Genomic DNA, 269,366 nt, shown 5'->3' on the forward strand with positions numbered 1-269,366 from the left:
CTCTCTTATCTGGCCCTGATTGGAGGGCAGTTCCCAGGCCTAGGCGAAAACAAACGGCCTTCCGGGGCCCCAGGATATGCCATGTGGCAGGTGGGTGCGCGGACTTGCCAAGGGCGAAGTGCCCTGTTCCTCCGCAGGAGACCCAGGTCCTTTATGCCTCTGGCTCTGGCAGCCGCGTCCTGGAGGTCTGCCAGGTGGCCTGAGCCGAGGCTGCCGGGCCAGGAGCTTCCAGGGCAGGTGCTCAGAGAAGGAAGGGAGTTGGCCCAGGCAACTCTCCACCCGACCAGGAAGCCTCCAAAGCCAGGCTCCTGGGACAGAACGGGAGACCGTGAGCCAGGTAGGGGGCCTATGGAGAGAAGAGCCAGTCACTCTGGCCTTCTTGGCCTCTTGTCTGGGTTTAGGGCCAAAATCCTTTCCCACCAATCGCCCCAGGCCCTGCTCAGCTGGCCTGGCCTGCCCACACCCCACCCTTGCCTCTGCGCTTGGACCCCTGATGGAGACCCCACAGGTGAGCAGGCCTGAGGGCTGCCCCACTAGGTCACCTACTGGGTGGGGAACCCTAGGGACCTTTGGCTGGTTAAGCGGAAGACAGGTGGCTCCCAGGAAACCAGTGACGTGGGGCTGGAGGCCCGGTATAAAGGGGGCCCCAGCAAGTGGAGTTTCTCTCTTGGTTTCAGGCATGTCTTAGGTTCTATTTTTACAGGATCAAGGGAACTGAGAACCGGGAGGCCTCAGCATTAGTTCGGACTCTGCCGTCAAAGCTCAGGCCTTAGGCAAGCCGCCCAAACTCGCCTGGGGCTGTTCCTTACCCTTGAAAATGCCCTAGGTGCCCTCCAGAGTCTCTCCCACGACTGTGCTTTGAAGCCTGACTGGCTTTCCTGGACGCACTGCAGGTTATGACAGAGAAGGCCTGGGCACAGGTAGGAGTCAATGGGGGTCCCCCTTGCTCCCAGGTGGCCAGACCTGGCCCAGCTCTGTTAAGCACAGGTTGCCAGGCCGCCATGCCATCCCGAACCGGTACCTCTTGCGCCCCCTTGTGGCCTTGACAGGTGCAGCGGCTCCGGAAGGTGGAGGGATGGAGGGCAGGACACAGGTGCCTTCAGGAGGCCTCAAACTCAGCAGAGGGGTGCTGTCCAGCCCACAGGCTGTATCCAGAACTAATTTACTCAAAACTGGCTCCAAAGAAGAGAGAGGGGGAGCAAGGATTCTCACCCATTTTCCAAGCCTCCTAGCAGGGCCACCCTCATTCGTTTCCTAACTTCTCAGGGCCACACCCAGCCTGCTTGCACAGGATGACAGATGAGCTGCCCTGTCGCTCCCACGCTGGACGGGACAGATGCTGCAGGTGGCCTCCTGGCAGCTCACCTCCACACAGGCTGCGGGCAGTGAGGCACGGAAAGCTGGCCGTGCAGTGCACTTTACTCGGGTCAGGGCCACGGCCCCAGAGTGGCACCGCTGGCCTTCCAGGAAAAGGGAAGTCCGGCCTGTTCACCAGGCTCCTCCCCAACCCCCCGTTATCTCCAGCTCTGCCTCTGCCCGTGGATTCATGCCGTCCACCCCAGGTTCTCAGAGTCTAAGTCCAGGTTTGGCCGGGAGGAGGGGCTCCCTGGAGTCGCTCAGCCCCACTGCCAGTCTGGGGGCGGAGGCCAAGGCAAGTCCTGCCCCGAGTCTGAAGGGCCCTGAGAGGAGATGCCCAGCCTGGAGAGGGTCGGCCCAGTCCGTTCACTTCCTGGTGCAGGGCTCCCGGCCGGGCTCCTAGGACCCATCTCTATAGGGCTTCTCTTCCACGTGGCTGGTCTGCTCCAGAAGCCACTGCCGCTCCGGCTCACTCATCGTCAGCCTGAGTGTCACCTCCTGGAAGACGCTGCTCACAGCCACCTGGGACAGCCAGAGAGGTCTAAGCTACAGCCACAAGTTCTAGCACCAGCGGGCCCCACCGCCCAGACCCAGGCTTCACCTCCGGCCAGCCTCATCCTTACCTGCTCAAAGTGAAGTTTCTGGAACATCCGGATGCTCGGTTCATTTCCTTGCCCAATTTTAGCCTCAAACTTGGTCAGACCTAGCTTGGTCACTCCTCCCAGAGGAGACCAGAAAGGGACAAGCTGCAGGGTGAAGGTCCCTCCAACACCCTCCGCCCACCTGTCCCAGTGTGCAGTGTCTTCCCCACTCCCCCGCCTGCACCTCAGACCTGAAGAAGGCTCACTCCCAACATGCACTAGCCCTCGCCTGCGGCCTGGCCACCTCTCCCCACTGTCTGCTCTGACCTCCTTACCATAGGACATCATCATGAGCGCGGCCTCGGTGCCGAAGCCCTTGCCCCTGCAGCTGGGCTCTAGGAGAAAACGACAATCATGGACACCCTGTGCCAGGCTCCAGGGCAGGCACAACACATGCGATCTCATTTAATCCTCACAATCCTGCCAAGTCCGTAAACGTTATTCCCATTCTGCAGATGGACAGAGGCACACAGAAGGCAAATGACTTGCCCAAGGTCGCAGTGTGGAGACCCCCAGCAACCTGACCCCAAAAGCTGACCCTTTAACCTCAACGTGCTGCCTTATGAGGAGTCGCACAGCCTCTTAGGAGAAGGCTAAGGACCAAGAAGGACACGGAAATTGGAGGGGCTCCTCCCACAGCCTGGGGAGATGCTCCAGGGAAGATCAACTATTTTAGAGGGTCCCCCAGACCACCCCCAAAACAGGGCAGAGTGAAGTTCGAAGACCCTAAATCCGAAGGTTGGGTTCACACCTACGCATAAGACAGGAACAGAGTAACCCACAGGCTAACGGTGCCAAGTGGCAGTCTGCCCCAGCCAGGTGCTGGGCTCCCCAATGCCAGAGCCTCCCACTGAGCCCCTGGAGGTCCCTAGGCAGCCTCGGCTGCCTTAAGGTTCAGCAGATCCAAGGCCCAGAAGGGAGGAAACGAACCTGCAATCATGACCTCAATCTCCCCCAAGGTGGGGTCCCCCAGATCTGTGAGGAAGAGGTTCACATCTCCCGCCATGCAGCTCTCTTCGGCGGAGCCGGGCTGGGCCTGCCACTTCGCTGCATCCAGCACAATGAAGGTGCACTCTACGGAGGGAGGCACAGGGTCATCGCCACGCCCCGTGAGGCCAGTCTTCCTCGCCACGCCAGAGAGCCAACTACCAGCGTCTCGGAGTCTGGCAGGAGAAAGGCGGGCCAGAGCTTCCTGCAGCTGATTAAAAAGCCCTAAATCTGCCTCTTGCAGGAAATGGTGGCCTTCTCCAAACAGCAAGTGTATTTTCAGACAGCAGCGGACTCCAAGAAGAGCAGTAATCACACTGGGCTTGCAGGAAAGGATGTGAGGGGCAGGGCCTCAATTACAACCACAGCCCAAAATACTTCCTTTAAATCCTCCCAGGCCTGGCCCAGGGAGCGGGGGAGAGGACAAGAGTGTCCGCCACAGGGACCGGCTTCCGTGGCATCCGAGTGTGAGGGTCGCAAGCACCTTTCAGGCTTTTCCCAGGTCTCTATGCCTCAGCAGGGCTACAGCTGGGAAAGAATGGGAGGGGCCCTGGAGGCTGCCTCTGGAGTCGGCCCTCCCACTACCAGCCCAGCGCAGGGTCTCGCGTCTCACTGTCCGCATCTTCCCGCCAGCTGCGCTGCATCGCATACTCCTGCTCCAGGGTCAGCGGCTCGGAGGCTGTCAAACGCTGCAGCTCCTCTGATTTCATCCACTCGTGGTACCTGCAGGGACAGAGGGGCAGCCTCAGCAGGAAGGACTGATTCAGGAGCACGGGGTCTGACACTGAGATGAAGAAACAGATGGTCGGAAGGAGAGCCCCATCGGGCTCACTCAAGGGCTCAGAGAAGACCCAAGAAAAGGCTTATCGTTGCCCCCAAGGCAGAGGGCCAGAGAAACAAGACCTAGAGGCAGGCTCGACCTACAAGAGAGCAGCAGGAGGGGTCAGTTCTAGCTGTCCAGTTTCCCATCCTGTCTCTGGGGTCCGTGTGGGGGAGTGGTATAAAGCCAAACATTCCTCGAATTCCTGAGGGGAAGAATATGGCAAGCTGACCGCTGCAAAGAAGGCTGGGCAGACCTCCACAAAGGCTGGGCACAAGGAATCCCCCCCCCCAAAAAAAAACTACAGGTAGAGAATACACCCCTACACCACCACCCTTCCAGTCTACCAGACTTTGCCAACTGCCCTCCAAATAGCCCCACCCTGCAACTCAGTCCCCGCCTTTCAAAACAGGAGCCCTCAAACCACCTCATCAGCTCAGTGTATGACAAGTAACTTAAAATCTCCGAACAGAATATTCACTGGCACCAAAGGAATGTCACTATTTCACAATCAGGCGAGAAGACAATTTTGTTCTTACATTTAGTGTACATTAACTAACTCCTTGCTGAGAGGGCGAAAGGGAACAGCGGGGACGGGTGACTTCTTCCAGGGAAGTCAGAGCCCTTCGCTTCACTGTTCACTTTTTCCTGCACGTAATTACTTCTCACACCAATGCGTCTCCTCGGAGGAAGGAGCCTCTGACATTGGGGCTGCCCCTTGGAGAGCTGCCTGGCACCCACGTCGGGTGGAACGGTTACCTGGGCACATGCTCTGCGGTGTAGGGGACCAGCACCACCTTCTTCCCCAGGAGCGAGACGTTCTGATTTAACCTCATGGTAGCAGCCGGAGGGTGGGGAGGGCAAAGACTTCAGGACCCTGAGTTGCCTCCCACTTCGGGTGGGAGCCCAGGCTCTCAACTCGCTGAACGCCTCCAGGGGCCGAGGTGTCCTTTCCTTCGAAAGACTGCAGAGAACAGGGGCTGTAAGCCCTTTGCGAGAAAGGCAGCCGGCTGGCTAAGGATAGCGAAACGATCCTTGACTCGCGTCTTAAAGGGCCCAGACGGAGCTGCCATTCCTGCGGGCCCCTTCCGCCCCACCTCCCAGAACCTCGAAGCCTCCCACCCAAAGCTCCCATCCCTCGCCCAGTCCTGAGACCCCGCCCCAGGATCAATTCCCAGCCCTGCCCTTCAACCTGTTTCCAATCACCCTCCTGACCCCCGGCCCTCCGTCTCCCACTTCCCAAGCCAGGTCACCAGGCCACTTCAGGGTGGGCGAACTCCAGTCCTCAGCCCCCTCCCCTATGTGCGGAGCTACAGGACACTCTCCTGAACCCTCCCCCCGGACCCCAGCCACCGGAGTCCCCGGGCGGCTAAGTTCACGCCCACGTCCCTCCCACGACAGCGTCCCTAGAAGAACGTGGGAGCCACCTCTTCCAAGTAGCCCCGCTTCCCGACCCGGCCGACGGGCGCCCCGCCCGCACACGCTGGGCGCACACCCCGCCCACTTCCGCCACGCAGACGGCAGCCGCCGGGGCCCAATCCCGGCCCCGCCCCCACGAGGCGCCCAATCAGCGCGCTGCACCCCGCCCGAAGCGCGCGCCGGCCAGGTGGACTCCCGGCGCCGGCGCATGCGTGCTGTGGGCGCTGGTGCGGGACAGCTGGCGCCGGCAGCTGCCCAGGGGCTGGAGGCGGCGGCCGCGGCGGCCCGGAGCGCGCCACGCTGCAGGTGAGGGGCCGCGCGCGACGGTGGGTGGGCTGGGGTGGCGCAGATTCCGGGTGCTCTCTGGAGGGAGGAAGAAGTCGGGGAGAGGCTCGGAACGGGGGCTCTTGAGAAGAGGGGGAGGCTTGAGGGTGGGGAGCCCTACGGCCGGGAGGGCAGAAAGCCGGGTTAGGGGTTCAGGAAGTGGAGGCCCCATTAAAAAGGAGAGGCTTGGAGGCGAGAAGTTGGGTTGGAGGGCGACCTGGGAAAGCCCCCAGCCCCTCGTCCGAGGCGGAGGAGGCAGACAGTGACTTGGGCTGCCCTGTGCGGTAGTGAGCTCGCTGTTCCTGCATTAAATGGGGAGCAAGCGTCCCAGTGTGGCAAGGGGGCGCTTGTGGTGGGTGAGCCTTAGTGGCTTCGAAGGCCTCTTATGTGACTTGGGGTCTGAGCGGCATGGAGTTACGTTCCTGCCCTGCACAGCCAGGAAACACCAGGCAGGTGGGCGTCATCCGGGAGACCTTCGCTCCGGCTGCCTTGGGACCGACGCGGAGACCATGAGTGCCTGGGGGGGAGTGGGGCCTGACCTGCCGCCACCTCCATCGAGGTCCGTCCGAAAGCTGACGTCTGCTCTTGTGCCTTAGGGAGCCGCAGCAGCCGCCGCCCCCGCGAGGAAGAAAGCTCCGCCCCGCCGACGCTCCCTTCCTCACTTTTGGAAATGGCGGGTGAAATCACAGAGACCGGGGAGCTCTATTCTCCCTACGTGAGTTTTACTTTCAGAACCTGTTTTGCCCACATGAGTTGCCCCTGGCTTCTGAGAAGCACTCTGCTCGCTGTGCACTGGCCTGGCGCGTGCCTAGACCCTGGGGAGAGCCGGGTGGGGGACCTCCATTCAGCAGCAGCCTTGTGTGGCTCAGTGTTAATGAGACTCAGGTTTGTTCACTTTTTTTTTTTAAATATATATTTTCATTGATTTCATAGAGGAAGAGAGAGGGAGAGAGAAATAGAAACATCAATGATGAGAGAGAATCATTGATTGGCTGCCTCCTGCACGCCCTCTACTGGGGATCAAGCCTGCAACCCAGGAATGTGCCCTTGACCAGAATCGAACCCAGGACCCTTCCGTCTGCAGGCAGCTGCTCTATGCATTGAGCCAGACCAGCTAGGGCAGGTTTGTTCACTTTTTAGATGTTGATCAGAAAGTGGTCAAGAAAACTAAATTGACTTGCCGACTCTTTGTGATATTGACCTCAGGGCCGCTACCCCCTCCGCGCTGTGCTGCCTGTCCTTCAAATGGACAGTGATGGACAGCTGTTGACTGGGTTTTGCTCATCTCAGCGGTTTGAAACTACTTGGGTTTTTAGCTGAATTTTAAGTTGCACAACTTTTATCGTCTTGGATGGCGTAAGAGGCAGAGACAGCACGCAGGCGCTTCCAGCTGCAGTTTGGTGGAGTCTGTAATTAGAACATCTAGGATGATTGATTTCTCTGTCTTGGGTTTGTGTTACCCCCCTACCTCCCTACGCCCCCCCCCCACCCACACACACACACACACACTCAGTTTATCTTCTTTGTGTAATATAAGATTGGTCATTTTACATCATGGCGTGCTCTTGCCTGGATAAGTAGCTGGAGGATGGGACTAATCAAAGGATTGACTCACGTTGCTACCAGGTATCCAGGGAAAGCAGCACAGTCTTAAGTAGCAAGAGTCCTCTTTCTAGAACTTTCTTACCTAGCCTTTAACAGCTGCCCGCCCTGCTTTGCACTGCCCTTCCCAGCCTGGGATGCCTGCTCTGTTCCCGTTAGCGTCCCAGCCTCTGCAGCTGGGTGTGATGGACGAGGAGGTACCTCTGAGAACAGCTGGAAAAGCCTCCACAGCAGGGTCTCCCCGCTGGCATGTGCCATCCGTGTGCAGCACGGAGGGAGCCTTCTTCGCCTCAGCAACGTGCCGGGGGGAGTCTTTCTTGAACTTGGAGTGAACTGAGCCGTGTCCCTCTCATCTGTCCCTCTCATCAGCACGCAGCCTCCTTTCGGCACCAGCAGGGAAATGTCCACACTGCCCGTACAGGTCACCAGGGTCCCTGCTGCTGCTCAGAACACCGGAGAGCTTAGAGCTGAGTCATCTCTGCGACTGAGTTTGAGGAAGGAAAAAACTGATATGCTCACTTTTCTTGTGTCCCCAGCTGAAATGTCATCATTTCACATGTCAGCGTGTGCCCACAGGAAATGGGGCAGTGAACCCTAAAGGCCTTGGTGGGTTCTGCTTTTTTAAAAAAAAAAAAAATGTTTTTATTGATTTTAGAGAAAGAGGAAGGGAGAGGGATAGATGGAAACATCGATAAGAGAGAAACATACATCCAGTGGCTGCCTCCTGCACGTCCCCTACTGGGGATCGAACCCACAACCTGGGCATGTGCCCTGACCAGGAAGCAGCAGGTGACCTCTTGGTGCATGGAATGACACTCAACCACTGAGCAACACCGGCTGGGCTGCTTTTTATATTTTTTTATCCTTCATTTCCTATGTGTTCAGGATTTTGGGGGGGCCTACTCTGGGCATTTGCCATCAACAACTGCGTATATTCTCTTATCCTACCGGTAGGGAGAGATGGCCTGCGTTGAGAATGAGGTGGCATTATCAGGACTTAGCGGTCAGGGTATGAGGAGAGAGCATGCCTTCTTGCTGAGGTCTCCTTCACCCCGTCATCCTGGGAGAACAGTTCTTGATCCCCTGTGAGAGCAGGATCTGGGCTCAGTGGATAAGGAACCTTACAGAAGGGTGTAGGGGACAAGGCTCCAGCCACCTGGACCACACCGGCCAGGGCAAGGGTTGCTTCTTATAAAAGTGATAGAGAACAAAGCTTCCGGGAGATCAGACGTTAGGCCGTCAACGGGGCCTGGTCTGTCTGTGTCCTAAAAACCCTGCACGACATTGAGCCCCGGTCACGTGCACCAGGGCCCACGCCGTCCCACTGCCTGGCCGTGCTGCAGCCCGACTTGCCTTGACCGTACCTCCCTTCCGACCTCAGGCCTTTACCTGGAGGTTCTGCCCTGGCCCTGGGCCTGCGCGGCTCCCTCTCATCCTCCAGGTCCTGGCTTGAGTGTCACCACGAGCCCTTCCTGAGCGTCCTGTAGTTAAAGCGTTCCCATGATCCTTTGTCACGGTGCCTGCGCCCGGCCTTTCCTTCGGGACGCTTCTGCGAGGCACTCGTCACTGTTCCCCTGTTGCCTCTCCCCCCTCGTGAGGTCAAGGGCCCTGTGTGTCTGGCTCGGTCTCCTCTCCCCAGCTCCCAGCACAGAGCCAGGCCCACGGGAGGCTCTGGGAAGTGGCTGAGTAGACGAGAGAATGAGCAGAACTGGATGAGCTAAGGGCTCATCCCCGCACTGGGATATACCAGCCTCGGCGCATTGAAGTCAGCCAGCGAAGGGAAAACCGGTGTGTCATGGACACGCAGAGTAACTTGTGCAAAGCCAGCTCTGGGAACTTGGTGTCGGGAAGTCCAGGTGGGCTGTGTCCTGTGTCTCACCCGGCCGCCACCCTCGGGTTCTCGCAGTCCCCCCTCGGCCAGGGCTCCCTGCATGGTGTCACACGGCAGTGTGTGGTGATCCAGTCGGGCGCTGTAGAAGGCGAGCCAAACTTGTTTTCATCCTCCTGGGATCTGTCCACAAGATCACATGGAGAGAACGATGCTTAAGCCTGGCTGGTGTGGCTCAGTGGTTGAGCACTGAACTGTGCACCAAGAGGTCATTGGTTCAATTCCCGGTCAGGGCACATGCCCGGGCTGTGGGCTCAGTCCCCAGTGGGGAGTGTGCAGGAGGCAGCCAATCAATGATGCTTCTATCTCTCTATCCTTCTCCCTTCCTCTCTCAAAATCAATAAAAACATATTTTAAAAAAAGAGAGAGAGAATGATGCTTTAAACCAATGAAACTGTCAGACTCGTGTCTGAGAGAACCTGAGCGAGGTCCCCGCCGCCCCGCTGAGGGTTCCTGTCCTGAGGCTGTGAGCTAGGCCCGAGGCAGGAGGAATAGTTGTAATGAACGGAGCTGGAGTCGGAGTCCAGTTTAAACCCTGACGTCAGTGACCCTGCGCTGGCACCGAGGTTGGTGGCCAGGGACTAGCAGGAATGGGGAGCGGCTGCAGGTGGGCGCAGGGTTCCTTTTTGGGGCGATGAGGTGGAATTAGATGGTGATGCTGGTTGCACAACCTCATGAATATACCGAAAACCACTGAACTGGGTGTTTTAAAGGGATGGATTTCGTGGCATGTGAATTCTATCTCAACTTTTTTAAAAAAAACCCTGAAGTTCGTGTGGGGAGGAAGACAGGGAAGGGGAAGCAGCAGGAATGCCGGGGTCCCAAAGGACGGTGGCAGGATGGGGGGAGAGGAGGCCTGGGCCGCATGCCCGGCGAGCTAGGAAAACTGGAAGACCACGGTCTGGTCGGGCAGCGAGCTGACATCTGTGACGCAGCTCTGGATCACGTGAAACGATGAGAGGTGGGATGGCGGCGGCAAACATGGAGCATAAAACTGATCGTCGGAGACACTGGAGAGGATCGATGGGATGTGGGGCTTCGGTCATCCAAGCGTGGGCGTCTGGTCCCCAGCATCCGGGTGCAGAGCAGGCCTGGTGAGCACCCGGGCGGCATGCTCCCTCCTTCCGCCTCCCTGTCTGGAGGGCCTCCTGGCCGCCGTGGTCTTGCTGCCCTGGGTCGTCCTTGGGCGCCGTTGCGGGGAGAGGTTAGTTCAAGTCTGGGTTTTTGGTTTTTTGGGGTTTTTTAAATATATTTTATTGATTTTTACAGAGAGGAAGAGAGAGGGATAGAGAGCTAGAAACATCGATGAGAGAGAAACATCGATCAGCTGCCTCCTGCACGCCCCCTACTGGGGATGTGCCCGCAACCAAGGTACATGCCCTTGACCGGGAATCGAACCCGGGACCCTTCAGTCTGCAGGCCGACGCTCTATCCACGGAGCCACACCGGCCAGGGCAATGTCTGGGTTTGACTGTCGCTTCTGTGTCGCAGGTTGGACTGGTGTACATGTTTAACCTCATCGTGGGCACCGGCGCGCTCACCATGCCCAAGGCCTTTGCCTCTGCCGGGTGGCTTGTCAGCCTCTTCCTGCTGGTGTTCCTGGGCTTCATGAGGTAAGAGGCTGCCACTCGGGGCCGGGGCCGGGGCCGGGGCCGGGGCTGGGGCAGAGCTGAGCAGCTGCCCAGGAAGCGCAGGGAGGTGGGGAAGCGTCCTTGGGGGCAGGAGGAGGTCGGTGATGAGTCTTCAACAAGGTGGCTGGGTGGGGGGGCGGGCAGGGGACAAAGGTCTCCAGGGCCTCGTGCAGGTGGAGCCGCTGCACAGCCCTGACCAGCTAAACGGGAGACTGGAATGTCTCACGTGGTTCCTCCCCGCCGGGGCCTCCCCTCCTGTACGTTCTTGAGAAAACACCACCGCGCCGCAGGGAAAGAATCTGACCGTTGGTGAAGGTGCCGGGGAAATCAGTTTGGGATTTAGAGTTTGCGTAAGACAGTTCACGGAGTAAGCGGTAAACACACGGCGCACGCGTAGCCGGGTGTGGCCCTCACCTGCCTCGTGCCCGGCAGCACCCAGGGGGCCGGCGCCCTCCAGCCTCCCGGGGTCCTGCTCCCGGAGCCGCGTGTGGGACGCAGGCAGCAGGTCTGACACCGGTTAGCCCGTGCCCAGGCTGCTGAGGGGTTCAGGGCTAGGCCCTCTCCCCCGGGGAGGAATCCACAAGCTCTGAAAGAGAGGTGGGAGGCACCACCTTTTGTAAACACCCCAGAAGGTGACACCAGGGGTTCTCAGGTGCTGGAACCCCGCTGAGCAGCACGGAGCCCTGCCCTGCGCTCTCCTTTCTGGGGGAGACAGGCAGTGAGGAGTAAGATAATAAGTAAGTAAGCCACAGAGCAAGTCAGAAGGTGATGCAGTAACAAGGAGACAAAACCCCACAAACACAGTGGGGGGAGGTTGGTGCTCGGGGGTCACAGAGGGCGGCATTTAAGCAGATGGCAGGGAGAGGGGAGTGGAAGCAGGAGACATCGGTAGTTGAAGCCGACTGAGGCCTTGAAGAGGCCCAGAGGGGGAGGAAATTGCCCGAGCTTTTCAGTTCATTCGTGCGTTTTCTTCAGGGTGGTTTGGGGGCAGCCCCGGTGCTGTTGGCTCATAGCTACGTGCTGTGAGCCTCGGCAGCCGAGAGCCCTACAGCCCTTGTCCTTCTGTGACTCTGCTGTCCCCTCCAAAGGCCCTTCAGCACCGGCAGCCGTCTGAGTGGGGAGTGATTATTGGGGGCCCCGGGTAGGGGCCACCATGCCCCCGCCTTGCTCACCCCGTTTATATTTGAACATGATCAATGAGTTGGCTTTGTGCAACCGCGAGAAGCCTCTTCACGCCTTAATTGAGATTGATTTTAGTTTTACTTCCAAAAAGAAGGGAAAATCTAAAGCCTTAAAATGGTCACTTAGGCAGGATAATGAGAAACCGTCCTGGATGCCGAGCCGGCTGCCGCACCGCCCCCCGCCTCCCCGCCGCCCCGAACCTGGAGTGGATATGGATTTAACTCCTATCGCACCTGCCACCTGACTGCTGGGCTGAGCAGTCCGCCTCGGGCAGGTGGCAGCACTCGGAGGGCTCAGGGTCAAGTCCAGCGGCAGAGCCGTGCGTCCAGGTGGCGGCGGCAGGGACAGAGCCCTCCCTCGGGTCTGTGGCGGGAAGGCAGCCTCCCCTGTGCCTCCTGCCGACAGAAGCATCCGTGCGTCCCAGCTGTCGTCTGGGCCTCTCCGGTTTCTTTGCGAGGAAGAGAAAGGGTGATTTGTCACTGTGGTCTGACTTCTCAGCAGCTGTCTGGTGCCGCCTCCCAGCCTCCCTTTTGATTGAGGCCATAAAAATGCAAGCTTATTTTCCTGTTAGCCAGGTTATTAGGAAAGTCAGAACGCACCACCCCAGAAAGGGCGGCGAGGACAGGTTCCAGAGCCAAGCGATCCTTTTCAATTATCCTGCCCGTGCTCCGTCCTCAGCGCGTGTCATTGGGACTTGACCGCTTGCCTGTGTCCCGGCAAGGAGAGTGGAGGCTGCCTCTGCCCTTCCCGGCTCCCTCCCGGCCCGTGAACCTGCCTCCTCTTCCTGACCTGGAGCACCAGGCGGGGCCTGGCCTCCCACCCCTGCCCCCAACAGGCCCCTTTTTGGTGTGCGGTACTGCATGGCCCTGTGTGGCCTCTCCCGTGCATCCGAAACACCTTTTACATGGGGTCGGGGACATCGAGGCAAGCACACGAGGCAGCCCGTGTACACACACACACACACATATACACACACACTCACACACACACACACACACACACACACACTATCTCTCTCACACACACACACACACACACACACACACACTCACACACACACACACACACACACACACACACACACACTCTCACTCACACACACACACACACACTTTTGATCAGGCCAGACCCATCGTGAGAGTTTCCCAGGAAACGGCTCCAAGGAGGCTCAGTGCTTCGGTCTGGTCAGGTTGTTGGTCCAGTCAGGCCTTCGAAATGACTTTTCCTTTTTCTTTGTTCCTCCTCCAACCCTCCTGCCTGCCTTTGGCTATTAACGCGTGGCCTTCCCCTGCAGCTTTGTGACGACGACCTTTGTGGTGGAGGCCATGGCCGCGGCCAACGCGCAGCTCCGCTGGAAGAGGATGGAGAACCGCCAGGTGCGCCCGCTGCCCTCGCCTCCGGGCGGGGCCTCCGTCCACTTGTGTGCCCCTCACTGGCCAGGCCTTTCCCTCCCGAAGCGTGGAGGACCCGTGTCCACAGCGCTGGGAGGGACCCTGCCCCAGAGCAGAAGCTTAGCAGCCACCTAAGCTCACAGAACGCCTGCAGCCTCTGCCCTTTCCAGTTTGCCTCCTGGGTCCCGCCCGCCCCACCTTGACCCAGCTCAGTCCCGCTGAGCGTCTGCACCAGGGTCTGTGCCTTGGCCTTGGACCCGACGTCCGAGTGTGCCTGCGCCTTCTAATGTGACGGAGTGGACGTGTCGAGAGCTTCCCAGTCCGATACCTTCCAGAAAGAAATAACAAAGGAGGCAGGTGCTCCCTGGTCACGGGGTTTCCTGCAGTAACGGACTCCCCTCCTCCCTGTCGCACCCCGTCCTAGGAAGAAGACGACGACAGCTCCTCCACAGCCTCTGACAGTGACAGTCTCGTCCAGGACAGCTACGAGCGGGCAGAGAAACGGCCCATCCTCTCTGTGCGTAAGTCCCGGGGCTCCTGGCCAGCCTGCACTTCCCTGTGGCCACAGGGCCCCTTTCCCCGTGGAGAGGACTGGGGAGTCTCTGCAGAGACCCCGTGGCCCTTCTCGCCTGCAGATGGCTCCTGGGAAGGCTCCCGAGTCCAGGACCCAGGCTTCTCCTGCAGGCTCAGCACTTAGTAACGCTTGCAGCTTGGGCAAGTTGCCTCACCTGGGCACCCCAGCTTCCCGCCTCTGCTGCCGTTGTGGAAATAATGAAATACCTGTTTCAGTGCTGGTGCACACTGGAAGTGCGAGTAAATCTAGGGTCTCTGAGTTCTCTCCTTCCTCCCGTCCCACTACACTCACGCTCACACTGACACTGCACATGCCCGAGAGTCTGATCTCTGCTCTGGCCTAGCAAGGGCTAAGCGTCCCCCTTCGCACCCCACGACCAGCGTCCCCCTGAGATCCCTTTCTAGATATTTCGAACAATAAGCAACGCGGGGATTTCATTATTCTGGAGAATTCTGAGCTCCATAGCCCCTTCTAGAAGCCAAGTGAACCGACCTCCTCCTCTTCCTTGTCCTCTGGCTCCACAGAGAGACGCGGATCTCCGAACCTTTTTGAAATCACAGACCGGGTGGAAATGGGACAGATGGCCTCCATGTTCTTCAGTAAAGGTATGCGTTATTTCCAAGGTGGGCGAGGGAGGGGGAGCTAGCACTTCCTACTGACCCGGGCGCTTGGAACGCGGGTCCCACCTGGACAGTGGGGTGGGGCAGGCGATGGGAGGAGCGATGGCTGACCGGCTCCCAGTGCTCCGAGGAGCCAGCTTGCCGAGAGACCCGGGCGGCTTCAGGTGGTTTCCTTGGATTCCTCTTCGGTTGTCGGCATTAGGAATAGAGAGGCGGCCGCTCATCTCCTGCTGGACATAGAGGTCGGCGGTCCTGAGCAGCTGCCCAAGGACGGGGACCCACGGAGGCCGGCTGGTCACCTTGTGCCTCTTGCTTGATTGCCTCTGACTTGTCTCTTTGCTTCTGGACTCTTCTGTGTAGAACCACACAGAGCAGGAAGCTTTGCTGCGTGTGTTTCTGTCGCTTCCAGGTGGCCAGCAGAGGGCGCTAGGAGCCCGCGCACAGGGCTGCTGTCTGGGATCTGAGCGTCTTAGGACCTCTCCCCACTCGCTACCTGTGCAGGTCTTGGGATTCCTGGCCCTTCCCTTTCGGGGGCCTGGCTACAGGCTAACGGGATCCAACCGAGCTCAGGCGATGGCTTGTTGAGTGTTTCACGGAAACATTTATTCCTCCGTGGCAAATCGTGTTCCTTGGGAAGAGGAGCAGTGTACGAGTTTCGTTTTCTAATGCTCAGACCTTTTTTTCCTTCGTCGAGTCAGACACATCTGAAATCCTTGCCTTTGCAGGTCCCCTGGGAGGTTTTCTGCCCCTTTGCCGGAGCCCCTGGGTGCAGAGTGGGACATTGCCCCCCCCCCCCCCCGTTCTTTTCCGTTTTGAACGTGGCTGTATAACTTAGAGCTGGGGTGGGGGTGGGGCTGTAGAAGCTGGACGCTTCTTGCTGCTTTTTAGGACATTGAGTGTTCTCTGTCCCACCGGTGGTGTGATTGGACTGTCTAGTCCTAAAGATGGTCATCAGCAGGCAAAGGTGGCCCGAGCGTCTGCTCCCATCCCCCGTGCCAGCCTCACGGAGGGTTTCCAGGATTCGTGAACACCAGATCAGTCGTGTCTGCCCCCTTCTGTGTCGACTTGTTCCATTTCTTCCTCTCCCCACCTCACTAGACTAAGATAAGAGATCGTAATTACGTCTCCCTGGGAACCATTCGTGGTCTCCTTCCAAATGCAAGCTTTTGAAATAAAATGCACATTAGAGCCCGGCCGGTGTGGCTCAGTGATTGAGGGTCAACCTGTGAACCAAGAGGTCAGGGTTCAATTTCTGATCAGAGCACAGACCCGGGTTGCGGGCTCAATCCCCAGGTGGGGGTTGTGCAGGAGGCAGCCAGGCAATGATTCTCTCTTATCCTTGATGTTTTTTTTTCTCTCTCTCTCTCTCTCTCCTCTCCCTTCCTCTCTGAAATCAATAAAAATACATGCTTTTAAAAGCACATTGGAGGGCAGACACTTACCTTTTAAACCTCCTTTCTGATTTGCGTGTTTTGTAGTCCGCGCTGATTCCTTTACGAATTCTAGGACCTCGTGGTTTGGTTTTGTCTTCCCGCCCCGGGCGCCAGGCTCCTGGTTCACTGCAGCTGAGTAGGAAGTCAGCACATCCGTGTGCGAGCAGCGCCCGTTAGAGGACATTGTCTCCGTCGGCTCCGGTGTCCACTCGGCGGCGCCGTCTGGGCCGGACCACCCTTTGTCAGGGGCCTGTCCTGTGCGTGTCGGGTGCTGAGTAGCGTTTCTGCCCTCTGCCCACTAGTTGCCAGCAGCACCTCCCAGTTGTGACATCGTCAGATGTCCCTAGTAGGGGTTGCGGGACAAAGTCCCCCCCCCCCCCCCCCCCGTGAAAACTACTGCTCTGCTCTATTCCCGATTTACAGGTTGTCACCTACCACCCTCACCAAAGGCCGCCGCCCCCCACCAAAGGCCGCCGCCCCCCACCAAAGGCCACCGCCCCCCACCAAAGGCCGCCGCCCCCCCACCAAAGGCCGCCGCCCCCCACCAAAGGCCGCCGCCCCGCCACCAAAGGCCGCCGCCCCGCCACCAAAGCCCGCCGCCCCCCCACCAAAGCCCGCCGCCCCCCCCCACCAACGGCCGCCGCCCCCCACCAAAGCCCGCCGCCCCCCCACCAAAGGCCGCCGCCCCCCCCCCCACCAAAGGCCGCCGCCACCCCCCACCAAAGGCCGCCGCCCCCCACCAAAGGCCGCCACCCTCCTCAAAATGAGTCCCGCCTCACCTCCTGTCGTTAGGAATGCCAGGCCTCATCATTGCTGTCCTCTCAGGAAATTCATTGATCTCCCAACATTTTGTGTCTAGCAATGAAATTTATTGATCAGGGAGGGCCAGTGGCAGTTTATAAACAGAGCTGACCCCGGACTCTGTGGCAGGTGGAGAGGCTGGGGGTAGGGGGGTCCTCCCTGCAGAAAGACAAGCTGGGGCACCGGCTGTCCTTGGAGCCTGGGTGTGAGTGGCAGGCAGACCGCGGGGGCCACTGAGCTTGGACAGTGAGGCTGTCTGAGGCCCTCCTGGGCTCTTCCAAGGTCTGTATTTTCCTGGTCTTCCTCCCCCCCCTCCCCCCCCCCGCAGACTCCTAGGAGCAGAGCTGACCTCAGATGGCCCAGCAGGAGCATGTCTCGGCTTTCCCCTGGGGGCCCCGGAGGCTTTTCTGAGCCACCGGCATCAGGAGGGGGCTGTCACTTCATTTTTCTGTTCCCCGTGAAGCCAGCCGCTTGAGATCAGTAACATCAAAATGAGCCATCAGTCTGCATGGAGGGTTCAGACGGCTGTCGGGCTGTGACCCTGGGGCTGCAGGGCCCAGGCCTTCCCTCAGCGTCTTTATAGCTGGAGGCACAGCGGCCGCTGAGCGCCGGTGGAGTCCTCACTGTACAGGATTGGAGGCCGTCGGGGTGTTGGGAAGTGAGACCAATGGGGTCAGGACCAGAGCCTGCCCTTCCAGCTGCAGGACGGGAGACCAGGGTTCGCCCCTGCACAGAGAGCCCCATGCGCCCTGCCAATGCCAGCATCCTCCCTGGCGACGCCTCTTAAGGAGAGCGGCCCACCTGGACCACCGCTCCTGCCGCTGCCTCTCCCAGCACCTCTCCTCGCACGCCTGGCCACCCCGCCCCTCCCCTTTACCCTCCCCCTCCCCCTCCGGGGCTTGGCCATCGGTCTTTGGAAATCAAGGGCTTTTACCCTCTCAATTGTAGCTTTAGAAGCTGCGCCTTCTGTTCCCTTCTCTGCTTTTCAGTTCCTTGGTAGCCGTCTTCTGTCTTAGAGCCTGGGCTTGGCTGTAAAGGGGGCCCTGGCCCAGGGGCCTCATCCAGGACACCTCTTCTCCTTCCCTCCCTCTCCTCCCTCTCCACCCCTTCCCCAGACACCCTGTCCCGAGCCTGAAGGTGCCTCTGGTTCCTCCCCAGCCAGCCCACGCCTCTCACTCACCTGGCACCTCCAACCTCCCCACCTCACTCAGCCCCTCTCGGGTGAAAGTTGTGAGCAGAGGTGTCTCCTGCCTGCATTACAGTGTAGCTTTGGGGTCGTTTTCTCATTCCTTCTGGAGAGAACAGGAGCCAGGAGGACCAAACGCTATGGGAGGGGTCGAAGCTGAGTCCTCCGAAGAGAATGCAGGCGCTCCTGGGGCTGCCTGACCGGTGACTTTGTTCCCTCCAGTGGGGGTCAACCTGTTCTACTTCTGCATCATCGTTTACCTGTACGGGGACCTGGCCATCTACGCTGCCGCCGTGCCCTTCTCCCTCATGCAGGTGTCCTGGTGAGTGTCCCCCTCGTGTCGCCACGTGGGCTTCCTGGGGAGGTCGGCAGCGTTCTCAGGGTGGAAACACAACACAGTGAACCCGTCAGCACGACCCAGCCAGCTGTGCATGCTGTCCTTCAGAGACCCACTGCACAGCTGCCCCTGCCCTGCCCCATCGGGAGGTGACTGGGAGCTGACTGGGACGGTGCGACAGGAACAAGGGATGCGTTCCCTGAAACCCAGGAATACGCCGTTTGTGGAGAGTCAGATTGTTGGACCAAAAGCAGCTGTGGGGGCAGTGGGGGGCTCAGTGGTTGCTGGTGATTAACAACGTGACCTTCTGTGTGCTTCCAGCCAAGCAGGAGGGCCACTCTGAGCCACTGTTCCCTTTCTCAGCAGCGCCACCGGCAACGACTCCTGCGGGGTGGAGGCCGACACCAAGTACAACGACACGGACCTGTGCTGGGGGCGCCTGCGCCGAGTGGACGTCTACCGCATCTACTTGGTGAGTGGCCTGGCGCCTGCCCGCGGCTCTGCCCAGCCCGGCGTGCGGGCCGCCTCTGGCCTCTGGCACAGCCCTCCCGGGAGAAAGGTCTGCGTGGCTCCACACTCTGCTCGTTCCTGGGGCCTTGGTCCTGGGCAGAAAGCGGATCGTGTCACTAAGACTCTGGCCCCCGAGTGCCCTGGCGACCAGGCCTCCGTCATATGTGGTCCGGAGTTGGCATTCCGATCATTGCCAACTCCACGGCGGCGAACGTAGCTCGGGTTTTGAGGGGCAGTCTTAGCAAAGCCCCGTCGGAGTGAGTGGCCAGGGCGACTCTTCTGGAGACGTCCATGCTCTGACCTCCCTCCTGGCCAGCCCGGGAGCATCCGGTGGACACCAGGTTTCCCGCGGGCAGGCAGGACTGAGCCATGCTAACTGGCTCTCCAGGGGGACCCCGAAGGCTTTTCTGAGCCACCAGCCTTCCCTGCCATCTGAGCTCCCCGTCTTCCCTGCTCCCCGCTCCCCGCCCCCGCCCCCCCCCTCCCCCCCCCCCCCCCCGCCGACAAGGGAAGATGATGAATCTCCAGGCTCCTTCTTGATTGCTTTGTGCCACGGGCAGGGGCGGAGGGGAGGAGAAGTAATAAGATACAAAACCAGACAGTTATTTATCTCTGCCTGCTTTGCGGGCGGGACTCCGCAATGTTTCTCTTTGCCTTTTGCAGTATCTATTAATATTCTGCTTCCTCTTGGTCCTCAGCCCTGACACAAATTTAGGTGTGCTAGGTGACACACAGTTTGACACGTGGCCACTTAGCTGATTTGGAGAGAGCTGAGCAGTTCGGGGAGCTGGCCTCTTAACTTAATTACGCCTATCCTGGCGAAGGGTTGCGCAGGCCCTGCCAGCTGTGTCGTTCGGGTCTGAATTCGTTAGCCCCCAGGGCTGCTGGGTGGTTGCCCTGCCTTCCCCACCCCCACCCCAGAGACCTGCCAGAGGGGTCCTGTGGCCCAAACCCTAAGAGAGAGGTTTTCCCCTCTGCGTTTCTGGAGCCGTCGGGTGGTCTGTGTTTCTTCTCTCCCACGTTCGGCTCTGGCTAGGAATTGATCTTTTAGGGGAGATACATCTGAGCTCCCCCTTCCGCAGGCCTTCTGGTAATTTGGTAGCGAACTGATCTCCTACCCCCCTTCCCTGCCTTCCCACCTTGGGGGTGGGCAGAGGAACTAGGTGGGGCAGCCAGGAGAGCCCCGGTCTGTTAGCCTCTGACAGTGATGGATAACATTAGCAAAAGCACCAAGGAGTGTAGCAACCCATCTGGATCTCTAACCGGCACGGGCAGGCTCCCACAGACACGGAGCGCGTGGGCAGAGGGACGATGCAGAGCCCCTCGGGTGGGTCTTTCCCAGGAGGCCGCTGGCCTCTGTGCAGACTCTGCCCGGCACATCCCCCTCCCACGGCAAAGGAGATACGGAGCCTGGGGATCTTGGCTGCTGCCATTGGCCGGGTGAATTACTTAGAAGCATCATTACTGTCTTCCTCAATTGTTCCTTCACTTCTTCCTGTAAACCTTCCACATGCTGGAAGCCTCGCTCCCCGAATCTCAGTAACTCTGACCGAACAGACAGAACCTTCAGGAAAGCAGACGGGCACTAATTACTGCCTTCGCCGCCCAGATACGTGCTTATAGCTCCTACAGCTAATTGCCACCAGGCCGGCAAAAGCTGTAGAAACAGGACGGGGAGGGCGAGCGGACACGGCCTGTTCTCTCTGGGCTGCTGCTACCGCCCTCCCTGTGCACTGCCAGGGCTCGGGGCTGCTCCAAGGTCTGCATTCCCGCCCCCCCCCCCCCCGCCCCCCTCCCCGCCCCCCCTCCCCGCTTTGGAGAGATGCACGGCAGGTGGGCCGTGCCTTTGTCTGCAGAGTCACTTCACAGCTTTGCGTGTGGCTCCCAGGCCCCTGGCTGCTGCAGAACAGTGTCTCCCGACCCTGAGTTCCGGGTGCTCTGCGTCCCTTTTTCTGAGGTGGGAGGGGCAAAGCGAGCGGAGAAGGGCTTGGCAGGTGTGGGTTCCTTCGCGGGTCCTGGGCTCTCTGTTGCCCATGATGATGGCATCTTCCCCCGCGGCCTCTTTGCATCATGGGGGACCAAGGTCGCCCTTCCCCTTGCCCCCAGTCACTCTCGATCAGGAGGTTGCCCTTCCCTTCCAGAGACGCCCGTGCCCCTCTCTACCAGCTGTTTCTGACTTTGCTGCCAGCCAGGCTTCACCCAAGTGTCGGGCAAGGCAGCGAGCGGACTTACAGCGCCCTTCCGACCCCGGCACAGCCCTCTCTCTGTCCTGGGCAGACGGTGCACCTGTCTGGGCCTGCGTGTTTGAAAGGGCCTCCTAATGACCGCTTCTTCATTGCTATTCCGGGACAGTATGTTCTGGGGGATAAAGGTACAGGCTTTCATTTTGCGGTTTTAATTTTCAGAGCCTGCTGCGGTGCACATGCAGAATGAGAATATTGGGGTATTAACTCCGTGTGCAGCGTCAGGACCACACTCAGGGAGGGAGCTTTCTCTCCCAGCAGCTCCCAGTCCCTTCTCCAAGCCCTTGACCTTAACGGATGGAAAATTCCTCCTCCCCTCCCGCACCTGGCGACCTCCGCCCACGTCCTGTGAGTGCAGCGCGGCCGACATGAGTCAGTCTCTCCCTCTCCCTCCTCGGAGTGGCCGCATCACAGGGTGCTGGGAGGTGGGGGTCCTGTGAGTCACGTGTGCTCCCCAGGGCGCCCCAGCAAGTGGCCGCAGCTGGAGCCAGCAGTGACCTGGGCCCTGTTATGAGGACCCATGAGAACTGACATCAGGACCTACTTTCCGGCCTCAGAGTCTCAGGACCCCACCCACGGCCCCTCCTGCTCCTTTGAAGGATCAACTAGCAAAGTGCTCTTTCATACCCGCAACCTTGCCTCCGGGCTGGGATGTCTTGGGATGCTTTCTGCAGAGCTTCTGCGGCTTGGTAGCAAACAAAGCCAGAATCTAGCATTTCATTCCTTCCTCTACAGTGAGCAGGGGCCGGGGACCCTGGTGACGTGCTAGGATGGTACGTAAATCAGTCCCGCCCAGGCTCGGACTGTCCTCCGCGCTCGGGAACCAGAACGTGGGTCACAGTCCCCGAGGGTCAAGGACACGGCCAGGTGTTCCTGTTTCATTTCCTCATACCCACATGCTTCCCAGCCTGCTCTTCACCTCCTCCGCCCAGGGCCTGCGCCCCGTCACTGCCTCCTCCTTCACAGTGTCAGAGGGAAGCCTGGGGGGACAGTGGGACTCCCCAAGTGCTGAGGGCTCCTGGCCATTCACAGGAGCGGCATCCGCCATTCACAGGTGGACAGGGGCTGCTGGGTCACTGGCAGCCCAGCAGGCACGGGCTGGGCAGAGCTGGGAGCGCAGATGGCAGAAGGGAGCTCATCCCGGATGGAGACTCGGCCGCACAAGGGCGGTATTGAGCGGGGGGCCCTCGTAGGCTGCCTTGGAACAGGGCAAGGTCACCCTGCCTTGAACGCAGGAGCTGTGAGACCCACCTTCAGGGCATGGGCGAGCAGGGAGAGAGATGCAGCCTGCAGGTGCCCGGCCAGTGACCCCGCCACCCTCTGCGGGACAGAGGGGTTCTCCCCAGACTCCCTCCGGAAATGCCCCTGAAGAAGCAGGGTGTGTTTTGGGGGCCGAGGGGGACTTCTGTCTGCTGGACTCTCTTCCTAGAGCAGAGAGTCTGGGGACCGGCCCCAGGTAACATGGGAAGGGTCCCCTGGCCTTCCCTGAAAGTCCTGGGTTCTCTCTCTGCCAGGAGGCGTGTCCCCTCATTCCATCTTGGGTCCTTCTTACTCGGCGACACTTGGCACTGTCCACTCGCAACCCCTAAAACAGTGTGCAGTCCGCTTTTTCACCCCAACTGGTTTTCTCCTAAAGCAGTACTGTTTGCGGGGAACACATCCTTTGGGGGTGTCTAAGGGAGCAGTGCACCCCGGGCAGTGGTGTGTCAGGCCGTGACTGGTCCTTCCTGCTGGCGTGTGTCTTGCTTTGGCGTAGCACATTGCCAGCTGCCGTCTCGTTTCTGATTTGGTCCTCGGGCCATGCAGTAAGGTCCGTGACATCTTACCCCATTTGACAGCAGAAAAAGCTGAGGCTTGGAGGCTGTGACTTCCCCCAGGGCCGCGGAGCTGAGGCAGAGACTGCGGCCCGGCTCCTCGGCCTCAGCCACGTCCTCTGGCCCGTGACATAGACCTGCTCAGCTGGCAGGGCAGCCCGGCTGCCAGGCCCAGGTAGGAGGCGGCCGGTCGTGCCTGGGCCTCAGCCCTTGGCGCTTGACGCCTGTGGAGGGCTGTGGCGACGCGGCCCGAGGAAGGTGCCTGTGCAGTGATCCGCGTCCGCACATCCTGCGCGTCGCCAGATTGATTAGCTGTCGCTCCTACCGCCCCTCGCTCGGCTCCGAGATAGTGACGCGGCGTTGGAATAGCAGGCGCCTTCCCAAGGACGTTTCCCTCCCTGCCACGTCTCCCTCTGTTCCTTCAGCGCCGCCGCCGTGCCCGGGGCTGTGACATCTGCTAAGAAGTGGGTCACCGCTGCCATCACTGGAATGTGTGTTCTTACCAGTCACGGGGCAGGAGGTGGCCTCGAGGCCTCAGGACCAGTGAGGGGGAAGGTTTGGGTGGAACAGGTTTCAGCAACGGCAGTGACTTCATAGGACGTGGAGACTCGGGGACACTGCTGCACACCTGCAGGGCCAGGGGCCCCAGAGCACAGCTCCGGCAGGACACGGCGTGAACGCCGCCCCTGTTTGCACGGTGTCGGGGACCGGGAGTGGAATGAAGCCCCGTGAGCTAGAAAGGGGCCCCACTGGAGGCTAGCAGGACCGGCAGGACAGTGAGCTGTCCTCATGGGGGCAGCCGGTGGGGGGGCTGAGTCTGGAAACAGCAGGATCCTACGCTCAGCGAACGGCCCGGTGGCAGCTTCCCCTCTTGCTGACAACCGCCCCCCCTCCCCCATATGAAGCAAGCCGAGAGGAGATTCCGGGCTGCCTGGGGCTGGAGGGTGTTGCCTGCAGGGGCTGGGGCATCCGAGCACCCCCTTCAGAGGAGGGTGCCTGTTTGGGGACCTCCCAGGGAGGCCCGCCATGTTTCTTGCCCTTTCGTTCCTTCCTCCCGCAATGCGCTTCTTGTCAGCTCCTCCTCGTTCAGTTCTGGGGGCTCCGGAAAGGGCGGTGTGGTCTTGCCTCTCACTCTTCTCCCCACGTGCCCGGGGGAAGATGCCAGTCACCTGGGCGGGCACTGCAGGGGCGGCGAGCGGAGCGGCTCTCCTGGCCACACGCTGCGTGGCCTGCAGTGGTCTGCAGTGTCTTCTGCCAGCTCCTCTGGCCTGTGTGGGCGTGACCTCTGGGAGGACCCCTGCCCCCGTGTACAGCCCCCCCACTTGCTAACGCTCTGCTTTCATCTCATGATCCTGGGTCTCAAGGAACAATGAATTTCTGCCCACACCCCAAAAATACGTGCACCCACTACCCAAACAGTCCACTCTGATGTTGAGTGGACTCGAACTTCAACCAGCGACCAGCACTCGGATCGAAATGATTGACGTTAAAGGATTAGCTGGTCTCTTTCTTTTTCAAGAAAATCAATACTACAGGGGCAGGCGAGCGTTTTTCTTTCTGTCTTTTTTTTTTTTTTTTCCTGTGGAGCTGTCTGTATATTTGTCCCGGGAGTGGCTCCTGGCGGGTTGGTGTGCTCCCCAGCCCCAGCCCCAGCCTTTCCAAATGAAATTCCAATTGCTCTGTCACTCACCCCAGCGCCGGGCTTTGTCTAGCACACTCTTGCCAAGGGACCTCATGAGTCCCCACTGTCTCATCACCCCCACTGCTGCTGCTCGGTGTGGGCGCCGCCGCCAGGCCTTCCCCGGTGCCTGCCCAGCTGCTGCCGAGCACTGCTCTGGACCAGCCCCACCTTTCCCAGGAGGCCGGGGCGCACCTCCCTGAGCCCGTCACCCCCGTCTGGGCACCTCGCTGCCTCCAGCTCAGTGAGAGGTTGTTCTCTGCCGTGGTCGGTACCTGCCACACCAGCTTAGAGGACGATGCTCAGCCCCCCCGCCCCCTTCTCCACGCTCCCAGCAAAGACACCAGGTTATGGGAACCTGGGTCACAAGCCCGTGGGCGTGGTTTCTGCTGGACAGTCCCCCGCCCCTCCCCCAGGCCTCAGACGCTGCCCTTTGTCCTTCGTGGAGGTCCTGCTGGGTAAAGGGAACGTGGTTCTGGCTCCTGAATTTTGCCCCAGACCCCGTCCCCACGACGGCAGTGTAAGTGCCTCCCCGTCTCCGTGGTCGGGAAAGGAATGAGTACACCTTGCAAATACCACGCGCCCGAGGCACGCCGGCTTTATTCCTGGGCACGTGGGGAAATGTCCGTTTGACTTGTCTGGCTTCTCACCCTTTCTCCTGCCCCCGTCCTTGTGCCATGACCTTGCCGCCGCCCCAAGCATGCTCAGCCTTACTCAGCGACGCCTAATAAACCCCGTTATATGAATATCCAAATGCAGAAAACAAACCAGGGGGTGGTGACGATTTGTTACAAGGTGATACCTTACTTTACAGAAGGGCTCGCCACAGGTTCCTCTTCAGCACGTGGTTCCCCTCGTGTGTTTAAAATGTTATTCTGTGAAAATGGAGCCTTTGTGAAGTGGACGTGCAGAAGCCCGGCTCTTGCCTAGGGAGGTATCCACATGTTCATGCGCAACGGTGCAGAAACCTGAGCCCCCGTTCCTGCAGAAATAGGCATCGCCGGCAGCCCACCGGCAAGAGAGTGCCGGGGACACAAGCCCGCCCGGGGCCGGAAGGGCTCCGTGAGCCTAAGGACACGCCCACGGCCACGCTCACGCACCGGCCAGTGTGGTTGGGAAGCTTCCAAACCAGTCTCCGTGGGGAGCGTCATCCCTGCGGGGACCTTCCGCGCTGCGCTTTTTCACGACCGTGTTTATCGCCCTTCACACCAGTCCCAGGCGGCCCGGAGCTTGAGGCTCGAGCCTTCCTCATCAGGGAGTCGCCCCGTCGGGGTGCAAGCCTGGTGCTCCTGGTCGTTGACCCGTGCGTGGTCGTCTTTTCCCCTCGGAAGCTGCTCCAGGGTAACTGTGCCGCGCTGCCGCCAGGCCGACTGCGCGCTGCGGCCCTCCTCTTCCACACCTCCCGTTTCTGGGCCAGGAGCTAGAAATGGCTTTGTATTCTGTATTTTTTTTTTTAAATATATATATTTTGTTGATTTTTTACAGAGAGGAAGAGAGAGGGATAGAGAGCTAGAAACATCGATGAGAGAGAAACATCAATCAGCTGACTCCTGCACACCCCCTACTGGGGATGTGCCCGCAACCAAGGTACATGCCCTTGACCGGAATCGAACCTGGGACCCTTGAGTCCGCAGGCCGACGCTCTATCCACTGAGCCAAACCGGTTTCGGCAAGAAATGGCTTTGTATTCTGTAAGGAAATGCCCTGGTCGTTGATTTCAGATCCCCTGCTCCCCTCCACACATACACACACACCCCTTTTTTTTTTTGCTTTATTTTCCCCAAAATGCAGGAAAAAACTATAGTCTAAAGAATCCAGCAGCCTCTTGGTAGTTCTAAGTCATCTGGAATGTCCTTAACTATTTGTGCTAACTAGAATGGAAACGATGCCAAGCCGTTCTCCTCCCCCGGCTCCGTGTCTCTCTGATGCTCGGCTTCTGTGGGTGAGTGCGGGGCCCTGGCGAAGGCCCTGCAGCGTGCCGGGGGGCTGCGCCGCTCCCTGAACGCAGCGCGCTCTGCCTTCCAGGGTGTCTGTTAGAAGCGGAATCGGTGTCTTTCTGAATGGTGCCCCAGGGCCTCGGCAGTAATTGTTTAATTAAATAAAGCACTCATTCCAAAGTAATAACCGTGCCCCTCCGCGGGGCTGGCTTCCTAGCCAGCAGCCTGCCTTGCAGACCGTGCAGAGAATACAAGTGTCTCCGGGCACGGTCTCCAGTCTGCAGGCTGGCCCGGAGGGCGCGGCGGAGCGCAGAGCCCCCGAGGGTCACAGCTGGCAGAAGGTGCCTGGGGCGCGGGCATGATGGGCATGAGGCGGAGATGAGCAATTAGGGCGCATATTAATGACTAATTGCTGATTAATTAGCATGAGCTCCGGATGCCGTGCGGATTAGCTGAGAGTAGACCAAGGTCCATTTTAAAAAGCCGGAGGTGCAGAGGGAGGTGCTGCGGGGGAGGTGCTGAGCAGATGCTCTGTGGCCAGTGTGAACCCAGGGGCACTGGGCGCGGCCTGGCACAGTGGGTTTGCCAGGGGGAGGACTTCCTGTAGGCGCGATTGAGACGTTCTCTGGAAACCGTGACAAGATCAGGGAAGAGACTGCGGGGCCAGGTGCTGGGTGCTGCCCAGGGCTGGAGGACACACACACGCGCACACACACACACACACACACACACACACAGCCTGGGGCATCCAAGCAGTTCTGGCACCTTCCTCCTCACCAGTGCGGGCAGGTAACGGGCCTCAGGAGCCCGGGTCAGGAGGAGGAGTCTCCTCTGTGTCTCAGAGTTTGGTTCCAGGACCAACTGGCACGAGAACACCTTCAGGCTCTGGTTAACCGTGGAGATTCCGGGGTCTCACCCCAGGCCCAGTGTAGCAGAATCTAAGGCTGCAGGGCCAGGAGTCTGCGTTTGGACCAGTTCTGAGGAGGGTCCCCTAGAGCAGTGGTCGGCAAACTGCGGCTCGCGAGCCACATGTGTCTCTTTGGCCCCTTGAGTTTTTAGCAAAGGCCAGCTTAGGAGGACCCTAATTAAGTTAATAACAATGTGCCTACCTATATAGTGTAAGTTTAAAAAATTTGGCTCTCAAAAGAAATTTCAATCGTTGAACTGTTGATATTTGGCTCTGTTGACTCATGAGTTTGCCGACCACGGCCTTAGAGGACCCCTCGCAGGCGTAAATGGTCCTGTCGGCCTGGGTTCCCTTGGAGAACGGCTGCCCCAGTGTATCTGTGAAGGCAGCGGCCAGAGGCCTCCTGGGCCGTGCCCCTCCCCGGACAGACGGTGGCCGGGTCTCCAGCCTGGCGTTACTAGTAACCCCTGGGGTCCATGCGTCAGGCACTCGGTGCAGACAGAACAGCGTCGCCTGCTCTGATCCGACGCTTCCAGACTGAGTGCCCCTAGAGAAAAGGGCTCCAGCACCATCCCTTTGGCAGTGGCTGCCTTGTCACCTGGGACCGACAAGTCCCTCTGGGTTCCCTCCCGCAGCCCACCGTGTGCCAGTCACTGACCGTCCACAGGGGGACGCTGGGGCCTGTTAGTGTAGTGTCTTGTCGCCAGTGGCACAGAGCAGTTAGTCGGCCGGCCTGGCGTGCTGTCTCCTGCCTTCCCACCTCCAAGGTTACTCAGTGCCGGCAAAGACTCCTGTTCCAATCCCGCTCTGTTTGGGTCTATTTCGAGGTCCCACGTCAGCGGGGAAGGGGTGGAGCCAGCTGGGCTCCCGTGTTCTGGGCACCTGACTCCCTTCCCTCCCTGCCCCCCGCTCCAGCTCAGCACCCCCACCGCACCGCCCTTCCTGCGTAGAGACAGCGGTAGAGCCAGAGCGAGTGAGGACGGGAAGGAGCGGGAGCATCTGCAGCGATCACCTGGCACCTCTCCTCGAGCGGCTCGAGCACCAGGCAGTTGAGGTGACAGAGAGCGATGGCTCTGCCTCCTCACAGGCACCACAAGCAATCAGATTCCTCCGGGAGACTAGGGATGCAGACAGACAGCCCCGCAGGCTGAGGCCCATGGGGCGCCCACACCGCTCATCACCAAGATGTCTGAGCCGCCGGGTTCCTGGCAGTCAGGTGGTGGCGAGGGGCGGGGGTGGGCGAGCTTTCTTCCAAGGGGACTGAGGGGCAGGATTGATGGCCCAGAGGCTCCCCACCGCCCGTCACTCATGACACAGTCCATGGGGTACAGAGCACTCCCCGACCTACCTGCTCCCTAGTCCTGTTGTTCTAAGGACCAGCTGACCCCCCACCCCGCGGCCGTTCCCAGCCCCGAGTCGTGTGGCCAGGCACGATGAATTCCTCCAGCTTTCTCTGTGCGAGGCAGCCACCCCCCTCCTCCCAGGCCAGCCCTCCAGGAACAGCCCTGGGGGGCAGTCCGTGTGCCCATGCTCCTCCCTTGGTTGGCATTCTGCATCGATAGACCAAGACACGGCTGGTGTGATTCTCCACGCAAGGTTTTAGTGGCTAAAAGTGAGAGCCAGTAAACCGAGCCTCGGTCCCGGGGAAGTTTCTGTCTTTGCATCTGCTCACTCAGCCCACGGAGAGGAGTGAGGTCGCTGCTCTCTCTGAGCTTCCGAACTGCCCGCCGGGAAAGCCCTGCCTCCCCTACGAGACCCGTTTCCGTTTGCCACAGAGGCTTTACCGCCGCCTGCCCGGGACACGGCCCCTTCCTGGCTCCGGTGCCCTGGGGCCGGCTGCAGGCACCTGAGGGCGCAGTCACTCATTTGTCACCGCAGCCCAGCTGGAGCGACAGGCCCGTTCTCTCCGCCGCCCAGACCTGTGGCTCAGAGGACGAAAGTCCTTTCCAACCTCCTCCCGTCAGCAGAGAGGACCCCCACGCAGGGGACGCACAGCCCTGCTCCCTGGCGTCCCCATGGCCCCTCCCAGCATGAGGATGACCCCCGAGGTCATGGTATTTCCTTCTTTCAGCCCTACCGACTCCAGTACATCTGACTGTCATGTCCCTGCTCAAAACCCTTCAGAGGCCTCTGAGCAAGGCAGTGTCTGAGTCACATGGCACAGTCTGCTCCAGTCTCCTTCTGGGACTTTCTCTCACCACTGCCCCACCCTCGCGGGCAGTGTCCCCCGAAGACCTGGGCTGTTCCACAGCAGCGCGGCCTCCACATGCCATGCTTCCTGCAGACGGCGCTCGGGGCACTGCCCGAGACGCCTGCAGCACATGCCTGTCCCCTCCCGCCGTGCCTTCCTGGGACCTGTTCGTGGGACTTGCATGCGTGTTCTGCTGCTCTGCCTCGCTGTGAGCTCCACGGGCAGGGCTCTCCTTGTCCACCTTTGGGTCTGGAGCCAGCCTGGGGCCTCACACAGCGACTCGCTCCGGGAATGTCTGAGTGGACGAGACCGCCCTCGGCTGGCCTGCCACCGCCGGGTGTGTGGGCACGTTCTTCCGTCAGCCCTCAACCTGCTCCCACCCAGGGCTCGCCACAGCTGGCGGCCACCACTCCAGCTGGAAGACTCCATGTCTAGCCGGCCCCTCCTTTCCTGGAGGCCAGGTCACCCTCTGCTCCGCACTGCAGGGCAGGAGCCACCCACCCTCAGCAGGGGCGTAGGGACACCCTGCCTTTGGGAGGAGGTAGAGGGGGGCTCACCGCCCACCTGTGTCTCTGACATCTTCGGTGCCTGCAAGGTGAGCAGTGAGGTATCTGAGCAGGTGTCAGACCTGGTTCTCCAGGCAGAGCCCCCAGCCTCCCGCCTTCCACCTGTCTCACCCCACTTCCCACGCCTCAGGCACACGCACCCTGGCCCCACCCCAGCGCCTTGTCATGTCCTGAAGCCCACCTCGTTCAAGTCCAGCCTGTCTTTTCCCCTGGACACGGGGTGTGGGCTCCGTCTCTCCCATGCGGTGAGGAGCCAAGCTGTCCTTTATAAACCCCGGTGGCTGACAGTTATTCAGTGAGTGACTGTGTGGGCTTTCCACAATATTTATCTTTTCCACCCGAACCACGAAGGTGGCAGTTTGGGCATCAAATCCTTGGAATTCTGCCCACCATCGGGTGCCATCTGGCCTTCCAGCTGAAAAAGAGACAACACAGACCCACAGTCTTGTCCAATAAGAAGGCAGGGGGACAGCAGCGGTGCCAGGCGGCCGCCTTTGGGCCAGCCCAGCCCCCAAGGGGCCTGGGTGGGGGGTAGACCCCCTCCAGGGCATACTCACTGCTTTGGGCAGCAGGGACGCGCCCTAAAGAGGGACTGGGCAGGGGGTCCCGAAGCCCGTTGTCCCTCCCGTGTCCTCGCTGCCTCGGAACTTGCCTCCTCCTTTTGGATGAAGCCCCAGACGTTGTCACTCTTGTTGGGAAAATAAAGACTCCCAAACCAAAATGTTCAGAGCCACTTGAGAAATAAAAATAGAATCCTTGAACATGTCTCCACTGCACTTCAAGGACGCGTGGAAAGTTCAGTTCCGGAGGAGGGATGGGCGCCCGCTGAGTTGCCATTAACCCCAATTAGCTCTTAACCCCCAGCTCCCCACAAGGACAGCCCTTAGTCTGGGCATCAGTTTCCTTTACCACTTAGAGTAACCTCCAGGGGGGTCCAGACCACGCAGCTGTGCCATCGCACGCTGCCCCCTGCGCCCCAGCTATCCCCGACCTCCCAGCCTGCCTCGCCATGTGTCCGGAGTCAGCAGTCAGCCCCCGCAGGTCAGCACTTGCCATGCAACCTTCCAAGACTTGTTGCTTGTCGCCCTGTTAACAGAGAAATCCGAGCCCCCTGCCCTAGAGTGGGGAGGCGCTAAGTGGCCCCCTGGCCTGACTGGCAGCAGGGGGTGTAGGGGAAGCCAAGCCTGAATTCTTGGCTCCTGGAAGCTCCATCTCACGACACGGGAGCCACAAACAAACCCCAAAACCCTTTACTTTCGCAGGGAAATAAAACAGCATCGAGCAAGTCAGCCTCAGTTTTATTTATCTTTAATATATTTTTATTGATTTCAGAGAGGAAGGGAGAGGAAAAGAGATAGAAACATCAATGAGAGAGAATCATTGATCGGCTGCCTCCTGCACACCCCCCACTGGGGACTAAGCCCACCACCTGGGCATGTGCCCCTGACTGGAATCGAACCCAGGACCCTTCAGTCCGCAGGTCAACGCTCCATCCACTGAGCCACACCGGCCAGGGCCAGCCTCAGAGGCACCACGGAGCAGTGCTTTGCGCCTCATGGCCACTGCTGGCCTCACGACCTTCGGCTTTCGTCCCCAAGGATGCCGCCCTTGGCTCACGTCTAGGTCAGGGGATGGGCTGGGAGGACTCCCCCCCCCGGCTGACTGTCCTGTCTTCTAGAATATTCCCTCACGATTACTTGTTGCAGAAGGTAATTGGTTACCGTTCATAGGACATTTGTCCTGTGTGGTGGCCGTCACTGTATCACGTCCTTCTCTTCTATCTTCCCTTTCCTCCAAGAACCGCGCGCTCTCCATCGCCTCCCCCCTTGAGGGGAGAGAGATGGACTGCGTACGAGGGGACCTGCAGCCCTGGGCGGCGACGTGATCCCGGGACAGCGTGGACTCGGCGGGGTGGTCAGCAGGAGCAGCTGGGGAGACGGGGCCGAGGCTGATGCGATGGATCCGCAGGCAGAAGGCGGGCCCCGAGGGTGTGCAGCCTGTTCGCTGGGGTTCGGTTGGGGATTAGCTCCTCATTGAAGTTCCCGTTTCGTTCCTCTGACCAGGAAACATGCAGAGAAATTGGGGGATGAGGAGAGAGGCATCCATCTGCTGATGCTGACACGCGCACCCCCCTTCCCCATGTTGTGCAGTTAAGCAAAGACACAGTGCGTGCCTGCCCTGGGCTCCGGGTGTGTGACCGGACTGAGTGGCTGGCCTTCCCCCCGAAGTGCGGTGGGCTGTAGGGTTAACACTCAGGAGTCGGAGGGAGGCAGGTGGGGGACGCAGCTCCGTCTCAGCAGGTCTGAGCTGAGAGCCCCTGACTTACAGATCCGTCTCTTAAGGAGCACCGCGTGGGCTCTCCCATTCCCTAGCTGGGTGCCGGCTTTTTATTTCTCCTTTTTTAGAAAAGGGAAGGGGCCGCACGTGGCTGTACTGCGTTCAGAGATGGACGCTGGGGCCCTTTTGTCTCCTGTGCCCCGCCCCCTTTCTCCCCAAGACCTGGCAGCCCCGCCCCTGCTCTGAATCCTCCCTCCGTCCTTCCCCAGTCGGATGCAGCCCTGCAGGTGCCGCATCGGCTCTGGCTCGTTTGCAGAGGACGCCTGTCCGCGATGCGCCCCAGCTTGTGCCGTGCGTCTGGGTCTGGGCGCTCGGGTGTGGGAGCCAGCGGCCGCCTGCAGGGGGGCTTCTGGGTGCACTTCCTCCAAGTGGCCCTGCACCCACCCTCCCACGTGGCACGGTCAGTCTGTGGTCCTGAGCATTAAAAGAGAAAGAAACCACATCCCAGCTGCCGCCCAGCCATGGATGTCGCCGCTGCTGAGCAAACGGGGCTTCCAGAAGAGCCCTTCACCACCTGTCCCCACTCGGAGGCTAGAACCGGACACAGTGCCGGGCGGGGCGGGCTCTCGTCTGCGTGCCTCTCGACTCTCCTCCCGTCGCTGCTCCTCACGGCAGCTCTTACTCCGCCTCCTCGAGATGTGTCCAGAGGATGCTCTCACCGACAGGCTTCTAGGAAAGGGGCCTCCTGGGCGGTCGGGTCTGGATAAACCTCTGCTGGGAGGAGGACGAAGGTGGGCTCGGCAGGAAGTGGCCTCCTGCAGGAAGGGCCTGTGCAGCCTGCCGAGGAGGCGGAACCCCCTGCCTGGGGCTGGCTCTGCCCCCCTCCCGCCCCCCGTGTTTACATAGCGGGACTTTCTGAAGCCCAATCCTGCGCCTTCAGAGACGAGAGCTGACCCCCCACGTAGGCCGCCCCCAGGAAATCCCCAGCACCCACAGCTGAGCGCCCGTTTCAGTGGGAGGCGTCGCAGGTCCGAGGTGAAACGCCGACCACCTCGCCCCGGGCGCCGTAGGTGTCCAGGTCAGGCCACGGTCACTTGGGGACTCGGTACCCAGTGGCCTCCTATGTGTCTTCCACATGACGTCCCTCTCCCGTCCCTCAGAAGGGGAGCTCATCGGTGGACAGTCTCCCTGCAGCGTCCTTTTCCTAAGTGACGTGCTGGCGGTGCTGCACACAGACTTGCTCGGCGAAGCGGGGGTGATTCTGCCCCTCCCTGGCCCCCAGCCCCCTCCCTGGCCCCCAGCCCCCTCCTGGGCCTGGTGAGACGCTCTGTCCCCCCAGAACAGAAGCAGGTCTGGTGCTGGGCCCCAGCGGAAAGCTCTTGCCAGAAGCCTCCCAGCCCGTGGCCAGGCCCCGCGACCCCGCTAATTAGAGCCTTCTCAAGCCGCCACTTTAGTCCTTCCTGTCATTCATGCGCACAGTGATAATGGACTCGGATAAGAGGTCACAGCTTGTTCCACATCCTGCTCTCCGTGCCACGGGGGCGGCGGAGGGGCGGGCTCAGCCCCCCTTCTGTGGGGCTCCCGCCTGCCTGGCACAGGGCAGACCCCGCAGCTGCGAAACGTTCTCCCAGGTCACAGGACCCGGCCGGCTCCCCGGGGTGGGCCCCGCTCCCCACGCTCGCCTTGGGAGCCGGCTGGCTGCGTCTCTGGCGAGTGTCATTAGCATTAACGTGGTAAAATGGCACCGTGTAAATGTTAATAAGGTCTGATGCCGCCGCCGCTTCCGAGTGGCAGATTGGAAATGGTGCCATCAGCGCAACGCCAACCAGCGGCGTTTAATTCCTCTCTCCCTGAGCACCCAATTTGGCGTGGAAACCCTACGCTTCCCGCCTCCCAGCCCCAGGCTCCGCGGTGCCGCCTTTACCCCATTTTCTTTTGCAGAGAGGATTCGAATTTCCCGTTTAAGACCGGCTTTGGATTTCTTCGTTTTTTCAAAGTAAACATTCACTCTCCCCTGTTCTCCAAAGAGAAAGAGAACCGAGGAGCCCGAAGTGCCCCCTCGGCCGGGCTCCCCACTCCCAGACTTCCACACCCACATACCCCTCCCCCTCCCCCTCCCCGGGTGCGGCCCTGCTCTTCTGGGGCTGGGGTCCTTCTCTGAGGAGTTGCCCCGGAAGCCACTGGCTCTGTTCTCCCTGCTTCCCCTCCTCTGTCAGGTAAAGTCATTGCTGGTGGCCTGGCTGGCGTGGCTCAGTGGTTGAGCATCAACCTATGAACCAGGAGGTCACAGCTCGATTCCCAGTCAGGGCAGATGCCCCGGTGACGGGCTCGATCCCCAGTAGGGGGTGTGCAGGAGGCAGCCAATTTGTGATTCTCTCTCATTATTCATGTTTCTATCTCTTTCTCTCCCTCTCCCGTCCTCTCTTTGAAATCAATAAAAATATTTTTTTTAAAAAATACAAACACAAAACACCGCTGGTTAACAACATCCTGATTGACCCTTTCCTCTGAAGCCTTCAGAACGCCGCCCCCTCCCCTCCCGTGTGTTGTCAGGACCCTGTGCCCCCTCCTCCCCGTGTCCTTTCCTCCCAGGAAGCCTGAGTGCCCGAGGCGTGGCTGGTGCTGCTTCCCACCCTCATCTTCCTGCCGTCTGGTACCTGATCCACGCTCGTGCCCACTCGGTGCCAGGCTGTGCCTCCCTCGTCAGTGTTTGCTGAAGTGAATGGGTGATGTTCCCAGGGTGTCGCCTGGGACTTGCCTGGAAACCCCTTTCCAGAAGTCTCAGGACAGTGAGTGGCGGACGGGCAGAGAAGCGTGGCTCTGGCTCCTGTGCGCATGACACGGGAAACTCACACGGATGCCGTCTGACCCCGGGAGCCTCTGCCAGTCCAGGCGCACCTGGGTCAGGACTGGCCCGGCCCTGGGCAGAGGCTGCGTGAACGGTGTACGCTCCCCCACACACATTCACACCCGGCGTGCCCAGTGCGGCCCGGCCTGCCTCGGTGTCCCCCTCACTCCTGTTTTGTCGCCCAGGCTGTCTTCACTCTCCTCCTGGGACCCTTCACCTTCTTTGACGTCCAGAAGACCAAGTACCTGCAGATCCTGACCTCCCTGATGCGATGGGTCGGTGAGTCAGAACAGCTCGCTCTCTCCCTTCCTCCCCTCGGCCCTTCCTTCGCCCTCCAGAGACAGCCAGGAACATGGTGGGGGTTTCTGTGGGCTCCCGGGGCAAGGAGGAGGCCGTGCCCCGCTTGCCTTCCTCCTGGTGGGGAAATTCAGTCGCGAAAAGTTAAGTCACTTCACGATCACGTAGTGTGGGCGGAGCTGGAGCCAGGCCTGGGACTGCGGAGTCTGGGACCAGCCTCTTTCACACGCCCGCGCCGGTCCCTCCCCACCGACCTGGCCGGAGGCTGGACACCAGAAGGCCCGGGTCAGGGCCCTGCTCCCTGCGGGCATGAGAGCTGTGCCATGAACCAGTGGGCGTGGCGCCCCCATCGCATCCCCAGCCACCAGGGTGTGAAGACCCCCCATCCACAGTGCCCTCTGACTGCCTGGCTCCCCTCTGAGCAAGAGCACTGCTTTCCTGGGTGGGGGTCTCTCCCCTTAAATCAGGTGTGGGGTGGGGTGCTCATTCATTCCCCCACTCCATCCTGCCAGCCACCCTGGCGGCCCGGGCTGCTGACCACCTGGACCCAGGACAGGAGGGTGTGGGCTCCCTGCTGCCCCATCGGCTGGCACGTGCTCTGGGACCAGTTACATGCTTGTTTTGTTTTTTGTTTTTTTTAATATATATTCTTATTGGTTTCAGAGAGGAAGGGAAAGGGAGAGAGAGAGAAACATTAATGATGAAAGAGAATCAATGATTGGCTGCCTGCACACCCCACACTGGGGATCAAGCCCACAACCTGGGTATGTGCTCTGACCGGGAATCGAACCCGTGACCTCCTGGTTCATGAGTTGACGCTCAACCCCTGAGCCACGCTGGCTGGGCTGCACGCTTGTTTTGATCTAAAAGCGAAACCCGCTGTTGCTGTTCTGGTGGGGACTCCCCCTTCCTGTGAAAGAGGATGGTTCCAGACTCCCTCTGACCCCCGTCCCTGCTCCCTCTCCCCGGCGTCCGCCCCTCATCGCTCCTCTTTGCTGCCAGCGCTCAGCACTAGTCATGACGAGCTCACAGTTTCTGATCCAAATGGCTTGCAGCAATCTGGCACCTGCAGGCCCCTGGCCCCCCCTCGGCATTACAGACCCCAGCGAAAGGGGACGACCGCCTCCCGGGAGTCCTGGCATCTTCAGTTGGAAGGGAGGGGGCCGTCCTCCAGGCCAGCCCCACCCTGCGGCCATGGGGACGGGAGCTCATGATGGGAAGGCTGCACGCGCTCAGAGAGCTGCTCGGAGGGGTCCTTGGTCAGTGCTGGGAGTTCTGCCGTGGCGTGAGCCAGACCCCAGCCTGTAACTTCTTCCCACCCTTGGTCCTTCCTTGCAAGGCAATGAGCGCGGGCTGAGTGGTCTGGAGGGTGAGCTCTGGGGCCTCGGTCACTGATGAGCCTGGCCGTCAGCATCCATCAGGAGGAGGGACAGGAGGACACCTGTGTGCTGTCTGGACGGGCGAGACTCCTGTCCGCCCCGTGCCTGGGTCTGCGCTGCCCTCACCGTCAGGTGCTGCGTTCACATTTCATTCTCAAGCTCCGCAGTCCGGGGCGAAATGAACGCGACCACCTGGGGAGATGGGGACGCGTTGCGTTGCTTGGAACGTGAGGGTCGCGCTAGCTCCAAGGGCACGGCGTTGGCCTGGAGCCTCCCTGGGTGCAGGAGGGATGGTGACCAAAAGTCCGGGATCAGTGGCCGTGTCTGAGAACCCTAGTGACCTTCAGAAGGCGTTTTCTCAGGAAAGCAGCGTTTGAAGAAAAACCTTCTCCCTCCTGGCCTCCCTGGCTCAAGCTGCTGTCCCAGCATCCGGGGCCCAAAGTCCTGAAAACCCGGCCCCGCCTGCCCGGGATTGGCTGTCCCTCACGTGCTGCCTTGGCAATGGGAAGGGGCTAGTTAAACGCCGGTGCCCGGCCCCTCCCCCTCTCAGGAGGCGGCAGGAGCAGGGGGGAGCATGGAGGGGATGCCGTGCGTTAGCGGCATGGTGGATTCCCGTGCCACCCGCGAGGGGATGGCCGCGGATAATGACCGTTAATGGCCTCTGCAGCACCCCAGGGCCTGTTCAGTGTGACAGAGTCCTCTGTGTCTGATGAGCAATACGTTCATTAGAAGAGAGAAGATTGTAAGAGGGTGAGGAGGAGGCTGACTGGATACGAGGCTCCCCCAGATTCGGGTCAGCACAGCCCCCACCTGCAGAGGAGAGGCAGGCCCTGGGGGCCTCCAAGGGAGTGGAAACACCCTGAACCCCCCCACCCTCCTCCCCTCGCTGGTGTCCTCGCACAGCGGAGTCGGCAGCTGGGTGCTTTAGACAACCCACTGCTGTTTGCCAGGGCTCAGGCCACCCAGCCTGGGTGACCCTTCTGCCTCTCCTTCTCCCAGCCAGGGCCCCTCCCCCAGAGCAGCAGGGTGGCTGCTCGTCGGCGCAGGGACACGGCGGGAATCCCCGGGGTCCCCACACCCTGGACGCCCCGGCCCGCCCAGGGCGGCAGCCCCTGAAGCGCAGCACAGCCAGCGGCAGTGGCCTTGAGAGGCGCTGGGCCGCAGACAGGGTTGGAGGCGGAGCCCAGCTCGTGAAGGTCACCCACACTCCTGCTTGGGAGGTGACATTGTCTGGTGTCGCCGTCTCTGCAAGTCATTTGCCTCTTTTCTCCCCTTGATCCGGGAGATAGCCAGCCAGCCTGTCCTCCAGCGGCTCTGGGCCGGCACCGGCATCTTTCTCCGAGACTCAGACCTCTGGGCTCGGGAAGTAACCCTCTCACGTAAGAGAAGATCAGTCACGTCTAACATGCAGCCCAGCCGAGGGGTCAGCCGAGGGGCCCGTCCCCAGCGGGCACTGCAGCCCGGGACACTTCTCCTGTGGGGCTGGTGGGAGACAGCAGCGTGGCATCCGGGGATCCGGGGACACCAAGCACCCTGGCCAGGCCGTCCTGCTGTGGGAGGGGCTGCCTGCCCCCGGGGTGTCTGCAGGCCGATGGAAGGGGGGGCTGTGGAGGGCGTCTCCTCTAGCCCAGGTGCATCCCAGGTGCGGTTTCTAGAACTCCTCAAAGGCAGTGAGCACCAAAGCCCTGTCTGTCCTCAAGTCGGCACCGAGTTGTCAGTGATAACGAACTCGCTTTTCACGTTGCCTTTGGAAAGCAGCTGCGCGCCGTGGCCCCGTGACCCTCCGGCACGCTCCCCCTCTTCCCTCCCCGTCTCGGGGGGCCCAGGCGTCTGACCGCGAGTGAGGCAGTCAGGGTGGCAGTAAGCTGGCTTGGGTTCTAGAAAAACAAAAGGGGAAAATGAGCAGCAAAGGAACTGGAAAATCATAGATGTACTGAGCCGGAAGCTTTCTTGTGCTTAATTAGGAATTTGTTCTGCCATCTGTTGAAACCCCAGGCGGGAGGGCTGCAGGGCCCGCCCCGAGCAGGCCCCCCCGAGCCCAGGGCCCGCCCCGCTTTCTCCGCCCGCCCTCCGCCCTCCCTCCGCCATTAGCCGGAAGCCCCTCGCGCTGCCTCAATGGGATTGGGAGGCTTGGATGGCCTTTTCGAGTAGCCATTTGTCAGGGAACATGTCAGGACACGTAGGACAGATAGCAGTGTTGATGCATTTCTTTTGCTCCCCAAACAAGTCCTGGGGAGACCAGGCTGGTCAGTCTGGCAGACCCAGGCTGCAAATGCCTCTGAATTCACACATGCCAGGAGGGGCTCCGGGGGCCATACGGCCGCTCACCCCCGGGGCTGCTTCAGGTCACACAGCAGGGCTCCTGCCGGGTGCCACACCTGCCAGCCACTCCCTCTGCACCTCCTCCCTGTGTGCGCTCCTCCCACAGGCCAGCACTGGCCCCCGGGGAACCCCCCAGCCCTGGTTGAGCCCCAGAGAAAGGAGAAGCAGCCCCAGGCACAGGGATGCCGAAGGCTTCCTCTGCAGCTCCTGCCTCCCCCTGTCCGAGGCCCGCAGACCAGGCTCACCCAGAGAGCCGCAGCCAAAGTGCTGTCCTCCGTGCCCCCAGGCCCAGCAGCTGTGGCTTTAGAGCCCACGCCCCAAGCCGCTCAAATGGGTGTGTAGACCAAGCGTGTCAAACTCTCGGCCCGAGGGCAGCATGCCTCGTTTATTTGGCCGTTGTTAGCCTTTGAGTTTGACATGCTTGGTGTAGACCAGGCGTCCTCAAACTATGGCCCGCGGGCCACATGCAGGTGTTTTTGCCGTTTTGTTTTTTTACTTCAAAATACGATACGTGCCGTGTGCCTAGGAATTTGTTCATAGTTTTTTTTAAACTATAGTCTGGCCCTCCAACGGTCTGAGGGACAGTGAACTGGCCCCCTGTTTAAAAAGTGTGAGGACCCCTGGTGTAGACCTTTCCCGCCTGGGACACTCCTTCACTCCCATTACCAACTTCCCCCAGAGACGCCAGCAGACGCCTCCCAGCTGGGGACACGGACAGCTGGCTCTGCTCAGGGCGCCCCGTTTGGCGTCATTAAAACTCTGATTCTTTCTAATAAGCACTGCTCTGCCACGCGGCTGCCCTCCTCGGTCTGGGTCTGAGCTGCTGGGACCCACAGGGCTGCCTGCCTCTGATTGTGTATTCAGAGCCACCACCACACACGCTGCTCGTCTCCGTCTCCTCCACTCCAAGTGGGTCAGGCGTCCTCCCCGCGAGCCGGCGAGCGTCCGCAGATCAACCGGAGCTGCCTCGGGAAGTTCCTTGGCCCTGCCCTCCCCACCCGCCCTGGCAGGTGCCCCATATTTGTCCTCTAGTCCGGGGGGGGGGACTTGGTGGCCCAAATGGCAGAAGGTCCTCAGGAGGAGACTTCACCTAGGAGGGAACATAAGGGCTCTGGTTTCACCTGTCCCCAGAATTATCTGTGGCCGCGCGGCTGACCCCCCCGCAGATCCCGGAGGATCTGGGCGGAGTGTCTCCTGGTGGGACTGCTCTGATCTGTCACCACCAGCCGCCGGGGTCTCTGTCGGGGCCATCTGTTCACATCCTGTTGGTTCCGTACGCCAGCTTGGTGCACGAATTCCTTCACAGCCTCTCCCTCCACGCGAGCTCCTCAGAGGGCAGGGAAGGACCCCCTTCCAAAGTGAGGATACCCACCGGCCCCTCTGAGCAGGCTGCCAGGCCTCCCTCTGGGCCCGCCCTCCCTCTGGGCCACCATCCAGGGCTCTCCTGGGCCCTGGAGCATCCAGCTTCTCTGGTCACACAGCCCGTGGAGGGGATCCAGGAAAACCTTTATGTGTATATTTCACCTTGGTCTTCATTATATGCTTGGTTTTTGAAAAGTTCTCTTTGCAAACGCAGAGGTCAGTTTAAAGGAGAGGAGCCCGGGGTTTCTATCTTAAGGCTCTCGGGGTAGAATAGACACGTAACTAAAGTTTTGTGAAGAGTCAGCCACGTGCCACAAGTGACCCCTTTCCTTAGGGGCAGGACCGGCCTCAGAGCTCTGCCTGGCATCCTCCCTTCCCTCCCCCCCCCCACCACCGTCTCCAGCAGCCCTGGTTGTTGGCAGCTCTGCTCTGTGAGTGGCTGAGACGTGCGCTGATGGGAGGAGGACTCCTGCTCCGCCCGGGAAGTTGGCGGGCCAGCTGTCAGGACAGCAGCAAGGGAAGGGAAGATAAGGCCCCAGTAGCTGATGGGGTGAGGCATCTGACCAACGGTGGGTGCAGGGGTGCCTCTGCAGCGCTGGGCTTCACGAGGGCCCGGGCAGCTGCGGCCTCGGACAGAGTCCGGCAGCCGTACGTCTGCAGAGCCAGCGTGGCCCACAGCAGGCCCGGGGCCTGGGAATTGACATTCAGCTCGGGACTCCAAGGGCCGCTCTCATAGCACCGCTTTCCTCATCCCCCTCTCCCTGCGTTCTCTCTGGTCCAGCGGCTGCCTAAGAGCCGTCTTAGCTCAGGCCGCCATAACACCCCACCACAAGCGGGCGGCTTCAACAGCAGAAATGTGTTCTGGGAGCTGGGAGCCTAAGATCAAGGTGCTGGCAGGGTTGGTGTCTGGGGAGGCCTCTTTTTTCTGGCTTGTCGACAACCACCTTCTCGCTGTGTCCTCATGTGGCCTCTCTGTGCAGGGAGAGGGCAGCTGGCGTCTCTTCCTTCTCTCATAGCACGGGTCCTGTCAGCTAGGGCCACCCCCGTGGCCTCATTCCACCTTCCTTACCTCCATCTAGGCCCATCTGCAGGTAGTCACCTGGGGGTCAAGGCTTCGACACAGAATTGTGGGGAGACCATTCATAACAAGAGGCGCCGGCTGACAGCCTTCAGGAGAGGTGACAGGGCCGGGTTTTAGTTTCCAATCTCGGGAAGATTAGTCGGCTGGCGGCCAGAGGCCCCTCGGCCCGTCTCCCGGCGATGACAGGCGGAGCAGGCTGTGACAGCCTAAGGATGAAAAATGGACGCCCTCCCCTGTCCTCCCCGGCGCCGCGGGCCACGGCATGGAGAGTTGAAGGATGAAGAGCCCGGACTCTTGATTCCCTACTTAAGACTTGATTGCCTCAGAGACGCCAACGCCTGCCCTTTATCAACGGCCTCCTCCCCGACACACTCGGAGGGGAGGCTCTGCCCGGAGTCCTTCGGGAGAAATAATGTAGCCGCAGAGGAGGATCTCAGGCCTGCAGCTTAATTATTGCAACATCCTTCTCTGCTTCCGGGTGAGGAGGAGGAGGAGGACAAGAAGGAGGAGGAGGAGGAGGAGGAGGAGGATGGAGCCAGAGCCCTCCAGAAGCCACAGGGCGGACCCAGCATGGGATACGAGGGGGTCAGGTTCAGCAGAAACCCAAGTGGTCCCTTTTGGCGAGTTATTACAGCGAGAGCAGCCATCTCTGAAGATCTTCAGAAACTGCTTCCTAAACTGGTTTACCTGCAAGAAGCAGAGCCCAGCCAGGCTGCCCAGACAGCCCACAAGCTGTTTCGCCTGCGCTTCTTACAGCCTCTTGGAGATTCCGGGCCGAGAAGCATGGGCCAGCATCCCACCCGAGAGCGTGACTGGGAGACGCTCACATCCCACAGCCGCTCCCACGTGCTCACCGCTCCGGGCCCCGAGGCCACGGCCGGCAAGAACCGAGAGGGCTCTGCACTTGCCTCTTTCCGAGTCCGGGCTGACCTTGGCCCAGGCCGGGAGGAGCTCCAGGTCCCGAGGGGACACCCCGAGACGGGAGAGGCACAGCAGCATCTGAATCTCGCCTTACAGCGGCTATCCCCTTTGCTCTGACCCCAGTGCCCTGCCTGTGGCAACAGCGTCAGCTGCAGCCTCTGGAATAGCTGATCACCAGGCAGCCCAGGCCCCCAGTCTCCCCGCTGCAGCCGCCCGCTGCCCAGCTCAGCTTTATGACCCTTTCTGGCCGAGGACAGACTCCTGGCACAGGAAACTCCACCTCCACCCCCTCCCACATCCTGGCCCTGCACGCACCCCCAGGAATAACGAGACAGACTGCCGGGGTCCTGAGCTCCTGTGAAGTGGCGAGGCCCCCAGGGGTGTCCTGTCACAGGCCCCCCAACCCCCTCGAGGGTTAAGCCAGAGGCAGCTCCTGGGCTGCGACCTCTAGAGGGGAAGTGGCTGCGTTCCCCTTGACTGACCAGAGCCGGCGAGATTTGTGGTGTCCCTGGGGCGGCGAGAGTCGCGGGCCCTCAGTGGCAGGAGTGAGCGGCAGGGACTGGGGTGGGCTGAGAGTCCGAAACAAATCATTTTATTTATTGGCCATTTTCACAGGCCTGTCCCCTCGCCCCCTCCTTCCCTCCTGTCCCCGATGGTGTCAGGCAGCTCTGATTTAAAGCAATAGATGATGTCCCGTCATCCCGTTTCCAAGTGTCATTGTGGGAAGGCAGAGCGGAGGGTCACCCTGGCTTCCTGTGAGTCCCAGGCGAAGGGAGCCTGGAGTGATGTGGCCTGAAGGGGGCAGTGCGGAGACCCCCAGCCTCCACCGGGGGAGCCCTGAGCCCCTGAGGGGCCAGCCGGCAGCCCACTGCTCCCTTCTGCCTATGTCACTCACCAAGAAATGGCAGGTGTCACCGTGGGCTTTACCTGCTGGTGTGGGGGTGAACGGGACATGGGGACGGGACCCCAGTGCATTCATAAGATCCATAGCAACTGCTGACCGGCTCCAGAATGAGGCCGTCAGGGTCACGTGAATGGAACAGCTCTTGCTCCTGGGGCCCCAGTCCCTTGGGGGCGCCCCAGACCAGACCCTGTCGGGCGGGCTGTCTCCGCTGCTGCTGACACCCTCCCGTTTGTTTTGCAGCTTTCACCATCATGATCGTGCTGGCCCTGGTCCGCATCGGGCGTGGGCACGGGGAGGGGCACCCGCCCCTGGCCGACCTCTCGGGGGTCCGGAACCTGTTCGGGGTGTGCGTGTACTCCTTCATGTGCCAGCACTCCCTGCCGTCCCTCCTCACGCCCGTCTCCTCCAAGCGCCACCTCACGCGCCTCGTCTTCCTGGACTACGTGCTGATCCTGGCCTTCTACAGCCTGCTCTGCTTCACCGCCATCTTCTGCTTCCGCGGCGACAGCCTCCTGGACATGTACACCCTCAACTTCGCGCGCTGCGACATCGTGAGCGCGGCCGCCGTGCGCTTCTTCCTGGGCCTCTTCCCCGTCTTCACCATCAGCACCAACTTCCCCATCATCGCCGTGACGCTGCGCAACAACTGGAAGACGCTCTTCCACCGCGAGGGCGGCACGTACCCCTGGGTGGTGGACCGCGTGGTGTTCCCCACCATCACCCTGGTGCCCCCCGTGCTGGTGGCCTTCTGCACCCACGACCTGGAGTCCCTGGTGGGCATCACGGGGGCCTACGCAGGCACGGGCATCCAGTACGTGATCCCCGCCTTCCTGGTGTACCTCTGCCGCAGGGACACCCAGCTGGCCCTGGGCCCGCGGGCCGCCAACCAGCACCGGTCCCCGTTCCACCACACCTTCTGGGTGGGCTTCGTGCTGCTCTGGGCCTTCTCCTGCTTCCTCTTCGTCACCGCCAACATCGTCCTCAGCGAGACCAAGATCTGATGGGGGGCGCGATGCCGACGAGACGGGTGGGGGCCCCGCCTCGTCCCGCCGGCCGCAGAGACCGCGGCTGGCTGCCTCCCAGGTCTCCACGGGCACATGCGGCCGGGCTCTGGGAGGGGACCCTGCACAGCTAGCTGGGATCTTGTCCCCACCCCGGCTTCCTCCCACCCAGCCTGCACCTCGCCGCACGAGGCTCTCCCAGACTCCAGGACCGGCTCCCGGAATCAACCCCCCGCTTTACGCACACGCCCCCTCACCCCACCATGGGGCGGGCTCCTCTCCCTGCTCCTGGAGACGCAGCGCTGGTACTGCCACTATTTATACTGGTCACCGTGTCCCCCACTCCTCCCGGCCCTCCGGCACCCTGGTCTGGGAGACCCACTTCGTAGACGCTGCCTCCTCAGGATGAACCCCGGGCCCCAGCTCCCCTCCCCGCTGGGCCTGCCAGTGACGCCTCCGGGAGGGCCTGGCCTGCCCTGACGGCAAGAACAGGAGGTGCTAATGGGCACCAGGGTCCTCAGACCAGGGCTGTGAGGGCCCTGCTGTGGGCGCCGGCTCCTGCGCGGGGCTCCTGAGCCGTGACAGCATGGAGCAGCCCTCCCACAGGCACGGCTGTGCCCCCTGGAAGGGTCCTGCTGGGGCTCTCGGGCCTCCTGCAGTGCGGGGGGGCGGGGGGCAGTGTATAAGGGCCGGTAACGGGGAGCTAGCCCCACCCACCGCGGCTGCGCCGTGGGAGTGCCACGGCCTGTAGCAGTGTGTGGCCCTGCGGTTCACCCCGAAGGCAGTCAGCCTGCTCCGGCTCTGGCACTGACGGGGCCTGTCCGCCGGGCTGTGGGTGCTCAGTGCTCACACACTGCGTGTCCCTGGGGCGCCATGGGGTGAGTTGGAGCACAGGCCACCGTTCCCACGGAGGGAGGGCCGGGTTCCCACCCACCTTCCAGCTCTCCCGTAACCCCGCCCGCCACCATCATGCACGCACCTCCGGGCAGCCTTCCCGGGAGCAGGTGACGGATGAACTCTGCGTTTCGATGTGCCTTCTGCTTCAGCCTGGGTTCCTCTCTGACCCTCCTGCTGCCCCAGCCCCGGGCCTGCCCTCGCCTGTCCCGGAGCCCCGACAGGAGCTGCCTCTGAGCTGGGCTCTCAGGCCCCTGCCCTCCGTCCTGATTTCAGTGCCTTGCTCAGCCCTCAGGAGGGAACTGCTGCTGCCTCCCCCACATTGCACCAGCTTTGTATCTTGGACAGAGTGGCGACACTGGGTGTCCTGGGGCCCGAGGGGGTCTCGGGGGGCGGAAGGACACGTGGGACTTGCAGGAACGTGGGCGTCCACGGGCAGCACTGTCCCCCACCTTCGGCCCCAACCTGCGAGAACCCTGTGACCCACTTTCTCACTGTGGTCCCACGTCTTCCGTTCTCCTCTTGTCCCCATGCGTCATCGTTTTCCGTTCACCTCCATCTGCCGTTGTGGCTTCTTTCCCGGAGGCCCGGCCTGAGGGGCAGAGCAGGGAGCGCCGTGAGGTCGGCCAGCCCTGGAGGTGCCGGGCCCCCTGGAGCTGCCCCACCGCTGACAACTCGATTAAAACGTCTGCACTTGCCCTTCTCCAGTACGTCTCCTTTTGCTTAAGGACAAAGCAAATTAAGTCACCCTCTTCCCGGCTGCACCAGTTCTGGATGGGAGCGTGTGAGCATCGTAAGGCCCGGGTGATTTATGTGGCAATCAGGAGCCACAGCGGTGGAGTCTGGTGGCTGCGGCCCCCTCCACGCCAGGCAGCCCCCGTCCTGGAGGGAATTGGCCCGAGGTGACCACATCACTGATAGCAAGCCGGGTGCGCCCCACGGCCACTGTCTGGGTCCCTGGGCTCCGTGTCCTGCTGTCTGTCCCGCTGGAGGTCAGACCGGGTCACCTCTCTACTACTGAGAGCCACGAGGCCGGGTGGAGGGAGAGGACACATCCCAGGTGATGCTGGCTCACCGTGTGCATCAGGCACATTTGTTGTCACATCTGCTGGGTGAGGCGGGCCGTTGGGTCATGGTTTCCGCTGGATAGAAGGGCCCCAGGGGGTCGGTGGTGGGAGGGCAGCAGAGGATGCCGCCCGGCCTGGCCCAGGGGCAGGCTTCCCTGTGGAGGAGGATGAAGACTCCGCAGGCTTCACGCGACATCCTCCGCCCCCAACTGGCCCCGAGGTCAGGCCAGGCCAACGTGGGAGCTGGCATTCTCTGCCTCGTCCCCTGCCGAAGCCCTGGAGCTCCGTGCCAGCAGCTCCTGCCGCGCCCTCACCTGCAGCCAGAGAGGCCGCTTCGGGCGTGTGCGTGGGGCAGGTGGCAGGCTGGGAGGCACTGCTGAGCGGTGGAAGGTGGGCAGTGGGCACCTTGCCAGGCCCTTCGTCACACAGCTGTTCTCGCCACATGGGGGCTGGGAGCAGCCCCAGCAACAGGCTGAGGCTAAACCCATGGAGATGAGGACAGGGGCTGCCCCGCAGAGGGAACCAGCCCAAGGGCAAGAACCAAGCAGCGCCGGGCTCTAGGGCCGGGAGACGGAGACGGGCAGGAAGGCGGACAGCGGGCCTGCCACGGGCTTGGTTCTGAGCAGGGCTGATGCCTGGCCCAGCCATGCTAATGGCCACTAAAAAGCTCTTCCAACACCAAATTCAGGGCTGCGGGAGGCCACAGACCCCACTCACAGAGAACATCCTGTTTGGGTCCCCAGGCACTTAGTTTCGTAGTCTCCTAATTAGTCAGGTGTCTTCTGGTGGCAACTGCCTGCTACAATTCAGAAACAGTCTCTGAATTCTCAGGATCTAGGGGGCTTTGGGAGGGGGTGGTCTCTGGATCCCCAACCCCAGGAAACTTGACAGCCGTCTCCTTTCAAAGAGCCAGGCTGGGAAGAGAACCAAGATGGCGGTGTAGGTAAACGCCTGTACTCGCTGCCTCCCACAACCACATCAAAATCACAACTAAAATACAGAACAACCATCGTTCAGAACGGCCGGAAAACTGGCCGAACGGAAGTTCTGCAACTAGAAAAGGAGAAAGCACTTTGAGGCTGGTCGGAGGGGCAGAGGCTCAGGACCAGCTGGTCTGACACCGTCACGCACCTTTTTTCTAATTGGGAGGGGGATCGTCTACCCTGAGACCGCCCATGAGGAGCAAGGGGTCCCAACCCCACCACACCCCCCAGCCCAGGCTCCCAGAGCTGGAAGAAAAGGCCCCATAACTACAGGCTATAAAAACCAGCAGGATTGGGGGCTGAGAGACACGGAGGCTGCTGGAGACAGCTGTTCCTTTTAAAGGGCTGGCACATGAGCTGAACTTACAAGGTCCCGCTTCCTCTGAGCTCCAGACACAAACAGGGAGGAACTAGATTGGCATCAGGGCAGGAACTCAGGGGCGGCTTTCTCCCAGACGGAGATGCTCCCAGAGGTCATTGTTCCTGTGCTGGGACCTCCCAGGTCGTAGGGTTGACTGGCAGCCATCTCTGCTCCACCCTTGTGATTCCCTGAGACCCCGCCCCATCCAATTTATAGCCCCATCTGATTGGAAGCCTCACCCAACCTGTTTGCAGCAGCTTTTGCATATAAGTGGCCTGTCCTTGCCCCGGCTTCGGACTGCTAAAATCTCTAAACAAGCTGCAGCTGGGCCAGCGTGCCCCAAGCCTATCAGAAAAAGGCCCAAGACCCAGCACTAGCACGAGCCTGCCTTGCTTCCCAGCTGGGCCTCGTCTGGGCACCCCCAAGCCCAATACAAATGCTCCTGCAGGGTGGCCCCAGGCAGTGGCTGACTGCACCTCCCTGGAGGCCCTAGAGCCAGTGCACCCCGTGGACAGCTTCAGACCATAGCAGATTACACTCAGGGGCAGACTCAGTGAGCACCAAAGCCCCCCTGAAGCAAGTCCTGCTCCACAGGGGTGTTTCCTACACAGCAGCTCTCCCACTGTAGCTGCTGTCACAGCTCTCCCACTGTACCTGGTCCTCACAGCGTTCACTTCCTCCCAGTGACACCAACAGCAATCAAGGCTCAACTACAAGACAGTGTACACAGCCCACACAGGGACTTTCAAGCGTCTTAGTGAGAATGAAAAAGAACCAGTCAGAAATTAAGCGAACACAAGAATAACTTACAGGGATTCAACAGGAGAGTAGAGGAGTCTGAGAATCAAATCAATGATGTGGACTATGAGGAAGCAAAAAAACACCCAATTAGAAGAACAAAAAGAAAAAGGAATCCAAAAATATGAAGATAGTGTAAGGAGCCTCTGGGACAACTTCAAGCGTACCAACATTTGCATTATGGGGGTGCCAGAAGGAGATGAGAGAGAGCAAGATATGGAAAACCTATTTGAAGAAATAATCACCTGGTGAAAGAAATAGACTTACAAGTCCAGGAAGCACAGAGAGTCCCACATCAAGACACGTCATAATTAAAATGCCAAGGGCTAAAGACAAAGAGAGAATCTTAAAAGCAGCAAGAGAAAAGCAGTTATCTACAAAGGAGCGCCCATAGGACTGTCAGCTGATTTCTCAACAGAAACTTTGCAGGCCAGACGGGAGTGGCAAGAAATATTCAAAGTGATGAATAGCAAGGGCCTACAACCAAGATTACTCTACCCAGCAAAGCTATCATTCAGAATTGAAAGCCAGATAAAGAGCTTCACAGACAAGAAAAAACTGACGGAGTCCGTCACCACCAAACCAGTATTACATGAAATGTTGAAGGGTATTCTTTAAGAAGAGGAAGAAGAAGAAGAAGAAATAAAAATATGAACAATAAAATGGCAACAAATACATATCAACAACTGAATCTAAAAATCAAAATGAACAAGAAATCTAATGAACAAAATAAATTGGTGAATAAAATAGAATCAGAGGCATGGAAGCATGGAATAGACTGATGAATCTCAGAGGGAAGTCGCGGGGGGGGGGGGGGAGATTAACCAAAGATCTTACCTATGGACACAGACAGTAGGATGGTGAAGGCCTGGTGCGGGTTGGGAACCGGGTGGAGGGGGAACAATGGGGGGGAAGGGGGTGGGCAACTGTAATACTCTCAACAATACAGATTAAAAATAATAATAACCTAAAAAAACAAACAAAGAGCCAGGCCTCCTGACCAAGGACATCGTGCCCGTTCTTTTCTAAGCTCTGCGCCCTCTCCCCCCACACACACCTGGCTCCCGGGAAAAAGGTGGCGTGGACATGAGCTGCTCAGGAAAGACGGAGAGGGCCCAGCGCCAGAGCCGCAGGAGGGAACAGGGTGAGAGAGTGAAGATGCCCTACACCTAAGACTAGTGACCAAGGGCCTCTCCGGGGTCCCACCAGCATCGGGGTGTCTGTCTGGGGGGATGCAGCTTGCTCTTTGCCACACAGGCCCTTGTGTATGGTGACTGGACATCTCCGGCCTCCCTGACATGGTCAGCCCCCTCCTCCCTCCTGCCAGCCTTCGTCCCTTCCCCTTGACAGTGCAGGACCCTCCTCGGTGCCGCCTCGGAGGGGCAGGAGGCTGGGAAGCCAGCCCAGCCCAGCTCTGAAGCTGCAGAAAGCGTCCTTCCTGCCCCTACTTCCCGTAAGGCTCGCTTGTCCCCAGAACTCATTCCTAGAGAAGGAACGAGGCGGCCAAGAGCCTGGCCCCAGGAGCAGGATTGGCACCTCCTCGGAGCGGCCAACAGCAGGCTCGGTTCCACATTTGGCCCTTAATTATCTTTCCAGTTCTTGGTTATTAATGATCCTGGGCACCGAGCGGAGAGCAGCCTGGACCTCGTGAGTCCCCCCAGCCCCACCTGCTGCTGCCTGCCACCCAGAGCTGTGCGCAGACCCCGGGCCTGGAGGGGTCAGGCCGGTGGCCAGCAGTTAACCCTCTCACCACCAGTGGCTGCCACCCACGTCAAGCTCCCTTCCAGGTGCTGGCCTCGTACCTGCCGCCTGAGACAGAGCCCGGTCTGGACCTGGATCCATGAAACACCAGAGGGCAGAGAACAGGAGACGGACAGCAACGGACCTGCCACCCATCCTGGGGGTGTCAGGCTCTCCAGTCAAGAGGGGGAGGGTGTTAGCAATATCCCACACGCTACCGTTTCCGCTCTAAAAACCAAACAGAACGTGGCCAGGTTTCGTGGCCCAGTCCCAGCAGTGGAGCCTCGAGTCTGACGAGGGGACGTGAGGAAAGGGCACTGGGCAGGGGCTGCTCACGGTGGTGGCATCCCGCTGCCCTCCCCGGCCTCCTCCCCACTCCATGGGGCTACTGTCTGGCCCGCCTCACTGAACTTGAACTTGTCGAGAATGGCCAGGCCTCGGGCTTTATGTGCTCTGCAGTTAAAGGGCCCGATGGCAACAATCACGCTCACCGGGTTTGGGTTCGTGGAATGAATGGAAGGACGAGGGCCTGCTCGCTCGCTTCACGGTCATTGTGGGAGCTAAATGGAACCGCGGATGTGGAAACATTGAGAACTGCAAGCAAGAGCCATCAGGTCCAGGGCTAATGACATGTGACAGAGGAAGGAGGGAGGGCCGGGAGCCCCGAGGGAGGAGCAGGACTGAGGCTGTGGGCCGATTCTCTGACCTCCCTCCCGGAGAGTCCCAGTACCAGCGAGGCTGAGCCGTGCCCAACCTGGGAAGCCCCTGTGCCAGGCTTCCGGAACCAGCAGGCAGCGCGGAGCCCTGCACCCCATCATGGGGGGGAATGCCAGCAGCCCCACTACAGACCTCCCTCTGCCATCTCCACCACGACACTCAGGCTCCCAGACCAGCTCCTGGCAGGAAGGACACCCACGGCCCCTGGCAGCAGCCTCTCTTAAAGGAAACTGCGGGGGAAACTCCATCCATCACTAGCAGAGCCCCGTGCGGAGCACATGGGTCACACCTGGCACCGGGGTGGGTGGGCCTGGCTCTGAATACCAAGTGGCTCTGCTCCCGGAGCCTCTCTCAGCCTCTCCTCCCCGATACTCGCCCAGAGGGAGCTCCCGCCTGCTCTAGGCCAGTGGTCGGCAAACTCATTAGTCCACAGAGCCAAATATCAACAGTACGACAATTGAAATTTCTTTGAGAGCCAAATTTTTTAAACTTAAACTTCTTCTAACGCCACTTCTTCAAAATAGACTCGCCCAGGCCGTGGTATTTTGTGGAAGAGCCACCCTCAAGGGGCCAAAGAGCCGCATGTGGCTCGCGAGCCGCAGTTTGCCGACCATGGCTCTAGGCAGACGCCCTTCCTGGGATACTCCCATGATGCTCCTAGTGTCCAAAGGATGCAGAATGAGGAAGCCAGGACCAGCGGGTTGTAAAAGGTTTGTTTAATGTCCCAACGCTCTGAGAGGAAACTCCAGCCAGTGGAGCAAAGGGGCAGACCAGCCCCGCCCCATCCCCGGGTTCCAGCCTCCGTGCTCCCACACCAAGCCCCCGCCGCCCGCAGCCAGGACCAGGACTGGCTGACAGCAGGAAGGGCGACCCCTGCTGCTCCCTGACTCCAGGTCCTGGGGAAGGTTTGGGCATGATGAGGGGACAGCGAGAACCGAGCCCACACTAGGACCCGAGGCTGCTGAGGTCACTCAACTGACCACGGAGGACACTGTCGCGGGGCGCCATGGCCAGGATTTCATGGCAAAAGTCAGAAAAGCCCAAGCCTGCCCGCCCCTAGCGCTGGCAGTGCCACGTGGAGGACCCAGCTGACCGGGAGCCAGAGCAGGCGACACCTCACACTTCTGACTCCAGGCTGTTGATCCGCCTCCAGGTGCAAGGTCCCAGGAGGCCCTGCGTCCCACAGGCCGCCCTGCTGACCTCTCCCGGCCCCCCACTGTCCCTGTAGCCTGTACTCAGCCCCAGGGTCCTGCTCCTGTGCCCTGGAGGCCCCCAGGCCCCGGCGAGCCAGGGGCCGTGGCTGGCACAGGGTGGGAGATGAGGGCAGACAGCCCTCCAGCAAAGCGGCAGGTGGGCATGGGCGTAGAGGCAGGCGTGCTGTCTGTGGGGCCAGGCGGGGACCCCTGCCCACGCGCGGTCCTCACAGGCCTCCCTGTAGGATGGCAGCCACATCGACTGCGCCTGCGCCCAGCGCCCGCAGGCCGGGCGGGCGCACCTGGCGGGCAGCGCGCTGGGCCGGGCGAAGGCCTCGCCAACCGAGCTGGGCAGGGACGCGTGGCGCGCTTGGGGGCCCCGGGCCCAGGCGGCGTGCAGCAGGGCCTCCCTCCGGGCCAGCTGCTCCGGCCCGAGCAGGGGCCGATCCTCCGGCTCCGGGGAATCCGGGAAGAGCGGGAGGAAGGGGCGTCCCGACCGGTCGACTCGAGGGAAGGAGCTGTAGTGGCAGCGCTCGGGCGACAGGGGGCGCTCCGGGAGCGCTCGCCGCGCGGAGGCCGAGAGGTGCCGCCCGCAGCGCCGGGTCCGCACCGGCCACCGCACCTCCCAGGCGGGCCGGCCCGACACCCGGGAGCCGTCGGGCAGGGGCGGCCTTGGCGTCGGGGGGCGGCCCAGCAGCTGCGGGGTCCTGCGCCCCAGCGCGGCGCGGCCGCCACCTCTGGAGCCCGGGTCGGGGGGCCGGCGCGGGGTGGGCGGCCGAGGGCCCGGGCAGGCGGGAGTCAGGGGCGCGCGGCGGCTGCCCCACTTCTCAATGGTGCGCGTGGCGCGGTCCAGGGAGCTACTCACGCCGGCCGTGGTCACCATGTCGCGCGCCGCCTGCAGCATCTTGAGCACACTGGCCTGCGCGGAGCCGGCCGACGGGTCGGGGCTGGGCGGCCGCGCGGGGCTGGCCAGGCTCTGCACCCCGCTGAAGCAGCTGTAGATGCCCTGGGCGGGGGCGGGAGACCCGCTGTGAGCGCCCCGCCTCTCCGGGGGGGGGGGCCCTCCCTGCCTGAGGCACCAGCCCAGGCACCTCCAAGTCCTAGGAAGCAACTAACACTTGTTAAGCGCCCCCCAGTGCCAGGCACGGTGCTGCTGTGAGGTTACCCAGGACTCTCTGCGGCTCCAAGAAGTTACCCCCTTTTAAAGCCACGCAGGCGGTCAGGCGGGGAGGGGGCCAGCGGGCGCAGCTCTGCTTCCCTGGGGCTGTGATGCCGCAGGCCAGGCCCCCTCGGGGACCCTCCGTTTTTACATCTGTGGAATGGGGCCATGGCTGCCTCTGACTTCTCCGGGCCGGTGCCCCTAAAGCTGGTGCTGTGAGGGGCGGGGCGGCACCCACCCTGCTGAAGGCCAGCAGGAAGTCCAGCCGGGATGTGCTGGGCACCGAGTGGCGCAGCTTCCAGTAGACCAGGTGCTCCCACGCGAAGACCAGCAAGGCCAGCCCCATGGCCACGAGCAGCATGTAGAAGACGCCCGCCATGTTGTCGATGTCCAGCTTGCTGCTCATCACCTCGTTCTTCTCGTTCTGGCAGATCCCCGAGAGCCACACCGTCTCCAGCTTCTGGGTCTCCCCTGGGCGGGGGCACACGGAGCTCAGGAGGGACCCTCCCCATGCTCACCCACGCCTTGAGCAGGCAGGGCCTGGAGCCGGGGTGCCAGGCCTTGTAGGACCACGGGGATAGGGCCAGGCAGGCCCAGGGTTAGGGGTCGGGGGTCAACCAGCAGGAAGAAAGGACGGGGCGGGGGCGGGAGGGGGGGGGCTGAGTGGGCAGTGCCGGCCTTTGACATCCCCGCCCCCTCAGGCCTAGTAAAAGCTTGCTGGCTGGGAACATGTTATCGTTCATTTATTCATCGAACACGTATTGGCCCCTCATGCCAGGCATGGAGCTGGCACACAGACAGAAGGCCTGGGCCCCCGGGGAAACCACCAACACCTCCGTGGTCCCCTCTCTCGCTGCTCTCTGGTCCTGACGGGAAATCAGACCATTCGTTACCTCACAGGGTTGGACTCTGAACTCAAAGCTCTCTCTGGGTTTTGGGGGGCAGGTCCAGCTGGGCCTCAACTCAGACTAGGCAGGCCCTGGCTCTACCCAGGTCGTCTCAAGATGGGAAAAGAAAGTTCAGCCACCCCAACCCCACTGTGGCCTGAGCTCCTTCCTGTCTTCCCGCCCTCCAGGGACTCCCCAACCCTACTGCCCACTCCCTCCCGGCAAAGCCATCTCTTCCCCAGGTCGCCATCCAGTCTCCCAAACCCCCTCACTCACACACACACACACACACACACACACACACACACATTGCCCTAATCTCTCACCCCAGAGCCCTCTCCCTGTCCACAGGTCCTGGGGGCTCGGGAACGGTGGTGATGCTGACCAGCCATTGAACAGCCATCCCGCCCAGCCTCGGCGGCCCACCCTGGACCCCCAGCCCCCAGCGGCAGCAGCACCCACCATCCCCCAGGAACTGCAGGAGCGCCAGGTCGATGGCTCGCTTCCAGTGGGACTCCTTCTGCATGGCGATGCCGTAGCCGGTGGTGGCAAAGACCTTGCCGGAGCCGATGGTGACCAGCTTGCAGCCCTCATCCTTGCCCGCCATGTAGTTGAGGACAGCGGCATCGTAGATGAAGGCGTCCAGCTTCCTAGGGACAGGCGGAGCCCTCAGGCAGGGATCGTACGGGGCCAGCACCCAGGGGGGTGGATGGCCAGAGCCTTCCCTGCTTCCCTTGGGTCCAGGATGGAGAGAAGAGCCCCTCCCACAGCTCGGGGACCCCACCCACCCTCCTCCTCAGAGAGGCCAGGGGACTCTCTACCCCCAGAGGACACGCCCTCTCTGCCCAGCCCTTCTTGTCCCTAAGACCCTAAAAAGGTCACAACCTCCACCTCAGGGCAAGGCCGCACCCTGGCCAGCACCACAGCTGCACATCTGGGCCACCTGAGGGCGTCCGCTTTTGTTTCCAGCTTCACTCTGCCCTGAGACCCCCCCACCGCCCGCCCCCAGGAGTCCTACAGGACAGCCCAGCCCCACTGTCCCCAGCGTGGGTCTCCCAGGCAGGGACGGAGCTGGCCAGGGGAGCCGTGGGGAGAGACAGAGGGGAGTGCAGGGCTGAGGACCCACCCCATCTTGAGGCTGGTGAGCGCGTCCTCCACGGAGCGCTGGTTGAACTTGACCATGTGGGTGTGCATGTCCCGGTAGTTGCTGCGAATATTGCGCTCCGTGCTGCCGTTGGGCACTGTGCCGAAGCGGAAGGGTGGGTACTGATCCTGAGGCCGCTGAAACTGCGGGCAGAGGGCGGCCGCCATCCGTGACCCGCCCCCGAGCCTTCCAGGCACCACCTCCCCCACCCCCCAGTCCCAGCCCCATGGTCTGCACTTGAGCAGAATGGTCTTAGATTCTGCTCAGGCCACTCCTGTGGGGAAGCTGAGGCCAGGATAAAGAGAGACTTTGTCAGGGGACCTGAGCCATCTCTCCCCTCCCCCCACCCCCCACCTCACCAGGCTCCCCAGCTCCTTCCTGCTCTGGCCTCCAGGTCACCTTCTACCGACTCTGTCCTGTGTCCCACCCAAGGCCTGCCCCTGCCCCGGGCATCCCCCGCCCCCCGCTGGCCGTGGCCCCAGAACCTTCTTGTCACTGAGGCCGGACACCGTGTCGATGTACTGCTCCTGGATCATGAAGGCGGCCAGGTTGGCGGTGTAGCTGGCCAGGAAGATGACGGCGAAGAAGGCCCAGACCAGCACCATGATCTTGCTGGTGGTGCCCCGGGGGTTCTCGATGGGCACCGAGTTGTTGAAGACCAGCGCCCACAGCAGCCACACGGACTTGCCAATGGTGAAGGAGGGGCCCCCGGACTCTGGGGGTGAGAGGGTGGGCGCTGGGACTTCCCGCCCAGCCCAGAGGGGCCAGGTCTCAGCCCGCCCGACTCCACAGCTCCTGTCCCCCCGCTGTCTTGGGTGGGGACCCCCTCCCTGGCCATCCCCACCCCAGGGCAAGGCAGCCCACCCCTCGGAGATGCTCCGGCCCCGCCCGCTCCTCCCAGGCCGCGTGCGCGCTTACTCTTGCCGCTGGTGAGGTTCTGGTTGTAGCTGACGGGGCTGAAGTACTCGAACATGAAGACCGTGAGGGCCACCACGGTGAGGCACATGACGAACATCATCACCCACACCGAGGGGCTGTAGGGCTCTGGGAACCAGGGGGCGGCTCAGCGGCCTGGGCGCTGCCCCTCCCCCCACAGCCCAGAGCGCGAGGTGGACAGGTGGGTCCCCGTGGCCAAGGCAGGTTCCGTCAGCCCCGAGGCCTGAGCAGAGCCCCAGGAGAGGCCCCACCCCCCAAGGGAGGTCAGGCTCTCCCGCATTCTTGGTCTCCCCATCCCAGCTGCCCTGGAACAGGGTCCCATCACCCCCTCCCAGGACACCTCCCTTTGACTTCACCCGGCCCCTGGCTCTCCTCCCCCCTCCTCCCCCACTTCCTTTCAGGAAAAGAAGGTCTATCCCCACGCTCCTTCCCGTCCCCGCTCATCCCCCTGCCTGCAACTGCCTTCACCTGTACCCCCTCCCGACCCCCCCCACCCCGCCCCCAGCCTCAGCCCAGGAAGCCACATCGGCAAACCCAAGGAACTGCTCCGTCCTCGCCACCCTCTGCGCCAGCCCGCTGCCCGCACTCCTGCTCTGGAGCTCCCCTCCCTGGCCCCACGCGGAGGAGCTGGCTGTTCGCCCAGGGCCTCGGAGGTCATGTCTCGCTCCTTCTCCTGACACGGAAGCCGAGGCCCCCGAAGCTGGGAGAGCGGCCTGAGCCTCTGACAAACCCTGTCAGTCCCCCTGGCGAGAAGCCATTGCTGCCATGAGCACCTGCTCCTTTGGTGCGATGCCTATCTATGAAGGGGCAGCGGTACCCGCTCAGAGAGGCTCAGCGACTTGCCCAAGGCCACACAGCAGGAAGGGGCAGAGCTGGGATTCCCTCCTGTGCTCCTGGCCGAAGGAGGGGCTCACCTGTCCTCCCGGCTCTCTGTCAACCCCCCACTGCAATCCCAGCTGACCTCCCGACGGGGCGCTCTGGGGAGGCGGGGCTGTGGCTGCCTCCCCGCGCCCAGCGTGGCACCGCACAGGGGCTGCCCTACGATGCCCATTTCCTAGTCAGGTCAGAAACTAGCACCACTTCCCACGCTCCGGGGTTTCTCCACGCCCCAAGGAGCGTCTCCCTGTTCCGCTGCCCCCGCCCACGAGGCGGTCCTGAAGCCAGCCTGCTTCTGGCTTTCCTGTCGCTCATCTGGGGCCCCCTTCACCCCACTCCCCTCCAGCCCCCCGCCCCCGCACCACACTCAGGCTCGGGGGCACCGAGACTGCTGTGCTTGCCCCGGAGGCCCACCCCACACTCCTCCTCCTCCTCCCCATCTCCACCCACGCTCCGCACAGCCACCGCGTGGGCCCCTCTGCCCGGCGCCATCCCTGCCCGCCCGAGCGCACCCAGGAAGGCTGACGGGGACACGGTGCCATTGCTGCGCGCCACCATCACGCTGATGCCCGTCTCCACGAAGGGCACGGAGAAGTCCACGATCTCGGAGCGCTCCTCGTTGATGGTGAGGGAGCCGATGGCCATGTCTGCCCGCTTGTAGTACACCTGGGGCCACGGGGAGGCGGGGCTCCCACACTGGAGCTCTCGCCCCAGCCTCCTCCCGGCCCCCCCTCCTGCACCACCAGCCGAGTCAGTTCCCTCCCGGGGCCCTCAGAGCTCCGCTTTCAGGGCTCACCACCCGAGAGGCTTCATCGGTGACAGCCCGGTCCCCCCTGCCAGCTGGGAGACCCTGGGGAGCTGGGCCGGGGTCCCACCCTCGAGGACCCCTACACAGGAGGAAACCCCCGAGGAGCAGCTGGGTGGCTGAGCGGGGGGCGGGGCCCGGGCAGCCGGGCTGGTGGGCAGCTCAGGCGGACCCGGGGCAGGCCTACCTCGCCGATCATGCCGTTCCACACGCCGCGCACCCGCTTGCCATGCTTGCCGTTGGTCACCAGGTACAGGTCGTAGGAGAACTTGACCGCCTTGGCCAGCTTCTTGAGGATGTCGATGCAGAAGCCCTTACAGCAGAGCTTGGTGTAGGGGGCTGTGTCCCCGCTGCTGCCACCGGGAGCGCCAGGAGTCAGAGCCGGCCGCGCCCCCCGCCTGGCTCCCCACACCGCACCGCAGCCCGGCACGCGCTCACCGCTCCCGGGTTCTCACGGACCTGAAGGTGTGGTTGCTTTGCCGGCGGCAGGGCACGGTGTTGGGCACGCAGCCGCCTGTGCCAGGGTCCGGGCTCTCCACGATGACGAAGGGCCGCTCCTCCAGCGTGGCCACGGTCAGGTGCCGGCTGTCCACCACGGGCTGCAGGGACGCGCTGTAGCGAGGCCACACTGGGTACTTCATGTGGAGGACGCCGCGGTCCCAGCGCCCCACCTGCGCAGGGTGACCGGCCTCAGCCCGGGACCGCCAGCCCTAGGCCTCCCGCCCTCCGCGAGGCCTCTGGTGGGGCCGCCAGGGCCTCGAACCCCCGTCCCTCACCTCGAGATGCTTGGAGCAGGACAGAGCAGGGCCTGGGCGGGACATTGCTCAGCAGGAGGGGCGGGGCCAGGGGCAGGGCGTGGGCCAAAGGGAGGGCTCCCTGCAGCCTCCTCCCGCTCCAGTCCCTGCGCTGTCCCGTCCAGCCTCCACACGGCCGCCGGCGCCCAGCGCCTGCCTGGAGCCCACACCGGAGTCTGTCACTCATTCGCCACACCCACTTTCCTGACCTTAGTATAAAGTCCTTAACCCATCGCCCACTCTTCTTCCTCATCATTTAAAGATGCCAAACCCTCTGCTCCTGTGTCCATACCAGGTCAGTGTCTCTTCCTGGTGGGCTCCTACTCACCCCTCCACAGCCCAGCCCAAATGTCCCAACTGCTGTGAAGCCTTCCCCAGTTTCCTCCTTTGAAGGCAGAACTAATTCCTGCCTTTCTTCTCTACTCCCATAATGCTTTGCACGCATCTCTACTTAAGCCCCCCCCCCCCATCTCCCCAAATCCTGTTTGTTTACATGTCAGCGGGGCCAGCACAGCTGCGGGTTACTCCTCCCACAGGGGCAGGGCTATGTGATAAGGTGGCAGGGAGGTTCTGCAGTGGAGGGGGGCCAGGGTGTGTGGGAGCCCAGAGCTGAGGGGCCTCACCCAACCTGGGGACCCGGAAGGGTTCCCCGGGGAAATGTGTCAGCTGAGACCCGGGGATGAGGGGCTGGGGGAGGGGCAGAGGGGACTCTGCTCAGCTGTGGGCACAAGAGGGGGGGGCCCTGGGCTCACCCCCTTCTCACCATCTCCCAGAGGCGGTGCCGGTTGAGGGCGATCACCACCATGGTGGGCTGGACCAGGTACCCACCGGGGCTGAAGGCGAAGTCCCGGCCCTCCCAGGTGACGTTCAGTAGGTGCCTGCAAGCGGGAGAGAAGCCGGGCATTCCCTTAGGCCTGCCCGCAGCCCCGCTCAGGTTCTGACACCCACCCCACCCCCCACCCCCGCCCATCTGCCTCACCACCTGACAACAGGGAGCATTTATTGTGTCTGCTTCTGTTTCCCTGTATTGACCGCCACCATTCTCATCGCACCCTGGTACCTTGGTCCCAGGCACACAGCCAGTGGGAGGTGTGGCCAGCGAGACCAAGCTCACTGCCACCCAGGTCCCCTGAAGCGCGCACCCCATGCCCCGCGCAGGTGCCCACCTGTGGAAGGCCTCCCGGGCAGGGCTCACAGGCCCGGGGTGGCCGCGGCAGTCCCCAGCCGGGGCGGGCAGGGCGCCGTGCTGGCGCCGGTAGCCGTGGGCGCCGAGGGCCAGGATGGCCACGCCGTCGCGGACCTTCTGGCGCAGGCTGAGGCGCCAGCTCTCGGTGACCACGCTGATGAGGCCCACGGGGAAGACGGCGGGGGGCGCGTCGGTGCTGCCCAGGGCCAGGCTGGGCACCAGCCACACGTGCCCGGGCCCCACCAGGCCGGCGTGCGCCGCCTCTTCGAACAGCACCTCGGCCTCCTCGCGCGAGCAGTAGGCCACCAGCACCGGGGCGTCGATCTGGCGCAGCAGGCGCTGGGTGTGCGCGCGCGTCCCGCCGGGGCCCAGCTCCAGGGTGAGCACGTCCAGCAGCCGCCAGCCCAGGTAGCTGGCGTCGGCGACGGCGCGCACGCCCTCGAGGAAGAGCGCGTGGCCCGGGTGCAGGCTGGTGATCACGGCGAAGGCGCTCCAGTCGTACTCCTCCAGCACCTTGAACAGCACCTGCAGCTGCTGCTCCAGGGACACGCCCAGCTGCAGGAAGGCGGAGCCCGGCTCCTGCGGGCGGAGGGCGGGGCCTGAGGCGGGGCGGGGCCTGAGGCGGGGTGGGTGGGGCGAGCCGAGTCCCGCCCCGCGCCCCGCGCCCGCGCCCCAGCTTCGGCTCCCTCGGTCAGCCCTTCGATGCCTTTGCGCTGAGCCCAGGGAGGCCTTGCCCCGCAAAACCTCCCTCCCGCCCCAGCCGGGGCTCCTCACCACGGCGGCCCATCCGGTCCCCTGGAGGGTGTTTTAAACGCTCTCGCCAGCGTCACCTGGGAGCTTGTTGGAAATGCACATTCTGGGGCGCCTCGCACACCTGCTGGATCAGAGTCTCTGGGGGTGGCGCCCGGGAATCTGCATTTCAACAAGCTCTGCAGGTGATTCTCGAGCTCCCTGGCCGACGGAATCGGATTCTCGGAGTTGGGGCGCTGGCTGGAGTGTCTTTCTAAGGAACTGAGGGTGGAGAACCACCGGGCTGAGAGCTGACATCCGGCCCAAAGGTCACCGGGAAAGGACCAGCCTCCACGGAGCCCTGGGGATGAGGACGTTCCTCCTCCTCCACCTCCGCCACCACCAGCGTCCAGGGCACCGCAGGCTCCGGCCCGGCCAGCGCAAACCGCGGCTCTAAGGCTAATGCTAGGCACGCCCCTAAGTGAGGGCTCCCTGCGGCCACCGCGGCCCCTCCAAGATTTCACCGTACTGTCCCAATCTTTAAAAAGGAAATTTGGGGAAATTCTACAGAACAGGTAACCCAGTTCTTTCAACAAACAAAAGTCAAGGAAAAAAGCGAGAGACTCAGAAGTCACATGGACCAATTCCACAGGGGAACCTAACTTGGCTCCTGATGCAAACAAACAAACAAACAAAAATTAGCTTCCATGGCACTTATGAGACCAGAGGGGGAATTTGAACAGTGGCTGGCTGTCTGATGATGTTAAGGAATTTTTATTATTTTCTAGGTGTGATAACAGATGGTGGTTTCTTTTAAAGCCCTTGCCTAGCAGAGATACACCCGGAAATATTAATGGATGGAATAATAGGGCGTGTGGGCTTTGCTTCAATGACAGCAGAGGGCGGCCTGGGTGGGGGTAAGGGTGGGCAGGGCCGGTCAGGGGTGGATGGGGCACATACGGCCAATATACTCTGCTGCCTGCACGTGTGCTCAAGACGCTCCATAATAAAGATAATCATAAAGACAGGCAACTCAGGTCAGTCTCCCCTGAACGCATTCCTCGGCTCCCCACTTAGGGCAAAACCCCAATGTCCTCCCACGGGGTCAGACTCCACCTCCCTCTCCAGGCCCCTCTCTGTCCTTCACCTCGGGGTGTTCCCACCGCCTGCCCCTGCCTGGGACACTCCCTGCCATCCGTCCCACCCACACAGCATGCCGTCCCCTCATCCTCCAGGTCTCAGCTTCCACATCCTTTCTTAAGAGACCTTCTCTGAACCCCCTACCCAGATGGCCCCCGCTGACTCCCCTGTGGTGTCCTGTGTTTTTCCTCCAGAACACTATGCTGCTGTGGCCGCAGATGTAAGCTCTGTGAGGGCACGCCTCCCCCATGCTTCAGACAGTGGCGGCCTCTGGATGCTCTCTCCTGCAGGGGCATCTCCTGGGTCCCCTGCCCAGCCTGGCCCTCCACCCCTGAGTCTACAGCCCGGCCAAGGAAGGCCAGGGAAGCGGAGAGAAGAGAGGCCAGCGCTGCCAGCACAGCCAGAGGTGGGCTTGCCACCTGCCCACCGCTCATCCAGACAACAGCCTGGGGAAGCAGCCCAGAATGGTTATCTTCCAGAACATTCCTTCCCCCAGCCTTCTCCTCCCTCCCCCATGCCACACCCTTGGTCTGCACCTCCCCGCCCGTCCCACCCTATTCCAACTTCCCAAGGCCTAAGTCTCTCCCCGGCTCAGACTCAGCCATGCTCGCCCAGCCCCGGCCTGGCTCCAGGCCCAAGGGACGAGGGGCCACGAGTTTGAATGGGCACCTTGGGGGTGAGGACCACAGCGGAGCCCCCACTGATGCTGAGGATGGGCACGTGAGTCTGGGAGGAGATGAAGTCGAGGATCTGGGCCACGGCCTCAGTGCCCACGTTGTCCTCGAAGACGATGCCATGGACGCGAGCCGCACCCAGGAGCGCACAGATCTGGGTGAGGAGGCTGCTGGGGTTGGTGTTGTTGACCCCCACGGTGAGTGGCTGGATCTCCAAGGGCAGGTCCAGGAAGCTCTGGGGGGTGAGGCGAGTCCGGGCCTGGGCCTGGGGCGGCCCCGAGCTGCCAAATACTACGGCCACCGTCACAGCCTGCTCGCCCTGCCCCGGGCCCAGCCCTGCCCAGGCACCGAGGAGTGAGGTGAGCAGCAGGGCTGTCCCCAGGGCCCCACCCATATCCACGGGCGTGTCCTGCAGAGAGATCAGGAGAGGCACGGGGGGGAGGGGGGGGAGAGGCAAGGAACAAAAAGATGAACAGACAGACAGGAGGTGACGGCAGAATCAAAGGGACACACATCCAGAGGAGAGAGGAGAAGAGGGGGGAACCCTCCACAAAGAGAGGCAGAGGGAGGCGGACAGACACAGACAGACACAGAGAAAGAGGCAGAGATTAGCTGAGCCTCCCAGGGCAGCGCCGAAGGTGGGGGCTGGGAAGAACGTGAGCCACGATACGTGCTCGTTACTCCCACTCAGCTGTTGAACAGCTCGCTTGGCCAGAAAGCCAGACCTTTGGAAACTTGTCCAGCTGGGTTCTGCCCCAGGAAGGTTTGGTGTCCAAGTGCATGGATTTGAGTGGAACAGACCCGAGTTCAAGTCCCAGTTCTGCGGCTTACTAGCTGGGTGATCTTGGGGAAGTTGCTCACCCTCTCTGAGCCACATTCTACTGCCTGCGCTAATCACAGGATCCACTTCACAGCAGTGTGAGGGCCGCCCACTGTGATCAGCTTCCTTATCCTGTAGGCGACAGCCCTCAGCCGGGTGAAGAAAGGCGGCTCTTATGACATTCTGCCCCCTCCTCTCTCCCCCCCCACCGCTACATTCTCCATTATAAACTGAATCTAACACCCCAAGGGGCTTTGCTCTGTGTGGCCCTGCCTGGCACAGAGCCGCCTCCTCCTGCACTGGCCATCCCTCCCCTTCCCCCAGGGCCTCAATCAGCGGCAGCTCTTCCACAGCAGAGGGTGACCCCACCGGCCTGTGCAGGGCTGGGGTCGGTGTCTGACGCACGAGCTGCTTCCCAGGCCACCACTGCTATGTGGGACCTCTGACGCCTGAGCCCAGAGCCTGCCGTGTCCACCTGCTACACGAATGCCATTGCTTTGGGTTGGGACCAAGAGCCAAGCCAGGGAGCGGTGCCCACTGACGTAGCTCTCCCTCCCAGCTGGCCACCGGCCATAGCTTTGCGCCCTCTCCATCTTCATCACATCCCCAGCGGAACCTCTGAACGGGAACGCCAAAGGGCGACCAGGGCGGGCCTGCCTGAATGTCCGAGAAGAGGATTTGGGGCTGGGAGGGAGCACTGTACGCATTTCGGTGCCCTCGAGATCCCCCCGTGTATGGTTTCCTGGCACATTGTCGGCCTGGAGACGCAGTGAGTCTGGGAAGGGCACCTAAGGGTGCCGTGGCACACCACACTCAGCCACCACCCACCAGGGATTGCAGGTTACACCCTGTCATGCCCACCTGTGCCCACACCGCCAGCCCCCGCAGGCTGCCCGCCCTCTGGGAGCCCTAAGACACCCCCCCCCCGCCGCAACCTCTGCCTTCCAGCTCTGAGCTCAGAGACATGCTGACCAGTACAGCAGCCACCTCCCCTGGGACTTGGGCACCAGAAATGCAACTCCTCATCTGCATGGGGGTGCCACAAGTGCGAAATACACACTGGAGATGGAAGATTAGTAAGAAAAAAAGAAAGTAAAATATCTCACTAATCATTTTATGCTGCATTACATTAATACCATTTTAGATGCATTGAGTTAAATAAAATATACTATTAAAATCAAGTTCGCCTGTTTCTTACTTTTTCTAAGGCGACTAGAGAAATCTTTACATGACACCTGCAGCTCTCACGTTCTCTCCTGTGGACAGCATGCCCCCGGCTCTCAGCTCGTGGGCACGGCCCAGGACGCTCTCTGACGGGAGCGTGTCCTCCGGGATTGGAGCGGAGGAGCAGAGGAAGTTGAGGCAGGGTGTGCCTCTCCCCAGGAGTGATCACAGAGACCCCGGAGGGAGGCGCCCGGGCAGGCCAGTCTCTGAGCTTCAAATAGCAATGGGAAGGTTCCAGGACACTGTCACCACGCGGCACCCAGCCACTGCAAGACAGGAGGGTCGGACCCCAGCCCTGGCCAGTGCCACCTGCCACTCGCCTTCCCCTGGCCTCTCACCTCTCCACCCCCACCCGCCCGCCCTACCGGCCCCACCGGCCACGACACCCCTCCTCAAACAGCACAGTGGCTTCCTAACATCTGCAGATGAAGGCCAGACATCCGGGCCCCATGGACAGCTCTCCATACACCCTGACCACGTGCCCTCCCCTCCATGGACCCCACTCCGCTGCCACCCCCCACGTCCTCATCTCCCGGCCTTGCTCTGCTGCCCCGGCAGGCTGTTCTCCACGACAGAATTCCAGAACCGCCAGAGCCCAGCCGCGGTCCCTCTCCCACTTGGCACCGGCCTTGGTCCATCCAGGCTCTGGACGCGGGGTGAGAAGACGGAGGGTCTGGGCGGGGCTCTAGGCCAGGTGCACTGCCTCCCCCCCCCTCCACCTCTGGGGTTGGGGAGCCGCCCTTTGCCCCTGGCAGGTACTGCCCCTCAGTCTTGCCCCAACCCCACAGTGGACTGTTGTCTTAGAGAGCTCTGCCCACCCACCTGCGGCCCATTCCTTTCACAAACGCAGAAGTTAGTGTTTGATGAACATGGGCCCCCTACATGGCCCGGGGGAGGACTTTCCCCCACCCTCTACCCCCGCTCCCCCAATCTCTGGCAAGCTCCGAACACGGACCTGTGCGTGCGCCCACACACACACACACACACACACACACACACACACACACACACCGGCACGGAGGGCCCCCTCTGCCGGGTCCGGAGCCCACCAGCTGCGCTGCTTCCCGAGCGGAGGGACCTCAACTCCTGGAGGATCCACTGCCCTGGCGGCGAGCGGCCTCGGCTCTGCCGTCGGGTTTCCCTCCCTCCCTTCTGCGGAGCCCAAACCCGGACCCAGGCGGCAGGGGAGAAGGCGGCCCCTCGGTCCTGCCCCCCGGGTTCCCGCACGGAGGTCTTCCTCCTCCCAGCTGCTCCTCCCCGCCGGAGCCCCCACCCCCGCCCATCGGCCCGAATCTCTTACACTAGGGCTGTGAAGTTCGGGGTATTTTTAGGCGGCGATAAAATTCACAGGGAACGTGGCATCAGGAGGAGGGGGCCCGAGAGCCACCGTCACTCGCGGCTCAAGGACACTCGCGATGCAGCGGGAGCGGCGGCGGCAGCGGCAGCGGCAGCGGCAGCCGCGGGGGTGACTCCGGGCTCGGGGATTCGCGCCACGCCTCCTGGCGGCCAAACTGGGCACCACGCACGCCGTGCCCCCCGCCTCGCCGCCACCCACAGCGGCGTCCGGGTTCCCAGGCCCCCACTCCCACTCCCCCGAGCGGAGTGGTCGCCCGCAGCCCGGCTGGCGGGGTGGGGTCCGGAGCTCCCCTGCAGGCGGGCTGTGGGCGGGGTACAGCCTGGGCCTGCCCCCGGACCGGGAGGAAGCCCTGGAGCCCCGTTTCCGGCCTATCGGTCCCCTTCAAGTTCCCATTCAAATTCCTAGTAGGGAGTTTACAAACAGACTCGGAACTGACGGGCTTGGCTGGACACTAGACGGGCTCCGAGACAGAGCAGACCATCCTGACACAGGTTCCTTCTCGGTTTCCCCTGGCCCAGCCTCGAGGACCCAGCCAAGGGGGGGCCACCATCAGAGGGTTGGGGGGGGGGGGGGGGGATGGAGCCAGAAGTCCCATCGCGCTGGCAGGGGTGGGAACCAGCGTGGACCGTGCGGTGAGCACAGGGCCCGGCGGAATTCCGCGTCACTCACCCCGCAGGACCTTCGGGTGGGTCGGGGACGCACCTTGGGGATCTTCTGTCTGCTGGAAGCTTGGCCTTCGCACGTCCCTGGCCCTGCCCACCTGGCCCAGCCAGGACCCGCCTTCCGCAGGGGCTCGGGCTTCCCTTCCCCGTCGGGGATCAGGGTCGTAGCCTCGGGGGACAGAGCCACCTGCTGGTGCGGTAGCCAAGGCCAGCGCCACGGGCTCCCCAGCGCCGCGGGCTCCCGGCTCTCCCAGGGCCTCTGCGTCCACCCTTTCTTTCTCGTCCTCGGAGCCTGGGTCCGTGGGGCGCAGGGTCAGCATTTGGGAAGGTCCCACCACCCCCCAAAGCCCACGCTGCTTCGCCGGGGTCAGAGGAGGGAGCTCAGCCCGCCTAGGAGGGGAGGATGGGGCGGGGGTGGGGTGGGGGAGGCTGAGGCGCTCAGAGCGGTGCAGGGAGCGGGTGAAGGCAGACGCGCTCTGTAAGCGCTCAGTGGACCTCCGGGAGCCAGAGGGCGGGCGCCTGGAGTCATCCACAGCCCCCCCCCCCGCCCCCCCGTCTTCCCTGCTTCCTACCCGCTCCAGCCCACCGCGCTCTGACCCAGCCGCGGTCCCTGCTCACGGCTCCGCTCCCTGCCCCAGCGCCTTCCAGCAGCAACAGTTGGGGGTTCCGCAGCCCAGACTCCCGCGTCCCCGCACCGGCCCACCCCCCGCGCTGTCGCAGCGCCAGGCGAAGGAGCTGGAGGGAGCGCTAGGCGACCCCGGAGAAGAACGCCTTGGGCGCCTGGCCCGCGTCCTTCCCCCAAGTCCGCCGCGCGCCTGTCACCTCGGCCTCTCTTCCGCGCCTCCTCTCCTCCCGCCTGAGTCCGAAGCCCAGGCCTGGTCCCGAGGGTCCCGTTCCCCCGGCCGCCCCTTCTCTGGCTCCCTGCATCGGCCCAATTCCCCGCGTGTCCCGCGTCTGCCTCCGCCGTCCTTGCCCGCGCGGCCCCCGAGACCAGCCCCAAGTTGGCGAAGTTTGCGCCCCTGGCTCTCCTCCTGCCACTCACCGGGGGAAGGGGCCCTGCGCCCGCGCTCAGAGCCGCGCCGGCTGCCTCCCGCGCGGTGCACGTCCCGGCGCCTCGGCTCCGCGCTGGAGCTCAGAGCTCGGCGAGCGCCGGAGCCCAGGAGCGCGGGCCGGTGCCCGTGGCGCGGCGGCGGGCAGGGCTACGCTGGGCCCGCCCCCGCCCCCGCCCCCGCGCCCCTCTGGCCGGCCTGTCCCAGGCTGGGTGCGCGCCGCGCCTCGGGCTCCCGGGGCTCGCCAGCCGGCTGTGGCCGAGCGAGCGCTCACCCAGGCCCGCGCCTCCGCCCCGCCCCGGCTGGCCCGCCCCGCCGCCCGGACCCGCTCCTCCACCCCCTCCTTGCTGCCCGCGCGCCATCGCCCGGATCCCTTCGCCCCTCTTCAGGACCGAGTCTCCAGACTGAGGCTAGAAACCAAGGCGGCCTCGGAGAAAACACCAGCCCGGAGCCCTGGGTTCGAGCCCGCGGCTCACTAGCTGTGCGACCTTGGGGCAGTTAATTTCGAGGATCCCTCAGTCTACAAAGCGAGGCCAGCATCTTGGGGACTGGCATTTAGACGGTGAACATGCTTTGTAAATTGTAAATTGCAAAGCGCTACGGAGATTTTCGTGCTGTCGGCCTGTGGACCTGGCTGGAAACTGACAGGGCAGGGAAGGCACTGGGAACAGAGTAGGGGACCCACCCGCACAAGACGGGTGGGCAAGCTGCTGCCCAGTCCCCTCACTCCCATTTTTCTCTTTTCTTGTTTTGGTTGTACCGGTAGCTGACCAGTGAGACCAGCAGGGCAGGCAGGCCCGGGTGCCAGGGTGCCTGGAGTGTGGGCAGAAGGCAGGCAGGCCACAGCAGCAGGACCAAGGAGAGAGAGGGAGGGTTGTCGCCAGGCCTGGCTACCAAACCCACCTCCAGCCCCCGGAGGCCCCAGAGCAGGGAGCTGGCTCTGCAGCGCCACCTGGGGGCTGGAGGGGAGCTGCGGCTGGAAGGTGACCCCAGGCCCCAGAAGAAATCACAGGCGCATCAACCATTGGCTCTCTGTTGCAGCTGTTTTATTTTCAGCACATTCTGGACCTGGTGACCCACACAGTCCAGCAGGAGAGGTGGGAGGGGGGAGCGAGGTCAGCCTGCACCTGCACCCGGCCCTAACTGAGGCTATCTCCTCGCCGAGAGTTAACCCACGCTGGCAAGGGTGACCTTCTGGCAGGAGGGAGTGCTCATTGGTCCCTGGAAGAGGCAGCCAAGGCCCTGGGCCAGGGCGGGCAGGGGGTGCAGCTGTGTGCAGAGTCCTGCCCAGACCGACCCTGGCCCCTCTCCTCTGCACGGCACCGCCTCCCTGCCGGGCTGGGATCTGGGCTCAGCGCCCCAGCAGCCGAAGCATCTCCTGAGGATCCAGCAGCTTCTCCCTGGGCTTCCCAGTACCCTGGCCCCGGGACACCTCCTTGGCATCCAGCTTCTCCCAGTCCGAGAAAGAGATGGGCTGGACCCCTGAGGCAGAGGGAAGTGAGTCACTGCCCCGCCTCTCCCTCCATCCCAGCCCAGAGCACCCCCTCCCAACGGGAAGGCCCAGGCCGCCCACCTCCCTCCCAGCGGTTCACCAGGGGCCCAGACCTCGGCTGCTGAGCAGGGCCTTGATGGCCGCATAGCCAGGCCTGGGGCCGCCCGGCAGCAGCCCGGCCTTCAGGTCTTGCAGCAGGGTCTGGCTGGTGAGGAAGCTGTCGGTCATGGTGGTGGCGATGACGCCCGTGGGGCCCCGCTTCACCCAGCCGCTGCAGTAGAGGCCTGGGGGGAGGGGGGATAACGAAGGGCTAAAGCAAGGGCCGGTGGCTGGACACTTGTGTGCACATATGTCCAACACCCCAAGTCCTCCCAGCAGCCCCAGCAGGTGGGCCCGCTGTGGCCACAGCCCCATCTCCCCGGATTCTGCTGAACCTGTTTACCGTACCCTCTCCCCTTACACCTGTTTCCCTGCGGGGAGGAACTGGGTGTTGCCCGCCTCCAGTTTCAGCAGGCCCTTCGTAAACTCCTACCGAAGGAACAGACAGGTGTGTGGCTAATTAATCCGAATGGAAGCCCCTGGACAGGGGCTGCTTCTTAATTTCCAAACCCAGCACGGAGTGCAGGGCCTCGCCCCGACAGGCCTCCCTCAGGAGATGGAACAACTTAAGAGCACACATAGGTGGGCATCGAGCTAGACGGGGAGCTCCCCTAGGGCCGGGAGGAGGAGCCGCTGATCCCAGGGCCCAGACCCCCGGGCCTGGCTCAGAGCCCTTTCCCAGTGCGTGTCCCTGGATGAATGAATGAATGAATGAATGTGAACGGCCCAGGAGACAGCAGCCTCCCTGTCCCCCGCCATAGTGTGGTGCCTAGCCTTCTTGCACCCTCTCACCTGGCACATCCACAACCCGGCCCTCCGTATTGGGGATGACCCCAAGTTTGGGGTCAAAGGGCACACTGGGGTCAATGGGGCGGCTCTTATACCCAACGCTGCTCAGCACCAGCCCACAAGGGAGGTCCTCCGTGTCGCCAGTGGGCACTGCCCAGGCGGTCTCACCGACACCCTGTTGGGGAGAGTGTGGGCAACACCCGGCTGAGGTGAGGAGACCTGAGAACAGGGGTGTCTTGGGGTAACGGAAACTCACCTCCAGTCTGGTGACCGCCAGGCGGATGCCTGCCACCCGCTGCCTGTCCGGTGAGGGCAGCACCTGCTGGGGGCTGCGGAAAAAACGGAGGCCCCAGGCTCGGGAGGCCACTGCCCGGCGGGCAGCCTCCTCCCCTTCTGGCTTCTCGGTGGCCGTTCGCAGCAGCAGCTCCGTCAGCCGCTTCCTCGGGCGGGGCATCTCTGTCAGCAGCACAGAGCACCTCAGGGCTGTCCCCGGGTACACCCTCTCCCCAGATGCCCTCCCCAAGCCCTTGCTGACCTAGACCATCCCCTCCCTGGTGAGCTGGGGGTCCAGGCCAGGGCCCTCACCCTTCATTCTGTCCTGGAGGCCCAAGAAATCCGCAGGATCCAAAATGGGTCGGGTTCCTGGTAACTGAATCATCTCTCGAAGCTCCTTGGGGGTGGGGGTGGGAAGTGGTGAGGAGGTCAGCCCCAGAGCACTATCCACTCCTGAGCACACCCCAGAGCCCAGGCCAGGTAGGGGATACCCTCCCCCCCTCCCCGTCTGGCTCCCCTCTTCGACCCCGGGCAGCAGCATTCCAAAGGGCTCTGCCCTGCTCCCCCTCCCAAGGGAACACCATCCTTTTAGGGCCCAGACCCCTCTCTCTCTGGCCCCAGCACCTTAACGGTGAAAGCTACTTGCAGGGGTCCACGTCGGCCCACTATCCACACCGTCTTCACCCGGCTCTGCCTCAGTATCCCCAGGGAAGCCTCCGTGATGTCCGTTTTCTGGCACAAAAGAAGGGCCTTAAATTCATCCAACACTAAGCCTCTCCACTTCATCACGTCCCTATCCAGAGCCTGAGAGAGGGGACAGCTGGAAAGTGGAAAGTGTACCTCTGCCCCCACCTGGTGGCCGTATGGAGCACTGCCGCCAATTCTGCAAATGGCTCAAACTAGTAGCAAACCGATGCATGCTCTCACTCAACAAGTTTACCATGTGCAGGGCACCATGCAAGGGGCAGGGGGAGGGAGGTGCTAATGGTGCACAAAAGAGACATGGTGCCGGCCCTCACAGAGCTTCTGCTCTGACGGAAGAAGAGATGCTTATCAAATACTCACTGATGAAAAATGTAAAATGAAAGCGGTCACACAGTAGACAATTCTATGAGAGGGAGCATAAGGCTTCCTGAAGGGACAATTGAGCAAGAACTAAAAGATGGACCAGCAGGAGGTGAGCTGAGAGGGTTCCTAGCGGGGGAGGGGGGGGTATGTGCAAAGGTCCTGAGGCACACCGGACACTTTTTTTTTTTTTAAGGCCCATGTAGCTAGAGCTGAAAGTAAAGGAGAAGCTGCATGAGAGGAAGCTCCCAGCTGCCTTTCAGGAGGCCGCTGCCTGACACCAAGGGGAAAGAGGCACTGAGCCCAGCGTGGAGGGATGAGCCCTGAGCCCGCAGCAGGGGCTTCCTCTCAGCATGGCCTCCCCTGCCTCTCCCGCCCCTAACCTGCCCACTCACCTCCAGCTGCTCAGGTGGGGTCAGCAGGATCCGGGCCACGTCCAGAGCCACATTACCCTGCCCCAGAATCACAGCCGTGTCGCAGCTCAGGTCCGGTGCCAGCTGGAGGGGAGAGGTCTGGATAGGGTGTCCCTAGCCTTGGCTCTAGTTGAGCTCCCCCACCCTGGAGAAATCCACACCATCTGAGCCTCCACTCAGGCCTCCCACCCCACCTGGCCCCACGCTTCTCTTCCACGGTTGACCTCCCACCTCACCAGCCTCATGTCTCTCCTCTCATCTCCCGGGAGCCTTCCAGTCCTCGACCCTGGCTCCTTCTTCCCCCAGCTCCGGCATCTAAGAGCTGCCCCTGCCCCGGCTGAGAGGCAGCAAGAGTGCTCCCCAACTCACCTCCCGGTTCTCAGGAAGTCCATTGTACCAGCCCACAAAGGCCCGGGCCGAGAACACGCCAGGCAGCTCCTCACCAGGGATTTCCAGGGCCCGATGGTCCTCTGCTCCGTAGCTCTGAGGAAAGACCCAGGGCCCTCAGCGCCAGCCACGGGGCCAGACAGCCCACCAGCCTCCTCGGCTTCCTCCTTGGCCCCCCGCCCAGGGCCTCACCCTCTGCCTTCCACCCCTCAGCCTCCGCCTCCTGCTGCTGCCCTGCCCCTGGCCCCCTCCCCCGCCACGTGCACTCACCAGCACCACAGCGTGGTAGGCCCCCCGCAGTTCTGGCACGGTCACGTCCCTGCCCACAACCACGTTGCCGTGGAAGGCGCAGCGGTCAGAGCGGGCCGTCTGGGTAAAGGTGTGGATGACATTCTGCCAGGCCCCGGATGGGAAGGGTTAGAGGATGTGGCAGCTCCAGGGACCATGCTTGTGCCACCCTCGCCCCACAATGTCCCCAGGATGGGATCTCGGTGGCATCTACAGGGTCTGGGGTCATTCCATGCGGCCAGGGGGCTTCCCTCCCCTCCTCGCCTTGACCAACGTCTCCAAACCTGCCCTCCGTGCCCAGAGAGACCCACCTTCACCTCGGGGTGGTCGGGCGCCACGCCAAAGCGCACCAGGCCGAAGGGCACCAGCTGCTTTTCGTAGATGTCCACGCGGGCCTGGGCGTGGTGCTGCGGGAGGGCGGCAGGTGGTGGGCCGGGGAGGCTGGGTCCCTCGGGTCCCCCCTTCCCAGACAGAGCAGTGGGCAGAGGACACAAGGAGGCCCCTGACTCCCCATCTGCCTAGAGAGCCACACGAGAGGAATGGGCCGCCGAGGGGGACGGAGAACTCGGCCACAGGAAGGTGGTCAGTGTTCCCTCCGCTGCAGGGGGCCAGGGGAGCTGCCTCGCTCCCTGGTCAATGTTCCACGCGCCCCGCCTTAGAGCCTCGGCGCCCCGAGACATGCCCGGTCAGGCTGCAGGCCTGAGAGTCAGCCTTTGCAATGCCCGCCTTCGCTCTCGTCTCCCACCATCCTGTCGGAAAGGGGACCGAGCTGGGGCCTGGGGGGCTGAGGGAGAAAAAAGTGGCCCTCCTCTCGGTCTTGAAAAAAACACCTCGCTCACACGCTGGTTCCAGGGCACCTAGAGGGGCCGTGGGAGGGCACAGTGTTGGCGGTCAGGCACCCACCAGCCACGTGACTGGCAAGTCCAGGATCTGCCTGTCTCTGTGAGCCGGGACGGATACACCCCCGTCAGGGTGGTGGGGAAGCACCCTGGAGGTCAGGGCAGTGAGGGACTCTGGGCCTTAAGCAGGTTCGAAGTCAAGCCGTGTCCGAGGACACACTGCCTCGCACCCCATCCTGGCTCCTGCTGTAACGCTCCCGACTCAGCGGGACTCAGGCCAAAGGAGCTCCTGCCGCCAGGCACCCCCATCCCGACCGAGGCTGGTGCTCACCTCCTCACGTTTGCCCAAGTCCCCCTTTCCCTCCGCTCCATTGCCTGCACCAGTCCAGGTCGCCCACCGCCCGCCGCCCACCGCCCATCCGTGTTTCCTGACTCTCCCCGTCCGTGCCTGCCACGGGTGGCACCTGACCCACCTCCTCAAACCCCGCTGATGCGGCCCCCAGGGAGAGCTGGCTTTGGAGTCCAGAGCCACGGGGACCCCACCCCTCTTTGGCTCTCTACCTTCTCGGTACCACAGGACATCGCTCCTGGCCTGAGGCAAGGCCTGACGCACTCGGCCCAGGGCTTGACCGCGGTGAGTGTGCAACCCGCCCAAGCTAGCATTACTATTACTGTTGTTGTTGCCCGTCACGGCCTCGCCCATGAATCTTCCCTGGCTGCCCACTGCCACAGGTCAAAGTTCAAACTGCTGAGCCTGGCGGACACCTTATACAACCCGACTTTATCTCCCATTCTTCCTGGCTGTGGGTCCTTCCCTCTAGGTCACCCCTCTCTCTCCAAGGCCACCCTCATAAAGCTAAGTCCGCCGGACGTGTTAGCCTGCACGGCCGACCTCGACTCCCAGGGAGCCCTCTCCTCCCTAACCTTGAAGTTCCCTCCTATCCCTCCAGCTGTTCTTTCTCAATCCCCTCTTCCTCTGCCCCCCCTTCTTCTTCTTTTTTAAAATATATTTTTATTGAAGGGAGAGGAAGAGATAGAAACATCAATGATGAGGATCCATTGATCAGCTGCCTCCTGCACGCCCCTTACTGGGGATCGAGCCCACAACCCAGGCATATGCCCTTGACCGGAATTGAACCTGGGACCCTTCCGTCCACAGGCCAATGCTCTATCCACTGAGCCAAACCAGGTAGGGCATCCCCCTTCTTCTTTTTTATTTTTATCAAATCTGTCCCCTTCTAACAGAAACTTTCTCTGAGGTTCCTCTAATCCGGGACCCCCAGACCCCTCTAGGCACACATCCCCTGGGGAAGGTTCATCGGCTCCCACCTGTGACCTCAAATTCCGTGGACTTGATGATATTCCACTCTCTCCCTCCTGCCCAGAGCCCCCCACAAGCTCCAACCCTGAGAGCCCTGGACTCACCCCAGACACCTCAAACCCATAGGATCCCAACCCACTCCCTTTCCCCCAAACCTCTCCCCTCTGCTCCTGTCCTCCCTTCCATACATCCACCTGGAGCCCAGACCTGGGGCTCCTCCACTCTGTCCAGGGGGTTCCCCCACCCTCCCCTCCTCCTCCTCCCCACTGCCGCACAGCAGCCCCCCACTCCTCCCAGCCACCAGCCCTGCCTCCCCACCCCACTGTCTGCCCTGCAGGCAGAGAGAGCTCCAAATAAAAAACGGGGTGCTGGCAGTCCCTCCCCTAAACCCCTTCAGTGAAGGAACCACCGTAGCAGCGGGCACCAGATTGCCCGGGGTGTTTAAAACCATGGACTCCTGGGCTCCAGCCACAGCTTGATTAGGCCTGAGCTAGGCCCAGGAATGTGCATTTTAATACGGGACTGTGTGGAGGGAGAGGGGTGGGCAGCACCACGATAAGCAGTCTGAGTCCAAGCCTGGTTGGTGGCTTCCGAGCCCCAGGATCTGGGCCCACCTACCTCAGGCCTCACTATGGCTCCCCCTCCCTCCCACCACGGTCCAAGGTCTGGCAAAGTCTCAAGGGTAATGAGTAACCTTGGGGCCCTGCCCACCAAGGCCAATACTGTAAGCCTGGAGACCCTGACCTTTGGGGAAGGGGAGGGGAGTGCAGAGCAGGCTGAAAGAACAGCGTGGGGAGACTGGGGTCAAGGGTGAGGAGAGCACAAGGAAGTGGATAAAGTTCCAGAAGACCCTGAGAAGAGGGGGAGATGCAGGATATGGGGGGGGGGGCCGCGGGGAGCAGAGCAGAGACAGAGAAGAAAGGGAAGATGAGGGGCAGGATCAAGTCATCCTGCAGGTCTGCATCAGCTCCCTGGAGGGCTTGGCCAAGGAGGCATCGCCCACCATCTGCCACTGACCATCGACCATCACTCATGAGGCACAAACACTTCTCTCATAGCTGAGGCCTAGAGTGCGGAGCCCCGGATGCAGGTGACAAAGTATGTAGAAAGTGTCCTGTCTAGATGAGTCGGGAGCCCCTTCCCCATCAGGGATCCCAAAGGGTGGGGCTTGCCCCTGAGATTGGAGCAGCAAGTGAATGGGTGAGGGGACCAGGGGGGCGTGGCTTACCTTCAGCAGGTGTTGGGCAGTGTAGAAGCCAGCCGGGCCACTGCCCACCACACAGATCTGGGGCGTTTGCTCCTGCGTGGAGAGCTGCCGGCGGGAGCCTGGGGATGGGGGAGGGGAGGTCAGAACAACACGCCCTCTCACTCCCAAACCAACTTCAGTGTGAAACGCAAGGGGGGCGTCCCTCCTTTCCGTCAAAGCTTTGCTGTTTGTCGGGTTCCTTATTTCACCTGAGCCTCAAAGGCCGTGTCTTCACTCAGAACCCCACATTGCACCCATGAACTTACTATGTCGCAGAAGATGGCCTACTCAACAACCCCCCACCCACCCACCCCTGAAGTTGCGCTGCACAGTACTCCATTTTTCTTCGGGGTTTCCTACCCACCCAGCTAGAATAGCACATCCTTCCAGCGGACCCCGTATCATCCCACTCTCTCCCCGTGGATCTTCCCACAGTGCTCCAATGACCTCTCTAACCCTCCCCTCCATAGAACCTGCACTCCCCAATAGACCGCCTCATTCCTATCGACCCCTGTTTCGCCTCAGACTTCTCTCTTGCCCTACAGACCTCCATATCACCCTCATTCACCCCTTCTCCCACCTGTGGAGTCATGGTCTGCCCCTTTCACCTTTGTTGACCCTCGTCTCACCCTAGGCACCTCACCCCACAGGCTCCCATCTGCCCCGTACAGCACCCCATCTTGTCCCTGTGAGTGGACGCCTCCAGTCTCGCCCCCGGTCTCTTCTCTCGTCCCTCTCCAGCTCTGCCCCAGTCGGGCTCCAACCCCTCCACTTGGCGCTCGCAGGCCTTCCTCCCCGCGTTCCCGTCCAGTCCCAGGGGTGCCCCGCTCCTACTCGGAGTGCTCCCGGCGGGAGGCGGCCGGGTCCGAGGCCACGCCGACCAGTGCCACCAGCGCCAGCAGCGGGCAGCCATGGCTGGGACTTGCACTCAGCCTGCGGAACTGATGCCGATGACCGCCCCGCTCCGCGCCGGGCGCGGGCTTCGACCTGGCCCCGCCCCGCCCCCGCCTACAGGTGCCGCCCCGCCCCAAACCCCGCCTCCCACGCTCTGGGAAGGCACAGCGTCGCTGCTCCACCCCCATGCCGGAAGGAATCCCGCCCCCAAAGGAGAAGCCCGCCCTTGGATCCACCTCCTTCTGCTGAAGGCCCGCCCCCAAGACTTCCGGTCCCTGCGTGACTTAATAAATTGCTCCCCAATGTTCACACTCTCTCCCGTTATCTGAAGTCCGGAGCTAAAAAAGAGCAAATCCCCATCGCTCTTTCAATCCCTCTTGAAGAAGGCAACCAATTAGAGAGGAGTTTACTTAGCCTCTCGTCGCTGGCTGATGACGCAAAGCGCCTTTCCCTTTTGATAGGTACTTCCTGCCTGGCCGGTTTCCTGCTAGCCAATCACCAGTGGGCTCAAGCAAACCCGGAAGTCTCTTAAAAAGGGGCTCCGCCTGGAACCTGGCGGCCCTTTTCACTTATCAGGGTGCTATACAGTTGTGACCCCGCCAAGATGCCCACATAAGAACTGTCTAAATCTGCAGAGAATTTTTATAAAAATGTGTTTGAGCCAAAACTGATGATAATTGCCAGGAAGCAAGATCTCAGATGCTCCCGAGAGTAAGTTTTGCAGTTTCTTTTATGCATTTGAAATTAATAAGTAAGATTCTATGAAGGTGGGAGAAAGCAAGGTAGGGTTTGGACTACAGGATAGTTAACTAGATCATGTGCTCTCTTGAGGGTGCTTACAGCACAAAAACAATGGACAGGGCTGGCTTAAAAACCTTTTACTGAAGAAGCTATAGGCCTGGGGCATGACTGCCCACCAAGACTGCCCATTTAGAAATTTATGATCAAATCACCCTGTAGAACCCCTTTTTCATCCACAGAGATCTTGTCCTGCCTTGTCCCTTCCCTTTCCATAGGTGAGGAAATGGAACGAGCCATTTGCCCAGGTGCTGTGGACAGAGGTCTTGACCCTGTTCCAGGGCTGGAATAGTGTGCGGTGAGGAAGGCACTGGCCTCCAGTGCAGAATTTAAGCGAGTACCAAAAAACCACAGTGATCAACATAAATAATAATTTAATGCAACATTTTAAAAGAGCAAAATTAATGCAAAAAACAAAACACACACACACACACACACACACACACACACACACACACGGTGAGCAAAGTATATTTTTAAATGACAGGATCCGTGGTCCCATCGGACCCAGCAAGCCTAATACCAGCTTCAGCTTCCTTTTCCCCGAGGGCCCTCTTGTCAAACCCTTCCTTGGAGAACCTTCCCTGACCCATCCTCTCCCAAGCTGGTGTAGGGCCCCTTCTTGTCTTCTAACACTCGACCCATTATTACTTATTATATTGTCTTACTATTTTTAATTGAAGTATAACAAACAGAAAAGTGTACAAATCAGAAGTGTGCTGTTTGATGAATTATCACAAGATGTTATCATGTAACCACCACCCAGATCAAGAGTAGAACATGGCGAGCACCCCCAGAGCCCCTCGCGCCCCTTCTCATCACTTCCCCTCCCTCCTAATGTCCCGATTTCTGAGAAGCCGTTGCATTTTGTGCCTGTCCTCCTAGACAGGAGTGGGCAAACTATGGCTTGCAGACCAACCCCTACCCAACACCTGTTTTTGGTGGCCCTTTTCACTAAAAGCTAATGGCTTTTACTCTTTTTTTTTTTTTAACCCTCACCTAAGGATATTTTCTTCTCATTGATTTTTTTTTAGAGAGAGTGGAAGGGAGGGGAGGGGGAGACAATGAGAGGGAGAGACTGAAACATCAATGTGAAGGAAATACATCAATTGGCTGCCTCCCGCACAAGCTCCAGCGATCGAACCTGCCCTTGAACGGGAATTGAACCAGAGACCCTTCAGTGCGAGGGCCATGCTCTAACCACCGACCCAAACCGGCCAGGGCAGGTTTTTACATTCTTAAGTGTTTTGTGTGTGTTTTTTAACATAAAAAGTAATATTTTATGACATGTAAAAATTACACAAGTTCAAAATTTTTTATTAGAACACACTCATGCTCATTCTTTCCGTATGTCTATAGCTGTTTCACACTTTAATGGCACAAAAAATTTTGAGTATTTGTGACAGGGACCACATGGTCCACAAAGCCCGAAATATTTACTATCTGGTCCTTTCCAAAAAGTTTGTTAACTCCCACACTGGACTGTAAACTCCTGGAGATTGGGGCCCAGTCTCATTCACTCTTATATCCCCAGAGCTGCGCACAGTGCCTGGCACATAAAGGATGTTCATGAAGAGTTTGTCTTTTTATTATTATTATTATTATTATTATTAATCCTCACCTGAGGATGTTTTCCATTGATTTTTAGAGAGACTGGAAGGGAGGAGGGAAAGACAGAGAGAGAGAAACATCGATGTGAGAGAGACACATCAATTGGTTGCCTCCTGCATATGCCCGGACCACGGCTGGACCAGTGCCCTTAACCGAAATCAAACCTGTGACCCTTCGGTCTGCGGGCCGATGCTTTATCCACTGAGCCAAACCGGCTGGGGCAAGAGTTTGTCTTGATGATCAAACCCTTTGTTCTTTCCATGGGCGGAAGGGAAGGAGACGCAGGGCCAGATATCCTGAAAGCCCTCTGAGGCTCCCTCCCAGAGGCACTGTGTTTGGTGGGGAAGAGCAGGGAGGCTGGAGTTGGACACGTGGGTTCGAATCCTTCTCCCACCATTTACCAGCTGTATGACATTGAGAAATGTAATCCCTCCAAGACTGATCCTCACAACATGCCCCGTTGGGAAAAATAGAATCAAGTGCTTGTAGAGGTTAAAGTTAAACGGGATAGGTAAAAGTGTGCCTTAAGATAGTACCTAGGCCGCAGTTGTCGTTCAGCTCCCGGCCCAGAGAGGCAGCAAAACCAGCCATGGCTGACCTCAGGACCAGCTGCATTGAATAAGGACCCCCTGCCCTGATGCCCGCCACTCAATCCGTGGGGACCACAATCCGGAAAGGACACACCTGGAAGGCTGCTGAATATTCTATTAAGATCTTCCCCTGGGGCCTCCCCTAAAATCTCCGCCCTTAAAACCCTTAGGATGGAGGACCCAGTGCCTCTCCCTCCCCGGAGCCTTTCTCTTTCCCCTCCCCCGTCTCCCCTCCCCCTCACCCCCCCCCCCCCGCCGCTGCCCCCAGGCACCTCACCATTAGCTTCTCCACTCCCAGGCTCCAAGGGCCCTTCTTTTACCTCCATAACTCATTTCTTAAGCCCCTTTCTTCTAGGAATTACTTTTTCTACCTCTGTAATTTACCCAATAAATAAATGTTCTCTTACCAAAAAAAAAAAAAAAAAAGTGCCTTATGATTTAAATAGATGTCAGCTATCATCATCCTCATCAACATTATCTCCTCTGACAGGCCTGTGTAGATTAGGTCTTAGGTCACCGCAGAGCCCACTAAGGGCTTCGTTCCCTCCTGTCGCCGCCCCTCCCCTCACGAGCCCCATGCATCCCAGTCCACCTTCTCTGAGTAACAGAACATCGGGTCTCAGAATGAGCAAGTGGCTTGTTCCCAGGCGCCTGTGGTTCAGCCAAGTCTGCTCCAGGGCCTCCAGCTGCTGCCCAGGCCCCACTCAGGCCCCGATCAATAACCCTGAGTCATTGGTTATGTATTAGGATGGCTTTAATCATTAGCCAGGACTCGGCAATGGGGCCTTCTCTGACGCTGCATTTTTCACGTGGAGATTTGGCAGTTTGGTGAGTCGCACTCCTGGACCTGAAGGCCACTGCCAGCTACTAATGCCTTTCGAAGGAGCAGCAGGGAATTGCTGCGGCGCAGCGGGCTGGGGAGGCTGCCAAGCCTGCCTCCCTCCAAGAGGGCTGCTGGAGCCCGAGCTCTGCTGGGTCCGCCAGGCGCCCAGCAGGAAACAGATGGCAGGCCTGGTAGTGCCCACTGGTAGAGGCTTCACTGAAGGAACCTTGTACAGAGGTGTGAGCAGGATTGAGGGACCAGTGAAGCACCCCTGGGCTACCAACGGCTGGAGGCCACCCCCACCCCAGGCCCCGGAGGAGCGAAGGAAGGGGCTGTTGCGAGGTAGTGAGAGTTGTAGCTGCAGGAGCCGGTGCGACAGGCAGGGTGGAGAGGAGTGGGGGAAGGATGGGGTGGGGGGAATGGCAGCCCCCCAGCAGAGCCCCCTCAGGCCACACCTGTGGGTTCTCCGACAGGACCAGGCGCAGAGAACACCTTTCACCTGCCATCGCACCCTCCGCCCAGCCCCGTCCGCTGACTTAGCCCATCAGCAGGGTCCCCATGCCTTTCACCCGCCCGAGGCCCTCACTGGAAACCAAGGCGGTTCTGCACTCAGATCATGATTTATGCTGTCGACCAGGGTGGTTTTCATCAGTGTCTTCAGACAGTTTGATTGTCACCACGTGGACTCCTGGCCCGTAGCGGGAAGAAGCGAGGGATGCTGCTGATCACCCTGCAATGCACCCACAGGCCCCATCAACAGAGCCTTCTCCGGCCAAGTGTGCCGTGCGGAGGGGAGAAACCCTGGTCAACCTGATTGCTCCGGCCCCTTCTCTGTGCCTCCCTCGGCTCCAGCTGGGCCCTTCCTGCTCCTCCTCTTCCAGCCCCGGCCAGGGCAGCCCCAGCCCTCTCTCAAGTCTGCCATGTAGGCTGGCTCCCCGGCTGCAGACGATGCTTGCCCAGCCCAGCCCAGCCCTGGACTCCCAGCCCTTATGTGTGCGCCCCACCTCCTGCTCCTCCTTCCTTTCCTCTCTAAAGTGCCCGCCCTCCAGACCCTGTGCCATCACCCCTGGCCTCTTACCCTGTTACCTTCTCCCTCTCCCTCTCTCTCTCTCTCTCTCTCTCTCTCTCTCTCTCTCTCTCTCTCTCTCTCAGTGATAATTCTTCCAGGTCCTCTCCTTCTAAATGTCATGGAACAAGGCAGACTTCTGGACCTAGCCAAGATCATGCTCAAAGCTATTTATACTTTCTCCCCTTACTTCCAGAACCGGAATGTCCTCTTTGTTTGTAAAGCACAAACACTTTGATCTCCCTGATCTCCCTGAGGCTGCGGCTCCTGGGAGCTGCTGAGCCAGTGTCCAGCACAGGCGCCTCTGGCTGGGAAGCCACCTCCCCGTGGTCCTTGCGAGAGGGCTCCTCAGAGGACAGAAGGCTCCCCGGCACGGAAGAAGCTGCGTATAGGACTCTCCCAGGGCCAGGGAGACCCTAGCTGAGGGCTGACCCTGCTCTCTCGATGCCCCCTCCTTGCCTGCCCCCTGCACAGGCCTCTCCTCACCGGGTCACCCTCCCTTAGCCCCACCAAGGCTCAGGCCAAGTCGGGGAGGACCCCAGCTGTGTAGTCCTGAGATGAAGTTGCCCAGAATGCCCACCTCTAGTCCTCTCCTCCATACACCCCTCAAAGCCCGAGAAACACCAGCTCCCTGCCCGCCCAGAGCCTCGGCGCTGCAGGTCCGCCACCAGCAGCCCAGCCACACCCACTGGGGAGGGGCCGCGCCCTCCGCCCCCCCCCCCCCCCCCCCCTCCGCCCTCCGGGCCCCCGGAGTGACAAGCAGAAAAAGAAGATCCGGGATTGGGCCCGGGCAGGGAGCAGGGGGACCCGCCAGCACCCCTCACTGCAGCCCCGCCAGCTCAGTGATGGGCGGGGCGTGCACCAGGAGCTCCTCGTAGCGACTGAGAAACAGCCGGAAGCGAGCGAGGTAGGTGTCTTCGTTGTAAGGCAGCTGCTTCTCGCGGAGGAACTGGGACACCACGGGCTTCACCTGCCGGAAGGTGGGCGGCAGGAGCGCGCTGAGCCGGCCTGGGCTTCGGACGGCGGGCCGGCCCTTCCCCGGGGCCCTCCTGCCCCCCAGCGCCTGCGCCTGTCTGCCCAGTTCCACAGGCTCCGGAGGAGCTGGGGGCTTGCAGAGTTCCTGCCTCCCCGCTCCCAGCAGGCGAGGGACAGGGGGGCGGACTTCTCCGCAGCCTCCCCCAGGGCTCCCAACTAGGGACCGCCCTCCTGGCACAGAGGGAACAAACCACGGCTCCTCTTAGCAGCACCTACTGTGTGCCCAGCATTTCAGAGCCATTTCTCCACTTCATGCTCAAGGCCTGTGGATGTAAGCACTGTCCAGGTCAGACGAGCAAGCTGAGGCTCAGAGAGGCCCATGAGCTTGCTGAGTCTCACTGCTAATAAGAAACCCGCCCTAGCCAGTTTAGCTCAGTGTATAGAGCATCAGCCTTCGGACTCAAGGGTCCTGGGTTCGATTCCGGTCAAGGGCACATGCCCGGGTTGCGGGTTTGGTCTCCCAGCGGGGGGGGAGGTTGGGGGGGGGCAGGAGGCAGCCAATCAATGATTCCCTCTCATCATTGATGTTTCTTTCTGTCTCTTCCTCTCCCTTCCTCTCTGAAATTAATAAAAAAAATATATTTTAAAAAAAGAAAAGAAAAAAAGAAACCCACGTGTCTCTGACCAGAAACCCCCCTGGGGACCTCTGACCAGGCCAGTTGGGGGACGCAGGGTTCAGGCGAAAGCTGAAGGTTACCAGCCCTCCAGCTCCACCCCCCTACCTTTAGGCACATGTTGTCAGAGAGCGTGGGGAACAGGTGGTGCTCCACGTGGCAGCTGATGATGGAGTGGCCGAACGCCCAGTCCAGCAGGGGCAGCCGGGGCAGGTTCAGCACCCCCAGGCTCATCATGTGGATCCGGCGGGGCTTCTGGTCCCGGGAGAACATGGGCAGCCCGATGTGCTGTGACAGACACGCGGGTCACGGCCTGAGCCATTCCTGCACCTCCCCACCCCGCCCCGGGGTCCTCCCCCGGCACTCGGGGATCAGCGGGCCCTTCTGCCCCCCTCACTCCCACTGGGGCGGGACCTGGTAGAGGCGTGAAGAGGCTGAGCCCCGAGCTCAGTCTCGTCCATCTCTGGGCCTCTCTCCCCATCTGTCCAGTGAGGGGCGAGGCCTGGGTATCCCGTGGTCCCCAGTGAGGGGCGAGGCCTGGGTACCCCGTGGTCCCCAGTGAGGGGCGAGGCCTGGGTACCCTGTGGTCTCCAGCGCCCAGGGCGGGGAGGCCTCACCTGGAAGACGTTAACGTGGAGGTACGGGTGGGCCAGCAGGGATCTGGTGCAGAGCATGCAGGCCAGGGCCGAGGCGGGGCTCCGGAAGCCGGACACGTGCCGGAGCAGCCAGTAGTGAGAACACAGGCCCAGGGAGATGAGGCCCAGCGCCCGCAGAGCCGCCCCGAGCTTCACCTTCCTCAGCCGCTCTGCCGGAGGGCAAGAAACACAGGGATGGTGGGCAAGGCTCACATCCCAGCGGGCTCCCTGCTGGCCCAGTGGTGCTAACGAGGCTGCGATCTGGGTCATCCGCCCTCAGCCCGAAAGTAGACTCACCCACGATACGGATGAGGAAATGGAGCATTAGGCAACTTGACCGGGGTCACTCTGATAGTGACTGGCGGCCTGGGGCTTGAATCCAGGTCTGCCGCCCCCAGCCCCTGTCCTTCCACCAGAGGATTTGCTCCCATGATATTAAAAATTCTAACATGCGCCCGGCCGGCGTGGCTCAGTGACTGAGCATTGACCTATGAACCAGGAGGTCACGGTTCGATTCCCGGTCAGGGCACATGCCTGGGTTGCGGGCTCACTGGGGCGTGTGGGAGGCAGCTGATCAATGATTCTCTCTCATTATTGATGTTTCTGTCTCTCTCTGAAATCAATCTTCTTCTCTGAAATCAATGAAAAAATTTTTAAAAAGTTTCTTTTATAAAAATAAAAAAGTCTAACATGCAATACAGTGCGAGGCATTTTCAAAGAGTTTTTATATCTATTATCTCATTAGGTAATAATGCTGAGCAGGAAGAACCCGAGGCTCAGAGAGGTCAAGTTACCTGCCTGAGGTCACCAGCCCGTACGCGGCTAAGCCAGGCTTGGCCCCGGGTCTGAGCTCTTTCCACCCAGCCTGGCTGCCTCAGAAAGTTCCTGCCAGTCTGAACTCAGGGCTCCTCACCTCCTCCACCAGCAGCCTCCGCCAGCGAGGAGGGGAGGAAGAAAAGGGAAGACCAGGTCTCTGCAGGCCGCTGGGGACCCAGGCCCGGCACACTCACCGACAGCCACCAGGGGCGTGATGATGGGGATCAAGAGAGGAGCGAGGAACATGTAGACGTAGCGGTTGAGGCAAGGCAGCCTCCAGGTGCTCGAGTCGCCCAGGCCCAGCACGTTGGTGTAGCCGTGGTGCATTTTGACGTGCCCGTGCCGGGCGTCCTCGGCGGGGAAGGCCGTGCACACCTAGAGGAGGGAGCCGGAGAGGGCCCCGGGGCCCCGGTCAGCACAGCCCCGCAAAGCAGGGCCTTTGGGAGCCTCGAGAGCGCCCCACCCTCCGGGGCCTGCCTGCCTCGCTCACAGCCCCAGCTAATCAGCCTTGACCATCAACTCTCAGGTGTCTGTGAGCGCAGAGTGGCAGCCAGTCAGAGTGACTGTCCGCCGGGTGTGGCGCTGCAACGTGTCAGGGGCACGAGGCCAGCCCCCCGATTGCCACGCTGCCCCTGACCATCCAGACAACCTGCCAGCCTGAGAGGCCTGGACGAGGCCCGCTCCTGGCCTCGGACTGCCATTATTTGGTGCCTGTTTATCTTGGAAAGATCTGTACTTTCAGAGCTCTCCTCTGCACCCTGAGCCTGCGCAGGGAGGGGGCGGTGTGGGAGTAGTCAGGGGTGAAGGGAGGCCATGTCCTAGGCTGTCCACGCGGGTGGCACCTGGGGTGCGGGTGCCGGGGCTCCCTGCTCCCTGGGGTGGCTCCCCTACAGCATTTGTGGGGTTCTCCACAGCCGGTCTCTGACGCCAAGAGCAGCCATTCTGGGTGCAAAAGAGGGGCTAAGGTGCTTCTTATGCCGAGGCCTGCAGGTGAACGTGCAGACGGCAGCCTCTTCCCGCATCGTATCCAGGCCACGAGGTGCTGCTAACTGTGCTGAAGACGCGGCCTGCCTGTCTGCGGGGGAGCGGGAAGGGTTCCCCGAAGCCAGTCCCTGGGAGCCTCTCCGGCAGCAGGAGGCCTTCGGTGAGCACGCAGCGTTCTGCACTCTGCGTGCCTCGCTAATCTTCCAGCCCGGGGTCAGGGCTGTGATTACCCACTGTCAACAGAAGCGGAAACAGATAGAGAGAGGCCACGTGACCAGCCAGCTCACTCCGCGATGCAGGCAGCAGAGGTGGAATTTGAACCCAGCTTTCATCCAAGATAAGCCACACGACCCCTGAGACGTGCCACTTGCCCCAGAGAGCAGGGCCCAGGCTCTGGGTCCAGGCAAAGCCTGGAGGAGACGGAAGACAGCGAAGGGCACGGTCCCCACACCGTGCCAAGACGCGCTCCTTTGGAACGAAATGGAGCCGAGATGGAGCCAGAAGCTCCATCTAACGGACACTGAGGCCGGGCCAGCATGGCTCAGTGGTTGAGCATCCACCTGTGAACCAGGGGGTCTCGGTTCCATTCCGCGTTGTGAGCTCAATCCCCAGTAGGGGGCGTGCAGGAGGCAGCCAGTCAGTGGTTCTCTCTCATCATTGATGTTTCTCTCTCTCCCTTCCTCTCTAAAATCAATAAGAAATATCTTTTAAATAAAAAATAGTTTTAAAAAATAAATAAAATATAAAGGAGACACAGGTAGTGATGGCACCGTGCAGTTTTACAGCAGCCACGGGAGATGTGGCAGGTCGCTGCTGCATCGTCCACGAAGGCAGAGGGCACGGGGGGAGCTGGGGGAGATGCCAGTTCCATGGCAGCCTTGCTGCAGAGTCCCCGGAGACAGGCCCGGCTGCGTTGCTCAGGTGGCATAACCCCCAGGGCTGGACTGTGCTCTCTGTTTTTTGTAACCTCGCAACAGGGACAGAACCCGAGAGGGTGGGAGGGTTTCGTGGCTTAAAGTGACATCTCTCCCAGGCCTGCTGGTCTCCGGGGCCCCTTGGTTGGGTCAAGTCAATGGCAGGAGCCCGGCGGCGGGCACCAGGGGCTGCAGCCAGGAGCTTTGAGGCTCACGGTGTGTCCCAGGTGGGAGAAGCAACTGTTTGTAACTGCTCCTTCTATGCCCTTCCGCTCCCAGGGTCAGGCCTCCTGCATTGCCTCTCTCATCAAGAAATGCCAGCTGAATCACCAATAAACCAGCCAATAGCAGGTGCTGGCGAGGACGTGGAGGAAATGGGACCCTCGGGCACTGTGGGGGGAATGCAGACCGGTGCAGCCACGGTGGAAAGCAGAATGGAGGTGCCTCAGAACATTAAAAATAGAGCTGCCATGTGGTCCGGCAATTCGGCTTCTGGGTATTTATCCGGAGAAAACAGAAACACTAATTTGAAAAAATCTCTGCACCCCTATGTTCACTGCGGCGTTATTTACAATAGCCCAGCCATGGAAGCAGCCCAGGGCCGTCAGCAGCAGAGTGGGTAAAGGAGAAGCGGTGCGCACATACAGTGGCCTAGGACTCCGCCACCGCAAAGAATGAAAACTCGCCCTTTGCAACAGCATGGATGGCCTAGAGGGCTTTATGGCCAGTGAAGCATGTCAGTCAGAGAGAGACAACTACCGCATGCGTTCACTGATATGTGGAATCTAAAACAAAAACAAACAAACAAAAATAAACAGAGCAAAACAGACTCAAAAATACAGAGAATAAATTGATGGTTGCCAAAGGGGAAGGGATTAGGGGGTGGAAATAAAATTAAAAAAAAAAAAGCCCGGCCAGTGTGGCTCAGTGGTTGAGCTGCCCTAGGGGGTAAGGGAGGCTCACAATCCCTTCTGTGTCTTCTAATATTTCCTTTTATTTTATTTCTTAAACAGACAATACTTTGCAGGATTAAACACCATCATTATAAAATCATGACACAACCGAAGTTGGGTGTCATATAGGTCACACTCTGAGACCGGAAGGGGAGGGACAGGATGGGGAGGGTGACTGGCCAGAGGCTGCTGGTCTGGGAGATGCGAGATGGTGAGGGCGGACGGACTGACGGGCCCAGAGGCAGGATCTGGGGGAAAGGTGAGGGCTGGTGGAGGAGAGGAATCAGGGACAAGGCCAGGTTTCCAGGTGAGGGCCAGGGCCATGGCGGGGCCGCTCCGGAGGTGGACATAGGAGCGGAGGGCGGCAGGCGTGGGCAGGATGAGAAAGCGGGCTGTGCATCGCGTGTCCCTGGGGCAGGACGGACTCTGGGCTAGAGTCTGCCAGCTCCTATTCCCCCCCCCCCCCCCCAGCTCCTCTCCCTGACTCCCAGGGGCTGGGCAGCCTGTCACGCTGGCTTCAGAGTGCTGAGGGCCTCTGGGGTTGGTTGTGTGTGTGTGTGTGTTTTTTTACAAAAGTATATTTTGGACTGCAGATCTGCGTTTGTCCTGTAAATTAGTTTTTTTAATTAAGAAAATAGTCATAGCCCGGCTGGCGTGGCTCAGTAGTTGAGCATCCACCTATGCACCAGGTCACGGCTCGAGTCCCAGTCAGGGCACAGGCCCGGGTTGCAGGCTCCATCCCCAGTGTGGGGCGTGCAGGAGGCAGATGATCAATGATTCTCCCTCATCTTTGATGTTTCTCTCTCTCTCTTCCTCTCTGAAGGCAATAAAAATATATTTTTAAAAAGATAAGAAAAGAGTCATAGCCTGGCCGGTTTGGCTCAGTGGTTGGAGCATAAGGCCAAGGACTGAAGGGTCTCAGGTTCAATTCCCGGTCAAGGGCATGTACCTGGGTTACAGGTTCCCCGGCCCTGGTGGGGGTGCTTGCAGGAGGTGACCAATCCATGTGCCTCTCTCACATCAATGTTTCTCCCTCCACCCGCCCCTTCCTCTCTCTCTCTAGAAATCAATGGGGAAAGTATCGCCGGGTGAGGAGTAAAAATAAAAAAAATTTTTTTTTAAGTCATAGCTGAGCCTACGCAGTCTAACACCCCTCGGGGCTCAGGTGGGAAAATGCAGAGAGAAGGTCAGAGAGTCAGCCCTGAGGATGATGGCCACACTGAACTCCTGGGAAGAGAACATTCGAGAATTATGACCAGGCTGTGGCTCTTGGCTCTGTTTCGGCCACCACAAAGGCCTTGGATGAAGGTGGGGCCTCCCCGTGGGTGAGACTCCTGGGGGCAGAGCTGGGCTGTGCTGGCTCTGGAGCAGCTGGGACTCGCCCGCCCCGGAAGTTGAGAAACAGTGGAGCTTAGCACCTGGCACAGCCTGCTCCCTCCCACTCTGGGGAGCATCTGTGAGGGACAGGAGGGGAGTGTCTAAGGTCCCTCTCATTTCAGGAGTTAATCCCTGCCGAGCTTCAGGACTTAATGGTGGTGGCCCCGCCGCCCACCTTCCCCCACCTTCCCCCACCTCCCCCACCTTCCCCCACCTTCTCCCACCTCCTCCACCTCCCCCACCTTCCCCCACCTTCCCCCACCTCCCCCCACCTTCCCCCACCTTCCCCCACCTTCCCCCACCTCCCCCACCTTCTCCCACCTTCCCCCACCTTCCTGTGGCCCTTCACCAGCAGTCCCTGTGACATCACCAGGGACAGGGAGGGGCAGGCGCTCTTGCAGGGGAAGGCAGGCTATCAGTGGGCTGGAGAGAGGGTCAGAGGGAGGCTAAGAGGACTGGAACTTTCCTCGTGTAGACCAGAAGTGGGTCTTCAGAGGGAGGCTCCTGCTGGGTGGGGAGGTGCGTATGACTGGGACACTTTAGTGGAGAAACAACAACAACCTGGAGTGTCACCGCTTGCCCCTCCCCCCGATGGGGAGAGTGGGTCAGAGAGGGTGAGGTCCTTGCCCACCCCCATCTGGAGCCAGCAGCCCCCGAGACGAACCTGGCAAAACGGGGTGCCCCAGGAAAGCCAAGGATACTCAGCGGACACGGAAGGCTGCGGAGTGGAGGACTAGATTTTTCCATAGTGATGGGAGACTCAGGCACCCAGCGAGAAGCGTGACCGCGGGACGTGGGAGAAGTGGACAGGCAGGGGTCCAGGAGGGTCCTGGGCAGCAGGAGCTGGTCCTTTGTGCAACTCAGAGGACAGCTGGTGGGCCAGAGCCACAGCCAACGGCCCCCAACACACACACACACGCACACACACACGCACACACACACACGCACATGCACACGCACACACATGCACACGCACACACACACACACACACACAGTTCTGTCTGCTTTGCATAACTGCATCAACCTTTCCATTCAAAACAAACAACAAAAACTGCTGACCCCTCCTGGCTGCTGCACGCGCCCTCCGCCCTCCGGAGAACAGAAAGCACAGCCAACACGAGCCAGCGCCGAAGAGCAGGTCCGGGCCCTACGTCAAGGTCTCGGTGAATCCCCACACTGGCTTCGAGGTAAGGCGGTCAGTCCCGTTTATTAGATGAGGAAGCGAACCCTTAGAGGCTGAACTGGATAACATGCCCAAGGTCAGGCGGCCAGTGGGGCCGGGAATGCACCGGGGAGGGGCAGCTCCCAAGGCCCTGCCCTCCCCTGTGGCCTGCTCTGGCTGGCCAGGCCGCGGTCCAGGCGAGGAGGGAGCAAGTCCCGCAGAGGAACCGGAGAGGCCTGAGACCAGGCCAGAGAGACGGGCACCCTGGCCAGAACCCTTTGCCTCCCTGGCCTTGCCCGAGGGCCAGGGTGAGAAGGCCGAAGCCAGATGGGGAGGAGCAGGAAGAGGGGGTGCAGGGTCAGGAGAGAGGAGGGTCCTTCCTGGAGCAGACTTGGGGGAGCAGGGAGGGGCCTTCTCAGGATGGCTCGGCCGTCACCAGGCATCAGAGGGACATGTGTTCCGGAGCTGGGACACTGACACCCGGCACCTCCTCCCCGCCCCCTTCCGTCCCCGGCTCACATTTTAATCCCTGATTGCAAAACCAGGCGGCCCCAAAGGCTGTAGCCAAGACCTGCCAGGCACAGGTGTCCGGAGGAGGAGGAGGAAGCTCCGTCACCGCGTGGGCTAGTGCTGCAGAGAGCTGAGCGGGTGCCCCCGGAGAAGCAGGGGTACCCAGGCCGAGTCCACTGCCAGAGATACTCGTACATCCCCTCATACGGTTCTCCCCCCACAGGTACCACCACCCTCCAGGGCACCCACAGACACACACTGTGGTGCAGGCTGGGCCCACATCCCAGCAGCTGCAGCCACCCGCCCACGTGGGCACACAGCTGTGCCCACCCGCACACTGGCACCGAGCAAGGAGGATGCCCGCCTGGCCCAGCAGCTGCCTCACCCTCTCCCAGGCTCACCTCCACGAAGAAATGTGCCCAGATCTTGCTCCAGCGCCTGGACTCAGTGAGGGCACCGTGCGTGGCCAGGTGGCTGCCCTTGACAGTGAGCGTGTAGTGGCACACGCCCAGGATGGTGATGCCCAGGACAAAGGCCAGGCCATTCTCCGAACGCAGGCACAGGAACCCTGGGGGGCGGGGAGGAGCAAGGTTTTTCTCAGCTTTTGGAGATCTGGGCCCAAACCCGGGGAAGCCCAGACCAAAGTGAGCCCAGCCCTGGGGGCCACCACAGGCAGCGGCGAGGCGGGTCCCCCTGTGGCCTGAGGGGTGGCTCTCTCATCAGGATTGGGGGACAAAGCAGAGCCCCCTTGACTCCTCAAGGAGATTCCCGGAGTCCTGATCCTGGGCCCCAGCCAGAGCAGCAATGGCTGGGCCTGGTGGGGGTCCAGACCAGGGGAAGTCCAGGGCAAGCCCCTCCCTCTTCACCCCATCCCTGGTGGTCCCACAGAACTTCCTCCCCTCCCCTGGACTCCGGTCCTCACCCCTCCCAGCCTCCCCACCCCTCTCAGCTGCCCCTCCTCTGCCCTTCATGCCTGGCCTCTCTCTCCCCCCACCCCACCCCCCACCCCGCGCCCAGGTCCTCTGAGGCCACAGGGCAGGACACCCCAAACAGACGGTCAGATTTGGGGTCCCCAGCACGCAGCGTCTCCCCAACTCCACCCCCAGCCCTCTTCATCCCCTTCCTCGCACCCTCCCCCCAGCCGGGCCCCTTGTGGCCCGTGTCCCCGTGTCCCCGTGTCCCGTGTCCCTCACCAGGCGGCAGGGCGAGGAGGCTGAGCGCAAGGATGGAGCAGTCCACGCCGTGGCGCTCCCACCACGAGCTCGCCCTCACCACGTCCCGGACCCGCGCCTCCAGCTCGCCCAGCAGCGCCTCGGCCCCGCCGCTCCCTCGGGGCGCTCCCCGCGCCGCCGTTTCCATGGGCTCCGGACCACTGGGAAGACACCGGCGTCTGCGGCGCCCAGCGAGGCGCAGGGCACGGGCGGGGGCGGGCCGGGGCGGAGTCACGCGCCTGGCACCCGCCCCGTGAGATGGTTCGCGCTGGGCACCGAGCGCCTCGGGACCAGAACTTCCGCGGGAGGAGCCGGTAGATGCGGGAGGGCGGGGAGGAGACTGGGAGCGAGATCCCCCCCAACACCCCACCCCCAGAGTAGAGGGGACCAGCGCAGGGGGACGCGCGGATACCCCCCAGGGTCCCTGACCGCCTGACCTCAAACAACTCCTGTCCCCTCACCTGCTCCCGTTGCAGGATTTTATTCCACAGCCTGAGTTTGTTTTTTTTTAAAAAATACATTTTATTGATTTTTTACAGAGAGGAAGGGAGAGGGATAGAGAGTTAGAAACATCGATCAGCAGCCTCCTGCACACCTCCTATGGGGATGTGCCCACAACCAAGGTACATGCCCTTGACCGGAATCGAACCTGGGACCTTTCAGTCCGCAGGCCTCTGCTTTAACCACTGAGCCAAACCGGTTATAGCCTGAGTGTTTTTCTTAGTGGCACTTGGCAGACACGTGACCCCTGGAGAGTTGGCCCATGGCCCACCAGTCCAGTGATTTTTAAAAAAATATATTTTATTGATTTCAGAGAGGAAGGAAGAGGGAGAGCGAGATAGAAACATCAATGATGAGAGAGAATCATTGATTGGTTGTCTCCTGCACGCCCCCCACTGGGGACTGAGCCCGCAACCCCGGGCATGTGCCCTTGACTGGAATCGAATCTGGGACCCTTCAGTCCACAGGCCGACACTCTATCCACTGAGCCAAACCGGCCAGGGCCAGTCCAGGGATTTTGGGGTGACAGAGAGAGCTGTATAGGAAACACATCCAGACTTCACCATTCCCGGTGGGATCCTTCACTCACTCAGGGGTGCCCAGGTCTGGACCCAGGAACAAGGCCAAGGCCACAGCAAACATCTCCCGCCCCCCTCCCCCCAAGACTTGGGTCCTAGCCCCTTCCCATCAGCCCAGGTCCCCACCCAGCAGGGCTGGAGGCTCGAGCCACTGTGCTCTGCAAACTCCCTTCTCAGCTTTCTCCTTTTTGCTTTTGTTTTACTTTCGCCCTGGTCTTACCCTGAAGTCCCTTTAAAAATGAGATCTGGTGCCCTAACCGGTCTGGCTCAGTGGCTAGAGCGTCAGCCTGCGGACTCAAGGGTCCCAGGTTCGATTCCAGTCAAGAGCATGTACCTTGGCTGCGGGCACATACCCAGTGGGGAGTGTGCAGGAGGCAGCGGATTGATGTTTCTAACTCTCTATCCTCTCCCTTCCTCTCTGTAAAAAATCAATTAGATATATTAAAAAAAAAAAAAAAAGTGAGGTCTGGGCCCAGCTGGCGGGCACGGCTCAGCGGTTTAGGATCAACATATGAACCAGGAGGTCACAGTTGGATTCCTAGTCAGGGCACATACCCAGGTTGCAGGCTCGATCCCCAGTGTGTGTGTGTGTGTGTGTGTGTGTGTGTGTGTGTGTGTGTGCAGGAGGCAGCCAGTCAATGATTCTCTCTCATCATTGATGTTTCTCTCTCTCTCTCTCTCCCCCTCCCTCTCCTTTCCTCTCTGAAAACAATAAAAATATACTTTTCGGGGTGAAATGAGGTCTGGTATGGTGAGGGCAGCAGCACTTTCAGCAGGAGACCTTTGGGAGGGGTGATGAGACCAGGGGAGGGAGGGAGACTCCTTCTGTCTTCCTTCATGAATTCTTATGAGTTTGTCCTCCCAATTCTTTACAAAAGGGCAGGGTTTTCTTTATCGGGTCAGTATTCTAAGGGGCTTACAACCTAATAGACCAGTTCTCACCACACACACATCCGCTCCTTGAAGGTACCATGGTTTTCACATCCGTGTTGGGTTGTGGGATTTCCCCGCAGCTGCGGAGCGTGGCCTCATCCCACTTCCATCGGCGGAGGCCCAGCGAGAGGAACTAACCTGCCCAACACGCACCCACAGGCACTGAATGGAAGAGCCAGAACTCCAGCCCAGGAGTTCCCAAACTTCGCTCCCAAACCCAACGACCTTCTGTCTATATCAGAGGCTTTAAAATCAGACAAGGGGGAGGTGCCCTTTCCCCTCCCTATCTCGCCATCGAGCCCCTCCCCCTGGGACACACTAGAATATTCAGGGAAGAGACATGTACAGTTTTCTATTTTTTTAAAATATATTTATTGATTTTTTTACAGAGGGGAAGGGAGAGGGATAGAGAGTTAGAAACATGATCAGCTGCCTCCCGCACTCCCCCTACTGGGGATGTGCCTGCAACCAAGGTACCCGGACCCTTCAGTCCGCAGGCCGACACTCTATCCACTGAACCAAACCAGTTAGGGCTATTTTTTTTTTTATTTATCTTATTTTTAATCTTCTCTCTGGTCCAAACCCAAGACAGGTGAGCCCTAAGAGTGGTGGGGGGAGTGGGGTGTCACATGATGCTAGGTTTGGCCTTCCCGGGACCTCTGGAGTTCCCCACCCTGGGGCAGCGATGACTCCTCCTTTTTGTGATTCAGATCTTTATTTGCTGGGGTTCACTGGGGTTAATGATTGTTGTGGTTGGGGTTGGGGTGGGAAGGAGCCCTGCCCTGACCCCAGGGCTTGGAGGGGGATCCTGAGAGTTGGGAGACCTGGGAGGCTGGGGGACACCTCTTCCAGCAATGCGACCATTTCTATGCTCTAAGCCTGGGTGGCTGGGTCTTTAACCCTTTCTTGTCTTCCACCCATCGTGCCACCCTCCCCACTCCCACCCCCACCCCCACCCCCCAGTCATCAAAGCCTGGTGAGGCCCCGCTCCATGAGGCAAGCGGCATTATTCACAGGGGTGGGGTCCAGGGAGCTGGGGCAGAAGCAGCCTAGCCTCTGGCTCAGATCTTGGTCATCTGAGAGTGGGACTGGCACCCCAAGCTCCCCGGGCTCCAGCAGGGCGGGCCCACATTGACAGGGTGCCCTGGCCTCACCTCCGAGGACCGGACCCCTGGCCTGCCCCAGCTGCCTGCAGCCTCTATCCGCATCCCGCAAGGACCAAGCCAGGTTGGTGACGGCCCAGAGGCAGGTCAGGGAGTGAGGGGTGAGGGAGCGGGGGCCAGCCTGGTGCTGCTGGGGACGCTGCTGAGGCTCCCAGGGCTGTCAGTCTGTCCCCACCTTACAGGAAAGGAAACGGAGGCCCAGGCTACCTTTTCCAAAATACACAGCAAGTTAGGTCCTTGAACGCCCAAGGCTGGGGATGTTAGGAACCCAGACTCCTGGCTGGTGAGGTTCCCCAAGGGGCATCTGGTTGCTCCCTCTGAGTCCGGTTGGCACCACAGTCCAGTGTGTGCCAGTGACTCTGGATATGGGTTCGCCTTAAGGGAGTGTGTTGGGCCTGGCGGGGTTGGTGCCAGGGCTGGGAGTGAGAGCCGGGGTTCTCACACAGAATGGAGGCCGAGGACCGTGTGTAGAGCGAGGCTCTGGACTCAGACACACCCAGGTTCCAGTCCTTGCTGTGTGACCTTAGGCAAGTCACTTGGCCTCTGTGAGCCCCAGTTTCCTGAGAGGGTGGTTCGGAGTGGATGAAGGTGATACCAGTTACCTTAACAGTTCTCTGGGGAGAGTATTAAGATCATTTCTTTTTGTTGTTGTTGTTTTAAGTATGTTTTTATTTATTTTTAGAAAGTGAGGAAGGGAGAGGGATAGAGAGATAAAAAAAATCGATAAGAGAGGAGCATCATTGATCGGCTGCCTCCTGCACGCCCCTTCCTGGGGATCCAGCCTGCAACCCGGGCCGAGAATGGAATCTTGACCTCCTGCTTCATAGGTTGACGCTCAACCACTGAGCCACACCAGCCAGAAAAGATCATTTCTGTAGAATGGATACCAATGGACCACACAGGGCAAGTGCTCGTGGTAGATACAGTTATCACTGATGACAGTTCCTGTGCAATTGTAATTATTATTGTTATGTTGAATATTGATATGCTTTAAATCGGATACCCTTTGGTATTGATAATGATAGTAAAACGTGGTTTCCATTTCCAGCAAGAAAAGGGCCTGAACATGCTCGCTCTGCCTATTTCCCGCTCCTTCTTGCCCATGTTTTCTGTGTGTGTGTGTGTGTGTGTGTGTGTGTGTGTGTGTGTGTAGGGCTGAGGTTCAGAGCCATGGTGACTCCTCCCACAACCCTGAAGTATGACCACGCTGTGTAGATGGTGTGGGGAGCATTGAAAGGGGAGTCTGGGGACCACCCAGCATGTCAGTTCTCCCTGCCATGGGCACAGGGATGCCCTGGCCTGGCGGATGCCCATGAGACCTCCTCATCTCCAGATTCTTGTCCACCAGGTCAGGTGGGTTGTCATCGCCCCCTGCTGGTCAGATGAGGATGCCTCTATGTGTTTGTTTAGTGGGGGAGGGGCTCCGTCTCAAGAGACTGCACCCTGGGACTGCCTAGGGCTCACAACTGGGTAGGGCTGGGACCACAGGAACAATGGGTCTGTTTCAGGCCACCAATAAGCACGATCATTATTAACTGCTGTGCGTTAAGTGCTTTGCCCCCATTATCATTTCACCCCCCCAATGACCTATGGGATTAACACTGTTATTATAATAAATTATAATGCCTATTTGACAGACTCAAGAGGGGGGGGTGACTTATCCCAGGCCATACAGCTAGAAAGGGGCGGAGACGTTTTGCTGCCCAGAGCTGGCTGCCCCCTGAGGCTTGCCGCCTCCCGTAAACCCAGGCTTATCTCAGAGGATGTGAGGCAGGCACGGGCTGGGAGAACGGGAGTGTCACGCTGTCCAGGACTGGCTAACGCGGGCACCGGAGGCAGCTGGCACCATGGAAAGCGTCGGGAAACCTGGTACTGCTTTGCCCACATGGCTGCTCTGTGACCTTCAGCCCGTCCCTTGCCCTCTGGCCTCAGTTAACCTCGTCTGTAAAAATGAGACCCTGAGCCACATGCCCGGAGGCCCTTCCTGCCTCTGATTCATTCCCCACCCTCATCTCCATCCATCGGTCATCCCACTTAGGGTACGGTCCACAGCAGGTGCACTAAGGCTCGTAACCTGGGCCCCTGGGCCGCTTGGGGCTCCGTGACCGGCCTCAAGTTGTGACTGAAAGTGCACTTGAGTGTGTGTGTGTGTGTGTGTGCATGTGTGTGTGTGTGTGTGTGTGTGCGCGCGCGCGCGCGTGTGTGTGTGTGTGTGTGTGTGTGTGTGTGCCCGATGCGCATTTTCCAGGGAAAGCGTCCATATTTATCATCAGATTCTAATCCCCAATGGCTGAGCATCATTGGTTATCCTAACCTTTTAGGAAGAATCTCCCTACTAACTCGATCGGAATTTTTAGGGGAATGAGTGGAGAAAGCTGAGTCTGGTGTAAAAGTCTCCCCTTCACTCTGTGTGTCCCCTAGACTTCTGGAGCCACCAGCTTCCTCCCCACCCCCCGGGGTTCCACCCTCAGCCACATTGACCTCTGAAGACATCCGCCCCACTGCTTCCGGTTAGCCTCTGCCTCCCTGCTGACGCTCTGTTCCTCTCTCTGTCATTGCGAGTCTTCATCCCCATGTCCTTCCCTGGACCTGCTTCGCTGCCGGGACAGGCCGGTCTTTCCAGAGGTAGGTGCAGTGACCAGGATGGCCAGTAGGGGTCACAGGCCGGTCTTTCCAGAGGTAGGTGCAGTGACCAGGATGGCCAGTAGGGGTCGCTGGGCTGATGAACCCCGTTGAGCTATGGGAGGCAGAATCTCACGTCTTGTTGGCCCCCTTGACAGACCCAGGGTGAGGAAAGGAGGCCTGTGTCAGGTCTGGACCTTCCTCTTGGTAAGCCTCGGTTTTTTCATCTGTAAAGTGGAGGGAGGTGGCCTAGAACCCCTAGATAGTTGCTAGGCAACCTTCCAGCCCTGAGGTCCTGTGAACCTTTCTGATTGATGCCGGAGGGAGGGGGTTGTCTGGAACTCCCCTTGGCAGAAGCCCTTGGACCAGCATCCTGAGGGAATGGAACAAAACTCCAGAGCCCTTTCCCACACTTGACTAAGAAAACAGAGCTCATTGTCCTGCAGCTTAAGGGGAGCCGGAAGAAAGGAGGGTTCTAAACATGGCTGCCCCAAGAGCTGCCTGGGAGGCCTCCCGGGAGGGGGGGGGGGGCCTTGATTCAGGGCTGATGGGGCCCAGGTGATGGATGGCAGTGTGCTGGGATTCGGCTTCTGCCCGTGTCTGGAGAAGCCCAGGCAGACCAGGGTGAGAGGGAGAGAAAGCGCGGTCCTACCTTCAGCGGCTGCAGGCCCCGGGAACAGGGCTGGCGCCTGAGCTACCTCCTCACTCCGCTGCTGGGGGCTGTCTCACCCCAGTTCTGAGCCTTCCCTCTCCATCAGCTCCAAATTCTGGGCCCAGGGAGCAGGTGAAGGCCCAGGGGGAGGGGAGGCCCTGCAGAGATGCCCAGGGAGGAGTGCCCAACCGCCCATCCCAAGACCCCATCCCAAGACTCCCTCCGAGGAATAGGACCAAGTCCTCGAAGGCACAAAAAGACCCTCTCCCTCTCCTACCCCACCCCCCTGCCCTCTTCATCCCAACCCTCCCCCACCCCCACGTGATTAAAGAACAGGACACAGGCATGACAATGATGCAGAACATACTCTGCAAAAGTTATAATGAACCTGCAGGAGGGACGCTGTGCACAGGGCGGGAGTCACAGAGCCCGCCCACCCCAGCACAGGAGAACAGGAGGGGCCGAGGCAGTGCACAGCCAGGAACAGGGGAGAAAGGGCAGCACCTGGGGCTCCGAGGAAATCTAGTCGGCACTTGGGTGGCCCCAGGCTCAGGCCGAGAACAGGGAGGAGGACTGGGGTGGGCTCAGGGTGGCAGGGGCAGGCAGCACAGCCCTCCGGGTGGGACCAGGCACTACAGACCACCTCCATCACACCCCCAGCTCTGGGCATGGCCGGACAGGGCCCAGACACCCAAAGGGAGGCCTGTGGCATTCTTTGGGGGTTCTCTTTCCCTGCCCCAGCCAGGGAAGAAGTGGGGGGCGGGGAGGGCTGTGGCAGTGTTCCCAGCAGAAGCTGCTTCCAACCTGAAGATCAGGGATGGGGTCCGTTGCATGGGGGTGTACATGTGCTCACACATGTGTGTGAGCTCCTGAGTGACTCCCACATCTGTGACCTCAGTGTGACTGGAGAGCTCAGAGGACACCTGTCTGAGGACCTTAAGGGGCTGGCCTTCCTCCTGCGAGCTCTCGAGCTCTCGCTTACCCACCACCAACCAACCCCCAACGCAGGAACGCAGAGCCCTGGGGACAATCAGCAGCTTAGATTATCCACCTCCTCAGGCTGCTCCAGTGTCCGCACGACGGCCTGCCCACACTAGGCTGGACTCCCTGCCATGCCCAGCCTCCGCCTGTCTCGGGCCTGCGGCCATAATACTGCAGCCGGTTACTCTAGCACCTTGTGTCTGTTGCCCTGACCCTCTGGGGTCCCTGGGGGACCAGGCTACACAGCCAAGGAGAGGGGAGGTGGAGGAGGACAGGGTAGGGAGGGCAGAGTCAGGCTGGGCTCCACCTCAGGGTAAGCTGGGAAGGGCACCAGTCACACACACACACACACACACACACACACACACACACACACACTCCAGCCTGGCACTCCAACTCCCCAGCATGGCCAGTGGGAGACGGAGAGGGGGCCGGCTGTGCTTAGGGGCAGGGTGGGGACTGAGGTCAGGGCATTTGGCTGAAGAGTCGAGCCAGGACCTCTTCTCTGGAGTGTGAGGGGAGGCAGCCCAAACTCTCCTCTTCCCAAAAATGTAGGACGTGAGCAAGTGTCCAGCCTGAGCAACGGGATCCCCGGAGGAGGGATGGGGGAGACAGCGGCCCCTGGGACAGGCTGCGCCCACCCCCACACACCCACTCCTACCCGCTCTCATGGGCACCTCGTCTAGCCCCCGGGCCTCCTGCAAATCCACATGTCCTTTAGGGCCACTCCAATGGCCATACCCTCTACTTCCGAGTCCTTGCCCCTGGGGAGGGGCCTGGGGCTGCAGGGCTGGCAACTGTGGAGGCTTTGTGGCCCCACCGCGGGTTGTGGCAACTTGCAATTCACTTTGGTCTGGGAGAGAAGGCCCCTGTTATCTGTGGAGAAAGAGAGAGAAGCACCTCAGAGAAGAGCCGCTGAGACAGGTCAAACCAAGACTAGCCATTTGGACAACTTGACAACTTACCGTTGGGCGGGCTGATGGGCAGGAATGGGGACACTTGCCTAGGGGGGCCCACCCCACACCCCAAACTCTAAACCAGACTGCCTCCCCACATCCACCCCTGCCCACACATGTAGGGAAAAGGCCAGAGATACCAAAAGGGCTTGTGGTTTGCCAGGAGGGAGGGGTCGGGGCAGGGATGGGCCGCGGCTCAGCTGGTGTGGCAGCAGCTTTGGGCGCCCCGAGGTTTCCTGAACGCAAGTGACCACGCTGCCCTTCCTGGGAGTCACCGGGTCCCCAGGCTCTGCCCCAGCAGGGCAGGCCCTTGGGGTGAGCTACTCAAACCCTCGGAGCCCCCACTTGCTCACTAGAAAATGGGGGTGATCTAGCCCTGCGCTGGGGAGCTGGGGAGGATGAAATGAAAGGACAAGTGCAAGGAGCCGGGACTTGGGAGGGTTGTGATGACTGTGACCCCCATGTCTCCTCCAGACTAAGAAACCCATTTCCCCACATTTTGATTTGCCCAGAACCGAGGTGCACTTTTCATTCGCTGTGATAAGGCTTCACCAAACTGGCAGCCCCTTTTTCTGCACTGGGGGTAAAGAGACTAAGTGGGGCCTCATGTGGTGGGTGGGGACTGGGTTTTATGAAATGCGGTATTACCCCTCACTTCCGGGAAAAGCAGATCCCCTCCCCCCTCCCCCCTGTCTCCCCGCCCATTGCGGGGGTGGGGGCGGGGGACGGAGGTGGGGGGAGGGGGCAGGCACTCACAGCTCCGTGTCCTCCAGGGCCGGTGGGCGCTCCAGCGCCTGCCTCCGCCTCCGCACGGCCCCCATGATCTTCTTGCGGGACCCCAGGGGGACGCTGATGCTGCGGAGGTCGAGGTCCGAGCACAGCATCAGGGCTTCCAGGTCGATCTTCTCCTGCCGCAGGAGGGAGGCGAAGTCCTCCATGTGCAGGGAGGCCAGGAAGGTCTCCAGCGGGCTCGTCTCGGGCTCCAGGTCCTCGTCGAGGCCCAAGTCCAGCTCGTCCCAGGGCAGCTCCTCCCCGCAGCTGCGCTCCTGCAGGCTGTTGGCACTGCCCAGGCTGTCGTCGTCCAGGCTGGGGGAGCTCTGCAGCCGGCCCCGCGGCGTGCCCGCGCCGTCCACATCCTCCCGGCCCAGCCCGTGCAGCCCGCTGCTCAGGTAGTTCCTGCGGAACACCATGGTGCCCAGGCCCGGGCGGGTGAACAAGGAGTCGTGGCCGGAGTCGGTGCTGACCTCCGAGTGGGCCGGCTCGTTGGCCAGCGTGGCACGGGAGACGCTGTCCTCGTCGGAGAGGAACATGTCCCGGAGCGGGGAGCGCCCCCACTCCTTGGGGTTGGCGTAGTTGCCCTGGCGCACGAACATCACGTCGCTGCCCAGCTGCAAGCCCGAGAGCGAGCGCACACTCTTGCGGCCGTCCTCGGAGACCTTGAAGGTGCCCTCGCCGCCCTGCTTGCGCCGCTCCAGCTTCCGCTGGATCTTGGTCTTGCCCCTGTTGGTGCCGTGCAGCGTGGCCTGCGAGTAGGGCAGGTGGCTGCCCAGCGCCAGGGGCTGCAGCCGGCGGCTCAGGGTGCTGGACGTGAGGCTGGAGAAGCTGAGCGTGTCGGAGCGCTCGGCCAGCTCGCGCCGGTAGCGCCGCTCCATGCGCTCGTGGTGCTTGCGCTGCATCTTGGCGCACTCGCGGATGCGCCGCTCCGCCTCGCGGAAGGCCTTGTCCTTCAGCTTGCCCACCAGCTTGGGGTTGAGGCTGCTCTGCTTGGCCGCGATGGAGTCCAGGTAGCGCACGCACTCCATGTGGCCCTTCATGGCGGCCATGTCCAGCGGGGTGTGGTAGTCGTTGTCCAGGCACCAGATGTTGGCCCCGAAGGACACCAGGAAGGAGAGGCAGTGCAGATGGCCATTGGAGGCGGCCAGGTGCAGGGGCGTGTTGCCCCAGATGTCACACTTGTCCGGGTCGCCCCTGCAGTGGGAACACGTGGGGAGGGGTGATGAGCCATCGCAGCTCAGGCGGGACCCGAGGGCCTGAGAGCTCCCCAGATTCCAGGAGACGCGCAGCCCCGGGCCCCTAGTCGGACGTAGACGCCCCGGGTGCGCAGGGGGTGGGGCGACAGGGAAGGCGGGGCCAGGGCGGGGCTTTCCCCAAGAGAACGGAGGGCTGGGAATCTCAGGGGATGAATAATTGATGCCCAGAGAGAAAGGGGTGAATTATTCATGGGGCCCAGTGGGGAGCGGGCCCAGAGAGGTGGTGGGCCAGGGCGCGTCTGGGTCTCTAGGCAGGCGTGGTGGTGAGCACCGCTGCGTGTGCAGGAGTGATCGTAGGATGAGGGGCGGATGAGGGGTAGTGTGTGCTGGGCCTGAGCCCTGGGTGAGTGCGTGTGCGTGAGGGTGTGTGCCTGCGTGGCGGCGGGCACAGCCATGTCTGCAGGGAGCGGGGCCAGGCCTGGCAAGCCCGAGTGTGAGAGCAGGTGTCGGGTCTTGGCCTGGGCCAGAAGGGGAGCGTGGGGGCAGCCAGGACTAGAGGGAGGAGGAGGGAACTCTGCCACCGGGGCCCCGTGCCCTCTCCGCCCCGCTGCCCCATCACTAGGAGCCCTGAGAGGCAGGCCTGTCCCCGGGACCCACCCAGCCCTGCAGCACCCTCCACACCAGGCGGTGTCCTCCCAGCAGGGCAGGCTCCCCCCTCCCGCAGGAGCCTAGCTCAGTGCCTCTGCCTCAGGCTAATGAGGCCACAAGGCCACCCCCGGGGCAGGAGAAAGAATCACCCCTTTGTCACTCCCGCTCCCTGAGCAACCCCCTCCTCACTTCCCTTCCACGTTGCCAAGCCCCGCAGGGCCATGAGGGGAGGGCTGCTTGGCATCTGGTGTCCACACCTAAACACCACCCGTGCCCTTTGTTGGAGGTGGGGGCGCTGGGGGGAAATGAGTCTCTCTGAGGGAGGGGCAGGAGGGCAGGATCACGTGTGCCCTCTTGGCGTGGAGAGGGGCCGTCTTAGCCTTCTGGAACATGGTTCAGCTGCCTGGTCCTAGGGGCTGCCCCCGCCTGCTGGGCCCCAGGAACAGCCACCCAGGGAAGGCAAGGGGTTCCCTCACCCACCCCGTATTCAGGCCACAGCGGGCCCCTGGCGCGAGGGCCAGCCGGCCCCGGCCCTCCACATGTTCCCAGGACCCTCCTGGGGCATCTCCTCCTCTTTCTCTCGGTCCAGGCTGCCTTGGTGTCTGTCCATTCAGCCTGACTTCTCTATAAATCTGCTGGGGCGGGTGTGTGTGTGTGTGTGTGTGTGTGTGTGTGTGTGTGTGTCCACAATGCCATTCAGCCCCGGGAGCCCCCTTCAGTGTCCCTGAACCCTGCATTCCTCACCGGCTACCCCCAAACCCCTTCCCTGGCCCTGACGCCTGGGCTCTATGCTCCCCCGCCCCCTAGACAATTCCAAAGGGAGGGAGAGGGAGCCTTCCGTGGGGGAGGGGTGCAGCGGGAGTTGTGGGGTGGCTGAACCCAGTGACAGTTGGTGCTGTGGGCAATGCCCATAAATCCCGGCAGTGAGCCGAGAGAGAGGGTGAGCCCAGCCTGGGGGGGAGGGGCACCCTGCTGGGCGAGCCCTCAGATCCAGGCTGGGTGGGCAGCGGGGACCCCTCCTTTCCTAGCCCCCCCCCCCCCGTCCCCTCTGAGGCTTCGGCACCTTCTCTTCCTTCTCACTGTGCCTCTCACACTTGCTGCAAGGTGCCACCCACGCAGGAGGCCTCTCCCCCTCCCCCTCCTTCTGCAGCCCCTCCCACAATCATGAACCCCCAAATCCTAGCCCTCCTCTCCCAGCCCCATATCCAGGTCACAAGTGTCACATGCCTCAGCCGGTGCCCCCCTCCCTCCCAAGACTGCCAGGCCCCAAGGTCCCACCCCAGGGTCCGTCCCCAGGGAAGGGAGTGGCTCAGAGGAGAGGGGCCCGGGACCCGGGAGGGGCTGGGGGCTGAGAGCGCGGGCGCTCTGCCCGCTCCGCTGCGGGACTGGGCTGGGCACTCACCCCCGGCTCACGATGAGGCGCAGCGACTCCAGGTTGCCGTGGTAAGCCGCCCAGAGAGTGGGGGTCATGCCATCCTCGTCGGGGGCGTTCAGCTCCTTCCGGGTGGCCTCCTTGAGGAGCTCCAGGTAGCCGTCCCGGGCCGCCCGGTGGTACTGGTCGTTCATGGCTCCCGACTTGGACGGGGCGGGCCAGCGGCTCGGAGAAAGGCCCCCCGCGGGGGAGGTTTTCGGGGTTAGGACTGAGGCATGGGGTGGGGGGAGGGGGCCGGGCAGGGGCTGGGGCCGCCAGCCCCGCTGCCGCAGACGGTGGGTGCGGAGCGCAGAGCCGCCGCTACTCCGACATCTGAGCCGCGCACCGGCCGGAGGGGGAGGATCTGCTGCGGCCCAGGGAGCCGCCCCCGGCTGCCCCTGGGTCCTAAACACCCTGGGCCCGAGAGCACTGGGGAGACCGGGCGAGGCCCTGCCCTCTCCCCAAAAATGTCCACCCCAGCTCCCTGCGCAGTGAGGACCTGTCTAGGGGCAGTCCGAGGTCTGTCCTCACTGGAGCCCGGGGGCGCGGCTCCCGTGTCTCCACGCATCCCAGGAACGGGCCGAGGGCGGGGGAGGGGTGTCTGCGGCAGTCCGGACCCCTGGGACAGTGGGCCCGAGAGGGTCATTAGGACCAACCGCGGGACCGTCAGCGAGTAGAACCCGGCGGTCCCGTCCGCCGTCCGCCGTCCGCTCCCGCGGGGTCAGCGAGACTCTGTCCAGCAGGGGGCGCTGGAGACCGGCGCGGACTCCGCGCGCCGCGGGAGAACTTGTATCCGAGCTCGACTTGGGCGCATCCCGCGGAGCCGGGGAAGGGGGGACAGGGGAAGGAGGGACAGGGAACTTGGATCACTGAGAGGGCGCCGGGGAAAGGGGCACGAGGGGCCAGCGTTGGGGCAGCTACAGAGGCGCACAAAGGCTCAGGGCGCATCGAGGGCGTTGCGATGCCCCCAGGTCCTTGGGGCATCCCCGCAACATAAGTTCTCAGGGTTCCGGGGTGCCAGGGCGTGGTGGGCCGGGGTGCCCTCTGGGTGCCGCAGTGCGGGGCCGTCCCCGAGCCTGGCCCCACAGAAGTGACGGGGCGGCCGGGGTGGGGGTGGGGTGGGGCGCCTCTGAACGGGTACATATAAATCTCACCTTATCTGGCTCCCGCGCTCTTCCCTAAATGCAGCTCGGAGGAAAGATGGATCATGTGAGTGGGACTGAGAGGTTTATGGAGCCGAGCTCCGCGCGCTGTAAATCACCCCGCCTGCCCCGCTATAAAGCGCGCGTCCAGCCCAGCGTGGGAGAGAGGCGACGCTCGCCACCCTCTGACCCCCAGCTCGGCGTGGGCTCCCGGCGCAGCCAGGTGGGTGCCCGGGCCAGGGGCGCACGGATTTGGGAGGTGGGGACCTGGGACGGGGTCCAATGGGGCTGCCGCCGCTCGAGAGCCACAGTCTCCGCTTTGCTCGTTCCCATTCCCGGCGCGTCCTCTATCTCCGCGCCCCCACCCCCACCCCCCTGCAGCCCCCTCCGAGTCAGGAAGTCCCTGGTCCCAAATCTAGGGAGGCGCGGGGGGAACGAACCTGGGGGCCTGTTCGCTCCTCCCCCGCAGTGACCCCGCCCACCTCCTGCCGTCGCCCCCGCCATGTCCGAGGAGCCGGCCGCCGGCCCCAAGGAGAGCCCGCGGGGCCCCCGCGAGGTGTGGAAGAAGGGCGGCCGCCTGCTGTCGGTGCTGCTGGCGGTGAACGTGCTGCTGCTCGCCTGCACGCTCGTCAGCGGCGGCGCCTTCAACAAGGTGGCCGTGTACGACACCGACGTGTTCGCGCTGCTCACCACCATGATGCTGCTGGCCGCGCTCTGGATCGCCTTCTACCTGCTCCGCACCGCGCGCTGCCCCGACGCCGTGCCCTACCGCGACGCGCACGCGGGCCCCATCTGGCTCCGAGGTGCCGGGGAAAGCGAAGGCGGAGGTGGGGGGGGGGGGGCCAGGCAGGGAGCTGGAAGCTGGGGCTCTCCGAGGAATTGGGGAGTGCGTGGAGGGAGAGGGTTAGACGTTCGTTCCCCTGGCGAGACTAGATGTGGCTGAGGGAGGGTGGGCTGTGGCTGAGGGAGAAGAGGAAGGGAGAGGGTCCCGGAGGGGGATGAGTCTAAAGATCAAGAAAGGGTGATCCTGGGAGAGCCTCTGGTGGAGATGAGAGAAGAGGTGACAGCTGCAGCCAGAGGAGCCCATTGAGGGCCCTTCTTCCTATCTACTTAGCCCCAAAGAGATGGGCGCTCAGTGGGACATCCATCCATCCACCCACTCAATCATCCCCTCATCCTTCCATCCACCACTCAATCATCCCCTCATCCTTCCATCCACCACTCAATCATCCCCTCATCCTTCCATCCACCACTCAATCATCCCCTCATCCATCCATCCACCCACTCAATCATACCCTCATCCTTCCATCCACCACTCAATCATCCCCTCTTCCTTCCATCCACCACTCAATCATCCCCTCTTCCTTCCATCCACCACTCAATCATCCCCTCATCCTTCCATCCACCACTCAATCATCCCCTCTTCCTTCCATCCACCACTCAATCATCTCCTCATCCTTCCATCCACCACTCAATCATCCCCTCATCCTTCCATCCACCACTCAATCATCCCCTCATCCTTCCATCCACCACTCAATCATCCCCTCATCCTTCCATCCACCACTCAATCATCCCCTCATCCTTCCATCCACCACTCAATCATCCCCTCATCCTCCATCCACCACTCAATCATCCCCTCATCCATCCATCCACCACTCAATCATACCCTCTTCCTTCCATCCACCACTCAATCATACCCTCATCCTTCCATCCACCACTCATCTTTCAGTGCATCCCTTCACCTCTACACCTATTCATCCATCCATCTACCCAGCCATCCAACCAGCCATTCATCTAGTCATCTCTCCTCAGATCCATAAGCCTCCTCTCCCGCCTCTCTGATCACCCCCCACCCCCCCACCCCCATTTCCAGGTGGGCTGGTGCTGTTTGGGATCTGCACCCTGGTCATGGATGTCTTCAAGACGGGCTACTACTCCAGTTTCTTCGAGTGCCAGTCGGCCATCAAGATTCTGCACCCTCTCACCCAGGCTGTGTTTGTCATTGTCCAGGTGGGGGAGGGGATGGGTGGGGGAAGGGTCCTTAAATGTGGTGGACAGGAACCAGCACCTGGAGTGGGGTCAGGAGAGCTGAGCTCCACTCTTATTCTGCCCTGAACAGTCAGATAATGTGGGGATAGGACTAGAGATCATGAGGCACTTGGTAGCACTTGATAATGAAGTAATACCCAAATGTGAGGGCCCACTCTGGGGCCCTGTGGTTTCACTTCAGCCTGAGCAGTGCCACCAGTTCACACCTGAGAGGTGTGAGCGTGGCAGCCACCCTGTCTCCCAGAACCTGGCCTGCCCTCCCTGGGTGCCCGTGGAGGGCATCCGTCTCAGCCCAGGTCCCGCCCTGGGCATGGCCAGTTTGGCCTCAGCCCTGGCCCCTGTAGTGTGTATTTGTTCAGGAAATAGCATATGCTGTACCTGGGGTTTTTCCTAGATGTTCAGATATATTTTTTTCTTTATTGCATATATAACACTTTGAAAGATCTTTCTACCAGTCTTAGGCAGGACTGGCCTTTCCTGGGACCAGACGGACCCAGCCCTGTCAGACCGGGATGACCCCGTGTATGGTTCCTCCCCTGAACCATCGTCCCCGGGGCCAGTTGTCCACAGTTCAACACGTTTCTGACTGGCATTCACGTCGCTTTAGTCTTGTACATGATGTGGGTTTGAAGAATACTCGGGTGAAATGGAAACACAGATACCCACACGGCAAGGATTGGTTGGCAGCCAGAGGAGGGCGAGGACTTGCAGGGCAACCAACGATGAAGATGGGGAGGGGGTGTTGCCAAAGCGAGTGAGAAGTCACCCAGAGTCCTTCTACCTTGGACAAGACCTAGCCTGAGGCTGGCCTTGCTCCCAGGGATAAATAACCGGACACTCAAACTCTGCCAGGCCTCGACCCTGCAGAACACAAACACGAGGGCCAGAAGGTCTTACAGGTGACATTTTACAAATTATTACAGAACAGAGCACTGTTTTATGTGAATTGTTCCTGGCCTCATTTTGTGGAGCTAAAATAAACTTAATAACTTAGTGGGAGGGCTTTAGAGGTAGAGAGAATTTGCTGGGCGTGGACGTGGGCACTTGAGTCCAGCTGTATTTGCTCTGCAGAGTCAGTGACCGCGCCACTCTCTCTCCACGCAGACTTACTTCCTCTGGGTCTCGGCTAAGGACTGTGTTCACGTCCACCTGGATCTGACCCGGTGAGGGCCTGCCCACCACTCGTGGCCTTGCGCGGCATGCCAGTGCTCACCTTGCCTGAGAGATGAGGGCTGCCTGGGGCCTGGGGCCTCTTTCTGTCCCTTAGGCAGCCTGATTTGCATTTCCATCACCCCGTGCAGTGGCGTGTGTGCGTGTGTGTGTGTTGTGTGTGTGTGTGTGTGTGTGTGTGTGTGTGTGTGTGTGTGTGGTGGGATGGGCTGTGCAGTGCACTAAATGTCCTTTTCCCCAGGAGAGGGAACAGGGTGCCCTGAGCCCCTGGGTACCCTCCTCCCCAGTATCCCTGCATCCCCGCCAGGCTGTTTCTTCCAAACTCAGCTTTCTATTCACACGGGGGCCTGACTGCTTTCTTGTGTCTCAGCACCACCTCCCACTGTAGCTCCCGACCCTCTCTCCATCTTGCCAGCGACCCAAGATGAGCCAAGGGTCTCACTGGCCTCTTGCTCTCCCCCCGCAAACAGGTGTGGCCTCATGTTCACCCTCAGCACCAACTTGGCCATCTGGATGGCGGCCGTGGTGGATGAGTCCGTGCACCAGGCCGGCTCCCACAGCAACGCCAGCCACGCCCGCCTGGCTCCCGACCGTGAGTGCCACGCCAGATGCCCCCTGGCCTGTGACCTGGGCCTCGGGCTGGGGGCTTCGTTGGCTTGTAGAGTGGATCTCTGCGCCCTCCTAGGGGAGCTACCTCCTGCTCCAGGCTCTGGCTCTCATGCTGACCTATAGGTGACACAGGAGGGCCCAGTGTGGGGGGCACCTTCTCATCCTGGAGAACGCAGCCTTGGTCCCACTGTCCAGGTCCCCATTCCACTAAAGAAGGGGCTTGGGCTCCCAGAAGACAGGGCAAGGCCGATGGAACTGGAGGGAGGGGGAGGGAGCAGGGGGTCTTGATGGCGGAAGCAGAGGATCAGATGGAGAGCCCGCAAGGAGACGCTAGAAATAACAGCCACAATGGTGGCCATCCACTGAGCTCTGCGTGCGGGCGCCGTGCCCAGTGCGTTACACCTCATGTTACTCAACCCTCACAGCCTCCCCGCGAGATGGTAATATTAATATCCCATTTTCCAGGTGAAGAAACTAAGGCGTAGCGAGGTTGTATAGCTTGCCCAAGGTCACAGAGCTTGAAATCGGGCAGCTAGTGTTCAGATCCATCTTTGCTTTAAACCAAAATGCTAACCCGAGGAAGAATGGGGTACCATCACCCTGGTCCTACTTCTCTGGACTTCTCTAGGGCCCCCCGCTAGTCAGGACCAGACTAGATGACTAAGTCCATCTGGATTTGACCTGAAGACACAGCACGCCCTCAGGCTGGGAGAGTCCAGGAAGGGAGCCCGTGGGCCCACCCCCTCCCCGCCCCCCTGAGACCCCAGCAAGACTGACAAAGGGCCACCTTTTACACGCAGGGGGTTCCTGAGGGTGGCAAAAGCCAACCTGGGGAGGCAGCCAACGGAATGTGCTGGGGCTGCGGGGTACAGGGAGGCACGCTGGAGAGGTACCTGCCCCGGGCTCAGAGGCAGCTCATGTGCGTCAGCTCTGCCATCACAAGACTCTGTACCTCCACGAGCCTCAGTTTCTCCACCTGCAAAACCAGCTGGCACCGTGCTGGGGGTCAAAAGAGATGTTTGCCAAGGCCCAAGGCACCCTACAAAGCACGGTCTGGGCGCAGGACAGGGTCCTTTTAGTGTGGTACAGCCCAGGTGACGAGGGTCAGGGTCCAGACCTAGGCCCAGCAGCTGGCTTTCTGGGCTGCGTCAGATGCTGGGAGAGCTCAGAGGAAGCTGGAACTTTAGGGGTTTCCAAGCCGGCCACCTTCTACAGGCCCAGACCCTCACCGACGTCAGGCAGCCAGGGGTCATTCCTGGGGGGACGGATTGACAGTGTGTTCCTGAAGGAATGGAATGGGGTGAAGGGGGCAGCTTTGCGGTTCAGATTTTTTTTTTTTTTAATTGAGCACTGGCTATTGTTTGCTGATGTGTCCCGCAGCCTCAGGCACACAGTAGGTGTTCAATAAACATGTGTGGTACGGATGAACACGCCAAGCCCAGCGTGGGCGTTTGGGACACGGCAGTGAATGTGGCAGACAGAGAGGTCACAGTCTAGGGGTGAGGCTCTTCAGACGGGGCCCCGCCAGGAAGAGGGGTGGGCGGTGCAGCTCTGTGCCCCTCTCCCCACAGCGGAGCGCGCGGGCAGCCAGGCCGGAGGAGACTGCCCCTGCGCCACGACCGTCTGCCGGATCTTCGAGCAGGGCTACTTCTACCTGTACCCCTTCAACATCGAGTACAGCCTCTTCGCTTCCACCATGCTCTACGTCATGTGGAAGAACGTGGGCAGGCTGCTGGCCTCCTCCACCCACGGCCACGGCCACGGCCACCCCCCATCCCGGGCCAGCCTCTTCCGGGAGACATTCTTTGTGGGCCCAGTCCTGGGCCTGATGCTCCTCCTGGTGGGGCTGGCCGTCTTCGTCATCTATGAGGTCCAGGTGAGTGGGGACGGGGGCCACACCCAGCAGGCCCTGGTCACCTACTACAGCTTCAACATCGCCTGCCTGGGGCTCATGACCTTGGTCAGCCTGAGCGGCTCGGTCATCTACCGTTTTGACCGCCGGGCCATGGACCACCATAAGAACCCTACACGCACCCTGGACGTGGCCCTGCTGATGGGCGCCGCCCTGGGCCAGTACGCCATCTCCTATTACTCCATCGTCGCCGTGGTGGTGGGCGTGCCCCGGGACACGCTGGGGGCGCTCAGCCTGGCCCACGCTCTGCTGGTGATCGCCCAGCACACCTTCCAGAACGTGTTTATCATTGAGAGCCTCCACCGGGGCCCGCCGGGGGCTGAGCCCCACGACGCCCCTCCCAAGGAACCCTGCCTTACCTTCGCCAACCCAGACGCCCTCCACACTTTGCCAGCCTGCCCACCCACCCCCAGCCTGGAGGGCCCCAGCCTGGAGGGCCCTCAGGAAGCCATGGCCATCATCCTGGCCCCCAGGGCCCACTGGAGACGCCGGTGCCTGAGGGACATTTCCCTGTTTCTTCTGCTCGGCAACATCATCGTGAGTACCTGGGGGGGGGGGGGGGGTGCGTGGGGGCTGGGACTCGGGGTGGGGGGAGGCCAGGAAGGAGGTTCTTTCAGGTTTAGACACTTGGCCTTCTCTGTCTTGGCCCCGCCTACTCGAGAATCCATGTCTGTCTAGGGAAGGAGTAGGTTCCGAGAGGGTCAGGTGCAGCCGGGCAATCAGCATCTCGGCACCCAGAGGACGGAGTCCTGGCATTCTGGCATCCAGGCAGCCACCACAGGAGCCGGAAGCGTCCCAGGAAATGCTGGGGGAGGGAGGGAAGAGGGGGCTGGGCCGAGGGGAGAGGGAGCTGTGAGAACTGATGTGGGGAGTTGGGGCCCTCACCCTCAGGTGGGCGGTGTGACTGCTCCTGGGAACCTGTGACCGGCTGCTGCTTAGAATAACTGGGGCAGCGGCCGGCAGCAGCGGGGAGCAGTGTAAGTGCGAGCTCTCTGAGCAGCGTGCAGCGGCGGGCTGGCCGGGAAGGGGGGCGCCCACAACAGCACCCCCTCCCCGGTGATTCGGCAAAGCCCCCAACTAAGGGAAACTCGCCTGGACCCCAGCAGACTTCACCCAACACAAATATGCACCGTGCATGGAAACTCTCCTCACAACGGTGCACCCCAATAGAGGAGCACCCCTAATGTAGCTACCACCCCACCCGTCAGACCTAATCCCCAGGGGAAATCTCTGACACAGAAACAAGTGCCCACGTGAGTACATCCCAGGGAGAGACACACCTCTAGAGAAATTGCACTCGATATGAACATAGTTCTTTCAGCTATCACCTTCAGTAGAAAAAATACTCGCAATATAGAAACAGCCTTGAGTGGGTATGTCAATGTAAAACATCTCCAGAGAGATCCCACCCCATGAAAAACACCAACAGGAGAAAGGGATAAAATTTAAAAGAAAAGAAAACACCAACCCATCCTAACTGAGGTCACTCTTAGAGAAGTCCCCACTGTAAATATTGCCCATCCTATAGGCAGTCTATAGAAAAAGAGGGATCGGCAATCTCCCACCTCCCGGTGGTGGAATGTATCCTGAGCCCGGCCCCAGCCCTGGCCCCGCCCTCCCCTTCTGCCGGCCCCGCCCACTGGCTGGGAGTCACCTGTGGGAAGGCTGTTTTTGCTCCAGGTATCTGAGCCTGGATCAGCTCTGAGAGCCTCATTTTATAGGACAGAAACAGGTGGAGAGAAGGGCTGCGATGGGGAGGGTGGGGCGAGCCCAGAAGCCTTTGCTGTTTGCCTCAGAGCCCACACCAGAACCTTCTGGCTGGATCCCGCCCCTCCTGCCTTGGGCCTGTCTGATTTGCCACACATCTCTCCAGCTCTGATTTAGCCATTTCTAAATGCGCATCAAACTCTCCCATCACCTAATGAAACCTCTTCTCCCTCTCTCCAGCCCACAAGTGGGGCCTCCCCCGGGAGCTGTGACCACAGGGGGAGTCCTATGGGGTGGGCAAGCTGAGTTGGGCACATTCCCTGAACTCCCTAGAGAGCACCCGTCCTTTCCCAAGACACGGGAGGTCCCCACTCAGCAACACCCAGCCCTGCCGTCCACCCAACTGCAGGGCTGGGACGCCCAGCAAAGCCCACCGATGTGGCCAGTCGGGCCGGGTCCTGACACGCCCTCTCCCCCACAGCTGTGGATTATGCCTGCCTTCGGGGCCCGCCCCCACTTCAGCAACAAGGTGGAGGTGGACTTCTACGGCTACTCCCTCTGGGCCGCCATCGTCAACATCTGCCTGCCTTTCGGCATCTTCTACCGCATGCACGCGGTCTCCAGCCTGCTGGAGGTCTACGTGCTGGCCTGAGGCCCCGCAGACCCGTGGAGGGGGGCTCCGCAAGCGCCCACCCAGAGACCCTCGGGAGGGAGCCCCGGCTGGCACAGTACCGCTCCGTCCCCCCGCTGGCCCCCGCGTGGAATTCTCACAAAAGCTATTTTTTCAGGATGTTTTTAAATTGCAACCAGGACACGCCCAGCCACCCGGCGTGACCCTGGTGCCTGGGGCCCCGGGGCAGGGACACCTCTCCCTAAAGCGTTTCTAGAACCAGGTCAGATCGGGAAGTGTCCGTGGCTCCGGCTCCGCCCCTAATCCCAGCCCTGTGACCGGCCAGTGCTGCTGCCCGGAGCTGGGAACCAATAAACCTGCAGTTCGCCCCCTGCCCCCCACTTCTTGTGTCAGCCACCCCACGTGACATGATCACAGGAGAGGATCTTGGGGGTCCGAGCTGGAAGGGCCCCTGGAGATTTTCAGGCCTGCAGCTTTTCAGTGGTTGAACCAAGTCTGAGTTGCAAACCAGGGATACACCACGAGGTGGGTGGCTGGACAGAGTCCCCGAGCTGCCCGCTCCTTCCCTGTACCCTCAAGGGAACACGTTTTCCACGTGTCCCCCAACACAGGAAACGTTAGGAGGTGCGGACCCAGCCCACCACCGTTTTACAAAGAACGGACCTAAGGCCCAGAGAGGTCATGGGACTTGCCCACGTCACACAGCTAGAGGGCCGGAGCCTGTGGACTAAGAATAGTAATTTTCAAACAGCAGAACTATTTCAGGAACCCAAATTTCCAACATAGGCATGGATAGGGCTCTTCTAGTTTAACAGGAGTTGGGGATACAGACCTTCACCCCCTGGGCCTCCTCTCCCTCAGCACCCCCACCCCCCAGGGGTCCCTGAGACTCCCCTACAAAAGGTAGAGAGATGGGCTCAGCAGGGAGAGGGCTGAGACCACAAACAGAGAAAAAGAGGCTCAGGAGCTGGAAGAGGGGGGAGGATGGGTAGCCAGCTGAGCCGGGGGCAGGGGGCCACAGGCTAGGGTGGGACTGGGTGGAGAGTGGGGTGGGCTGGGTGGAGAGCGTGGGACCAGCAGGACTGGACACGGGTGGGTGGGGGGCTCCAGAGGAAAATGCCTGCCAGCAGAATGAGGGGGGCACGTCTCAGGAGCCACCGGAGACGTGAAGAGGGCTGGAGGGGCAACCTCTCACCTTACCCGCCTCCTGCCCTGTCAGAATGGGGTCTCTTCGCCCCACGTTCCCGCTGACTTGGGAGAGAGGGCTCTGAGACAGGGGGTGGCAAGGTGGCTGAGAGGCTGCGGCCGCCTGGTGCTGACAGGAAAAGGCGACCCCAGACCCAGGGTTCCACCCCCTGCTTGGAAGCCAGAGGACAGTGTGACCTGCACCCCCGCAAGACCAATACTGCGACCTAAGGACATGCACCCCACCCCACCCCGGAGGCGGTCGCCGGCGGGTCCCCTGACCCTGCGCCCGGCGCCGCCCCGCCTCCGGCCCCGCCCGCCCGCCCGTCCAGCCGCCTCGCCATTGGCTGCTGTGCCCGGGCCGGAGCCCCTGGCGGGGTAATTAACGAAGGATTAATGACATCCCCAAAGTCAACAGAAAAATCGATGGGCCGGGGAGCCCGAGCCGCGGCTGCGCAGTCCCGCCGGGGAGGGCGTCGGGGGCGTCCGTGCGGGCGCCGGGGCCTCACCTGGAAGGACTGTCGGTGCTGCGGCCGCGGGCGGCGGTCAGCGGGCAGCGATGCCTGCCCAGGCCTCAGGTAAGGCGCCCCTCCCCCGGCGGCGCCCTGGGGCCGGCGGGGGCGCCCCTGGATGTCGTGCGGGACATTCCGGGCAGGCCCACTGGACACTCCAACCTCCTCCTCTGTCCCCCCCCCCTACCCCCGCTGCCCCGGGGTTCAGACACCTGGGGCTGCAGGGACTGCGGAGGGAGGGCAGGGTGACTGGGGGGAGGCCAACCACTCGAGCGCCAGCCCCTCTCGGTCTCCAACCCCAACCCCAACCCCGGCTCTGCGCCCCACCTCCTTTCCGCGGACGGGTGCGCACGGCCGAAAGGGGGAGCAGAAAGAAGGGGAGACCCGAAGGACGGCCAGAAAAAAGGGTGTGGGGGTTGGGGCTGCCTGGGCGCCGGGTCTGAGGAACAGGTGTAGCGGCTGCCCCAGCCCCGCAGCCCCCGAAAGATTCAGAAAGAAATCCCGCAGCTCCCGGCCGCGCTCAGCGGCCTCCTCCGGAGCGGACGCTGCGCTCCAGGCTGGGCGCCGCGCCCCGACGGCCGCCGCTTTCATCACCTGCCTCTGACCGTGCCCCACAAACCAGTTACGCGGGCCCGCCCTGGGGCTGGCGTCGCGCCGAAGGGCGTGCCAGAGGGTGGCAGGTTCCTCCTTGTGGGTTCTGGGCGCCCTTGCCCTCTTCCCACGACCCCTTTGCGCGGACCCGTCACCCTCTCCCTGGGCGGACAGAATCCACCACTTTGAGGGCTCCCTCTAGCGGCTGTCGGAGGGTTGAACCCTGCGGGCGGAGGGCGAGGACGTAGGTTGAGGACCCTGGAAAGAGAGGACCCCCAACCTTGTCCCCCCCGGGTCCCCTCTACGCTTGCAGTCCACTGAAACTCACCAGCAATCCCGACCCTTCCAGCCGCCCCGGGATTCCGAAGGAACTGGAAGAAAATGCTCACATCGCTAACAATGAGAGCTTTCTGTGCCAGACACTGGTCTGCATTCATTTGCATAAATTAAATCATTTAATTTTTATAAACCCCTCTGGCCTAGGTATTATGCATTAATTTCTTCATTTATTCATTCAAGAAATCGTCACTGAACAGCTACTAAATACCAGGTATATTCCATAGTTGTAATCTGCTTTACAGATGGGGAAACCAAGGCACAGAGGGTCTAAGTAGCTTATCCAAGATCACGCAGGTAGGAGATGTCAGGATCGGGGCTCCTCATCCTCAGGCCTTGGGAAGATGGGGGGGATTCTGGGAAAGGTGAGATGGAGCAGTTAGGCCTGGGAGAAAGGAGCAGAGGGGTGTGTCCCCAGGAGTCAGGCTTGCTCAACCTGGGCGGAGGAGACTAGGAGGAAAGATAAAGATCGTCAGAAAAAATCTCTTTGTCTGGGCGAAGATGGAAAAGGTTTCATGGGAAGGGTCTCTGTCCATGGCTCTAGTGCTGAAAGTTCCCCGGAAAAATGCCAGAGTCGTCAGCAAACACTGGTTGAATGCCATGCTGTGCCAGGTTTGGGGGGGTCTGGCTTAAGCAGGAGCTGTTCTCTGCCCTGGAGGAGCTCCTGGCCTTGAGGGGAGCCAGCCACACCCACAGCAATGCACACCCACTCTTGGGCAGAGAGAGCAGGCTTCCCAGGCCCTGAAGGTGGGTGGTGAGGATGGGTGAGAATCACGTGGAGGGAAGCAGGGGAGGCAGAAAGCACAGTGGGCTCCAGGGGCAGTGGTGGGAGGCAGGAGACCACATGAGAAATGCGGATCCCTCTGGCTGGGCATGGAGGAACGTGGGGGGCAGGTGTGGGGAGTGTGACGAGGGGGCTCGACAGGGAGAGGGCAGAAGTGGAGCGAGGGTGACTGGAAGGACTAGGGAAGGGGGAGGAAATCCTGTAGAACCTTTAAAATTGCTCTCAGATCTTTCTTGACCTCAACCACTACCCATGTTTGATTATTCTATTTGCCCCAGGAGAGACGAGTAGAGGTATAAATACCAAGCAGGCTGTACATGGGAGAATGGGGACACTTTAGAGCCAAATGAGATGAGGGTGTTCTGGTGGTCAGAGTGGGAGAAGATGAAGCTTCTGAAGCTCCAAGTTCAAAGGGACAGACAGAGCAAAGCACAACCAATTACACAGAGTTCGAGAGGCGAGGCTCCAGAAACAAGCCTGGGGCTCGGTGGGGGCGCCAAGAGCGGGCACCTGAGCCAGTTTTGGAGGGGGCGGGGGGTTCAGGGGAGGCCGCTTACAGGAGGTGGGGCTCTTCTGAGTCCTGAAGGGCAAGCTGCAGTCAGCTACAAAGCAAGAAGGGGGCATTATGAGCAAAGGGCAGGGTGTGGGGTGTGGGCAGACAGGGAGGTGAGCAAAGGCAGGGCATTCTGGGAACAGTAGCAGGATGGCACGGCCCATGGGCCAGGGAGTCCGAGGGCAGTGCTGGAGATGGAAGTCAAGGCCAGCCCGGGAAGTGGCAGCAGCTACCCTGCCTCGAGCCCTCCGCGCTACGAGCTCACAACGCACACACTCTGCCTCGTTTCGTTGTGAGAGGGCACGCTAGGCAGTGCGGACTTTATGCGAAGGCAACACGTGGCCTTTGCAGGGCTCACAGTAGGGGAGAGGCCTGGTGGACAGGGAGACCAGTCCAGGAGCGAGGGTGGGGGCCTGGACCAGGGCAGTGGTCGAGGTCAAGAAAGATCTAAGAGCAATTCGTGGGCTGGAATGGATAGGCTTGGGGCCCGAGAGGAGGACCGGTGAGGGGAGAAGCAAGGAGCATGCCCGTTTCTCTACTGAAATACGTGGGGATGGAGAGGCCATCATTTCATATACACTCATATCTATATATATAAAAGCCTAATATGCAAAGTGTCCCCTTGGGAGTTCGACCAACCGGGAGTTTGATCACAGGCTATGATGTGCGCTGAACACCAGGGGGTGGCAGGAAACAAAGGGAGGCCCCGACCAGCAGCTGCTAGGGACTCTACCTGTGCACGAATTTTGTGCACTGGGCCTCTAGTGTTTATAATAGAGCACTATTTCCGACCACAGCGTTCTTTCCCACCAAGCCCACACTCGGCCTCAAGAGCCCTCTCAACACTACACTCTAGGCCAGTGATGGGCAACCTTTTGAGCTCGGTGTGTCAAACTTCGCCAAAAAACTGAGCATAACTCGGGTAGTGTGTCACTTTGAGGAAAAAACTAACTCCAAGACTCTAGTCGCAAATGTTTCATCCTCAGGAGCAGCAAATGTTTCATCCTCGGCATGCGGCCGCGTGTCATCAGAAATGGCTACGCGAGTCAGTGCTGACACGCGTGTCATAGGTTCGCCATCACTGCTCTCGGCGCCCGTTACCCATGAATCAGAGTCCGAGCAAGAGGGGACACCTACTCGCTCTTTCACTCGGGAGTGAACTTCCTCCCAGAAGTCAGTGGAGCACGAGCTGCCTTTTTTTTTTTTTTTAATATATTTTATTGATTTTTCACAGAGAGGAAGAGAGAGGGATAGAGAGTTAGAAACATCGATGAGAGAGAAACATCGATCAGCTGCCTCCTGCACACCCCCTACTGGGAATGTGCCTGCAACCAAGGTACATGCCCTTGACCGGAATCGAACCCGGGACCCCTGAGTCCGCAGGCCGACGCTCTATCCACTGAGCCAAACCGGTTTCGGCACGAGCTGCCTTTTGATGGCAAAAACGTTACAGCTCTGAAGACTGCCTGGCTCCCTAGACAGACATTATTACTCCATCTCAGGATCAGGCGCTGAGTCAGGCGGGGGGGGGGGGGGGGGCGGAGAGGGGTGTCCTCAAACCCGTGGAAATCGTCTGTGTTAATGTGGAGCACAGAGGGTTTCCAGAGCCCCTGGTCTGTTTGGACGGCCAGGGTCCTGTAAGGTAGATGGGCAGCTGCTGTAATTCCCAATGTTCTGACCAGAGAGGTTGCTTAATTTGCCTTACAGCACACAGTCGTTAGGGGCAGGGGTGGCATTGAACCCAGGACAGCCCGGCAGCCAACCAGGACCCTTTCTCCTCCCCCAGCACCTGCTGAGGCTGCACCAGTGGCCTCCACAGGAGCACAGGACACCGAAGCGGCCCCGGCCAAGGAGAACCTAGAGGCCATGGAGGCCGAGGAGACAGGGGCCCCCGCCTCGCCGGGCCAGAAGTCCTGGCTGGCGCGGCATTTCTCACTGTTGCTGCGGCGGGACCGGCAGGCGCAGAAGGCCGGGCAGCTCTTCTCGGGGCTGCTGGCCCTCAACGTGGCGTTCCTGGGCGGCGCCTTCATCTGCAGCATGATCTTCAACAACGTGGCCGTCACGCTGGGCGACGTGTGGATCCTGCTGGCCGTGCTGAAGGCGCTGGCCCTGCTCTGGCTCCTCTGCTACGTGGCGGGCACCACCCGCCGGCCGCACGCCGTGCTCTACCGGGACCCTCACGCGGGGCCCGTTTGGGTGCGGGGTGAGTATGGGGGCGCTGGGTGCTGGAGAGGGTGGGAGGGCGGCCCGTTCCAGGGAGGTGCCAATGGCCGCTGGTCCAGCCAGGCTCCCTGCTGCTCTTTGGCAGCTGCACCGTCTGCCTCAACGTCTTCCGCGTGGGCTACGACGTGAGCCACATCCACTGCAAGTCGCAGCTGGAGCTCATCTTCCCTGCCCTGGAGATCGTCTTCACCGGCCTCCAGGTAACAGGCCGCCCACCCCGGCCGGGCACACTCTCCCTGCCCAGGCCACGGGCGCACTGTCCCTGCCCAGGCCACGGGCACACTGTCCCTGCCCAGGCCACGGGCACACTGTCCCTGCCCAGGCTACGGGCACACTCTCCCTGCCCGGGCTACGGGCACACTCTCCCTGCCCAGGCCACGGGCACACTCTCCCTGCCCAGGCCACGGGCACACTCTCCCTGACCAGGCCACGGGCACACTCTCCCTGCCCAGGCCACGGGCGCACTGTCCCTGCCCAGGCCACGGGCACACTGTCCCTGCCCGGGCCACGGGCACACTGTCCCTGCCCAGGCCACGGGCACACTGTCCCTGCCCGGGCCGCGGGCACACTCTCCCTGCCCAGGCCGGGCACACACTGTCCCTGCCCAGGCCGAGCACACACATCCCAACCTATGCCTGGAAACAAGCCTCCCGGGCAAATCCCTACGTGGCCTAGAGTATGTACACACACCTCGGCTCCCCACAAACGCCTGCCTGCGTACCTCCTCCATGCACACCCACATATACTGCACTAACACACCGTGTCCCTGCCGCGCAGACACCTGCAGATACATCCGCTGTGCACGTACCTAAATCCCGGCGCACCCTCAATGCTGAGTACCCGCTCCCTCCTGACGCCCTGTCCTGCGCCAGGCACTGTGCTTCATTTGCGGGATCTCTTTTATTCCCCCAACAAGCAGGCATTCTTAGGAAGCACCTCTTAGAGCTGAGGACACTGAGGCTCAGAGACATCTGACCACTGGCCCAAAGCCACACAGCAAGGAAACACGAGCCAGGATTCAACCCAGGTTTCCTCACTGTGTCTTCCACTGAAAATACACACGAGCAGCTGGGGCACACCCTCTGTCCCCCCCTACCCCTCCCCCCCGCCCCACCCCTGCCGCTGGGCTCAAGGCCCTGTCTCTTTCAGACCTGGGTCCTCTGGAAACACTGTAAGGATTGTATTCAGGTCCAGACCAACTTCACGAGGTAAGAGGGGTGCCTTCTCTCCCTCCAGCAGCTCCTGGGGCTCCCTGTCCCCAACTAGTGCATGCTCCCCGCAGCTTCCCCGACAGGGTGGCCCTGGGCTGCCGGCTGGTCTGGGAGTGGCCCCAGGCGCCCGCTAGGGCTGCCGCAGCTGAAGTCCCAGAGCAGACGGGATCTGGCTTGGGGAGAGAGGGGCCGCCCCAGATGCAGTGGCGGTGAGGGCTGGGCACCCCAGGAGCCGGCCAGCGGCGTGGGCAGCGTGTGGCTGCTCCCCCAGGTGCGGCCTGATGCTGACCCTGGCCACAAACCTGCTGATGTGGGTGCTGGCCGTCACCAATGACTCCCTGCACCGTGAGATCGAGGCGGAGCTCAGTGCCCTCATGGAGAAGTTCTCAGGTACGGAGAGCCAGGCCCACCCCCACCGCTGGATGGTTCATGTGGGCGCGCACACACGCACACCCCCACTCCCTCCATCGGGCGAGGCTCAGTGAGTCTGTAGAGTTTCGAGCCATCTCCAGAGGCTGGATCATGGCTAAACAGAACGCAGGCATTTGCCAGTAGTACCTGCCCCCTCCTGTGCCTGCCCCATCGGGTGCTGGCACCCTGCACCCCTACTCCAGGCTCCCATCTAGCTGTCAGCAAGCTGGCCACAAAGCCCGGCTGAGCTACTCACTGATAAGGGCAGGTAAGCGCCCCACCCCTGGTGTTTGCATTTTACTTGCAACAAACCAAAAAGGCATGATTCCTAGTACAACTGGGGGTGCCTGGACATATCAGAAGGGACGGCAAATTTCTGGGGAGAAAACCCCCCCCCACATTGCTCCACGTGCCAAATCCCCGCCTGTACGGTCTGCCCCTTAGAGGCGGTGTCCCATAAGCCTGCGTGGACACATCCCTGTCTGTGGGGTTCAGCCACACCTGTGTGCATACAGCCCCCCCAGGGGGCATCGCCTTCCTGCCCTGTGTACAGCCAGGCCTTCCCAGCACATACACACACGTGCATTTACACACCTGCCGCCCAAGTCACGCACGCCTGCGCACTGTGCTCACTCTACCCCCTGCATACGTTTCTCAGAGGGGCTTTGCCGAGAGAATTTTCTGCAAGTACCACCCGAGATTGTTTCTTAATAAAAATTCAAACACAGAGATGAGTAGAACAAGATATACCCATCACCCAGGCATCACATGCTTTACATAAGCTTGACACAGGAAGCCTGGAATCCTTCGGTAAAGGAATGACCTTCCTGTAATTTGTGATTTCTGAGTTTGCTCCCTAGGCCTCAGTGTCCACACCTGTGAAGTGGGTGGCTGGGTGCCTTCCACCTCTGGCTTACTCCAGGGGATGAAAGGGACTGATTTGTGCAGCTGGTTTCCTCCGAGCCAGGCCCACCTGCCCCCTCTCTCCCTCCCTCCCTCCCTCCCTCTCTCTCCCAGGCAACGACACCAACACCTGCCTGTGCCTCAACGCCACGGTGTGCGAGGTCTTCCGGAAGGGCTACCTGATGCTCTACCCCTTCAGCACGGAGTACTGCCTCATCTGCTGTGCTGTGCTCTTCGTCATGTGGAAGAACGTGGGCCGCCGCCTGGCCCCCCACGCAAGCGCCCACCCGGGCGCCCCGTCCTTCCACCTGCACGGGGCCATCTTTGGGCCACTGCTGGGCCTGCTGGCCCTGGTGGCGGGCGTGTGCGTCTTCGTGATTTTCCAGATTGAAGCGAGCGGCCCCTCCATCGCACGCCAGTACTTCACCCTCTACTACGCCTTCTACGCAGCTGTGCTGCCCAGCATGAGCCTGGCCTGCCTGGCGGGCACGGCCATCCACGGGCTGGAGGAGCGCGAGCTGGACACGCTCAAGAACCCCACCCGCAGCGTGGACGTGGTGCTGCTCATGGGGGCGGCCCTGGGCCAGATGGGCATCTCCTACTTCTCCATCGTGGCCATCGTGGCCACGCGCCCCCACGAGCTGCTCAACCGCCTCATCCTGGCCTACTCGGTCCTGCTCATCCTGCAGCACATCGCCCAGAACCTCTTCATCATCGAGGGCCTGCACCGGCGCCCGCTCTGGGAGGCGGCTCCCGGGGGCCCGGCGGAGAAGCCGGAGGCCGAGCCCCACCGCAGGGGCTCCCTGCTGGAGCTGGGCCAGGACCTGCGGCGGGCCTCGCGGGCCTACATCCACTCCTACAGCCACCTCAACTGGAAGCGGCGGGCGCTCAAGGAGATCTCGCTCTTCCTCATCCTCTGCAATATCACAGTGAGTGGTACCCGGGGAGGCATAGGGGCGGAGCTGGCCCAGAGAGCCTCATTCAGGAAGGGATGGTTCAAGGCGCACTCAGTGCACATTGACTGTCCCAGGGGGGATTGGCTTGTCCCTTTGATTGTCAGGGACACATGCCTCTTTCCAACCAGCTCTAGGACACGTGAGAGCAGAGAGTGGCCCCCAGCCCCCTGCAGGGTACCTGGCACGAATGAGCGTGCCACGGCACAGCCGAGTGCACTTCATAAACAGATGTGTAAGATTTCTACCCTCAGGAAGCTCCCGTCCAGTTGGGGAGACAGCAGGGGAACAATTGGGGAATTGCCGAATTGTTCCGCTGAATTCAGTCCAAGGAAGAGGTCAGAAAGAGCTCCCGGTAGATGTTGAGGATGGTCGCTCCGTCCCATGTCCTTGTCTCCAGGCAATAGCTCAGCATCTCGTGGGTCGTCACGGTAACCATGCAGCAGGCGCTACTGCTGTCCTGGTTCACAGACGAGGAAACTGAGGCTTGGGTCGTTTGACCTGCCGAGGCCCCGCCGCCTAAGTGGCAGAGCTGGGCAACTCAGGGCTGTTGGAGCTCATGGTGGTAAGGAGAGCGCTGGAAACCCCCTCCGGGGTTGAAACCCCTGGTCCAGGCAGATAACAAGGCCTGGCTGGGCCCCAAGAGCAGCCGGCCTCCGGGCAGGAAGTGTGGGCCCGAGCGGCCCAGGAGGCTCCATGGAAGTCTGAGCTGGGCTTTGGGAAACGGGTAGGATTTGGACGGAGGCAGAGCCGGGGTCGAGGGGCAGAGACCAGCTGAAGAACGAAGCAGGAGAAGAAGGTGGCTGAGATCAAGGCACTGGGGTACCCAGCTTGGCAGAGCAGGTGGTACCCCGGGTGGTGGCTCCGGGGGTCTCAGGACCCGTCGGAGTTCAGGGGAGGTGTGGGTGAGAGGGGTCAGGAGGGACAGGGCTGGCTCTGAAGGCCACGGGCGAGGACGTGCTGCAGGAGCTGTGGCTTCGGGGCCTGCCTCCCCTGAGCCGAGTGCCCCCTCTCCTCCCCTCCCCAGCTGTGGATGATGCCGGCCTTTGGCATACACCCCGAGTTTGAGAACGGGCTGGAGAAGGATTTCTATGGCTACCGGGCGTGGTTCACCATCGTCAACTTCGGCCTGCCGCTGGGCGTCTTCTACCGCATGCACTCTGTGGGGGGCCTGGTGGAGGTCTACCTGGGGGCCTGAGGCTGCCCGAGGAACCCACCCCTGGCAGAACCCCAAAATGCCAAGGCTGGGGAAATGTAGCCCAGAGTCTGAGCAGATGCCCCATTCCAGGGGGCACTGGGTGCAGCCGGGGCTCCCCCAACGCCTCCTTTTCCCCAGAGCCTGGCTAAGGGGAGTTGGGGGGCGGAGAGTGGGTTACTGTTCACAGCCCAAGACCAAGGGCAAAGCCTGAATACTGAGCTTCTGATGCCCACACTGAGGACAGGGCACATGCCTGCCCCTGCTCACTCTCCCCTTCCCCCCCGCTCCCAGGAAGCCCCACAGCTACTCTGGGAGGACTAGCCCTAAATGACTGAGTCTGGGAGCTTGGAGAGGGGCGCCCCTACCCAGCCAGGCCTCTGGGGTCTGCCTCCTGCTGGAGGAAGGGCGTGTGGTCCAAGCGCGGCCCAGGGCACCCTGGGAGCAGACAGCGCGGCCCAGGGCACCCTGGGAGCAGACAGCTCGGCAGGCAGCCTGCCCTTCCTCCCCCCACAACCTAATGAGCTCATTAATTAGCTGCCAGGCAGGGCTTAACAGCCCTCTCCCGCTGCCATAAACTCTGCTTGTTTGATTGATTACATTCATTCTGCTTGTTTGATTGATTACATTCGGGCTGCTGCGTGGCATTTGCTCCCAGGGACAGGCTCACTCGGGTGCGGTGGGAAGGGACCGTCCTGGGCAGGGCTGTGGGGCTGGGACGGTCCTGTTTCTGGGCCAGCAGAGGTCGAAACCAGGTCTTGTCTGGTCATGGGAGGAGGTGGGGAGAGAGGGGCCAGTGCTCTCACCCCCCCACCCCTGTAAGCACACCCTCTCTGACTCCGAGCCCCAGGTGACTTCCGGAGCTGGCTCCCACAGGGCCGTGGCATGGCTGCAGGTCCCCAGGCCTGCGGGTCCGCTGAGCCATCAGGAAGAAAGGGCGGAGATGGCAGCCCATCCATCTCCCTGAGCCCAGTGCAAACACCAGCCGGGCCCAAGGTGGGGCGGTGAGGCCCAGGGAGGGCGGCCCCAGGCCCCTCCCCGTGACACTGGGCACTGGCAAGCACAGGCCAAGGCCCCAGGACACCCCCACCCCCTTTAGGTGGCTGCCTGGGGCCAGCAGAGCCCATGGGGGTCGCGCCCGAAGCTGGGAGGTAGGCCCTCCCCTCTCCTGTGGGCTTTCTCTGTGGCCACAGCCCAGGGGTCCAATGCTCCAGCCCCCTCACCCCCAAGAAAATGACCAACACGGGTTCCCAGCAGGCACCTAGGCCCTCTGGGGATTCACTTCTGGGAGGCAGAATCCTCAGCTCCCTCCGAGCACAGACAGCCAGGGCGTGGACAGGGGTTTATTGTGTAAAGTGGCCGATTGTACACAGCAAAGATTGTACTGACACAGGTGGGGTGAGGGAGGCCAGAGGCCGGAGCCCGGAGGACGAAGGGGAGGGTGGAGGGGTGGCGTCCTGCCCCCCACAGGTCCTCCAGGCAGTGGGTGGGGGTGGGGAGGACTGAACTGCTGCCCCCCCTCCTTGTTCCCTTTGCCCCCGTTACTGGATATAAGATGAGGCCAGGCTGTCTCCACTGACCAGGAAGAATATAGCAGGATACCCTCGACACGCCAAACCCCTAAAATGCATGGGGTTCCCCCAGCCTGGCTCTTGCAGCCAGCCAGCCCCCAGCCTCCTCAAGCCCCCTGGCCACACACCCTCCTCCCTCAGGTCCTGGCAGCGAGCCAGGCCGCACAGGTGGCTTCAGGTAGGAGACTAAGGCTCCCGCACTGCCCAGGTGCCTCAAGGAACAGCCCACAGCTCCCTTTAGACAACGCAGAGGGCACAGGTGGCCTCCGGGAGCTGGGCGGGCACCGAGGGTCCGCATAGAGACGGGTCTTGAGGGGGAGCAGAGGGAGGTGGGGCTCTGGCCAGGGAGACAGGACGCTCCAGGAGTGGGTGGGGGAGTTCGGGCAAGGTCAGAGCCGATCCCCGGCATCCCAGCTGTCAGGGGCCTCCTCCCGGGAGCTGCCACCCCGGGCTCGGTCACTCTGCCAGCCCCAGCCCTGATCATAGTAAGTTAAAGCTCAGAACGGTCAGTGGGTCGGGGTGTGGGGAGGAGGATGGGGGGGCCAGGGCCCCCCACCCTCTCCTGGCCCCTGATCCTTGTCGATTTCCATCCTCACACCCGCTGGATCTCAAACAGCTTCACGTCCGTGTCATACCAGACGGGCGGGTCCACATTCCTGCGGAGGGAGGGGGCTGTCACTGGGCACGGGGAGGCCTCGCAGAGAAGACCGGGAGGTGCTGGGCAGTGACACCGCCCAGACCCCTCCCGCCCCAGTGCCCACCCCAATGCCCATCCCAATGTCCCACCCTGGACCCTGGGTGCCCACCCTCCACCAGACAGGACCACCCCAGTTAACTGTCTTGGCATTAACCCCACTACGATGGTGGGACCCAGTGCTGAGACCCTGATGAGCCCCACTGGGCAGACCCTCAGGCAGACGCCAGGCCCACCCAGCTGGTGACGCCCCACCCCACGGGGCCCACCTCAGGTAGATGACACCCCACATGTAGGTGCGGAACCACATGGCCGTGCCCGAGTTGGCCTGGTACTTCCGGATGAGGATGGGGTGGGGCACGGGCAGCAGCCCCACCAGGGTGCCGTGCTGCAGGAACCGCAGGATCTCCGACTCGTCCGTCAGGCCCCTGCCGGGGATGGGGGTGTCTTCCACATGCTCACGTGGAAAGCCCACCATGCAGGTCAAGGGGAGCATGGGGCTCACCCTGGAACCCCGAGGCCCCTGCCCCCCATCATACCCCACCCAAGCCTGGACTGGCCCCTGCTCAGAGCCCACCTGTCCCCCCACCCCCACCCTCACCCCCAGGGCCTCACTTGTCAATGCAGATCTTCTCCACCTGGGGCACCAGCACCTGCAGCAGCCGCATGATGGTCTGCAGCGGCAGCTTCGCCTTCCAGGAGAGGACCTGGGGGAGGGACCGGGGCTCCTGGCATTGGGGAAACCTGACCCTGACCCAGAACTGCAGGCTCCCCCGGGCCAGAGTGTCCCAGATCACTCCGCAAGGCCTGGACGGGCCGCGCCCCTGAGCAGTGACTGTTGTTCACGGTCAGCCGTGGCCTGGCATTGAGACATCCTACATGCCAGACACGGTCCCCTTGGACCTCACCAGGGCATGCTCAGGCAGGAGTGTTGATTCCCCCCATGCAAGCGCCATGAGTGTGGCCTCAGGACAGACAGGGACGGGCAATCCAGGGAAGGAGGGTGGGAGGGTGGTTCATGAGGAAAACCAGTGCTGTGGCAACTGGAGCTCCACCCCGGGTCAGAGGGAGGCCACGGTCAGCCGGCCAGGAGGACTGGTCCCGAGTGTGGCTCCCGGGCCAGTCCTGGGACTCGGACACATTCCCACCGAGGCTTTCCTGAGCTGATGCTCGTCCCAGGGCCCCGGACCCAGCCCCCACGGGGGTGCCCCCTGCCCCAACCCTCACCCACTCCGACGTGGGGCTCCACTGCCCGCTGGCTGAGGCGCTGGACAGTCGCCGCTGCTCCCGCCACGTCGGGCTGGGCTCCTGGTCCCCGGGAAGGGGTGGGAGTGAGGGTGGGAGGCATGGGTACAGGGTGAGGGCGGAGGGCAGAGCAGCAGCCCCTCTTCCAGCCCACCCCACAGTCTGGAACCCGGGAGGGCAGTGAGGTCTCCCCACTGGCCCGGGAGCAGGGGGGGCTCACTCCCAAGGAGGGCCAGCCCAGCCCGCACCCTTTGCCCTGGGCCCTGGGCCCCGAGCCCTGCCCGACCCAGCCCAGCCCGTGACAGGTTGAGGGTAAAGGCCAGCCCGGCCGCAGATAAGGCTGATGGATGAGGAGTCTGAAGGCCAAGGGCTAAGCCCAGGACCAATAAAAAGGGAGGGTCTGGGAAAGCGCCCTCCACGGAGACTCCGCGGGTGCCCGCCCCTCTGCTGCGGGTGACCCAGGCGGCCTAGGCCGGGCCCGCACCCCCAGGCCAGAGCCCCTCGCCCACCTCCTCAGCTGGACTGCCGTCCGCGGGGCTCTGTGGGGGCGCAGGCTCCAGGGACCGCAAGGTGCCATCCTCGGACACCTGGGACTTCTCCGTCAGCTTGTCGATGCCTGGGGGGCCCAGGTGGGCGTGAGGACCCCTGCCCAGTGCCCTCCTGGGCAGCGTCTCCACCGGGCCCCGCCCCCTCCAGGCTCCCTCTCCCCCCCCCCCACTTTAGAGCCGCTGTGCCTGATCCCCCAATGCCCCCACCCTGACCGCACCCCTCATAGAGCCCACACCCAGGCGTGAGGCTAGTGCCCCACTAAGCTTTCCCTCTGGGCTCCAGTATCTCTGCCCCAGACTCAGCTGCCATCCCCACCTACTCAGTTTCCCATGCCCTTTGCCAGAGATGGGGTGACACCCCCCCGCCAAGACCCTGTCCAGCCCCCACCCATGCCGGTGTCCACACCCTCTGCCGCCCGCCAGCGCCAGACCTGGGGTGGCCACCAGGCTGGTCTTGAGGGTGCCCGGCTCGGCGGGGGCGGCCGGGCGGGAGCCCTCCATGGAGGCGCCGTCCTGGGAGCTGGTGCGGGACAAGGGCTCGGGCGCTTTCCGGCGCCGCTGCAGGGCCTTGTGGATGGCGGGCGGGTCGGTGGGCAGGTTGGCCAGCTGGTGGAAGACGCTGCGCTTCCGGATGATGGCATAGACCAGGTTGGAGTTGCCTGTGGGGAAGGAGCACCATCTCACCACCGGAAACCGAGGCTCACAGAGGTTATGCGTCCACAGCCAAGTGCCCAGGCCCTGATTGACGCCAGGCAGCCCGGCCTCGGTGACCCCGTCCAGGCCGTGCCCGTCAGAACGTCCCCCTCCCCAGACTAAGAGGATCTGTCCGTGTGGCCATCTGTTTAAAGCCGCCCTCCCCGCCTCCATCCCAGCTGTGAACGCCACGGGGCATCCCCCGCACCCGGCACGGGGCTTGGTCCACAGCAGGTGCTCAATAAATACCCGTGGGACAAACCGGGGGGCAGAGGACTGTTACCCCTTAGACAGGAAGGTATCCTCGCCCACGGCGCCCCCACCTCCTGCCCCCGAGGCCCGGCGGGGCGGGGCGGGGCGGGGCCTCACCGTCGAACTGGTACTGGATGATGTTGTTGAAGACCTCCAGCAGGAAGAAGACCAGGTGGTGGTTCTGGGCGGCCGAGAAGAGGAACCAGGTGGTGGAGAAGGCCTCCAGCAGGTGCAGCAGCTTGTTGGCCGCCACCATGGACAGGCTCTTGAGGTAGGGGGACACTGCAGGAGGGGCTCGGCTTACCCCTGGGCCCCGCCAGCCACCCGGGCACGGCCTGGGCCCGAGCAGGACAAGATGCTCTCCCCGCCCCCCGCCTGCCAAGTCCCTGAAAAGCCAGGAAGAGGACACCCCAGAGGCCGAGGCCACCCTGGGAGCAGTTTAGTTCCACGCTTGTCCCTCCGCCGTGCGGACAGCTGTCCTGTTTACCAAACCACTCACACGCGCCATCCCGCCCACCGCTCCCCACCCCCCCTGAGCGGGAGGTGGGTCATATTCAAAACCATCCCCATTTTACAGGTGAGGACACTGAGGCTCGGAGAGGTACACAGACTTGCCCCAAGTCCCGCAGTGGTAAAACGATGGGACAGGACTACAAACTCAGGATCGCTACGTCTTGCTAGCACATCCGAGTGATAGTCTCCATAGAATTAAACACGTATTTGTGGCATAGCCCGTGGGGGGCGGGGGAGGGAGGGGGGATCGGATGAAACGCTGCACACAGCCTGGAGTCACACACCATTGACCTGTGCGCTTCCTTGTCTCAGGTCCTCCCTCACCAGCCGGGGCAGGGACGGTGGCTGCCTGGCTCAGAGATGCATTCTCCGAGCTGGCCCCACGCAGCCAGGGCCCGGCTAAGATTTGCGGATGGAGCCAGTTGAGTGAACCATTAGGGAAGGCCCCCGGGCTCACGGCGGAGCTAGAGGCCCTGTACCACCCCACCCACCCGGGACCATGGTCTCCAAAAGGCAGCCACGCTGAAGTCATCCTGCCCCCGCCCACCACTGCCGCCTCGCTGGACCCAGCTCTCCCGCCGACCTGAGCCCCGCCCCTCCCAGGCAGCTGTCCGCAGTCCTCCCTGGTGGGCGGGGCACATCAGGGCACCCAGGACTGGGCCGGTCCAGACCCGCACTGGCCCAAACCGTAGCCACGAGCCACGTGTGACTATTAAGCCCGGAAACGTGGGTAGCCCTAACGGATGGCGCTGCACGTGTGCGTCGCACGTAAGATGTTGAAGCCTGGATGTGAACGGATGTAAAGTATCTTGGCTGCACATGGAGCTGATGGCGTTCTGGACGTAGGGGGTTAAGTCACGTCTACTACAAAATTACTGCCACCTGTGGCTTCCTTTCCTTTTTCCTGCGGCCACGAGAGGACTGACCAGTACACAGGTGGCTGCCCTTGCATTGCTATGGGACAAGGGTTTGAAGCAGGGAGTGGCTGGCAAGGGCAAGTCAGCCTGTGGCCTAGCGCCACCTGGTGGTGAGCAGGGGGGGAGGCGGGTTCCAGGCGGGGTGGGGGGGGGGCCCCTACCGTTCACCACGATGGTGAGCAGGCAATCGAAGAGGGGCTGCAGCCGCTGGTGCCCGCTGGTGATGATCTTATGGAACACCTGCGCCGGGGAGCAGAGGGGCGGCCATGGGGTCCCCTCTGCCTCCAAACTCGGCCAAGAGGACACCACCCCCATGCACCCAGGGGCCCCCTTACCACAATGAGCAGGTCAGCATGGGTGCCCGTGAAGACCGGAATGTCCATGGGCACGCGCACTGAGTAGGGCTTATTCAGCCGCACCCCGAAGTTCCGCTCCCCACTCAGAAGCAGCAAGATGAAGACACCAATGTGCATCAGGCCCACCCGAGCTGTGACAGGGGGCGTGGGGGGGGTCACCACACAGGGTGGGGGGGAAGGAAGGGAGCCCAAGGGCAGGGGCCATCCCGGGGGCGTCTGAGCTCCTGGGAGGTGGCCAGACTGGCCAGGCCACCCCTCTCCAAGGACCCCTCCCACCCTGTGCGCCTCCCACCCTGTGCGCCTCCCACCCTGTGCACGCCCCTCCTCACACTGATCCGCTCGGGCATCGTTGAGGAAGTAGAGGATGGGGACCAGGATGTCCAGCACGTCGCTGCTCTTCAGCACAAAGAAGAGGAATTTCTGGGGGAGGGAGGAGGGAGCAGGCAGGCAGGCAGGGTCAGAGGGAGGGGCAGCTCCGTCCCCCCTCTCCCCCTCCGGGAGGCTCCCCAGACACTGCCCACCCCTGGCCCGGCCTGCCCGCCGCTGGCCCACCTTGTTGAAGTCGCAGAGCTTCCAGAAGAGGACCAGCAGCTCCTGGTGGAACTGGATCTTCTTGGTGGAGTTGGGCAGGTAGGTCTGGAGCAGGGGGTTGGACAGCAGCCGGGCTATGCCCTTGAGGATGAACTGGAAGTCCTGGGAGGGAGCGCAGGGGCCTGTCCAGTCCGGCTCCCGAAAAAGGCCTCTCCCTCCCCCAGAGCCCGGCCCCACCCGAGAATAGCTGTCCTGGGGGAGCCCCTCCGGAAGCCGAGTCCAAGGCTGGCCCGGAGGGGCCCTTCCCTCCCACAAGAGGGTCGCTCTCGGAGCACCCGCTACCCGCCGGGCTGTGCTGTGCCCTCACTCAGTCCTCACAAGGCCCGGGCACAGGGACGGGCCCCTGCGGCAGCTGCAGAGGGCAGGGCTTTGGGATCACATCAGACACATGAACTTGGGTCTGCCTGACCTTTAGGGCCACTACATCCCCCTCCCTTGACCTTTGACAAACTGGCCACCACAGCCCCCTCCTCCTGGAAGCCTTCCCAGTTCCCCTCACCCAGCTGAGGCCATTGGCCCGTTTCTGCAGATTGAGACCCTCACAGTCCTGCTGTCACTGTTTTACTGTAGTGGCCGGAGACCATGGGGACTATGGTTCCTTTAGGTGAGGACTTCCCCCACCCCCATCTCACCCGCCCCCCCCCCCGACCCCCTGCAAGGCCATAACCCTGTGGGGTGGGCATCGAGACTCACCTCCTCACGGTGGATTCGGGACAGGTAGTTCACAAACAGGTTCTCGGGCCCTGGAGGCTGCTGAGGGTGGAGCCGGGGTGAGCAGGTGCCCCCACCCTCTGCCCCTACCCCAGGCCTAGGCAGCTGTGCCCCCTCGACCCCCCGGCTCACCACAAGGTGCCCACTGGGTATCCCTCGCCCAGCTCTGCTAGAGGGGGTGCCATCTGGCCAGAGGCCCCGCCCCCCTCCTGTTCTTACATCGACGTCATCCATGGCAGTGCCTGTGGTGGTGCCATCCACGGTGGGGCTGGCACTGGCGGCGCTGTCGTGGTCCAGGGTGACGATGAGCACCTGGGCAGCCTCCTCCACCAGGGGCTCCCGGTAGTCGGAGAAGAGCAGGTGGTTGTAGGGGATCCCGTAGCCCACAGGGTCATAGGCACACACGGTGTTGAGCAGGGAGGTGAAGAGGGGCAGGGCGTGTCTGCAGGGAGAGGAGCGAGGGGACTGGGAGACCCCCCAGGCCCAGTCTCCTCCATCCCGACCGCCATCCGCTCCTTCAACACGAGCTTCAGCGCCAGCTCTGGGCGGGGCCGGGCCGCAGAGCCGGGAGCTCGTCCCTTCCGGACCGGGACCACACCAGGCTGGGCTGCGGCAGGAGGAATTATTCCCCAGAGTGGGAGGGCCGGTCAGGAGGGGCTCTTGGGAGGAAGTCAGGTAAACACCCCTCAGACTCCTCCCGCCAGGGGTGAAGTCTAGTTTATTATTGTTGTTATTATTATTATTATTATTATTATTTATTTCAGAGAGGGAGAGGGGGAGAGAGAGATAGAAACATCAATGATGGGAGAGAATCATTGATTGGCTGCCTCCTGCACGCCCCACACTGGGGATCGAGCCCACAACCTGGGCATGTGCCCCCACCGGGAATTGAACTGTGACCTCCTTGTTCATACCATAGGTCGATGCTCAACCCCTGAGCCACGCCGGCCGGGCATGAAGCCCATTCTTTTCTTTTATACTATTTTTAGAGGTTCACAGCAAAATTGAAGAAGGTCCAGAGATGTGCCACACCCCCGCCCCACACATGTGGGCTCCCCCCCGCCCCCCGCCCCAGTGCACAATCGATGAGCCGCATCGACACATCAGAAGCACCAAACCCACCGTTCCCATCAGGCTCAGTCTCGGTGCCGGGCGGCCTACAGGCTGGGGCAAGTGTGTGATGAAGTGGCCCCCGGGCTTGTGAGGGGCAGGCGCCCTCCCTCGGGGCTCCGAGAGGGGCTGGTGGCCCACGGGAGGGGAGCCTCCCTCAGGAAGCAGAGCACACGCTCAGTCACCCAGTTCCCAGGCCCCGGGTGGCTCCATTCAGAGATCTGTGAGATGTCAGGGTTCAAGCTCCTCATCTTACGGATGAGGAAACGGAGACCCAGAGAGGTGAGCGAGGGGCACGGCGTGGCCGTCTGCCTGATAAGGCTGCTGAGGAGGAAAACTGGCCGGCTCCGGACTGTGGCTGGTGGAGGGGTCCCCGGGGCTCCCTGCTGGGGGGCGGGGGCGGTTGGACGCCAGGAAAATCTGAAGGAGGAGGCGTGCCATGTGGGCACCAGAGTCTGGAAGGGGATGAACCAGGACCCTCGGGGACACGAGCTCCGGTGCTGCCAGCACAGCCCAGGGCACAGCGGGAGCTGCACAGCCGAATGGCCTGTATCTGCTCCAAATACTCGGTCTCGCCATGTGACACCTCATGTACTCACATGAGCCCCCATGGCCCGTGAGCGAGCACCCCATTCGGGCCGGGCTTCCCCATCCTTCAGGGTATATTCATTATGCCCCCCCACCCATTGTCTAAATTGTACTGACCCCCCCCCCCAAAAAAAATAAATAAATAAATTGCACTGCCCAATACAAGCCGCAGTAGCTCCTAGGCCAGTGGTCGGCAAACTCATTAGTCAACAGAGCCAAATACCAACAGTACAACGATTGGAATTTCTTTTGAGAGCCAACTTTTTTAAACTTAAACTTCTTCTAATGCCACCTCTTCAAAATAGACTCGCCCAGGCCGTGGTATTTTGTGGAAGAGCCACACTCAAGGGGCCAAAGAGCCGCATGTGGCTCGCGAGCTGCAGTTTGCCGACCACTGTCCTAGGTACGAACTGGGAGGTGCTGTGTGAACCACACACCTGATCCTGAAAACTCAGCATGAGAAGGGCATGTCACACATCTCAATAACTGTGTATACTGATGGCATGTTACATGCTAATATTTTGGCTAGGTTGGGTTAAATCAAACATATTATTAGCATTAACTTCACCTGTTTCGTTTTTACTTTTTAATGTCGCTAGTAGAAATGTTTAAATTGCATGTGTGGCTCGCATTCTATTTCTACTAGATGGAGGATCCAGGCGCCTGTCACCCGGGGATCCCAGTGGGACATTGGACAGTACTGGCAGGTGTGGCTGTTACGTTACAGGTCATCACCACCAGGGGGCAGCACCTCCCGCCAAATAAGACTCCCAGGGCTGCAGCGTGGCCTTAGCTCCTGGGCTCTGCCGCCTGGAACAAGGAGGAAGAGAAGCGAAGGAAGGCCGGGGTTGTGGGGGTTGAGGGGCGGGCCTCACCTGTTCTCTGTGGAACAAAAGAACTGCACCCACGGGTTGGTGCTGCCACTGTCCGGAGCCGGAGGCAGGTACATGGCCTCCGAGAAGCAGGTCAGCAGCAGCTTCAGCAGCTCCGTCCTTGGGGAGGGGGTGCAGTCCCTGAGGATCCCAGTGCTCCCCCTGGGAGGGCGTGCCCACCCTGCCCAGCCCCAGCTCAGGTCCATGAAAAGAAACGGCCCCATTTTCTCCCTGTGAGGCTGCACTGGGTCAGCAGGGGCCAGCGTCCCTCTGCAAGGCCATGGCGGGTTCCCTCCCTGAGCCGTGGCCTGAGGTCCAGCGGCCACGTGCTCTGGGCCCAAGAAAGCTCACCGGTTCGTGTCGTGGATATAGTTGGGCTGCGGCGAGTGAGCGAAGCCCACGCCCGCCTCCCAGATGTATTCACAACTGTCCAGGGAGTGCATGTCCTCCGCCAAGTCCTGGGGACAAGGTCAGGGAGCGATCGGGCTGGGAGGGCCAACCTAGGCCCCCCTGTCCCTCCTATTCCCCCAAAGACAGATTCTCAAATGCCCCCGGCACTAACGCACAGGGAAGAAATAATGTTCTCAGCCTCTAGCTCATGCCCTCCAGTCTGGCGCTTTCACTCGCTCAGTCCAGTGTGAGAGATGGGGAGGGAGGGGAATGGAATTGGGTGTGTCTGGTGGTGGGCGGGGATGGGGGGCAGGAAGCACTCAAGGTCAAGTCCGTGGGCCGATGGAGAGTGAAAGGGCCAGGCCTCCTGTGCCCAAGCCCCACCCCCCACCCACCGCCCAGGCAAAGACAATAGGAGCCTGTGCCCAGCCTCCCGGATGCAGGGGGCATGGCCGAGCACCAGGTGGCTCCACTCCAGCTGTGCCAGCCACCACCCCTCCCTGGGACCATGCAGCCCTGTCCCCGAAACATCCTGCCCTAGAACTTCACTCAGCCCCAACCCAGAGCCAGAGCCCTCCCAGCCGGCTCTCACCACAGTGCTCCTCCGGTGGCTCTGGACGGTAAAATCCGGGCAGAAGAGCAGGTCGGCAATGGCCAGGAGCAGGGACTCGGCCAGGGGCCGGGCATTCTCGTCATCGTCTTCTCCCTGCTCAGGACACAGCGCCCCGGGCCCCCTCAGTGGGAGCCGGCCAAGGAGAGGCGGCCCCAGGGCTTGGGGGAAGGGAGGAGGACGGGGTCTGGCCCAGGCGGTCACTGGGACAGAACCAGAGCGGACTGGGAGCAGCGAGGAAGCCTCCCACTGACGGGAGGGGCCAGGCCATGCATGTCCCCGAGACTCTGTGTCCCCTCAGCTCTCCAGGGAACCACTGGGCCGCCCCCCGGCCAGGTGCCTGGAGATAAACCCAGGCAGAGGGGGGAGGGGAGACAGAGGGAGAGGCCTAGCTGCCCTGTGCCCAGCTGTGCCCAGCTGTATGGGCAGAGACCGTGGGAGAGGAACTGAGGGCTCGGGGAGAGGAATTGAGCCCCACTCTCCCTACCCCGCACTCCCCAGAGCCCGAGGAGGTCTGGAGGAGTGTGGCCGGCCTGGTTCTTGTGCTGGACCGGTTCCGCCCTGTCACAACTCCACTGCCCACCCAGCCCCGCCCGCCCAAGCCCTGACCGGCACAGACCTCTCCGCGCCCAGCCCCGGGCACCGTGGACCAGAAGAAGCCCCTCCAGTCCGGGTCCTCGAAGATGTAGGGCAGCACGCGGGTGAGCAGCCGGCTGCAGTTCAGGACAATCTGCTTCTCCTTCTCCGAGTGGCAGCCGCTCTCGGCTCCCTGCACCAGCTTCTCCACAGCCTGTGGGGCGGCAGAGGGGCACGCTGGCAGGGTGGGGAGTGGGGCCCTGCTCGTGGCTCGGGATGGGCACCCCAGGCTCAGAGGGGGAGAGGCAGCGGGGCCACAGGTGGAGGCCCAACCCCACAGGGCCCCCCTCTAGACAGGGTCAGCCAGCCCAGGTGGACGGGACGTGGGCCAGCCCACCACTCATCGGCTGCGATCTTGTTAAGCGACCACCCGCCTGAGCCTCAGTTTCCTTATCTGTAAAACGGTGACACTATCAGTGGCAGCCGCACAGGGCGAGCTAACTGAGCTGACCCGTGGAAAGTGCTCAGCAAGGTCTGGCCCAGATCACTTCCCTGTGATCGCTTCCCCAGAACCCAGGGCCCGCCAGACGTCTCGGACCACAGAGCGGGCCAGCATCAGTGTCCCCAAGTGGGTGGCAAATGGCCCAGCTGGGCGTGGCGGGAGAGCCAGGTACCCTCACCTTGTAGCACAGAGTGGCCAGGTTGGAGGGTGACTCCTCCCGCACCGCCCGGATCTCCGCCGCCGGCACCAGCGCAAAGACATCCTGCACCGAGGTGGCCGTGTCCGCCCAGAACTGGTCCCAAAAGGCGTCATCGGTGGCTTCCACGGGCTGGGGGGTGGGGGGGAACCCAGTGTCCAGAGTTGCACAATCCCTTGCCAAAGAGCCCATAGTTTGCCCAACATGTAGCCAAGGAAACCCCCAAGAGGTCAGCCATGGCCCCCCACACTCCTCCACCCCTGCTGGTGCCCAGGAGCCTCCCATGTGGCCACCATGGGTCCTGGCCCGCACAGGCAGGCTGCGGACACGTGGCACAGATGGTCAGGGGTCCGCTGGGCATTGAGGGACTGTGTGACCATCCACCTCTCTGGAGACCTTCTCCAACCCCCCTGCCTGCAGGACTGAGTCCAGACCTCAGCCAGCCAGTCAGCCCAGACCTTACCGAAACACACCTACACGCTGCACACCTGCATACACACATGTGCACACACATGCATGTGCATGCACACACGCCCGTATCTGCTGTCCCTACAACACAGCCAGGCCATCTTTTCTCCTAGCCTTTCCTCAGACTGCCCCCTCTTCCCAGCATGCCCACCCCTCCTGACACATTCCAAAGTCCCACCAGCCCTACGGAGGCAACGTGCCTTAAACACACGTATGCCTTTTGAATTATACAGGCAATCCCTGTGAATGGTAATAGTCTGGAAATATTTCCCAAGGAAACAGTTATGCATGTATGAGGATGCCAACGGAAGTGTTATTGTTGACAACGGAAGTGTGATTGTTGACAACGGAAGTGTGATTGTTGGCAACAGTAAAAAGTTGGCCTCAATCTAAATAGCCAACAATCGGGGAGTGCTTTCAAAGGTAAAGGCGCAGAGATCAACCAAGGGACTTGTATGCATGCATATAAGCACAACCAATGGACACAGACACTGGGGGGTGGGATGAGGGCATGCGACGGGGGTAGGGGAGGCTGGGGGAAGGTCAGTGGGGGGAAAAAGGAGATATATGTACTACTATAGGTAATACTTTAAACAATTAAAAAAAGAATAAATAATAAAAGGGGAAAAAGTGAAGGCACATTCATACGAAGGGATATTACGCAGCCATCAGAATCACGTTTTCAAAGAATATCCATGGATATTCACAGTGTCAGGGTACGTGAAAAAGGATAAAAGACTATCACAGTTTTGTGTTAACTTGTGTAGTAACAAAAGCCTACACGAAAGTGACATGTTAGCAGCAATGATCTCTCCGGGTGGTTTTTGTTTTTTCGTTCTGCTTTTCTGTAAGCGCAGGACTATTACCATTTTCTTCCTTTTGAATGTTCCTCTGCCGAGGGCCAGGCTACCAGGCTCTCTTACTTTCTGAAGAGCGCTTCCTGCAAGAGACCGTCCCCCGAGTCCTGTCACCCTAGGCCAGTGGTCGGCAAACGGCGGCTCGCGAGCCACATGCGGCTCTTTGGCCCCTTGAGGGTGGCTCTTCCACGAAATACCACGGCCTGGGCGAGTCTATTTTGAAGAAGTGGCATTAGAAGTTTAAGTTTAAAAAATGTGACTCTCAAAAGAAATTTCAATCGTTGTGCTGTTGATATTAGGCTCTGTTGACTAATGAGTTTGCCGACCACTGCCCTAGGCTCTCCCTTCACTGCAAGAGCTGATCAAGGGCCCGGCTAGCCCCATGGATCCACACGTAGTACTATGCATTACCCTTATATTGAGAAGAAGAAATACCTTGTTAAAAAAATAATTCTAAAACTAAAAATGGAACTCCCATTTGACCCAGTGACCCCACTTCTAGGAATATATCCCAAGAAACTAGAAACACCAGTCAGAAAGGATAGATGCACCCCTATGTTCATAGCAGCACAATTTACAACAGCTGAGATTTGGAAACAGCCTAAGTGCCCATCAGCAGATGAGTGGATTAGAAAACTGTGGTACATCTACACAATGGAATACTATGCTGCTGTAAAAAAGGAAGGAACTCCTACCATTTGCAACAGCGTGGATGGACCTGGAGAGCATTATGCTAAGCGAAATAAGCCAGTCAGAGAAAGATAAATAGCACATGATCTCACTCATTTGTGGACTATAATGAACAACATAAACTGATGAACAAAAACAGATCCAGAGACGGAGAAACATGGATCAGATGCTCAAACCTCAGAGGGAAGGTAGGGGAGGGTGTGGGTAAGGGGGAGAGATCAACCAAAGGACTTGTATGCATGCATATAAGCCTAACCAATGGACACAGACACTAGGGAGGTCAGGGCATGAGCGGGGGTGAGGTGGGGGAGGGGCAATGGGGGGCTAAGGACGCATATGTAATACCTTAATCAATAAATAAAGAAAAATATAATCATAATTCTGGCCCTAGCCTGTTTGGCTCAGTGGATAGAACGTCAGCCTGCAGACGGAAGGGTCCTGGTTTCGATTCCGGTCAAGGGCATGTACCTGGGTTGCAGGCGCCTCCCCGGCCCGGGCCCTGGTTGGGGCACATGCAGGAGGCAACTGATTGGATGTGTTTCTCTCACATCAATATTTCTCTGTCTTTCCCTCTCTCTTCCACTCTCTCTAAAAACCAATGGAAAAGTGTCCTCGAGTGAAGATTAAAAAGAAAGTAATAATAAAGAGCTCTGAAATTAGTTTAAATAATAATAATAATAATAATAATAATTGTGTTCTCTGAAGCCACTTCTTACAAGAAGTCTCCCAGAGCTCTGGACAGATGGGCTTGCTCCCACCTTGGAACCCCCTCCCAACCCACTCACCATGGTCCCTGGCTCCACCAGACTTGAGGCCCCTTTCGTCCACAGCCCTTCCTCCCTGACCTGCAGCTGAGGCACAGGGCAGATGCTCAGGCGATATCTGTTCAGCTAAAGGCTATAATTACCCCTTCAGCCCAGTCACTAGGCAGGGCCGAGGGCCAGGGGGGCTGTCCAGAGTTAGGGCTGGGGTCGCAAGCCTCACCAAGGTCCAGGTGTGCCCAGGCCACTCCCCAAGCAACAACCCCCACGAGCTACAGGGCAGCATGTGGCCTTGGCCCTCTGGACAGGCCTGGCACCAAGGCCCGCTCAGTCCCAGAACTGGTAGAGCGAGTTAGTGGGGAAGGGGGGAAGGGGAGGGGGGGAAACAGAGGCCAAAGGAGAAGCCTTGGGGCTGGGGTTTGCCGGCACCTGGCGCCCTCAGCCAGGACAGCCCTCTGACACTCACTGGGGTCCCAGGGGCACCACACCCCAGTGTGGGTGGCCAGGGTGGGGGTGGGAAAGGACATCCCAGAAACATGAAGAGCCCTCCCTCCCCAATCTGGGAGCACCTATGGGAAGCTCTCATCTCTACACCTTCCCCACCTCCCAGGTAACCACTACCCCCCTTAAAGGGGCAGAAACTCATCTCAACACCAAGTAGACTTGGCCTCTGACCTAGTTCATCAAGCAAGTGTCTCCAGGGTAGGCCAGCCCTGGAACAGAGGAGAGTCCCAGCTGGGAGCTGGCTTTGAACTTCAAGAGTGGTGACTTTCACCTCCCCCTTCCCCAACCGATCCCACCGTGGCTTGGACACTTCAATTTGGCAACCATTGCCTGACCATACCAGCCTAGCCTGATGCTATAGGTATTGGCCAGGGTCACTGGGGCCCCTTAGGCTCTGAGAGGGGGGGGGAGAGACATGGCTTAGCTCCTGCCTCAGTTACCCCAGCTGGGCTCCACCAAACCCAAGACGCTCTAAAATCCAAGCCAGTTTCTTTGAAAAGAAGCAGCCGGGCAGGCCGCCCCCACCAGGGGCACAGGGACTGAGCTACCCGGTGGGAAACCAGCTGTTCTCACCCCAGCTCTGCCAGGACCTGCTCAGGCAGGAACTCCCCCTCGTGAGGGCCCAGGTGCATCTTTGGAAACCTTTCTGGGGGGAGGAGGGAAGGACCAGCCTGCAAAGGGGTGACCTGTCCTGGAGGACTGAGTCACCACGGCATGCACATGCACGTACAGGTGCACACATGTAAACATGGACCCACCGGATCCCATCTGCCCAACAGCAGAGAACCTCAGAACATGTGGGATCGAGGAGAGGGTCCAGGTCCAGGAATGTCCCCCTCCAGGGCCCCACCCCCCTGGGAAAGACGCAGGGAGCCCAGCCAAAGCTCCTGGCCCTCAGAACCAGGGCCGGGCCCAGGCCAGGCAGGAAGGAAACAGGACGCAGCACAGGAAGGCTGGGCGGTGGGGAAAGGCGCGGGGCCGGCTGGTCACTGCCCACAGCAAAACTGTGTTTGCAGCACAGCTCCGGGGGCCCCGGGACTGGAGAGTACCCCGTGGACAACCGGCCTGAACCTCCTCGGAGACATGGAGGGGCAAGGTCTGGAATGACTACCTGGGAGCTGGTCCTCACTCCCAAGCTGCCCCAGCCAGGTCACTACACAGGACCTGAGGTGTCAGTCCCCGAGGGTCGCTCCCTCCAGGCGGCCCCAGTGCTCCCCAGAGGGAGACCCAGGCTGGCCTCTGGCTTCAGTCCTGTCCCAAGTCAACGCACTATCCTCAGCTGGGAAATGGGACACCAGTGCCTCAGTCAGCTCCATCATTGTATTGGGGGGGGGGGGGGGGGTGGCGGCTGGAGCAGGTAGGAATATAGTCCACCCAGATCCCTTGGGACCTGGCTGAGCTAGTCCTGCTGGCCCAGCACTGGACCCCAGCAGCTGAGCCAACAGCCCATAGTTCATTTCTCCAACAAGGTGTTTCCAGTTGTAGGTACACACTGGAGCCTGCCTTCCTCCTCTCTGTGGCCCCACCTTGAGGGGCTGGCCGCCCTGCCACCCACAGCCCGAGGCGCCCCACCCTAGAGAGCCCAGGGCCAGACGACCCAGGAGCCCGGGGAAGCGGCAAGGAGCAAGGTCTGGTTCCTATCACACACCCCTCCGCCAGCTGGACTCTCCAGAGGCCCCGGGCATTGGCCAGCACCTGGCCTTTCTCTCATGGGAACGGGAGAGGGTGGGACCTGTGGTCTGGCCTCTGGAGCTGTGACCAGCTGGCTGTGGAAATGGCTCCCTCCATCCCACCCTAGCTGCCAAGAGCAAGAGAGAGCAGAGCGCTGAGGAGCAGTGGGGCGGGTGGGGTGGGGTTGGGGGTGAGAGGAAAGCCCCAGATAGCAGCAGGTCCTGACTCCCTTGAAAGTGGGGGATCTGGGGAGTCAGGGCCGGCATCTCTGTGGCCAGAAGGGCCTGATTCAAGGGGTGAGGAGAGAAGGGGTGGGCAAGGAAGCCGCCTTGGTGGGCCAAGACCTGTTTGGGGGGCAGAGGAGGTAAGGAGGTGGCCTCTGTGCCACTTGTGGACTGGGGGGAGCATGGACTAAGCTGCAAGACACCCCCAGGCCCCACACCAGCCGGTCAAGGGCAATGTGCAGGTTTCTCAGCCCTGAACAGAGGGTACCACAAACATAGCCGTCCCCACAGCTGGGCCTCAGAGGAGAAGCTCCCTCAGGAGTGGTCCCAGCTGGGACACTGGGTTCCACGGGCCTGGGAACCGGTCCTCTAGCCAGGCTGCTGGGCCTCTCCTGCCATGGGCACCGACCTGGGCCCAGCAAGGCTGCTGCCGCCACGCACCAGCTGTTTCCCGGACCAGGGCGGCCGCCGGCCCGGCTTTGTTTGCATTGAGTCAGCCGGCTCTGTGTGTCCGGGACCCGCGGGCACCGAGGGGCAGGGAGGGGAGCAGGGAGGTGGACGGGTGGGAGGAGGCGGGGAGAGGCTGAAGATAGAAGACTGGAGGGACGGAGTGGATGGGGGATGGGCAGGGGGTGGACAGCGGCGATGCCGGCTGGGGAAGTAGGCACACGTCAGCCTAAGGTGGCAGCAGCGGCCGCGGGGAGAGGATGTTCCCGGGAGAGAAGGCTGGGGGTGGGGGACCGGGGCTAGGGATGGAGCATCGGGTACAGGCCACGGGGTTTGGCTCTGACCTCAGTACCACCCGCCGGCCCAGCTGGTTCCCCCATCTCAGGGCAGGCCAAGTTCGCACAGCCCCCCCAGCCCTGCCCAGCCCCCAGCCCGGCAGGTGGGTGGGGAGGCCGGGGTCCCGGGCGCACCTGCGTCTTGGTGGTGAGCTGGATCACCGCCTTTCGGAAATTCAGCTTGGAGTCGGCCGACCCCATAGCGTTGGAGCCCGCTCCGGCCCGGCCCCGACCCCGACTCCCGCCCCGGCCCCGGCTCGGGATCCAGCTCCAGCTCCAGCTCCGCGGCCCCCGCTGCTCTCGCAGGAGCAGAGCGGAGCGCGGCACCCCGCCCGCCGGCCCGGCGTCGGCCCCGCCTCCCGTGGCTCCGCCCCCATTAGGCCCCGCCCCACTAGGCCCCGCCCCCACAGCACCTGCAGCCTCGGCAGGCACTGTCCACTCCTGGCGCCCAGTCTGCCTCTCCGTCTCAGCGGACCCAATGCCTCCGCGCCCTTCCTTCTGCCCTGTCCCCGCTCCATCTCCCATTTCCGCCCCAGCCCCAGTCCCCGATCCTCCCGGTCCCCGCGCCATCACTGGGCCCGCACTTTCTCAGCCAGCTCTCTCCCTTGAGTTTACTCCTTGTCAATCCTGTCCTCACATTCTTCTTCTTCTTATTCTTCTTATTATTATTACTATTATTTAGCATCTGCTCTCTTGGTTCCCCTTTTTCTCACCTGTGAAACCCACGTGTCCAGACAGCCCAGGCTCAACCATCCATTCGGGGGGAGGAAGGCGGACTCCATGGCCTGCTCCAGGAAAGCAGCGCGGGGGTCTGATGAGAGCTGGAGTCCCTCTGGGTCCCACAGCTCCTTTCTGGCCACCTGCCTTCCCTGAAAACCCTTTTAAGTCCGTCCATTTCAACAAACGTGCTGAGGGACTGGTATTTAGCAACACTGTCAAGAATGGGAGCACAGGGGCTGAAGTCACAGGGCCTATTCTTAATGAGCAATTATCTAGGGAGAGAATCAAGAAAAGAACCAGCCATGATTCAACCAGGGAGCCTCTGACAGAGGCAAAATAGTAGTAGTAGTAGTAATTAATAATAACAATATGATGACAATATCGCTAACAACAGAATCCTACCTCTGAGGTAAGTATTATCCACATTATACATTTGGGGAAATTGAGGCTCAAAACATTTAAGTTACTTGCCCAAAGTCACACAACTAGTAAGGAGCAAAGCAAAATAAATAAATAAAAATAAAAATCCAACTCACCCCCAAAGAGGTTGCGCTTTTTCTGTAACATCATCTTGCATGCCGTGTCTGCAAGCTTCTGGAAATCCCAGATGCTTCAAAAGGAGGTGAAACGCAGCTTAAATAGGAATTCCACCGGTGAAAAATGAGGGACGCACCATCAAGGCAGCAAAGGGTGGCAAAGGCAGAGTAGGACAGGTGTGGAGGCGGGAAGGAGGGGACAGGGTGTCAACATGTCACTGAGTGAGCAGACTGGACAGAGTAGGTCTGTCCTTGCTCCAGAGGTGTGTTTTCCCTGCCCTGGATGAAATCCTGGGCAGGCTCCATGGCTTTTCTGATCGCTCTGAGATAACGAATGAATGGCACCTTTATTGGGCATTAAAAAAAAAAACCCAGTCCACTCTACAAAGCACCCAACTCTAGCCCAGCCCGGAGTGACATTAAAAACTCTGAATCTGCCCATCCACAGTGGCTCAGTAGTTGAGCATCGACCTATGAACCAGGAGGTCACAGTTTGATTTCTGGTCAGGGCACATGCCCAGGGTTACGGGCTTGATTTCCAGTAGGGGGCGTGCAGGAGGTAGCCAATTAATGATTCTCTGCCATCATTGATATTTCTATCCTCTCCCTTCCTCTCTGAAATCGATTAAAAAATAAAAATAAAACTCTGAATCTTAGTCATTAAAAAGATGCAAATTGAAACCACAATACGATAACCATTATATACCTACTAGAGGCCCGGTGCACAGATTCGTGCACCGTTGGGCTCCATCGGCCTGGCCTGCAAGGATCAGGCAGAAACTGGCTCTCCAACATCCCCCCGAGGGGTCCCGGATTGCAAGAGGGCGGTTCTTGGGTGATGCACCCTAGAATCGGGCTCCCTCCTCTCTGGTTCCCAGTGTGTCACCTGAGAACCACAGCTGCCAAGTCACCACAGCTTGGCAGCTCCTGCATTGAGTGTCTGCCCCCTGGTGGTCAGTGCACGTCATAGCAACCGGTTGGATGGTTGGAGGGACACTTGGCATATTAGCCTTTTATATATATAGATTAGAATGGGTTTTTTCCAAAAATCCTGACATACCAAATATTGGTGAGGATGGGGAGCATTTATAGTTTCTTATAAAGGTAAAAACTATAATCCCACTCGTGGTATTTACCCAGGAGAAATTAAGACAGATACTCACACAAAAAGCCTGTGTACTGCTGATAGTAATTTCATTCATAATCACCCAAAGTTTAAAATAACCCAAATGCCCATTGTCTGATGAATAAACAGATTGTGGTCCAGCTATGCACAGGGACTAGAACTCAGCAACAAAAGGAACAGCGAGTGATACATGCAGGGACAGTGTGGACCATCTCAAAGGCATTGGCCAGACACAGAAGGTAAACTGTATGATGCCATTTATATGACATTCTGGGAAAGGCAAAACATTGGGACAGAAAACACATCAATGTTAGCCATGGACTGGGAGCAGGCTAAGGGGATTGCCTACCAAAGGGTATGAGGACATTTGGGGGGTGATAAACACTCTATGTTTTGATGGTGGTAGTGGTGGTGGTTCCAGGACTGTATGTTTGTCAAAGTTCATATACCGTAACTAACTAAAAGGGGTGACTTTTACTGTATATTAAATTATACCTCAATCAACTTAAAAAAAAAACAAAAAACGGAAAAACAAAATAAGAAAGAAATAAGAAAATAAGAAAAACAAACAAAAAAAACAAAAACCCAGAGCAGATGCTCACTGGCCGTTTGAAGGAAGTAATGGTGAGCCCTGGGTCCTGCCCACCACTCAGCACCATTTCTATGGTTCGCAATCAGGGACTTCAAGTGCCACTGAAATATTACTGGTCACCAATGGACCTCGCTCTTTCCACCGATTTTCATGGGATGGATGTAAATGAGTCCATTAGTCCTCATCCAATCTCAGGAAGTCTTTTCCCATCCTGTTCCTCAGAAAATCTTTTTTTTTTAATATATATTTTATTGATCTTTCACAGAGAGGAAGGGAGAGGGAGAGAGAGTTAGAAACATCGATGAGAGAGAAATATCGATCAGCTGCCTCCTGCACACCTCCTACTGGGGATGTGCCCGCAACCAAGGCATATGCCCTTGACCAGGAATCGAACCTGGGACCCCTGAGTCCGCAGGCCGACGCTCCATCCACTGAGCCAAACCAGTCAGGGCTCCTCAGAAAATCTTATCGTCCGTTTCCAGAAACCTTACAAGACCCCTGTGCACTCTTGCCCCAAAGTATGGGGAACATATTAGCATCGTCTTGAGGAACATGACCGGTAACACATGTAGGTGGTGAAATACCCATTTATCCCCACTGTTGGTTTACCTTCTCTAAGTTACACTTAACATCCGTCTTACTCCCACCAATTCTCATGTTTTAAAAGCTGCTGGTTGTTTTTCAGTGAGGCATACTGAAGTGCGTAGAGGGACTCTGGCCTAATGGCTGGGGAAATGCTGCAGCAAAGAAAAGAAGACAAAGAACAAGGTGCGGGGGGGAAGCAAAGGTGGCGGAATCTCGGCCGTTGTTGCGTCTGGAGGTATGTGAAGATTCACTGACTGCTCTCTCTACTTTTGTAGGAGCTTGAAATTTTGATAGTAATTTTTTTTTTTTAAAGAAAAAAGACGATGTATTCAGAAAACATATTAGTAGTAAAAGAGAGCTTTAGGATGTCTCAAGAGATGACTCGCCCTTCATTTGATGATCCCTAGTAGGTTCTTAGCTATGATTCCCCTACGGAAAGCATGCCGTGACCTTCCTTTATGCCCAGCATAGAGGAGGAGTCGCCAGTCTGGGGCTGCCACAGCCCTCTCTGGAGCCCTTTTTGTTCTGAATTCAACCATCAATCATGCAACAAACATGGACTCAGCACCTACTAAGTGCCAGGCACCTTGCAAGCTGCCAGGGCCTGAGCTACCGAGGCAAGTTCCTACTGGAAAGAGAGAGAGAGAGAGAGAGGAGAGAGAGAGAGAGAGAGAGAGAGGAGGGGGAGAGGGAGCAACAGAGAGTTACAGGGTTGAGAGTGGGAGTCTGTCCAGAGCCCTGGTGGGAATGGTGAGGAAAGCCTCTGCAGTGTCGGGAAGGCGGGACTAGGTTTGGAGGATGACAGAGCATCAGTCAGGGTCCCAACAGGAAGCGGCTGGAACACGCAGACAGAGGAGCCAGCAGCGGTTCATTAAGGGGTGATTTACAAGGAGAGGGAGACCAACAAGAACCATGATGCACTCCACTCGGGGCTAGAAGCAGCGGGGAGCCCGGGCCATCCTTAAGCCTGAGGGGCAAAGGGAGGCGTGGTTGCCAGAGCCCAGAAGAAGAAAGCCCAGCTGTAGGAGAGGCCCACAGGAGCAGTGCCTCCCAGGGTCTGGAACGGAGGGCGCTGCGGGAGAGATCCCCCACCTTCACTCCTCTCTCCTCCACTTCCTGCTGGTGCTTCCCACCCGGAGGCCCACAGACAGCAAGAGACAAAGGACCCACAGGTGCAGCCACAAAAGCTTCAGCCCCCGGGCCTGGAGCAGCTGGAGACAACGGAAAGGGGTTGGTGCCAGGCAGGTGGAGGGAGCGGGAGCAGAAGGAAGGCCCAGAAGCGTAGAGAGCCTGGGACAACCAGGTCACAGACACCTGGCGGGGCGAATGCAGAGTGACAGGAGCTACAGCTGGAGACAGGCCAGGGCCAGAGCAGAAAGAGCTGCATACACCCTGTCAGGGAGCCTTGATCTCGCTCTGAGCAACAGGAGCCTTCGAAGCAGGGGAATAATGTCATTATGTCTTAGCAAAGTCATTCTGGCTGCTGCAGGAAAGACAGTGACCGAACACAGCGAATCCAGCGGCGGCGGGGGGCGGGGGGGGGGGGGTAAGAGATGATGAGGGTTGAACCTAGGCAGTCACCGGTGATATGGTGACTACGGATGCAGGTGATGATGGGGATGTGGAATCTTGATTGTCAGGTGGATGCATATTCTAGGACAGTGGTTGGCAAACTCATTAGTCAACAGAGTCAAATATCAACAGTACAACGATTGAAGTTTCTTTTGAGAGCCAAATTTTTTAAACTTAAACTTCTTCTAACGCCACTTCTTCAAAATAGACTCGCCCAGGCCGTGGTATTTTGTGGAAGAGCCACACTCAAGGGGCCAAAGAGCCGCATGTGGCTTGCGAGCCGCAGTTTGCCAACCATGGTTCTAGGTACTATTGCTACTTCCCCACCAAACTTGGCATAAAACCATGAACATGGTTATAAAGGAAGCAGTCGGTGATTCAGCTGAGGTGGCCTGTGCCCGCTCCCCAACCGCTGGGGCCTCAGCAGGGGAGATAGAATGGCCAGGGGAGGGGTTAACTCAGCACAGCTGGGTGCTGGAATCATCTGGAGGCTTCTTCACTCACACATCGGGCACCTGGCATGTCGGGAGGACGTAAAGGCGGGGTTCAGCGGGGGCTGAATCTGGAATCGTCAGCATGGGACCCAATGCGTGGCCTGGGCATCGCACAGCAAGGCCCCGGGTTCTGAGAGTGAGTGTCCCAAAGGGTGCAAACCAGAAAAGGTGTCTGAGCCCCAGCCAGTGTGGCTCAGTGGGTTGAGTGTAGTCCTATGCACTGAAAGATCACTGATTCGATTCCTGGTCAGGGTACATACCCGGTTTGCGGCAACCAATCATCAATGTTTCTCCCTCTCTCTCTGTCTCTCCCTTCCTCCCTCTCTAAAATCAATAAACATGCCCTAACTGGTTTGGCTCAGTGGATAGAGCATCAGCCTGCGGACTCAAGGGTCCCAGGTTCGATTCCAGTCAAGGGCATATACCTTGGTTGCGGGCTCCTCCCCAGCCGGGGGCCAGGGCCCTGGTCCTGGTCGGGACGTGTGCAGGAGGCAACCACATGGATGTTTCTCTCTGTCTTTCCCTCTCTCTAAAAGTCAATGGGGGGAAATATCCTCGATGAGGATTTAAAAAAAGAGAAAGGTGAGGCCACAGGAGGACACTCAGCATATGCATCCTAAATGACAGGCCTGGAAGATTTAACTGCAGGGATTCGAGGTAGACATATGGAAGCACTTCCCGACCACAAGGACTGTGAGAATCTTGTCCCGGACAGACTCGGATGGTTGATGGGGGGAAGGGAGGGCACCAGATGACCTCACTCATTCAAATATATCCAGCGCCTTACCCTGCCAGGCACTGACCTCAGACTGGTGGACGGACGGGACAGATGGGGCAAGAGCATTCAGTGCAGCCGGTGCCCAGCGCGGGAATGTCTGGGGACAGCTAGGCCTGCAGGGGTGGGGGCACCTGAGGAAGGTGTCCCGGTGCCGCTCGATCCCTTGACCTCAATCCAAGATGAGCGGGAGGGGAGCGGAGAAGGGTGGCAGGGGCCCAGAGGCTAGGGCTGGGCACTCTAACCCTCCCCCAGCGGGACTGGGAGTGACCGAGACCCTCAACGTCAGCACCGCCTGCGCCGTCATTTCCGGTGGGCTGGGCTGGGGGTTGGCCATGTGCCCGCAGAGGGTCGCGTCAGAGTCCCTAGCCCACCCCACAGGGAGGGCGTTTGCCTCATTGCAGTTGCATCGGGCTCCGAGCTCCCCCACGGGTCCCTATCTGGGCTCTAGTCCCGCCTCTAGGATCCGGGAGCTCCTCGGATGGGGCCTGGGGAAGTGCTCCCGGTCCCCGGAGTGTGAAATCGGCCGCAGGGGAATCACAGTGCCCAAGGCTTGGGGGACTTGAGTCGGTCAACGTGGCGTCTGGACGCTCCTGACCAGGAACACGGTGAAATAGGTCTGAGTGACCCACAGATGGGGCACCGGCTCTGGGGGCTCCCAAGATCAGCTGATGTATAAGTCCCAGCCACACGTGGCTCTATGCTCTGCTGAGAGGAAAAGGCCTGCAATGGATCCCAGGGCTTGTTGGCTGGGAGCTCAGGAAGACAAAGGAATTTCCTGCTGCAAAGGCAGACCTCATTTTCCTCCTCATGAAATAGTGTAGAAAATATGATTACATCTGCCCGGAAGGCACAAGAGTGACCCCACTGGCCAAGGAGCCTGGGTTCTGATGAACCCAATTGGGCAAAGGGCCCAGCACAGGCCTGGTCTACAGCAGGAACCCCATCCCCCCGCATCCACAGCTCTCTGAGTCACCTGGGCCTCCATCCTCCAGCTTCTGTCCCCCTGGGAAGCTGTCAGGGAGGCTCCACAAACCTGGCAGAGCTGGTTGCCCAGCTTCAGCCCGCCCCCACCCACCCCAGCCTCGTGGGACCTAGGGGGGGTCCAGCCTGAATGACCCTGTCTAGTGCTCAGGCAGCAAGGAGAATCCAGCCTTGGTGACATGCTCGCCCCTACCAGGCACTGCTCCTGGGACTGGGGCACAGGGAGGGTGGCTGCATATAATCAGGGTATTTCAACAGTCGTGCCAGCATATAGTGGGTCCTAATAAAAATGAGTTAGATGGCCCTCGCTGGTTTTGCTCAGTGGTTAGAGCATCGGCGAGGACTGAAGGGTCGAAGGTTTAATTCTGGTCAGGGGCATGTACCTCGGTTGCAGGCTCGATCCCCGTCCCAACCAATCGATGTGTCTCTCTCACATTGATGTTTCTCTCTCTGTGTCTTTCCCTTTCCCTTCCACTCTGTCTAAAAATCAATGGAAAAAATTTCCTCAGGTGAGGATTAAGAAAAAATAAAATAAAAATGAGTTACATGCCCTGACCGGTTTTGCTCAGTGGATAGAGCATTGGCCTGCGGACTGAAAGGTCCCAGGTTCGATTCCAGTCAAGGGCACGTACCTTGGTTGCGGGCACATCCCCAGTAGGGAGTGTGCAGGAGGCAGCTGATCGATATTTCTCTCTCATCGATGTTTCTAACTCTCTATCCCTCTCCCTTCCTCTCTGTAAAAAATCAATAAAAATATATATATATATTTTTAAATGAGTTACATGAATGCTGGAGTTTGAAAACTCCTTTAAGGAAAGAATGCTTGGATAGGTGAAACTTTTTTATTTTAATGGGTATCATTGGATATAGGCTATGGATCCCAGGGAGAGGGCAATGGAACCTTAAAGAGGAAGGCCCAGAATGCACGTAACTCACCCTCAAACCTCCCCTCTTCTGGCCTGAGGTTTCTAGCCACAGGCATTTAAACATTCAACTTCTTACGGGTACCGTAATTGTCAATGAACACTCATTCATGGAAGGTATCAATAAGCCAGGCTGCTCTAGGCACTGAGCAGCCAGCTGTGAACAAAGGTAAGTTCCTTGCTGTCAGGAGATCCAGAGCTAGAGAAACACAACAGGTAAATGAAATGAAATAATTTCAGACAGTGAGACCTACTAGTAAGCTGAAGGAGCCCAGCCTGGAGGGAAGGGGCGGCTTGGCAGCCAAACCAGGGCACCAGGGAGACCCCGCCCCAGGCCCCGCCTCCATCTTTGCATACGCCTTCTGATTGGCCGGCGGTGGCAGGCCCCACCCCGTGGAGCGGGCGGTTGGGGAAGCTCTAGGCGGTTGGGGAAACGCCGGGCAAACCCGGCCGAGATGCGGCCGCTGCTCCGGGTGTCGCTGGGCGGGCCGGGGGCATCGCGGGCCGGAGGTGGGCCGGGGCCGTCCGCCGTGGCACCCGCGCACTCTTAGCTCCCCGGACCTGCCTGCGGGCCCGGGCCCTCCTTGTCGCCTAATCGCCCGCCGTCCCCTCCCCTCTACCCTTTGTGCCGCCGCCGCTCGGAGTTCCCGGCCCCGCAGGACCCCGGCCGGGCCAGATCGCCGCGGCGCATCAGCCCGCTGTGGGCGCCAGGTCAGCGGCCGATGGCGAAGGGGCGCAGCGCGGGCGGGGGCGCTGCAGCCCGAGTCCGCGACGCGGGAGCCCGGGCCCGCCTCCGCCGCATTGTCCCGGGCCCCGCACCGCGGCCCTGAGCCGCGCCGCCGCAGCGCCCGCCCGCCCCCGCAGGGCCATGCGGAGGGCCGCCGGCATGGAGGACTTCTCCGCAGAGGAAGAGGAGCACTGGTACGACCAGCAGGACCTGGAGCAGGGTGAGCACGGAGGAGGGGGCCGGGGAGCGAGGTGCGCCCCGCGACCTCTGTTCACTTCTCCATTGTTGGGCGGTGTCACCCCCGGGAGGGCTGGGCTGCACCCCGCGGCCCCGACTCCGATGGGTGATGCGTGTGGAGAGTGGGGACGTGGAGAGAAGGGGCGCGCTGCCCGCGAAGACCGGCCCGGGCCCGCGAAGACCTGCAAAAGTCGGGGGAACAGTCTTCCTCTTCCCCGAAGGACAGGGGCGTACTTCACCCAGCTCGCCCACCCCAACTTAGAGGCAGGCACTGCCCAGGGCCCCCTGATATGGCCGGGGGCCTGAGTACTGGCTGGGATTCTTTGGAGGCCGGGACGTGGCTCCTTGGTTGTTTGGCTGGGCGGGGTGGAGTGTGTGGGGGGAGGGGGAGAATGATCTTATCCCCAGTCCAGCGACACCCTTCTTCCCTGCCAGAATTCCTGAGCTCGAAGACTCCCGGAAAGTTTCCCCAACTCCCTTCCCCCCTACCCAGGGAGGGGATAGGGGTGCGGGCACCCAGTCAGGGAAGAGGTGAAGATTTGGAGTCCCCCGGCCCTCCCCCTCAAAACCCGCCCCCCCCCCCCAACTGCTCATGGTTTGGGGGGTCAGGTTTGGCAATTTTGAGCAAGAGCCCAGATTAGAGGGAGCCACCTCCCGCCTCCATCTGAGAGCAGCGAGGGCGACTGGAAGTGGGTTAGAAGCTGGTGATGAGGTGGCCGAAGTGACATCACTAAGAGTAGGGGCCGGGCTGTTAGGACCGGAAGGAGGAGTAGGCCTGAGGGTCAGAGCCAAGGCCTGCTAGACCGGAGTCAAATCCACCCTCTCCCCGACGAGAGCACCTCATTCTTGGAGGTCAGGGCTGGAGGCGTGTCCAGGAGAAGTGACCACAGCCCCCGGTGGGCAGGTGTGGACGCAAGTCTGATTGAGTGTGTACACACACACACACACACACACACACACACACGCTCTGGGGCTCCGCCCTCGGCCCCCAAGGCCTGGCTGTTACCTCAGGGAGACATCTACCCAGACCTGGAGCCTTTGTTACTGGCCCTGACCCACATCCTCACGTGGCCAGATTTGCTGGTAGATGAGGCTCAGTCCTGTGCTCAGGAATGTGGGGTAACCAGAGCCTCTGAGCACTAGTGTGTGGCACTGGGCGTGCTGGGCTGCGCCCTGCCGTCCTCTTTGCCCTGGAGTCTACCCTCAGCTTCCCTGCCTGGAGCGAGAGGCCCAGTACTGGCTGTGACAACCCCTTCCCGCCCTGGGCACTACTTTTGCCACAAACACCCATCAGGCTCCCCTACGGGTCAGACACGATCCTGGGCACTGGACCAGGCGGAGGTGGGCTTGTAATTGAGTGTAGGTGACAGGATGCAATGAGAGGGCTGCATGGAAGAGGCAGCCTAGAAGGAAAGGTTGGAAAATGGCCTCCCCTCCCGGGAGGCAGATGCTGATATTACTGCTGTCTCATTTCTCTCCTGCTCCCTTATGGAAGTCTCTGGCGCCAGGCCCGGCCCAGATGTGGGGGGAAGGAGCCGGGAGTAAGGGTGGGAGGTGTGTTGCTCCCAGAGAGGGAGAGGTGTCCGGTTCCCACTGGGCCGGGTGCCTGTTCTGGGCCAGGGTAGGGGATGGTCCCAGCTGGCCCCCTGCTCTGGCCTTGCTGGCCTCTGCAGTCAGCCTCCCCTCCTGGCCTCAGCAGTGTACCCAGAGCCCTGGAACAAGGAGGGAAACCAGTACTGAGACAGTGGCAGAGACGTCAGGAGCTTTTGACCAAACACCAATGAGTGCTGAGCCTGGGGAGTGACCTCTGCCCTCGGGGGAGTGACCTCTGCCCTCGGGGGAGTGACCTCTGCCCTCGGGGGCCTCCACATTCCAGCAGAGGAGGCAGAAAGGAGATCAAACTAGCAACTGCGGTAGTTGGTAGCCACAGGGGCGCTGTGGCAGGCAGACTCCCGAAGGTTATACACAGGCCCCTCTGAGCGGAGGGGGGAAGGTGCCCCCCGGCCGAGGGAGGAGGGCAGGCATTCTGGGTGTAGGGGACGCTATACAAGGCATGGAGCAACGTGGAAAGATCATGCGTGATGGGAAGTAGGGCTTAGAGGCTGGGGTGGGGTGGGGGGGGTTGGAGGAAGTCCCAGGCACAAGTACTGGGGCACCCCCGTGGGGCCAGCGTGGAGAGCTGGAGGGTGGCATGAGTGTTTGCCAAAAGCCGGCCCCATTGGGGATCGGATGCCTGTTGCGCCCCCTTCTCTACACCCAGTTCCCCAGTTCTCTGCCAGCTGCTCCCTCGGTGCCCCTTAGTGTCCCGGGAAGTAGTCTGCCTGGCCAGCCTGGCTCTGGAGCAGCAGCACCAGCTCAGGGCAGGCCCCAGGCTCACTCCCCGGAGCGTGGCCACCAGCATCCTGTCTGACTGTGATGCTGTTGCACCCCAATAGCAAGGTCCCTGGCTCCCCCTGCCCCCTGCCCCCTGCCCGCACTTGTAAAAATGGAGAACGCCGTGCATTAGTAAGCACGGGCACCCTCCTCCCATCGCTTTCCACCGAGACAGGGCTGCTGAGTCACACATTTGAAGTCCTGGGCGCCTGACCTTGAGACTCAGCCTCCGGCGAGAGAGCTCCGGCGTGGCACTGAGATTGGGTGCCCCGACCCCAATTCTGTGGACACAGAGTTCCTGACATTCAGGCCCTGTAGGCTGGAAGCGGGACACCCGCAGCCCTGCCAGGTGGTAGATGGCCTCCTCCTCTCCTCCCTCTCCCCCCCCCCATCATCTTTGTCTCTCCTTCCCTGTGCCTGTCCCCTGTCCCTTTCCTGCCGCCCTGCTCCGGAGCCTGGGGCCCCACCAGACCCCAATCAGTGAGCGCAGTGGGATTTCAGCATTTCTTTCCAAAGACGTCCCCGTCTCCTGGCCGTGACCTCACAGGCTTCTGGGGCGTTGCTCCTGGGCAGCACTCAGCTGGTCCAGGGGCAGCCGCTGAAGCCGCTGCAGGAGACCCAGGCTCTGTACCTTCCCTGGCTTGGTCCAGTGGTCTGGTTGTGGCCGCTGTTCATTCCTCGGGCTTCTGGCTTAGCCAGCTCCCCGATTCTCCCACTCCCAGGCCTCCCTCCCTGGAGCCCTCCGTTAGCTGTTGCCCTTCCCCGGCACTGGCTCCCCTCAGTCCCTGGCCGTGCACCTTCTAGACCTTTCTCCAGATCCCTCCTGGCAGCTTGGACCAGCTGAGCTTGCATTAGGATCCAGTTTCCCTGTGATAGTCCCTGAGAGTCTCCCCACCCCCAAGAGCTTCTATTGTTCCCTTCTTCCCATTCCTGAATCACTAGGGGGCCCAGGCCACAGTCACTGCCTTCCAGGGCCGCATCCCTGGTCTGTAGTGTGACTTCAGCTGCTGTGGGAATGCCCGCAGCTCCGATGCTCACCTGGGAGGACGAGCAGAGAGGGCAGCGAGCAGAGAGGGCAGTGTTCAGGACCATCCCTCACTCCCTCTGAGCCCTGGGACTCTGCAGGGGGTCCACGCAGGCCACCCACAGAGCCTGTCCCCTCACACCGGCGCAGGCGACATCAGTAGCAATGGCCTCTTTACAGGCTACCGGACAGTTCCCAAGGGAGGAGAGGCTGCTGAGTGTGGCCCTAGGGGTGGTCTTTCTGGGCTCCCGACTTTCCTCTGAGCACTCGGCATGCGGGGCTGCAGGTTCACAACCCTCACATCTAGCCTCTCACTCTGTAGACTTGCCCAACTCACAGCTGATAAATTCCTACCACAAGTGTCCTCATTCTCCCACTAGGTTCCCGCCAGGTAGCCAGTGTTTCCTGGCAGCAGCATCAGAAGGTTAATGAGTTGCTCGAGGCTAATGGTTCTTAGCTGAGATTTGTCTGAGCTGAGATCTTGTGGAAAGGCGGGGAAGGTGTTTAGGAGAGCGGCTTGTTTGTCCAGGCTAGGCCATTGTCACTGCAGCCTTGCTCCGGGATCGCGGCTTTGCACTCCTCAACCAGGGACTCCTCTGGGTGACATCTGGGCACAGCCCCCCGCCCCCCTCACCTGGCCTAGGTCCAGCCTGGAGGCTGCATGCTGCCTGTGTTAAACCTGTTTTTAAATCTCACCTCTGTGTGGGCACAGACTCCAGGTTTGTTCCTAGTGGACGGCTAGGACTTTGGTCCAGGCTGGTGGCTGGTCAGAGTCCCTCTGGCTTTCTAAGGTGAGGTCAGTCCTCCCCCAGCCGGCTCTCAAATGCCCACCTGGAGTCACTGCTCTCTGGGGCTCTCCAAGAGGGACCCCCCACCCCCGCTTGTCGGGTGCAAGGGAGGGCCCCGCTGAACCCACTGTTTCTGAAACTTGCCAGGAGGGAGCATGGAGGCCTTCCATCCTCTAGGGGTCCTAGAACCACCACTGTCTTTCTGGAAAGGGAACACGGTACCGAGCTCAGTCCCTGGCCCGCAGCCCTTCGGCCCCATCAGAGCTGCCTTCACACCTCTGGGTTGGGATTCATATCATTGGCCTCGACTGAGGGCCTCATCGTGGGACAAGGATCCAGCTTTCCTGGATGGCATTTTGGCAGAACAAATCAAATAGGCCCCTCCCCTCCCCACCACACCGCCCCCTAAAACCAGGCCGGGTCCCCTCCCAGCCTCTGACAGGTGTTCATGTACCTCGGGCTGGGAGGGGAAAGGAGGTTCCAGTCCTGCAGATACAAGATCAGGGCTGAGGGGGAAGAGGACGGCTTGTTCCCCAGGGAAAGGAGGGTTCAGAGAGGGCACGTGTCACTAGGACCACATGCTACCGACTGGGACCAGGAGGCCTGGATTCTGCTTTCAACGTGGCTACAACCCCGCTGGGGACCTGGGCCAGTCCTTCTCCCCTCTCTGGCCTGCCATCCCCGCTGGGGACCTGGGCCAGTCCTTCTCCCCTCTCTGGCCTGCCATCCATAGAATGAGGATGTTACGCCAAAGAGCTCTGAAGCCTCATCCAGACTCTAATACCCAGCAAGCCCCTCCGCCCCGCCACCTCTCTGCGCTCCCACTCCCCTCCAAAACCAACTCCAAGGCTGCCCATTGCCAGCCGCCCGCCGGCCCAGGAGGACGAGCTCTCCCTTATCGTCCAAGTCACTTGCCCCCGGGTCTCATCACACTCTCCTCACTCACTCTTTCGAGCAGGATCGGTACACCTGCTCGGTGCCAGGTACTGATCTAGGTCCTGGGGGTATCCGTGAACTAACAGGCCGAACCCCTGCCCTGTGAGCTGACAGTCAGGAGAGGCGACAGGCGAGGGAGCAGGCTGTTGGGTGCGCTAGGTGGTGATCTGTGCTAAGGAGGAGAAGCTAAGTGGGGAGCGTGCGGGACAGGGGAGGTGCCATTAAAATCAATAGTTGGGAGAAGTCTCCCGGAGAAAGGGACATGGAAGCACAGACCTGAAGGCAGACAGGGATGAGCCCGGGGAGGGGCGGGGGGGGAGGACATTCCAGGCAGAAGCAACAGCCAGTGCACAGGCTTCGCTCCTGGCCTGCATCCCCTCCCAAGTGGGGGCTCCCCTAGTCAGCCCCCGTGTCCTGGTCGCCTTGGGGTCCCCGAGGCCCAGCTGAGAATGAATGCTCAGACATGAGGGGGGGTCCTCTGGCTTCTTTCTCACACTGCTCGTTGCTCCTCCCACCCCCCGCCCCTCCCTCCAGACTTGCACTTGGCCGCTGAGCTGGGGAAGACACTGCTGGAGAGGAACAAGGAGCTGGAGGCGTCGCTGCAGCACATGTACGCCACCAACGAGGAGCAGGTGCAGGAGATCGAGGTGAGGCCCGCCCTGCGCACCATCCCGGGCAGCCCCCTTGCACCACTGTCTTTACCCCCAAAGCAAACCTGCTCCTAGAAGTGGGAGGAGAGCCCAGGCAGACATTCTCCCGAACCCTGTTCTGAAAGGTCACTCACCCACCACCCCCTACCGACCCCCAGTACCTGACCAAACAGCTGGACACGCTGCGGCACGTGAATGAGCAGCACGCCAAAGTGTACGAGCAGCTGGACCTGACCGCCCGCGACCTGGAGCTGACCAACCAGAAGCTGGTGCTGGAGAGCAAGGCCGCGCAGCAGAAGATCCACGGGTGAGGGCCGGGTGGAGGATTATGGGAGGGGGGGTGGCGAGGGGAGGCCCAGGACTGGGAGTGCTGTGGGCACGGGGACGCAGGGGTGTGACACCTGCTCCTTCTCCCAGAAGCCCAGGCTGGGGACCTGGGTTGGTAGCGAGTTTGCCTGAGGAGGGCTGGCCCCGCCCCTTAAAGTCCCTCCCCTGCGTGTCCCCCACCCCACCCCCAGGCTGACGGAGACCATTGAGCGCCTGCAGGCCCAGGTGGAGGAGCTGCAGGCCCAGGTGGAGCAGCTCCGGGGCCTGGAGCAGCTGAGAGTGCGCCGGGAGAAGCGGGAGCGCAGGCGCACCATCCACACCTTCCCCTGCCTCAAGGAGCTGTGCACCAGCAGCCCCCGGTAGGTGAGGGCGCCACTCGTGTCCGAGTGCCGGGATGCCATTCAGGAGAGCAGGGAGAGGGTGGGCAAGGAGCGCTGGTGCATCGTCCGGGCTATTGGCGAGACTGGTCCCGTTGCTGACAGTCCGCAGCTGGCGTTCGCTGAGCCCTGGCCATGAGCCCAGGACTCTGCTAAGCAGCTTAATGGTCATGGCAGTGCCATGAGGTGTTTATCATCTTCGCTGCTCAGATGAGGAAGTTGAACCCGGAGGGTTAAGTGTCTTTCCAAGGTCGCCTGTTAGTAAGCCAGGAGGGGTTACCACTACACCTCAGTGCCCATTCAACCTCAAGGAGATGGCTTGTGAATGTAACACATGTGGTGTATCTGGTGGGCGTTTCAATAAGGGTCCTGGCCAAAGACAGTGCCTCTCACAGTAATTGAGGGGCGCCTACTAAAGAGGTGTGGACGAGGCATAGGAGCACGGGGAGGGGCGGACAAGGCAGCGCCTGGGGTGGCCATAGTGAGGAGCTGTTTCCCTAGGCCCAAAGGGGCCAGGGGTCAGGGAGGTTCCTGGAACCTGGAAGGCATGGAGGGTGCTGCCTGGCCGCACTGACCAGGAAGGCGCCTGGGGAAGACATTCCCACCACCTCCTCCACTCCCACTTCCGCCCTCGGCCCGCCCATCCCTCCCACGGGCTGAGCTCAGGAGAGAGCCAGGTGACCTGGCTGAAGCAGTCCCTTGAGGTCAGAGGGAGAAGGGCCAAGAGCGGATCTAGAGGGACAAGCAGGATATGCAGCTCCGGGGACCAGAAAGATGTAAGTGTCCGGGGCTGGGCTCCCGGGCCTTGCCCATGACCAAAGCCCCTGCCCCCGTCCCCCCCCCCTCTCCCAGGTGCAACGATGCCTTCCGCCTGCACAGCTCCTCCCTGGAGCTGGGCCCCCGGCCCCTGGAGCAAGAGAATGAGAATCTGCAGACGCTGGTGGGAGTGCTGCGCTCCCAGGTGAGCCAGGAGCGGCAGCGCAAGGAGCGGGCGGAGCGCGAGTTCGCCTCGGTGCTGCAGGAGTACTCGGAGCTGGAGCAGCAGCTGAGCGAGATGGAGGGCTGTCGCCTCCGCGTGCAGGAGCTGGAGGCCGAGCTGCTGGAGCTGCAGCAGATGAAGCAGGCCAAGACCTACCTGCTGGGCCGGGAGGACCACCTGGCCGAGGCCCTGCTGGCCCCCCTCACCCAGGCCCCTGAGGCCGATGACCCCCAGCCAGGCAGCGGGGACGAGTTCGGGGCCCAGGACGGCGTCTCCTCCCCGGCCACCTCCCCCAGCCACGCGGTGCGCAAGAGCTGCAGCGACACGGCGCTCAACGCCATCGTGGCCAAAGACCCCGCCAGCCGGCACGCGGGCAACCTCACGCTGCACGCCAACAGCGTGCGCAAGCGGGGCATGTCCATCCTGCGCGAGGTGGACGAGCAGTACCACGCGCTGCTCGAGAAGTACGAGGAGCTGCTGAACAAGTGCCGGCAGCACCGCGCGGGCGTGCGGCACACGGGCGTGCAGACCTCGCGGCCCATCTCCCGGGACAGCTCGTGGAGGGACCTGGGGGGCAGCGAGGAGGGCCAGGGCGAGGCCAAGGCGGGCGAGAAGAGCCTGAGCCAGCACGTGGAGGCCGTGGACAAGCGGCTGGAGCAGAGCCAGCCCGAGTACAAGGCGCTCTTCAAGGAGATCTTCTTCAGGATCCAGAAGACCAAGGCCGACATCAACGCCACCAAGGTCAAGACCCACAGCAGCAAGTGACCCTGTGCCGGCCTGCAGCCTCCCCCAGGCCGGGCCCGGGTCCCTCGAGCCTGGGCCCGCTGCCGCTGGTGAGTGAGGGAGCCTTTTGGCAGCAGTACATCCCAGTGAGGCCGCTCCAGAGAGCTGGCGGGGGCACAGCTGCTCCCTGCAGGTGTGGGGGCGATCCACAGGTCAACACGCCTGGCCTCCCAGAACCCCCCACCGTCCTGTGTCAGCCCAAGGCACAGCTAAGAGTTTCAAAGCCAAACGTCCCCCCTTCCCTGGGGATTCCCAGCCCCCCAGCTTTCTGACCCTAGATTTGTGGCCAGGCTTCTAAAAGCCATCTGGACCAGTTGTTTTTTTGTTTTGTTTTGTGTTGCCCCGAAGTTTGGGTTTTTTTTTTGAGAGATTTGCAATGTAAGGTCCCCCTGACCCCTTGCCACAACTGGAAACACTTGAAGGGGGACCCCAGAGCCAGCTGTGGCCGGTTCCCGGGGTCTCCTTGACCACCCACTGCTTCTCCCCAGCTGTGACACTGTCATTCCCTTAGCACCAGCTGTCCCACCCCCAGGGCCCTACCCAGGTCAGAGATGGCCCTGCCATGCAGAGCAGAGAGCCTCAGCCTGGCCCCGAGTGCCCCCTGCCCCTCCCCCCACACCCCCACCCCCGCCCCCGCCCTAGTGAGGTGGCCTTCTCCCCGGAGACCCTCAGCCCACTGCAGATCTGTAGCCAATCGGGAGGGGAGCAGAACCCCTCGCAGCCATACACGAGCGGTGCACCGTTTCCCTCAGAGCCAGCCTCCTCGGGCTCCAGCCCTGGAAATGCCTTCTGGGCATTAAGCCTTCCAGGGGTCTGGGCGGTGGGGAGCCCCCCATCTCTGCACCCCACCTGCAACTCAAGTTTGGCCTCTGCCTACCCCCACCTCAGGGACCATAACGTGTCTCATTCACTCCCATGCTCCCCCCAGCTGACCCCACAGCAGGTCACACCTGCTGCCCCCAGAACGTCCTGGGCATGCGCAACAAGCCAGCGGCCCCAGCGTCCACCCCTGCCCCCCTTCACTGGGCGGCCCGAGACTCGCCCCACACTGAGCGGTTCTGAAACGCGACCCGGATGGAGAACATGTCTCCTTCCCATAAAAAGCCTGCTCTTACCCTCCTGCCAGGGTCGGGGGCCTTGAGGACCCGGGGGTCAGGGGCTTACTCTTTGGTTAAGGCTTTAGAAAGGCCAGCTGCACGAAGGGATGCCAAGGTCCCAGCCTGCCCTGAGCCACTCTCAGGGTTCCCGTCTCTGCCGCCCATCCCGAGACCCCACAAATCCGAGGAGCCAGACGACCCGGTGAAGGCGGTGGCCCGGCCTCCGCTGGGAGCCCAGCGGGAACCTCCATGCCTTACTTGTTTCTAAGGGGTACAGGGGTCTTCACACGCCGGCCTCCCCCGAGGCGCCACCGGCTCTCTGGGCGGCAGGCACTGTGCTGAGCTGTCGGTTGGCCGGTCCTCCGTCCACACACCTTGGAGCCCTTTGTCCTGTGGGGCTGGGCAGCTCCCAGCCCTCCCGCGTCGGTCATCTAGGGGGAGGGGGTGGGTGCGTCGGGGTGGGGGAAGGGCTCCTGCCTGTTTGTTCCCTGTTCTGTAGCAGCCCACCAGCATCACCTTTGAAGTATACATGAGAGAAATATATTTGCAAATGCTTTATTCTCTTCTTTAATAAAAAATGCACCAGTATTCTAAAAGCAGAAATGGCCCGACCCATGTGCTTCTGTGCGTCTCACACCCCCGCCTCCAGCACTTAGCTTTGGGGAGAGAGGACTTCCTGAGCCCCGTCCCCCAATGCATGGCAGTTAGGGAGCTCTGAGTGGGAGGTCTCGGAAGCTGCCGTGTTTACGAGTGCCAGCTATGAGGGGCACCCCATGCTGGGGGCACCTTCCTTGTTGGACAGATTTTGCAGCTCCCAACCCACACCTGCCAACAGCTTCGACTTCAGAAACCAAAGAAGAGGCCCTGAATCGGGGGGCTCAGTTCCTCGCTGCCTTCTCCACACTTCAGTTCCACATGGAAAATTCTGGGGGCTCTGTGGGTCCCAATCCCATGAGGAAACGCTTCCATAACCTTCCCCCGGAGGTCAGCTCAGGGAGCTCCCCGCTGCACCCCTTCCCCTCCTGAAGGAGCCAGGGGCAACCTCCCTGGGGCCCTGGAGGTGAGGACGGTGTGGTGTGGGGAGTCCACAGCTAGACCCCAAAGTGGTGGCGACTGCTTTTGAACCCACCTGCCCAGCATGCGGTCCCAGTGCACAGCACGAAGGCTGTCCATTCTGTCTGTGCGGCCTGCCCCCAGCGGGTGGAGCGCGCCTTGTGGGCGAGGCACCGCAGCAGTTGCACCCGAGGAGCAAAGGAAGCTGTGACTCCTACCCAGCCACCGTCCCTCGCCTTCAAATCCCCCTCTTGCCATATCTTTTCCTGCCTCTCCTTCCTTCCCGTCACCATTTGATCCTTACTCGGCCGCCTCCCCAGGGGTCTCCCTCCTCCTCTCCCAGACTGACAACCTTCCCTGAGACCAAGCACCGTGGTAAGAGGAACTGGTCCCCCTTCCCACGACCCCAGGAAACAGGCCTGCCTGTGCCCGCCCTGCAAACCCTGAGCTGGAAGCCTCGCGGTGTTTGCAGGCAACGAGGCAGAAAGGAAGCCGCTTCCAGGAAGGGGGCAGCTTTGCCCACCCATGCCCGGGCGCATGCTCTGTGCTGCCTGCCCAGCCCCTCAGGGGAGAAGGTGTGGAATACAGAGAGTCAGACTGGACTTCCCTCCCCAGTGCTGCAGAGAAAAAAACATAAAAGCCACCAGCTCTCTGAAAGTAAAAGGAAATTCCTTCAAAAAACCTGTACACCCTTAGCATGCCTTAGTAGCAGCTAATTCTTGTTGCCTGCTGACAGGCAGCTGTAAAATCTCTATTTTACTGATGGGGATCCTGAGGCTTAGAGGTTGAGTTAGTAGTTCAAAGTCACATAGAAATATTTGAACCCACACCTGATCCAATCCCACTACGTGATACTAAACATTCCCTATTTCCATGTAATGTTGAAGGTTTTCAGTATATATATTTTGGAGAGGAAGAGAGAAACATTGATGAGAGAGAAACATTGATCGGCTGCCTCCTGCACGCCCCCAAACTGGGGATCCAGCCCGCAACCCGGGCATGTGCCCTGACTGGAATCGAACCATGACCTCCTGGTTCGTAGGTCGACACTCAACCACTGAGCCACGCCAATTGGACTAATGTTGAGTTTTAAGAGCCAATTTGGGTGGTACCCCAACTCACAGGCCATGGAGGGCAGGTGCCTGAAGCACTAGAGTCTCAGCCTCTGGAGGACCGAGGAGGGAAGGAAGGCTGGCTCCGCCCACCTTTTAGAGGCCAGGCCGAACCTCTCACCTGTCCTTCCCAGACGGGCCTCTCTTCTGGATGGCTCACCCAGCACCGCGGGAAAGGGGCCTGGCAGCTGCTCTCTCCATCCCAGGGTAACTAGTCTCATTCTCCCCTCTCCCGCCTCCTCTCCCAGAATCCAGGGCACCAGATGGCCCGAGCAGGCTGTGTTTATTTGGGGCCATGGAAATCTGCAGCTTCCTTTTCCTATCCTTCTGGGTCAGGCACAGGGCTGGAGTCCAGCCGCAAAGCAACGATGCCACAGAATGGTGCTGACTTGGTGAGTCATAATCCCAGAGCCGGGGACCTGGCTTCGCTCCCCTGAGAAGCTTATTGCAGTCACCATGGAGACGCCTCTGCTCCCTCTGAGGTCTTGGGACCAAGTCAGACAGGGAGGGATCCAGGAGACTCCCCTTCCAACCTAGAGCCCAAAAGGCATATGCCAACTGCCATCCTCTTCCTGGTTTGGGTTTACAAAGGGAGTGCTTGGGGGAGGGGGCAGTTCATTCCCTCCTAGAGATTTGCCTGTATCCATAAAGCTAAGGTGGTAAAACCTGGATCTGATGACAATCTCCTGTTTGAAACAGCTAACATCCCCAGGGACATGTTTTTCTAGATAATTATGCTTTTCCTAAAAATAGCACTCATTAAGAAACAACCACTAATGTTACTAATAATCACTAACATTCATTCGGCTCTGTTTTCATTTACCACACTGCCTCTCAACAAAGTAACTCAGCCAACATTTAGCTGTTTCCAAACACTGCTTGCTCTACTTTGAACCTTTCTTGGGATTAGAACGTCTCAATTTTGGAGTTCATGCCTTAACAGCCCTGTAGAAGGGTCCTGCTTAGCCCGCCTGGCTTTCTGAATCTCCGCCTACCCCCTCAGCCTCCCTTTTCCCCCTGGCTGGGAGACTGCCATCCTGCTCGGCAAAACTGCTGGTTCCCCCACAAAGGCAGTGGGGCGGGCGTGGTCCACTCTTTACAACACTTCCTTCTCCACCTGCCTGCCTCTCCTCCCATCTGGTGTTTGTCCTTAGAGCTTTCACACCTGCTCAGCGGGTTCCTGCTCTTAGCTGCCTGTGAACGAGCCTGGCATTACGAACTCGGCTCCAGTGAAAATCAACTTTCACAAACACATTCCCGAGGAAACGGTCCTATCAGCGCCTATTGAGGACCTATCATGTGCCAGGTTCTGGGTGCGGGAGCTCCAGCAGTGAGCCAGTGCCTCCCCTGGAGCTTATTACATTCCGGCTGGGAGACAGGCAATAAACTAGAGAAATAAGTAAAGCAGGGTAAAAGGGGATGGAGGTGAACTAGGCCAGACCGGGCAGGCCTCATAGATGGGGGGAGAGCGGTCCAGGAGGTGACAGACTCGGAAAGGGAGAGAGGTGGTGTTTCTGGGGGACACGGACCTGGGGTTTCTTTCGCCACGAGGGTCCCCTTAAAAGCTCGCCGTCTGGCCAACGTCTTCCCTACCGCCAAGCCCTCGGAGGCAGCTCCAACAGGCGCCGCGGGAGAGCCACGCCGGGAGCCCAGCTCGCCGCCTCCCCCCGAGGGCCCTAAAAGTTGCGCGGAACCAAAGTCCAGCGGGAAACACGACCTGGCGGCCCGCGGAAGGGAGCGCCCACCGGAAGCAACCCGGAGACTCGAACATGGCGGCCGCCCGGTGCCTGCGCTGGGGCCTGAGCCGAGCCAGAGCCTGGCTGCCCCCGCCGCCCCCGCACTGCCCCCGCCGGGATCTGCACAAGCAGGTAGACGGCACCGGATTCCAGAGCATCTACAGCCTGGACAAGCTCTACCCGGAGTCGCGGGGCTCGGACACCGCGTGGAGGGTCCCGGTGAGCCGGGTGGGCCAGACGGAAGGGGCGTGTCCGCGCCTGCTAGGTGACGTCAGAAAGCCGGGGCCCTATTGGCCGTGCGCGCCGTTAATCGAAGGGGCCGCAGCGGAAGGAAGCTGGTTGCCCGGGCAACCGAGAGAGGCCACTGGGCGGGGCTAGGCGCCCGGGGAGGTCGTAGTGTGGGGGTGCTGGGAGAGCACGCAGGGTGTGCTTCTTACAAGACCACCCGCTTTTCCTTGTTAGTTCCCTCACCTTCCGGCCCACATTCTTGTCCCAGGGAAAATGTGGGCGTCTGGCCCTGCAGAGGGGACAATAAAGGCAGGAGGCTGACCAGGCGGTTGCTCCCTTCTGGAGTCTTTTGGAAAGTTACACTGTCCTTAGCCTGCAGTAACCCCAGCACGCCTGAGCAAACGGGGCTCTCATTCGTTTCCTCGGGATGCATGTCAGAGCAGCCCGCTGTGTGAGGCTCTGGATCGGCCCGGGGCGGGAGAGAGAGGACCCAGCCAATTCCGTTGAGTTCCCACCCACAGGACTGGGAGAGAACGTTCGTTGATTCACTCACTCATTCAGCAGACTTCTGTTGAGAGCAAGCTTGGTGCACTGCGCTAGGCACGGGGATAGAGTAGTAAACAAAACACAAAGATCCTAATGTTTGTGGGGCTTGCATTCTAATGGAGGGAGACCGCAATAGGTAAAATAAGGAGTACAGAGTATGTGAGGTGGTGCTTTCCTTTGGAGAAACTAAAGCCTGGAAGAGGAGTGCTGAGGTAGGGGTAGTGCTGCAGTTTTAAGTGGGATGGTCTGGGGAGACCCCTGAGAAGGTGACATTTGAGTAAGGACCTGGAAGAGGCAAGGCAGTGAGCCCAGAGAACAGAGGGGAGACGGGCATCCCTGCGGAGCGAACAGCAGGTGTAGCCACCTTAAAGCAGTTAGCATGCCCTACTTGTTCCAGGAACAGCAAGCAGGCCGGCATGGGGACCTAGTGGAGGACTTGAGGCAGAGAAGTGGGATGATCCCTCGGAGGAGCTAGGCCTCCGATGGTGCCCGACACTCGCTGAGGTGGGGGGCAGGGAGGCTGGAGAGGAGTCAGTTCCATTTTCCTGGAGGAGTGTTTCTGAGACGGTACCTCTTGAGTCTGAGGAAACTGTTCTGTCCTCCGCTATGATTTGGCTGGGAGCCTGAAAGTAGTTGTGTTACATTTGTGTTGTGGCTTTCCATCATTTCTTTGGTGCCCTGGACCAGCTAGGAGTCACCCAGCAGTGATATGTATTTGACACTGTGTGCATTACATTACAGGATGACGCGAAGCAAGCCAACGACATTCCTCTAGGTGAGTAATTCGGTTTTATAAATAAAATCAGCCCGGCTGGGGTGGCTCAGTGGTTGAGTGTCGACCTATGAACCAGGAGGCAGCCGATCAATGATTCTTTCTCACCCTTGATGTTTCTGTCTCTCTCTCCCTCTCCCTTCCTCTCTGAAATCAATAATACGTATATATTTTTAAATAAATACAATTAAACTAAGTGACACTGGAACAAAGGGGCCAGGTGACAGGCGACACGAGGGAGAGGACACCCCGTGACCGGTTTGATAGCCCGGTCATAACCTGGGTCATCATTTTACATCCTCTGCTGTCTGTGTGACCTTGGGAAAGTCCCTTGATTTTAGTTTTGACATCTACAAATAATCTCTTCTGACCTGAATGTTAGGTTTATATATACGTGTTTTTGTTTTTTTTTAAATATATTTTATTGATTTTTTACAGAGAGGAAGGGAGAGGGATAGAGAGTTAGAAACATCGATGAGAGAGAAACATCGATCAGCTGCCTCCTGCACACCCCCTACTGGGGATGTGCCCACAACCAAGGTACATGCCCTTGACCTGGAATCGAACCTGGGACCTTTCAGTCCGCAGGCCGACGTGTGAGAGTTGGCCAGGAGGTAATCATTTCTTTGGTGTGTGTTGTTTCACAGATCGCTTGACAATATCTTATTGTCGGAGCAGCGGGCCTGGAGGCCAGAATGTTAACAAAGGTACCGGGCGCCTTGTCGTGTTCTTTCACTTTAAAACTTAGAAGACGGACTTGAGGATTCTGTGTTTACATTCATGGGGCATATTCATGGGGCATAAAGGGCATTTTTTCAGCAGAAGCTTAAATACCGCGCGTTTATAATAATCCTCTTTATTCTTTTGAATGTGGTCCGATTCTCAGCCTCTCAGCTGTGGGTTGTAGGACTAGGATTGGCCTGTGAGTTAAACAAAGGGAAACCACAGGGCCAGTTGGCAGCCAGCGCCCAGCACAGGTTCCCTTCGTGCTTGTGGAGCCCATCCCCCATTCTCAGAGCCCCACAAACTGTAAGAGAAGCACTGGGCGTTGCGTGCCGGGAGGTTATCCTTGTCCCGAAGTGCCTCACTGTCTTGGCAGGCGCATTCCATGGCAGCTTGGTATCCCCAAGTTGGCGCAGGATAGGGCACCTGGTTGGGTTTCTCGCCTCCCTTTGTTTCAGGATGGTCACCAGTTGTCACCCAGGAGCTGAGCCTCCCTGGAGCCTCAGTGACCTGTGCTCCCTGTCCCTTTCTTTCCAGTGAATTCCAAGGCTGAAATCAGGTTCCATTTGGCAACCGCCGACTGGATCGCAGAGCCGGTGCGCCAGAAGATGGCCGTCATGGTAACCCCGGCCCCTTCCTTTTTTTCTTTATGCCGCAGCCGCTTCTAAACCTTTACTCGGTAGAACTCTGGTTTTGCCTTTGTTTCTTGCAGTATAAAAATAAGATCAACAGGTTGGGAGAGCTGATACTCACCTCTGAATGCAGCCGCTATCAGCTCCGAAATCTGGCAGATTGCCTGCAGAAAATTCGAGACATGATCGCTGAAGCCAGCCAGACGCCCAAGGAGCCATCCAAAGAAGATGCTGTCCTCCGAAGAATCAGGTACCCGGAACGCCCCAAACTTCTTCCAGCTGAGTCCTGAGGGGCGGCCCCAGGAAGGAAGGGGGCAGGGCCAAGCCCCGGGCCTCCCAGCAAAGAGGTGGGAAAGTGGGGGAATGGGAGCTTTCCTGGCCCCGAGTGGGGGCTTGGAGCTGGTGCCTGCTGATTTAGCTGCTCTGCTCCCCGCTGAGCTGCCAGCTCCTCTCCCCGCTTTGATAAGCACTGATTGGGCATCTGGGCCTAATTGGGGTCTTTTTGTTCATTTTGTTTGCAGGATAGAAAACATGAATCGGGAAAGGCTGAGAAAAAAGAGAATAAATTCCGCCATAAAGGCAAGCAGGAGGGTAGATATGGACTGAAATCACCCTCCAGGGCTGGCAGAGACCCTCCGCAGGGCGCCGGGCAGCCGGCGGGAGCGCGAGTGCTGGCAGGAGACGGCCTGCGGTTTGCGGTTTTAGGCCTGTCTCCAACATTGGAGCCACTGGGATTGTTCGCTCAGAATGAGGGTGGCAGGCGCTCGTGTCAAAGGTCTCTATAGGCGATGACATGTTGTCACACCTCACTTACCCACTTCATGTATTAGCTGCAATAAAATTCTAAATGCAAAAAATAAATAAAATTCTAAATGCAAAAAATAAATTAATTAAATTAAATTCTAAAGGCCAGGGCTTCCCTTCCTCGGTGCCTCAGGACAGAGTCCCTGCCCTCCTCGGGTTGAAATCTGCCCAAGGGTAAGGGTTCCTGATGCGCCGACTGCAGTCCCAGCCCAGGGCCCAGGAAGGAGCCGGGTGCCTGCCCTCCGGGTCACACGGTCAGGCAGAGGCTGAGACCGTGTGTGGGCCTCTGAGCTGGGCCGTGGAAAAGGGACAGCGTTTAATCAGCAGAAAGGCTCACAGCGCATGCCCATTGGAGGGAACAGAATGGGTAAAACCAAAGGAAAGGCTGGGGTGGAGGAGACTGAGGAAGCCATGTGAGCGGAGCATTTGTGCAGGGGGATCAGGGAGGTACGTCTGCAGAGGGAGGGAGACAAGCTCACTGTGGAGATTCTCACATTCAGGTTAAGCGGTTTCGAGTTGAAGAAACGTGGGTAAGGGAACCACTTGAGTGGGAAGGAATGTCATGGGTTCGATGCTGTCACAGCTGCCGGGTCGGGAGGCAGGAAAAGGGAACCGGAACTAGACAAAGGGTTTTGCAGTCCCTGGGTGTGGGCAGCACCCAGGCCAGCAGGGCAGCAGTCACTGTGGCGTGTGTGAGTTCCACAGACTGTTCTCTGTTTTGATCTAATTCACTCATCTGACAAATGCTGCATTGCGATGCTCTCAATGCAAGATGACGAACCGAGCAGTGCGTACACTCTGTGTGAGCAGGGACCTCATTCACGTGAGTGTAAACAAAGCGGGGGACTCTTCAATACGTGACTTAGAAAATACAAAAGGTGTGGAAGACATGGCCCCAGCCCTCAAGGGATGAGAGCCCAGTGGGGCGCAAGGACAGGCAACATGCAGAGTTCATGAGGCTCTGTGAGGCCCCAGGGAATCAGCAGAGAACAAAGTCCTTTCTCCCAGGGAATGGGCATTCCATCGGTTGAGAAGAAAAGGGGAACCCCGTGTGGTAACGTGGCCTAAAACGTGATAAGTAACATGAGAAAGGTCTCAGCATTGTGGGCGGCAGAGGAACAATTAGTTCTGGCTGGAAGGTCAGAGGAGTATTTGCCTGAAGGATGGGAGGAGCTGGCCATGCCAGCCAGCGAAGAGCTTGGCACCTGGAGGCTGCAGTGTGGCCAGGGGCCCTGCCTGCAGCTGGGACGGTGAACTATATCTCTGAGAGGATGGGCTCTGAAGCCAGCCTCCCCGTCAGTCCCTGCCCTCCACTCCCCCACCCCGCCCCAGGGTTCTCTGAATCTGTTTCTCCGTCTGGAAACTGCCGACCTCCTGGGGTTGTTGTGGGACTTGAGTGAATAAGTGGTTAATGGCTGAGTATGTACTGGGGGAACGGTGATTAATAGCCCAGCCTGGCTGGGGCCCGGGGGATGAGGAGCTGTGGGAGACAGACACATCTGCCACGCTGAGTGGGAGCCAGGTCTAGAAAGTCCTAAATGTGACGGTTCAGACATTTACCCACAGCGGCTGTCAGGGGAAGGTTAATCTGACCGTGAATGGAGGAGAAAAGACCGCAGGGGAGCGGGCCCAGGTTGGTGGACTGACCCACATGAGCAGTCAGGGACCCGTCCTGGAACTAGGGCAGTGACAACAGGAGGGAGAGAGAACAGATGCCAAAGGATTACGGGGACAGAAAAGTGGTCCACACGGAATGGGAGCAGGTGTGTGACATGGGTGCTGCTGTGCATTGAAACAGGAACGTCACAAAGGAGCAGGCATGGGGGGGGGCGGGGATGGGGAGGCGGACTGTGGGGCCTGAGGAGGAATGCCGAGTAGTGATGCCCAGGAGAGGGGATGGCGCCCTGGAGCTGGGGAGTGAGGCTGCGGCTGGAGAGGCAGGATGGAGGGGACAAGCAGAGTGGGAATGGCTAGGAGCAGCTGAGGATGAAGCTGGCAGAACCCAGGGAGGCTGGGTCGATGGTGTCAGTGGGAAGCCGGAGAAGACATCCCTGTGGGTTGCCCCTGAGCAAAGTCTGGACACCGAGGACCTCAGGCATTGGTGGCGTGAGAGGCCCTGGAAAAGCCAAGATGAGAGGGGAAGGAGGGGGACAGAGGAACAGAACAGGCTGGGGATGGAGAGGAGAGCACAGGGTGAGGACCCTCTCTGAAAAAGTTGAGGGCAGTGGGGAGAACAATGGTAAGATATGTACACATATAATACCTTAATAAAAAAAAGTGAAAAAAAATAAATAAAAGGTACAAATTGACAGAATAATTAAAAAAAAAAAAAAAGTTGAGGGCAAAAGAAGGAAGGGTGAATTTCATAGACACAATGTTGAGCAAAAGAGGCCAGGCTACCAGAGTATGATTCCATGTACATGTGGTTCAAAACAAGGCGAAACTGCTTTATGGTGGTGAAAATCGAGAAAGTACCTGAGGGAGGTGGTGACTGGCTGGGGGGGGGGGGGGGGCAGAGGGAGAGAGCTTTCTAGGATGCTGGGAATGTTCTGTATCGCATCAGGCTGTGGCCTGTGAGCTGTACACTTTGCCACATGCATGTTACACCTCAACAAACAGACTAATTGGTTGACTTAAATGAGGTCAGGAGCCTGGAGCCGATGCCAGGTGTCAGCCAGGCATGCCGGGAAAGCATGGCCCGTGGCTGAAGCTTCTGCTGTGGCCCCTTTCAGATGCACATGGATTCTAACGGGACGGTCACTGGTTTAAAAATGTGCCTGTTCTTTATTTGTACTACTTTCCAGCTAACAGTTTTAAAGGAATAAAATATTAGGGCGAAGTATCTATTTGGCTGGTAATATCTGTTTTCTGTATAGTATGCATTTGTATATAGCATGTACATTATGAATATACACTGAGTGGCCAGATTATTATGATCTCTGAACGCATAATAACCTGGCCACTCAGTGTATATCCTATATAATAAGAGGCTAATATGCAAATTTTCCCCTTGACCAGGAGTTCGACCAGCAGGCAGGCTGGCCAACCGCCCATGTCCCCTCGCCCTGGCCAGGCTGGCCGGACCCCACCCATGCACGAATGCATGCACCGGGCCTCTAATATATATTATATATATATATACACACTGAGTGGCCAGGTTATTATGCGTTCAGAGATCATCACAATCTGGCCACTCAGTGTATACCTATATTTCTATTATGTAGAAGGATTTGTTCCTCCTGGTCGTCCCTGCCTCGCGATGGTGAAGTTGTCCAGGGTTTGTTTCGCCACTCATGATTGAGGCTCTTCTGTTCTCGTGAACTTCCTACACCCCTTTCCCCTAAAATCCCTGGGTTTTCTGTCAGTTCAGTAGAGGGGTGGACATAACAGCTCCAACCTCAGTCTTCACCGGCCACGGTCTGGGTGTCCGGGCAGCCCCAGCCCCACAGGGCTTCCCCGGGCGGTGGCTGGCGGTGGTTCAGCTCACCTCCCAGGGTAGCGTCTTCCTGCATCATCCGGGTCCGTCGTGAGCTTCGGAAGCCTATCCAAGCGCATCCCCGACTTGATGTCCCCCAGTAAATGTGTGCCCCATTAATTTTTGCCTGAAAGACCCGGAGTCCGATTGATTACTAAGGGCAGAAATACCGGAATTGTAACCTACAGGCCCCAGTGGCCTAATGGATAAGGCACTGGCCTCCTAAGCCAGGGATTGTGGGTTCGAGTCCCACCTGGGGTACAACCACATTTTTGACACTGAAGAGTTCTCTCCACTGCAGCTGGATCCTAGTAAGAAACAAAAACAAAACCCCGAGTGCAGCGGGCCGGAACACCGCAAGGTTCCCCAACAGCCACACACGCCCCCTACTTTTCTCCTCCAGTTCACAGCCGACGCTGGAGAGCAGGACTTGCCCTGTAGACATACGTAGGGTGCAGCGCGTTCCCAGGACCGCGAGGGGATGAAGGGGGCGAAGGCGACAATGAGCTGGGGGCGGGGAGCCACGCAGACACACCCTGATCGAAAAGGCGGGGGGGCTGTAAGAGAGCGGGCAGGGCTCCAGAGGCCGCGCGGCCCAAACCACGTGGAATGGACCCTCTGGTTGCCTGTGTGCAGCACGGGAGGGTCCGGGAGGGTCCGGGAGGTCCGGGAGGGTCCGCACTTTCGCGGATCAAAAATTACCTGTAGAAGGTGGCCACGTGCACCACCCCAGGTGGGACTCGAACCCACAATCCCTGGCTTAGGAGGCCAGTGCCTTATCCATTAGGCCACTGGGGCGAGACAAAACACCTCACCCACGTGGTCCATGGTAATGCTCAGCAGCACGTGCACAAACTTCGTATATTTTTGTCGGGCCGGCGGCCGGACCGCGTATCCCTAGACCCGAACTTAGTACAAGTCGCAGAAAGCCAACTAGACAACCAGAGGGTACACCCGCCGGGCTCCGCGAAAAGCTGAAGGGTAAGGCGAAAAGATTGGGAGGTACCAGCTGAGACCTAAGGGCGCCCCGCGGCGCGCACCTCCAAGGAGATGAGCGAGGTCCTCGGAAGGCGAGCGTCTGCGAGCCAAGAGACTAGGCGAGGGGAGAGGGGGAGGGAGGCCAGTACGATGCCGAGCGGGATTGCTATGCCCCCAGCCACGAGCCACCGCCCCCTCTCCAAAAAAAACGTAAAGCCGACCACGAAGGGACTCGAACCCTCAATCTTCTGATCCGAAGTCAGACGCCTTATCCGTTAGGCCACGCGGTCCTCGTGCTGAACCTGGAGCAATATAATATTCAGGTGTAACTTCCTCGCAGGTGGCAGCGGCGGCTCAGGCGACGAGTGCCGGTGCTGGGCTACAGGGTGCATGAAAGGCGGAACCAGGATGCAGTCTATGCGGCCAACGTCCGTGCGGTGCGTCCTTATGTCCCTAAAGAGGCATCGCCGTAGAACTCCACCTTTACAGGGCGTGTGTGGTACAGCGGGTCAACTGTCTGACCCTGGCTCAGGAGGTGGAAGGTTCTAGTCTTCTCTTAAGGAGAGGACAGCACACTGTGTTAAACCTGAAACTTGAACCTTTTCCCTCGGACCTCTGCAGTCTTCCAACCCACTCTGGGTTCTGGACTGCAATCCCACTGCGCGATAACCTTGATTTTTGCAGCCCGGAGCTTCCGGGATGACGTCATTACGCAGCCTAACCTCGTCACAGTCAAAAGCCAAATGATCGCGCGCCGCCTGCGTGATGCCCCAGTGGCCTAATGGATAAGGCACTGGCCTCCTAAGCCAGGGATTGTGGGTTCGAGTCCCATCTGGGGTGAGGCATTTAACCACTGACTTTTTTCTAGACCCCAGATAAGATAAAAACAAATCAACAAAAAACTTGCCGTCTATTTTCTCTTTTTTTTTTCCTCTCTTTTTTATAGTCTTTTCTGTATGTGTTGCACAGGGGAGCCTCGGTAGCAATTATCTTACAGTTTTTTAAAAATGTCTATATATTTTTTATTGATTTCAGAAAGGAAAAGATAGAAACTAGAAACATCGATGAGAATCATTGATGGGCTGCCTCCTGCACGCCCCACACTTGGGGATAGAGCTCGCAACCCGAAACCGGAAACCATGGCATGTGCCCTGATCAGTCAAACCGTGACCTCCTGGTTCATAGGTCCACACCACCCGGCTGGGCTTATCCTTTCTTTTTGGTCAAGCTGTACTGCACTTTGAAAGGTATGAGAGCCAATGGGGCCCTACTTCCTGTTGCCTCTGAGTTGGTATCCACTCTTCTGGTGAAAGGAGTGTGTTCTGTGAGAGACCATCACTGTCAAGTTAATAGGCAAAACCTTAGCCCCTGGTCTCTCCCTGCCTCCCATTGGGGTGAAAATGCTGCCCAGTTCTATGCCAAAGATTCTGCTGTGCGCTGTTCCCATTGAGATGGCACCCAGTTCTATGCAGGAAAAAAAGATGGCACTCAAATCGTCTGATCCCAGGAGTGTTTAAAAAGAGGCTATTAGCCCTAGCTGGTTTGGCTCAGTGGATAGAGCATTGGGACTGAAGGGTCCCAGGTTTGATCCTGGTTGAGGGCACATGCCCAGATTGCAGGCTTGATACCCAGCTGATCAATGATTCTCATCATTGATGTTTCTCTCTCTCTCTCCCCCTACCTTCCTTTCTGAAATCAGTAGAAATACATTTTAAAATAAAGATAAAATTAAAAGGTACTATTGGAGAGATGTACATTTATTATTCTCACTTTCCTGTGTGTGTGTATGCTTTAGAAAAAAAAATTTTTAAGCTACAAATCTGGCCAGAGATGAATTTTTTTCTTTTAACCTTGAGGCCCATAGCTCCCGAGGAGTATGGCTGGGCTTCCAAGGTTGAATCTCTCACATTATGTGCTGTGTTGTTGATGAGACTTTCAGAAGTCCTTGACTCCAAAAAGTTTAAAAACCAGTTTCTTGTACTTTTGTAAAAGAAACAACTAACGAACAAAACTAAGAATTAGAAATACAGAATTCCCCCCTCTTCTCCAGGGTCATCCAGAATTGTCTCTACTCCAAACCAGTCACCAAGTGTCACGGATGCCACGTTAAAGCTCCCTCTGGCTCCCAAGCCTTGCCACATAACTGCAGCCCCGTGGGCTCCTCTGCACTGAGACACCGATTACCGATTCTTTTCCCGTTTCAGGCTTGTTCTCCCTGAAACCATCCTCCGGGCTCTGCCTCCCAGGAGCTTACATTCCAGTGAGAGAGAGGACAGTAATTAACAGAAGATGATTCAAAATAGAGGGCGATGGGAAACTACCGAGTAGTCAGACCTCTGGGTAGAGAATAGCAAACGTATCATTGGTAATGTTGTCACCTTCAAAGGACTTTGAAACATCGATCAGCTGCCTCTTGCAAGCCCCCTCCTGGGGATGGAACCTGCAACCGCAGCATGTGCCAATCCAGCCATGACTTCAAAGGCCTTATTTAATGTCTTGGCTCAGTAGTCAGCAAACTGCGGCTCGAGAGCCACATGCAGCTCTTTGGCACCTGGAGTGTGGCTCTTCCACAAAATACCACGGCCTGGGCGAGTCTATTTTGAAGAAGTAGCGTTAGAAGAAGTTTAAGTTTAAAAAATTTGGCTCTCAAAAGAAATTGCAATCGTTGTACTGTTGATATTTGGCTCTGTTGACTAATGACTTTGCCGACCACTGTCTTGGCTGATACACTACCTACCTCATAGGGTTGTTTTGAGGAGAAATGAGGTATTTATCTAAAGTATTAGAACAATTCTTAGAACGTAGTATATGCTTTGTAAGTCATGATCATTATTATTTACTAATACACTAGTTGGCCCTATCATTCAAGGGTTATGTGATAATCTCCTAGCTAGCTGTGAACCCCTGAAGGCTCACATTTCTTCTCTTTCTTTTATAATGAATTCATATTAGGGCTCTTCTAATTCCCAAGCACAGTGCTAAGCCCTGGGGAATAGAAATATGACTAAGGTATAGTGCTGGCACTCAACAAAGAATCTTCTAGAGTCCTCTAGATCTTTATCTTCTGGGATTAAGAGCATATCCTGACCATTAGACAACTGAACCCCCATACACCTATAGGCTCACCTTTCCATTTTAACAAGAAGCCCACTTCCAGTGAGGTCACCTCAGAGCTGTAACTATCTCAACTGCAAAGGAGCAGACACACGCAGCGCTATCTGATTATTTTTAATGTCCAGAGAGTTTATAATACAAGGACCAGAGTTTCCTCTCAGACTCAAGTTTATAAATTCTCTATTGGCTTGTGAGGCCAGTAGGGATACTTCTTCTTGTCTAATTTGGTTTCTGGGAAGACTTCATGCAAATCCTCAATGGTCATCTGGTCAAATGGAATTATGTTCTTCATCTTCTCCAGCTGAAAGGAGGGGAAACATGTTAGGTAAGCAGGGCTGCAGAGATGCAAAAAAGGGACCCAAGGCAGGTTACTGCCACTCGGTAGAAGAGAGGAAACATATCCCAAAGGCCAGTCATCCTTACCTCTTTCTCGTATTGCTCAATCCTGGACTTTGAGAGAGACACAAACTCAGCACAACTTTTCACCTTTAAAAGAAGGGAGAAATTCTGTTTTGGATCCAAGTTAAAGTGCCCTGACCCTGAGGCTCCTAAGGTCTGAGAAGTCCTGGAGCCAGACCCCTGCCGCTTTCGCACTCTCTACGGAGGCCCTGTGGCTGCCGTGAGTACGGGGGGAGCTGGCTTAGGGAGCTCACTACAGCGCTGCCTAAAGCACAAAGCAGCCCACACAGGAGCAGCAGCTTACGACGGCAGTGCCAGCGTTCTTCAGCAAGTGACTCGTCTCGGCAACCTGCAAAACGCCGTGTTTCATAGGTGCTGGTTACCGAAGGGTCACGACAAGCTGCCTGACCACCTCGCCAGACTTCTCTTTTGTGGAGCCACCTGCACTCCGACATTTGGCCTTCAGTACCTCCAAGCACACCGGGTAATTTTCCTACCCAATTCCAACTCCTTAACTGTTTGTAACAGCTTTTGTTTTTTTATTGTAACAACTTTGTTGAGGTATAACATACAATGAAAATGCACATATTTAAAGAATCCACTCGATCAGTTATATGTATCCACCTGTGAAACCATCGCCACAATCAAGAGAGAGGACACATTGATCAGCCCCCCTCTCCCAATTACCAGGCAATACAGAGGTTGCATTTTCTAGAGTTTTATTCCTCCTTTTAGTTCACTCTACTTCAACCTAATGACTAAGAAGAGTCATCAGGAATTAAGAGCATTCTATATAATAAAGATGTAACGCGAAAATGGTCGTTACGCCATGAAGCCTAACGACCAACGGCATAATGACTGGATCAGGGATCAGCAGGAGGGTGGGGCAGCAAGCTACAGGAAGGGGGAGGGCAGCAAGCTATGAGGAGGGGCAGCAGGCGGAGAGCTACTGGAGGGCCGCAGCGAGGTACTGGCGAGTTCCTGGCACACGGATTCGAGCACAGGGCTACTAGTTTTGGAATAAAAGAGTCTCAACTACTTACATCTTCTTTTTCTTCAGCGTCCACCAGGGCACTGTACTTGTCCTCTGGCACAGGCACCTTCAGGGCATTGAACTACAAACAGGCACAGTGAGCTGTCGTTAATGTATGCTGCCAACCCTTAGAGATCACAAAGAACACATTCTCCATCCCAATAAAAAACAGTATGGATCTAGGGTGTTGCAGTGGAAAGAACACTGGACAGGGAAAGGGATCTCAGGTTCTCCTAAATCCTGTCACTAACTGGAGACCTTGGACAATTCTTTTTTTTTTTTTTTAATATATTTTATTGATTTTTTACAGAGAGGAAGAGAGAGGGATAGTTAGAAACATCGATGAGAGAGATACATCGATCAGCTGCCTCCTGCACAGCCCCCACTGGGGATGTGCCCGCAACCAAGGTACATGCCCTTGACCGGAATCGAACCCGGGACCTTTCAGTCCGCAGGCCAACGCTCTATCCACTGAGCCAAACCGGTTTCGGCTGGACAATTCTTTATTACGATGACCTTCAGTTTCTTCATCTGAAAAGGACAGTTGAACTGGATGACCTCAAAAATGGCCTCTTATCCCTGGCCCAGTAGCTCAGTTGGTTAAAGTGTCATCCCAATATGCCAAGGTTGTGGGTTCGATCCCCGGTCAGGGCACATACAAGAATCAGCTAATGAATGCAGAAATAAGTGCAACAACAAATCAATGGTTCTCTCTACCCAAAAAAAAAAAAAAAAGGAGGGGTGGGGGATCTCTTAGAAACTTGTAGCTCTAACGAAATTCTTATTTCTCTTTTAAGTGAAACCCTAGTGGACTTGGTGGAACTAATGTTTGCATAATGGAGATGGAGATGGTCTCCCTAGAAGATGGCTTAGTGTTATAGCCACAGCACTCAGCGCTGCACCTGGTACAGAGTAGGCCCTGATAGGTAAACAAGAAATTACAGCTTGTAAATTACAGTTAAAAAAAAATAAAAATAAAAGCAGAGTAGAGAAAGGAGGAAAACAGGGAAAGGGTAGAAAAGATATCAGTCTATTCCAAAGGAGACGGGTGGGGGACCAAGAAATAATTCAGGAGGAGTGGAAACCTATAACTTGACAGCCCTCTGGCTCCCTGCGCAAGGCCATACTGTGCTGTTTCTTTGGATAAAAACCTGTTGGATGAATAGACCCTGAATTCTCTGCATGTATGTACCATTTAACTCTTCTAACATGAGACCTTTGGCCACACGCACCTCACCTGAGCTTCCTTTGGGATCTGAGTGCTACCACCACCCTTCTTTCCTCGCTGTCATCCGTGTATGTAATTATCTACCGTCCCCCCTCTACCCACAAGCCACGTTACGAGGCCAGCGCTTTAGCTGCCTGAGGCCTCACCTTCTTCTCAAAGTCATCTACTAAGCCGGCCTTCGCCACGTTGGCCTTGTAGTAAGCCCAGTCGATAGCAGGTGGTTTCTCAGGTAGAGCAGCCAACCTGCTCACACGGGAAAACAGAAGTTAAGATTGTTCTGTGAGCAGAAAACGCACACAGTAATTTCCCTGCTCCTTATTCCTACCGCCTGGATGCATCATCACTTTTCTCTGGGTGGGAAAGCACTGGAATGCAAAAAAAAGTTACTTTCATGTGGAAAATACATGATTTCTTTATTCTTTCAGAAGAGCACCAGAAAGTCCTATGTAGCTCCAAATCACTGTTTCGTTTCCACATTCAATGGCAAGTCAAAAAACTCCCTCTCAGAAAGGGACCGACCCGGAGAGAACCAAGATGAAGGCGCAGGTAACTGCCTGTGCTCACCGCCTCCCATAACCGTACCAAGATTGCAAGTAGAATACAGAACAACCAGCATTCAGAACCGCCTGAAAGCTGGCTGAGTGGAAGTCCTACAACCAGAGAAGTAAAGAAGGCGGCACACCGAAACTGCCTCGCTGAGCGGCCTAGCTATGTGCTGTGTACCCCCAGGTACGCAACAAAACCAGCCTCAGGCCCAGCTGCATTGAATAATGACCTCCGCCTGGTGCCCCAGTCAATCAGTGGAGACTATAGCCCTGAAAGGACACACCTGGAAAGCTGCTGAATATTCTATGATCCTCCCCTGGGGCCTCCCCCAAAATCTCCGCCCTTAAAACCCTCAGGATGGAGGGCCCAGTGCCTCTCCCTCCAGGGAGCAAGCGTGTGCCTTCCCTTGCCCCTTCCCCCTCCAGCCCCGCCCCAGGCACCTCACCATTCGCTCCAAGGGCCCTTCCTTTACCTCTGTAACTTGTTTCCTAAGCCCATTTCTTCTAGGAATTACTTCTTCTACCTCTGTGATTTACCCAATAACTGTTCGCTTACAAAAACAACAAAAAAAGGGACTGACCTGGCGGTGAGGGTCTCATTCCAGGATTTCAGGGTATTAGCAATGGCCTTCTGGTTTCGGGGTATGATCTCCCCAAAAGCTACCCAGTCAATGGTTTTTAGAGCAAGTTTTCGCCCAGCCATCTTGAGATCCTGGAAAGTAAAACAGGTCGGATCAAAACGGGGCTCTTGGAGAGAATTCTAGGGAGGCCATCTCGGCAACATGCCAGTCTTTCAGAAACAGACCCGCGTCCTCGAGTGCTGGTGGACGCACTTATCAACTAAAGTCAGGATGACAAACCAGAAAGGCCAGCGCAGCTCTTCAAATTCAAGGTGTGCAGCCTGACATGTAAATATATTCTCTTCCCCCTAGATGCTCCTCCCTCTATTCTCCAACTCCTAACTCACCCTTACACCCCAGTTCTCTAGTGCTAGTTTTCCACGTACCTTTGGAAATATTGCTGAAGTAATACTCATGCCTTGCATTAAAGTTAAAAATTTAATTTAAATACGTTTCCACTCAGACTGTGTTTTATTCGCTGACACATACCCACGTTCCCACAAAGGCTTAAATAGAGCAGACTCTAGACCAGAATCTCAGCTCCTGGAAAGTGAGGGTATCATCAGCCCTGCTTAGCTCAGAAAGCTGCTGAAAGTATCAAATTAAATAGTGCACATCAATTTTCTCTCTACAGTTTTATACAAACTTAAGAGGCTCTCTATGCCCTCCCTATCAGATCGGCAACATGTCTGCACTTCTTACTCCTGTCTGATGTATCCCCGGCGGCACCAGCACACTCTGAGTATACTACTGGCAACACCCTAAGCATATATATGAATGTGAGACCAAAAGGAAAGTGATTACAGCCTTTCTGGCTTTTAAAAATATATTTTATTAATTTTTTACAGAGAGGAAGGGAGAGGGATAGAGTTAGAAACATCGACGAGAGAGAAACATTTATCAGCTGCCTCCTGCACACCCACAACTGGGGATGTGCCCACAACCAAGGTACATGCCCTTGACCGGAATCAACCCCGGACCCTTGAGTCCGCAGGTCGACGTGAGCCAAACCGGTTAGGGTATGCCTTTTTGTTTTTAATAACTCTTTATTGTCGAAAGTATTACATATGTCTCCCCTTTCCCCCCAGTGGCCCCCCTCCAGCCCACCCCGGCCCCCCACCCCAGGCCCTCACAGCCCCACTGTCTGTGGCCATGGGCCATGCATATATGCATACAAGGTTCTTGGTTGATTACTTCGCACCCACCACAGCCATTTTTTAAATAAGACAGAATAGAGTACAACAGTCCACTTAAACTCAGTAAGATCAGTGTCAGACACCAGGAGACAGACTGAAATGTCAAAGCTCTAGAGACCATGGGGCGGATCCCAGGGAGGTGGCGGTGAATCTTCCCCAGATCTTAAAAAGAAACTTGTCCAACACCTGCCGCTTCCTTTCCTTCCCACTCAGGACAGCCTGCTTGCTGGAATGGAGGTCCGGGGCAGGTGAGTTTTAAAGATGCCAGAGGAATAGCTTCCTCACAGAGACCTTCCCAAGCACCAGGAGCAGGTAGGCTCCGTAAGGGAAGGGATTTTTGTCTTTTATTTACTGGGGAGTCCCCAGCGCCTAGAACAGATCGTGTATACAGGAGGTGCTCGTGAGTCTCTGCTGAAGGGGTACATGAACCCTGCGCTGGAGGAGCTCTGACCAGTCCAGCTCGAAAGCTGGAACCCTCAGGAGGGAAGGGCGGACGCATCAAGTTGCATTACTATCTTCAGGTGACGCTGCTCCGGCCCCCAAACCGGACTTCTCCAGTCCGCCGCTCCAGGGGCGCCCGGGACGAGAGCGGGTCTGGGAAGCGCCTAAGTTAAAGGTGACCAGGTCACAGCCGGGCCCTGCGACCGCTCGCGCGGGGGAGGGAAAAGGAAGGGAGCGCGGCGCAGAGCGGCACCGACTGCACCCGGGGCGCTCCTCCAGCGAGGCACCCGCAGGACCTGGCGTCCTTGACAGCATTGCGACAAGGGTCGGCGCGAGGTTTGGAGGCGAAAGAGCAGAGGAACCCCCTGGGGTCGGACCCAACGTCCCAACCCGACTCACCTTCACCGACCCCGGCGGCCCACGGTCCACAGAGGAAGTAACGGAAGTGGGTCACCGGAAAGGCTTCCCTCAGCCAACCACTAATCCAAAGGGGCGGGCCTTGCCGCACAGGTTAGCCAATTAAGATTAAGGTTCCTTCCGGAAGTCCCGCCTACAAGGGCGGGCACAGCGCCTCCACTGTGCGGATCCCCGGGTGTTGGTTGGGGGCGCTCTCGTCCCTCCCCCCGGCCCCACCCCCGCCGATGGGCCGGCCCGGCTCTCCCTGCCGCGAGATGGGCCGGCCCGGCGGCGCGCGGGCAGTGGCGGCGGCGGCGGCCCAAGATGGCGGAGCTGCAACTGGACCCGGCGATGGCCGGGCTGGGAGGGGGTGGTGGGAGTGGGCTGGGCGACGGGGGCGGCCCGGGCCGCGGACCTCCCAGCCCTCGCCCCGCTGGCCCCGCTGGCCCCACGTCCCGCGGCCACAGCCGCCCGCCCGCCGCCGCCGCGCAGCCGCTCGAGCCGGGTCCCGGACCGCCCGATCGGGCAGGGGGCGCCGGCGCGGCCCGCTGGGTCCGGCTGAACGTGGGCGGCACCTACTTCGTGACCACCCGACAGACCCTGGGCCGGGAGCCCAAGTCTTTCCTCTGCCGCCTCTGCTGCCAGGAAGACCCGGAGCTGGACTCGGACAAGGTGCGCCCCGCCCTCGGGCGCGCCCCCGGCCTTCAGACCCCCTCGTTCCTCCTAGGCTGGTCCCCCAGATTCCTGTGACCCGCTCCTCACAGGCGGGCTCCTCGGGCCTGGACCCCCCTCCCCGCTCCTTCCCCCTACCAGCTACAGCCCCGGCAGCTCTTCTCGCCCATGCACCGGCGCACCCCGGGTTTCTCTCGGACCCCACCCTTCGTTTCGGTGTCAGCGACTCGTTCGCCACACCGCCCACCCGCACGCACGAGAAGCCCTTGTCCGTGTTCCTCTCTCCACCGCATCCCAGCCCCTCAGGTCTGCATGAGTTTCTCCCTGGCTCCTCGTCAGCCCCTCACTGCCTGTGCCAGATCCACCCAGAACTGGGTCAGGGTGAGCCAAGGCATCTTTGTAGCTTTCTCAGACTTCCTCTCGGACCCTCTGCCAAGTTGGGTGAAAGCCTGGGTTAGCGGATGGCTTGACAGCTGCCATCACACTTCTCTCCTGGGGTCACAGCCCCGGAGCTGGGAGCTGGTAACAGTCACTGTTTTAGGTCCATCTTTGAGATCAGGTACATTCCTTGGAAGGAGGTTACCGTTTCCGGTGCCAACCTAAGACCACGGGTTAAGATCCAGGGAAAACGAAAACAGGAATGCTGTTGGGCAAGATGCATCGCTGCTCACCAGCGGCTTGAGAGGACCCAAGAGACTTAACCCATTTCCAGTTTGAACTGTTGTTTGAATTTTTTTTTTTAACTTTACACATTCAGCTTTTAGTTCCCAACGTATAGGAGTTGGTCACTGCTTACATCACCTTGTAGCCCATATACCATGCAGCCCGTTACCTGGAAACACACTTGGGGGTGGGTAAACATCGGTTGATTTCACTTATTTATCTCTGACCTCTCCTCTAATCTCAGATTGATAGAAACCTGTCCTGCCCTAACTTTAAAGAGATTCCAAAACCCTGGCTTTTAAAGGAATTGTTTTTATCTACCCTAAGTCTCCCTTATTGCAGTAGATTCCAGTTAATTCTTGTTTCTTTTACTGTAAAGATGAGTAGGATTAAAACTGCTCAGAGCCAAGCCCTGGCAGCGCCAAGCTTCCTCTGGGCACAGAGCTGGGGTGTGTGAGGTGCAGCTGGCACTGCAGACTGCCACTGACGTTGGCCTTGAACGCGGGAGCATTGCCAACTAAACAGGTTTTCTTAGAATTAGGAATATGATTCAGGGACAATAGGGAATTCAGAATGTCCATCTCAAGCAGAGATTTAACCACAGCTATGGCGCTTTCTTCCTCCCTTAAAAAACACACACAATAGCCAGAAAAATTGGTCATTGTGTCCAAGTAAATATTTTAAAAGTTCAAGTAAACACCTAGGTGATATGACTGTACATCCGGAACGTCTCACCTTAAATTATCTTAAAGTACCAGATACATAAAACTAGCCTTCCTGCCAGAAGTTTGTGATATGCAAACGTCTAGCAAAACCTGCCCTCTCATAATGATTTGTGACCAGGTTGAACCCCTGTCCTGACTTGGCCTAAAAGCTCCACAGTGATAACCCTTGTGTTTGGTCGGCAGGATGAGACGGGGGCCTATCTGATTGACAGGGACCCCACCTACTTTGGTCCTATCCTAAACTACCTCCGCCATGGGAAACTCATCATTACGAAGGAGTTGGCAGAAGAAGGTAAGAACGTTTGAACCAGGCATTTCCAAAATTCAGGTCGAGTCTGTTTCACAGCTTTGACTTTTGTTTGAGACTTCTGTCGCGCTCATGTGCAGGTATAGTAAAGGTTTATGAAAGTGAGCAGGGAGCCTCAGTTACTCAGTGGCGTCTGAGGGAGTCCTATTTAAGGGCGCCTCGTCGTGTTCTGTTCACCCACCTTAATGAGAAGGGAAAGAGGTAGCTCAGCTTTGCCGATAGCTTTGGGAGCTTTTTCCAAACCTGCAGAATGTTCAGGATCCCTTTTTACATTTACTTATATGCCAGCAGTGAATGTCCATAGTCTGAAGCAACACATCTCTGATATCTAGTTATTTATATTTTTAATTTTAGTTTGAACTTGCAGCTGTAAAGGAATAATAAAGGCTTGGCCTCATTTCTTTTAAGACTGGTCTCATGCCTCCTTGTCAGTTTTTGCAGCTGACCTAATTCATTCTCCAATCCAAAGTCAGGTTCATCATCAGTGGCCTCATCTTTTTGTTTTTTAGGGCATTGGACTAAGTGGGTCTAGATGTCTTTCTAAAAGGCTTGATTGGCTTGGACTCATCGAAGGCCTTCCTTCAGTTGAAGATTGGGGCCTGTCCCTGAGTCCAGGGCACCCTGATCAGGAATGTTCGCTGAGTAAGGAAACTGTAATGGCTGTGCTGGTTAACTAAGCAGCTGCAAAACACCTCTGTTTCTACCAGTGAAAAGAGAAAATGCCCTCTTTACAAAACAAACACATTTCCAGTGCTTACAGAAGTAACGGCATGGCACAGTAAATTCCATGCATCCAGCTTCCACAATTGCCAGCTCATGGGTAATCCTGTATCTTGAAAAGAGGACTCTTAATGCAGTTCTTTTCTAATGCCTTTTCAAAACCTTTTATTTTGAAATAATTTCAAACTAGAAGAAAAGGGCAAGAATAGTACAAAGAACTCCCTTTACCCAGACTCACCAATTTTTAACATTTTTTTGTCATATTTGCATTACCATTCATTCATTCTCTCTCCTCCTGCCTCTCCATCCTCCACCCCTCCCACAGGTTTATTTCTGAACTATTTGAGAATAGATTCTAGACTTCTCCCCTTAATACTTCAATGGATATTTCCCAAGAACAAATCTATTCTCTTACATAACCACAGTGTAGTGATCAGATTGAGGGAATGTAATATTGATGAATACTTTTACCTATATGTCCAATTATGTCTACTATTCCAATAATGGCCTTTATAGGAAATTTTTTTCCTGGTACAGGTTCATATATCCCATGTAGTTGCCCTGTCTGAAGTCTTTGATTTTATGTGGCATGGCATTCTTCCCATTATTGCCTTTCATATTGTTCAAATAATAAGCATTCTGTTAAATTTGGTCCACAGATATTTACACACACAACCCACCCCCGGTCATTTTTAGGACAAACTGCAAGCTCAGGTACAAATTGCAAGCTCAGGAGTTGTCTAATGTGACTAGTTCCAGGAACTAAGTGATAGATAGTCACGGGGTCCTGCAGCTAATGGCAGGTACAGGGAGAGTCAGGGAAGGGGCCGGTAGGAAACTAAAGGTGAGAGGGAGTGGACAGGCCAGACCCTTCTGCTAGACTCCCTTCCATTAGGCAAAGGTGATGGGTGCACCCTCAACAGCAAAGAAGCCTTTCCCAGGCTGAGGGAGAGGCTAGACTGGCATTTGAAAAATGCAGCTCTTGGCAAACATGTACCCTCCAGATCCAACGCCAGCCTTTCTGGCTCTTCTCTGGGGTATTCACACATCTCTAACCACAGTTTGGTCCTTGTTCTAGGTGTGCTGGAAGAGGCAGAGTTTTACAACATCGCTTCTCTTGTGCGGCTGGTTAAGGAAAGGATACGGGACAATGAGAACAGAACTTCCCAAGTAATGGATTTTGAATTTTTAAGGGGAAACTACCTCATGTGGCTGTCTGTCCGTCCATGGGCCTGGGTGTGGGTGGGAAAGGGTGACTTGCTCTCGGCGCCTGAGGTCTGTGTGGAAAACTGTCCATCTGCCAGGCAGGCAGCATGCACTCCACCAGACGTGTGCAGAACAAAGAAAACCGAGGAGAAGAAATAACACAGAAAACAAAACGGCCTCGTGTCCCTTTAGAAGAATGGGGAGTGCAGCTACTCACCATATGGCAGTGGGAGGTCCCAGACCTGTTCTCGCGGGTAGAGCATCTGTCTCCCTCCCCGGAAAGACATGCAAGGTCCTGCTGGCACCTGCTGGCTGCTCTCTCTCAGGACCAGCCTTCCCTGTGTGACCACATCACATCCGGCTCCTGCCAGCCGCCTGAAACCAGCCCCACGGTGTAGACTTTAGAGGCTGCTTGTCCTGCTGTGCTCCTGAGAAAATATCAAGCCTCTCATTTTATTATGAAGTCTATATTTTGGTGCTAACTCAGTAGATAATAGTAACAAAAATGAAACACAAGTTCCCACCTAGTTTGGGAAGGGAAGACACAGAGCATACTTGGCTTATTTTATGTCTTAAGAGGCCACAGTAGCTTCTGTCAGGCCTTGGGACTCGATGACCGCTAGGAGAAGTTCCATGCCCTCAAGAAGCTTGAGGTCTAGCAGGAAAAACACCCCCTTTCACGTATGTAGCCTCTACTTTAAGTACAGCTACAGTAACGGGCAGGTCAGACTTCACTGTGCCCGTCTGTCCTGTGGCATGACGTGCCTCCTACCCCATCAGATTCCGTGGTGGAGGCCTTCTTGAGAGCTAATCTGTTGCAACGTAGAATTTTCCTGTGATTAAGAAGAAGGCAGTACATTTCTTTCCACAGTAAAAAATAGTTCCTTGCTCCTTCTGTGTTTGACTTGGCAGATCCGTTTTCTGGCTCTGAGTGGAATAACTGACACCTGTGATAAAAAATGAACTTGATCTCCAGCAGTTTGCAGAGGGGGAAAGACGGGCTTATTCATTTGGTTTCCATCCAGCTGAGGGCTGAAAGGCTGCTTTAACATCAAAGATGAATTTCCAGTTGGTTTGCAGATTACCAGTGAAATAGGATCTAGTGTCACCAACTTTTTGCCACCTCATATCATATTTACAGGACACCTTTCCCTAGTGTAGAGATTTAAGAGCTTAGATATTCTGAAAGTTCTAACCCTCTCATCATGCTTGGTGTCTCTGGTGACCGGTCATTAGCATATGAAAGGCACTTACCACTCAGGAGATTCCCAGGGCTTATTTTTTGTTATATCACGGCCTGCAGCAGAATATTACATCTCCCACTGCGACACTCTCCCTGTCCGGTAGCATGGCAGAGGGTAAAGGTAGCTGGGACATGTGTATGTGATGGGTTCCTATTTCATGTTATTCCCATCATCAGGTGTCACTGCCAATAAACCAAAATATATCTACATTTTCCGCATGTGTGTTAGACACGAGCAACTTAGAAGAACGTGGCTTTCTTGTCCAAAGTAAGTTTGCTCTATTTTCTGTTTAGGAAAACAGGAATCTAAGAATATAATTCATCCCTCTACACTAGAGAATAATTTCCCCCACTGACTCACATCCCTGGCCCCTTTCGTGTTTGGAGAAGTTTTTATTGTAAAAGGGGACGGAGGTTGGCTGCCAAGAAAATATTCCAAGCAAATCCTTCTCAGTGTTTGTTCTTTTAGCCTCACTGTCCGTGGTTGTCGCAGGGCCCCGTGAAGCACGTGTACCGCGTCCTGCAGTGCCAGGAAGAGGAGCTGACGCAGATGGTCTCCACCATGTCTGATGGCTGGAAATTCGAGCAGGTTTGTTTCCTAAGTAATACACCCCAGTGTCTCCCCGGGCGTCCGCACTCCAAACATGGACCTCCGTAGCCAGCTAACGACCTGGGAGTTCGGTAGGACCCCATGTGATCCTGCTCAGAAGCATGGGAAGAGAGCCACTCGGTGTGGGTAGTTTGCTCAGTAGTACCTCCTGAGTCGGGAGAACTGAGAATAGTATCTTGTCTCCCAGCTTTATAACCAAGGTTTCAACTTGATTGTGCTAGAGGGAGTCAGCCAGCTTGTTTGGGCTTGAAGTGCCCCTCTCTCTCCCTTTTTTTGGGGAATAGTTCATTGCGTTTTAGAGAGAGTGGAAGGCAGAAGAGAGAAACATCAGTGTGAGAGAGCAACATCGATGGCTGCCTCACGCATGCCCCCACCGGGCATGTGCCCCCAACTGGGAATCGAACCAGCAACCCTTCGGTGCACAAAGCAGTGCCCAACCAACTGAGCCACACTGGCCGGGACTCTCTCTGTTTTTTTCTCCCCCAGAGGGATTTTCTTCAGAAATGCGTGTTGACGCATCTAGAATAATTACCTACAGAAGACTAGGATTCACCAATAACCCTTCCTTTGCTTGCCCCACGGTCAGAACTTTATCATCCTGGATCTGTGTGTCATCGGCAGAGAGAGCCTGGTGAGCTGCAGTGATAGGAAAGGAATCAAAGGAATGGTTACCATCCCTCGGCGGTGGATTCTGTTCTTGTAGCTTTGTGCCATTAGATGGCAGAATTGTTCTGTTCGTCTACTTTCTTCAAAACATGGGGGCTGAGCATGAACAGAATGAATATATTGTAATTTTATTTGGATCCTGCCAATCTTTATGTAGGCCAGTTGAACTGTTACCATAACTTACCTTCTCAGAAGTTCCCTTTTGTGACTCTGTCTTCAGAACCAATACTGGATTTTTCCTCCCACGGACCTCCCACTGCAGAATCAGTTCTGCCTGTGTGTCCTTCTAGTCTTGTCAGGTGTGGGTTGCAAAATGTTGCCATACTTCCATTCCAGAAGTGCTTCCCCAATTAACGTCTTAAGCAGAGGATGTTATAAATACATTTTTTAAAGTATTCTTTTTTTATTATATTTTTGTTTATTTCAGAGCAGAAGGGAAAGGGAGAGAGAGATAGAAACATCAGTGATGAGAGAGGATCATTGATTAGCTGCCTCCTGCATGCCCCCCTACTGGGGATCGAGCCCGCAACCTGGGCATGTGCCCTTGACTGGAATTGAACCTGGGACCCTTCAGTCCACAGGCCGACGCTCTATCCACTGAGCCAAACCAGCTAGGGCTAAAGTATTCTTACTCATGTCCTGTAGGAAGACCAAGTGTGCTCCCAGTGAGTCCATTACATGGATGAGGAAGTTGAGGCACAAAGGGGCTGAGGCGTCTGCAGCCCAGCCCTACAGCATGTCAGTCATGGTCCCTGACTTGCGGCCCCAGGGGCTCGCCAAGAAGACCTCGCCCTGGGGCTCAGCTTCTTCTGCAGGTGTATTTCCTACTTAAATTAAAGCCCGAACTCAGTTCTCCAAAAGGGTGAAAGCTACGAGCGGCACGTGGTTTATGGTGGCTCTTCGTGATTGGCCTGGTGCTTTCCCAGGCCTTCCAGGCGCCAGGCTCCTGTCTCGCCCTTCTGTCCAGATGAGCCAGCTGTGTGGGTGTTTGGCTGAAGCAGTGTCCATTTTTATTCGCAGAGACGTTCTATTTCACTTTGTGTTTGCTAGAAGGAATGTGGTCATGTTACTCCCAGCTGCTGCCTTTGGGGTTTCAGCTGCTCGGGTGCGGGGGCCGGTGGCAGAACTCGGACTTTTTTCCTCTGGGGCAGCCTCACTGATGACGCCCTGATGAGTCACCGAGATCCGGCGACTGGGGCCTTGCCGGTCCCAGCGAATTCTTCTTCCGCTGAGGAGGGCCGCGCGGTCACTCCAGAGGCTTGGGTTCTTGGCACTGAGTGGTGGAGGGGCCGTGTGTTCACCGTGTCCTTGTTTTATCAGCTCATCAACATCGGGTCTTCCTATAACTATGGGAACGAGGACCAGGCCGAATTCCTCTGTGTCGTCTCCAGAGAACTAAATAATTCCACCAACGGCATCGTCATAGAGCCGAGCGAGAAGGCGAAGGTAAGAGGCCGCTCCCCAGAGTCTGCGAGGGACCCGTTTGCTGCCCCAGGGGCCCTGTCTCGTTCCTTCCCGTCCCTTCTCAAGGCAGCTTTGCGGTTCTCCTTCACTTGGGTCTTTGGATTGTTGTAATTTAAATCAAGATTTAGGAGCAGTGGGAGGGGCTAGGAAACACACAGAAAAGAGCAGAGTGTTCCCAGCCTCTGTCGAATCCGTGAAAAGGAAAGGCTTATCCCTCTAATCCCCCAAGGTCGGCATTCTGAACCTCAGCGTGGGAAGTACGGTAAGTCGCCGTTATTCTTTGAAACTGTTCTGTTTTTCCTGCCTCAAGAAGAAAGGTGTTAGGTTACCTTTGTGGCTTCAGTTACTGGAAAAGAGTTGTACACAGTTACCTTTCCCTCCAGCGGGGCCCCCTGAAACACACACACACACTTGTAAGTGGCCCACAGGTGGTGTGCCTGACCCGTTCCCGGAGCAGGGAGAGGTGGTCCCACAGCACCGCTGGCCCCGCCGGGTCAGCTAGTCCTCTCCAACCAGAGTGCTTGGGGGGGGGGGGGCGCTCCAGTCCTGCCTCGCTTCCTGGGTAACGGATTGGGTGCTGCTCGCCGGGGCCAGTGGGAAGCGGCGGGTCTCCTTGCTTTCTTCAGCAGTCTGCTTAGCTCTCTGCATCCAGAGTCCAAGCCGCAGCCCTCTCCCCACCTCCACTTCCAGATTCTTCAGGAGAGAGGATCTCGGATGTAAACGCCAGAATCCTAAACGTGGAGAGCGCCCCGGCAGAGCACCTCTGGAAGCTAAATCTCGCTCCTGTACAGTGACAGCTGCTGCAAAGCGAAGCTGAGCCTGGCCCCCGTGGAGAGTGTTCTGGTCAAACCAAAGGAACCGGCACCCCACCCGCAGGAACCTGAAGACAGACGTAACTTCCGGCTGCAGAATACCTTTTCAGAAACCTGCTTTGTGTTCTTAGCCAGCGTTCTAACAAACCTTTACACCCGCATCTGGGCTGGGTTCCCAGTGGGAGCTGGGGCCGGGGGAGGGGAGAGGAAGCGGAGCAGAGGGCACAGTCCCTGAGCTGTGCCCGGCTTCCACCTGAGTGTGCCGAGGTGGCGCTCTGTAACCCTCTTCCCTTCCTTCTATGCACCGCATACTAACGTAGAGGACCAACGCAGAGGAGTCTAGCTCCCCTTTGTCGAACTGAACTGAGGGTTTTGATAAAAGATGGAGTACCCCACATTCCTATGAACTAAGCCTCTCTGAGGAAAGGGAGGATGGGGCGTCCTTGCTTGTGGTTGGAGGCTGGGGAGTGCTGCTCGGGTTTGGGCCGTTCAGCTGCTGCCATGTTCAGCTTCGCCCCGTTTGCCTCCGGAAGCCTGGGCCGGCCAGGCGGCTTGCCTTCTTGCCAGGAAGAGGTTGGAGGCAGGCGGCATTCTGCACCGGATGAGACCGACAGATGGGGGCTGTAGGTAGTCCGTGTCACTGCTTCTGCGGCCTTCTCTTACCCTCCCTTGGGCCCTCTTCCTTCCCTGACTTTTTAAACTGGATAAAGGGACTTTGGACCCCTGGTGGCTTGGGGTGGGGATGGCTGTTTCTTTAAGAGTTGCCAAATGTGTCCTGTTATGGTGTCCAAAGTGTTATTTCTGTGCTTGTCTCCTGGAAATGCCTTGACGGAACATGTAATATTTGTGTGTGTCTCTTGGTCGCTCACTTTGGCAGCCCTGCCCCACAGCCTTGGTGACCCCACACCTTCCCGCTGGAGTGTATGCGTTTGCCGGGCAGCCTGAGGACTCCCGTCCCTGACCCGCCCGCACCGCACCGTCACCTCTCTTTGTGGAGTTCCATGCCCTTGAGGACCAAACGCTTGTTTGCCCGGGGGAGCTGCGCTGTGGCCACAGAGCTCGTACCGGACCTCCCCTCGGCGTTGAGTCTCAGCAGCTGTGAGTGCGTGGGGCCGGGAAGCCTGTGCTTCCCTGATGGCCCTGAGCGTGGCAGGTGGGCCAGAGACGGGGCGGGGCCTCGCGAACACCCGTCTGTCAGCCACCGCCAGCCAGTCGCTTCTGGTTTCTGCAAAGCTGAGGTTCCCTCTGCTCCGCAGCTCAACAGCTTGCTAGGGGGCCTGGGGTCGTAATTTTTGGATGTGAATATAGACTGTGCCAAATGTCTCTTGAGCTTGTGACCTGCGCATGCCCAGAATTCTCACTTTGACCTGATTTCTCTGTGTAAAGTAGGATAGACGTGTGTCTGCTGACAGACGAGGCTGCACGCCAGCCTGAGGTGCAGATTGGCACCTCAGAAGTCTGGCAGGTGCCTAGGATTTTTACAGCTGTGACATGTCGAGGAACTTCTGCCTACAGTAAAGGCCGTCACCTTTCAGAAAGGTGGTAGGCATCCATCCTGTCATCTGTCGGGGGGGGGGGTGTTAAATGTCAGGGAAAAGCGGCTCTGACAGGACAGAGGACTGGAGGAGGTCTCTGCACAATGGAATAAGGGACCTCAAATAAAGGAGGGCGGGACGCGCCCAGTGAGACGTGCTTTCCGGGCACTGGGCGTGCTGGTAACCAGCCTGGTCCCGGGCCGCAGGCACGGCAAGCCCCTGGGGAATGCATCTCCTCGCAGAAACCCGCAGCGGCCTGTACAGGGCTGCCGAGCTGCTCAGCGCTCTGAGACGCAGCCTAAGTGACCGCTCTTCTCTCCTCGAGGGCTGGCTTTCACCAAGCTCCCCTCCTCCTGGCAGCCCGGTGACCCTTTAAGTGGCTCCAACGCTCCAGAAATCTCAGATGATTTGTTTCTTAAGGTTTCTGGAAAAGTATTTTACCCAAACCCTTTATGAGCCAAGTGGGTATTTTTCTTAAAAGCCTTCTCCCCCTGGTAGAGTCTGGCTAATTCAGAGAGAGGTCTGGCCATTGGCTTGTGGGTGTCACATGACCAGTGACGCATCCTCTCCAGCTTCCCAGTGCTGCCAGTGGGGAGTGTCTTCCTGCTTCATTCTCTGCCCAGGTCTGTGGCCACAGGCCATGCGGGCCGAGTGACAGACAGTAGTGGGCTTGTCATGTCCTCAGGACTGCTCTTTGCCCTTGGCAGTGAGGGGGGACCCAGCCCCTGCAGTTGTAGCTGATCTCAGGGGTGTCGGGAGGAAGGGACAGCTGCTGAGGGGGTAGGACTGAGAGGACACCCACACCCTGCAGCGTGGCCTTTGATCCAGACGTTCGGGACCATGCCCATCACCTGTGGGTGCCCTTTATGGCTGAGTGCTTGAAGAGTCTGAAATGGTGTGACCTTTTCCTCGTTTCTTTTGGTCAATAAACACATGGAACGAACTGCTGAATCTCGAGACCTTTGGTGTGTGTTTCCCAGTATCGCCAGCTCCTGTGTCCACCGTCACCATTCATGCTCCTCCAAGCCCTCCCAGGAGGTGAACGGCACCTCTTCCCGCCCGGCCTCCCGCTGCCAGAACTGCCCGAGGGGGTGTGGGGCCGCCTTCCTCCCCGCTTTCATTCTCCTGAATCTGAAAGGACTCGGTGCTGAGAACCAGAAGGTGGGACAGATGGGCTACCCACAGGGCTGGAAAGAGACGGGGAGGGGTATGAGGTGTTTTTGTAGTTTTTCTTTTCATTTGTTTTTATTGATTTCAGAGAGAAGAAGGGAGAGGGAGAGAGAGAAACATCAATGAGAGAGAGACATTGAGCAGCTGCCTCCTGCACGCCCCCTACTGGGAATGGAGCCCACAACCTAGGCCTGTGCCCTGACTGCGATTGAACCGTGACCTCTTGGTTCATGGGGGTGACACTCAACCAAATGAGCCACACGGGCCGGGTGAGATGCTTATTAAGGGAAAAACAGTCCTCCTGGAAGAGGATAAGTGACTAGGGAGCCCATTTTCTCTGCAAGGTGGAGGGGAAGAAATGTGAGGACCCATCACTTTAGGCACCAGGCAGCGTGTGGGACCCTCAAAAGGCCTTTGTCTTCTCCCCTCTCCCCCACAGGGAGACAACTGTACACAAAGGTCAAGAACAAGGTACAAGGTGGTAGCAGCCAGGGTCCAATGAGAGGGAGACCCCGGTGTAACAGGTTGTGGGGAAAGGAAAGGGCCCAGGGACACACTGAGATGTCGCAGGTGTCGTGATGACAAGACGCTCCCGGGCCCCAGGAGCAGAGGGGAGACGTTAGGGCTCTGAAAAGGGGGATGCCGCCGTCCCGGGGCTCAGGAAAGCTGGGTCTAACGGTGTAGAGACACAAAGGACACACTGCTGGGAGCTGCCCGCTGCCCGAGAGAAGCTGCAGCGCTGTGGCTGCTCAGCTGGTTGGAGCATCACCCCAGGCACCAAAAGGTTGAGGGTTCGGGCACATACCTAGGTTGTGGGTTCGATCCCTGGTTGGGGCAAGGACGGGAGGCAAACCGATGAATGTTTCTCACATCGATGGTTCTGTCTCCCTTCCTCTCTCTAAAATCAAACATATCTCCGGTGAGGATAAAAACACACACACAAATAATAAAGATCTTTTCCTCTCCCCAGCAGGAGGCAGCACAGTGCCAACAGTCATTGTCCTGGCGTCTGAAAGAGTCACACCTGTTTCTTACTCCTCACACTGGCTGGGTGGGTGAGAGAACACCCTGTTTGTGAGGGGCAGGGCAGGCCCTATGGTTACTTGATGTCCCATGGTTAGGTTGCAGGAGCTGTATCTCAGAAGGAAAAGAGTTCATCTGCGAAAGAAGGCGAGGATCTACTCCAAAACGCTGGCCTTCTGCCTGCTCAGGCTCCCGGGAGGGCTTGCTGGCGGCTGCAGGCAGCACCGGCCGGAACAGATCCCTGACAGTGGCCGAATCTGCTCAGTCACAACGCCCAGGTGGCAGCCTCCAACTAAACTTGCACCAAGAATCACACCCACCACACATTCTCATCAGGAAAGCTTTCCACTGGAGGGAACCGTTACTCCATTAAGCCAGTTTAATTCCTTGATCGGTTTTCTATGCAGTGCAATTAAGTTGTTTCCACGTTTTCTATTTTCATTTTACGTAAAAATATTTTCATGAAGGCCCAGCCAGCTTGGCTCAGTGATTGAGCATTGACCTATGAACCAGAAGGTCACAGTTCGATTCCCGGTCAGGGCACATGCCCAGGTTTCGGGCTTGATCCCCAGTATGGAGTGTGCAGGAGGCAGCTGATCGATGTTTCTCTCTCATTGATATTTCTCTCTGTCCCTCTCCCTTTCTCTCTCTCTCAAATCAGTAAAACAGCCCAGTCGGCGTAGCTCAGTGGTTGAGCATCAACCTATGAACCAGGAGGTCACGGTTCAGTTCCGGTCAGGGCACATGCCCAGGTTGCGAGCTGGATCCCCAGTGTGGGGTGTGCAGGAGGCAATCGGTGATTCTCATCATTAATGTTTCTATCGCTCCCTCTCCCTTCCTCTCTGAAATCAATAAAAATATATTTTTTAAAAAAGCAATAAAACATTTCAAAAAATTCAAATGACAATTTAAAAAAATATTTCCATTAAGACTGATGTTTTCCATGTTGATTTTATGGTGGAATTTATAGTTTTTGCCCTTGTGAGCTTTCTTTTGAGGCTATTATTTCCTCCAAGTCAAATTTGGCAGCTCAAAACCTAAGTTTCATAACTTTTTGAAGCAAAAAAGTGATATATTGCAAACTGCTCAGGACATTTGTCCTGTTGGACAGGGAAGAATGAGAAAGAGAAAGACTCAGAAGAAGCCCTCAGGGTAATGAGGGTCTCTCTCCAGTTTTGCTCAGCCCTCTTTTCCTCCTGAGGGTCAGGACCAGAGTGGGAAGCAACAATCTTTAGGATCACCAATCAGATAATGATCGGATCATCCACTCTAGACCAAGAGGGGGCCTTGAAATACCATCTCCTACCACAACCCTGTTGATTCATCAGAGAAGAACCATGGTCCAGAGAGACTTAACGAATTGCCCAAGATCCTACTGCCACTGAGTTGCCATTTCCCCCCTCGGGTTCGTATTGAGTCCCTCACGTCCACTGCAGGTGGCCCCAGGTGCAGCAGCGGCTCTGCCTCCTGGGACGCAGGCTCCGGAATGAGGAAGACATGGACAGGCAGAGCGCGTCAGCACCGCAGCAGGCCCAGCGGCGCACCTTCCCCGCTGACGTCACAAGCAGGATGCTGGGGCTGGTCCCTCTTGGATTGTGACGTCAGGAAGCAAAATTGCAGACAGTCAGAGGGGGTGGGGGGCAGCTAGATAGGAAGACTGCAAAACACAGCCGAAGGGAAAGGTGAGATGGTGGCCGTCAGCCCCAGAGAGATGCAAGGGTGGGGTGGGAACCCACTAGACTGATGGGGACCCTCCCAGCAGCTGGTGAAACGGGACCAGGGGCAAGGGCCCTGCACCTGAGTGCCCGCGGGCTCTCTTCCCTCCCGACAGGGCACACGCCTCTGGCTCCCCCTGACATGCAGAGAGTTTCACGTAAGTACCTGTGCTTTCCTGCCTTCCTGCCGATGGGCCAGGGACGCGGTTCCTTTCCCTTGTCATGTGACTGCTTTCTGCCACCCACCCTCTGGTCCGGGACTTGTTCCAGGAATTAGGGACCAGGAGAACACAATCCCCAACTTCTGTCCCCGCTACGGGTTGACGGATGGCACCGTCCCCGTCCCCCGTGGGCAGACGGCTGCTTCTCAGAGGAGTGCTGTACGCCTGTCAGGCCCCCTCGGCTCCTGCCTAGGCTTCCGCATGGCTTTGCTCCGTCTCCCCAGAGCCCGTCCAGGACCACGTCCCGGCCCCGCAGCCCCCCGCCCAGCCCTCCAGACCTCCGTCAGGCCAGCTCCCGCTGAGGAACAACGGCAACCTCTGCAAGTTCGAGGACCAGGTCCTCTGTCCCATTTGCCTGGAGGTGTTCCGCAGCCCGGTCACCACCGCCTGCGGCCACAACTTCTGCATGACCTGCCTCCAGGGGTTCTGGGACCACCAGGCGGCCGTGGGCGAGACCCTCTACTGCCCCCAGTGCCGAGAGAGCTTCGCCTCCAGGCCGCGCCTCTGCAAGAACGTCACCCTGGAGGAGATGGTGACCTGCTTCACCCAGGCCAAGAGCCCGCCCTCGGCGGCGTCCGCCTGGAAGCTGGCCGGGCCCCGGGACGTGCCCTGCGACTTCTGCGGCCCCCAGAAGCGCAGGGCCGTCAAGTCGTGCCTGCAGTGCATGGGCTCCCTGTGCGAGAAGCACCTGCGCAGCCACTCGGAGGACCAGGTGTTCCGGGACCACCAGCTCCTGGAGCCCCTGTGGGACTTCAAGAGCTGCCTGTGCCGGAAGCACCGCAAGCTGCGCGGGCTGTACTGCCGCACGGAGGGCTGCTGCGTGTGCGGGACCTGCCTGCTGGAGGAGCACCGGAACCACGACACCATCCCCCTGCAGGAGGAGCGCGCCCGCAGGGAGGTGAGGCGGGAGCCCGGGGCCTGGGGCTCTGAGTCTTTCACGGAAGGTGCAAGTCTTTCCCAAGCCCCTCCCCCATCCCCACCTCTACCCCACCCCCACCCCGCCACCTCCACACACCTTTCCCGGGAGGAAAATTCTGCAGCCGTTAAAGTGTGGCCAAGAGCCCTAGCCGGCTTGGCTCAGTGGATAGAGTGTCAGCCTGCCCACTCAAGGGTCCCAGGTTCGATTCCGGCCAAGGGCACATGCCTGGGTTGCAGGCTCGATCTCCACTGGGCAGGAGGCAGCCAATCAATGATTCTCTGTCATCATTGATGTTTCTATCTCTCTCCTTCTCCCTTTCCTCTCTGAAATCAATAAAGAAATATATATATATATATTTTTAAAAGTGTGGCCAAGAGGGTCACGCGTGACATGAAACAGTGCTGGCCAGTCAAGTGACTAAGGATCCCACATGGTCTGTATGAACCCTATGATCAGCGGCTTTGGGGTGGGTTTTTTTGCACCGAACGGAAGAAAGGAAAGGCTGAAAGAAAAGATACAAAACTGCAAACACGACGTCCTCCTGTGTGAGGCCATCCTGTCACGTATGTCCTACAGCAGCGCTGTTCCAACACAGCCTCTGTTCACGGTCCACGGCAAGGAGCTCGCGCCGAAGGCGAGCCAGTTCATCACGATCGTGTGATGAGCTGACACCCTCTCCTTGGCAAGACTTTCTCAACGAGAAAGCAGCGAGTTGATTTACCGTCTGGCACGAGCTTCTCGTTTCGCTGCGGGTCGGCAGCAGTTCCTGGACAGGCACCTGGACTAGCGCAGTTCTAGCTGTAATCCATCGGGAGGCAGGAAAACGCCCGTCGCCGGGCAGGGGAGACTCAAGGCTTATGTAGAAGGACTGGGCCTGGCAGCGCTGATGTGCCCTTTTTCGACCCACTGCCTCCCAGGCCTCTGAAGCCACTGACCCCTCCACAACCCCTTCTTGTGACCTGAAACCCGAAGGTCATTACTGCCAGGAGCGGAGAACCTGACTCCTAAAAACGGGGAGAGACCGGGAGCAGAGGGGTGGGCCCTCGGCCGGCGCCCCTTCAGCTCTGCTCTTTCCCATCCTCATCCTCATCCCCTTGAAACCTCTTTAGAATGTAAGAGGAATAGCTCTTCTGGGCTTGGACATGGGGCTGCTTGCAGAAGGCTTCTCCTAGGCGCCCCCTCCATCAGGGGCCCTCTCCTCCGCTCCCCCCGTCACCCAGGTCGAGTTGCGGCAAGTCCAGGCCAACGTGGAGAACCAAATGCTGATGATCACCTCCGACAGCCAGAAGCACCGCGAGCAGGTGGCCTTCCTCCTGGTGAGGCTGCCCGCCCGCCCTCGGCCCCGGCTGCCCCAGCGCCCTGCGTCAGGCGGAGGGGACTCTGAGGGCTTGGCGTGGATGGGGTGGGGGCAGGCGGACAGACACGGGATCCTAGGTGGGCTGGGGACCATGACATGGCAGGTAGCAGGGTGGAGCTCAGAGATGCCTCTCTCTGCACCCTCCCACCTCCCCCCCCCCAGAAACTGATCCAGACAATGCGAGATGAGGTGCACTCCTGCTTCTCGGGGATCATCCAGGAAGTCAAACAGCTGCAGATGAAGGTCTTGGATTTTGTGGACAAAGAGGAGGCCGCCGCCCTGGAGAAGCTGGGCAGCTCCATCCAGCAGAGCCACAACTGGCTCCTGAAGCTGGAGGCGGACAGCATCTGGCTGCGCACGCTGCTCACCAACCCGAGCGACCAGCAGTTTCTGCAGGCAAGCCCCCACCCCACCTCCGCGCCAGGCCCTGCCACCACCTCCACTCCTCCACCCACAGACACACCATCAGCGTTTGGGGCGGCGTCACCGGTCCAGGCCATCTGTCCTGAGCTTACACCCACACCCTTGGCTTCCTCCACCTCAGCACCCAGCCTGACCCTCACATTCCTGCCTTCATTTCCCTGGAACAGAGCGGGTGTACCCTAGGGTTCTGGGCACCTGACCGGCTAAGTTTCTCCACACGCCCCCAGAACCATGTACAGAGCCCGGATGGAAATCCCATTTCTTCCCTCAGCCCAGCCTGGCGCCACGGCCTGGTTGGGTGCTACTGCAGGGGGGCACCAGGCAGGGTAGCTGGTGGGGTCAGGTGAAGGTTGGGGGGCAGCTTTCTCTATGGGCGGGGCCGGGGGCTGCCCCAACCCGGTGCTTGGAACTCCTAGCACAGCTCTCCTTTCTTCAGCGGCCATTGCACCCCAACAGACTTTCAGGGCTGTTCCTCCCCTTGTCCCCGCCCCCCCCCCCCACACCCACACACACACCAGGAAGCATTTGGCAAGGTTTCTCACTAAGCAATTGAAGGCTGGAGGCAGTCCTGCCAGCACTGTTTTCTAAACATCACTCTGTAATGCGCCAGGCCAGGCCTTTGGCAAAGCCCTAAGCTACGATGTCCAAACGCCAGGAGCTGGAGGGAGCGGGGGCGGAGGGGGGGAGAGGGGGAGGTGCCCAGGTTGGAGAGCAGCAGCTTCTCCACCTGCCCCACGCTCTGGGCACCACCAAGCCCCCGCAGAGCGGGGACACCTGGCATCTGCTTGGGCCCTGGTAAAAGGTGGTACCACAGTCGCCGCCCCTCCCCGCACGCAGGAGTTCCCCAGGCTCAAGAACTTCCAAGACTGCATGGAACCCCTAATGGGCACCAGCTGGGAGGAGAAGCAGAGCTTCCTGCAGCTGCCCCAGACCCTGGCGGAGCTCCGGAGCCGGCTGGTGGGCATGGGGCTCGGCTTCGTCAACCAGCTCCTGCTGCAGGGTCAGTACCTGCGGCCCGGGCCCCTGGACACGCAGCTGCGTTCTGGGGCAGGGACAGCCCTGAGGGCAGCGGCTGGGTGGTTTCCGGGCGTCGTAGAGGGCCCTGCCGGCCCGTGTGCACCTTCCCCCGGTGACGCTGCCTCCGGGAGCCCACGCCGCTCTGCAGAGGATGCTGGGCTGGGGGTGTCCTTAGCAGAGCCCTCCATCTCCGCAGGCATTAAAATGAACTCCTACGAGGTGCTGCCCACCACCATGGACAGGAAGACACTTCTCAAGAGTGAGTCCTCAGGCCTGGGGTCCAACCGCGGGGGGGCGGGAGGGAGCAGAGCCCCTAGGTGCCTCGACTTCCCCAGCTCCGCCTCTGCTCGGGCCAGGGCTCCAGAGAGATGCCAGCTCTCTCTTGCCTGGGACTGGAGACCTCAGAAGGATTGGCCTGTGACTCCGAGGCCCTGATAGGAAAGAAAAGACTCTGTCTGCGGGGGGGGGGGGGGGGGCGGCAAGGCCTCTCCGACTGCCCAGAGGCCCTCCAGCCGTCCCTCCACCTCTGTCCTCCGCTGGGTGCCTGACTACCTCCCCGGGCTTTAGCCGAGCCCGTGGGCAGACCCTGTCCATTCCCACAGCCCTCCCGCTCCCCGGCTGGGCTGGGGGCCCAACCCAAGGACTTCCCTGCGATCTCCAGGGTCAGGGTTGCACTGCCCTTGGTGAACCCCCCCTCTGAGTGACCCCCTCCAGGAGCCCTTAACCGCCCCGCCCCCCTCAGTTCCACTCTATCTTGCATGCTGAATAAATAAAAAGGGAGATTATGTCAGGGTCTGGTGAGGGCACGGAGGGAGCCTCAGCGCTCAACGCTTCTGGAAAGGTGGACCTTGGGCCCCGGCCAGTGTGGGCTCGGTTGGTTGGGCGTCATCCAGTGCACCAGGAGGCTGCCGGTCAAGGGCACATGCCAGGTTGTGGGCTTGGTCCCCAGCTGGTGGGGAGCATGCAGGAGGCAGCCGATTGATGCACTCTCACACTGATGTTTCTCTCTCTCTCCCTCTCCCTCCCTCTTTCTCTAAATATCAATAAACTGTTCTTTTAAAAATAAAAATTATATATATATGTGTGGAGAGAGAGAGAGAGAGAGAGAGAGAGAGAGAGAGAGAGAGAGAAAAACGCTGGACCTTGGGACAACACCCATCTCATCCTCTAAACCCGTGGTCGGCAAACTGCGGCTCGCGAGCCACATGCGGCTCTTTGGCCCCTTGAGTGTGGCTCTTCCACAAAATACCACGGCCTGGGCGAGTCTATTTTGAAGAAGTGGCGTTAGAAGAAGTTTAAGTTTAAAAAATTTGGCTCTCAAAAGAAATTTCAATCGTTGTGCTGTTGATATTTGGCTCTGTTGACTAATGAGTTTGCCGACCACTGCTCTAAACTATTTCCGCACCCTGCCCCCCACCACCACCACCAGTCGGGGACTTTAAGGGGGGGAGGGCCACTCCCAGGAGCTGGGGGAAGCACTGGGGTCCTCTGCCAGTGCCCTGGCCCCTGACCCGCTGCTGCCCCTCCCCTCCCCTCCCCTCCCCTCCCCCAGGTTACTGCAACCTGAAATTCGACCCCGCCTCGGCCAGCGAGGAGCTCTTCCTGTTCAAGGAGACGCACTCGGTGCTGAACCTGGGGGTCCTCCTGGAGCCCTTCCCGGCCGGCGGCCCCCTGCCCGGCTTCAAGCAGTGGCCGCAGGTGCTGTGCTCGCGCGGCCTGGCCGAGGGCCGCCACTACTGGGAGGCCGAGGTGTCCAACTCGTGGGTGTGCCTGGGCGTCACCTACCGCCGCAGCCCCCCGCCCAGCGGCCGCCCGCGCGGCAGCATCGTCTACCTGCTGGGCCGCAACCCCGACTCGTGGTGCCTGGAGTGGGACTCGCTGCGCTTCTCCGTGTGGCACAACAACACGCAGACGGTGCTGCAGGGCGGCTACCACCGCACGCTCGGCGTGGCGCTCGACTGCGGCGCCGGCTGCCTGTCCTTCTACGGCGTGGCGGGCGGCGTCAGCCTCCTCTACCGCTTCCTCGCCTCCTTCCTGGAGCCGCTCTACCCCGCCGTCATGGTCAGCAGCGGCGCCCTGGTCACGCTCAAGCAGGTGTAGGCGGCGGCGAATAAAGCTGGACTCCAGCGCTGGCCGGCCCCGCGGGGTCCCCTGGCTGGGGGTTGAGGGTGGGCAGCGAACTGGTCCACCCAGCCGAGCTGAGTAGTGACGACAGACTGGCTTGCAAAACCTACAATCTGCCATTTGGCCCTTTATAGACCAAGTGCGCCAACTCCTGCTTGGAATCAATAGAAACACACAATCCTGGGAAGGACCCAGAGGAGAGGTAGATGTGCCAGGGGGAGAAAAGGACTGGAGAACCAGCCTTGTGGGGAAATCAGGGCAGGCTGCCTGGAGGAAGTGATGTGTGCGCTGCTATCTGAGATGGCGGGTTATCCAGGGAAACGGGGCCTGGGAATCCCAGAACACAGGCAGACCCGGCCGTCCCCATGGCCACAGGAGAAGGGCTCGGAACCAGGCTGGACTGTCCCTGGGACTCAGGCCTTGGTGCTCCAGGCTGGTCCTGGCCACTCGGCACCAGGTACCTGTCCCTAAAGGCCTTGCGGCCTGAGAGTGGGTGGGGCTTGGGCCGGGTGGCCAGACTGAGAGGTGGCACCTGACATTGGGGGGAGGGGGCGTTCTGTCTGAGTTACTGACTTCATGGCAGGCTAGAGGTCAAGGCGAGGAACCCAGGCCCATCTCAGACCCCAAAGGCAGAGACAGGCTGCTGACCCTCCTGCCCAGAGCTGAGCGTCTCCCACGGCTGGTGTTGCATCGTCCAGGGGGGCTGGGGAACCGAAGCCACCCTGGGTGGGCAAACCCTAAACCATCTGCACCCTCCTCGGTGTTCCTGAGGCTGCCTGCCTGCCCCAGCCACGGGCCCGCCCCACAGAGCTCCTCAGCTGGGCCTCTACCACCCCACCTGCCCAGCAGGGTGTGTGCAGCCAGCGAGGCTGGACCCTGGCCAGGCCACTGGCCTGCGACCCTGGCAGGAGCGGGACTGGGGACTCGGCCCCCCTGCAGAAGCCGCCTCTGCATTTCCAGCCTCAACCAGCCGCTTGTTCCCGGGGCCTCCCAAGCGGGGGCTCTCGGGGCGTTAATGATTGGCTCTGAAGAGGACACGAGGCAAGTCACAGGAGAAACTCCTTCGGGCCCACGGGGTGTGCCTGAACTCCACCTCCGGGCCTGCCTGTTCTCTGTTCTCGGAGAAGTAAGTGACCCCCGCTCCTCGGTAGGAGCCGGCTGGAGCAGGCTGCGGGGCCTGCTCTGTGGTCTGCCAGGGGTGGGGCTCCCTTCGGCTCCTCTGAGCAGCCTTGGCTGGGGTCTCGCGCTGACCCTCCTCCCTGCACCAATTCCAAGCACTTTCCCCAGGGGCCGCTACCTGGTGATGGGTAGGAACGAAATCCAAACCTTTCCCCGATGTTCAGGAAAAGCCTTTCCCACCAAAATGCCTAAATCTCGCCTCTCCACCCCCAAATCTTCACTGTCCCTGCGTCAGGGGGCTGCAGGCCCCTGCGTCACGGGGTGGAGGTAAGGAATGCGGAGGAAGTAATGTGTGGCCCTAGGGACAGGCCCTGCTCTTGCTGGCTGCACGGTCTCAGAGTCCTTCCCCCTCCGGGAGCTGACAAGGACAGGGGCGTACCCTCCCCTTCTGGCTCTGAGGGACGTGTAGACACCCTGGGACACTCGGGCTGAAACCACATCCGATGTAAGAGGGAAGTCATTGCCTTTCTCATTTGGAGTTCCTAGGCCCATAGGGGTCCACAGAGATAGAAATCATTTTGAAATCATTTCTAGTATTTCAAAAAGCCAAATGGTAAGCAGGTGAGGCTGGCCAGCAAAGCAAAATGTCAGGGTCCTTTGCAGCATGTGTCTCATGGGGGACCATACAGAGGGGGACCTCCGGGGTGCAAGATCAGCCAGTACTTTTGGATAATCCACATCAGGGATCCCTATCCCCCGCCTTTCCCCCTGCTGCGGAGAGACCAGGGAGGGGCCTGACCCTGGAATGCCCCACACACGTCTCCTGCCTTCCTGCTCCTGCCTTGGCTTACAACGACTATTTTGTTTACTGTGAATCCAAACAGGCTGTAAACTAATCTGTCTCCAAGGATTATTTCACTAAAAAATGTTCCGTGTTATTTCTTACAAAAGGATTGGGTAACTTTTAAATGCCTTTTTGCATTTCCTTTTTTTTTTTTTTTTTTTTTTTTTAGTTTATTTTTATGAGAAACATCAATTGGTTGCCTCTGGCATGAGCCCCAACCGGGGATTGAACCCAAAATCTGGGTCTGTGCCCTGACTGGAAATTGAATCCGCCATCTTTGGTGTACGGGACAACACTCCAACCAACTGAGCCGCACTGGCCAGGGCTGTGTTTCTGCATTATTCTATAAAAGTAATTTTAATGCACATTTACAAAATCAAATGAATGCAAAAGTCACGCTTGTTAGAAATAAGGCGGGCGCCGAAACCGGTTTGGCTCAGTGAATAGAGCGTCGGTCTGCAGACTGGAAGGTCCCAGGTTCGATTCCGGTCAAGGGCATGTACCTTGGTTGTGGGCACATCCCCCGGTGGGGGGTGTGCAGGAGGCAGCTGGTCGATGTCTCTCTCTCATCGATGTTTCTAGCTCTCTATCCCTCTCCCTTCCTCTCTGTGAAAAATCAATAAAATACAAAACAAACAAACAGAAATAAGGCGGGCCCCCCAAGTCAGGGGTCCTGGTAGAACACAAAACATACTTGGGAGCAGACAGCAAGGCAAACATCTTTACTTCTACACATGGTCTGGAAGCATGCGCACTCAGAGCAGGTGGGCTGCTCGGGTTTATAATCTCTGATGCACGTGACCTGTCCTTTGCTCTTGATTGGAGCTCAGGCACACACAGTCTTTCGCGATTGGCTAATTCAAAGGGAGGGTTTGGCCTTTGCTGTTTCAAGATGGCGGCCCCCAGGGGAGCTGCAAGCCATGCGGCCAACATGGCGGCTGCCAAGTCACGCAGTCCAAAATGGCAGCTGTCTAAACTGTTCTTTGACAGAACAGATGACTTGTTTATTCTCACACGATGGACAGAATATCAAAATGGTAAATAAAGGTCAGACCGGACTGGGCACTTGCACCACCTGCCCCAGACCCCTTGCACTAACCCTGATCCAACAGAATGTAATTGGAAAACAGGTGACTGTTTCATTGGCCATAGTTTGTTGATCTCATTTCTTTAAGGATTGCATTGTGTCTCTTGATTACTGCGTGTTGTTGGCATCTCTGTAAATTTGAGCCCCAGCCCGGTCGGCATGGGTCAGTGGTTGACCATCAACCTATGAACCGGTTCAATTCCCAGTCAGGGCATGTGCCCGGGTTGTGGGCTTAATCCCCTGTGTGGGGTGTGCAGGAGGCGGCCGATCAATGATTCTCTCTCATCATTGATGTTTCCATCTCTCTCTCCCTCTCCCTTCCTCTCTGAAATCAATAAAAAAATAAAAATAAAAAACTTTTACAAAAACGTTGAGCCCCAGGCAGTTGCCTCGCTCGCCTCCTCGCTGAGGGTATCACAGGTCTGGGGGGCACTAGTGGGATTTAGTAGCTGGACCAGGGGGAGGGGCCAAATGTCCTGCAAAGCTCAGAGCAGCGGGCTGTTGGCGTGGGTATGACACCCACATTGAAGCGAAACGTGACATCCCTCGGCCGCGCCCCCTCGCCAAAATAAACCGCAGGCAAAGCCACAAGAGCCCGAGGGCACCCGTTTACAGGCTTTGGCGCCTTGCCAAGTGCTTCTGGACGCTGAATCCTCCTCCCTGGCCGGATTCTTCCTGCCGGGAGGACGTGTGTCTCGCTTCTTTTGTGTTTCACGCACATCGGAGCTGACGGGGAGGGTTAGATTTCTGCTCAGTTTGCTCCAATGTTCCACAAAGGCCCCCGGAGTAGCTCTGTGGGCCGGACACAGGGCTCCCCATGGAGGATGCGGTGAGAAGCAAGGTCGTAGCTTGGTGGGTGGAGGGAACACGTCCAGCCACGCACCGAGATAAAGCCCGTTCGGGAAGAGATGACAAAGGAGCCATCCCACACCAGGTGCCCCCTGAAGAAGAGAAGCTGAGCCTTAGCCCGTTTGGCTCAGTGGGTAGAGCTTGGGCCTGTGGACTGAAGGGTCCCAGGTTTGATTCCGGTCAAGGGCACATGCCTCAGTTGCAGGCTCCCTGGTCAGGGTGAGTGTGGAAGGCAACCAATAGATGTGTCTCTCTCACACCAATGTTCTCTCTGTCTCTCCTTTTCCCTTTCTCTCTCTAAAAATCAAGGGGAAAACATTCTCGGGCGGGTTTAAAAAAAAGAGAGAGAGAAGTTGACGATACATGGAGAGTCCTCCAGTGGGATAGGGGCGTGGTGGCCGGTTGGGGAGGAGACCAGCAGTGTCCATGGCGAGTTGTTGGCTGCTGTCGGGTTCGGGATGAAAAGGTGAAGGCCAGGGCCTGTGGAACTCTGCCATGCAGAGGTCAAGAGTGGGGGACACTTTGTAAATTACGTGACTGTCCACCCACTGTGCTGTACACCTGAAACCAACGCAAAATAACGGGAGCGTGGCCAGAGACGTGGGAGGACACCCCGGAGAGAATGGTGTCCCACGAGGCCACGGAAGGAGCGAATCTCAAGGAGGGAGGGAGGGAGGGTCAGCGCTGTAGGCGGATGAGGACTAAGTGTGTCCATTGGATGGGGTAACACGGGGATGACCAGAAGGGACAGAAGTCCAGCTTCAGAGGGTGCAGGGAGGAGGGAGGTGTGGGAATGGGCCAGTGAGAGGAGGGCCTCTCACACCAGGTCAGCCTGGCAGGGGCTGGGCAGAAGCCGCAGGGGGAGACGGGGAGAAAGAGGGCGGCTGGAGTGGGGAGGCCCATGTGTGGCCTGAGAGCCAGGGTCAGCCTGAGGGAGGGGGAGGTGTTGGAGGTGAGGCGAAGGCACGAGGCGGGAGGTGAGGGCGTGACCTCACGTGAGGTGGTGGCGGGTGGGGGGATGAGTCCTATGCGTGGGCTGTGGGGCACATGGGCTGAAGGAACGGGGAAGTGGGAAGTGGGTGTGCAGGCCAGAGCCCCGCCAGGCACCAGCGGCCCCTGAAAAGCAGAAGCCTTGGAAGATGAGTCTGGGGAGGCAGGAGGCCGAGCAGAGAGATCCTATCGGGCTCAGCGTCCAGGCCACGTGGGCCCGAAGAGGCCCAGCATCAGGAGGAGACGAGGCACGAGCACGGGGAAGGATGGGCGATAAGCTGGATAGCAAGAGGAGGCCCTTGACTGAGTCAGAGTGGAGGTGGGGCGTGGTCCAAAGAGGGTGACGGTGAGGGTGAGGGTGAGGGTGAGGGTGAGGGTGAGGGTGAGGGTGGGGACAGTGAGACAGGGAGACAATCTCAAGGAGATGGGCCTGGAGCTCCGGAGAGAGCGTGGGCTGGGGAGAGAGCCGGGGTAAGAGAGCTGAGGAGGAGGCAGGAGAAGGAAGAGGGGAGTCCCAAAGCCATGAGAGCAGCACTCCGACAGCCTCTCCCTAAGGTAGGACGGGGCAAGGGGCCCTTGGAGTGAGGGCTGTGCCAGGCTGTAGTTCCAGGCGTGCCCACTTGCCTGGACTTATGACCATCGCTCCTTCCCACACCTTCAGGACAGGGCTCAGCACAGGGACCATCCCAAATCAGGGGGCATGAGGTCACCCTATGGTTCCCCGTATCCTGCTCCCCAGCATGAGGTAATCTGCTGCCCTGACTGGGACAGATCGGGACATCTCTGTCCACCCCCCCAGGAGGTGGGGGCTGGAGTGGAGTGGAGGTGGGGGTGGTGGGTCCCCCAACATCACAACCAGCGTCTATGACCAGCCCTGGGACAGATTGCCCACCAGATCTGAGTTCAGGGGGCCTCGAGGGGAACAGCCAGCTGGTGGCACAGCCTAGGCCTCTGGGCCAACTGGCAAGCTTCCACCTGCCCGGCAAATGGGCAGAGGGGTGACATGGAGGAAGAACAGAGACGCTGCCCTCGTACTAGCAAAGGAGGAAGGCGCAGAGGGCCCCAGCCGCCCCAGCATCCCGGGGAGCAGGAGCAGGAGCAGACCTGTCACCCTTCTGCCAGCAGAGGGCACTCTGGCTATGCCAGGGACACAGCCGGTCACAGCACTGGACAAGAGCAGGAGCCCATCCTGGAGCTTTGGAGTAATTCAATATTTTAAAGGACCCCAGACTCTGGGGTTGGGGTGTTAGGACCCAGGAGTGGGGGAGCGACTTGGGTGGGTGGTATCCATTCCTTCATTCAGCCAGCGAGTCAGTACCCGGGCCGCTCCATCCATGTGGACCCCCATTATTATAGTTGTTATTGGCCTGTGCCTGGCCCTGTGCTCAGTGCTGGGAAACAGATCCCCGGGGCCAGGAAGCTCCTAAGCCTTCGGGAGCTTAGTGGGGAGACACCCAACACTCAGCAGGGTCAGGTGGGGAAGCTGCCACCTGCAGGCCAACCAGGAGCCAACAGGTAGACGAGCATCCTGGGGACAGGGGGTTCCAGGAAGAGGGCACAGCCATCGGCGCACACCGACCAACCGACCAAAGCCGGGGCGGGGGGGGGGGGGGGGGGGGGGGGGGGGAGCTGCGCAGACCAGCAAGAGAACAAGGTGCGGGTTGGTATCACTGATGGACTGATGGACGGCGGTGGCAGGAGGCAGTTAACGACGAATTATTGATGATTGATTTCTGATTTGGAGCAAGCGCCGCCCCCTCTCTTTGGGGAGGTGGGCCAGTTCCCCTTTCTATAGGATGACGACCCCTTCCACTCTGGTCACTCTAACAAAGCTGTGTGCTGAGACCCCCTCTGAGGGGGCAGTCACAGAGGAAGGCTGGGGAAGGCCGGGGGGGGGGGGGACTGCCTGTGGGAGCGGGAGGCCCTGGCTCCGAGGGCTGCAGCCACAGGGGCCGGGCCCCAGCCTGACGGGAAGCTCTTTCTGTAAAGGCCCCCGGGGTCCCGGCTGGTGGAGGGGGTACCCCACAACTCTGTCAGCTTCCTCCTGAGGAAGCACAGGGTGAAGTGCAGGTTGAATCAACAGTGGGGTGATTTTTTCAGAGAGGATAGTGAAGTATGGTAGCAACCATACTTGGGTAAAAATTGCTGTTTAATATTTTAACCTTGCTGTTTTGGGTTCTGTACTCATTTAAAAGTTATTTTGATTTTCTGAACTTATGTATGCTATCCCAATACTCCACTGATGATGGTTTGAATGTCCCATTGATTGTGATCTCACTGGTCATCGAAGCACATTCTTCTGGGACCCAGGACAGATCAATTATCCTAAATTGTCTCAGTAGCTACAGATAACTGAGTTTCGGTTGACTCAGTGGTCCCGGAATCAGAACAGACCCTAAATTGCCTCAGTAGCTACAGATAATGCATTCCTGTTGACTCAGTGGTCCCAGAATCTGGACAGCACCATTATTCTAAATTGCCCCGGTGGTCCCAGATAACGTGTTTCTGTCGATTCAGTGATTCGTAGATACTTTAGATAACTAACTTGCTCAGTTTCACTTCTGTAAAAATGCTTTTCGCGAAACAGGTTCCTCATTCCAGACCCAAAGATGTAATTGATACTTTTGTGATATTCTGCCAATATAAGCCAGATGTGGCAAGCTGTTCGGGGCTGTGAGATTTGGAGCTTTAGCCCCTCGTATGCCGCCGGCCTTTAATAAATGACTCCATAATTGGACTTTTTGAGGCGTCCTTTGTAAGATGGGGGGTTACACTACAACAATAGGATCCTCCAGGACACCCTTGGGTTTGGAGTGCCTGCGCCCTGCCAGGGTACCCGGGACGGGGGTGGAGGGCTGCACCCAGCCTGTCCTGAGTGCCGGGGGTAGGTGCTGCCACTCAGTCCCTGGCCAGGCTGAGATAAGGAGCCCAAGATGGTGCAGACCCCCAAGTATATCCTCCCTGTCCCCCGTCCAGACCTCCCTAGGTCTGGATCATCCTATAGGACCATAAGATAAATCTTATCCCCTCCTCCTGTTACCAGCGAGACGACGAGACCTCGGTCCTTGTCTTCTTGAAGGAAAGATTTCAATCAAGAGACAAAGTGCAGCAGAGCAGCAAGAATTCATTGGCTGCAGCCCTGACCGGTTTGGCTCAGTGGATAGAGCGTCGGCCTGCGGACTGAAAGGTCTCAGGTTCGATTCTGGTCAAGGGCATGTACCTTGGTTGCGGGCACATCCCCAATAGGGGGCGTGCAGGAGGCAGCTGACCGATATTTCTCTCTCATCAATGTTTCTAACTCTCTATTCCTCTCTCTTCTTCTCTGTAAAAAAAAATCAATAATATATATATTTTTTAAAAATATTCATTGGCAGCAGCGAGAGCACACTCAGGAAGGGAGACCAGGAGGGGCTTAGCATAGAAGCAGCAGCAGGAGAGCCCAGGCGGGCTGCTCTGGCTCACCGGGAAGTCAGAGGAAAGGGGGCCTTGGAGACAGGTTCAGGGGGTTAGCTCAGCATGAGGTGCCACTGCCCACTGCTCCCCTGGTCACAGTGGGGTCTCTTACAGGGAAGAAGGGGGAAGGGAATGGCTGGGGTGTATTCCCTGGGGGAGAGGTGGAGCTGGGTCCTTTGCATTGAGGGTATTGCTCTCTCTCTTGCAGGTGGAAATCTTAGGGGAGGGTCTTCATAGAATATCCATCAGCCCTCCAGGTGTGCTCCTTCAGGGTCATGGTCTCCACTGATTGGTCGGCACCAGGGCAGGGCGTCCTGAGTCAATGCAGCTGGTCCCGAGGCAGCCACGGGGCCCCTGGTCTGGTTTTGCTGCTCTTCTGGGCCTGGAACTGAAATACCACTGAGGCCTAGAGGTGATCTTTAGGGAGGAAAGGTCAGGGGATCTAAGCCACATGACCAGCGAGATGCCAGGGCAGGAAAGGTCACCTGGGGGCGAGGTCCTTGCTTTCCCAGGTTTGCCCTTTGCTAGGCCCGGGGCTTCCCGCCCTGGTGACCTCCTGCACCTGGCCCATCGTCCTTGCTCTGCTCAGGTCTGTCTAACTGCCCATAACACTCCCAAGGTTTGTACCCAGACACCTTCAAGTTAAACTGAATGTCCTCCCGTGTCAGAGCCAGCCCCGGCACGGAGACAGTTGGCACAAAAAATGAGCCACAGGCACAGCGATGACGTGTCTAAGACGCGCCTTCCAACTCGACACAAGTATCGCGTCTGTGATACACCCAGAAGTGAAGCCACCTCGTGGGTGGCAAATGGTATCTCCTTGTGGGTTTGATTTGCATTTCCCCGATGAATAAGGATGCTGATCCTTTGCCCGCTTTTTACTGGGTTATCTTTTTTTTTTTTTTTTAATATATTTTATTGACTTTTTTTACAGAGAGGAAGGGAGAGGAATAGAGAGCCAGAAACATCGACCAGCTGCCTCCTGCACACCCCCCCGCCGGGGATGCGCCCGCAACCAACGCACATGCCCCTAACCGGAATCGAACCTGGAACCCTCCAGTCCGCAGACCGACGCTCCATCCACTGAGCCAAACCGGTTTCGGCTGGGTTGTCTTTTTTTTTTAATATATTTTATTGATTTTTTACAGAGAGGAAGGGAGAGGAATAGAGAGCTAGAAACATCGATGAGAGAGAAACATCGACCAGCTGCCTCCTGCACACCCCCCACCTGCACACCCCACACTGGGGATGTGCCCGCAACCAAGGTACATGCCCCTGACCGGAACCGAACCCGGGACCCCTCAGTCCGCAGGCCAACGCTCTATCCACTGAGCCAAACCGGTTTCGGCTGGGTTGTCTTTTTATTGCTGAGTTATAAGAGTTCTCAGTACAAGTCCCTTATCAGATGCAAATGGTTTCTCCCATTCTTGGAATTATCTTTTCACTTTCCTGGTGGCGTCCTTTGATGCACAAAAGTGTTTTCTTTTGCCCTGGCTGGTGTGGCTCAGTGGATAGAGCCTCGGCCTGCGTATTTAAGGGTCCTGGGTTCGATTCTGGTCAAGGCCACATGCCCAGGTTGTGAGCTCGATCCCCAGTGGGGAGCATGCAGGAGGCAGCCGATCCATGATTCTCTCTCATCATTGATGTTTCTCTCTCTCCCTCTCCTTTCCTCTCTGAAATCCATCAAAATATATTATTATTATTAAAAAGTGTTTTATTTTGATGACGTCCAATTTATGTTTTTTTCCTTTGTCCCTTATGCTTGTGGTGTCAGATCTAAGAATCCATCGCCTCATCCAAGCTTATGGAGATTTAATCCTGTTTTCTTCTAAGAGTTTTATAGTTTTAGGCCTCACATTTCCATCTATGATCCTTTTTATGTTTTTCTTTAAATGGTGCGATGTAGAAGTCCAACCTCATTCTTTCCCATGAGGATATCGGGTTGTTCCGGCACCATCTACTGAGAAGACTCCTCTTCCCACATTGGATCTCAGCACTAGTGTGGAAAATCAATTCTGTCCCATATCCCATTGTGTCTGTCCTTATGCCAGTACTACACTGTCTTAAACACTGTAACTTGGTAGTAATTCCATTTTAAACAATGCATATCAAGGGCTGGCTAGCTGGGGGCGAGGACAGAGGGGCCTGTGGCTGAGGGGCGCATTGGCACGTGGTGGGCATCTGCTGACCGGCTCCAGGGTTTGCCTGGCTCCCCCTGGGTGTGGCTCTCCAAGCTCCAGCCTGTCATTGGAAGGCCCCCTGGACAGCTAACGCCCTCAAAGAGGTGACCCCCATCCTGGCTTCCCATCCCCTTCCCGCCGGGAGATGGAGTCTCTTAATCACAGGGTTCTCCCTCCCTCTCCTGGGGTCCTGAAGAGGGAGCACACGGTCTATGCAAATTACATGCTAACGACATACAAATGAACCCCGCCCAGCCGCGTCCACCCGCCCCGGCTGCTGGACGGCCCGCGCCCCTGGCCCCTGAGAGGAGGGAACCAGGCTGCGACGAGGGGTGCTGGCCCTGGCCCCGCCCCGCCGCGCCCTCCCACCTCCAGGCAAGACCTCCTCCCCGCACGTCCCGGCGGCTCCGAGGTGGTCCCACCCCCCGCGCCCTGCGCCCGCCTCCCCGGGGCCGCCCGCCCGGCGTCCTGCCACCTCCGCCCCGGGAGGCCGGGCCGCAGGAGGCCGTGCGGCGCGAGTGGAGCTGCCGGCAGCTGGGCCCGCGCGAGCCGGTAAGCGGGCTCCCTCCCCTCCCCACGGCTCCAAGGCGCCCTTCCGCCGGGGCCCCCGTCTGCGCGGGGCCTCCCGAGCCCCTTCCCGCCTGTCAGGGGCGAGGATCCGGAAAAGCCTTTTTGTCCTGGGTCCTGGGCTGCCCCAGCCTCCGATGGCTGGGGACCCCCCCCCCCCTGAGGGGTCTCTCCAAAGCGACTGCTGGCCCCCCACGACCTGGGGAGTGAGGGGACGGGCACCCCCTGAAGGCCTGGCCTGAAATATGCTCCCGGGGCGCCGCCTGGACGTCCCCAAGCCCCACCCCGAGGAGCTCCGTCCAGCGGAGGGTGGGAAGCGGAGTGGAAACAGGATCCCTGACGGCAGACAGGGCCCAGGGTGGCAAGAGGTCACGGATTTCTGTTGCCAACCACCCCCCTGGCAGGCTGTGGCCAGCCGGCGCCGGTGGGAAATGTGGGGCACGTTTGGGGCAGAGAAGGGCGAAGGTGACCTGCCCCAGCTCACCGACCTCTGGAACTGCCTCCTTCCTTCCGGGGCCCCTGCCAGGTGCAGGGGTTTGAGGGTTCAAGCCGGCTGTGGCAGCTCTGGGGCCCATGGGGGAGCCCTACAGCTGCCTGCCCCCTGCCCTGTGTCCTGTTCCCTGACATGTGTGTGGTCCGGTGAGGGAGGGGGTCTCCAGGGTCTGCTCTGGGCTTGTGGCCCCTCCTTTTCCCCTCACCATGAGAAGAGAGGGAGAGGAAGAGAGGAGGAGGCCCTCCACTCTGCACACCAGCCCAGGATCCCCCACACCCCGGCCTGAGAGCATCGCTCACCCGTTCCACCATCCTTGCAAACTCGGAAGGGCAGGGAGAGGATGCTGAGGGCCCAGCAGGGCCTCTGTCATCCCATGGGAAGCCCTAAAAACAGCCCCGGGGGTTGGGAGGATAATAAATGTCATCTTGGCATTGTCACCTGGGCATGAAGATGGTCTCTGGGTCGGGGGAGTCCCTGAACGCTGAGGGGGGCAGCTCCCCGGGAAGGCGGCTCACCTCCAGTCCCAGGAAGGGAGGGTGAGGTGTCTCTAGCCGCATCTCCCTCCTTGCCCCGACCACACACCAGGCAGTGATGGTGACCCAGGGTTCCCAGCACAAAGGAAAGACCACTTCCCAGCCGCCGCCGGGGCAGAGGCGACGCCAGAGCCCCCAGCCCCGTCGCGTCTCTGAGTCTTCTGGAATGGACCTGCCCGCCCGGAAGCCAGGTCAGCCTCGGTCCTCGGCTTGCCCGTCTTCTGGGGAACACAGGTGGGTCACATTCATAGCATTTTGGGGCTCTGCCGGAGGCTGGGTGGGAGCGCGGGAACAGGTCCTTGCTCCTAGCGTAGAAGATGGGGGAAGGGGCAGGGGGACGAGATGAAGGACTGACCCACTCCCATGTGGTATGGAAACCACCGCTAACGGGAGGGAGGAGACAGGAAGGGGGTCTAGCCCAACTGGGGTGGGGGTCAGGGTGGCTTCCTAGGGCGGGATCTTGAAGGACCAACCGGGCTTCTCTCTGGCTTAAGATTTTGGAGGAACCACCACGGTAGCCAAGTTGGGGGGCGGGAGGGACAGCTTGCTTGGGGGGGGGGGGGGGCTGAAGGACCAACGGGACATAAAAGCCTGGGAGTTGCTGAGGTGTGAGAGGCTGGCCCTCTCCTCTCTGTGGGGGGGGGGGGGGGGGGCGGCTCCCAAAGGGACGACGCCAGGGGTCCCCAGGCTGGGAGGCAGCAAGCTAAGAGAGGGCCAAGGTGCTGAGTGGTTTCCTAGGCTCTGATTGTCTCCAGGGAGGAGAAGCTGTGAAGAGCCCGCTCCCCCGAAAGTTCCTGGAGGAAGGTGGGTGCAGAGTGAAGGTCCCCAAAGGTACTGTCTAGGGAAGTGGCTGCCGAGAAGGGCACGAAAGGGACCTCTCCACGGAGGGGCAGGACAAGGATGAACCAGGGACGATGTCTCTTCTCCCATCGCCCCTCCCTGCCACCTCTTGTGCGTGACCGTGCTGCTCGGAAGGGAAGCGCAGGGTCCTGGAGCTTGGGAGTGCCGGGGGTGGGGCAGCAGCGGAGGGAAGAGCAGGAGGAAGTGGGGGTGCAGGGGAAGGCTGGTGGCCCTTCTGGGAGCGAGAAGGGAAAGCAAGCGGCACATCCTGGAAAGGTGAGGGGCAGGGATGTGTCAGGGAGGAGGGGCGAGCTGTGGACAAGGGTGTGGAGACTTGACATTCAGGTCACCGCGGAGAGGATCAGGTGGCATTGGTGGCCTTTCCATTTGCTGAGGGCACAGAAATCCTGGAAGGGGCCCGAGCCAGCGAGGAGGAGCCGAATCTGAGGTTTGCCCGAGGATCGGGCCGAGGGGATCTTTAGGGCCGGTGTCCCAGGCAGGAGCCAGGAGGGCGGGAGGTGCTCCTGGCCGGCAGGAGGGCTCACGGTCACACACACACTCTCACGCACACCCCGAGGCTGGGATGAGTGGGACAATGGTCTGGGCAGGGCTGTGCCCTGAGAAGGGATCTGAGCACCTGGAGCCACCACTTTAGGGTGGATCCAGCTGAGGTGCTGTTTGCCAGCGCCTGGCCTGGGGAGAAGGTGTGGGCTGCTGGGCTTGGCAGGAAGAGGGGGTTTCATGTTTCTGAGCGTTTTCTGAGTTTCCATGGCTCTTCCCCGGACCTGGAGCTAAAAGGAGGGAGGCTGTGGGAACAGGAGCTCATGGGACCCGTGGCTTCACGGAGGCCAAAGTTGCTCCCCCTGCCTGCCGAGCCTGGAGCCCCGGGAGCAGGTGAGGTCTGAGGATGTTGGGGAGAGCCAGGATGGAGGGAAGGGTCCGGAAAAGGGCTCTGCATTTGGGGGGCTGGGGGGACTTGGGGCTTCCAGGTCTGGTTATGGCGGCTTCTGTGATGAGGGGGAGTGACCTGGTGGTGGCAAGGAACTGAGATAGGACTGAGCCAAAGATGTGAGGGTGTGTGTGTCTGTGGGTCTATGTAGCATGTGCCTGTCTGTGCATTTGTTGGCATGCCTCTGGGCTTGCCTGCGTGTCGTCTATGTCGGTGTGTGTCTACCTGTGCATATGTCTGTAAGCATGTGTCTTGATTTTTTTTTTTTTTTTTACAGAGAGGAAGGGAGAGGGATAGAGAGCTAGAAACATCGATGAGAGAGAATCATCGACCAGCTGCCTCCTGCACACCCCCTACCAGGGATGTGCCCGCAGCCAATGTACATGCCCTTGACTGGAATCGAACCTGGGACCCTTCAGTCCACAGACCAATGCTCTATCCATTGAGCCAAACCGGTTTTGGCTGTAAGCATGTGTCTTGATTTGTGTCCACGTGTGACTGCGTGTGTATTTGCGTGTTGGAGGGGTAGTGCGCAGAGAAGCCCTTGCAGGTGGTAGATCATGGCTCAGCAGGTTGTGGAGCTGGACTGTTGGCCATGGCTCTTTCTAGAAGGAGCCTTGTAGGGCTGTCAGAGGCTGTGCCCTTGTGAAGTGTTCTGGACACTCCTTGGCTGCGCCCGGCACCAGCCTGCTCACCTTGGCCTCCAGCACGGACAGAAATTCGCTGTTGCTGTGGCATTGCGAAAGACTGTGTTTGTGTGCAGGGAGCCTGGTTATGAATGGAAATGTATGCGCGTGCCTGGGGGGTCAGTGGGACGGCCCTGGCCCTGGGGCCCTGCTCCGTTCTCCAGGCAATGACCCAGTGCTTGCTGTGTACCCGGGCCAACGCCGCCCCGGAAGTCCCACCTGCTGACTACCAAGGGATGTTAGACTGGGAAGAATTCCACTCACCTGCCGGCTCCTCCTGCCAGGCTGGCTCTTGGAAGCGGGTGAAAGGAGATACCAAGGCCAACGCGTGGGCCCCTGGCCGCCTCCCAGCGGGTGGCGCTCCTCTGATACCTGGTGTTGAGGCAAGAGGGACAGTTTCAGCTGCTGGGAAGGTGGCAGGTGAGCCGGGGAGGCTGGCAGCTTCATTCTGTCCCCTCCCTCCCTCCCCAGGCAACCCAGGCGCTGGTAGCAGTGGCAGCGTTCCCAGCAGAGGATGCCCCAGGCCCTGGAGCGCGCCGAGGGCTGCTGGGCCTGGGTGGTCCTGCTGGCCTCCGTGGTGGCCCAGGGCCTCACCCTGGGCTTCCCCACGTGCATCGGCATCTTCTTCACTGAGCTGCAGCGGGAGTTCCAGGCCAGCAACAGCGAGACCTCCTGGTTCCCCTCCATCCTGATGGCCATGCTCCACGCAGGGGGTAAGCAGCCTGAGGGGGGACCGGGGAGGGCACGAAGAGCCACAACCTCGCTGGCCTCCTGGTCCCTCTCCTGGAGGCCACTGGCTTTGCCTTTCGGGTGAATTCCTAAGATTTCACTTGATTTCAGCAGGGCCGCTCGCTCCCGGGGCTGGAATCCTGCTGGGCTGGGCTGGGCTGGGCTGGGCTGGGGCGGCACCTAAGATGCAAAGCCAGTCCCCTCAATGACCACTGCAGGATGGATCCAGACTAGAGGAGGCGCAGCCTGGGGTCCAGCTGGGAGATCACCCTGAACCTTAGTTTCTTCCCCTGCAACATGGGGGTGACACCCGGCGCCCTGCCCACCTCCCACATGGGATCGTGGGGAGATCACGTGACACTGGGCAAGCGCTGAGTGAGGGAAATGTCAGCCGCTGTGGAGGCTTGTATCCTGGAGATCTTCATCCGGGCTTCAGGACAGAAGGGGGCTCTTTGAAGACACCAGGAGCAAGATGGGGGCATTGGGAGAGCCCCATCTCTCACCAGGCAGCAGAGGGGGAGTTGCAAGGGCTGGGAGATGTGGAGGAGGCAGCCCCCCTCATTTCCTGGTTGGCTCCTCCAGGACTGTGACCACCTCACCCTGACCCCAGCCATGCGGGAAGGTCCGGAGCTGTCCAGGGAGTCTGCACAGCAGCCTTGGGCTCAGGGGCCTGCCCCGAGCTTCTGGCTGCTCTGGCCTCCAGGGAGACTCCGCAGGGGCCTCTCGGGGGGCCTGGTCACCCGCAGCGGGGTCTGGTGGGGCCGCAGGGCTCTCCCTGCGTGAGGGTGTAGGGTGCTTGCCTAGCAGACCCCATCTCCCTGCCCACCTCCTGCCACTTCCTCCACCTGGCACCAGTAGCCTGCTTGTTCTTCCACTTCCTTCCCTCCAGTCGGGCGGGAGGTCAGACTGCGAGGTGCCACCTTTGCTGGAATGACTCCTGAACCTGTCACCCCGGGGCACGGGCTCAGGGCAAGGGGAAAAGGCCAGGCCGAGCCCAGACCACATGACCTTTTCACTTTCGAGGTTGGTGCAGAAGTGGGCATCTCAGAGGGCTCCTTCCATGCAGCCAGATGGGTCTGGGCCACAGGCTGGGAGGCGGGCATCTAGTGGGACCCCCACTTCCCAGCCAGCTTTCGACTCACTGCCCCCTAGCAGGCTCTCCCGCATCTCAGTCTGCTTGGGACTCCTGTCTGTCTCGTCTCTCTCTCTCACACACCTTTAGCCCATGCTCAGAGATTGATAGACCATTTTATTTTATTTTATTTTATTTTATTTTATTTTATTTTATTTTATTTTATTTTATTTTTTAATGCCCTTGGCCGGAATCAAACCCGGGACCCCTCAGTCCTCAGGTCAATGCTCTATCCACTGAGCCAAATCAGCCAGGGCTGATAGACCATTTTAAACTCGAAAGTATCGTTGATCCTAAGTGCCCCCTGCTCCCACACATTTCAGAGATGAGGAAAGCAGGAACAAAGTACAAGGCCTGCCCAAGGTTGCAGAGTGAGTTCTGGCGCCTGCCAGAGGAACACCCTGCCTCCCAGCGCCGCACCCCAGCACCCTCAGCTATCTCAGCTAGGCTGGCTCCCGGCCCAGGCCCACCTCCATGACTCAGGGCTTTCCCCAATATCACCTTTCCTAAGACAGGTCAGCGTATGGCGGCGGGGAGCCTGGGTGGGCCCGTGGTCATAGCACGGCAAAGCCTCGCCTCTCCCTCTACTGCGGCCTCTGCTCGATTATCTCTGAGGATGGACTGCTCACTTCCTCTTTCACCCCAAAGCTGATACCGGCCACACACACACACATCCCCTCTTCACCCCAGACACGCACACACAAACCTCGTGTACACACACACTTTCCCTGAAACTCCATTCCATGGACTTGGGGGCAGGGCACTGGGCGAATGGGGCCTTGCACAGTGCCAGGGAGCAGCTGGCCAGGACTGGCTGGTTTTTACTCCTCTGGGTCTGGGCCCGGAGAAAGCCGCTCGGGATGGGGGTGGGGTAGAGGAAGACAGGCCCCTCTCCAACAGCAGCCACACATCTGGGTGCCGGGCTCTGGTGGTGGCTGGAGGTGGTGGGGGCGGGGAGAAGGTACCCCAATTTTCTCCAGAGGCCAGTGCAAAGGGGTGCAGAGTGGCCCAGGGCCCCAGCTGCTCACCCTAGACAGGTGGGAGGCTGGAGGGAGGGCTATGGCCAGTCTTCTTCAGGATGGGGTACGAGTAGGGACAGAGGGGTGCTCACTACGATTTAGGTGCCTGGGACACCCCCCCCCGCCCCCGAGACAGACCCCCAGTGAAGAGGGCACCCCGGCCATGAGCCGATCCTGTGTCAGCGGCTGGAAGGTCCTTGTCTGGGTCAAACTGGACATCGGCAGCACCTCACCTCACACCTGGTCACACGTCCCCCAGCCTGATCCCTCATTCTGTAGGAGAGGAAACTGAGGCAGAGAGAGAGCGAGCCTTGCTGGGGTCACATGGCCAGTGCGTGGCAGGGTGGGCATCAGGATCCAGGACTGCGGGCGCCAGGGCTTATGCCCTTTAAGCCTCCTGGCTAGTTCCTGCTGGAACCCCTTCCCGGCCTCCCCGCCCCCTCCCTCTGGGACTCCTCCCCTGCTGGCTGGCTTCTCATCCCTGCCCCTCCTGCCTCCACCCACAGGGCCCCTGTGCAGCATCCTGGTGGGACGCTTTGGCTGCCGAGCCACCGTGATGCTGGGGGGCGTGCTGGCCAGCCTGGGCATGGTGGCCAGCTCCTTCTGCCGCTCCCTCGGCCAGCTCTACCTCGCAGCAGGCTTCTTCACAGGTGATTGTCATTCCGTTTGGAGAGCTGGGCGCCTATGAGAAAGTGTCATATGCAAGTGAACAGGGCAGGCAAAGCTCAGTGCTGGGGCTGCTCACAGGAGGGAGCCCACAGGGAGAGAGGCCACGGACAGATAAATAAGGGGTATATCTGATCGCGACAAGTGCGTGAGAAGACAGGACAGCCGATGTGACAGCGCCCTGGCGGAGGGCGGTGGTGAGCAGAGATTAAACAAGGGAACATGTAGACTATCAAGAATGCCCAAAGCGGAAGATACGCAGGGTGGAAGGGAGGTTGCTGTTTGCAACAAGCAAGCAGAGGAGGCCTTGAGAGGAAGGGACGGGGGCAGAGAGCTGAAGAAGGGAGTCTGCCCCGAGGCTCTGGGGGGGGGGGGGAGGGCATTCCAGGCAGAGGGAACAGCAAGTGCAAAGGCCCTGCGGTGGCCAGGAGCAGATTGATGGCCAGATGAGTCGAGGGGCATGAACAAGGGGTGAAGGCTGGATGGGGGTTCAGTTGTAGTGAGATGGGAAGTCATGTGAGGGGTTCGGGCGGCTGGGTAAGTGACATTCATTTGACCACTGTTTGCAAAGCACCTGCCAGCTGGCCGGGGTGTTCAGAAAACCCTGTAGGAGGCCGAGCACATGAAGTGCAGGGAAGAGGTAAGGATGAGCCAAGAGCGGGAAGGCTGACCCCAGCCTCAGTGCCCTGAGCTGCTGGAAGAATGAGGCGGCCACTCACCACCATGGAAACGAGGGGAGGGCGGGTTTGCAGGGAGACGGGGAGCTCAGATGTGGAACAGGCCCCCGAGCTGAGCGAGCTGTTGGGACATTCTGAGATGGCTGGTACTCAGGTCTTGAGCTGAGGTGTCACCCTGCTGTCAGGAAGGGAGAGGGAGGACTGAGCCCAGGGCACTCCAGTGTGCAGTGGTCCAGACAGGGGGAAGTGACAGGGAAGTGGGAGAACCCAGAGGATGGGGGTTCTTGAAAAAAAAAAAAAATGAAGGAAGTTGGAGAGGAAGAGGAGTGGTTCAGGGTGCCACGCCGCTGCCGGGTCAGACCCCGTGGAGCCCAGGCTCCGGATTTGGCAATGGAGAGGTTGGTGACCTCGGCGAGAGCAATTCTGGAGCAGAGGTGGGGGTGAGAGTCTGATGGGAGCAGTTTCAACAGAGCACAGGAGGAGGGCAGTTGGAGATGGCTGAGCTGATCAAGCCTCCCACGAAATTTTGTTGTAAGGGGAGCAGAGAAATGGGCGGGGACCCTGAAGAGGCCGTGGGGTCAAGGGAGGGTTGTGTTTTGTTTTTAATGAGAGGAATAACAACGAAGGAGAATGATCTGGAAAAGAGGAGAAAAACGGGTGATGCAGGCGAGAGGGAAATGGCTGGAGGGCTGTGCCTCCGAGTGGACAAGAGGCAGGGCAGGGGGAAAGGGCTGGGCACAGGTGGTCCACTGTCACCGGCGGAAGGGAAGGCGCTGTCAGCTGGGAGTGAGGAGCGGGAGGTGTGGAGTATAAAGAGGAAGAAAGCCCGGGCGTCGTCCAGGAGGAGGGAGAGCTGATGGACGGCAGATCTGGCCACCCAGGGCCCGCCTGAGGCTGGTGGTCATGGGTGGCGGTGAGCTTTCTCTCCAGAAGGCCCAGCTGTGGGGGGCAGGCACAGAGTGAGCTGTGTCAGGACAGGGAAGTCGGGGGGAGTGGGTCCCAGGCAGAGGGAACCGCAGCAGCAATGTCCCGAGGCTGGGAGCAGCTTGGTGTCCAGAGGAAGAGAAAAAAGCTGATGTGGCTGCCTCCTGGTGAGTGACAGGGAGCGTGGCCTGAGATGGCACCCAAGAGGTGGCCGGAGGCCCGATGGTACAGAGCCTCCCGGGCATAGTAAATACTTCGGCTTTTCCCCTAGGTGTGAGGGGAAGTCTCTGGAAGGTGTTAAGCAGGAGAGAGACTTACTTTGAACTTTGATTTTAAGTTGTTGTTGTTTTAATATATATATATAGTTTTTGGTTTTTTTTAGAGAGAGGGGAAAGAGAGAGAAACATCAACGTGAGAGAAGCACATTGATTGATTGCCTCCTGCACGTGCTTTGACCAGGGCCTGGGCTGGGCCAAACCGGCTAGGGCTAAAATATATATTTGTATTGATTTCAGAGAGGAAGGGAGAGGGAGAGAGAGATAGAAACATCAATGATGAGAATCATCGATTGGCTGCCCCCTGCACGCTCCACACTGGGGACCGAGCCCGAAACCCAGTCACGTGCCCTGACCGGGAATGGAACCATGACCTCCTGGTTCATAGGTTGACGCTCAACCACTGAGCCACGCCGGCCGGGCTGCTGTTAAGTTTTTAAAGATCCCTGGGTACTGTGCCCAGGGGACAGGTGTGCTCCTGGCAGCCCTGGGAGGGCAGATCTGAGGGGCGGATGTTTCTAGGGAGGAGGGCAGGCGGGCTGACTCCGTCTTAAATCCCTGGGGACCTGGAGGTGGGTTTGGGCTAGACGGGAAGGAGAGCAGGCGTGGGACATGGCCCTGTGACCCCCGCTGTGGGTGCTGCGGGAGGCTCCAGAACGCCCTCGAGCTGGTCCCCCCTCTTCCACCACAGGCCTGGGCTTGTGCTTCAGTTTCCAGTCGACCATCACCGTGCTGGGCTTCTATTTCACCCGCCGGCGGGCACTGGCCAACGCTGTGGCTTCGGTGGGCGTCTCCCTGGGCATCACACTCTGGCCGCTGCTGGCCCGCCACCTCCTGGAGGACCTGGGCTGGAGGGGCACCTTCCTGGTCTTCGGCGGGGTTTTCCTCCACTGCTGCGTCTGCGGGGCCGTCCTGAGGCCCGTGGCCCCCAGCGTGGCCCCCGCACCCAGAGGAGGCCCTTCGGTGCCCTCCAAGACCCCCGCGCCCGGCTGCCTGGCGGCATGCGGCCGGGCCGTCCTGCGCCACCTGGCCTTCGACATCCTGTGGCACAACGCGGGCTACCGGGTGTTCACGCTGGGCGTCACGTGGATGATCCTCGGCTTCCCGCTGCCCCAAGTCTTCCTGGTGCCGTACGCCATATGGCACGGGGTCGACGAGCACAAGGCCGCCCTGCTCATCTCCATCATCGGCTTTAGCAACATCTTCCTGCGGCCCATGGCTGGGCTGGTGGCCGGCCGCCAGAACTTAGCCACGCACCGCAAGTACCTCTTCAGCCTCGCCGTTCTGCTCAACGGGCTCACCAACCTGGTGTGCACGGTGTCGGCCAGCTTCCGCGTGCTGGTGGGCTACTGCCTGGTGTACAGCGTGTCCATGAGCGTGGTCGGCGCCCTCTTCTTCCAGGTCCTCATGGACGTGGTCCCCATGGATCGGTTCTCCAGGGCCCTGGGCCTCTGCACCATCCTGGAGAGCATCTCCATCCTCATCTCCCCGCCAATGGCTGGTGAGGCCCCAGAGGGAGGGCGTGACCTGGGAGGGCAGGGTTAGGGGGTGAGGCGGAGGGAACCGTCTGCACAGATTCGGGCCCCGTCCAGCATCCCAGGGGTTGGGACTTGGAATCTGTGATTTTTCCCCAGGCACCTCACGGGACTGGCTGCAGCCTGTTCCCCAGCTGGCACTCAGTATGAAGAGTTAAAAATAGGGGTTTGGGTACCACACTTACCTGAGTCTGTCATCTTCCTCTCTGTACCTGCTTTCTTATCAACAAAGTGAGGATGAGAATAGAATCTACCTGGTCAGCTTGTGGTGAGGGTCACAAGTTATACCATAAAGCGCTTAGTAGAGAAGACGGCAGAGTCAGGACTAGGCACGGCTTGGCTGTTACTGACATCCTGGTTCTGCCACTTCCTGCCCATGGGACCGACCCCGCAAGTCATTGACCCTCTCTCAGCCACAGTGTCATCTGCAAAACGCAGAAAAGAACACCTGCCGTAACCAGGGCTTGGCCTGTGCCGAGCCGATATCCCGAGTCCACTGGCCCTTGTCACAGCGCCTGCCCCAGGGTGAGCGAGACATGCCCTTCAGGGCGCTTTGGCCGGAGGACTCTTCCTGCCTGGGCCAGAGGAGGTTGTGTTTCCTCTCCCCCTTCCCTTTACCAACTATTTATTGAGTGCCTGTTCGGTGCCAGCCACAGTTCCCAATCCTGGGGTTCCACAGAGACAGTGGGGGGCTGGCAGCCCGGGGCCGGGCCTAACCTGCTCTCCGCCCTTCAGGGTTTGTCCTGGACAACACCGACAGCGACTTCAGCTACGTGTTCTACATGTCGAGCTTCTTCATCGTCTCCTCCGCCCTCTTCATGGGTGGCGGCTTCTGTGCGCTTCAGAGGAAGGAGAGGCAGGGCAGGCCGGCCGAGGCCGAAGCAGCCATCCCGGAGGCCGCCCCGCTGCGGGCCCTCACCCGGGAGGACACCGGCAGTTCGGAGAAGCGGCCGTGCACCGAAGAAATCATGTATGTGACCAGCGTCTGAGCCCCAGGATCACACGTGTGACCGGCATCTGAACCCCGAGGTCAGTGAGCGAACACTGCCTCCGCCCAGGAACGGGATGTCCTGCTGTTTCACCGCGTGAAGCCCGAACCAAAGGCCGTCCCGTCCCGCCCCGCACGTCGGGACTCAGCCAGGAGCTGGCCTCCGAAGACTCAGGGTTCCTTCCGAGGAGCAGAATCCAGGAGCCGGTCCTCCTGACATTTTCCCTTGGGCACCAGGGTACGAGGGGCCCAGGAAGGTGGGTCTGAGCTCTGCTTGGGTCTCTCACGGCCGACCGGGCTCAGCTGGCTGCCCACTGCCGCTGCTACAGCTCAACACACCGGGCCTTCGGGTCCAGCCTGGATGCTTCTGAGGTGACCTCTCTGTCCTTCTCCAGCTCCAGACAGTTCCAAAGAGCTCACCTGTCCTAAGCCCTCCGGCCTCCCTTCCTCCCTGTGGCCCAGCCCTTGCCCTCGGGGCTGCCCCCAGCACAGGTTGCTGGGCCTCCCACTGACTGGGACTTGGGAAGAAGGGCCTTGGGAGAGAATTGGTGGTGGCCTGCAGCCCTGGATGGCCAAGCTGCGGATGAGCCTGCATCAGGGTTCGGACAGATTAAATGTCGGTGGAGCACCTGTCCTGGCGTCTGTGCGGAGAATCGGAGGGGAGCTCCTGACTTGGGTCCTCGAATCAGTGAAGTCTGAGGAACCCCCTGCACAGTCGGCAGAGCCCGCTCCCGGGTCTCATTCCTGTGCCCCACCTGGTATTTGACCGGGAAGATTAGTGCTGGGGTTGGTGAGGGAAGCCAGGCATTTGACTGAGCAGGGAGGGTCCGATTGCTAGGCAGGGCCCAAGGGCCTCTGTGAAAATAGAGCTGCCTTCGCGACAGAAGCCCTTCTACTCCCCTCTCCTGCCCTCCTCGTCTCCCCGCTGTGTCAGAGGCGTCAGCCCTGGGTGAGTAGCTGGCTGGGCCAGCTGCCAGTCCCCCCCTGCTGTCCATGGGCCTGTGTTTGGCCTGGAGGTCAGAGCTCTCCCCACACACCCTTTGCTGGTGCCCTTCCTTGAGGTCATCACTGTGGGGGGCTGGCTGTCATTGGCCCAGGCTTGTCCCAGCAGGGTCCCAGCTGAGGCAACCGAAAAAGTTTGTTTGAATTACACACAGAAATGTTTCCTGCTGCAGATTATAAACCCCGGGAACTAATGAAGCAGGAACACGGGCCTGGAGGAGGCCTCCTCCCCACTCAGTCCTCCCAGCTTAGCAGGGGCTGTTCACGCCCAGGGCCTTGTTTGTTGATTCTGGCTCAACCAGGCTCCAACGAGAAAACCTTATCAGGAGGATTGATTTTATTTTCATAGCCTTCCTCCTCCACAAGTCCAGCTGGCCTGAGTAAGCATCCTTGGGGTTGTCCTATCCTCTCCAGGACCCTGCTACGAGTGCCCCCTTATGGCCAAAAGAAGTAATGCAGAGGCGAAGCAAAGGGGCTTGGCTGGGATAGTGGAGACTCATGTTGGACTCTGCCTCAATTTACTGTGTGCCTTTGGGCAAATTGTTCAGCATCTCTGGGCTTTTAACCCTTTGCACTCGCTTGCTTTTTTCTCGATTCCTTTATTCTACTCGGGATTTAATTTTTTAAATACCCCAGATTTTACAAAGCGTGGCAGTAGAATAAAAAACTGGAGTTTCTTTTCATACAAACTTATTTATTTTGATTTTTTTATATTTCAAATTATTGATACATTCAAAGAGTAATTTTAATCTCTATAATTTAGTGAAACTACGTGTCGAGTGTGGCTCGACATACGAGCTGCTACCGATGCTAACCGTGTCGAGTCACACTCGACATCCGAGTGCAAAAGGTTAAAAAGGAGGAGGCTGGCCTGGTTAAGTTAAAGTCTCTTCCAGTTTGAAAAGTCGGATCCTGAAGAGCCCCACTGCCTTCCAGCTCCCCACCCCGTCCTGTGCTTGGCCACCACCCACAGTTTGTGAACTGAAGGGGAAAAGCATGGGCACATTTTACCAAGTCCTGTCTCCTCCACCTTAATGGAGTGGAAAAGGAGGGGGCTGGGCTGGTGAGTAGGCAAATGCTTTTGGTGCTAGTGGCTCCGAGGCTTGGAAACGTGCATCCCTAACAGGCCCACTTCCTTAAAAGATTTCTTTTAAGGAAAAAAAAAGATTACCAGTGACCATTCAGCACAAAGAACTCTGACTTTATCTGCCCCGGGCAATAGTAGCCATAATCACCAGGCAAATATTTGTTAAGCATCTACTGTGTGCCTGGGACTGGACAGATAACCGGTAAGAACTGGTCTATGCCCTCAACACAAAACCAAGGACTGAGAATTTTTTCCCCAAGGAGGAGGGCCCCTGAGGGCTTGGGAGGAAATCAGGAGGGGGGGGGGGGGGGGGCGGGGAGGATGGGTGGCCCATCTGATTCCAGAACCCACACTTAGCTGGTCTGGGGCAGTTCCTGAGTAGCACAGGGTGGAGCTCTGTCCACAAGCCTTTGCTGCTTTGTCCGGCCAGAGGCGGAGAAACCCCCTGGCCACCTTTGGCTGAGTGTACACCCCCGGGTCGCATCCGGTCCCCAAAGAAGCAGCAAGCAGCCTCGATATCCAAGCACCTAGACTATGGCCATAACTATGCAGGCCCCAGGCGAGAGGGGGGGAGCGGGGGTTGGAGGGTTGGGGGGGGCGGTGCATCGGGCAGGGGCTGACCACAGGGAGCTGAGCCCGTGTATGTGCGGCCTGCTCCCAATGGGGCTGTAGCAGGATGGAGTATGGCCCAGGGCCAAAGGCACATGGTCCTTGCCCTCAAGAAGCTCACAGCCCAGGCCCCCTTTACCTTAAGCACCGTGGGACCCACCTCCTTCCCTGGCGCTTTATAAACCCAGCGCCTATGAGGTCCCGGTCACACGCCACCTTCCTAAGAAGCCCCAAGAAATAATCCGGCCGAAGGGCTTCACCACCCAGGGCTGCTCCCCAACCCAGAAAGCGGCCCAAACGGTACATCTGGGTGGACAGAGGTTCCGACCACCGGTTGGCGCTGCCCCAGCGCTCCCTGTCCACCTGGCTGGCAAACAGCCTTACCCGGTCCCCGATATTTCTGACCAGAGGTGGAGGGCTCAGCTCGGGGCTGGGGAGCATGGGTGCCAGGCTCGCCCGGCTTCTTGGAAAAGGACCTGTGGGGGGGCGGGGGGGCTCAGGGAGGGGGCGTCCTTTGGTCGAGGAGGCTGGCCTGTGCCCCCTCGTCAGATGCAAGGGGATCTAGGGTGGTTCTGCCTCGACAGCCGGCCCCCTCTGGGCTCCTAAGGGCCCTAAAGGGGTTCCCCTAAGCATCCACAGCCCTGCTAGGGCCCGGGCGGTGAGACGGGACGTCTACTGCGCACGCGCGCCGAGCTCCCACGACGGCCCCGCCCCTGGTCCGCCTGGGCCAACCCCGCCCCGCCCTCTGGGGCGGAGCTAAGCGCGGCTTCCGCCGGAAGTCCGGGATCCAGCGGGAAACCGTACCCAGCCGCTCGGGGGCTGGGTGGTGCATCTCTCTCCTCCACTGCCCTGTCGCTTCCGTGTCCCCCGCGCCCCAGTTTAGATTTTCACGCCCAACACGGTCCTCATATCACACCACACCCCAATTCCACTGCCAATTACCGCACAGCCTGAAGCTGGGAAAGGAGCCCGTATCCCGCCCGGGCCCGCCCTTGCCCAGGGAGGCCCAGGGAGGTTCTCGCCCGCCTTTCCGGCCTCATCTGCCGCCCTCTCCTGCCTGTCCCCCGGGCACCCTCCGCCACCCCGGCCATGGCCCAGAAGCCGAAGGTAGACCCCCACGTCGGGCGGCTGGGATACCTGCAGGCGCTGGTCACGGAGTTCCAGGAGACGGAGAGCCAAGGTGAGAGCGACAGGGTGGGGGTCAGGGGACAGGGCGGGGGTCCGCCCGCGACCCTCGCCCCGGACCCGGCTCCAGTGCCGCTTTTCCGCTGCAGACGCCAAGGAGCAAGTCCTGGCCAACCTCGCCAACTTCGCCTACGACCCCAGCAATTACCAGTATCTGCGACAGCTGCAGGTCCTGGACTTATTCCTCGATTCGCTGTCGGAGGAGAATGAGACCCTGGTGGAGTTTGCTATCGGTAAGGATGGGACGGCCTCCCGGATGCCTGGCGGGCTGTGGTGAGCTAAGCGAGTCAGAAGTGAGTGGTTGGGAAAGCGATCTCAGGCAGCCCCTCAGCTGCAATGGCAGCCTTCGGGGTTCGCACAGGGTCCGGGTCACAGCCAGCTTGGGTCAGGTCTGGCACTCAAGCCCGGACCCTCTGCATGCCTGCCTTCCCACCTGCTTAGAGATGAGATCATAAGTGAAGGAATGGATTGAAGCCACCTGGAGAGAAAACTATGTAGAGTGATCTTCTAAACTCCTTTATTTTAATGTTTTCACGTCAAGAAAAGTAGAGGTGACTTAGAATGACATATGGTCTAAGATCTACTGAATTCTTCACTGGACAGATAATTATTGGGCATGAACCGTGTGAGCAAGGTCCTGTCCTAAGTGCTGGAGAGATGGCGAACAAGCCATTCTAATAGGGGGAGGCAGATGGCGGGCACACAAAGCAAACAGCTGAGGCTCTGAAGGATAAACATAAACAGGATAAGATAGAGCAGTAGGAGATGGGGGCTGCTCCACTTTGGCCATCATGGGCAGGCGTACGTGGTGGGTGGGAGACCCTAAAGCAGGAGGATCCAGAGGAAGGCTGATGTGTCAGGATTGTGGCGAGTGAAGGAAGCAGAGACCGGGGCAAAGGGAGGTCACAGAGGTGGCAGCACCGGAGATGGCAGGGAGGGGCTTAGATCTAGGCTGCGGGAGTTTGGAATTTATTCTGAAGGCAAACAAATTATCTTTTCATCTGCATCTCTAAAAAATAACATTTTTCGCCCTCACCAGTTTGGCTCAGTAGATAGAGCGTCAGCCTGCAGACTGAAGGGTCCTGGGTTCAATTACAGTCAAGGGCACATGTCAGGGTTGCAGGCTCAGTCCCCAGTAGGGGGTGTGCAGGAGGCAGCTGATCAGTGATTCTCTCTCATCATTGATGTTTCTCTCTCTCTCCCTCCCTTCCTCTCTGAAATCAATAAAAATATATATGTATATTTTTAAAATAACATATTTTTATATAGTGAAAGGATTCTTATCTGTGTAGGGAAAGAAGCCTTTAATAATAATTTCATTGTCACCTAATACCCAACGATTGCAAATTTACCTCATAATTCCCCAAAGGACTTTTTGTGGTTGTTGCTTTTTCTTGTATGTGCCCTGACCTGACTAGGGCCAGAAGGACACTTTTTTCGTTGGTTTGTGTAAGCCAGAATCCATTCCGGGATCCATGCAGTTAATCTGGTTCTTACGTTCCTTAGACCTCAGTCTATCTCTTCATGGTGTTATTTAGTGTGTCCCTCCATCCCCATTAATTTCCTGTAACCTAGAAATTAGATTGAAAGCCTTGATAGAATCAAGTAACATCCCCCTTCCCCCCCCCACTAAATACATCATAGGTGAGTGTGATTGAAAATTTTAAGAGACCATTCATGTCTGCCCCTAATGTTTGTGGTATTATGGCCAGAGTTCAGATGAGGTCACCCTGATCTTCTCACCATGACAGGTCTTCACACATGTGTGTGTACAACCCAACTCTGTTCACACCCACACACACCTGCCTGTGGCCTCTCCTTGGACCCAGGAGTGTGCACACCAACAGTGGGGTTCACCCTCGGAGTCAGGAATCCAGGAAAGGCCCATGCGCTGTGGTTGGAGGTTCAGGGCCTGGTGTGGGGAAGGGAGGGCTTTGGGCGGGCTCCCTGGATTTTTTTAGCCTGTGGAGAGGGCCAGAGTGAGTCCCGTTAGAGCTGGGCCAGGGGCAGGAGCCCCAGGGGCCCGGGTCTAAGAGCGTGGTGCTAGCCTATGTCTCTGCCCCTCTGGAAGATTATTACGCTAAATAAATATCCTAAAACAGTGGTCGGCAAACTCATTAGTCAACAGAGCCAAATATCAACAGTACAACGATTGAAATTTCTTTTGAGAGCCACATTTTTTAAACTTAAACTAAATAGGTAGGTACATTGTTATTAACTTAATTAGGGTACTCCTAATTTTGTGGAAGAGCCACACTTAAGGGGCCAAAGAGCCGCATGTGGCTCGCGAGCTGCAGTTTGCCGACCACTGTCCTAAAAGATTGCTACTTGAAGATTTCGCCAGTGTCCGTCCTCCATCCCCTCCCTTTTTGTAACTCGGCTCCACAGCTTCCCACATCTGAATGGTGACAGTGGCCCCTGCAGAAGCACGTGGCTAACCTCACCCGGGAGTGATAGACTCCTCCCACTCAAGCTTTTGACTCCGGAGAAAAGTTGCCTAAAAAGAGCAGTCGCCCAAGAAAAGTTTTCACAGCATCAGGCACCAAGCAGGAGCACTCCGGTCCTGGCCCCGGTGCCGGGAGCCACGGGGAGACGTGGGCCTGCCCTGAGTTCTTGCTCTCGTGGGCAGCTCCCCAGTTTTCTTCTCCCAGCCACCTTTTCCTCTTTTTTTCCTCCCTCCTTCCCGCCAGAGCAAGGCTCTCAGTCCCCAGAGCTGTGGCTGTCCCGGCAGGCACTGAATCTCTTCCCGGGATCCCCTGCAGGTTCCGTTTCTCTTTTCCTTATTGTGCGAGACTGGAAGGAGGGCCAGTGCTGCTTAGAAGCGGATCCAGTCACTGCCGCCTTCTTTCTCATAACGGTCTGGTGCTCCCTGGGCAACACTGTCACTCACTCTGCTGTTGAAAGGCTCTGCGCTGCGCTTTGTCGTTGTGAATCTTTTATCCGGTGGCGGGTCTGAGACTGTCATCTCCACAAGGGCAGAGCCCAGCCTTGCTTATCTCCGCTGCTGTCTTGAATGCTCTGGCCTTTAGGGCTGGAGAAGGTGAGAGAGGGCCCGACAGGTGCGGAGGCCTGGCCACCAACCGCAGGCACGTGGTACTGCGCCGCCCTCTGTACCGGTGATGAAACAGCACCTTCAAGAGGTGAGTCCCATTGCCTGAGGCTCACACTGAGCAATAACTGGAGCCAGGAGTTTATTCCATCTTCCTGGACCCAAATTCTGGGCCCAGGGGACCCGGCTGCCGGAGCCAGTGCTCCAAGTCCAGTGTGTCTTCTCCCCTGGTTCCCATGGCCCCTGGCCACCTCCAGCACATCCCTGGGATGGTTCTGGTGGCAAGTCATCCCCGGCCCACGTTTTAAGCGGAACTGTCACCGGGAAATGGTACTGCTCAAGGTAGGACAGGGCGTGGGAATTGAGTGAATTATGGGGAACCAGATATAAAGCCAGGATCTCAGCAGACACTTGAATGAGTATTCCGAGCTTGTGCCCCACATAAACACTCCGGCAGCCTTTGGCATTCATTTGGGAATGTTTGCCCAAAGCACCATGGGTTGAAGCTCAGGCATCCTATATGCTGCGGGTGCACACCGGCACCATCTTAGATGCCGGATGGAGACATAAAGGGCCCAGGAGAGAATCCTCTATTCTGTGAAAACTGGTTGAATCCTCGGACATCACAGAACACTTGACAGTCTTGTTACTAAAACAGGGTTCAAATAGGTTGCCTCCCAGAATTCAGGTTAAATCCCTTTCCTGTGCTCTATTTCCTGTAATACACGTAGCTGCCACTAGATGGTGGTGGTGCTCAGAAAAAGGCAGGTATAGGTAAGTCCTCAGGGGCCTCTCTTTGGAAAACAGTAGTTAGTAAAATTGAAGATAGTTATACCCCGTGACCAGCAGTTACAGTCATCGGAGTAGGGCACATGCATATCCAGACACGTGTGCAGAAATGTCACTAGCAAACTTGTAACACACAAACTAGAAACAGTAAACGGTAGACTGGATACCAACATTGTGGGATGTTGCTACTATTTAGCAAGATAAACGAACAGTCAACAACTACCTGCAATAATGTTATAAATTAAAAAAATTTTTTTTAATTTATTTTTTTGTTAATCCTTACCGAGGATATGTTTTCATTGATTTTTAAAGAGAGTGGAAGGGAGGGAGAGAGACATAGAGAGAAACATCCATATGAGAGAGACCCATCGATTGGTTGGGTCTCTCCAGCACACACCCTGCTCAGGGCCAGGGATCGAGCCTGCAACTCTGATAATGTGCTCTTGACCAGAATCGAACCTGGGACCCTTGAGTCTGCGGGTCGATGCTCTATCCACTGAGCCAGACGGGCTAGGGCAATAATGTTATAACTGTAATGGTAAGCGAATGGTGCTGGACACAATAATACATACAGTGTGATTCCATTTCTATAAACTCTCCAAAACAGGCAGAATGGACTATAGTGTTTAGGGATGTGTGGAAGAGACAGGAATGGAGGGAGACTTCTTTAAAAACCCTATATTTTAAGTTAAAAGGTCTGCTTAGTAAAAATTATGTTATTAAGTTATTACAAACGAGGAAGGTGTTTACCTGAGGGAGAGGATTGGATCAGGAAGGGACACCGGCTCTGGATTGCTGACAGTTCTAGTTCCTGCCCTCGGGGCTGGTTACACAGGCGTTTGCTTTGTCATCGTTCAGCGGACCTGGACCTGTGCGTGTCAGCCCTTTGCGGTGTGTGTGGTTTGCAGCTGTGGCCCCGTGCCAGCCTCTGGGGCTGTGGACAGGTGCATTGTCGGTCCACGTCTATTGTGCGCCAGGGCGGGGCCTCAGTCACATTGTTTCATTCTCTCTGCCCATTTTACTGGTGAAGAAACCAAGGCTTAGAGAAATTGAGTTGCTTGCTCTGGTCGCCTAAATCCTCGGTGGCTCCCTCCCTGTACATCCTTCTCCCACTGATCAGTCAGGCTCCTGCGGTCCTACAGCTTTCTGCTTAGGAAGAAGTTCCTCGGCCGTCCACCGGTGACAGGTTTCCCTTACAGGATGGAGGGGGTGTTGAGGTTCTTGCCCACTAGTCCCTTCCTCACTGGCTCAGAAGGCTGGCCCCAGGCTGGCCTCATGGGGACGAGGGCAGCCTCTACCATCTTTCCTGACTTACAGAGACCCAGTTCCCCATCTCTTAGTTCTAGGCACAAGGTGTGTGTGTGTGTGTGTGTGTGTGTGTATGTGTGTGTATGTGAGAGAGAGAGAGATAGAGAGAGAAAATGTGCATGCGCACGTATGCGTGTTTGTTATTAATTTATGTGAATGCATAATTGATTCACATGGTACAAAATATAAAAGGTAGTGAAAGGTAACTCCCTCTCTAACCTTCTCTGTAGCTCACCACTGTTACTCGTTTCTTAAATATTTTTTGGAATTTACAAACATGTATATATCTATATGAACATATTTTTGCATGTTCTGCACATGTGATAGTATACTATATCTATATTCTGCTTGCCTTTTTTTTTTTTTTAATACTTAGCAGCATATCTTGACATACCTGCAGTGTCAGTCATTCTTGTAAAGCAGCGTGGTTTTATTCCCTGGCATGGAGGCACTGAGGCCTCGCCAGCCCCTTAGGGATGGGTGTTTAGCTGCTTTCCATTTTGCCAGAACAACCAGTGTTTCAATAGACACCTTATTGGTGTTTCATTCCTTACTTGTGGGCCTATATCTATAGGATAAATTTCTAGAAATGAAATTCATCAGTTTAAGTCCAAACTATATTACAGGGTTTTAAAGAAGTCTCCCTCCATTCCTGTCTCTTCCACAGTCCTCTCCTCACGAAGAACCAGCCAATGTGAGCATATACATATATTTGTCCCCCCCCCCACCTCCCTTCTTCTACATAATGGTAGCTTTTTCAATCCAGTGTTATGTCCCCCAAATCTGAAATTTCAGAAAGAACCATTTTCAAGATGCTAACGTAAAACCCAAGAACAAATAGTCCCAAGAACAAAAACCCAAGAAAAAAAAAAAAAAGGAAGATTTTTGACTTGGGATGGACTGTGGCCGGCCCAGGGTAGGCGGGTCCTCCGAGGCAGTCATGTCTTGGGCCATCTCTCCAAGGCCCCGCCCCGCCTCAGGCACCAGGTGCCGGCTGAGCAGGTGTCAGCATGACCTCATTCAATCCCTGGGACAATCCTGGCTCTCCCGGCAACAAGGCCCTGCGTGCCGTGTGACCCAGAGTCACCTGCCTGGCCTCTGAGAGCCGCCAGCTGCCCCATCCCAGGCCGCATTTGGGGGTTCTCCTTTGCCTCCCAGGGGTTTCTGTGGCTCCGTGTGTCTAGAAGGGCCCTTCTTTTGCCTCTTGTTTTCTTTTTCTCTCCTGCCTGGTTTGTCCAAAACACGTTCACCAGCCAGTCCGAACTTGTCCTCGTGTTTGCTCGGTAACCATTTTAAAATTGCAGCCCGGTGAACATACAGTAGAATGCATATACCTTAAGTGCGTGTATGCCCATGTAAGCCGCCCTAGTCAGGTGTTAGCAAGGTCCCTTGTGCCCTCTCCCAGTTAGTGTCTCCCACCCCAAGGTAACCACTAACCTAACCTCTCCCCATGGATTACTTTAGCCTATTCTTGAACTTCATATTAGTGGGATCATGCAGATGTATACTCTTTAAAATTTTTTTTAATATATTTTTTACTGATTTTAGAGAGAGGGGAAGGAAGGGGGAAAGAGAGACAGAAACATCAGTAATGAGAGAGAAGCATCAGTTGGTTGCCTCCTGCACGCCCTCTACTGGGGATGGAGCCTGCAGCCCCTGCCATATGCTCTGACCCGGAATCAATCCAGTGACCTCTTGGTGCATGGGTCGACGTTCAACCACTGAACCACCCAGGCCATTCAGGATGTGTACTCTTGTGTCTAGTTTCTTTCACTCAATGATATGTCGACCTAAGAAAAATCCAAACCTGTAGAGAATTTTTATGAGTTTATTGGAGCCAAACTGACTATTGCTGAGAAGCAAAATCTCAATGGATTGAGAAAATGATCCAGAGAATGAGTTTTACAGCTTATTTTATACATTAGAATCGAGGGAGGAGATGTAAGGGGCGGGGTGCTTCCTGTGCTCGCCGATGCGGCTGTGGCTCACGTGGCCCCCAAGTTTCCGGTCTTCCTCAGTCTGGGTGGCAAGTCGTTGGGCGGCTGGGATGCAAGAGGAAGCTGAGGTCTTGATCGCAGACACGCACCTGCTAGTGGGCTTGTTAGGCAGTGACAGGAAAATGGTCCGCAAAGACGCGTTCTCAAGTGTTCTGAGCACATGGAGCAAATGGACTGGGGTGGTGAGTCCCCCAGACACGGCGGGGAGTGGCTAGTGGGGTGCTCCAGGGAACCCTCCCTGGTGAGGGAGCAGTGAGTGCTGGTTACCAGCAAGAGGGTGGCAGTTTGTGAAATCGGGGGCCAAAAGGTCCCAGGGTTGGTGACTGTTTTTACTTTAAACAAAGGGCAAGTATATCAACCACTGAACTGGCTGGGCCCACTTTCAGGCGAGGCTGTGGCAGGCAGGCAGGCCTTTCTGGAGACCTGAATGGGCTTTGGATCCTTGTCCCTGGGCCACCTCCTCACAGGCCGGGGCTCTTCCCCGGGCCTCAGTGGGCAGAGAGAAGCAGAAAGGGGAGTGGGGAGGAGGCCGGGGCTCTTCCCTGAGCCTCAGTGGGCAGAGAGAAGCAGAAAGGGGAGAGGGGAGGAGGCCGGGGCTCTTCCCCGGGCCTCAGTGGGCAGAGAGAAGCAGAAAGGGGAGAGGGGAGGAGGCCGGGGCTCTTCCCTGGGCCTCAGTGGGCAGAGAGAAGCAGAAAGGGGGGAAGGGAGGAGGCCGGGGCTGAAGCATCCAGGCTTACCTTGCTCTCTCCCAGGAGGCCTCTGCAACCTGTGCTCAGACCGGGCCAACAAGGAGCACATCCTGCAGACGGGGGGCGTCCCGCTCATCATCAACTGCCTGTCCAGTCCCAACGAGGAGACGGTGCTGTCCGCGGTCACCACCATCATGTACCTGAGCGCGCCAGGCCCCGGCTCCCACCCCGAGCTGACCGCCACGCCCGTGGTCCAGTGCATGCTGCGCTTCTCGCTCTCGGCCAACACGAGGCTCCGGAACCTGGCCCAGATCTTCCTGGAGGACTTCTGTTCCCCGAGCCAGGTGGCCGAAGCCCGCCGCCGGCCGGCTCACTCTGCCCTGGGTATCCCACTGCCAAGGACCGAGGCCCCACAGCAGCCCTGACCCACGGAGACCAGCCCGGAATCCTGGTGGGGGCTGGGAAGCAGGACAGCATGGCGCCCACTGCGCGCTTTCTCCCCAGTTGGTGCCCTTGCAGCCATTTCAAAGGTGAGTTTCCTCAGCCTGACAGGGACTGACACAGGAGGCAGGCGTTAGGAGAGGAGGATGTGGAGAAGGAAGTCAGAGGCAGTGCCCTCCTCCTGGGCTGTCCTCAGCCAGGGGACCGCCAGGGGCCTGTACTGGCCCACCCCTGCCAGGCTCTCCCTCCTGTGAGGAGCGACCTGGGCCCGAGAGCCAGGGCTTTTGCAGAAGGTGGTTCTCCTGAGAGCAGCTGGGCCCGGGCTTCGGGAAACTGCCCGCACTGGAGGAGGGAGCCAGGCCCCCTTCCCAGAGGGTCTGGAGTCATTGTGAGGAACAGGAGTGAGGAGCCTTGTTGTTAAAACCATCTCGAGGCTCTGGGTAGCTGGGCACTGGGCATAGAGGATGCTGGCCTAGAGGACTCTGTGGCCCGGGAGTAACCGTTTACCCACACAGGCCTTGCCAGGCTCCGTGGGAGGGCTTCAAGGATGAAGCCGTGGTCCCTGCCCTTGTGTGACGCAGCCCGATGACTGTTAACGTGACCATCGGGCATTAAGACCCAGGCCCTGAGGGCGATGACATCAGAATACAGGCACAAACCCTTTGAGCTGCGTCTTATCTCCACACACACACACCTCCCCCCCCCCCATGGTCCTTGCCCCTGGAAGTGCATCTCAGGAGGCTTTGGGGGATGCAGGTAGAGGGGTGCTCAGGGAGACAGAGGACCAGATACTGACCTAGTGTGTGGCTCGTAGTCCAGTGTATGCTGGTCAGCACAGGGAAGGGGTGTGGGACACCCATGGCAGGCTGGGGTTCAGGAGCAGTGGGGAGTCCTGGTCATCTGTACTCCCTTAAGGTTGACCTCCCACGTGACCAAGGGAAGGCAGCTGCGAGAGGAATGGCACGGGGGGCGGGGGGGGGGGGGGGCGCTGGGGCAGGTCCTGGGGCCTCTGGAGACGGGGGAGGCCTCTATCAGCCTCATCCAACTGCAGCCCTCAGGCGCCTGCGCTCTCCTTTCCCAAATAAAGAGCCTGGACAGCCGTGAGCCAAACTGTTTATTGAGGTTCCCGACGGAGATCCACCGCGCTTCCACGCCCGCCACCTCGGGAGGTGCCAGGCGGCTGGCCTGTGAGAGGCTGCTGTGCCTCCCTGCTCCCAGCGCTGGGGTCACCGCGCGCCGCTGTCCTGTCACTTAGCTCTGCTGGGTTTCCTTGCCTGACTGTCATCCTTTCCTTTGCTTATCGTCAACCACCTTGGGGCCACGACGGCGTCCCGTTTGCTCTCTATGATCTCCCTCCAGTCGTCGCTCCAAGAAAGCAGCCGTCGCTTTGGGGGGGCCAGGGCCAGGTGCCGGTTGTGACAGCAGGTGAACAGGATGTGCTCCCAGGCCGGGGTCTCCTCGTTGCCTGGGACAGGACACGGGAGAAAGGCAGCAAGCAGTCTGTAAACGGGTGACTTCGGCTCCCTCTGCCCAATCCCAGCAGGCCAGGTGCCTGGAGGTTCCCAAGGAAAACAGATCCCACCTAGAATGGTGTCCTTGTCATCGATGAGCAGGTCCCCCAAGATCACCGTCTTGTCTCTCGTCACGATGGTGCGTTCCACAAACTGGGGCCCCAGGTGCTTGTCCACCCAGGAGTACTGCGTGGGGGGCACAGGTCTGTGAGTGGGGCCTCGTGGGCCCCTGCATTCAGGCCAGTGCGGAAGCAGTGTGAGTGGGGCCTGTGGCCTTTGACAGCGGCAGCTCCCCTCCCCCCTCCCCCCCACCTCCTGGGTTTCTGCTGGTTTATTTAGAAACAGGACTTAGGAAGGGACGTTTGTCTGGAGGCGCTGGGGCGGCCGCACCTTCTCACCCACACAGTGTTCGTACTTCATCAGGGGGCTGGTGCAGATGAAGACCTCGGTGCTGCAGGGAAGGCCGGTCAGTCGGGGTGGTGCCAGCCCCCGCCCCCCCCGCCCCGCCCCCCCCCCCACCTCTCCCTGCCTCCCTCACTCCCTCACTCGTGCATGGCGTGCATCTCATGCATGGCTTCCAAGGCTCCAGGGATGGGCTCCAAGCCTAGGAAAAAGCCTGGGGTTTCATACACACTGGCGACTTTGTCCTGAAAGATACAGTGTTCCCATCCTGGCTTCTGCCTCAGCAGATCTGGCCCCAGCGGGGACCTCCAAGTCGGGGGGGGGGGGGGGGCGGGGGGGATGGGAGGCTGTTCCTATCCGGTGTGAACTGTGAGTCTGAAGTTAGTTTTGCTAATTAGAACAGGAAGGGGGTGTCTCGGGAAATGGAGCAGAGACCGGCCCCAGCGGAGGGTTCCCCCCACCCCCCACCCCCCACCCCCCTGTAGGTGTCCTGTGGGGTCGGAGTTCCCGCTCAGGCGGATTTTGAGGTCAAGGACCCCCTCCGGCGCCTGTGGGGCAGGGCTCCCGCTCCCGGGGCGGCCGCGCGGCGCCCACCCCCACTCCCTACCGCCAGGTCCGGCCGCAGGGCTCGGTACTGCTCGCGGGCGAAGAAGCCGCGGCGCTCGTCCAGCGGCACGTGCGGCTCCTCGGGGAAGCGGCGGCGGAAGGCCCGCAGGAGGCCGCCCTCGAAGTCGGCCAGCACGCCGTCCATGTCCACCAGCACCCGCACGGGCCGCGCGCGCCGCGCCGCCGCCATCGCTGCCGCCATCGCCGAGCGCCGGGGCCGAAATGGGATCCGAAAGGGCGGCCGGGCCGGCGAGCGCGGGGCGAGCGGGGCGCGCGGGCCGCCGCTTCCGGAGCCGCGGTGGGCGGGGCCGCGGGGCGCGAGGCCCAACCCCAGCCCCAGCCCCGGCCGCGGCGGGCGGCGGAGGGGTCGCCTTCCTGGGCTTCGGCCGCCGCGGACGTCACCCGGGCCCTGCGAGGCCATTAAATTCGGAGGCGCCTCTTCCAACGAGGAGCGCGGCCGCCCCGAGCCCCGAGCCCCCGCCTGCAGCCAGCGCCCACCCGAGGCAGGATCTCGGGGCTCCCGGTAACCGAAGTCAGGGAAGGTGTTGCGTGAGTCAGGCTCCCAAGAAAGGAATGCACAACCTGCTGGTTTGAAACCAGTCCCGCCGGGAAGAGCTTCCGTCAAGCTCGGGAACCGACTGGCCTTTCCGTGTGGCCCTGACGCCTCGCTATCCCCCTGGGAAATGCTGAAATAACGCCCCTTTTGTAGATTTCGTTCATTTCCGGACTACATCCAGGTATAGGTCCCCACTGAGCGCCCAATTCTGCCGACCCACTGCAACAGGCGCATCACCACGGAGGCTGGCGTCCCATTCATTCTAAGATGACACAAACACGCTTAAAAGAGGAAGCATTTACTGCACAAGCACTAAACACTGAGAGCTTGTCTCTCTCCCCCTCCTTCACTAAAGCCACTGATGCTGTGCAAACCAGGGAAAAAGTCCAAACTGGCCCTGACCGGTTTGGCTCAGTGGATAGAGTGTCGATCTGCAGACTGAAGGGTCCCAGGTTTGATTCCGGTCAAGGGCATGTACCTTGGTTGCAGGCACATCTCCAGTAGGGGGTGTGCAGGAGGCAGCTGATCGATGTTTCTCTCTCATCGATGTTTCTAACTCTCTCCCTCCCTTCCTCTGTAAAAAATCAATAAAATATATTTTAAAAATAAAATAAAGGTGTGCAACCAAATTAAAAAAAAGTCCAAACTGTCCATTCTAATCGTCATTGTAAGATCATTCAATTTCACTTTCTAGACCCTACACTTTCTAACTAGAAACTTGAACCTTAGCAAACATGTGTACATGGAATTTTAGGAAATTCTATGTAAATTGGGAAATTCCATGTCATTTTGCTCGTAGCAAAATGACAGGCAGAACTGTCCTTCCCTCAGAACACCTTAATTTTGATTAGGCATTTATCTCCGTAGATTATGGAGATAAATCCCCAAATCGTAAGTGGTGACACAAATCGGACATATCTTTCCGGGAGCCCCACCTTCGCTGAGAGAGGCTGCTGGTTCCCTACCTCTGAAGTCATGAGAAGCCATAACTCAGGCTCATGTGCTTTACACTGAGAAACTTAACACCCCACAACCTGTAAACACTCCTCTTGTTCCCAGACGCCCAATAGTTCAAATGAGTCTGTGGTTACATTATACTCCAGTCATCTCGATCATGGGAGGGGTTTAAGAGGTGATCTAGTTCATCAAAAGTGTAACTTTTTAAAAACATTTTTAAATTAATTTATTCTTTTGTTGTTAATCCTCACCCAAGGATACCCTTCCATTGATATTTAGAGAATGGAAGGGAGAGGAAGAGACACATCAACTGGCATGCGCCCCAACCAGGGCCGGGGAGGAGCCTACAACTGAGGTACCTGCCCTTGACCAAAATTGGGATCCCCCTCAGTCCGCAGGCCAACGCTCTATCCACTGAGCCAAACAGGCCAGAGCAAAAAGTGTCACTTTTTAATTAAGTTAGGAAATTGAGTCCCGAATGACAAGCCAACAGAATGCAGCTGGTCAGTAGTACCGATAGGCCCAACAGCCAGGTCTAATAATGCCCAATTTAGACATTTGATAGAGCATGTTGGCCTAGAGCAGTGGTCGGCAAACTCATTAGTCAACAGAACGGCAAACCGCGGCTCGTGGTTTGCCAATCACTGGCTTAGAGCTTTCTCCCTAGAACCCAGCCGTCTCCCTATCACTCAAGGGGCCTGATTTCCCCCGCCCCCCTCCCCGTCCCCTTCTAATTAATGTGGACCCTTCCTTCCTTTGGAGCTCCCCTCTCTGACCACCCACCATTGAGAAGCACCTTGCAGGTTGGACTCTGTGCTGGGTGTACAGTCCATTACACCCAGCACGAAGGGTAGGTAGTAGAAGGGTCAGACATACAGCATATTGGCTAATAATTATTTTAGATCTCAATTCATCTCATGGTCCCTGAATTCCATTGCCACAGATACCAGAGGTCATGATCATTTTGGCATTTTGAGTTCATGCTGGGAATCGAAACCGGCTGCTTTAGAGAACTGTCTTCAGGGAGAAGCCCACTGGCCTCGGCCTTCCCGGGTCCTTTTCACTTGAGTGACCAATCACTGAGCAGAGGATCTGTAGTAAGAAGAACAAAGCAACTGGCCAGAACACAGAAACCATCTCAAAAAGAAGACACAGGACGCAGTTTTTCAAAATGTGTACATTTGTTTACTTGAAGCGACAGTCCAGGATTGGGAAGTACAACGGTTTGGAAGGATGACTTCGTGTCATGGCAGGCACCAGCATCATGCACACAGCTGCCGGCTGTCAGAGCACCCCCCCCCCCCCCCAGCGGACCGCCTCTGCGGGAATCGGCCAGCGGGAGTGGACACGGGCGTCCTCCGCGGGTCAGCAGGAGGCTTTGCTCCCGGCCAGCCGAGTCAGTGCCTGCTTCTTGCTTAAGGTTCAAAGAGAAAAGGCAGTTTCTTTGCTCTGCAGGCAGCAAGGCATGAGGCCCAGGCCTCGTTCTGGTTCCCTTCGGCACAGGAAGATGCTTTTAGCAAAGGGCACGGACAAGTTCGGGGGACACCCTGAAGGTTCGGCATAAAGACAGCCCTGGGGGGGGGGGGCGCTCAGGGACGGTGCCTGTGGACTGTTTACTGGCCTGTCCAATCAAGGCTTGGTAAACCCAAGTAAAGCTGACAAGAAAAGGGTTTTAAAAACCTCAGTACAAAAGATCCTCTAACACATTTGGGACCAAAGTATTTGTTCGTAAAAACACGGGACGAAGTTCACAAGGCTTTCCCTCCACTCTACTACTAGGGGCACTCATGCCATGGCCTCCCGACCCGGAGGAAGGAGGACGGATGAACCTGCTCTTCACAAAGAAAACGGGGGAAAGAAAGACAGCAGTACATAAAGTGCTTCTTCTTTAATGAAACAAATCCCAAAGATGTACAGTCAGGCTCAAGTTGTGCAGTTCACAAGCATGGAGGAAACGGACAGACAAACAGAACGACAGCACTCAGACAGCCGTGCTAGCCCAGGACCAGGCTGGACTTGCCGCCGGGGGGGTTTCTCCGGGACGGCACCGGGGCCGGCGCCACCGGGCTGGGCACGGGGGCGGCGGGCACCGGCTTCTCCTCGCTCTGCCCCAGGCTGGCCTGCAAGTCTACGTCCACGTGTTCTATGGAGACAGAAGGAAAGGAAGGCTGACAACGGTTCCCGGGGAATCTGAAGGATCTAGGTTGGTTGGTTGGTTTTTTAGGAAGATTCAAAACATACCTAGCGACAGAAAGAAGCAAACCGCCACCCCAGCCACGTCCCCACCACCCAGAATGAACCGTGGTGTGTGTCCCCAGGCCCTGTTCTGTGTATGTCTTTCCTCAATTACACAAACAAGCAAGACATGAATATTGTAAATTAGAACATCGCAGATAAGCTCTAGATCCCTGACTCCTAATCCACCTCCACATGGGTCTCCTCGCCCTATGCCCAGAGGGTTTGTTTTATGCATATTTTACATCTAGCATGTAACATATACTGTTTTTCCTGTATTTAACATAAACAAGATCAACTTCCTTTTTTTTCGCTCCTTTGCAAATGTACCCATATTTATACACACGGTCATAATTCCCCTTGCTTAATTAAAGTGCTGTGTGTGTGTGTGTGTTGTGTGTGTTTATATATATCCAGTCTTCTACTGAGCAACCGGCCCAAGCATTGCAAACAGAACTGTAAAGCAGACACTACCCCGTACCTTCCCACGTGGCTGTGCCACGTCCCACCGCATCCCCCCGCCCCCCAAAGCAATGTGTGCCCTCCTGACACCTCTGCACACCCACCGCTTCCTAACCACCTGGCTTTAACATTTGCCGGGCTGATGGGAGGAACACGGTACTGCGTTCCTGTTTTGTGTTGCAAGTCCATGATTACTGGGCGAGGTTGATTTTAACTACACAGATGGCCAGTTGTACCATCAACATTTATGAACGAGTCCACCTTTCCTCTACTGGCTTGTAATAACACCTCCATTAACCAGGTCACTCCCATCTCTCATTAACTGGGCACTTTCCATATGAAAGTGTTTAGAATTAGTGTATTATTGTCCAATAGCCTGGATATTGCTTGATTGAATCACTGGCTGATTTGTGAAACTCCCAACAAGCACATATTCTTAACCAGGTAGTTTCCAAAATCAGAGACGTCACTGATTCAAAGTTAAGAGTAACTGCAAAAGAAAAAACTCAGTATTTTCTGTGAAAGGAAGTTCCTACGAAGAGTTTCATAGTGTTAAGGCATGTTAGATTTTTAATTTTTAAAGAAAATCCAGGTCTCATTTCATTCGGTGTTAGACCATATTCAGTTGAGTATTCTAACACCTGCCTTAGAATAATCACACACACAGGCACCTTTAGTAGCAGACATGGGAGAAAAGCTACCATAAACTTAGAAAAAAGTTTTCCAGTCTTCACCCAAGGATATGTTTTATTGGTTTTAGAGAGAGGTGAGAGAGAAACATCATCTATCAATTGCCTCCTGTATGCACCCCAACTGGGGATCGTACCCACAACTTAGGTATGTGCCCTGACCAGTGACAGAACTCACAACCTCTTGATGTACGGGATGATGCTCCAACCAGCGGAGCCACCCAGCCAAGTATTCCCTCCCAGTTTGGGAGTTCCAAAACCCTGGAAGCAGTGAAGCCGAAATATTGGTTATGCTATATACTATGTAGGAACTCCATATGGACGCATACTGGACCTCAATGAAAAGTTCTAATTTCGAAAAAAATATATATAGTTTCTCTAAGTTCTTCAAAGACTAAACATTAAAAGTTCATGTTCCTCGCCGAAACCAGTTTGGCTCAGTGGATAGAGCGTCGGTCTGCGGACTGAAAGGTCCCAGGTTCGATTCCGGTCAAGGGCATGTACATTGGTTGCGGGCACATCCCCGGTAGGGTGTGTGCAAGAGGCAGCTGGTCGATGTTTCTCTCTCATCGATGTTTCTAGCTCTCTGTCCCTCTCCTTTCCTCTCTGTAAAAAGTCAATAAAATATATTAACAAAACAAAAAAAGTTCATGTTCCTAAAACCACTTGTACCAAGTCTTTATTTAGCCTCCTGAAACGGAGAAGTCCCAGGGAGAAGTGGTCTGAGATCAGAAACACACCAAAATCTCCGATACAAGCTCCTGCTGCCTGTCCCATCACATTTGATGCATGTTTGGGACCTTCTGCAGAAGGAACATAATATGACACACATGCTCTACAGTACTGAACTCCAAGTGAAACTCTTCATAGGATCCTTTCCAAGGCGACAGCCCTTCCGGTTGTGAACGGAAGCTTGGGGAGAAAGGGTCGGTTACCCTTCAGTTCCTGTTGCTACACTCTTGTTGCGCAAGAAACAGGATCGCATGCATCACCATCAAGGACCCAAGTCCCACAATAAGTGTCCCTTATATAACCTAAGAAAATGTGTCCAGCCCTGACCGGTTTGGCTCAGTGGATAGAACGTCGGCCTTCGGACTGAAGGGTCCCAGGTTCAATTCCGGTCAAGGGCATGTACCTTGGTTGCGGGCACATCCCCAGTAGGGGGTGTGCAGGAGGCAGCTGATCGATGTTTCTCTCTCATCGATGTTTCTAACTATCTATCCCTCTCCCTTCCTCTCTGTAAAAATCAATAAAATATATTTTTTTAAAAAAGAAAATGTGTCCGATGTACTACAAATACAAACCCTCCAAAACCCATAGATGAAGACAGACAACGAACTCAGGCTGAGCCAACGTTATCCAGGCGAGCGGTCTCGTTCCTGATGCGAGGACACGGCTCCCCGCTGCACAGATCTCCCTGAATTCTCCACTGTCTGTGAGGCCAAGCAGCTAATGGGTACGTCTAAAGGACACAAAATTACCCTGCAGCTCCACCGTGGCAATTAATTCCCACAGAGTGATTCTTAGCTAAATCAAGCTCATTTCCACCCATCTTCTGTCTTTTATTATTAATAAAATGTTCTCTTTCACAACGAGGTAACAGCATACCAAAAGAAGAGAGAAGAAAATAAAGAACACCACATATGGAGACTAAACAACAGCAGGCCTTAATTTCCTCTTCGTTATACATTTCCAAAGTCCTCCCTGTGGCCGCTCCTGTATTTAATTGCTCAAAAGACGAAGGCAATTTTCCTTCTATCCAAACAAATCTGTTTTGTTTAAGCTGAGCGGAATAGCTTGGCTTTGAAGTAAACTTGGCAACAGCATTGGGGTTGACCTCTACTCCACCAGATGTGTCTGAGATCATTAGGCCCCTTGTCATTTTATGACAAATAAAGTAAAAGCAGCTATCAGGAACACAAAATGATCAGGTGGCAAAATGGATGACATTGAGAGAAAAAAGGAGGAAGGACTTGTCATGCTACACAATTCAATGAGCGATTTACCTGAAGAATCTGTAAGGAACTGAGCTGGGGTGGGGGGTTATTAATTATTCAGCAGGACAAATGACACATCCTCTCATAACTTCCTCAGGGTTTTCATATATTCTCCAGGCTCCCCAAATCCCTAATTATATTCATTGGCCAAAATTAGTGAGTCAAGATTGTGGCTAAATAAGGTCTAACAGTGCAAGCATTTCAGAATTACAAAAAGCAGTGGAATCGAAAAGCCTAGAAGATATTTTACCTGCAGAACAGTCTTTTCAAATGGAACAAATTAGACCTGAACAAAAAACAAACCCATCCTCAGCCAGTGCAAAGGGAATGTGTCCAATGAGCATGCGCCTGGGTTATGCTCACAGAGGTTCAGAAGAGCTCTCCCCACCCCGTGGAGAAACACAGTGTGAGCATCGACCTCTGGACCAGATCATGGTTCGATTCCCAGGCAGGGCACGTGCCTGGGTTGTGGGCTCGATCCCCTGTGTGGGGAGTGCAGGAGGCAGCCGATCAATGATTCTCTTATCATTGATGTTTCTCTCTCTCTCTTCCTTCCTTCCTCTCTGAAATCATTAAAAATATTTTTTTTAAAAAGAAGAAAAGAAAAGAAACAATGTTTGAGAGGGGATAGAAGAGGAATGTGGCTCTTAAACATCTGATTCCCTGGGAGGCTGCAGCACAGAACGTGGTGGCAGGAAGAGGCCGTGAGGAAGCCAAGTCCGGACCAGAGGGCCTGATAGCTGCATTCCAGAGTCCGTTTTTACCCGCTGCCGCCGCCTGGTGAGTGTCAACTCCGCATCACGCTTGTCAGGACTTCTCTGGCACTTGTGAAGGAAATGCCAATAAAGACTTCACAGATTAAAATAATTAAATGGCAATAGCTCATTTCCACGGGGATGGAAATTTACATCTGCCCCCTAAATCATCATTTATAAGATCACCGGGTTACCATTGTCTCGATAAATAAGCACCTTAGTATATATATTAAAAAAAAAAAATCAAACAAACTTTGTAAGCTCAATGCCTTGGGCCAAGCTTGCATGGCCAGAGCCATTTACTAAAAAGCTCTCATTAAGTGTAACAAATACCAGCCTGACTAATGTACACATATTTGCAAAGGATTTGGGTTTTTTAATCCTTTCGCACACACTTCTAGCATTGCTCTCCCTGCTGGCCGTACCAAATGTGGCCGTTTGCTAACTTTCCTGTGTCGTTTTTCTTTCCTCCACCCAGAGTGTGCTGGCACTCGGGCAAAGCTAGATTGCAGTCCCAACCTCTTTCCCAAGACATGATTTGAATCAAAATTCCAATCGATTCTTTCATTGATTTTAGAGAGGAAGGGGGAGAGAGAAACATCAATCGGTCACCTCCAGTACATGCCCCAACCTGGGATGGGACCCGCAACCCAGGCACGTGCCCCGACTGGGAATCCACCTGCAACCTTTCCGTATACGAGACCAACTGAGCCCCTTGGCCAGGGCGCCAATCGATTCTAAAACCATTTACAGAACCAGAAATGTGGGCTGCGGAAGTACTCACCATGAATGTCACCTTCTCCCTGCAAAAGAAAAGAGATTAAAATTTTACTCCGGATTTTAATTTTGCAACATGCAAATAAAGCAGTCACAGTTCGGAGAGACTACTATGTCTTTGAAATCAAGTGTTTTCATTTTGATGCGGTCAAGGTCAGGGTCAGGCTGCCTCACAACAAGTAACCTTTATTCAACCAGGGACAATGCTGGACAAATTGCCCCGGTGCCAGTAACACTCCCAAAATTTAACCTTAACATCTAACCAATATCACCCCAATAAACTAAAAATAATTTATTTTTTAAATCTTAACATCTATACTGATGTCTAATATCAATTAGCATTTCAGAGGCTCCTTTATCAGAATGGGAAACTGGTGAGTCTGTCCTTCCATTCCCCCCCTTTCTTCTGACCTAGGGGTTGGCAGGCATCTAACAATTCCAAACCCCCTCCCACGGGCCTCCCACACTTGGGTGGCTGGGGCTCTGGGGCGGTGCTATAGTCCTCGAGTTCCGCTCAAAACAACTGGACGTTGAACGTTTGCCAACAGTCCTTGAACTCAGAGATACCGCCATGCCTGAGACACACAGGAAGTGAGTGCGCTGTGATTCACAAGCCCTGAAAATCAACACGAGGGTGAGACCAATGCTAACGGCTGAGGAGACCTCAGAACGGCAAGGTCACGCTTATTCACTTTCTGACTTCCCTCTCTTTAGTTGTCAATCATCCGTCACCAATCCTGCCCAGTCCCTTTCCCAACAACCTCTATGGGAAACGCCAGGGGAAGAACGGAAGCTCTTAGCACGCCAGGGGGATCTGATTTCTGAACAGAAACCGCCTCGAAGCCTGTCCTCCCCCCCGACTGCCACACTGACCTTCAGGTCTAGGAAGTCTCCAGCGCTGGCTTCCGAGGAGTTCCTTCTCTGGGGTCCAGACGACTCAGGGTCTTCTCTGCCACCACTGCACTTGGCCCCTGAAGCAAAGGACACTTTCTTGAGGAACGTAATAGGAAGGCCTAGGCTAAGCCTTTCCTAGCGAGATAGTGTACGTTAGTCTCAGATGACAAAAGGAGCAAAAAGCTGAGGGAAGGTAGGTGACGGCTTAAAGTGTTGACAGAGGGACTGAATAACCCTGTCCGAGGTCACTCCTTGTCCTGATCCATCCCATAAGCTCTCAGTACTTCCCGAGACTTGGTCCTAGTCTTTGCCCCAATGGGGAGCTCTAACTGCGGTTTCTCTCTTTCAGATAAAAGCTAGATTTGGCTCACAAGCCCTGTGACAGCTGCGGCTTCACGCTGGGTCCTCCCCTTGACCGGCAATCAGTCCTGAGCCATACCTGCCGCCTTGGCCCACGAAGGGGGGTTTTCCTCGGGGGTCCCAAAGATGCTGGAGGCCATTTTGTTCTTCCTCACGGGCTGCTCTGTGGGCTCATCAAAGCCTAATGAGAAGTTGGAGCCGCCACCTGGAGGCCGCAAAACCCTAGGAATAACGGAAAAACAGAACTGTCAAGCCACACCAACACCAGCGCATTGCTTGGCAAAAATGCGGTCAGGCACCTTTCCCCCTTGTCCAGTCATTCCCCTTCCCTCCCACAAAAGAAAGTTGCTAATGGGGACGAGGAATTGATTCCCTGGGGCATAAACTCAACACTGGGTGTTAAGACCAAAAAGGCAGCTTTATAATACCTGTAGGAAGGTGTCTGTCACCCAATAGCCCAGAAGTCATCACAAACAATAGCCTGGCTGGCGGCTCCTTTTAGGAAATGGCGAGGGACCCAAGGGACGTCGCCTCCTGGGCTTAGCTGGATATACGGGGGGTGGCAAAAGTGGGTGTACAGTGGTGAGTATGCAAAACAGCTTAGTCTTATATCTGTATTATTATTATTGTATTATTTTCCATACAAACTGTAAACCTACTTTTGCCCTACCCTATATGTACAAAGTTTAGAAGCACATCTTGTTACTTATTTTTTCCATTTTTATTTTCAACGAAATAAAAAATGGAAGAATATACCTATTAAAAGTTAACCAGGCCAATTTAGAAGGCCAAGCAAAGGTAATAATGAACCGTCTCTCCTCTCTCAGCATCACAGGCGAGCCCTGTTTATATACGTGGGCCTCACTGCCGTCACTGGTAAACACAGGTGACTAGGCACAGGGAGAGCCCATAAGAGGCATCAAGTGTAAGATTCACAGGCATGTTCTATGCGCATGCACCTTCGGGCACCACCTCCAGGTTTTTGTTCAACAACGAATATAGTACTTTCACGTTTCCAAGTCTTCCTGCCACAGGCTGACCAACCTGTCCCCTCCCTAGAAAAACTCAAAAGCACAGAAAACGGAGAAGGTTTTATGGAAAGATTTTCTAACCACTAATTCAATTCCTCTATTAGAGATAGGAGAGGTCTGGTTTCTATTTCTTCTTAAGTCAGTTTGAATAAGAAACAATTTTCTAGGAATATGTCCATTTCATCCAAGTTTACAAATACGGTTGTCATTAGTAAACTAAGCTCCTTAATTAGAAAATAAAAGAAAAATTAAACACTTAAGGTATAAATTCTCTTCTAAAAACCCCACTAAAGGCATTCCCAAGGTTTGATTTTTTTTTTTTTTTTTAAACTACTGTTCCATTCTAAATGTTTTAGCATGTCCATTATTTTCTTCCTTGGACCATAACATTATTTAGAAGTGCATTTGTAAGTTTCCAAATATAGGGATCTTTATAGTTTATTGATTTCTAGCTTTTAATTATAATACAGACAGACAACAGTTTTATGACATGAACCCTTTGAAATTTGATGAAATGTGCCTTATGGCTTAATAGGTGATCAATTTTGTAAATCTCTCTATATATGCTTGAAAAGAGTGTATTTGCCAATGTTCTCTATGTCCACTAGATCAAGCTTGTTAATGGAGTTGTTCAAATGTACTAATTAAATGTTTTATCACTTAATGAGAGAACCTGATGTGTTTTTCCCAGAGTTCTGTCACGATAAAGCGTTCTCTCTCAAAAAGACGGCCACCGGAGTATTTGAGATCAGTGGGGGAACTGCGGTGAGTTAACTGGCCAGTCATTTTGATGAAACAAAATATATACACCCCTAACTCACTTCATTGACCAAAAAGTTCCAGCTAAGCCAAATATTTCCATTTAAAGACTAAAACAGCCCTAGCCGCTGTGGCTCAGTGGATAGAGCGTTGGCCTTCGGACTAAAGGGTCACAGGTTTGATTCCGGTCAAGGGCACATGCCTGGGTTGTGGGCTCGAGTGGGGAGCGTGCGGGAGGCAGCCGATCCATGATTCTCATCATTGATGTTTCCATCTTTCTCTCCCTCTCCCTTCCTCTCTGAAACCAATAAAAATATATATTTTTTAAAAGACTAAAACAAAAATACTGGAAGAAAATAAGTACGGATGTGTCCTCGTCTTGAAGAAAAGGGCGTTCTTTCTTAGCACAAGATGAAAGCCAGAGATCAGGAGATGGACAGATTAAACTCGGCAAAAAGACACACGTTTGACAAAGGATAATATCGCTCATATAATGCAGTGCTCTTAAAAAACTATTTTAAAAAAATGACAAAAAAACTGACAAACGGTACTAATATCCAATTAAAAAATATGGATAGCCCTAAATATTAAAAATTCAACCTCATTAGCAAATAAAACTTAAAACAAGATGATAGTTGGGAGCATTTGAGATCTTGCTCCCCTGCATATCTTGTTAGTTTGGTTCAAATAAACTCTTTAAAACACACACACACACACACACACACACACACACACCAAGATGACAGTTTTGTGGGGTTTTCTGCTTATTAGACTAGTGAAGATGGAAAATAAATGCCAATTCCCAGCATGAATTTGTACCAACTTTCTAAAGAACATTTTGATATGTGTATCAATTGTTTAAGTTTACATTTTATATGAATCAGCATTTCTACTTCCAGAAATTATCCTAAGGAGATAAGCATACATATGTACAAGGATACCCCTATAAACAGGTGAATCTGGGAAAAGTTGGAAATACCCTAATTATCCAATAGTAGGTTAGGTATCAAAGTCTGTCCATATAACAGAAAGCTATACACATTACAGTGAGATTTCCATTTAGGGGATACAAAAAGTTACCCAAAACCCAGTGAATAAAAAAGGTTAGAGAACAAATATAAACCCAATTACATCCTATATAATATCCTATATAATAAAAGACTAATATGCAAATAGACCGGAGGAAGGACCGGTCGCTATGACACGCACTGACCACCAGGGGGCAGATGCTCACTGCAGGAGCTGCCCCCTGGTGGTCAGTGCGCTCCCACAGCGGGAGTGCCACTCAGCCAGAAGCCCTGAGCCGGGCAGGCTCCTGCCCCCTTGGCTGTAGGGGGCACCCTGGCCTCAGCTCCCTTACACTGCCCCTTCCTGCCCAAGGGGCATGCTCTCCTGCCCTGTCCTGTGTCCTTTCCCACCGGCTCCCCTGTGCTGTCTTAGTCCTGCCACCCACACGCCAGAGGCAAGGTCTGGGTAGGCCTAGGCAGGACTGAAGGAAAGCAGACAAACTCCGCCAACTCCCAGTGTGGCCTCCTCTCCGAACCGCCCTCTTCGCCAAGCCAGTCAGGCCACTTTCTTCACTGTCCCCCAAACAGTTCCGGCTTACCTCCACCCCATACTTTCTCCTACCAGTGCCCTCTCCGCCCTTCCCTCAGTGACTCTTTTCTTTTTATTGATTTTGAGAGAGAGAGGAAGGGAGGAGGATAGAGAGATAGAAACCTCTATGGCTGCCTCCTGTAGGCCCCCAACTGGGGATCGAGCCCCCAATCCGGGCATGTGCCCTGACTGGAATGGAACCATGACCTCTGGGTTCCTGGGTCTATGCTAACCACTGAGCAACACTGGCCAGGCCCCCTCAGTGACTCTTAAACCTTCACCTCCTCCATGCTCTCAAAGAGTAACAGGTGGAACCCGAGGTAAAAACACTAGAGATCCTGTGTGTGAAAGGGCCAGAGAGGAGGGATTTTTGGCTTGCGGGTCCGCAGTCTGGCACTATGGGCCTTCATCACATGGCACGAAGCAGCCGCAGACAACGTGAGAATGAATGAGTGTGGCCGCGCGCCAATAAACCTTCACTTACGGACACGGAAATTTGATTTTCATGTCATTTTCACAAGTCATGAACTATTCTTCTTGCTTTTTTTTTCCCCAACCACTTATAAATGCCAAGATCTGAGGCCAGCTGGGTTTGGCCCTCAGGTGGTAATTTGCTGGGCTCTGCTCTATCCCAGCGATTTGCAGCTGGTGTCCCGGCAAGAATTTTTAAAACATGCAATACCTGACTATTCAGTCAGGGGCCCTGACCTCTTTTCCCTTAGATTCCCAAACAAAAAATGGCAACAACCAACACAATAGCCATCCGGTATGAATGAATCAAAATTATATCTATTTTTTTTGTCAGATCGGCAAAAAATATATTTTTTGGTGTGCTGAATTTCAGTAATTCGTTTATGTGTGCCATGAGATTCAAAAGTATGAAAAATCCCTGTCTATCCAGTTCAACAGCCTCTTTTTTATGTGTGCCCTGACCAGGGATCAAAACTGTAACCTTGGCATATCGTATCAGGATCACACTCCAACCAACTGAGCTACCAGCCAGGATTCAGCCTAATTTTTAAGGGAGCCAGTCAGGCCCTGAGAAGTTCCAAATAAATTGCCCAACATTAGTTAACTGACACAGACAGGACCGAAACCCAAATCCCCAGTTCCTGGCACTGATACAGGGGACCACACAAGGCCATTTTTCTCTTTACACTACAAACCCACATAGTTGGTACTCTGATTAGTTTTCTTGCTTCCTAATCTTAAACTGTCTTATAATTCTTACGTAGTCCTCTAGTGTCCTACCCTGAATCTGATATTTGTGTCTGTCCATAGTAAAATTCAGTACCCAATTTACACTAAATAAAAAGCCTATATAATAAGGCTAATATGCAAATTGTCCCCTCGGGAGTTCGACCGGGAGTTGGATCGCTCACTATGACATGTGCTGACCACCAGGGGGCGGGGCAGAATATGGCAGGCGACCAGCAGCAGTGTCGGGGCGCTGAGGGAGCGAAGGAAGGAGGAGGCAGGGAGGTGGGGAACCTGATCGCCCTGATCGCTGGCCAGGCCTCGGGACCCTACCCATGCACGAATTTTGTGCACCGAGCCTCTAGTGTCATTATATTGCCCTTCGGGGGTGTGGGGGGGAGAGATCCATTGTGTTCTCTTATTAACATGTCAAACATTTAAAACCTCACTGGTTTGTGGGTGTTTTTTTAAATATCCACTTAAATTATGTGTGTTCAGGCATACATTTTATAAAGATGATAATTTTAGGTTGGTATAAATGGTTTAAGTAATAATTAAAGGTATAAATTCTAAATACGCTTTTCTCTCATGTTAAAGTTTGAAGTGACTAGGTTTTCAACATTTGTACCCCAAAAGTTAACTTGCTTCATTGTCTTCCCCCTTCATTCCCTAGAGATTAGTGATTTTTTTTTCCTTACCATCATAATTAAACCCTTATGAATTTTTAGCCAGATGAAAATCTTCAAAACCTTAACGGGCTGGGAAATATTTTTTGGCCTTGAAAAAAAAAAAAAAGACACTAGTACCCAAACACCAGCTTAAAAAAAAAAAAAAAAAGTCAAAGCTCTGACCATTTCAACTTTGTAAAGGTCCATGTTCCTGCTAGAACAGCAGGTAGTACCTACTCCGATGACGTCAGTGTTGTGGAGCCCATTTGTAACAGCCAGACATCCCCAAACAAAGGATTTGAATCATAAGACGGAAATTATATCAATTTTACTTCTTCAGGCCCTACTACTCCTTCTGAGCGACACACATGATAACTAAATCGGGATTACATATTTGAGACTCAACAAAAATGTCTCCACGTACTGCAGATAGCAATGTTTTAAAAATTACTTTTTCTTTCTTCTCTCTTAAAATCCTAGACTTCCCATATGGTCTTTGCAGATCATTTCCTAACGAGAATAAATGTATCACACGTTTAGGGGGCCGGGAGGATGTTACTGGAGGAAAGAAGTTGAGGAGCATTAGCTGAGATGATGGAAGGAGGAAAGGTAGGAAGTAAATAAAAGGACAATGCTACCGTCCTGAGATCACAACACTGGAGAGAAACTGATGACAAAAGGTGAATTAAAACACTTACTGTGCGGAACCAAAACTCATTTCCGTCTGACATTTCAAGTATACATATCAAAAAGCCAGTGTGAGGATGCATTTGACCAGGTTACCTAAATTCTTTATGAAGCACTAAACCGAACTCAACCCCAAAGGATAAAACCTCAGATTTTTTTTACACATTAGCATTCCAACCACTACATTCTGACCCACAGAAAGTTGACCCCGTGGCACAAACGGAAAAACCAAGGTTCAATCTGTTCCAGTGTCCTCTGAAAAAAATGATCTCATTGGAAGGATGACAACAGAAGAGGGAGTGACCCTCGTCGGTATTTTGTGTATTACCCACGCTCCCCCATCCTCCCAGGAACCACTCATTCAGTTTTTAAAAATCTGTCCCGTTTTTTTTACACCGCGAAAGGGAAAGGAATGAATTACAAAGGAATGGCATTTCCAAAGCTCCCTCCTAAGGCTCACTGCTGAGGCCTGCTTTTGTCCCCAAGTTCTCCAACCCCCGAGACACTGCTCCTTCACGGCTGTCTCCTTAGCCCCACAAAATGGCTCCCTTTTGTGCCACTTGCTCAGGACCCCAAGGCTGGCCACACAGGACGGCAGATCACCATCGATGAAGAATAGACGCCGAGAAAAAGGGGAGTCAGTCCGAGCGTCCTCCAAGCCTTGAGCAAGGATCCCAGAGATGCCCGTATCCCACCTTAGAGAGCAGCCCAGACAATGTGGGCATGTTCCACCGGACCCAAACCCTTCCGCCAAGTTGGGCAGCCGCTTGGAAAAGGGTCCCGGTCCAAACACGGCGCCCAGGGCCCCTTCCCCAAGCGCAGGGGCCTAAGTGGCCAGAAAGGCCCCGGCTGCCCAAGTGGAAAGAGTACACGGAAGAGACAATGGATGTCTCCGGCCCCGCCCAAGAACAGGAAACCTCCTCCGGCAAGGGAACTGGGGCCCGAGATGAACTCCTTTAACAAACGTCAAAGGCGTGGGTGCAAAGACCGAGGTCCGAAGGTTTGAGCACAGAAAAGCCACTCGGACTGCACACTCCCTCTCCCGTTCGGAGGTGGGCGCAGGAGGGGAGGGAGCAGGGGTCTTTCCTTTGTTAGCAGAAGGGAGGCACTTGGCAAGGGCTGACGGTTGGGTCCTGGAAAGGAAGGAGTTGGGGGTCGCGATGGCCATCCTGCCTGACCACCAATGCCACCTGCCAGACCGGCCCCAGTGGGTGGAAGCCCGCCAGACCCGCTCGCTGCGGCCGCGGAATCCGATCGCCTCGCCGATCGCACAGCCGCCACCTGCCCCGAGCAAGTGACAGGAGCGCGTGGCCCGGGGGTGAGACAATGGGGCCTGGACGAGACGCCCCGTAAACTGTATGGGCACCCGGAGGCTAAGACCACCGCCCTGGGAACGGGCTGGCCACGGTGAAAAGAGGAGTGCGCGAACCCTCTCGGTACATCCCAACTTACAACCCGCGGCGCTTTAAGGTCGAGTCCGGCCCTCCCGGCCCCTCGCTCCCGGGGAAGGAATGAATGAGAGGAGAGGGAGTCGGGCGGGGCAGCGTGCAGGGCTCGCGGGGAGACACAAAGGCGGGACTGGCAACTGAGCTCCGCCGCCTGGCCAGACGCAAGCGTGGCGCCCCCGGGCACGTTACCGCCAACGACCCGCAGCTCGGCCCGCGTGGCCCCGCTGGGCAGCGGCCCTCCTGACCCCGAGTCCCGCGTGGCGCGGACCCGCCGCCTCACCTGGAGCTATTCCTGCTGTTGGGGTCGACGCCCTTGAAGGTGGTGGTGGTCGTCATGACGCCGAGGAGAGAGACAGGCTGGCGTGGTACCAGACAGTAGAAAGGATCCGGCCCGAGGGGCGCAGAGGAGCTCCCCACCCGACCGACAGCGACCACTGCAGAAGCCTCCGCCACCGCCTGTTGGGCCGGCTACCGCTTTTATAGGGCTCGTAAACCCCGCCCCCGCCCTTCCGGCATTGGCCGATTCAAATAGCTCTCTTCGTACCTATTGGTTCCCCGGAGTGCCAAGCATCGTGCTGCCTCACGATGGGCTGTGGTGGTCCAGGCTCAACCTAAACCCGCCCGCTTCCTGGTCAGGGAGGGTCTGGAGAAGTGCCCCCTCCCCCACCCTCAAATCTCGGAGATGATTGGACAAAGGACAAACCTGCCCCAGGCTTCGTCCGAGTAATGCTCGCTGTCACTTCAAAAAGTTACCTGACAAAGGAGAAAGCTCGCTCCGGGTAAGTTGGAACCCACAGTGCAGGGCAGATTTGTCGTTACCCTACACTTATTTGCCTTACTTATGGTGGGCTAGTTCGGGCATGCTCCTTAAGGGATGAAAATTACTACCCTACATCGACATTTATTGAGTACCTACTGTGTATCTCCTGTGGAAACCTGACAGTCCCAAGGCAGCAACATTGAGTCAGCAACAGAAAGCACGCCAAGATGATCCCTTTTAAAACGACTGGAAATTCTTTACATTTTAATGTTAATATTTAGCTGTCATGGGCGGTGCATGCACCAGACCAAAATTATAGTCGTTCTGACTTGAGGGTCTGTTCTAAGGCTGTTAATGCCTGGTGGCTGGGAATGGCCACATCCTTTGCTATCAAGACTATTCCAGAGCTCTGCAGCTGTTTGTACCCTTAAGTCATGACTCCTCCACCTGTCTGGGTAAATCTATCCCTGCAACAAATGCAGACACACTTGGAGGGCTTGGGAATGACTGCTTACAAAAACATAATAGGAACGCATGCATGTTTCCTCAAGGCAGATCTTTTTCAGTATTTCCATAAAATTGAACTACTTTCCTCTTTGCATAACCTCCTCCTTCCAGTTAGAAGTTTATACTATTGGTTAACCGCTTTTCCGGGCTTTCATAAAAAGCCAGAGATAAGTTCTTCTCTTCTAGAAGGCATGGATTTATGTGCTTACCACAAAAACTTGAAGCACACCACTTGTTTGGATTAAAATCTTTTCACTCTTAAAGGCTGGGCCTAAACTTCCAAAACTTTAATAATAATAAAAAAAAGCTAAAAAACAAAAAACCACCTTCAGATCCATCTAGCCAGTGAGCATGCAAGCCCTCCTCAAAAATCATGTAATTACTGCCCTGGCTGGTGTGGTTCAATTGGTTGGAGTGGTTACAGGTTCCACCCCAGGTCAGGGCAGGAGGCAGCTGATAGATGGGTGTTTCTCACATCAATGTTTCTCTCTCTAACAAAATAAGAATCATGTAGGTACAGACTAGGAGTTAGAGTATGGTGGTTGCTGGCTCAGGCTCTCATGGGAGAAATCTGGGTTTTAATCTCAACTTTTCTGAGCACGTTTCCTCATTCATAAAATAAGGATAAAATAGTATCTGGATTCCACAGAGCTGAGGTCTGAATTAAGTAATGATGTAAACTGCTTGGCCTGCCATATAAGAAGTCATCAAAGTGATGGCCATTTTTATTGACTTACTTGGAAAATCATCACATACTTTCTAACGATCTGAAATTTTTTGTATGTGAAATGAGGGGTTTGTACCTGACTCTTTAGGGTCCCTTTTAACCTACATTTTTGAATTTGTACTTGACTTGCCTTACTTCCTCCATCCCCTGCAGTCTAGTAGAAAACAGGTTGCTGTGGTCACACAGCACTGGGCTAGAAATCAAAAAGCCTGGGCTCTGAGTCTGCTCCCTCTCAATGTAACACTTCTAAGTACACTGGTACTCTCAAGCCCCGCTTCATCTATAGAATGGGGTTAAGAATTTTAAGAATGTTGTACTTAGTAAATGAAAGCTTTCTCTTAGAGGTGCCTCACACTGGCTACACATCAGAATAACCTATGAGCTTTTAAGAAATACAAATGAATGCCAGGCCCCATCCAACACCAACCAAACTGAAATTTCTGGGTGTCAGATTCAGTCATGGATATCTTTAAGTTAAACAGGTAATTCTCATATATAGCTTGGGCTGAGAACCTCTGCTTCAAGGATAAAACATAAATCCCAGGAGAACCCTTTTAATCTCCTCTGATTTATTAAAAAGAGTAAATTTAGTAAAACAGACATCAGATTAAGGCCATTTTAGGCAAGCCTGTTTGGCAGTCTACCTACCTTTTTGTACAACCCCAGGGTTCCAATTTTTTTTTAATATATTTTACTGATTTTTTTACAGAGAGGAAGGGAGAGGGATAGAGTTAGAAACATTGATGAGAGAGAAACATTGATCAGCTGCCTCCTGCACAACTCCCCACTGGGGATGTGCCTGCAACCAAGGTACATGCCCTTGACTGGAATCAAACCTGGGACCCTTCAGTCCGCAGGCCTACGCTCTATCCACTGAGCCAAACCGGTTAGGGCAGGGTTCCAATTTTAAAACCACTGCCATAAATAAATAAAACCACTGCCCTATATGTGCATGTCCATTTTCACCTACTTTTAAAATACAGTAAAGGGGAGAAGAACGAACAGTTGCCCACATGCTTTATAACTTTTCATATCTTTAAACAGTTAAGTACTCTTAAATTTACCTTAGTCCCATGCTGCCACTTCCTTACTATATTCAAAGTCCTAGTCATCCATTTGTAATTCAGTTCAGAAAGGTTAGTAAATCAGCTTTCCCAACAGATTTGAGTAAACCCAACATTCTCCTCAGAACACAATCTATTGTTCTGAATCAGGTGGCAAGAAATCTAGTATTTAAAACACGTCAGAAAAGTGTTTGAAGCCCTAATAATTTTCCTTTAATATGGACAGGAAAGCCATTGGTTTTTAATTTTGCTACTGGGTTATCTGGAGAGTTTTATTCAAGAATGCAATGCACAACCTACTCAAAATAACATGCAAGTTGTTTCTCACCACTTTGTGCCTCACCACTTTAGCTAAGGTCATAACTAAAAACAAAAACATGCACTAACAGAGCAACTCTGAGCTCTCAAGCACCTGTTTTTACCTTGCATGTTATCAGCTTTCCCATTACCACTGCAATGTGCTGAAGCCCCCGGCAGTTCAACCTGCCCCAATTTATTCCACAATGCCAGAGGGAGTGGGTAATACTCTCCCTAGATTCTGAAACTGGGTTTGAACCAAACTCTTTTATTTTTAAATATATTTTATTGATTTTTTACAGAGAGGAAGAGAGAAGGATAGAGTTAGAAACATCGATGAGAAACATCGATCAGCTGCCTCTTGCACACCCCCTACTGGGGATGTGCCCGCAACCAAGGTACATGCCCTTGACCGGAATCGAACCTGGGACCCTTCAGTCCGCAGGCCAACGCTCTATCCACTGAGCCAAACCAGTTTTGGCTGAACCAAACTCTTTGATCAGTGCATTTCACTGACATCGATACACACGTATTAGGTTGAACCATTTGAAACTGCAGATATTTGACTATTTTAGACCTACAAGAATAGCAACAGCTTAAGTTCACCCACAGTTTAATACGTACTCTTAATATTTTCTACCCTTCTGTTTCATTATTTAAAAACAAATGCTGGTCATGTGCTTTTGAATTTGGTTTAGTGACTGAATTAATGAATGGCCCACTGACAAGTATTTCTAACAAGCTTTATTTCTCAGCCTCAATATTGCAGTATACTTCATAAGCGTATCACTTACGTATGACTTAACCACACATATTTACACATAAGTTCTGCATCCATCACTCTTAAAGCCAAATTTAGTATGCATCTGTCCATTCTTTTCTTAGCCATATCCTCACCAAAAAAAGGAGGGTGGCAGATCAATGCCCACTGAGACAGCCTAAGTTCTCTTAAAACTCATTTGCCATTAAACAAATGCGTGAAGAGGTCTCAAATAATGGAAAATGGCTTTGTCATGTTCTTGCCTTCTCTTTATTCAAAGGTAAACAAAATGGTACATATACTCTACTAAGGTCTGACACACGCCCCTCAGATCCTTTTTAATCACTGAATTATAGAGGGAAAGCATAACTCATATTTCCCGATTTCTTCCTCTTTTCAGACTAAGAGCTGAATAAAATAAAACTATGTAGTTTAAGTTTGTCCTCTTTACTCAATTCCGATGTTATTTCTCTATTTAATAAAACAAACAAAAATGTCCCTAACCCATCTGTCCCGTGCTCCTAAAATGAATTCACCTCCTTAGCAAAAATAATAGCTAAAAGCCCAGCAGGTGTGGCTCAGTGGTTGAGTGTTAACCTATGAACCAGGAGGTCCGTTTGATTCCCAGGGGAGGGCACATGCCCAGGTTTCGGGCTCAATCCCCAGTGGGGAGCGTGCAGGAGGCAGTTGATCAATGATTCTCTCTATCTCTCTCTCTTCCTCCCTCTCTAAAATCATTATGTCCTCAGGTGAGGATTAAAAAAATATCCTGAGGAATATTTTTCCTTCAAGACTCACTAGGGCACTATTTAGTATTAAGCATTTATTAAAAAACTAATGAGACAAGAGACAAAGATCATATTCAGTTGTGTTTTTTTTAATAAATAGAAAGTTATTGGCCAGGTCTCTGATTTCTCATTTACATTAAGTGCAGGCCAACTGGTAGAGATTTAGGTATTCAGTCTATGGCAGAGCCCTTACTTCACATTGGATATAACAACTTTTTATTTTAATCCTCATCCAAGGATATATTTTTATTGATTTTTAGAGAGAGGAAGGGAAATATCAATGTTAAGAGAAACATCAATTAGTTGCCTCCAGCCCCAACTGGAATTGAACCCGAAATCTAGGTAGCCCTGACTGGGAATTGAATCTGCAACCTTTTGGTGTATGGAACAAAGCTCCAAGCAACTGAGCCACCCAGCCAGTGCTGAATAATAACTTTAATTTAGAGTTCAGTATGTGGGAGGCATTTTCTAGCTAAAACATATCTCATTTAATCTTCACCATAAGGTGATTAACTTAAGAGTTGTAAGGATGCCTCCCAGAATTGCTTCTCAATTCCACATGCTTTGGAAATACATTTCTGGGGGTAGGGCAGAAGCACTGGTATTTTTTAAAAGCTCACCCAGACGTTCTAATGAAAAACCAGGATCTCCAGAATCACTGTTAAAAGCAGCAGCAACCTAACTCAAAAATAACCCTCAGCAGCACAGGTGGCCCTCTCCAATATACTATACACCACCACCACCACCCCCCGCCCCCCCACCCACACAACACACACACACACACACGCACGTACACACACACACACAAGCACATATACACAAAGATCTTGGAAAAACTCCCTCAAATCCTGGGATTCCACTGTCCACTGACCTGCTGCTGTCACAATTCCCAATTGCACACTTTCACCCGTCTCCCAATTCTCCTCAAACTATTCCTTCCCATCTTCCATTCAATCTCATTAAATATGAGGGCAGCCAGAGTTTAGCTAAATTATAACAGTTAACCAAAATGGCAGCATAACTCCCATCACTTGAATGTCCTCTCCCAAACCAAAAAAATGCAAAAATTACTTTCAGTATTTTCAACTCAAACAATTCCACTTATTTTCGAAGTGATTTTTAAAAAGTACTCCACAAGTTTTTTCCATAGAATATTTGTTTTGGTAGCAACTTATGTGAAATGGTCAAGAGCAACAATCAAGAAAAGTCCATTTAAGAACACAAATAAGGCATATACACTGACCCAAATATCAATAAGCTACAACATACTATATTATTAAAGAGTGCCCTTTCCACACATTTCTCTCTGGCTCTTTTAATTGTACCAAGTTTTTCTACTATGAAGGAATTTAAAGTCTATCTTCTCGCAACAAGGCAAAAACTCACAGTATTAATTCTTCCAACTGAAGAAAACCCAATTCAAGACCCCTTCCACATTAAAGTTCTCGGATTTAAATTTCAATTTAACTTTAGTTTTTAGGACACCACAAAACTCCACTATTTAATAGTACCTAGATCAGTAAGTCAAGAGAAATGTACTTAACTGATCCCTTCTAAGAATTCTTGGGGGCAGGTTTCCCACCATCTCACAATATAAGTTGTAAAAATGGGTTGGTAGCAAAGTAAAAATGGATTCAAGATTAACGCATATACATAATAGAGCCAAAAATCTAGAGAATTGCTGATTCTGCGGAAGCTCATTCACTGTGGACATGGGGAATGTAAGAGATCATGCTGTAAGAGGTACAGTGAATTAAGTGAATGACGTGGCATTATTATAGCACATGGGGACTTGATCCAACAAGACCACATTGGTGGGTTAGCAGGGGTGGGAATTCCGTTTCTTGAGAACCAGTTTTAGAGAATTCAATTGGAATTAACAGGCAGTAGGAAACCTATCTCTAGTCCCAGTTTTATAACCATGTAGCTGTGTGACAACTCTCTGGATCAGTTTTCTCATCTCTAAAACAGGGGTTAGAATTAGATCATCTTTTATCTTTCCTGCTCAAATACTCTATTGGTTCTATAGCCGTGATCTTTCCCCATACATTTGAAGACAGTAATGACCTGTATATTTAATGCTAAAAGAAATATATGTAGATAAACATTTTCTGTCCCTCAACATCCTTAAATAAGAAACAGATTAGATTCTATTTTAGATTAGGGCATACTCATCAAAGTGAAAGCTAGAGAAGTTAAGTGACTTACCAGCAGTTAGCTAAACCAGAACCTTTTTTCTAGCTGCATTTACTAAGACCTCAGGTAATGGTTTACAGAAAAGAATGCTTGAGAGTAAATCCACACAGTATGACCTATTTTTTTTTTTTTTTTTTGCTAGTAAAGTTGCATTATTTGGGCCTAAACTTTTTGAACAAAGAGGAGGCTGGAACATCCGTTGATAGTCATTTTTATAACTTTGTTACTCTTTGTTTTGCATTAGTCTGTCAGAAATAAAAAGTTCTATTTCTTCCTTTAAATGTTACTTCTAGCAGGCCTATTGGTATCATGTTTTTTCCTAAACTTCAATTTTCTTATTTAATATCCTCAGAATAAAGAGAACAGCTCATTTTAAACAAGAAGTTTATTTAAACAACAAGACACTTGACTTGAAGGGAAAACTATCTAGGATTCATTTTTTTAGAGTAATTTATCCCTACTTAAAGACAGATTGCCCTACATGTAACAGCTACGTACAAAAAAGTTATAAAATTGTCCTTGGTTTTACAATGATAAATGAAAAACATTAAAATTCTCCAATCAAACAAGGTATGCAAGAATTTTTATGTTGTTCTTTTTTGTTAAACAGTGAGAGCAAAATAACTTACTGGAATATAAAGATAAGAGCTGAATGAGCATGCCACTAATGGAGAAAGGGGGTGTTTTCACAGAACCAGTATTTTTCCCCATCCCATCTCCATTTGATGTAGATCAAAACATACCATTGGCCATTTAGTTAAAAAAAAAAAATGCAAATGCTTGTGCACATACATCAGTTACTTTATGTACAATAAAGGAATGGGGAAGGGGAAAATGAAAGAATAGAGAAAACTATACTGTAGTAGTCAGATGTGTTGAAACCAAATTGCAGTTTTCTAATTGAGAATGTCTTCTTGGTCTGGAGGAACAGAGTTCTGGAGTAAAGTAGCAGGTTCCCTTTTTAGTAGACACCTCCTGTCTGCTGCTGGAACACATCAATTGTATCTTCATCCTCCATTTCCAACTAGCATAAAGGAAAAAAAGCCATTGGTAATTCAGCTCTTAAAATTTATAACTATCAGACCTAAATATCCTGAAAAACTGCACAAGTGTCACCCAATTCTAGTGTTGGTTATTTTAGACATCCCAGACACTAACTTAGTTAGCATCCCGGCCTTAGGTTTAAGTAATTTTTCACTTGGTATCCTTCTTTATTTTTATTTTTTTTAAATGTATTCTTATTGATTTTTTACAGAGAGGAAGGGAGAGGGATAGAGTTAGAAACATCGATGAGAGAGAGAGACATCGATCAGCTGCCTCCTGCACACCCCTCACTGGGGATGTGCCTGCAACCAAGGTACATGCCCTTGACAGGAATCGAACCTGAGCCAAACCAGTTAGGGCTGGTATCCTTTTTTAATGAAGATTATAGAGAACTTAGCTTTTAAGTTAAAAACTGAACATGTCTATGAGTTAAATCATCTCCTTTGAGTACTGAAAATAAGAGTGATGCGTGTAAAGGATCTCACTATGTTGTTTAGATGAGCAAGACTGGAAATAACCTAAGTATCATTAGAAACCCAAAGAAATACTATACATTCATAATGAAATACCACATAACTATTATTAAAGAATAAGCAGATTTACATGTGCAGAAGTAGAAATATCTCTAGAATACTAAAAACATTTATAAACTAGGCAACATTTGTGTTTTTAAGTGTGTGTGTGTGTGTGCGTGCGTGCGCGCGCATGAACGTATCCTTCCCTATGCATAAAACAGTGGTTGCCTATATGCAGTAAGGAAAGGGAACAGGCAAGAAGAAACTTGTGTTGTTGTGTTTTAAGTTAATTTCAACTTTAAAATGCTATTCACAAATTAAGTTTGCAAGTTTCACTATCCATACATTATACACAAAACCACCATGTTGGTAATAGGAAGGTTTTGGTACATATGGCAACACTGTAAACTGCAGGAGTGGGGAATCTTTTTTCTGCCAAGGGCCATTTGGATATTTATAACATCATTCTCAGGCCATACAAAATTATCAACTTAAAAATTAGCCTGCTATGTTTGGTCAGACATTTAATTAACTCACCCCTAATGCCTTGGCAGGGCCAGACCAAATGATTTCTCCAGTGTAGTTCCCCACCCCTGCTGTAAAGTAAGTAACCTTTGTAACAGTTTATTATGCTGACAATTACCCTTAAAAATTTCTTTTAAAAACTGGTAATTTTGCAAATAAAACAATCTTGAGCACCTAACGACAAGAAAGGCAACTGTTTCTAACAAAGTTCAAATATACTCAAAGTAGAGCTAAGGCATTAAAATATTAATAACTGAGTCTCAATTCCCTTTGTAAAAAGGCATAGCATTCAGTTATGAGAATTAAATGAGTTGAAGAAAGTATTTAACAGAATGATGGGCACCATAATTATACTGCTATTAAAACTGGCTGGTAAGATTTTCTGATTTATTACAGTTCTTCTATTTCATATTGGGAAAACAATTCTAAAACAAGTCAATTTCATTCTAAAATGAATTCAATTCGAAATTCATTTGAAGATTTTGTAATGCAGGACTGAACAAATCCTCACAGTTTAGTGTTTGCAGCTATCATGGTAGACCAGCCTTAGAACTATTTTCTGGTGGGGGGGTGAAGGCTTCATAAAACAGAAAATACATTCTAATCATCAGACTTTAGCTTAATGAATTATTTTTATTCTTTTAAAACCATCAACTCAGGTCCACCCAGGGATGCAAAAAAAGCAAACAGCAAAACCACAAAATCAAAAACACACACACATCCACACAGGTCTTCAGCCTATCTACTGAAACGAAACTATTGGCATTTTAAATTTTATAGTGAAACTTCAAATGCTTTTAAAAGATAAAAGCTTTTTCTCTTTCATCAAGAGAATTCAGCTCACCCTAGCCGGTTTGGTTCAGTGGATAGGACATCAGCCTGTGGACTGAAGGGTCCCGGGGTTCGATTTCGGTTAAGGGCACATGCCCAGGTTTTGGGCTCAATCCCCAGTAGGGGGGCGTGCAGGAGGCAGCTGATCAATGATTCTCTCTCATCACTGTTGTTTCTCTCTCTCTTCCTCTCTGAAATCAATAAAAAATATATATTTAAAAAGAGAATGCAGCTCCACCTTGTGGTTATGGACTATAATTGCTTCTTAGAGACTCACCAACGGAATTTCTTCAAAATCTTCTTCCCTCAAGTATAACTCATAGATATTTCAACTTTTTGAAGATTATCAAGGAAGCCACAATCTTGATGTGCTGCTTCATTCTTACCATATTTTTTTTAAATATATTTTATTGATTTTTTACAGAGAGGAAGGGAGAGGAACAGAGTTAGAAACATCAATCAGTTGCCTCCTGCACACCCCTTACTGGGGATGTGCCTGCAACCAAGGTACATGCCCTTGACCAGAATTGAACCTGGGACCCTTCAGTCAGCAGGCACAATCCACTGAGCCAAACCTGTTAGGGCCACACATACCATATTTATCACTTTCTGGTTTTTATGGCCTGATAAAAAAATTTCAAAAATACACAGACTCTAAATTTCCAAAGTGGAATTCTTAACTGGCACTTGAAAAGGTAAAAAGAAACAAAGAGCTTTACAATGTGACAGACCAACTGCCCTGATAGGTAAAGAGATAAAGGATCAGACAGCATCACCTTTTTTTTGTTGTTAATCCCCACCAGAGGATATTTTTTTTCCATTGATTTTTAGAGAATGGAAGGAGGTGGGGGAGAGGGAGCATCTGAGGGGGGGGGGGGGGGGGGTAAGAGGAGGAAGAGAGGGAGGGAGAGGGAGGGGGAGAGAGAGAGAGAAGAAAGGGGGGAGGGGGGGAGGGAGAGAGGGAGAGGGAGAGAGAGGGAGAGAGAGAGAGAGAGAGAGAGAGAGAGAGAGAGAGAGAGAGAGGGAGAGAGAGAGAGGGAAGGAGGGAGAGAGGGAGAGATACAAATACATACATCTGTTACATCTATTGGTTGCCTCCCACACACAGGGCCAGGACCCAGATGGAACCTGCATCCAAGGTACATGCCCTTCACCGGGCCAACACTCTAATCACTGAGCCACGTGGGCCAGGGCAGCATCATATTTTGTAGTGAGGGTCTGGCAAGCCACCTATTGTCAACAGCCCCCACTCTCAAACTAAGCTATCAAGAAACTTGCAGTTGTCCCGCAGGTAAGGCTCAGTGGTTGAGGGTCAACCTATGAACCAGGAGGTCACAGTTTGATTCCCAGTCAGGGCACATGTCCGGGTTGCCGGCTGGATCCCCAGAGTGGGGTGAGCAGGAGGCAGTGATTCAATGATTCTCTCTCATCATTGATGTTTCCATCTTTCTCCCCATCTCTCTTACTCTCTGAAATCAATAAACATTCTGAAGAAAGGGACAATAAGAAAAAAATGGGTTAAAGTAAAACTAAATGACCTATTAGTTTTACTGAGTGATAACCAGTTATTTTAAAACCAGTGGCATTTCCTCAATCTATTCCTGTTTTTTTCCTTTCTATTCCCCCTTGAT

The 269,366-nt window shown here is 57.6% G+C and overlaps 19 protein-coding genes and 4 non-coding genes across 39 annotated transcripts in view; 11 read left to right on the plus strand and 12 right to left on the minus strand.

The window, feature by feature from the left end:
* Positions 1-1,381: 1,381 nt before the first annotated feature.
* NAT9 (N-acetyltransferase 9 (putative)) lies at positions 1,382-5,298 on the minus strand. Of its 3 annotated transcripts, XM_008155092.3 has the most exons (7): positions 5,232-5,298; positions 4,564-4,768; positions 3,598-3,707; positions 2,928-3,071; positions 2,273-2,332; positions 1,980-2,074; positions 1,382-1,878 (listed from the first exon to the last, which is right to left on the minus strand). In XM_008155092.3, exons 2-7 carry the CDS (start codon positions 4,638-4,640, stop codon positions 1,756-1,758), a joined length of 609 nt encoding a protein of 202 aa, XP_008153314.2. In that variant the 5' UTR covers positions 4,641-4,768; positions 5,232-5,298; the 3' UTR covers positions 1,382-1,755. The 3 variants fall into 3 exon arrangements, with proteins under 3 accessions (XP_008153314.2, XP_054565128.1, XP_054565129.1); XM_054709154.1 differs by lacking the exon at positions 5,232-5,298 and having other exon boundaries at positions 1,820-1,878; positions 1,980-1,997; positions 4,564-4,901; XM_054709153.1 differs by lacking the exons at positions 1,980-2,074; positions 5,232-5,298 and having other exon boundaries at positions 4,564-4,901.
* Positions 5,299-5,415: 117 nt separating this feature from the next.
* Positions 5,416-46,022, plus strand: TMEM104 (transmembrane protein 104). Of its 2 annotated transcripts, none has more exons than XM_008155091.3 (10): positions 5,416-5,529; positions 6,144-6,262; positions 10,529-10,650; positions 13,145-13,226; positions 13,666-13,762; positions 14,340-14,420; positions 18,078-18,177; positions 18,556-18,664; positions 35,349-35,442; positions 43,670-46,022. In XM_008155091.3, exons 2-10 carry the CDS (start codon positions 6,218-6,220, stop codon positions 44,428-44,430), a joined length of 1,491 nt encoding a protein of 496 aa, XP_008153313.2. In that variant the 5' UTR covers positions 5,416-5,529; positions 6,144-6,217; the 3' UTR covers positions 44,431-46,022. The 2 variants fall into 2 exon arrangements, with proteins under 2 accessions (XP_008153313.2, XP_027986451.2); XM_028130650.2 differs by having other exon boundaries at positions 18,559-18,664.
* Positions 46,023-52,106: 6,084 nt separating this feature from the next.
* Positions 52,107-62,940, minus strand: GRIN2C (glutamate ionotropic receptor NMDA type subunit 2C). The gene is made up of 12 exons (XM_028130643.2): positions 62,509-62,940; positions 59,951-60,549; positions 59,548-59,662; positions 58,450-58,661; positions 58,178-58,343; positions 57,698-57,851; positions 56,292-56,417; positions 55,859-56,088; positions 55,356-55,516; positions 54,692-54,879; positions 53,581-53,813; positions 52,107-53,189 (listed from the first exon to the last, which is right to left on the minus strand). The coding sequence occupies exons 1-12, from the start codon at positions 62,905-62,907 to the stop codon at positions 52,107-52,109; spliced, it is 3,666 nt and encodes a 1,221-aa protein (XP_027986444.2). The 5' UTR covers positions 62,908-62,940.
* Positions 62,941-68,654: 5,714 nt separating this feature from the next.
* On the minus strand, positions 68,655-76,818 carry FDXR (ferredoxin reductase). The gene is made up of 12 exons (XM_008155089.3): positions 76,672-76,818; positions 75,820-75,917; positions 72,743-72,838; positions 72,414-72,536; positions 72,126-72,239; positions 71,739-71,840; positions 70,903-71,010; positions 70,591-70,675; positions 70,262-70,461; positions 70,009-70,180; positions 69,231-69,401; positions 68,655-69,107 (listed from the first exon to the last, which is right to left on the minus strand). Exons 1-12 carry the CDS (start codon positions 76,748-76,750, stop codon positions 68,977-68,979), a joined length of 1,479 nt encoding a protein of 492 aa, XP_008153311.1. The 5' UTR covers positions 76,751-76,818; the 3' UTR covers positions 68,655-68,976.
* A 5,621-nt stretch (positions 76,819-82,439) lies between these two features.
* Positions 82,440-91,994, minus strand: FADS6 (fatty acid desaturase 6). The gene is made up of 6 exons (XM_008155088.3): positions 91,814-91,994; positions 91,022-91,188; positions 84,914-85,094; positions 83,886-84,073; positions 83,377-83,556; positions 82,440-82,589 (listed from the first exon to the last, which is right to left on the minus strand). The coding sequence occupies exons 1-6, from the start codon at positions 91,977-91,979 to the stop codon at positions 82,440-82,442; spliced, it is 1,032 nt and encodes a 343-aa protein (XP_008153310.2). The 5' UTR covers positions 91,980-91,994.
* An 8,975-nt stretch (positions 91,995-100,969) lies between these two features.
* USH1G (USH1 protein network component sans) lies at positions 100,970-104,401 on the minus strand. The gene is made up of 2 exons (XM_008155087.3): positions 104,238-104,401; positions 100,970-102,185 (listed from the first exon to the last, which is right to left on the minus strand). Exons 1-2 carry the CDS (start codon positions 104,399-104,401, stop codon positions 100,970-100,972), a joined length of 1,380 nt encoding a protein of 459 aa, XP_008153309.1.
* Positions 104,402-105,890: 1,489 nt separating this feature from the next.
* Positions 105,891-113,487, plus strand: OTOP2 (otopetrin 2). The gene is made up of 6 exons (XM_054709734.1): positions 105,891-106,191; positions 107,262-107,398; positions 108,542-108,600; positions 109,078-109,225; positions 110,808-111,665; positions 113,317-113,487. The coding sequence occupies exons 1-6, from the start codon at positions 105,891-105,893 to the stop codon at positions 113,485-113,487; spliced, it is 1,674 nt and encodes a 557-aa protein (XP_054565709.1).
* Positions 113,488-115,091: 1,604 nt separating this feature from the next.
* On the plus strand, positions 115,092-124,911 carry OTOP3 (otopetrin 3). Its single transcript, XM_054709332.1, has 7 exons — positions 115,092-115,229; positions 119,214-119,630; positions 119,714-119,850; positions 120,800-120,858; positions 121,133-121,251; positions 122,290-123,104; positions 124,156-124,911. Exons 1-7 carry the CDS (start codon positions 115,211-115,213, stop codon positions 124,324-124,326), a joined length of 1,737 nt encoding a protein of 578 aa, XP_054565307.1. The 5' UTR covers positions 115,092-115,210; the 3' UTR covers positions 124,327-124,911.
* Positions 124,912-125,657: 746 nt separating this feature from the next.
* Positions 125,658-143,443, minus strand: HID1 (HID1 domain containing). 2 transcript variants are annotated; one of them, XM_028130638.2, is made up of 19 exons: positions 143,351-143,443; positions 137,241-137,390; positions 136,604-136,774; positions 135,967-136,080; positions 135,336-135,442; positions 134,988-135,104; positions 132,634-132,856; positions 132,397-132,453; positions 131,665-131,805; positions 131,442-131,532; positions 131,092-131,243; positions 130,918-130,996; positions 129,444-129,608; positions 128,813-129,040; positions 128,343-128,449; positions 127,816-127,896; positions 127,204-127,295; positions 126,858-127,016; positions 125,658-126,550 (listed from the first exon to the last, which is right to left on the minus strand). In XM_028130638.2, the coding sequence occupies exons 1-19, from the start codon at positions 143,414-143,416 to the stop codon at positions 126,487-126,489; spliced, it is 2,364 nt and encodes a 787-aa protein (XP_027986439.1). In that variant the 5' UTR covers positions 143,417-143,443; the 3' UTR covers positions 125,658-126,486. The 2 variants fall into 2 exon arrangements, with proteins under 2 accessions (XP_027986439.1, XP_027986438.1); XM_028130637.2 differs by having other exon boundaries at positions 132,397-132,456.
* Positions 143,444-151,943: 8,500 nt separating this feature from the next.
* Positions 151,944-162,972, plus strand: CDR2L (cerebellar degeneration related protein 2 like). Of its 2 annotated transcripts, none has more exons than XM_008155084.3 (5): positions 151,944-152,469; positions 158,142-158,254; positions 158,416-158,564; positions 158,776-158,943; positions 159,814-162,972. In XM_008155084.3, the coding sequence occupies exons 1-5, from the start codon at positions 152,391-152,393 to the stop codon at positions 160,703-160,705; spliced, it is 1,401 nt and encodes a 466-aa protein (XP_008153306.1). In that variant the 5' UTR covers positions 151,944-152,390; the 3' UTR covers positions 160,706-162,972. The 2 variants fall into 2 exon arrangements, with proteins under 2 accessions (XP_008153306.1, XP_054565553.1); XM_054709578.1 differs by having other exon boundaries at positions 158,431-158,564.
* Positions 162,973-165,718: 2,746 nt separating this feature from the next.
* On the plus strand, positions 165,719-169,503 carry MRPL58 (mitochondrial ribosomal protein L58). 3 transcript variants are annotated; one of them, XM_054709203.1, is made up of 6 exons: positions 165,719-165,940; positions 167,237-167,270; positions 167,915-167,974; positions 168,528-168,610; positions 168,703-168,872; positions 169,149-169,503. In XM_054709203.1, the coding sequence occupies exons 1-6, from the start codon at positions 165,755-165,757 to the stop codon at positions 169,405-169,407; spliced, it is 792 nt and encodes a 263-aa protein (XP_054565178.1). In that variant the 5' UTR covers positions 165,719-165,754; the 3' UTR covers positions 169,408-169,503. The 3 variants fall into 3 exon arrangements, with proteins under 3 accessions (XP_054565178.1, XP_008153304.2, XP_027986436.2); XM_008155082.3 differs by having other exon boundaries at positions 169,144-169,498; XM_028130635.2 differs by having other exon boundaries at positions 165,719-165,853; positions 169,144-169,498.
* A 3,586-nt stretch (positions 169,504-173,089) lies between these two features.
* On the plus strand, positions 173,090-173,162 carry TRNAR-CCU (transfer RNA arginine (anticodon CCU)). Its single transcript has one exon. It is a non-coding gene; the product is annotated as a tRNA-Arg (tRNA).
* Positions 173,163-173,626: 464 nt separating this feature from the next.
* TRNAR-CCU (transfer RNA arginine (anticodon CCU)) lies at positions 173,627-173,699 on the minus strand. Its single transcript has one exon. It is a non-coding gene; the product is annotated as a tRNA-Arg (tRNA).
* A 397-nt stretch (positions 173,700-174,096) lies between these two features.
* TRNAR-UCG (transfer RNA arginine (anticodon UCG)) lies at positions 174,097-174,169 on the minus strand. Its single transcript has one exon. It is a non-coding gene; the product is annotated as a tRNA-Arg (tRNA).
* A 477-nt stretch (positions 174,170-174,646) lies between these two features.
* TRNAR-CCU (transfer RNA arginine (anticodon CCU)) lies at positions 174,647-174,719 on the plus strand. The gene has a single exon. It is a non-coding gene; the product is annotated as a tRNA-Arg (tRNA).
* A 2,375-nt stretch (positions 174,720-177,094) lies between these two features.
* Positions 177,095-182,957, minus strand: ATP5PD (ATP synthase peripheral stalk subunit d). The gene is made up of 6 exons (XM_008155080.3): positions 182,855-182,957; positions 180,780-180,910; positions 179,800-179,896; positions 178,436-178,507; positions 177,417-177,479; positions 177,095-177,294 (listed from the first exon to the last, which is right to left on the minus strand). The coding sequence occupies exons 2-6, from the start codon at positions 180,899-180,901 to the stop codon at positions 177,163-177,165; spliced, it is 486 nt and encodes a 161-aa protein (XP_008153302.1). The 5' UTR covers positions 180,902-180,910; positions 182,855-182,957; the 3' UTR covers positions 177,095-177,162.
* Positions 182,958-183,052: 95 nt separating this feature from the next.
* KCTD2 (potassium channel tetramerization domain containing 2) lies at positions 183,053-194,417 on the plus strand. 2 transcript variants are annotated; one of them, XM_054709036.1, is made up of 6 exons: positions 183,053-183,523; positions 185,095-185,203; positions 187,017-187,108; positions 188,857-188,976; positions 190,984-191,109; positions 191,818-194,417. In XM_054709036.1, the coding sequence occupies exons 1-6, from the start codon at positions 183,176-183,178 to the stop codon at positions 191,845-191,847; spliced, it is 825 nt and encodes a 274-aa protein (XP_054565011.1). In that variant the 5' UTR covers positions 183,053-183,175; the 3' UTR covers positions 191,848-194,417. The 2 variants fall into 2 exon arrangements, with proteins under 2 accessions (XP_054565011.1, XP_008153414.2); XM_008155192.3 differs by having other exon boundaries at positions 183,059-183,523; positions 188,881-188,976.
* A 2,890-nt stretch (positions 194,418-197,307) lies between these two features.
* LOC103298405 (E3 ubiquitin-protein ligase TRIM47-like) lies at positions 197,308-203,576 on the plus strand. The gene is made up of 8 exons (XM_028130624.2): positions 197,308-197,349; positions 197,499-197,540; positions 197,828-198,501; positions 199,743-199,838; positions 200,042-200,275; positions 201,140-201,302; positions 201,516-201,578; positions 202,872-203,576. Exons 2-8 carry the CDS (start codon positions 197,525-197,527, stop codon positions 203,417-203,419), a joined length of 1,794 nt encoding a protein of 597 aa, XP_027986425.1. The 5' UTR covers positions 197,308-197,349; positions 197,499-197,524; the 3' UTR covers positions 203,420-203,576.
* A 14,957-nt stretch (positions 203,577-218,533) lies between these two features.
* Positions 218,534-227,472, plus strand: SLC16A5 (solute carrier family 16 member 5). Its single transcript, XM_028130628.2, has 4 exons — positions 218,534-218,746; positions 221,420-221,563; positions 224,147-224,956; positions 225,726-227,472. The coding sequence occupies exons 1-4, from the start codon at positions 218,548-218,550 to the stop codon at positions 225,977-225,979; spliced, it is 1,407 nt and encodes a 468-aa protein (XP_027986429.2). The 5' UTR covers positions 218,534-218,547; the 3' UTR covers positions 225,980-227,472.
* A 2,009-nt stretch (positions 227,473-229,481) lies between these two features.
* Positions 229,482-239,105, plus strand: ARMC7 (armadillo repeat containing 7). 5 transcript variants are annotated; one of them, XR_003613707.2, is made up of 4 exons: positions 229,482-229,856; positions 229,951-230,094; positions 235,634-235,701; positions 237,757-237,814. XR_003613707.2 is itself a non-coding variant. In XM_008155078.3 (3 exons), the coding sequence occupies exons 1-3, from the start codon at positions 229,766-229,768 to the stop codon at positions 238,116-238,118; spliced, it is 597 nt and encodes a 198-aa protein (XP_008153300.1). In that variant the 5' UTR covers positions 229,482-229,765; the 3' UTR covers positions 238,119-239,105. The 5 variants fall into 5 exon arrangements, 3 of the variants coding, with proteins under 3 accessions (XP_008153300.1, XP_054565546.1, XP_054565547.1); XR_008554801.1 differs by having other exon boundaries at positions 237,760-237,774; XM_008155078.3 differs by lacking the exon at positions 235,634-235,701 and having other exon boundaries at positions 237,757-239,105.
* A 130-nt stretch (positions 239,106-239,235) lies between these two features.
* NT5C (5', 3'-nucleotidase, cytosolic) lies at positions 239,236-240,969 on the minus strand. The gene is made up of 5 exons (XM_054709570.1): positions 240,655-240,969; positions 240,192-240,292; positions 240,036-240,096; positions 239,717-239,831; positions 239,236-239,599 (listed from the first exon to the last, which is right to left on the minus strand). The coding sequence occupies exons 1-5, from the start codon at positions 240,853-240,855 to the stop codon at positions 239,382-239,384; spliced, it is 696 nt and encodes a 231-aa protein (XP_054565545.1). The 5' UTR covers positions 240,856-240,969; the 3' UTR covers positions 239,236-239,381.
* Positions 240,970-244,039: 3,070 nt separating this feature from the next.
* Positions 244,040-265,744, minus strand: JPT1 (Jupiter microtubule associated homolog 1). 4 transcript variants are annotated; one of them, XM_054709060.1, is made up of 6 exons: positions 265,679-265,744; positions 250,764-250,879; positions 250,415-250,557; positions 249,955-250,052; positions 249,089-249,107; positions 244,040-244,309 (listed from the first exon to the last, which is right to left on the minus strand). In XM_054709060.1, the coding sequence occupies exons 3-6, from the start codon at positions 250,473-250,475 to the stop codon at positions 244,161-244,163; spliced, it is 327 nt and encodes a 108-aa protein (XP_054565035.1). In that variant the 5' UTR covers positions 250,476-250,557; positions 250,764-250,879; positions 265,679-265,744; the 3' UTR covers positions 244,040-244,160. The 4 variants fall into 4 exon arrangements, with proteins under 4 accessions (XP_054565035.1, XP_054565034.1, XP_008153299.2 ...); XM_054709059.1 differs by lacking the exon at positions 250,764-250,879; XM_008155077.3 differs by lacking the exons at positions 250,764-250,879; positions 265,679-265,744 and adding an exon at positions 258,002-258,197.
* SUMO2 (small ubiquitin like modifier 2) overlaps positions 265,601-269,366 on the minus strand; it is an 11,352-nt gene continuing 7,586 nt past the window's right edge. For both annotated transcript variants that reach the window (XM_008155076.3, XM_008155074.3), the window contains one exon: positions 265,601-265,844. In XM_008155076.3, the coding sequence (XP_008153298.1) occupies positions 265,782-265,844 (63 nt within the window). In that variant the 3' untranslated portion in view covers positions 265,601-265,781. The remainder of the gene's footprint in view (positions 265,845-269,366) is intronic.

Source organism: Eptesicus fuscus, chromosome 20 (assembly GCF_027574615.1).
Source record: "Eptesicus fuscus isolate TK198812 chromosome 20, DD_ASM_mEF_20220401, whole genome shotgun sequence".
Taxonomy (NCBI): Eukaryota; Metazoa; Chordata; class Mammalia; order Chiroptera; family Vespertilionidae; genus Eptesicus; species Eptesicus fuscus.

Excerpts from the sequence above, each read along its gene's own strand:
- NAT9 (XM_008155092.3), bottom strand. The coding sequence starts at position 4,640 with ATGAGGTTAAATCAGAACGTCTCGCTCCTGGGGAAGAAGGTGGTGCTG. Across the intron at positions 3,072-3,597 it reads CTGGCGGGAAGATGCGGACA|AGTGCACCTTCATTGTGCTG; the intron begins GTGAGACGCGAG and ends CTCCCTCCGTAG. Across the intron at positions 1,879-1,979 it reads AGAAACTTCACTTTGAGCAG|GTGGCTGTGAGCAGCGTCTT; the intron begins GTAAGGATGAGG and ends TGGCTGTCCCAG.
- TMEM104 (XM_008155091.3), top strand. The coding sequence starts at position 6,218 with ATGGCGGGTGAAATCACAGAGACCGGGGAGCTCTATTCTCCCTAC. Across the intron at positions 13,763-14,339 it reads ACGGCCCATCCTCTCTGTGC|AGAGACGCGGATCTCCGAAC; the intron begins GTAAGTCCCGGG and ends CTGGCTCCACAG. Across the intron at positions 35,443-43,669 it reads CTCCCTGATGCGATGGGTCG|CTTTCACCATCATGATCGTG; the intron begins GTGAGTCAGAAC and ends TTTGTTTTGCAG.
- GRIN2C (XM_028130643.2), bottom strand. The coding sequence starts at position 62,907 with ATGGGTGGGGCCCTGGGGACAGCCCTGCTGCTCACCTCACTCCTCGGT. Across the intron at positions 60,550-62,508 it reads CTGTGGTCCTCACCCCCAAG|GAGCCGGGCTCCGCCTTCCT; the intron begins GTGCCCATTCAA and ends CTCCGCCCGCAG. Across the intron at positions 55,517-55,858 it reads CCGGCCTCAGTGACAAGAAG|TTTCAGCGGCCTCAGGATCA; the intron begins GTTCTGGGGCCA and ends CTCTGCCCGCAG.
- FDXR (XM_008155089.3), bottom strand. The coding sequence starts at position 76,750 with ATGGCTGCCCGCTGCTGGCGCTGGTGGCACTGGTCGGCGTGGCCTCGG. Across the intron at positions 72,240-72,413 it reads CCTACCACGCTGTGGTGCTG|AGCTACGGAGCAGAGGACCA; the intron begins GTGAGTGCACGT and ends GTCTTTCCTCAG. Across the intron at positions 70,181-70,261 it reads TGGCGGTCACCAGACTGGAG|GGTGTCGGTGAGACCGCCTG; the intron begins GTGAGTTTCCGT and ends TCTCCCCAACAG.
- FADS6 (XM_008155088.3), bottom strand. The coding sequence starts at position 91,979 with ATGGAAACGGCGGCGCGGGGAGCGCCCCGAGGGAGCGGCGGGGCCGAG. Across the intron at positions 83,557-83,885 it reads TCCACGTTAACGTCTTCCAG|CACATCGGGCTGCCCATGTT; the intron begins GTGAGGCCTCCC and ends TGTCTGTCACAG. Across the intron at positions 82,590-83,376 it reads CTGACAACATGTGCCTAAAG|GTGAAGCCCGTGGTGTCCCA; the intron begins GTAGGGGGGTGG and ends ACCTTCCGGCAG.
- USH1G (XM_008155087.3), bottom strand. The coding sequence starts at position 104,401 with ATGAACGACCAGTACCACCGGGCGGCCCGGGACGGCTACCTGGAGCTC. Across the intron at positions 102,186-104,237 it reads CGCCTCATCGTGAGCCGGGG|GGGCGACCCGGACAAGTGTG; the intron begins GTGAGTGCCCAG and ends TTCCCACTGCAG.
- OTOP2 (XM_054709734.1), top strand. The coding sequence starts at position 105,891 with ATGTCCGAGGAGCCGGCCGCCGGCCCCAAGGAGAGCCCGCGGGGCCCC. Across the intron at positions 107,399-108,541 it reads CTGTGTTTGTCATTGTCCAG|ACTTACTTCCTCTGGGTCTC; the intron begins GTGGGGGAGGGG and ends CTCTCCACGCAG. Across the intron at positions 109,226-110,807 it reads GCCACGCCAGATGCCCCCTG|GCCGGAGGAGACTGCCCCTG; the intron begins GCCTGTGACCTG and ends GCGGGCAGCCAG.
- OTOP3 (XM_054709332.1), top strand. Across the intron at positions 119,631-119,713 it reads GGGGCCCGTTTGGGTGCGGG|GCTCCCTGCTGCTCTTTGGC; the intron begins GTGAGTATGGGG and ends TGGTCCAGCCAG. Across the intron at positions 121,252-122,289 it reads CCTCATGGAGAAGTTCTCAG|GCAACGACACCAACACCTGC; the intron begins GTACGGAGAGCC and ends TCTCTCTCCCAG.
- HID1 (XM_028130637.2), bottom strand. The coding sequence starts at position 143,416 with ATGGGGTCGGCCGACTCCAAGCTGAATTTCCGAAAGGCGGTGATCCAG. Across the intron at positions 136,775-137,240 it reads TGGCCACTCTGTGCTACAAG|GCTGTGGAGAAGCTGGTGCA; the intron begins GTGAGGGTACCT and ends GCCGCCCCACAG. Across the intron at positions 131,533-131,664 it reads AGCTCTGCGACTTCAACAAG|AAATTCCTCTTCTTTGTGCT; the intron begins GTGGGCCAGCGG and ends TCCCTCCCCCAG.
- CDR2L (XM_008155084.3), top strand. The coding sequence starts at position 152,391 with ATGCGGAGGGCCGCCGGCATGGAGGACTTCTCCGCAGAGGAAGAGGAG. Across the intron at positions 158,565-158,775 it reads GCGCAGCAGAAGATCCACGG|GCTGACGGAGACCATTGAGC; the intron begins GTGAGGGCCGGG and ends CCCCACCCCCAG. Across the intron at positions 158,944-159,813 it reads CTGTGCACCAGCAGCCCCCG|GTGCAACGATGCCTTCCGCC; the intron begins GTAGGTGAGGGC and ends CCCCTCTCCCAG.
- MRPL58 (XM_054709203.1), top strand. The coding sequence starts at position 165,755 with ATGGCGGCCGCCCGGTGCCTGCGCTGGGGCCTGAGCCGAGCCAGAGCC. Across the intron at positions 167,975-168,527 it reads AGGCCAGAATGTTAACAAAG|TGAATTCCAAGGCTGAAATC; the intron begins GTACCGGGCGCC and ends CTTTCTTTCCAG. Across the intron at positions 168,611-168,702 it reads GCCAGAAGATGGCCGTCATG|TATAAAAATAAGATCAACAG; the intron begins GTAACCCCGGCC and ends TGTTTCTTGCAG.
- ATP5PD (XM_008155080.3), bottom strand. The coding sequence starts at position 180,901 with ATGGCTGGGCGAAAACTTGCTCTAAAAACCATTGACTGGGTAGCTTTT. Across the intron at positions 179,897-180,779 it reads AATGAGACCCTCACCGCCAG|GTTGGCTGCTCTACCTGAGA; the intron begins GTCAGTCCCTTT and ends CCGTGTGAGCAG. Across the intron at positions 177,295-177,416 it reads TTGAGCAATACGAGAAAGAG|CTGGAGAAGATGAAGAACAT; the intron begins GTAAGGATGACT and ends CCCTCCTTTCAG.
- KCTD2 (XM_054709036.1), top strand. The coding sequence starts at position 183,176 with ATGGCGGAGCTGCAACTGGACCCGGCGATGGCCGGGCTGGGAGGGGGT. Across the intron at positions 188,977-190,983 it reads ATGGCTGGAAATTCGAGCAG|CTCATCAACATCGGGTCTTC; the intron begins GTTTGTTTCCTA and ends TTGTTTTATCAG. Across the intron at positions 191,110-191,817 it reads AGCCGAGCGAGAAGGCGAAG|ATTCTTCAGGAGAGAGGATC; the intron begins GTAAGAGGCCGC and ends CTCCACTTCCAG.
- LOC103298405 (XM_028130624.2), top strand. Across the intron at positions 199,839-200,041 it reads AGCAGGTGGCCTTCCTCCTG|AAACTGATCCAGACAATGCG; the intron begins GTGAGGCTGCCC and ends CCCCCCCCCCAG. Across the intron at positions 201,579-202,871 it reads CAGGAAGACACTTCTCAAGA|GTTACTGCAACCTGAAATTC; the intron begins GTGAGTCCTCAG and ends CCCCTCCCCCAG.
- SLC16A5 (XM_028130628.2), top strand. The coding sequence starts at position 218,548 with ATGCCCCAGGCCCTGGAGCGCGCCGAGGGCTGCTGGGCCTGGGTGGTC. Across the intron at positions 218,747-221,419 it reads GGCCATGCTCCACGCAGGGG|GGCCCCTGTGCAGCATCCTG; the intron begins GTAAGCAGCCTG and ends CTCCACCCACAG. Across the intron at positions 224,957-225,725 it reads CATCTCCCCGCCAATGGCTG|GGTTTGTCCTGGACAACACC; the intron begins GTGAGGCCCCAG and ends TCCGCCCTTCAG.
- ARMC7 (XM_008155078.3), top strand. The coding sequence starts at position 229,766 with ATGGCCCAGAAGCCGAAGGTAGACCCCCACGTCGGGCGGCTGGGATAC. Across the intron at positions 229,857-229,950 it reads CCAGGAGACGGAGAGCCAAG|ACGCCAAGGAGCAAGTCCTG; the intron begins GTGAGAGCGACA and ends TTTCCGCTGCAG. Across the intron at positions 230,095-237,756 it reads CCTGGTGGAGTTTGCTATCG|GAGGCCTCTGCAACCTGTGC; the intron begins GTAAGGATGGGA and ends GCTCTCTCCCAG.
- NT5C (XM_054709570.1), bottom strand. The coding sequence starts at position 240,855 with ATGGCGGCAGCGATGGCGGCGGCGCGGCGCGCGCGGCCCGTGCGGGTG. Across the intron at positions 240,293-240,654 it reads CCCTGCGGCCGGACCTGGCG|GACAAAGTCGCCAGTGTGTA; the intron begins GTAGGGAGTGGG and ends TGTATCTTTCAG. Across the intron at positions 239,832-240,035 it reads AACACTGTGTGGGTGAGAAG|TACTCCTGGGTGGACAAGCA; the intron begins GTGCGGCCGCCC and ends CCCCCCACGCAG.
- JPT1 (XM_008155077.3), bottom strand. The coding sequence starts at position 258,057 with ATGACGACCACCACCACCTTCAAGGGCGTCGACCCCAACAGCAGGAAT. Across the intron at positions 250,558-258,001 it reads AACAGCAGGAATAGCTCCAG|GGTTTTGCGGCCTCCAGGTG; the intron begins GTGAGGCGGCGG and ends CGTTATTCCTAG. Across the intron at positions 250,053-250,414 it reads TTCGTGGGCCAAGGCGGCAG|GGGCCAAGTGCAGTGGTGGC; the intron begins GTATGGCTCAGG and ends CCTTTGCTTCAG.